Below are 286,253 nucleotides of genomic sequence, written 5' to 3' on the forward strand. Positions count from 1 at the left end.
AAAATAAAGTGTTCCATCTTCTGGAGCATGACCCCATGGATTTACTTTACCTTTCTTCAAAAAAGTGGGGGTTTTTTTTAAATTAAGATTAAGACTAAGATCGGGGCTAATTTAGTCAAGTTCTTTCAGGACAACCTTAGCAATCAGTTGCTTTATGGATGTTCTGTGTGTCAAATGCTTCCCCTTATGGACAATTTTGCTTTGCTGACAAGCTAAGCTAGGTCCATGGCAAACTTCACCTTTAGAAACTATTTTATTTTTAACAATCTGCTACAGAAATGCAGTGTTCTTCTTGTTCCTGACAAACCTGGATTTGTTTGTCAGACTGCCAGATAAGCTTATCCCTTTTTCCAATGCTTATAAGTCCAATCGTGGTGTGCTTTACACCACTAATTGTGATGCTTGGCATTGATTCAAGGCTTGTATGTGATGTCTTGGTCACAGAAGCTCAATAAGGCTTTTGATAAACTGTTCTAGAGATAATGCTGTTTAAAAGACATTTATAAACCTGTTGGTGAGTGTTTCAACAAAACCATTTTACAATCATGTGTGTTCAATGAGCTCATCTAGCTTAATGGCTGAGCTGTTGTTACTTCTAAACTATTCCATCAGACAACACCAGCTCTAACAGTTATAACTGGGAAAGATCAAATTTCTACCATTTAGCATGAAACAGATTGTAGGAGGGGTGGGATTTTATGTCGATGGTGCATTGAAGGTCTCACAGCTCTCCATTCTAATGCCTGTCTCTGTCTATAGAGACAGACAGCTAAATTAGCACTTAGACCACATGATTAGCACTTGATACTAATTCATGCGGCTAAAATACCTGTTTGACTGGTTAGGGTGTCAGAATTTAAGTAGCACAGGGCACCCATTCCTCACTTAGTAGATACAACCAAAAACTATACACTTAAGCACGGCAGCGTTTCAAAAAGCAGAAACACAACTCCCTGTCTCATCGAATGCGCTGGTGTTTTCCTCATTATTCACATCAGTCAGTTCTTCACAGAGGCATCGCATGCCCATTACTAACGGGATTGGATGAGATCATTTAAAATAAATAAGTGAAAGGATGGCAGGATGCTGGCCTTCAGAAAGATAAAAGGCACTTATAACCCTTTGCATGCTTTCAGGCCTTCAGCCCAAAGCCTCCTGAGGGCCATTCAGAGCTACGGTAATTTCGAGGGGAGCAATGAGTCAATCATGTGACGCTCAGGAAAGAGTTTACCGTTACAGCAGAACTGAACGGCTGAAAAGAGAAATGCTCTGATTTAGGGTCAGTGGATGCCAATTATTTTCCTAATGCAAAATGTGGTATAGAAGGAATGATGGCCCAGGTTGTTTCTAAGTCTTATAAATGGACTAGAACAACATTTTAAAGAATTACCTGATTTACACTTTGTTGTAGCTTTGGAAAAACTTTGGGGAATGTCTTATGTTGTTTTATCATGGCAACAACCATGAACCTAATCCTGATCCATATGTACTGTTTATTTATGGGCCAATATTAAACCCTCCTTTTAAATTCTATAATACAAAAACAGTATTTATGAATTATTTCATTTATAATCCACTCATGGATTTAGACCAACCATAATACTGAAACTGCACTAATTAAGGTATTTATACACATAACGAGGTAAGATTAAGAGTACTTTCTTAAAGGGACAGGACTAATTTGTGTGCCTCATGGGCACATAACCGGTCTGTGGGGGTCAGAATTCTTGCTGGTTGGTAGGGGATCAAATATTTATTTTACCAACTAAATACTTATTTCATCAAAAACAAATTAATTTATAACCTTTATTTAATGTTTGTTTCTGGATTTGTTGTTAATATTTTGTCTCTCTCTGTTAAAATACCATAAAAATAATAGACTGTTTATGTCTTTGTAAGGGGGTAAACTTACAAAATCAGCAGGGGATCAAATAGTTATTTTCTCCACTGTAATTATTTATGGCCAGTACCAACAATGTCCAGTTTTATGTAGCGCAAAAAGCCTGGTGGTTCATAACCATAGATATTTGCAGTGTTAAAAGATCTTGAATCGGCTGCTGTCATTCTGCCTTTCACTTACGATCACTCAGGTTTGTTGACAGTGGTGGAGAAATATGGATGTCTCATGCTATAGTCTGCACAACTGACTTCTTATTAATAATTATATTTATATCATATTTAACCACACTTTCTGTTTTGTTTTTTTTATCCTAAGGTGGTTCTGACATTAACCCATTCATCTACCGAAGGCTGAAGTCTATAGGTTTTTTTCCCATAATGATGTATGGGAAACCTGTTAATGTGGTCCCGCGGAACTGCATATATTTCATTATATGAATATTATATTGTATATATATTAATAATAATATTATATTCCATTATTAATAATTCTGGAGTTATTAAAGTTGGAGTAAAAAAGTCCATGTTGGTCTCCAAAGCTTTCCGACACACACAGAGAAACCAAATTATGTTGTAGAAAAAAATGTAAGATTAATTATTTGTACTTAATTGTGTCATTATTTAATACATTTGTGGCTTTTTGGCTTTAAATCCCTGTCAGACTCTGTCCATACACATACAATTTACTCCCCTCCATTTCTTCACATCAGTCTGTGCAAAAGCATAACTGAATCACTGAGAAAAACGATTTAGAGAACGACTCTTTTCAAACGAATGATTCATTGGAATCGAATCATGGAGCTGGGCTCTTATTTATAGTAAAGATTCATTCGTTTTGCTCACTCTGTTTCATTATGGTGTCGTGGGTAAACGACTCCATGAATCAGTGCATTTGATTCAGAGATTCAGTCGCTGTCCAGACTTTGATAAACAGCTGTATGAACCAATCAGAGCCTCCGAATTCAAATTTTGGGTGGGATTTCAATTGTCCTCTAATCCAAAGCAAGATCAGTGTTGCCAGATTATAAATGATCTGAGTAAAACGAATAAATGATCTGAGTAAGACGAATAAATGATCTGAGTAAGACGAATAAATGATCTGAGTAAGACGGCTTCAGTTAGTTAGGAGGACAAACACAGTTGGAGATGGATTTATACATTGTGGAAACATTCTGGAAACATTCTGGAAACATACAAGATGGCTGATCTAGATTTGGTCTCGATTTGAAGAACAGAAGCTCGGGTACTGCTGTTATGATTTCATGCTGCTGTGTGGTTGATCTGGGTCGCTGTGCTGCTGTTATTTTGCAATGATAGCAAAGCATTATCAAATATTGAACTTTTTCAGGATTCTTTTTATGCTCATTTATTTGAACTAAAACGGACAGTATTAATGTAAACAAAGCGACAGTGAGCACACACTTCAGGTTTAAGGTAAAAGTCGAGTTTAAAGGTACACATTTCTCAAAGAAGGGCGTCGAGTTTCAAAGATTTTAAGTTTAGGGGACGTCGAGTTACAAGGTACCAATGTAATGTGTCTTCATGCCACCCAAGGACAATGGGTCTTTGTTGAGTTGTTGAGTCCGTCACTACTGTTACCCTTAGCTTGCTCATTTAGGGTTTTGTACCTGGAACCTGGAAGTTGCTGAGACAATATTCACTGTACAAAGTGCTATACAAATACAATTTTGAGCAACCCCATGCAGGAAAGTTTGTTAAATTTAGTGTTTAAAATGTACTGCTTGGACCGTACATGCATCTGCAACAAATAATGTGGCTGAAATATCTAAACTTGCTAGTAAATGATTGTTTACACATTTTTTTTTATCCATCACTGACATTTTAGGGTAAAATATATAATGGTGCTTATATTACCTTATCAATACAGCACTTGTTGGGTGATGTGAAGCTCAGTAAAAGCCACTTGATGGGTACTGCATGCTGTCAGGAATGAATATAGCGAGTTTAGTTTCTGAAACCCCCTGAGCGCCCTGAACCAACATTGCTTCCAGTACTGAGCTAAGCCTCATTGCTTCGATCAGTGGGACTGAGAGTGGGCTGTAGGAGCACAGTTGGTTGTATTTGCAGTGGGAGATACCTGTTGGTGATTTATGTACCAACCAGTCAGGGATCTTGCTGGGCTCTGAGGTGTTTTGCAATTGACAAATCACAGATTTTTAAAGAAAAGAGACACATTTCACGGCAGTCATTAAATTACTCATAAATTGAATGATATAATGAATAGAAGCTACAGTACACAGCACAGCTACCTTAATAGTTGAATGTAAACCTAGAACATACAGCGACGATGCAAGGCTTCATGAAAATACTTCTCCATGTTTTTTTCTTCCCCAGTGTCCAGAGAATTGGTTGGGAGTTTTCCAAACTCAGTTACCCGAGTCGTGTTTTTAGCTGCTTTACACTTCGACATCTCGGACATTTTGATTAAGCGATTGCTCATGGTGCAGATTAACCAGTAAACGTGAGAAACTTGAACACATACACAAATGGAAAACGGTAAATTGCTAAACACAAACATTAAATATTACATGACAAAATGCACGTTTTACCATCGGGAATTAGGTACGGCCTTAAGTATAAGAAACTGAACTGAAGTACTTTACTGCAAACACACTAAACTAACACTAAAGGTCATTGATTTAAGCCCAGTCACTTCATGTTGCTCCTGCCGGGACCTTAAGCTTTTAATGTATTTAGTCACAAATGTAAGTTGCTTTGATATGCTGTGAATGTCATTTTCATTCCATGATAATTTAATATTATAATGTTAATAAAATAAAACCTAAAATACTGATATGGTTGGAAAAAAAGATGTCTACATGTAGCCTGTAATTGCCCTGCTAAATAAAGCTTTAATGTTTTAGGACCTGTAAGTGGCTCTGTGAATTATTAAATGTATGTGATTAAAAATATTCACCAAAAAATCTCATCTTGGACAAATGTTATTCCTTTTTTAACTTATTTGTTGTAAAAAGCAGATAAAATAAAGTATAGGCTACTTCCTTTTAAAGCAGGCAAAAAGAGAACGAGGTTATGGTAATTAACTTTCCATCATCCGGCAAATAAAACCCAACAGCCCAAATAAGCGTTCAGTTTAATAAAAGTGTTTATGCAATATTAAAAACCTAATGAACAAAAGGTCGTGATCTTTACTCTTGTATCCATCACTTAATACCAAATCCTCTTAGCTGTGCTTGGAATACAAATAAATATACACCCAGGCGAGGTAGATTCACAACATCATTTTATATATTTATATACATGTATTTCTATTGCATGGAGCACCGTAGCAGGTTTATCAGCTCACTACACCCGTCCAAAACAAAGCCTCCAAAAAACAATGAGATTCACTTCTGCCTCGAAATGAAACAGCTTAACAAAATGACTGGGCTACTTCAAATTCAATTTACAGCTTCAGATCGATGCAGCTACATTTCCATCGTACTTAAGATGGTCACTCATTAAGGATTGGTAGGACTGTGTGTTTCAGCTACACCAAATGCTAACAGATACACAAAGTGCTGATATGCTAAGTGGAAAAAAGTGCAGGGTGATTATGTGGCTCTTTAACTAAAGCAAGAGTTTGGGGGTCAGTGTCAGGTTCCGTGTCATTGGAACTGCCTGATATAAACATTATGAGTTGATAATTGTTGAACTTCTTGTTCTCTATAGTTCTCTATATATCTCTATAAAACTCTATATTTATTTACATTTTTAGGCAGCTGCCCAGGTAGGTGGTAGGCAGCAAGGCAGCTGTTATTATTTTAACGTCATGTTTTACACACTTTGGTTACATTCATGACAGGAACGGTAGTTACTGGTTACACAAGATTCATCAGTTCAAATTTTTAATATAAAACACAGTCATGGACAATTTTGTATCTCCAGTTCACCTCACTTGCTGCATGTCTTTGGACTGTGAGAGGAAACTGGAGCTCCTGGAGGAAACCCATGCAGACACAGGGAGAACATGCAAACTCCAAAGCCAGGACCTTCTTGCTGTGAGGCGACAGTGCTACCCACTGAGCCACCGTACCGCTCTATTTGACTCTATGACCTAATCAGTTCTCCTCATGCTCAACCCAAGTACACCCCAGACAGTGGGTTATATATCCAGTCAATGCCGACACCTGGTATTGCTTTTTAAATCTTGTTGCAACAGGAGCTTGACAGTAAATCTAAACAATAAACAATTCTCTGTGCACCTACAAAATAAGTGCCCTGGTCAAACAGCCCTACATGAGTCCAAACAGATTCCAACATGAAAAGAAGGATGCAGAACTATTGTATTAGTTTCAAAAGACCTGGAAGTAAATAATTGTGTGGAGGCTGAGTTCTCGGCAGAAATAATACTCCGCTTCGTTTGGTGCCACTGCAGGCGTCTCCCCTGCTGCTCGGCCTACAGCAGTACTGATTAGCCATCTGATTAATCTTTACCACCTGCCTCTGTGGCCCAGACTGGGAATAAACTGTTGATGGAAGCCACAATTGCTTATGATTATAGGATACAGCCTACAAAAGTGCAGGAGTTACCCTTTTGCACACAGTTTAACCTCAGAACAGTGGAAAACTGGATTAGCAGGGTGGTGCCCTCTTGTGTTGCTATTTACAATTGGTCAACCTCATGCAGCGATTTCAACTGTGATCATTTAAATGATGACTCTGGGACACTTGGGTACTGGACTAGTAATCAAAGGGTTGCTGGTTCAAGCCCCACCCACTCGAGTCTTGGTGGCCTACTCTCCTGTAAAGCTTTATGCTTTCTCTGCTACCAGCACACCTGAATTCCCACAAGCCAGTTATCAAATCCTCCATAACTTGGATCACTTTTCTTTAAACTCTGTAGAGCAGTGGGCCTCCATGACTGAAGCTGAAAACAATGATTTAAAACAGAGAGGCAAAACACTGGGGATCGGTGGAAATAGACTGTGTGTGGTGATGTTTTGAAAGATAAATGCTGTTTTCAAAGCTTTGGTGGAAGAGGAAACTGATCTGGGGCTGTTTTTATTCATTTTGGCAGGCTCCATAGTTCTAATTGTAGTGTTAAAATTGTAAAATATGTTTCAGCAGAGAACAGCAGCTTCCAAATTGCACCAGCAGTTTAGTTGAAGCTACTTTTTGTTTTAGCATGGCAATGCTTACGTGTACAAATTAAGGTCTATAAAATGGATGCTTAATTTAGTACCCAAGATCTGTGTAAACACCTTTGGTATTCAGAATGCAAAATAAGAGCCAAACCTTTAATCCAACAGTGTCTGACCTATCCAAGAGTAATCTGAAAATAAACAAATCAAAGATTCTTGTTTTTATAACACTTTTCAAAATGTCCCAACTGGAAATAGGCTTTGTATCTTAAACGTAACAAGTTTCTGTAATACAGCCCATGATTCAAATACATTTTGGTCTCCAAATGTTGTACCAGTATCACTCAATCAGAACCGGCTGTTTGAAAACAGGGCCGTCTGTGACTCAATCGTAAAGTAAGTAATAGTTAGGATTTCCAGCACAGTGCCGGGGCATTTGAGCAAATAACACCCAATCCAGCAAACCTATTTTCAGCTAGAAGTTTACAAAGTAGATTCTGAGTGAGAAAATAAAAAGTCAGAAGGCTTTGGATTAAACTGAAGGGATTTTTCACTCAGTGCAACAATATGTTCCAATCTACAACGTTCTAAAGCTCAGTGTTTTGTTACTATAAAGGAGAATTGGAGCAAAATAGACTGATGAGGCATAAATTATCCAATCTCTTTACAACTTTAAACTCAATTGTATTTTAAAATTCCTGAATGGCTGCAGAACAAAAGTTTAGTCACTTTTATGAATATTTATTTGCAAGCTTGAAATCTAACAATCACGAAAGATTCTAGAAAAAAAACATCTGAAGAACTGCAGAGGTCTCTAGTCTAAGCTAAGGTCAATGTTCAAAGTCCACACTATGAATGAGAAATGAGGTAAAAATGGGACTCACAGGAGTAGTACAGAGGAACTGATTATCTAACTGATTATTCAACATTTGCAAAAAAAAGGATCTACACAAAACACAACCATTTTCATATAGTGTCACATTGAATGTTCTGCACAAGAAAAAAGGGGTCTTACTATGTCTGGCGAAAGGAAAAACAGCATTTACATCATGATTATACCATTCATTCATTTTCTTATCCGCTTATCCAATTAGTGTCACCGGGGGGGAACGCAAGGCACACAGTAACACCCTGGACGGGATGCCAGTCCATCGCAGGGCAGACACACACATACACACACACCCACTCACCTACAGGGCAATTCAGTGTCTCCAGTTAACCTGACTGCATGTCTTTGGACTGTGGGAGGAAACCAGAGCTCCTGTAGGAAACCCACGCAGACACAGGGAGAACATGCAAACCCAGGACCTACTAGCTATGAGGCGACAGTGCTACCCACCGAGCCCCCTATGATTATATTAGCTCATCATAAATGTGTTGTGTAATAAAGTGTTTTCTATAATACATATATCTATAAGCACGGGGGTGAGTAGCACTGTCGCCTCACAGCACGAAGGTCCTGGGTTCGATCCTCAGGTGGGGCGGTCTGGGTCCAACCTGTGTGGAGTTTGCATGTTCTCTTCAATTTCCTCCAACAGTCCAAAGACGTGCACGTGAGCAGAATTGGAGATACAAGATCATCCATGACTGTGTTCAATATTAAACTTGTAAACTGATGTATCTTGTGTAAGCAGTAACTATCTGTCCTGTCATGAATGTAACCAAAGTGTGTAAAACATGACGTTAAAATCCTAATAAATAATTACAGGAAATCAGGCCAGCTACTTTTTCCCACATGAACATTTAGAAAGCGTTTAGTTTAATGAGTCTGGACATCGGTGAACCTCAGCATGTGAGTCATTTAGATCACATCCAGTCCTGGACAGCTGAGGGACTATGGGAGTTCACGATGACAGCTGGCACCTCCCAGGTGACACCACCATTCACAAGGTCACCCAGGCCTGACCAGTAAGCAAAGACACCACTGTCAGTTTCCCACTATAATCCTGCTGCAGACCAGAGTCACCAAATATACCACAGAGTGATGGGTGCTCTAAAAAAGAACTCGTTCTTTACCTGCAAATATTTAGCTTTAGTGACATGGAGGTAAGGGTGTGTTTGGTTATGGATACTCGACAGTCGTACTGACGCTTCAGTAAGATTCTGAACTAGAGATACTCTGGTTCCTCCGACCCTTACAAGGTTAGGTACACTGAGGAGGTGAACATGGGGTTCTGACTGTAATTAGAGAGGTTAAATAATTGGTGTTATGCAGTCTGCCCTAACGTCTTTTCTCACAATAAAGATGCCATTTTAAATAAAAATAAAGGCCAAGGGTGTCTTGGTGGCGCAGCAGGATAATCCCCCTAGCACACCAGTGCTATAGGATTCTGAAGTCCCCGGTTTGAATCTCAGCTCTGCTACCGATCGACTGGGTGCCCACTAGCGGTCACAATTGGCAGTAACTTCAGCAGACACAATTGATTATCTGCTGGATGAAAAAAAAGATGGGTGGGGTCTTCAAATGCTGTGCAAGGACCCTGGTTAGCAGTTCGAGGTGCCTGTACAGAAATGGAAGAGCATGGAGATCGGTGCATGTCTTTCCGCCTCATATGTGAACCCACCAAAGCATGCGCAAATATGAATATATACAGTATATATTAATATTTGTGTAGTATTTGTATACCCCTTTTCAGAGCAGCCAGAGATTCCTGTACTGCACACTTATTAATTTGTTTGTAATGTTTTATGTATGAACACTAAATAAAAGTGTATTAAAAAGTGAAATACTTTATCTGATTTAAGACAGAAGGCATTAATTTCACGTTGAGGAAACATTGAGGGAAACCGTTGAGGGAATGTTCGTGGGGGAACGTTGAGGGAACGTTCGGGGGGACCGTTGAGGAAACGTTCGTGAAGGAACATTGAGGGAACGTTCGTGGGGAAACGTTGGGGGAACGTTCGTGAAGGAACGTTGGGGGAACGTTCGTGGGCAAACGTTGGGGGAACGTTCGTAAAGAAACGTTGGGGGAACGTTCGTGAAGGAACGTTGGGGGAACGTTCGTGTGGAAACGTTGGGGGGACGTTCGTGTGGAAACGTTGGGGGAACGTTCGTGAGGGAACGTTGGGGGAACGTTCGTGTGGGAACGTTGGGGGAACGCTCGTGTGGGAACGTTGGGGGGATGTTCGTGAAGGAACGTTGGGGGAACGTTCGTGGGGGAACGTTGAGGGAACGTTTGTGAAGGAACGTTGAGGGAACGTTTGTGTAGAAACGTTGAGGGAACGTTCGGGGGGAACATTGAAGGAACGTGAGGGGGGAACGTTGAGGGAATGTTTGGGTAGATTGTTGGGAATGTTTGGGTAGATTGTTGGGAATGTTTGGGTAGATTGTTGGGAATGTTTGGGTAGATTGTTGGGAATGGTTGGGTGAATTGTTGAGGTAATGGTTGGGTGGATCGTTGAGAAAACGTTTTGGTTTTCAACAATTCACCCAACCATTCCCTTAACAATCTAGCCAAAAATTCCCTCAACTGTTGAGAAAACGTTTGGGAGGATTTTTGAGAACAAGTTTACATTACACGACAGGAGATACCTTAGAAACAACTTTCTTTTTTTTAGAATAGCTCTTTTTTTTTTTTTTTTTTTAGTAAAAATAGTTCTTGTGTGAAGCTTCCCCAGCATGAATTTTAATAAAATTGCCTGTAAAACATTTGGAACATGTAGCTTTGTCTCAGAAGTGTCTTTTTGTTATTACCTTATGGGATAAAAAAATATCGAGATATATATCGTATATCGCCGTTCAGCAAAAAAATATCAAGATATTACTTTTGATCCATATCGCCCAGCCCTAATCTGCATCAAATTAGTCTCTAATCACAGATAATAGGACCTGAGTTTGTCACATCTGGATAGTGGGGTAGAATAGGTAGAGACAAAAGAGTGCCATGCATCTCATTAAGGAAATAAGCTGTACAGCAACTATTTATTATCCCACTTTTTCAGAACTGCTGATCAATTATATTTATTATAATTATTCTGCAGCTTATATCAAAATTACAGGATTGTTGTTTAAACCCAGGGTTGGGACATTAAAATGCAGTAAAAACAGGAATCTGTGATTTGTTAAATGCCTTGAAACTTTATTGAACTGACAAAAATATCACAGCGTAATTAAAAGCCCAACATCTGTCACGATTAAACTGCAAAAGATTTGTAACTTTTACTTATTTGAATTCCTGAAAATGTATTTATAGACTGGAATTGCATGGACTATATTCTACTAAATTAATCTTAAAGTAAGCTATGTTGTTGCCCACGATGTTTTTCATGCCATCTACTTATTAATTAACTCTGTGCTCAGAGCTAAGCTTCGATATTAAAAATGAAACTGTTTTAAGTAGGTCTGATTCAGGCCTGCAGATCTGCAGCCAAACAGCATCCACATTTCTCTAAGGACCAGTACAAAAGCATAAAACATCTAAGAATAAACAAACATAAACATACAAACAGAGAAAGGAAGTCGAGCTGAGCAAATCCAGGTCCGGCAATAGTGACGATTTTATCTTACTTAACACTTACACAGGAATATATGATCGTGTTTAAATCTGGCCTGATTTTAGGTTCCCAAAGATGCCTGACAGGAAAATTCATCAACACGTTGTGTAATAAAACCATAAGAAAAAGAATCAAACCCAGCACTAACTCTGAACATCTGCACGTTTTTTCCCAATTAATCTGCAGCTCGTCCAGGTTTTCCTAATTAGTGAGCTTATCGTTCTCTGTATAAAGTTGTGCACATCATTATGACTGCTGCAAAGGTAGTTTTCTTTTCTCAGCTCTAACATGAAATGAGCTGGAATTGTGTAACAGCTTCAGACTTTGACAAGAAATGTCACACAACAAGTAGTGTGCTGCAAAAACATTGTCGAAGTGTCGTATTGGCTTATAAATATAAGACAGCAGCTTTAGTGGGTCTAAAGAAATATAGAATCATTTTAGCTATGGAGGCAACGTCAGTTTTCTTCATCTCTATATCAACCTTGTGTTGTGCACAGGGGTACAGTCATGCTGGAACAGAAAAGAGCCTGTTGGAAGAATATACTTTGCTTTATTTAATTGATTTATTACACCTGTAAGCATTTGTTGTGGCTGGAACACATTAACTAAAAATTAGGAGCCGTGTTCCAATATATCTGTGTGTATAGTGTATCTACGATGCCTCAGCTGACAAATATTGGTTACAGAGAAGCCGACTTTATTAAAGCTCTTGCTGCTAAGTAGAGTCCAGTCAGTAATATTTTAAGATGTAGTGGAAAGCGTGATAAGTCGCTAGCACACCAGTGCCGAGATTCTGAACTCTCAGGTTCGAGTCTCGGCTCTGCTACCGGTCAGCTGGGCGCCCTCTAGCAGGCATAATTGGCTAATGCTTACAGCAGACAAATTGGCCTCCAGTCTGCTAGGCTGGGAAATTACCGGATTTAACACAGAGGTGGGGCTGTGTAAGGATCCTGGCTGTCCAAAGTGCCTGCACAGCGGTGGAGGAGCGCAGATGTCGGGGCGTGGCTCATGCGCAAATCCACCGAGGTGTGGGTGTTAGGGATGTAACGATACACTCTACCCAGGATGCAATGCGATTTACGTTACTGGGTTCACAATACGATTTTTTCCAGATTTTTGTTTAACTGAAATTGAAGACAAATTATGACAAAGTTCCCTTTTATTATTTCTCTTTAAAAAAGAAAATTTGTATTTGTACCTTTTATTTTATTTTATTTCCCTAGTGGGTGTATAAGAAGGGACTGCACATGTATCGGAGGGAGTGTGTGTCAATCAAGTCACCCCCTCTTTGGGCACCACTAGGGGTTTTCACCAGCTAAATTTGGAGAAAAATGGGGTAAAATGCAAACATTACAAGTGCAACAGTACAAGTGAGACTGTTAAAGCAGCAACTCATGTCCATGGTTCAGGTAATATAAATGTTGGGTGTCCGTATACTTCTGGCCACGTGTTGTACTATGACTCAGACACAATAATCTGTCGTGTTATAATAAACACATGCACATCCCATTTCCATTCAAAAACATCAGCTAATTTGCAACAGTTCACACTCCACTGACCTGCAACACTCACAAAGCTGATACTGATTCATGCAGAGGGTGGTATTAAATCGTCTCCTCACGCCTTTAATAGCCGTACCGCACGGCTGTTTCGGATGCAGCTCGGTTCTGAAACCTCGAGAAAGGAAACGTTAGCAAATAATCATGCACTGCAGGCGCGTCATTATCTTCATGCACTGCTGTTCGTCCTGCAGTGAAGCTTTGCACAGACAGCAGCTCAAATCACTTCCAGTAAATCCAAATTTCTGAACAATTACAGAGATGCATCCTGGGTCTCTTTAGTACAGAGACATCTAATGTGTATTAATACATGTACTAACATGTTTAGCACTTTTCTTGGCTTTTAGGGTGCAAAAAAAACATGTTTTTTAAAGTGGAGCTGAAATTAAAAGTACATACACTTGCTTTAAAATGCATTTTAGTGCATCTTGGTATGCTAATGATTTCTGCTAGTATGTAGCCAGTCAGATGTAATCCATGAAGCACAGGTCCACTATAAGCTGCGAGAACATGTACCACACTGTCCACAGTCATATTATATATTACCAGAAGCTTAGAGGCTGTGGTGTGGCCTGTAAGCCCATGGCAAAGTAACTCTAGCTTTAATGTCGTCAACTACATTTACATTTTCAGCATTTAGCAGACGTTTTTATCCAAAGCGACTTGCAGTACTGTGACAGTATATTGTCCAAGCAATTGAGGGTTAAGGGCCTTGCTCAAGGGCCTAACAGTGACAACCTGGCATTGGTGGGGCTTGAACCAGCGACCTTGTGATTACTAGTCCAGTACCTTAACCTCTAGGCTACAACTGCCCCAACTATGTCAACTTCCAACTATGTTTAATGAATGTTTTTTGTTGGTTCTTGGATTACATTTGACTATCCTGACAAACTACCCAATGCATAACAAGACACATTTTAATAGCTGCATCTCTTTTCATATGGGCACAGAATTAACCAGCCACAATTAACAAGAAATTAGAACCAGAAAGACTCAGCCAGCGATGGACCCAGCAGAGCTTCAGAGAGTCGAGGGTGCTACTGAGCAACGGGGTGCTAATTTGAGGCAGCATGAGCAGCTGCTCAAGCAGATCCTGAGTCAGCTTAAGGTCCTGAATCAGTACTAGACTGCCACACCTTCCCCCAAAACACCCACAGCGCCACCTTCCAGCAAACACCCATCTTTTAAAACCACTAAGCCCACTAAAACCCACTTTCCCTGACTCGACCACCTGCTGCCAGCTCCTGAACAGTATGATTGGGTACCTGGGCTGCTTCAGGGTGTGTATCCTGAAATTGGGTTCATCTTTAGACCTTGCAGGAACGGGGCTTCAATCTGGCACCTCTGTAATAAGGCACGACTCGTCCCGTTACACTAACATAGTAAATTTTATGCACTTATTTATTTATTAGGATTTTAACATCATGTTTTACACACTTTGGTTACAATCATGACAGGACAGGTAGTTACTGGTTATACAAGATTCATCAGTTCAAGTTTAATATCAAACAGTCATTTGTATCTCCAATTCACCTCACTTGCACGACTTTGGACTGTGGGAGGAAACCGGAGCTCCCGGAGGAAACCCACATAGACACGGGGAGAACATGCACACTCCACACAGAAAGCACCTGGACCGCTCCACCTGGTGATCGAACCCAGGACTTTCTTGCTGTGAGGCGATAGTGCTACCCACCATGCTGCCCCAGTGTCTGACATTAGCATTGAATATAAAATCAATAAATCATTAATAATTAGATCAATCAATATGATTAGGCCCTGCACCCTCAGATGTGATTCTTTTCTTCTTAATTTATCTGAGTTCTTTGGGTGGCCAATCAAACGTTGCTAGGAAACGACTTGAGTAACTATTTTCCGGTCTGACAGCATCTCAACCGGTAGATTAAATTAATCCCATTAGGGCCAGTGAGAAACATAATGATCAGCCATGCAAGCATACCTTTTACCTCCGTGTCAGACACACACACACACACACATTTTTGGTATTTGCATTCCTGTACACACACCCGTCTTTCCCAGCAGGTAATTAGCAAATCAGCTGATAGCATGCAGACCTCAGATCCTTCAACAGGGTACAAAATGTAGAGCCAGTCATACACGCAGTCACAGACACCCAGTCACAGACACCCAGTCACAGACACCCAGTCACAGACACCCAGGCATACAGGCACATAAATACAAAATCAACCTGTACATGAGCACTTTTTTTGAAGGTTTATGTTACATCTTAGAAACCACAGTGGGATCAGATGATCACTATTTTTATTATTAAGTATATTTTGTTATGTTGTTTTGGTGCGTTGTTTGTGTTGCCTGGGTTGTGGTAACAATCATGGACAAATTGTGGGTCGCTTAAAAAAACCCCTGTTCTATAGAACAGTGGGTTTTCCTGTGTTTTTAATTCTTTGGTATTAGTCTTTATTTAGCTTTATCAGTATATTAATAGTCTATATTATTTATATAGATTTACAAATAAGTCTAGTATCCAACACTATATAGTTGATGTGTTTTAAAGGGTATTTTTTTATTGTTCTTCTGACACATTTTGGTTTCACAAATTGCTCCTCCATAATGTAACTTATAATGTAACATCTAACTGGCATTACCACTTCAAATATAAGTGCCCATTACTAACAGGAACTGAAAAGGACCCCATGACATGATAAAAAGTAGAATAAAAGAATTACACCATGGCACGTCATTCAGTCATGAGTTCTGAGAATATCATGCAGTAAAGTACACAATATGAAAATCTCCTTATACGTAGTTAAAATTAGGGCATAATTGGCAGTGCCTGCAGCAGATACTAATTGGCCACCGTATCTGCAGGGTGGGGGCCAGACTATGTGTGGGTGGGTGGGTGGGTCTTCACACGCTGTGTAAGGACCCTGATTGGCGCAAGAGACGCCCGTGCAGAATGCAGGGGCGAGAAGAGGAGGGCTGTGCACGTGTCGGAAGAGGCGTGTACAGCGACGTGCTCTCCTCGGATGCAATCTGGTATCTCTCAGCAGCGGAAGACAAAATTGAGTGCGCTAAATCGGGAGGAAAATGGGGAGAAAATGCATTAAAAAAGGTGCTTCATAATGGATAAACAAATAATAGATTAGAAAAAAGTCATAAAAGGAAAAGCATTACATAATTATAGAACATCTTTCTATATAAACTACAAGGAGATTTTAATAAGAACCCAGAATTACGGCTGTGTCCAGATACATTAACTTAAATTTGTCATGACTAAAGCTGGAGATAAATTCACAGATATAACATATATTTAGTAATACCAAGTCCACACACACACTCACACACACACACAAGGTAAAGGAATTTCCAATTACCAGAATAGATGCAAAAGATAAAGCTGTTAGTAATGTGCTTTTCATTTCATTCCTCTTTTCTTCTTTTCAATTAATGTGCCTGAGAGACGACAAAATTCCTCTTTATTGCTGTAACAAAATTGCAGGAGCCTCAGAGATGCTCGCATTCGTGCCGTTTTGAATTTTAATGAACTTGCATGCCATCTTTCTCTTATAAAAGGGAAATAAAAGAAAATATAGTGCCATACAGTCGTTTCCATTTCTATTCTATATACATGCAGGGGGAATATATATGGAAATACAGCTGAGTGTAGAGCCCCTTATAGACTCGATCATTTTTCAGACGTTTTCTGTGTATTTTAAGTGCGTCCCATCATCTTTGGTTCGTAGTTCTGAACATATAGCCCATATTTCACCCACATGCACCAAGTGCCTGGAAGTTACAATTCTTTCCCACCCAGCAGCCACCGAAGCGAACCATAAGTACTCATGGTTTTAAATCTGTCATTATCTGATCCTAACAGAACAGCAGCTGCTCAGGGACGATCAGTATCACACAAACACAGTCTGAGAACTTTGCAATGAACCTGGTGAATGGTTTCACACATAGAGCTTTGATTTGTGCATAACGTGGTGTTTTTTGCAATGCGAGCTGTCTTGCATCGTACCGACTCGTTACTACTCTCTGTTTTTGTATTGTGTCGTTGTTTTGTGGGTGCTGTTACATGCAAATGGACTCCAGTAAAGCCAGTGGCTGTTAGTACGTGATTTAGTCAGTGTATAAGTCACAAGACATTTTATTAATGGATATCTATCTATCTCCTCGGCTGCTCCCGTTAGGGGTCGCCGGCAGATCGAGATCCGCATTATTGATCTGGCACATTATTTTATTGATTTTCCAGCCTAAAGTGCTGACTGACCTACACTGGATGACTAAGCTTGAACCCTAAATATGTGCAGAGTTAATACACAAAGCTGGAACTATAAAGAATGCTAAAATTAAAAACCATTTTCATCGGCAGCTGCTGAAAGTACATAAAAATAAAAAGAACCGTAAAGCCTACCCAGCATGCCCTCAAGTACTGAGTGAGCAGCAACGCTTTCTATTATCGCCTGACAAGCTGTGGTTTTTGAAGCATTTAATACTGGTTACGGTGAAGCGTGAACAGGTTTGTACTTTATTTCTTATCCATAAAGTTAAGTAAAGGCCACAGCTCTGATATAGACTGATAGTAAATGTATGTTTTGTTTTTAAAAGGCTGATACTGTAATACAGATACTGCTAATGCAGCCGAGAAGACACTGAGTCATCTAATTTACTGTAAAACAGCTTAAAATAGGAATTTCTGTACATAAATGTAAACATTTTATAATCTGTTTATCAAACAGAAATATAAAGCACCATGTTTGCTACATTCAGTTGTAAAGAACATGTACATTAGTAAGGGCTTTATTTACATTTTCATACCTTTTTTTTTACTTGTTCTTTAATAGGGCGGCACGGTGGCTAAGTGGGTAGCACTGTCGCCTCACAGCGAGAAGGTCCCGGGTTTGAGCCCCAGGTGGGGCGGTCCAGGTCCTTTCTGTGTGGAGTTTGCATGTTCTCCCCGTGTCTGTGTGGGTTTCCTCCGGGAGCTTTGGTTTCCTCCCACAGTTCAAAGACGTGCAAGTGAAGTGAATTGGAGATACAAAATTGTCCATGACTGTGTTTGACGTTGAAGCTTGTGAACTGATGAATCTTGTGTAATGAGTAACTACCGTTCCTGTCATGAATGTACCCAAAGTGTAAAACATGACGTTAAAATCCTAATTAACAAACTTAAGAAAAAAAAAAACCCTACCTACATAGTCCGGTCATCTCGCCCTAGCAGAGACGTGTCTGGAGCCGACCGGAGGCAACGCTGAGTTTCGAACCAAGTACTTCAGAATCTCGGCGCTGGTGTGCTCGCGGAATATCCCGCTGCGCCACCTGGGTGCCTTTTTGATGATTGAATGAATGAAAAACATACAGTGCCAGTAAAAAATCTATTTATACATTTGTCATATAAGATATAAGATAAGATCCTTTATATGTCATATATATAAATATATACACATGCACAGTACAATGAAATTCTTTTTTCGTGTAACCCAGCTTGTTTGGAAGCTGGGGTCAGAGCGCAGGGTCAGCCATCGTATGGCGCTCCTGGAGCAGACAGGGTTAAGGGTCTTGCTCAAGGACCCAACAGTGGTTGCATAGCAGAGCCGGGATTTGAACCGCCAATCTTCCGGTTGATAGCCCAAAGCTCTACCCACTAGGCTACCACTGTCCCTTATATTATATATTATAATATATTATATTATTATAGTGTATATTCTGTATATACACTTATCTCAGATGCTTATACTAAATGCAGTATAAAACACAAACATAGGAATAAAATAAAGAAGTGAAGGACAATGGTAGGTCAGCGCTAAGGGTACTTGTCTAGTAATCAGAACATTGTCAGTTCAAGCCCCACCACTGCCAAGGCTGTGCTGGTGGCTTATGGTGGCCCATGGCATTTAATGTTGAGTTTTCTTTTAATTTGTCACCTGTCTATTTTTCTAATTACCACAGTAGGATAGTTTAAATACAGCAGAAAAGCCCTGACACGCCAATAACCAATCTACTGACTCCTCAGCCTCACACAGACTAAAAAACGACAGCTAATCTTGAATGTCTTTTTTCAATCGTCTCAATGCTCCAGACTAAAACGTGGCGACCAATCAATGTACCTATTCTGTTAGAACCCAGACAAGGCAACGGCCTCTTCTTCAGGCCTAGCCACCAGCAGTGGGCACACCTGTAAAATCCTCATTACCAAACCCTAAATTCATCACGGTTTGGCAGAAAATCATTACGAGTCTTTTTTTTTTTCCTTCTCATTTCTCTCTCAGACTCTCTCTCTCTCCTGAGCAACTGAAAGGCCCTGTCACCACTTTAACAAAAACGCCACACGGTCACTATCCATTACATCCAACCACCACATTCAATCTTCCTCTCTTCATTATTCTACGCTTTATTTCTCTGCTCAATCACTCCTGGTAACAACCAGAGCTCTAATTATTCCAAACTTTCTTTTTAGTTAATAAGACGTTTTAACAAAAGCCAACGTTTTTCTTTTCTCTGAGAAATAAAATACGCTTTCTAATAAAGTACACTGATCAGCCATAACAATAAAACCACCTCCTTGTTTCTACACTCACTGTCCATTTTATCAGCTCCACATGCCCTATAGAAGCACTTTGTAGTTCTACAATTACTGACTGTAGTCCATCTGTTTCTCTGCATGCTTTGTTCGCCCCCTTTCACCCTGTTCTTCAATGGTCAGGACCCCCACAGAGCAGGTATTTTTTGGGTGGTGGATCATTCTCAGCACTGCAGTGACACTGACATGGTGGTGGTGTGTTAGTGTGTGTTGTGCTGGTATGAGTGGATCAGACACAGCGGCGCTGCTGGAGTTTTTAAATACCGTGTCCACTCTATTAGACACTCCTACCTAGTTGGTCCACCTTGTAGATGTAAAGTCAGGGACGATCGCTCATCTATTGCTGTCGGTCATATTCTAGACCTTCATCAGTGGTCACAGGACGCTGCCCACGGGGCGCTGTTGGCTGGATATTTTTGGTTGGTGGACTATTCTCAGTCCAGCAGTGACAGTGAGGTGTTTAAAAACTCCGATCCACTGTGTCTGATCCACTCATACCAGCACAACACAACACACACTAACACACCACCACCATGTCAGTGTCTCTGCAGTGCTGAGAATTATCCACCACCTAAATAATACCTGCTCTGTGGGGGTCCTGTGAGATTCCTGACCATTGAAGAACAGCATGAACGGGGGCTAACAGAGCATGTAGAGAAACAGATGGACTACAGTCAGTAATTGTAGAACTACAAAGTGCTTCTATGTGGTAAGTGGAGCTGATAAAATGGACAGTGAGTGTAGAAACAAGGAGGTGGTTTTAATGTTATGGCTGATAGGTGTATCTGTCACACTGAATGATGTTAGAACACTAAAACTTAGGAGTAAATTAGCACATTGAACTGAATATATACTTATTCATTTCAATATTTGTCTCCCCTTGCTGTGCACATTTGCTACATAATTATGCAGCTTAACCCTCTTTAAGTTGCTATTATGGTTGTTTTATATTCCATTCACCACATTATAACCCATAAAACTGAGTTCAGGTGCTCGGCTTGTAAAGATCGTGATGTTTTAATTGTCTGAAGCACCTTTTTGTTAATGCCTCTGCTTGGCTCGAGTGAGATTCCAAGTGTCTATGACTGGAGTAAACAAACCCAGCCTGAAAGCTTTTATCTTCAACGCAGGGTGCTGACAGGAAGTGCTTTTACTCAGCAGAACCTCCCAACAGCAGAGCTTTTGCAGAGATGAGCCGTTCTTTTTAAGAGATTCATTGAGATTCCGAGTGCTGTGGAGAGGACGAACCCGTATTTATCGTCGGCAAGGAGGACGTATTTTTTATTTGGAGAGGCTCGGCTGCTAGCATATCAGAGCAGGCAGCAGATACTTCCATACCATAAGCGAACCTTAAAACTGACCCTAACCCTAGCCATGTAAGTCAGTAAAGACAGCATACATATAAAATCTAATAGTGAGATATTAACTTATTTACTTCTTTAGTCTCTGTGCTTAAGAAAAATAAAATTAAAGCTGGTTTTTATCTCATAACCAACCTTTCTCAGCTGGTCAGGCTGTTTTTTACAGGAGTTTTAATGCTGGTTAGGCCAGTTTTACTCAGAGGACAAGCTGGACAATCAGCTAGACCAACCCAACCCAACTCTTCCAAACTGGACGACCATCGAAGACCAGAAAAAAATCTTAGGCTGCAAGCAGTTTTTTTTAGCAGGGAAGAAGCCGATGTTGGGTCATCAATATTCAACTCATAGTACTGACTTCACTGTTCTTTTTTTTTTTTGGATTTCCCCCCACTTTTTCTCCCAATCTAGTCGTGTCCAGTTACGTGACTGCATTACACTTCCTCTCTACTGATGTTGACCTCCACTCTGACTAAAGAGAGCCGTGACTAACACACGCCCCATCCGACACGTGTGCAGTAGCCAACTGCATCTTTTCACCTGCATGAGGAGAGTTCATATGCGGATCAGCATTGTGTATGCAGAGAGACACCCTGATCAACACATTATTTCTCATGTCTGCGCAGGCGCCATCAATTGTCAATCTCCCTGCGAACGAGCCAATCATTGTTCGTGTAGATTTGAACCAACGGGTTCAAGATGTCAACTCTGGTGTGCTAGCGTGTTTTACTGCTGACTGCATTGTTTAAAGTCAGTCACATTTCTTAAGGTTTTTAATTACAATTCAGCTGTTGATTATTTGTAAATATTTCATCTGTAGAAGTAACTGACTGGCTGATCTAAGATATGTGTCTTTAAAAATTTGTCACTAAACTGCTTCTGTGCACATACAGCATTGAGTCTAAATATCTTAATATTCAAATTAACTTTTGTATTTTTCTCTACTTTAAACTACAGGTCCTGTTACTGTGTATATTTGTGCAGCCAACTTTGGCTACACAACGTTTGTTATAAGCCTAGATCATCATCTGATGCATGATGCCATACACTTCAAGAGGAATGATGTAGGCATTGCTATATTTTACAGATATATATGTGCTTAGCCATGCTGAAATATCCAATCAACGACCCTGGTCGAAGAAGAGACTCTTTTACAATAACAATGTGATAATTGTGCTATAAATTGCACAGAAATGCAAGAACAGTTATATTAACAGCCCTGTATCCGATGCCACATCCGTGCATTGTGCTTGAATGCCATCAAGTGGCAGCCAAACATTTTATGGCGCCTCGTCCGCCTGCCATCGTTCTTCCTAAGCTAATTTGAGAATGCTCCGTGTTTGCTGATGTGCGTGGCCAGCGGTTACAGAAGCAGCTGCTCTGGTACGAGGAAGCAACAAGACAGCCGGGTTAATTTTAGAGGGAAAGTTCGGCTTAATAGGACACAAGATTAAAATGGCAACAAGCTGGGGAAACACGGAGAGGAAAGATTGTGTTAATCGGAACAGTGAAAGCACCGACTGTGAAGGAAAATAATGCAGAATAAAGAAAATCACAGTGTGGGAGTGAGAGGAAAACCCTGAAGCAAGGCAACAGGGATGTCTGTTTAACAAATAATTAATAAATATTGGACTTAAATGGCTCTAAGGAAGTATTTATTCCATTTTTTTACATTTAACATTGTATTTACAATATGATCTACAGCTCATTAATTAATTTCTAGTCCGATGAACGACCTCTTTATCCTCGTCAGTGTCATGAAGGTTGATTGGGTGAAAGGTAGGAAACACCTCGAACAGGTTGCCAGTTCATCACATAACACACACACACACATCAATTTCAGTAGCTCCAACTGGCCTGACTTTGTACATGTCGGAAAAACGCACACCAACACTGGGAGAACATGCAAACCCCTCACAGAAAAGGGTCCTGGCCACTCGTCTGAGGAATCAAACCCAGGACCTTCTTGCTGATAGGCAACCGCACCATCCACCGCACCATCATGCTGTCAATACAACATCTGTCAACTGTTATTCTCACTCACTGTCTTAAGCGCTTATCCAATTAGGGTTGCGAGGGGTGCTAGAGCCTATCCCAGCTTTTCAATGGGCGCAAGGCACACAGTAACACCCTGGACAGGACACCAGTCCATCGGGCTCACACACACATTCACCTACAGGGCAATTCAGTGTCTCCAGATAACCTGACTGCATGTTTTTGGACTGCCGGAGGAAACCCATGCAGACACGGGGAGAACATGCAAACCACGCAGAAAGGACCCGGACCACCTCACCTGGGGATCGAACCCAGGACCTTCTTGCCGTGAGGCGATTGTGCTACCCATTGAGCCACCGTGCTGCCCTCTGTTCTTCTATTTTTATGTATTAGGATTTTCACGTCATGTTTTACACACTTTGGTTACATTCATGACAGAACAGGTAGTTACTGCTTACACAAGATTCATCAGTTCAAGTTTAATATCAAACACAGTCATGGATGATTTTTGTATCTCAAATTAAACTCACTTGAACGTCTTTGGACTGTTGGAGGACACAGAAAGGACCTAAACTCTTCCACCTGGGGAATCAAACCCAGGACCTTCTTGCTGTGAGGTGACAGTGCTACATACCGAGCCTTCGTGCTGCCCTTATTCTACGTATATTCTTGTGTAGGTGCATGTCAGTTGCATTTATTTGAAACGGTGACATGTATTTTACTTTTTGTTACAGTAATGATCATTTCTTGAGACATTTTTGGATGACCGCGAGGCTGGTAGTCACGCTTCGTCGTGACTCGTAGGCGGCACCTGCTTCATTAAATCTTCTACATCAGCAGTGATTCAGTGGCGACCCCAGCGTGACTCATATAAACCTAAAATAATATCGTCAGGCAGCTTTTATTTGACTTTATTTTGTGATTTTTATGGAATTTGCAGAGAAGGATTCTGCTCATAATTCACAGCACCTACATCACCACCAAGGGGGATAAGACACTGTAGGCTGATGTGTGCTGCATTCAAATTAGCTGCCGTCTACCGACTCATAAAACCAGGAACTGTGTATGAAGACGTAGGTGCACAGACTTGTGGGAGAGAAGAAATGACTTTAAAATGAATCGCTGGCAATCACAGGGTGATATTATTTCTGCTGGAATCAGCTGGTCGCAGCCATTATGAGTAATGAAAGAAGTTTGGTTTTAACTACTGAAATAATAAGGGGTGGGCGGCACTGTGGCACAGTGGGTTGCACTGTCGCCTCACAGCAAGAAGGACCTGGGTTCAATTTCCTTTCTTGACTGATGGACTGGTGACTTGCTGGGGTGCTGGGTGATAAATCATACAGAGCAACAGATGGGCTACAGTCAGTAACTATAATAACAGTTAATCAGTATGGGAGATGTAGCTTAAAAAATAATCAATGAATGTACATACCAGGGAGATGTAGCCCTATATTTTGCCCTGGATCCATGAAACTCATCCACTCAGACTGTAATTCTGTATTCCACCCATTGATCACAGGACCAATTAAACAATTACCCCTAGAGTTAACAATATTTTCTACCCCCATTTAACTGTAATGAAAGCCAGAGTGTCGTTTGACACTGGAGGATGAGATTTTAATTTAACCAGAAAGGGGCTGTCTAAAGTGGAAAGTAAAATTAACTCGAAAGGGATTGACCAGCCCCACCCCAGCATTTCCATGCCTCATTCTTCCAGCCGACCATTCATCCAGAACCAATCGATTAATTCCGAGGGTGGAGAAACATGCAGCCTGAACTCTGAACGTAATTATCTACTTACACTAGGCTCGGCTCGCTTCACTCTCAGGAAATTGCTTTTTTTTCTCCCCTGTCTTTACAGTTCAGCATTCTGAAGGGTTCGACATGGATAAAGGTGAGACCAGAGAGTACAAAGGTAGAGCTAATACTGAGCGTGTTTACATGAACACTAATAATCAATAATCACTGCTGACTAGGGAGGGTCGCAACCATCACTCGCCCCCCTCAGACGTGTGCAGTACCGACCGCATATTTTCACCTGCACAAGGTGGGTTCATATGGGGATCTGCATCACACACAGTCAATAGTGTGTCTGTGTAGGCACCCCACCCGGCTGATAGCAGAGGTAACATATTTTACTGCTGCACCATCTGGCCTTGATTACCTATTTTATCATTAGAATGTGCCATCAAGAAGAACCGCTCTCTCTTTAATCAGTTATAGTATTGCTCAGAATTAAGGCACCTCAGTAGGAGCATTTGAGGGTAACTAAGAATTTAGACATGCCCTCTTCTCAGGAGTGTGTGTATGATGTAAAACATTTACATTTTCAGCATTTAGCAGACGCTTTTATCCAAAGCAACTTACAGTCTAAGCAATTGAGGGTTAAGGGCCTTGCTCAAGGGCCCAACAGTGGTGGGGTTTGAACCAGCAACCTTCTGCTTACTAGTCCAGTACCTTAACTGCTAGGTTACAACTGCCCTAAAAAGCATCTATGTGGTTTTCAGACAGACCCAGTATGTGTGGCACTTTAATCTCTTCTGTGACAGAAGAAAGACTAAAGACAGAGTAACAGAACAGAGAAAGGTTAGTTTGTAAGCTGGCACTGGATCGTGCTTTCTTTTCTTTATCGTTTGGAATGAATGAGCCAGTCTCCTCCCAAAGACCTTCTGACACTGTGGCTCACTCGAGCTTGTAATAAATCTGAAGTGGAGAAGAGGCACTTTCAGTCAGACAAAAGGGAAACTTCTTGCTTCTAGCAATGAATAACAAAATCAGTCCTGGATAGGTGACCTGGCTAGATGAGCTAAACTGATACTTGATCACTAAAGAACTATTTATCAGACAAGTATGGCTGGACTCTTTCTTTCCTTCTCTCTTGCCTTCTTTCTTTTTTCTTTCTTTCTTTTTCTTTTTTCTTTCTTTTCTGTCTTTCAAGAGACACACTCACACTTAGGGTAATTTAGTATCTCAAAAAAGCCTAATAATATGGACTGGTTACTAAAGAGAGTTCACTAGCTCCCTACACAACCAAGATCAACACCGACTGTGTGAGAGGTACATAAAGGCTGTTAATAAAAAATAATAATAATCATTTACATAAGTCATGAAAACTTAGCTTTTAATAATATGCAAACATGCAAATATGTAGCTTAGCGGTTAAGGTACTGGACTAGTAATCAGAAGGTTGCCAGTTCTAGAACCACCACTGCCAGGTTGCCACTGTTGGGCCCTTGAGCAAAGTCCTTAACCCTCAATTGCTTAGACAATATATACCATCACAGTTCTGAAAGTTGCTTTGGATAAAAAGTGCAAAATGTATTAATTTAAATACACCACAATCAATATACTAAACTATAGCATAAGACACTTTGTTAACTTTAGCTAATTAATTTTGCAGTCAATTTCTACAGAATGTATTTCTAGAGTATTTTTATCATATAGAGCCACAAAGACCAATTTAGTAACTCAGTCTGTCTGGACTACAGTAAAGCTCAGTTAAACTGGTGTAGCTGCAGAATTAACATGGGGTTTGGTGTTATGTGCATGGATTAAATATCGTACAATATAACAGCATGGTGTCTGGTTCAGATCGCATCTGAGCTTACATTTAATACTGTTTGTACCATCAGGATTAGAAAAGCAGCTGCTCAACGCCTAGTAAACCCCAGCAAACACCAACGCCAGATCAGTCTCTCACTATTTCAATGTAGGACTGGGGAAAATGAGACGGTGAAAAAATAAACACTTTAAAATGTTCTGTGTAATGTAGACTTACAAATTTTAGAATTACAAATCGTCCTGCATGGCAGCCTTTCAGCCCATAGTGATCTGTAAACAGTATCACCCATGTTCTTTAGGCCTTTATAAATTTGATTGGCAATCTGGTATCAGATGCAATCTGTTATTGTATATTAGGGACTGTGCCACACTGATGCTGATGACAGTTTTGTAAATCAGATGCAAAGTTGGCAGTTGTAGCCTAGCACTCAAGGTACTGGGTTAGTAATCAAAAGGTTGCTACTTCAAGCCCCACCAATGCCAGGTTGCCACTGTTGGGCCCTTGAGCAAGGCCCTTAACACTCAATTGCTTAGACATTATACAGTCACAGTACTGTAAGTCACTTTGGATTCATTTTTTTTAACTGGTTGAGGATGCCAAATGATTTGAATTTTGGGGTAGTAATATATAATCTCAAATTGAACAAAGAAAGAAGAGTTGCTTTTTAAAAAGTGTTCACTAGTTTCCTTTACAACCAAGATCAGCACCAATAGTGTGAGGTCCACAAGGCCTATTAAAATAATAATAATAATAAATCAGGAAGGCTTAGCTTTTCTTTTTTGAATCCCAGCAACCACAGCTGGTTTGCAGTCCATTCTTTTCCAGTAAAACGTTACCTGAGAAATATAGTCAAAAGTCTTTATGCTAGAAGTGACACATAATTATAGAGTTTGCAAAGACTGCGTTTTTAATATTCACTGCCGAGTCTCAGTTTGTATCTGGAGTAATTGTTTGATTGATTTAAGTAATGAATATGTATTAAAGTTCTCAGCGTGTATGCATTATTCATCTGATGAAATCCTGGCTCTGAATTTTAATAAAAGTCTAAACACTTCACAATCGATTAAGAACAGTGTATTATTTTTAACACACGAGACGATATGTTTTATATAAGGTACATATAGCCCTGATTTTGATTAGTAAGCTTGTAAGGCTTTGTTAAGCACAGTGGTGGGTGGAAAATTGCTTTAGTTATTGCACACTGAATAATTTCAGATCATTTAATGAAACATGATCTTGCACATTACTGTTTCTATATTAATAACCCAGTCAGTTTGGGTACCAGTTTACCAAACATAAGGTGATAATTGTTATACTAATTGCTTTCTTCGTAGTCATGCTAGTGCTGTCTTGAACACAGGTACCCCCCCAAGGCTGTGTCCTAAAACCCAGTGTTTTCATCATTTATCAATAAAATGACCAAACAGAATACAAAGATTTGGCCCTCATTAATTCTGCATACTAGTACATAATACTAGTGAGATACCTGACAATTAATCAATGATCTTTCATTTTACTTTACAGATAACATGTCATGATCAGATGCATGTTACGTGTTGGGTAGATAGACGTTACATGTAGTTCACGTGTTGAATGCAGCAGACATGATGGAATGATAGGGGTTAAATGGTTATGGCCAAATCAGTTGAAGTATCTCAGAATCTGCTGGAGGTAATCACAGGCTGCCATGGTGAGTACACGATGACCGTGGTTCAAGGAGAGACATGCCACAAACCGCCAGCAGGTTGTTGGATGGCCGAGATACATTGATATAGGTGTACGTGTTACAGACCAACTGGGGATGTGTAGTCTTAGACAAGTCAAAGTGTCCATGCTAACCCCTGCCCACCTTTACATCTCTTGTGAAGTCCATGTCTTAGTGGGTCAGAGCTGTTTTGAAAGCACATTAGGCAGGTGGTCCTAATGTTTTGGCTCATCTGTGCATTAAGGAACATTTGCTGGGTGGTAAAATAATAGGGCGCAGGAGGTGCAGGAGCACAGCTGGTGGATGCCATTCAGTAACATGGGTCCTGAGGGTCTTGGTTCGATTGCCATTCATGGTCATTGGCTGTAAATAGCAAAGCATCTTCTCTTTCATTCACGTGGGTTTCCATCAGGTACTGTAGTGCTTTTCACCCATCCCAAAAAATATGCAGAAGGTGCACAGGCTGCTAAATACTGCCCATCAACCCCTGTCCAGAGTGTATTCCTGCCTTGTTTTTATTGTTTCCCATTGGCACCATCCCTACTGGTATACAGACCAAGATGAAAAGGAAACAGAAAAGAAATGAATGAAGCAATTACGTGGGTGACACAGCACTTGTGGGACACACACTAGAATGGAATGTGTGCATGCCTGTGTGTACCCCGCCCGCTTGTTTATTGACTCGTGCTATGGATTGTCTTAATGAGCAGCAGATTCGCTCTGGTAAACACATTGTTAAGCATACAAGAACGCCCACTGCCTTCTCATTACGCCGGCCACCATTAGAAACACATTTGCCACAGTTGTGCCCACCAATGACGTGATCATGTGCTTTAATTCTATTATTAAAACATGATCAAGAGGGTTTCAGGAAACCTTGAACAAGCCTGGTACACTGGAATTTACGTCGGTGATATTTTTCACTCATACAGTTCTTTTTTTTCTATTTTCTGCTTTTCACTTAAGGTTCCTAGAGCAGGTAGGATCACCGTGTGGAACAAATCAAAGTTGAGTGAAGCAACACCGCTCTGTCAAAACGGCTCATGTAAATGCATTCCTACAAGACGTAAGAGTGATGGTGTGCCAAAGGTTTAAACAGAGTGTGCTCACGCCTGCCTACTCTTCTCAGCGTTTGTACCCTACATGTTGCTTTTCATTTTTGTTTTTTGTGTTTGTCGGCTATTTGTATCACTGTAGCCTTAAAGCCTTAAAGCTCCAGGATCCAGTATAATAAAGTACTTTAGATCTGATCTGTGCGGTGTCATTTGCACACGTCATTCAGCCGTGCTTATTAAAGACCTTTTAATGGATTCTGAGATTATATTCATGGAGGCTCTCAGAATTAAATCAATCTAGGATCAATTTTCTTTTTTATGTGCCATGGAATTGATTGTGGACACCAACAACCCTCACATCACATCCAAACACTCACTCTCTCACACTCACCTTCTAAACGCTTATCAAATCAGGGTCCTGGGGGGTGCTGGAGCCTATCCCAGCTTTTCAATGGGTGCAATCCCAGTCCATCGCAGGGCAGACACACACACATACACACCCATTCACCTATAGGGCAATTCAGTGTCTCCAATTAACCTGACTGCATGTTTTTGGACTATGGGAGAAAACCGGAGCTCCTGGAGGAAACCCACGCAGACACGGGGAGAACATGCGAACTCCACACAGAAAGGTCCCAGACCGCCCCACCTGGGGATCGAACCCAGGACCTTCTTGCTGTGAGGCGATAGTGCTACCCCACCAGCCACCGAGCCGCCCCACATCCAAACAGTGGGAATGTATTTATTTTTTAGGGTTTTAACGTCATGTTTTACACACTTTGTTTACATTACTCATTACACAAGATTCATCAGTTCACAAGTTTATATCAAACACAGTCATGGATAATTTAGTATCTCCAATTCACCTCACTTGCACGTCTTTGGATTGTGGGAGGAAACCGGAGCTCCCGGAGGAAACCCACGCAGACACGCCTTCATACAGAGGCGACAGTGCTACCCACTGAGCCACCGTGCCATCCTCTAAACAGTGGGAATTAGTTTGTTAAAATAATCACCACCAGTTTTCTAATATGACTCTCAAGTCAAATTTGGAACATGACCTACTGATCCACAGCATTTGTGAGTTCGGCTGTTGATGGTAAGCAATAAGACGTGCTCGCAGTCACTGGTCCAATTCATTCCCAAAGGTCTTACATCGAATTCTGCATGTGATTTCTGTATAGACCTGATATGTGCAAAGGGGTATTTAATAATTTGGTGTTATCTGATAGCAATCAGGTGAGGACCTTTGGAACCAGAATTCTTATGGGCTTTGCTCAAGAGCCCAAAAGTGACTGATTAGTAGGGCCAAGATTTAAACCCATGAAGATGGGCAGTGGTAGCTTAACGGTTAAAAAACAGAACTAGTAGCTTGAGGATCACTGGTTTAAGCCCTACATCTGCCAGGTTGCCACCATTGGGCTCTTATGCAAGGCTTTTAACCCTCAATTGCTTGCAACGTATACAGTCTCAGTTGTAGGTTGCTTTGGATAAAGGCATCTGCCAAATGCTGTAAATGTAAGCTTCCAATTCATAACCCAAAAGCCTAATCCCTGAGCATCACTGCCCTACATGCGTGGTCTTGTGGGTTCACTATAGGGTCATATAGGGCACAAACTGTCCTATAGTTGTAGCCACTTGTGGGCAGTTGTAGCCTAGCTGTAAATGTAAATGTAACCTTCCAATCAATAACTCAAAAACCTAATAACTGAGCATCACTGCCCTACATGCATGGTCATGTGGGTTCATTATAGGGTCATATAGGGCCAAAACTGTCCCTTAAATCAGCTCTAATGTTGGCACATATGCTCTGATACTATCACATAAGCTCTGATATAAGCAATAAGCTCTGATATTACCACATACATCTGATACCTCATTTAAGAAGTTGAGTTTGATCTTACATCCAAAAGCTTTTCTAGAAGCTGCACCAGGCTCATTGAAAGTCACGTGCCATCTCTGATAAATGGAGGTAATAAAAGCGTTATTGCCAGAGCGCTTTCTGCTTTCCAGCTGTGTTGTTTTTCATTTCCAAACTTCATTTCGCCGCGCACACAAACTTTCGTTCGGCGGGTATCATGACCTGCTGTTATTAGCGCTTAATCACTGCACTATGTTCTATTAATATTTTATGTTTCCTGTGCACTGTTTTTTTTTTTCTAGAAAAGACCTCTTATCTCAATGGCACCTGTGAGGGTCAAATCTGCGTCATTAGAGATCGATTGCATTTGGTCTGAAGCTTTTAGGCTTGCTGTGCAAATGCTGTGTGAAATGTAGGCTTGGTGTGACACATCAGGTCCTAGCTTCTTTGACCTTACCAGATAATAAAATTATGTGGCAAATTCTATGTGTTGCACATACACATACCCTACCTTGTTCAATTTAAGCTCTGTATCTATGGGCAGAATTTGACATAATGGCAGTAGACAGATATTGCTGGGTGGCTGAGCTGTACTGTAACTAACCGTAACACAATCAGAAATGATGGTGGACCGCCTCCCCTCTCCCTCTGTGATTCTATACAGTACAGAGAAAGTTGTGATATATACAGATGAGACAAAACATCAGACCCACCTGCCTGACACACTGTCAAAACAGCTCTGACGTGCAGAAACATGGAGAAGACAAGATGTACTAGACCAGTCGACCTTTTTCCATTGCTCCAATCTGTATTTGTCTCAGTGTGGGTGCTTTAAATGTGGACAGTAGATGGGCACTTTGTATGGAGCTGCTGCATCACTGGCCAGTCCAAGTAGGGTTCAGTGCCCTGTTATGACAAATTTACCTCATCATCAGTGTTACAATTATTTGCACTTTATATAGATTTATATAGAACAATTGCCTTTATGTCCTGTCATCAATGAGTCTTGGCCGCCCAGCATCCTGTTGGCTCTTACTATTATGCTCATTCATACCTATATCTGATATTATACTTTTTATATTTAATATGTATCCCTATATATATACCTCTATAAATAAAACAATGTATATTGCTCCTATTGCATATATTTATACCTATAACGATATCTATATTTCTATATTTATACTAATATATCTGTATACTGTATATTGTTTAGAAGAATACATACAATACTACTTCTATTATTATTATGCTATGTATCTATTTATCTATCTGTATATCTATTATCTGTCTGTCTGTCTATCTATCTATCATCTACAGTATATATCTATATATTATCTGTCTGTCTGTCTATCGTCTATCTGTCTGTCATCTGTCTGTCTGTTTATCATCTATCTGTCTATCTATTTATTATCTATCTGTCTATCTGTCTATCATCTATCTATTTGTCTGTGTCTGTCTATCTATATACTGTCTGTCTGTCTATCTGCCTGTATTATCTGTCTGTATTATCTATCTATCATATGTCTGTCTGTCTGTCTATCATCTATCTATCATCTATCTGTCTGTCTGTCTGTCTATCTATACTGTCTGTCTGTCTGTCTATCTATCATCTATTTGTCTATCATATGTATGTCTGTCTGTCTCTATCATCTATCTATCATCTGTCTGTCTATCTATCTATTGTCTGTCTGTCTGTGTCTGTCTGTCTGTCTATCATCTATCTGTCTATCATCTGTCTGTCTGTGTGTCTCATCTATCTGTCTATCTATCTATCATTTATCTATTTGTCTGTCTGTGTCTTTTTTATCTATACGGTCTGTCTGTCTTTCTATCATCTATTTGTCTATCATCTGTCTGTCTATCTATCTATCTATCTATCTATCTATCTATCTATCTATCTATCTATCTATCTATCTATCTATCTATCTATCTATCTATCTATATGTCTGCATATCTATCTGTCTGTCTATCCATTCATCTATCTATTAACTGTTAGGAAGGATTGGTTTATTAAGCTGTCTTTCAGTGCTTCCTTTTGTTTATGTGCCTGCAGCACGTAGCCTTTGCGTTTTTTAACTAATTCAGTCGAGTGAATGGTTTTAAACATGACTTTGCACATTTCTCAACTTTGCTGAAGATGTGGTTTGTAGAATCAGCACTGTTTCACTCTTATCTGGAGATAATTACCCTCACTGCTGTTTGGTAGTTAAAGCTTTACTCGTTATAATCCTTTCCAGAAGACAGATTTTAACATTTTTGCCCCCTTAGCTCTTCCTACATTTCCTTACATTACAGCAGTGTTTCTGCAGTAACTGTAAGATTACAATTACTCTTTCAAACTGCTGTTGATTTCCTGTCTGTAAAAAAGAAAAAAAATCCAAATTGCTTAAGAATAAGTGTATCCAAGAATAAAGGTATACGTAGCATTACCTGCCAGTGATTGGTTTAAAAAAAGAGACACTAAGCTAGTAAAAAGCCCTCGTTAAAGTCATTTCTTTTTTTCTCCCCCGGTTGAAGGAATGTGGCATTGTGCATTGAAACGCAGCACCTGGCATTTGAAGGCAGCATTGTGAAGTGGAAAAAAATGAGTGGGCGAGCACCAGCACACACTCAGAGGAAAGCAGAAATATGTTCAGTTACCAAGCAACCCGGCAAATTGGACATGGAGCATTCAGTAGAAGGTCCGATGTGAAAACAGACCATCTGCCCTGGTTATGTGCCGTCTAATGGTGAGGACTTGATGTGCTAACCGTTCTACTGAATCAAATGTTGGCACTAGACAGTTCCAAATTGTAAGGGCTTAAATGAGGGCATTTTAACTCCTAGGACATGTGATTGAGCCCTGATTAGGAGTCAAGATGGAGCCTTGACTGATTTACCTGAGCGATAAATAACAACTGTAGGCTGAGTATGGTGTACCACAGGGTTTCTCACTGTCAGTTGTGGAGGTGTGTAGTTCAGCAGAGTTTTAACTGATCCAGATCATAATAAGCCTAAATGACGTGTGTTAGGAGAAACCTGAAACTGGGAATGCTGAGAACCCCTGTTCTACCATACAGCTTCATCTTTGTTAGCTTGATCTAAACCCTTCAGTGTCTGAAATGGTATAAAGCACACCAACAGTGGACTCTGGAGTTCTCTGGAGTGGCCTAACATTCTTTTCCATCTGAAACTGGTGGACGCCAGGAGAATGTTAGAGCCATCAACCATAGTACCAGCTTTTAAGTACATACTTATAACAGTCTGTAACAGGTATAACAGTCTGGAGCTGATATACCTGTTACATATTGTAACGCTGGGCCACAGTGTGCCAATAAACAAAAACATTAATAAGTTTGGTAAGGAAAAGCTCTGACTGCAATCATCCAGTCTGGCAACTTTCAGGAGGAATTAGAAGACTGACTGTCTGAGGTCATGTTTTTAGTGTCTAACTTATGTATGTTTGGCTAAAGGGACGCAAATCCCTGCATTAATGTTCTACATTTAAGTGGAAAGCTTTTCCAGAACGTTGGGCCACAATCTACCGAAATGCATCATCCTAGATAAGAAGATACGGCAAGAACATCTACATAAAAAGTTCAAGCGTCCATATACTTTAGTCCTGTAGAGACAATGCTGGGCACTCGGGTGGCTTCACAGTAAATTATACTGGGCCACTACGGCTGAGATCCATGGTTTGAATCCCCAGTGCGGGTGGGGAGGGGTGGCAGCCTGTCTGTGGTGTGTTCCTGCGTTGTGCCCAGTAGTTGCCACTACCCTGACTAAGATAAGCAGTGGTAAGCACTTGCACGAGCTCCTGAAGTAAACCCACACAGACATGGGGAGAACATGCAAACTCCACACAGAAAGGTCCCACACTCTACCTGGGAATCGAACCCAGGACCTTCTTGCAGTGAGGCGACAGTGACACCCATCGAGCCACCGTGCCGCCCAGTTAGTGCTAAAACATAAAAATATAAAATGGAATGACAATGCAGACTGTGAAGAAGGGACTAGATCAAAGACAACACCCAACTGCAGCCAGTACTGGGTTATTCCTGCAGCAGCAGTGCATCAGCAGCACGTCTTTAATTATTTAATGAAGTTGAGAAAGAGCATCAGTACAGAAACTAAAGAAGCACAAACTTCCTCCATCAGCACTGGATGTGTGTTCAACAGGAAACGGCGTTATTACTGAAGTGTCAGGTGATACAACGAACGAAACCGTAAAGCTCAACCGACCCTTCAGCATCCGTTATAAACCTCCTACAGTACTGAGCGCAGTGCTACATTAAATATCAGATGAGCTGCTGATGCATTATTAACCTGAGGACATGCTTTTAATGTTAATTAGATCTTACTTTTTCAAACTGTGAGGGTCCATCTACTCTTTCTTTCCAACACTGACTGTAACGTGACCTGTCAGATCAGATTTACATTATAAACCTGCTCTAATACAAGAGGAATACTCAAGAGACTTGTGTTTTGTGTGACTGTCATGACACGTAAAATGTGTTTATGTAGAGAGATCACTACATAGAGGTTTTCAGGCAGACCCAATATATACTGTACATCATTCTACACCGAGAAGAAGGCATGTCTAAATTCTTAGATACTTTAAAATGCTTCGACTGGGGTGATCTAATTCTGAGTGATAACTGGACTGAAAGGATTATGCTCTATGTGTTTCTCCACTGCTTGTTTTGGTGTCTTGGTCAGTGTGTCAGACATGGTCACTTGTGTTTATAAAGCTCTAAAAGGCTGGTTCCTCTACTAAGGCTCAAACCTGGGTCTCTGAGGTGATGGATGGGCACATAAGACCATTTTGGCAACCAAGCTAAAACCAGCTAACGTACTTAGTTTTTCTGCATTTCATTCACTGGCCCTGTCTGAACTCCAGTATTAGTTAAAAACTGATTGGAAACATTCAGAGAAACACTGAAGCTGTTTAGGGGACAAAGTGACCAAACATCTTATTAGCTACTTTTTTTATTACTATTTATTTATGCATTTCCTCCCTTTTTCTTACGCTGTTGGGAATCCCGTTTGCATTCGAGGATGGTATATTTGCCAGCTCCACACCCCTTCCAACAGGTGCGCAGTCCCTCGACCCCTTCTTTTTCGCCCGTGCCTCGGTGGATTCGCACATCTCTTCTCTACTTCGGTACAGGCGCCTTGGTCTGCTAACCAGGGTCCTTGCACAGCATTTGAAGACCTCACCCAGTTAGTCCAGTCCTTTCCCACCCAACAGACTCAATTCTGGTGGCCAATTCTGTCTGCTGCAGGCACTGCCAATTGTGCTAGATGGTGCCCAGCCGATCGGTAGTTATTACCTACTTTTTATAAATGCACTATGTGGTAGAAGGTATGTGGACACCCCTCCTGATTATTGAAAAAAGTTATTTCAGCCACACTTACTAACAGGTGTATAAATCACTTATGTATACAAATCACCTGACCTTCTTCTGGGTGGTGAAATAGATGATCCTGTTTAAAGTAAATTCATTCTCATTTAAAAGCTACGAGATGAATATCAGTACAATCACGGCATTGTTACAGATACAGAAATGCACTCGTACTCATCAGAATGAGGCTGAATAAACAGCAATAAAAGCCACATTTAAACTCTCACATGTGGATGTGAGTGCATGATGAGAGCCCGGTATTTTACTCTACTGCAGGCACTTTGATTTGAGTAATGGTATCTACCCACCACTCTCACACAGCATTTATTTAATATATTGCAGTGATTTTTATACTTTGGATTCATTTTTTAGTGAAATGTTCGACCTTATTGAATAAATGCTTAGGAGCACATTTTGCGGGTGTTATTGCCTTAATTGCAGATGTGGCTACAGCAGCTGCACAGCTTGCTAAAATACAGTTTTTTTTTTAAGAAAAATCCCTACATGAAAGTGCACACACACATATTAAAAGTTTTATCACCACAGCAGCAGTAAATCCTTCATTCTGTTTGTTCAGAGGTTGTTAAATAACTTACAACTTTCTTTTTCATTTCCCAGGTTTGTAAACGTGTAAACGGGTGAGACCATGATGCCGTGAGCTACGATAAAATGACCACTAAAAATAAATAAAGGAATCTCAAATGCCTTGATACTAGACGTGTGTTTCACTATGTGGTGTATATAATCATTTTTAAACCCTGATTGTAAAGAACATAAATACTGAAAAGAATGTCAAGGGACTTGGTATGTGTGCTTTTCATAACAGGCCTGCATGTGGACATAAATAAACTAAAATAAACTAGGACAGTTGTACCCTAGCGGTAAAGGTACTGGACTAGTAATCGAAAGGTCGCTGGTTCAAGACCCACTACTGTCAGGTTGCCACTGTTGGGCCCTTGAGCAAGGCCTTTACCCCTTAATTGCTTAGACTGTATACTGTCACAGTACTGTAAGTCACTTTGGATAAAAGCATCCACTAAATTTCGAAATTGTGAATGTAAATTCAGAACTGGACTGTCCAGTCAAGCGTCAAAAAGACATTGTTACCCTAATAACAGTGAAAAATATTCTAATACAATAAAGTTCATGACAAAATTATAATTATTCCCTCTTATATTCACATTTTCGGTACCTACAGTTTTGTGACTATATTGTCTAAGCAATTAAGGCCTAAGGGCCTTGCTCAAGGGCCCATCAGTGGGAACCTGACTGTGGTGGGGCTTGAACCAGTGACTATTCGATTACTAGTCCAGTACCATAACCGATAAGCTACAACTACATCTCTTCTAGGTTATCTGGATGGATGGATGGATGGATGGATGGATGGATGGATGGATGGATGGATGGATGGATGGATGGATGGATGGATGGATGGATGGATGGATGGATGGATGGATGGATGGATGGAAGAAAAAATGGATAGCAGGGCAGTTGTAGCCTAGTGGTTAAGGTACTCAACTAGTAATTTGAAGGTTGCAGGTTCAAGCCCCACCACTGCCAGGTTGCCACTGTTGGGTCCTTGAGCAAGGCCCTCAGTTGCTTAGACTGAATATTGTCACAGTCTGTAAGTTGCTTTGGATAAATGCTGCAAATGTAGATGCTTTATTAATCCCCAAGGAAATGTACTTATTACTTATACTCAATACTTATTACTGTAGTCATTATTTTGAATTTTTTGTTTTTGCTTTGTTTTATGTGTTTTGTTTATTATATTTTGGGCAAAATGCTCACAAATACCTTCAAGTCATGAATTGAAATGTCACAAAAAAACTGGAATCTGTTTTCAGTCAAATGAACATCCACCTAAAACTGGTGTATAAGTATATAAAGGTCTGCCTGTGCCTCCTTTACATCTATTATATTCAAAATGATTTGTAATTTTAACAATAAAGATCTTATACCAGGAGCATCTGCCAGGCATTTTGACTAAGGCGTGAGAGAGATCTTATATATTGTAGCTGGACGTATAGTTTAGACAGATGCATGGCAGTCCAAGGCTGCTGCCAGGAGCATAAACAAGATGATGATGAGAAGACGGAATATAAATAACCCTCAGCATCCGTTAATGAGAAATGAACACATGAGCCTAAATCTACAGGGTTTATCTGAACACATGATGAGAAGCCACTGCAGAGAAATCAGGATCAGTTCGGCTTTCGCTTGCCTTCATGAGGTGATGGATTAGCCCGGACTCACGAACAACACAGAGATCAATAATTTACTCATGTTTTAATGAAATTCTGTCTTTCATTCAGAAGTCCAGGCATTTAGAGTTTAAATTAAAATATTGCTTAGCTTTGTACATAATCAACCCTGTATCAACCATTATAGATCTAAATAATGAACTTAGGCAAGCAAGGTGGGTAGCACTGTCACCTTACAATCAGAAGGGGTTGGGTTTGATTTTCTGGCTGGGCGGAGAGGGTCTTTTCTGAGTGGAGTTTGCATGTTCTCCCAGTGTCTGTATGGGTTTCCACCCACAAGTCCAAACACATGTAGTCTAAAAATCAAGCATATAAATATTTCAGCAGCTCTAGTTTAGTGGTACTGGACTAGTAATCAGAAGGTTGTCAGTTCAAGCCTCACCACTGCCAGGTTGCCACTGTTGGGCCCCTGAGCAAGGCCCTTAACCCTCAGTTGCTTGGATTGTATACTGTAACAACTGTAAGTTGCTTTGGATGACAATTTTGTGTCTCCAATTCAGATCCTGGAGGAAACCCACTCAGACTCGAGGAGAACATGCAAACTCCACACAGAAAGGACCCGGTTCTCTCCACCTGGGAATCTGGACCCGGACCTTCTCTTTGTGCACTTTTATATTTTGGTTATAAGTGGTGAGGGTGGGAGGAGAAGTAATCGGTCATGTCTGAGAGACTGAGAGACGCTTATAGTCCGGATTTAGCTCCATCTGATTTCCACCTTTTTGGAAGCTCAAAGAAGCTTTAAGGGGAAGAAGATTTTTATGTGATGATGATGTGAAAGCAGCGCTGCATCAGTGACTACACGCTCAACCAAACACATTTTTTGTTGATGCCATTAAAAAGTTGGTACGACGCTGCTACCCACCGAGCCACCATGCCACCCGCGGAAACAACTGCATATATCCATAAAATCACAGCAGTGCCATAACGAGTCCATTAAAATGCAAGTAAACGTTTGACATCAACTGTAATGTACAGTGTATCGAAACTGAAAGCAACCTGAACATACAAGGGATTTTCAAAAAGTTTATAAGCGTCTCTCAGTCTCTCAGACACGATTGATTACTTCTCATCCCACCCTCACCGTTTATAACCAATATATAAAAGTGAGGAAACTTTTTGAAGAGCCCTTGTGTATGCCTTCTAGAACTGAACCACTATGGAGACACCACCTTTACGCCTAGAACAGCTTCTACACTTGTGGGAACGCGTTTCTACAAGAGTTTGTGCTTGTTTAGACAAGAAATCATTTGTGAGGTCAGGTACTAATGCTGGAGGAGAAGGTCTGGTTCACAATCACATTGTTATTTTTAGATTAAGGTTAAGGCTTTGTTATTAAGGTACTTAAACTCATCAAACCATGTCTTAATGGACCTTGTGAGCACAGGGTCACAGTCGCCCAAATTGTTGCCAAAATGGGAGCCATATATTTTATATAATTAATTTCATACACCTGTTTCCAATAGATGTGGCTGAAATATTTAAACTCAGTCTTTAATCTCTCTACTATTTCATATGAAAGCTGTTTTTCATTCATATCACTCAGTGTACTGAATCTGCAAACATATTTAAACTATCATGATCACTCCACTCAGTCCCTCATCATTCAGCATGTTTGCTTTCAAGTGTGCAGACTGTACCTTTGCATAATTCAGCCCTTGATGACCCTGTAGCTGCCATGTCTGCAGTGTGTGTGATTCTGCAGCTGTTAGCACTCGCTAATGTACACACTCCTTTTAATAAGGTTAGCATGTTACGAAACATCCCCCCACAAAGGGTAGATTTACTAGTTTAAATTCTGTTTAGATGTAAAGGACTGAAGAGGTGAGAGTGTGATGCCCTGCACTGGATAAATGCACTGTCCAGGGTTTAAAGCACAACCAAAACAAGATACATTTACAAATGCATAGCATATTTTAGCCTTAAATGTGTGTTTTTAGCTCTGCTGTTGCTTTCAGTGTCTTAAACAGTGTCACTGTGTGCAAAAATATCATATACAAACACCTGATGTGTCCAAACCTGTAATAATGTGAATGAAAAGTAGTTTTGCGTTGTAGCTTCTCACATAGCCCAGAGTTCAAATTAATGCCACGATACGAGACGTACAGACAGCAGTGCATAATGAGAGATGAGCCTGAATCTTCCCCACTTCCAGCTGATAGCTTCTCCCTCATGTGGCCAAACCTCATGATTCCACCATCATTAAATCCCACTGTGAGACTGTAAAGTCATTTTTGTGCTCCTGGAGCTTTTGTGAACATAAAGGAGTTCATGTTTCCTGCCTTGTTAAATGATCCGTCTTGGGCTTTGCGGGGTCACCCACAGGTCATTCCATCACTGCGCTAATGTGAGATCACACACTATGATGTGCAGAGTAGTAAAGCGAGTCTATCAGTGAGGTGATTTAACAGAGGTGTATGTAGAGCTTTAACCTCTTACATATGTTATCAGGTAGTATCAGACAGTGATACAGTGCAGCTCAAACTAAGATCTGTTGTTAGATTTGGTATACAATACATTTCCTTTACGGGTTTAGCTATGGGGTGGATGGATAGATGGGTGGTGAGTGGGCGGGTGGATGGATGAATGGATGGATGGGTGGGTGGTGAGTGGGCGGATGGGTGGGTGGTGAGTGGGCGGGTGGGTGAATGGATGAATGGATGGATGGTTGGATGGATGGATGGATGGATGGTTGAATAGATGGATGGATGGATGGGTGGTGAGTGGGCAGGTGGGTGGTTGGATGGATGAATGGTTGAATAGATGGATGGATAGATGGGTGGTGAGTGGGCGTGTGGGTGGTTGGATAGATGAATGGTTGAATAGATGGATGGGTGGGTGGGTGGTGAGTGGGTGGGTGGGTGGTTGGATGGATGGATGGTTGAACAGATGGATGGATAAATGGGTGGTGAGTGGGCGGGTGGGAGAGATGGATGGATGGGTAAGTAGGTGGGTGGTTGGATGGATGGATGGATGGGTGGGTGGTGAGTGGGCGGGTGGGTGGATGGATGAATGGATGGATGGTTGGATGGATGGATAGTTGAATAGATGGATAGATAGATGGGTGGTGAGTGGGCGGGTGGGTGGTTGGATGGATGAATGGTTGAATAGATGGATGGATAGATGGGTGGGCGGGTGGGTGGTTGGATGGATGGATGGTTGAATAGATGGATGGATAGATGGGTGGTGAGTGGGCGGGTGGGAGAGATGGATGGATGGGTAAGTAGGTGGGTGGTTGGATGGATGGGTGAATGGATGAATGGGTGAGTGGGCGGGTGGATGGTTGGATGGATGAATGGGTGAGTGGGGCGGATAAATAAATGGATGGATGGATGGGTGAGTGGGGCGGATAAATGGATGGATGGATGGATGGGTGGGTGAGTGTTTTTTTGGGTGCATTGACGGACGGATGGATGGATGGATGGGCGGGCGGGTGGATGAATGGGTGGCTGCATGAATGTTTATTTGGGTCTATTTATGAACAGATCAATGGTTGGATGGGTGGGTGGATGAAGGAGTGGGTGGATGGATGGGTGGGTGGGTACATGAAGGAGTGGGTGAGTGTTTATTTGGGTGCATTTACGGATGGATGGATGGATGGAAGGGTGGGTGCATTTAGGATGGATGGATGAATGGATAGATGGATAGATAGATGGATGGATGGCTGGCTGGCTGGATGGGTTGGTGCATTTATGATGGATGGCTGGATGGGTGCGTTTATGGATGGGTGGATAAATGGGTGGGTGATAATGTGGGTGAGTACATGAAAGGCCACCAGCTAATCAGCTTCATAAAGTCATTGATAGACTGCATAAAATCAGTTTATTCAGAAACAAATATGTAAGAATGATAAAAGATTTACATTTCTCTTAAAATGAACCCAGACCCACAAGGCTTTATTCTATTGAAAACACAAACGTCTGATCGAGTGATTTCACACCTGGTTGCGACACTAAAGAAAAAAAAAACAGCCTACTTTAACAACAATTCCAAAAGGGCAAACCCACTGAGGCTGGCAAAGGTTGACTTTTAAAAAAAGACTTACTTTTAAACAGAGTCACTTTACTACAAGTAAACATTTTTATTAGAGCTTCAACTTATAAGCTAGAAAGTGTCTTTAAACTTTTCTTGCCTTTGGCAAAAACTGTGTGTCCTTTTTTATATTTTATTAAGTTCAAATTTACTTCTGATTTAACAGAAAGTTCAAGTATACCGTTGGTGTTGGCATTATTGCTACTCATAAGTCTTTATTTTTTTTAAACAGAAGTAGAGACACATTTTTGCATAATAATACGTCTGGGTGGGATGGTGGTGCAATGTGTGGCGCTGTCACCTCACAGCAAGAAGGTCCTGGGTTCAATTCCCTGGCCAAACAGCTAGGGTCCTTTTTACACTTTGGTTACATTTATGACAGGACAGGTAGTTACTCATTACAAGATCATCAGTTCAGTCATGGACAATTTTGTATCTCCAATTCACCTCAATTGCACGTCTTTGGACTGTAGGAGGAAACCGGAGCAGACACAGGGAGAACGCCAGGGTCCTTTCCTCACACAAAGTGCGCAGTGTTTCTGGACATGGTTACAAACAAAAACCTGGCCTAATAACAAACAGAAAGGTGTTTCAAGCGGTCGTTAAAGAGCCAAATATAACTTTGATTCGTGTCCAAGTGAACCCTCCAGCTCAGGGTACATCAGTTTTAAATTGCACCATCTGTGGAGGACCCCCTGACAGACAACTCACAAAAAGGCCAGACTGGACAGACTTTGCCAAAATACATATTGACTAACGATAGTCCTTCTGAGAGAAAGCACTTTAAAAGGATGAAACAAAATTAGAGCTTTTGTTAAGACACACCAGCTTTATGTTTACAGAGGAAAAATGAATCTTGGCTACTGTGAAATATAGAGGAGCTCAGAGATGCTGGGGTTGTTTCCTGCCTCTGGCACTGCATGCCTTGAATCTGTGCATAAAGTCAGAAGGGCATCAGGGTATTTTGGTGTGAAACTTAAATCCAAGTACCACAAAGCTGTGCCTTAGTCGCAGGCCACAAGTCTTTAAGTAGGACCCAATAATGGATAAGCATTAAACACTGGAGCATTTTGAAGTGGCCCGCTATTTATCCTGCTCTAAATAATTGTACGAGAGTTCATTGGTTCTGACTGAAAGCCTGAGATTGTGTCGTGGCATAACCAAACAGGTTGCATGGAAGTTCTCCTAAACGTTTGGCATTAATATGGATATTTTCTGTGCATAATTGACCCCAAAGTGAGTAAAAGTACTGTACAACACCCTCTCGACTTATATTGACTGTGATAAATGAATATCGCTGGTATGACGGACACTAATGGCGTGCTTGTTATGCTTAATGTTATATATGTGGAGAGAGCGTATGATGTTCTTTGTTCATTTTGATATATACATTTGGCAGTATTGTTATACGATCCTTTGGTTCATCGCCTCAACCAGTGTTGTGTGTATACCCCTTGGAGGGTACACCGATAAGCCACAACATTAAAACCACCTCCTTGTTTCTACACTCACTGTCTATTTTATCAGCTCCACTTACCATATAGAAGCACTTTGTAGTTCAACAATTATTAACTGTAGTCCATCTGTTTCTCTACATATCTTTTTAGCCTGCTTTCACCCTGTTCTTCAATGGTCAGGACCCCCACAGGACCACCACAGAGCAGGTATTATTTAGGTGGTGGATGATTCTCAGCACTGCAGTGACACTGACATGCTGGTGGTGTGTTAGTGTGTGTTGTGCTGGTATGAGTGGAGCTGATAAAATGGACAGTGAGTGTAGAAACAAGGAGGTGGTTTTAATGTTATAGCTGATCGTTGTATAATCCCCCTTTGGTACAATAATATTAAACACTAACCCCCTAAACTTGCCTCCATACTCTGTGCTACAAAATATTACATTATTGGCACCAATGTTTTGTTTATGCCCTTTTATTTGGTTTACTTTTTTAAATGACATGTTTAGTCATAAATCAAAAGTAAAGTTTTTGTTCTATTCAACTTGGAATAAGGAATAATGGATATAATAATACATTTCTGTTACATTAGAGAATTTCTATGTGGACGTGGAAGAAAAACAATGTTAACACATTTGTAAAAGGAAGAGAACGAATAAATAAATAAAAACAATAAAAATACATGAAGAATGAAATAGAAAGCAAGAGGAAAGAAGCAAGGACATTAAGACTTTTTAAAAATCAATTTATTTTATACATTTTTCATCATTCCACATTTGCATTTTTATTTTAGCTTTATTGTGCCTGTATTAACTCACAGATCGCCCCTGAAAGTGAGACACCAGTGTCAGTCTCACATGGCTGAAGTGTGGCTTCGCCCTTCTCTTAACGGCTCATCGGATTCTATCCACTTTTAAAAGTGGCGTTATTGATCTGTTCCTGCCCGGCTGATCTCGGGTGGGTTGAGTCATTATAAGTGGGCATTCTAGCACTGGCCACGGGAAGACCTGGGGGAAAAACCTCCCATCTATCGGCTCTGAACCTCTCCGGGTGTGATCCACACAATGCTTTTCATCCCTCGTCCTCTCATTCAGACTCTGGTCTTCAAGGAAATGATAAAGACAGAAGAAATATAGTCTGCTGTTTAGCTCAGCGTTTCTTCGCCCGTTTCAAATAGCCAAAGGGTGGCATTTGGGAACTGGGCCTTGTTAAGCATCTGAGAGGAACGAACACTAACAGCGTAGATGCTAAATGTCAGTTGTTTGTACCAAAAAAATTTATAAAGAACTTGAGGGTTCAGTTTTAAGATGCTTTATAAAACACACCTGCTTCTTACCAGCTGCTTGATGCCTGATTTGTACACCTCGGAGGCAAATCGATATTTTTGAACTAGGGACATTAGTTACTGTTGACAGAAGTGGAGGAATCAGTGCGTGGCTTTTATTTAAAATACCACTTAAAGGTAACAACGTACAGCTCCATCTTTATACATTCAGTCTTAGATATATACTGCTGGATCAAATATATACATACAGCACACTTAAGTCTTTGGTTATATTCTTTATTTATACATGTTTTTTTTTTTCAATTCAGTCGACTCTTTTGTGGCTATAACAGACTCCTTTTCCACAAGTGTGCCTACAGAGTTTTCTGTCAAGTCAAGTCACATTTATTTGTGTAGTGCATTTTACAGTGGACATTGTTTCAAAGCAACTTTACAGAATCCAGGACCAACAGACCAAAAACCCCTGTTGAGCAAGCCTTAAAAATACAGGAAAAAACCTTGAGAGGAACCAGACTAAGCAGGGACCCCCCATCATCCTTGGCTGTCCATTCAATCAAACTAGCATTTGTAAGGTCAGGTACCAATGTTGAAAAAAAGGCCTGGATTTCAAAGAACATTAACAATTGTTACCAAAGGTGTTTGATGGGGTTGAGGTCAAAGCTCTTTGTACACCCAACTGGTCAAACCAGACCTCATTTTGAGCAGAAAGGGCCATCCCCAAACTGCTGCCATGTAGCGTTGGTAGTGTTTAACTGACTTTGTTGGCTTTCTGGCACTTAACGTCTCAGTGTAAATAGTTTCCTTTGGGATAAATAAAGTATCAATCTATCCATCCATCCATCCATATGTTCTCAATAGGGTTGAAGATGCAACGCTGAAAAAACTCTAAACTCTACATAACTAAATTTATTTATTGAAATTCTAAACCACCTTTACCGTGTGTTCCTTGACACTGTCCTGTTTGGGTTTTCTTCTCAAGCGCACATGTAACATCTAGCTACAGTAGATGAGCAATATTTCATTCTGCATGCAATTTAATTAGCACCAAATAAACCAGTACTAATGTTGACGTTAAACGAACTAATATTCATGACAGTAAAATATTTTATTTGCCTGTAAATGTGTGCTTACATTCACATGGCACAAATCCCAACTGCCATAACACACAGTACAGTAATAACACACTGGTGTTACTGAGTATACTCAGTATTTATTATAGTATAAGTATAGTATAAGAGGGCAGTTGTAGCCTAGTGGTTAAGGTACCAGACTAGTAATTGAAAGGTCGCTGGTTCAAGCCCCACTGCCAGGTTGCTGCTGTTGGGCCCTTGAGCAAGACCCTTAACCCTCAATTGCTTAGACAATATACTGTTACAGTACTGTAAGTCACTTTGGATAAAAGCGTCTGCTAAATGCTGCAAATGTAAATGATCTGGATTTCGTAACCATCCAGTCATTAGTGAACGTGTTCGTCTAAGCTTGCGCTCTTATTGTGGGCAGTTGTAGCCTAGCGATTAAGGCCGGTTCAAGCCCCACCACTGCCAGGTTGCCACTGTTGGGCCCTCAATTGCTTAGATTGTATACTGTCACAGTGTGTACTGTAAGTCGCTTTGGATAAAAGCGTCTGCTAAATGCCAGAAATGTAAATGTATAATAGACATTTATGCCCAATAAAGACATTCATTTAGAATCTTTCTCAACTCATTAATTTGCGTATCAATCCTCACCAGATTTCTTTACTCTGATGGATCCATTTCATCCATAAACATCACTCATTTGTGGCCAACTTAGTAAACAATTGTACTCGGAGTTTAAATAATTGCACAATTACATAATCCATTTTTAGTCTTGTTAAACAGCCAACCATCCAATGGGAAAAGCAAACGCTAACAGGTGCCAGCTGCCAGTTTTATGATTTGTTTGGGGATTCCAGTAATAATTTATAAAGCCACACCTTGGTACTGTAGCCAATTTCCGTTATGCCTTGAGTGAAACAAATCTCTCCGTCTCCTCGCAGCTTAGCTTCCTCAAATTGGCGGCTGGTCTTATTGAAAACCTGATCATGTAATTCCCCTGCCCTTACTCTTTTTGGCAGATGTAATGAAACTTGTCCAGAGGCTACAATGAGAGTGTTGTCTTATGCTCTCTCTGTGCTGGGATTGGACACAGGACACCTGGGGTCCAGCAGCACTATAAAACAAATCTCTCTCAGCCAAATATCCCATCAGTGAGTGATAGATCCCAGCATAAGAACTATGGTGGGAGCTCCACCTGCTGACTTTCATTCAATTTAGTACATCACCTTCACAAATAATAATAGAATTATCAGTTTGGCTTGGAACATTTCAAGACTCTAATTTTCACAGTAAATGATTTGTACTGTGGTATGGTATTGTGTTATTATATAAAGAAGAATGATGTCTTGCTACAGATGATTAATTAGGTTAAAGTCAGGGCTTTGACTAAGATCAAATTTTTTTTATTTGCACATCATTGTTGCTGTGAGGCGTCATACTTCCAAACTACAAACTTCACTCTCAGTTAAGACAGAAGAGAGCAGGATTTTATCCACAATCTCTTTATTATTTGCATGATTCATTTGTCCTTTCCAGACCTACTGATAAAACCATTACTTGATGCTACCACCACTGAATTTTACAGAGGGGATTGCACTTCCTCGCAGGTGTGCCTTGTTAGATTTAGACAACTCATTCTTCTTGGAATTTGAGCTGAGTAGTTCCTCTTCCTCCTGGCATCTTTTGATGTCTAACACTTTGGACCCGCAGTTGTTGACCCGCAACCATAATCTTGCCAAGCAGTCACTGAATTCAATGTACAATATCAAAACCAATAACAGTTGGTGTCTCCATTTTGGTTTAGCTGTTTTAATGAGTGCCCTTTAAGTTTCTTGACCAGGTTTAGAAAGACAGCTTGATCTAGGCAGTTTGCCTGTAATTTCATATAGTTTTTTAATCTTCGTGATGAACTGACCTGAGCTTATGGTTTTGTATCCTTTACTATGAGGAATCTTCAAAAAGTTTCTGCACTTCTATATTTTGGTTATAAGTGGTGAGGGTGGGAGGAGAAGTAATCAGTCGTGTCTGAGAGACTGAGAGACGCTTATAGTCCAGATTTAGCTCCATCTGATTTCCACCTTTTTGGATGCTCAAAGAAGCTTTAAGGGGAAGAAGATTTTCATTTTGATGATGTGAAAGCAACAATGCATCAATGGCTTCGAGCTCAACCAAAAGCATTTTTGCTGATGGCATTACCGCTGTACGATGGTACGATGCTGGGAAAAATGCATCGGAAGGTGACAATGTAGAAAAGTGATGTCATTTATTTTTGTAATTGTTAATAAATAGAGTTAAAAAAGTGTGGAAAATATTTGAAGAACTCTCGTAGATGTGTGTTTTCCTACGATTTGACTCATTACTTGTTTTAATTCTCCTAAATTCATATTAACTTGCTCTATTAAAAAAAGCTTACACAATATTGGTAGACTTTAAATATTAATTCATACAATTCATTCATACATAACAAATGGATTCAATCATTTAGAGACTGTATACGATGTCATGGCAGTATTAACAGCTGCTTTTTTAATCAGTGCACCATCTGAACAGTTAAAAGCCAGCATCACTCCATATTAACATAAATGCTAATGAGGATTTGTAGATTCACCTCAAAACAAATTACAGCAGTAAATTCCAATCCCATAACTCTCAGGACAGATGTGGGATTAGAAGGGGTTATATTCAAAAGCCAGTGAACATGTACAGCACTCCGGTTCTAATTGTTGACTGGCACCTGATTAAGCTCCATCCTTCTCAGTATTTACATTTTTACTTCACAGGCTAATCGAGGCCGGAGAGAGCGCACAGAGAACCAAATCATGCCTAATGAGATCGCAGGACTTATCGTGTTCGGGCACCTGTACATCTAGCAGAATGAATACGAGCTATCGGTGTAGCCGTAATAAACCTGAGGTGTGAGGAACACCAGCATGTAGGTCTACAATCTGTTCCTAATTTGCCGGATGGTAATAAAGTGTAATCTGTGTGTGGTTTTGTTTTCTCCCTTCTGTTTTGTTTCTTCCTGTAATCCACACTAAACTGCTAATTAACAAAAATGCTTTACAGCAGCGCTCCCCAACCTTTTTTGCACCACGGACCGGTTTCATATAAGATATAATTTAACGGACCGGTGGAGGCGGGGGAATTTAGTATAGAATAACTATAGAATGGAAAATGAGTGAATCCTGAGCTTTATACACTGCAACATGATGCTGCTCCCACCTAGTGGTGATATGAGACAATAACACCCAAAGAGTATTGGAAATGTAATTGCTCTTGTAGCAATCTCTAATTATTTATGCTTTCTGTGCGGCTCGGTAATAAATGACCCATGGACCGGTACCGGTGCGTGGCCCAGTGGTTGAGGACCACTGATCTAAGGAACCTGAGCGTGTTCAGGAGGCAAAAATCATTAAAGCAACGTCAAATCAATGCTAGAAAAATAAATCCTCTAAATTATTTATAAAAACATTAGCGCTTATCATGATACAATACATTTAAGTATTTATTTATTAGAATTTTAGTCATGTTTTACACTTTGGTTACATTCATGACAGGACAGGTAGTTACTGCTTACACAAAATTCATCAGTTCACAAGTTTAACATTAAACACAGTCATGGACAATTTTGTATCTCCAATTCACCTCACTTGCACGTTTTTGTACTATGGGTGGAAACCAGAGCGCTCAGAAGAAACCCACACAGATACGGGGAGAACATGCAAACTGCACACAAAAAGAACCCGGACCGCTCCACCTAGGAATTAAACCCAGAACCTTCTTGGTGTGAGGTGACAGTACTACCCACTGAACCACCGTGCCGATATACATTGAAGTAAATACAGTACATCAGATTCAGTACTGTTGCTGTTCTGCTAAGATTCCACCAAAAGCATAATTTGGGGGGAAATAGACTCATAGTTTGTTTGTTTGGGTTTATTGCCATATCAGCAACATACTGGCTATATTTATGGCATAGCCAGATACTGAAACTGTACATCATTATTTGTTCAGATCATTTGTTTTATATCAAGTCTGTCTAAAAAGGTCAGAATTTTAATTGGAGGAAGTCTTTCATGTTCTCAACCCTATAAAAGTCGTCTCTGATTAGCCTCATACAGTTTTAGCTTTTAAATCAATGCTTACAGTTATACTGAAGTGTGCAGTTGTATTTAAGCTCCTGCAGAACACAAAGCGTAGTGAATGTAGGCGTGTGCAGGTACAGCAGACTCAGAAAGAATTCAGAGTCTTTGGCATTTTGCACACCTTGTTGTGTTGTAGATTTATGGATAGACATGGAAATTATATTCATTAAAACTCAATCAGCCATGACATTAAAGTAAAAATCAACCCAAAATAAACTCAATCTGAAATCTCTTATTTACACAAACATTCAGACCATTTGCTGTGGCGCTCCAAATTGTGGTCAGGTGCGTCCTGTTTGCTTTGATTATGCCTGAGATGAGTCCACCTGTTGAATTTCAATTGATTGGATTTAGTATGGAAAGGCAAACACCTAGGTCTACGAGGGCCCGTACTTCACCGCATGGGCAGCATCCCAACTACCATAAGACAAGGTATAGTAATGACAACCTAGCATCATTGTCATATTCTTTTAATTTGATGGATCCACTTTATCCATAAACATCACTCATTTGTGGCCGAATTAGTGAACAATTGTACACAGAGGTTAAATAGTTAGGGCTGGGCGATTTGATATTACTTTTTACACTATGTGTAAAAAAGATTTTGGGCGGAATTTCAATCTCTTTCTTGATTGATTGTAAAGGCATAAGTGACAGTTTAGTGAATGAATTACCAGTTTTAGCTTTTTACCGGGAAAGCTGAGAGAATAAATTATTCTGGAAATATTCTGGAAACATATAAGGTGGCCTTCAAGAAGAAAAACAAGGTGATTTTATTCCTAATAAAACAACACAGATATCAATTTAATTCGCAATTCGAAGAAGAGAAGCTCAGGTAAGCAGCAATTATGATTTTATGCTGCTATGTGGTTGATCTGGTCGCTGTGCTGTTGTTTAACGTGCACTTTCATTTTGCAATGATAGCAAAGCATTATCAAATATTGAACTATTTCGTTTTTTTTATGCTCATTAATTCGAAGTAAATTGGACAGCATAAATGTGAGATTCTGCTGGTTTGTTTGATATAAATATTGTCAATATGAATACAAATACAGCCTTGTAATAATAAAAAATATAAACACTGTAATTCTGCCAGAATTGATCAGAACTATAATGTTTTGTGTTTTTAAGATAACTTGTAAACCAAATAAGCTAAAATATGAGCAGTGGTCTGCCACTGTACTTTAAGTTTACATTATATCGTATCGTATCATATATCGCCACTTCTGAAAAGCATATCGAGATATGAGTTTTTTAGTCATATTGCACAGCCCTATTAAATAGTTTTTAAAAAAGGTAGTAAAAAAAGAAAAGAACCACCTCTATACCTCGGTATACTTTATGGCTTTTAAAGGCAAGTCTTCACATCCTGAGCCGAAGCAGCAGCTGCCCAATTCCAAATCGCATTTACTCAAGTGTCCTTGAGCTAAACTACTGTCCAGCCCATTCTATCTCACATTTATCTCTGTCACAACTGGGATTGATGGCCTGGTGTTCAGAGTTATTCTAACATCTGAGTTCACCAGAGTCGAGTCCCGCTGCCCTCCCTCGGCTTTACACGAGACCGAGAAGCAGAGAGAGAAAAGCAGAGAGAAACTCCTCACTATGTAAACATGATGAAATGAAAAGCCTCGGATCGCTGCTCCACCAGACAGGACGGCTCGGCAGCTACTGAAGCACCAGAAATCAATTTGGAGATGTTCCTGCGAAGACTTATTACAACATTTAGATGGGGATACCTCGTTGAAGGAGAAATATGTTTGCACTTTCAATATTGATTAAACAGAACGTGTATGACTAAGCTGAATTGATAATGTCAGACTGAGGGGAGTAAACTATTGTAATAAATCAGGACATTTTGTAAATGAGAGGCTACATTTCTGCTGTTTGACTTGGGAATACAGCTTACTTACTTTTTAGATCATATTAGACCTGGCAAGCGAGCTGAGTAGTAAAGAGTCTGTCAGACTGACTGACTAAAGACTAAACTGACTGACTAAGTGACACGATTATCGATCAACTGACTTTCTAGTCTTATGTTCCAGCTACAATACACTGTGTGATAATCAGCCCAAATCAGCCATAACATTAAAACCACCTCCTTGTTTCTACACTCACTGTCCATTTTATCAGCTCCATTTACCATATAGAAGCACTTTGTAGTTCTACAATTACTGACTGTAGTCCATCTGTTTTTCTGCATGCTGTTCTTCAATGGTCGGGACCACCACAGAGCAGGTATTATTTAGGTGGTGGATCGTTCTCAGCACTGCAGTGACACTGACATGGTGGTGGTGTGTTAGTGTGTGTTGTGCTGGTATGAGTGGATCAGACACAGCAGCGCTGCTGGAGTTTTAAATACCGTGTCCACTCACTGTCCACTCTGTTAGACACTCCTACCTAGTTGGTCCACCTTGTAGATGTAAAGTCAGAGACGATCGCTCATCTATTGCTGCTGTTTGAGTTGGTCATCTTCTAGACCTTCATCAGTGGTCACAGGACGCTGCCCACGGGGCGCTGTTGGCTGGATATATTTTTGGTTGGTGGACTATTCTCAGTCCAGCAGTATGTCTTTGTTATTTTGAATCTTTCAAAGCCACAAGTTTTTTGTCTTACTTCAGTTATTATATTTTAGAAGTTTTCTTTACAAACAGTCAGACATGACATAGCAGCATTTTAGCACGTGACAGTAATCTTGACAAACATCCTCAGATTGCTTTTGGCCTTCAAACATTTTACCTTCCACAGAAATTGACTGATAGAGGACAAGTTCTTTCAGTATGAAGCTAAACTCTGGAGTAAGTTAACGCTGGTAAATAGAGTCTTTCCTCCCAATGTCGGGCTGTTTCTAAGGTCTGGTATCTGCTCCTGTCATGCTCTTTATGTCCATTTGCTGGACGGTGAAAGCATTAGTTCAGAAGAAGAAAGAACAGGAGCTGAAATTGAGCCTCCTATAGAGGGGTATTTTCATTAAGGCCAAGGCAACTTGAAAAGACCCTGATGGGACAGGAGACACTTTCTTACTGCCAATGTCTGGGGGAGATAACGCCGACGGTGGGGACGCAAAGGCTGCACAGAGTTTGAAAGACATTTGCTGTCACATTTTAGTTGAAGCTGGTATGAATAATGCATAATTATGCACTTGCACTTTACTGTAGCCATTTGACAAAGTTATCAGGCCTGACCTTACTGCTGCCACTATTTCACATTTTATTATCATTTATTTCTTTACTGGAGAAAATCCCAGAGGTTTTTGGTGTTATTTAATGTACTTAATTAACTGTAACTGCATGTTTTAATGTTAAGTTTAATGTAAACCCAAGTATTTAGACACTTATTCCAATTAGTAAGTTCAGGTGTTTCGATCATATCCATTGCTAACAGGAATATACAATTTATAACTTAAAATAATGTTCTTCCAAGTTTAAGCCATATATAGAATAAATGTACTCATACACCGATCAGGCATAACATTATGACCACTTTCCTAATATTGTGTTGGTCCCTCTTTTGCTGCCCCATACACAACAAACTGTGATGCTCTGTGTATTCTGACACCTTTCTATCAGAACCAGCATGAACTTCTTCAGCAGTTTGAACTACAGTAGCTCGTCTGTTGGATCGGACCACACGGGCCAGCCTTCGCTCCCCACCTGCATCAATGAGCCTGTCACCGGTTTACCACTGTTCCTTCCTTGGACCACTTTTGATAGATACTGACCACTGCAGACCGGGAACACCCCACAAGAGCTGCAGTTTTGGAGATGCTCTGACCCAGTCGTTCTTGTCAAACTCGCTCAAATCCTCACGCTCGCCCATTTTTCCTGCTTCTAACATCAACTTTGAGGGTAAAATGTTCACTTGCTGCCTAATATATCCCCCCCACTAACAGGTGCCGTGATGAAGAGATAATCAGTGTTATTCACCTCACCTGTCAGTGCTCATAATGTTATGCCTGGTCGGTGTATAATATAATAGGAGCAGAGAGGGTTAGGGGCCTTGCTCAAGGGCCCAACAGTGGCTGCATGGCAGAGCTGGGATTCAAACTCTCATAATGGGTAATAAAGGCTATTTATTTTTATATTTGTATTATCAGGTGGAAGAATGCCTACCATAATCTGACGGTTGGATCATTTGGAAGGATGCTGGGTAGTAATCAGTGTAGCCACTCTGTTAACAAAGATGTATATCAAACACCACAATTCTTATAGACAAACATCAGCAGTAAATCGTGTTTGTTAGGATTAGAGTCTGGGTGATTAATATGTGAGATAAAACTGATGTTTTAAGATTTACCTGATGCAGTATGGTTAATTAGTTGGTCTTTGTTGTTAAATGACTCATTAGCTGAATCAGTAAAGCTGCTCTAAAGCCATAAAAAATTCTGGGGCAAAAAAATCAGGCTTTTTATATAAAGCCATGAACCATTGTGAGATAATAAATGAGACCTAATCAAAATATAAAATCTGTTAAAATAATTTGGTTTCAAATACAAAACTCACTACTAAGTCCTAAACTGCTTCTTAAAGGCACGAGAACATCTCACAAAAGAGCAATGCAACTGGATCTCGTTCTACCACCTACACCGATCAGGCATAACATTATATCCTAACTGACTGGTCTGCGTCTGTGCAGCCCCATACGCAACAAACTGTGATGCTCTGTGTATTCTGACACCTTTCTATCAGAACCAGCATGAACTTCTTCAGCAGTTTGAGCTACAGTAGCTCGTCTGTGGGATCGGACCACACGGGCCAGCCTTCGCTCCCCAAGTGCATCAATGAGCCTTGGCCGCCCATGCCCCTGTCGCCGGTTTACCACTGTTCCTTCCTTGGACCACTTTTGATAGATACTGACCACTGCAGACCGGGAACACCCCACAAGAGCTGCAGTTTTGGAGATGCTCTGACCCAGTCGTCTAGCCATCACAATCTGGCCCTCGTCAAACTCGCTCAAACACTCGCCCATTTTTCCTGCTTCTAACATCAACTTTGAGGATAAAATGTTCAGTTGCTGCCTAATATACCCCCCCCACTAACAGGTGCCGTGATGAAGAGATAATCAGTGTTATTCACTTCACCTGTAAGTGGTCATAATGTTATGCCTGGTCAGTGTATAAAGCATGTATGAGCATCATGGTTTAGGGCTATCGGTGGGGTTTGTTAATGCTAGAGCATAGAATGTCATTATAATTTGTGGCAATGGTTTGGGGAAGGTCCTTTGCTGTTTTTAAGATGATGGACAAAACAATCTCTGTAAGAAAATGATCTGCCACATTTTGAGGTCAGCACAAATGCCTGACCTAAAGTTTACTAATGCTCTTGCTGCCCATATGATGTGAATATCCACAGTCATGGTCAAAATCTAAGGGTAAGACTCCCCAGAAGAGCAAGAAGATATTCATATTCTTGTGTTCTTTGTGTTTCTACACACCTTCACTGTTGGTATAAGATGCATTCTTTATCGGCATATCTTGAGATTTCCTGGGTTTCACAGAACCAACAAGGCTACAGGCTGTTTGTGTTGAAAAATAATGGGTACATAGTAACTATTTGTTAAAGTTAGGGCGCCTTGTCAGTTTCATTTGTCAGAGATAAAAGAAATAGCACCTGTCAGCCTTTCACCCGCCATGAATTGTTTTTCTAGCACCACACGTTAAGATGGGGCTTCCAGAGCTGCTCTCATGAGTGATATTTATCAAGCCGGTCGGAATGCATTTCACAAGATGAAGAACAAATTATTTCTGAAACGCCGGTGCAACTTCACTACAGCTGTTCTATTCCTGTACGGCAGCTGAAACGATTGTTTTTGGGCTCGGGATGTGTAAACAGAACAGACTTTCAAGTGTTTTTTGCAGTAAAACAAACCGTGTGATTAACCCGGCGGCTGCTCTTGTGCTTAAAATGTCAGTGAACTCCTCTTACAGTTTTCTATAATAATAGTGGTTGAAGAACACATAGGGTATAGTGTGACTGACCATACGGCAGTCTGTGAGACTCAGCACTGGCTGGTGTAATGAAGGGGTGTGGTGCTAGTCTAGGCTCTCATTCACCAGCATTTTAAAAATAGATTTTCATGTCTGTATATTAATCAGACACAGTAAAATTCCACACTCCAATGAGGGGGGGTAATCCAAACAAACAAGCTGCTATTTACATTTTATTCTAGAAAGCAGTCAGTTTGGTTTTATATTTGGGGTTTTGTCTTGTTTAATTTATTTATTTGTTTATTTATTAGGATTTTAACGTCATATTTTATACACTTTAGTTACATTCATGACAGGACAGGTAGTTAATGGTTACACAAGATTCATCAGTTCAAGTTTAATGTCAAACACAGTCATGGACAATTTTGTAATTTTGTACGTCTTTGGACTGTGGGTGGAAATCGGAGCTCCCGGAGGAAACCCACACAAACACAGGGAGAACATGCAAAATCCACACAGAAAGAACCTGGACTGCTTCACCAGGGAATCAAACCCAGGACCTTCTTGCTGTGAGGCGACAGTACTACCCACCGAGCTCTCAACTCCATACTTTACTGCAGATGTAGTGTTAGAGTGATCATATGTGCTGGAGTTTCAAAAGTGTTGGAGTTTGCCAAGGAGTTTTGTGTGTGATGTAGGAATGTAAATAATTGCTGTGTATTTTATTGCATACTGATCTCTATGTAACTGTTGTTCTTGCTGCCTTCAGGTCGTCTTGCAATTTAAAGTGTTTTTGCCACTGTAGCTTCTTCTATTCCAGTGTTTAATACGTTTGTCCAAAAGAAGCGTATAAATATTTATAATGAAAGCAGAAACAATTTACATTGGTCCAGACCTGCTTCTCTACATTAACCTGCCACTTGACCCAGACCAGGTTTAACCATGTAGACTAATCTGTCATGATCACTGAGCTGATTAGCTGCTTAATTGCATCTGTGATACCTTAAATCCTGAGGTTCACCCAATGATCCTGTTTTGTGCTTCACCCCTCAGGTCAGGCTTAAAATTGTTCTAGTGTTTTTCTGTGCCTGGCTGAAAGTGAGAGTAGCTATTTAAATATTCAAGAGGATTTTTAATCAAATATATTTAAGGAAGAATTTGGGACAAATTAAAACCCAGACAGCATTAGTGAGGTGTGTGATCCCTTAATGCAGTCACATCTTCATTTCTGTTCTATTCCACATGGAACAACTGTAGTAATGCTTATTTATACAACTAGTTAGAGATTCAAAGGATTTTTTTTATTACTAGTCAATAAATTCAACATATAGAACTGAAGGACTGGTCGAATTTTAATTATTAGCAATTTTTGACTTTAATAAACAATTAAATGTAAATATGCTGAAATAAGCTGAAATAAAGTTCCACAACTGACTACAATAATAATCATTCATCGTTATTATGGACTCTTAATGGCTTTTTTTTTTACAAATCCCTAAAAACAGCCCCAAACCACTGATCCCCCTCCACACATTTTTCCTGCTATAGAATCACATCATGTTGTGTTTTACTCTAACCGATGCTTAGCGTGGCATATTTTAATCTCAGGCTTGTGTGAGGCTGCTCAATCATAAAAACCAATTCACAAAGCTGTTGATAAGCAGTTCAAGTGCTGATGTTGCTTCTGAAGGGATAAATCTCTCCTGCATATAACTAATTCTGCCAATGTAAAGGCTTTTTTTAAGTAACAGCTATGTTGCAAATTCCAGTAAGCAAATAAATCTCATCTTGTATTTATTATAAAGACATTTTAAAGACATTTTTATTGTCTTTGCAAATCAAGCAATCAGATTATTAATTTTATTTTTAGTAGTGCACTGTTTTTACATTAATTTTGTGCAGAATGCCAACAGATAAAACAGTCTGATATTAATCTGTATTTTCCATCAGTCGTTACTGAAGTATTTTAAGCTCTCTGCTATCTGGAATTATTAATGTACAGTCCATCTCTTGGACTCATCAATAAAACATTTTATTTTATTTTTAAAGAGCTGCTTCACTTGTAATTACCTTATGAGACTCCAAAATGAAGAGATGTAGACTAACAGTTGAGGTGTCTGTCAATTTTCTCCTCAGTGATGATCCAGAATTAATTAATTAGTTCTTCATAGCAGTAATGGTCTTGACTAGACATTTCCATAGAAAAAAAACAACTAAAATATATATTTGATGGGCAGAAAGCAATACATATATGCAACTGTTTTTAAACACATGTATTTAATTACATGTAATTGAAATGTAACTGGAATCAGCCATGAGGGATTCTGAAAGACTTTCTTTTTTACTTCTTTCACTAGTTCTGTTTTGCATCATTATTATGAGTGCATGTCATTAGACGTATTTGCATAAAGTCGTGCCGTTACGCTTGTGCAGTGTTTACACACGTGGCTTAAAAAGAATCCCAGACATGGCAAGGTTACAAAAAAACACATGTAGACCATATGGCTGAGTGAGACAGCTAACCTAATAACACCACATCATCCTGATTAGCATTCCTGTGACAGCTAGAGATTTAATGCACACAGTATCTCTTGCTCTGTCAGTTTTAAGCGGATTTGAGACTATTCGTGCAATGACATTAAATTAGACTTATGGGGGCAATTTGAGTAGCAAATCTATCTACTGTCGTGTGTTCTGGTGGATGAATGAAACCCTAGATGAATGAAACCCAGGTCTTCTGGACCCTTTGTTAAACTATGGGTCTGTTCGAAAACCTAGTGAGCTGCCCAGTACAGAATGCTGGGATTGCCCTCACCATACCTTAGTAGGCAGAATTTTAAGGCATCTAAAAATTTCAACAGCCTTCTTCTAGGGAGTGTAGGATGACGTAAATGCGTCTATGGACCTAGGATATGGGGTCTATGTTTGATTTTGCAAGATCTGAGTCTAAGCCTCAGTGGTGCCACCTCAACTGACCTGACACTCTTAGATACAAGCGGGCATGTCTAAGCACAGGGAGATTTGATGGGCATAACCACTTCTGTGCCATTGCAACAGGAACTCCTTTTGTCTGGCTGAGGTGCTGACATGTGCGGTAAAGGGATACATAGAACATAGCGTGATTGTCTATACATTGTAGGGCTCTCTGTAAGAGTCCACTGCTAACCAGTGTAATTTATTTATTTATTAGGATTTTTAACATCACATTTTACTTTACATTCATGACAGGACAGGTTACACAAGATTCATCAGTTCAAGTTTAACATCAAACACAGTCATGGACAATTTTGTGTCTCCAATTCACCTCACTTTCACGTTTTTGAACTGTGGGAGGAAACCGGAGCTCCCGAAGGAAACCCACACAGACACGGGGAGAACATGCAAACTCCACACAGAAAGGACCCGGACTGCTCCATCTGGAATTCAAACCCAGGACCTGCTGTGAGGCGACAGTGCTACCCACCGAGCCACCATGCCGTCAAAATGGGACAATAGTAATGCAATAAATGGAAAAATACCACATGTAGATGTCCAGAAATTTGGCTGCTAAAGGACCTGCAGATTTATCTTATTTTCATAGAATTATTAGACTTAAAACAATGTATTGAACTGCCGACATTTCACTTGCGATATTAAATTCCCCAGGACGCAGTCACCATTAAGACCCTGCAGTTGTCACATAATGACTAATGTGTCGACGTGAAGAACCCACTCACATGCTTAAAGAGAAACTCGACAGATTCTCAATTATGTCAAGGGAACATTTTCCGAGGGGCCAGTTTTGACAGAATGAGACTTTTTATCCTGAAGAACACTTCATCACGCCGGCCTTTTAATGCAGAACAAAACCCGTAGCCGAGCGCTTTAGGCTCCATTTCCTTCTCGTCAGGCCTAATGACTGTACATTTCTGTTCAGCCATCATGTTCTATCACACATATTGACTCTTCACTGAAAGCACTGTGGTGTAATGGTATAAAGATTATTGCATGGTAGTTTAATAACAACAGATTATGGACGGCTGTTTCCCCAGTTCTATCAGTGAGGGGGTGCAGAGAGGTGCAGTACTGAAGGAATAAGAGGCATGAAATCTGTCTGCACAAAGATTTTATTCTTATATTAAATAAAAGCAATCCACCAGAAATCCATACGTCAACATATTTTACCATGAAGATGACACAGTAACAGAATTATTTATTATTAAGTATTTAGAATATAAAAATAGTTACCTAAGACTTGTGGGCAGTGGTAGTTCAGTTGTTTAGGTACTGGACTAGTATTAATAAGGTTGATTCCTTATGGTTCAAGCCCCTCCATTGCCAAGTTGTCACTGTTGGGCCCCTTAACACTCATTTGCTTGAATTTTACACTGGTCAGCCATAACATTAAAACCACCTCCTTGTTTCTACACTCGCTGACCATTTTATCAGCTCCAAGCTCCAAGTTCTACAATTACTGACTGTAGTCCATCTGTTTCTCTACATACCTTTTAACCTGCTTTCATGCTGTTCTTCAATGGTCAGGACCCCCACAGGACCACCACAGAGCAGGTCTTATTTGGGTGGTGGATGATTCTCAGCACTGCAGTGACACTGACATGGTGGTGGTGTGTTAGTGTGTGTTGTGCTGGTATGAGTAGATCAGACACATCAGCGCTGCTGGAGTTTGCATTACTAACACACCACCAGCATGTCATTGTCACTGCAGTGCTGAGAATGATCCACCACCTAAATAATATCTGCTCTGTGGTGGTCCTGTGGGGGTCCTGACCATTGAAGAACAGCATGAAAGGGGGCTAACAAAGCATGCAGAGAAACAGATGGACTACAGTCAGTAATTGCAGAACTACAAAGTGCTTCTATATGGTAAGTGGAGCTGATAAAATGGACAGTGAGTGTAGAAACAAGGAGGTGGTTTTAATGTTATGGCTGATTGGTGTATATAGTGATAATTGTAAGTTGCTTTGGATAAAAGTGTCTGCTAAATGCCGTAAACGTACTTGTACTTATATGTGGTTAGTTGCAATATTTTTACCCCGTTTTTAATCCTATTATTTATTTATTTAATTATTTTTTAAGTTAGACAATTTCCCAGTTGCATTAAGTCTCAGTATTACACAACAATGAATCCATCCAGAGGAGAGAGGCTGGAACAGATTGTCCCAATATTATACCAGGTGACCAGTGCTGGGCAGAGGTAGGAAAATCTTACAGTACCACGACCTTGGGTGTAAAGCACAATACTATTGTATTTTGAGCACTAAAAACATATTCTTTGAAGAGATGCTTCTCAATCTACAATCTACATGCTTCACATGCCGAACATATTTGACCTTAACCACATTCAATACCTTTGGAGTAAACTGGAAAGCAGACTGATAGCCAGGCCTGATCACTCAACATACTGTATTTACCAATACTAATATTATTTTTGTTATATAAAAGCAAATCTCTTCCATCATATTCTAAAATCTAGTGGAAAGCCTAGCCAGAAGTGGATGATCCTCAGTCGTCCACATATTATTATATATTTTGTAAACTCTGACATTGTGCATGTTAAGCTACCAATTACTACTAATAACACTTTGGGTTAAATGTGATACAGAAAATAAAAGCATGTCTGTGCTGGTGATTTTGATTCATATTCCTGATACTCTGTGCCTGTTCCAGTCCCCTGTGGGTGAACAGATGAATCCGAAACCGAACAGGTGCTGGTTAGCTCAGCGGGCGCTGTCTTCTACACATCAAAGTGTGGCTGCAAAAACTGCAATCCCCTTTAATTATGTTCAATATGGTTGTGTGGTGGCTGCTAGAGGTGCTGGTTAATTATGTGCATTTTCATGGCATCAAGCAGGTGGTGGCAGCCACTGCAACACACACAGATTTGGCAGACAGAGGGCTGCCTGTGTTTTTCTCCCAACACTGAGTGATTTTAGAGCCAACACACCGACCTGAGCCAATGCCCAACCCCTGCTAGGTCTTTTTGTTAACAGAAATAAAAAGTTCAGGGCAGGAATAACTCTTAAAGATTAAAGTACTGTATATATACACATATATGCCAAGGTGTGTATGCTGTTAAAGTCTTGGGATTTTAGTGATTTCTGTTTTTGTAACTGATTTATTGTAACACATACTTAACAAAAAGAAGTAAAGGCATGTGCATGTTAAATCTAAAATCACAGATGAGGTAATGTTTAATATGATGCTTGGCCGGGTCAATCTAATGTTTATAGAGTATTTTGAGTAATCCTCATTACCTTAAAGAAGTAAAGACACTTTGCCAAGAAAAAAAATGTTAAACTTGAACCAGAATGCTGCAAAAAGCAAATTATTTCTCCCCAAAGACATCCTGAGGCTCTATTTGCTAAAAAGGCTTTGCAACAAACTACTAATGTTAAGAAATGCCTTTTTTGCTTATGCTGTAAATATAAGTAAAAGACACTTTTTGTTAACAGAAATAAAAACACTAAAAGTAAAGACATGTACATGTGGAATCTAAAATCACAAGTGTTTAAACAATGGTTAGAAAAAAAGAAATATATGCCTTTATAAGTCTTTGGAAAAAAATCTACTTATGTTTGATTGAAGACGGGTTGTGTGTGACTCTAAGAATGTCACAGTACTAACAGTGAAGGATGGCAGTGGGAGCATCATGACATGGAGCTTTTTACTTATAATGACACAGGGGAGTAGACAATAAACTTAAAATCTTAAGTCATAAAAACAAGACCTTCAAAAAAAAAAGAAAGACACTTTTTTGTTAACAGTAATAAAACACTTACTAGAATTTTTTTATAATGTGTGTCATCACACCAATCTTTTTGTAACTAAATAATTGGAACACATATTTAATAAAAAGAAGTAAAGACATGTACATGTGGAATCTAAAATCACAAGTGTTAAAACAATGGTTAGAAAAAAAAAAAGAAATAAAAGTCTTTTAGTATAAAAGTATTATTTCTTACCAAAGACATCTTAAGGCTCTAATTGCCAAAATGGCTTTGCAACAAAGTACTAACGTTAATAAATGCATTATTTTTGCTTACACTGCAAGGATAAGCAAAAGACATTGTGGGTGTAAGCTTGAAGCATATTAAATAAATATTAAAATAAAAACTTCAGATAACAAACATGTCCTGTAAATATAATACATTCAAGAGTATTGACAATTGTGTAGATTTTTGGCTGAACTGCGCCTTTAAGAAAAATAATGTGTGTTATTTATTTATGGTTCATTTAACTATTTCTCTGAAGCTACCTTCACTTTCCTTGCTCATGTGAGTTAACAGCACCGTCCCTACAGATCAACGGTGCCACATGAGGAACGTCATGTTCAGAGAGCAGAACGACAAGCTGAACTTTTAACTACAAGAACCGTTCAGAGGAGTGAAGGGTTCAGACCGGCTCAGGGATTCTCCAAATGTCAAACACAAAAGTCATAACAACTGGGAATGTGAACGTAGTACTTCTTTACCTTTTATAGTCATAGTAAATAATTATTGAAGGAATTATTTTCAGCACTATACTTGTATACTCAATATTAATTTATTTACAATATATAAAGAGTGTGGACACACATCTTTAGTAGTGAGTCAGACTGTATGAGCACTCAGACTGCTAAGAGTTTTATAGTCTGTTATTTATAGACTAACATTATCAGTAGAATGATGAGACCTAGAAGCTCAGTCCCTTTTACTGTCACTGTCAAAGAAAGATCTTTTCAACAAGACATTTAATTAGACGTCTGCATGTCTTGTTTGTAGAATAGTAGCATCTAGGAATAATAGTTGAGTCAAAGAGCAATAAGCAACACAAACCGACAGAACAGCACCATTAAGTGTTAACGCTACTACTACATACTATTCAGATCACCTGTTCACAATTAATGCTAGAAAAACTACATCCAATATCTGAATCTTTATAATGAAAGCAATGCTTAAAGATTTTGGTCTGGAGATGCTTGACTGGCCCAAAGAGACCTGATCTTAACCCTGTCCAGCAACTTTAGGTTGAATTAAATTCTAACTATGAGCCAGGCTTATCACCCACATAACTTGCATAATGCTTTTATGACTGTTCCAAAATTATAAAGGCAGCTATTGTTATTTTTATATTTTGCACTTAATAATGAACCAAGATTTTATTTGGACACAGGTCTTAGTAATTGTTTTAATTGGCTTAAATAGATATTACAGTTTGGACTTTACCCTCTCCTGCAGTATTATCCATCAATAGCACTAAAAACCACCACACAAACAGCTGTTTTAAGTCTTTCCAATGTTTACATTTGATAAGAATGCATATCTTCTATTTTTTTATTACTCTAGCCCTCATTGTATCCTCTCTATTCTCTCCTTTTCTCTTATGTTGGCATATCTGTAGAGTTCCCAAGACTCCCAACACACATTTCAATGTACAACTGCTGCTCACATTTGTAATGACAAATAAACTTAAACTTGAAACTCGAAATGGCTCAAGCTACCATTGCCACTGACTGTATATATTATGCTGTTTATAATTCAGAGCATATAAGCCTGTCGTTTTTTTAATAAAAGTAATTTAAAGAAAAAAAAGAAGCACACAACATTTTTGAAGGATTCCAAAAATAAAACTTGCAAGTAGGCTGTATTGGCACTCTATTCCCTCCATAACGGTGAGGAATCACCGTAATGCACCAAATAAACACTGGATCAATCTGGTCAGCTGAACGGCAGAGTGAATTTCAACATGTATCCATGCTAAAAAAAAAAGGCCCCGGGGGGTGAGGAGGCACAGTGATTGGACCTCAGGAGGAGAGACGGATTGTTATTAGGTTCCCTCATATTGATTTTATGTACCTGGCTATTTACGGTAAGAAAAGAAATACAATTATTGTCTCGTAGGCCAAAGCGCTATTTCTTGCTTTTAAGTGGCGCCGGCCTTTAACCACTTCTGTGCCGATAACTGAATCTTCCGTGCCAGAGTCAATGGTCAGGTGATGTGTGGAGATCTAAACGCTGGAGCTTATCGAGGAAGCTAATGTTCCATTACATGATGAATTTTATCAGTCCGCAGCGCTGAATTCCACCTTTTATCAGCCTGCAGCACAGAAGTTCTCCTTGGATGTTTTAGCTTTTGCATAAAAAGACATAAAACGGTGCATATTTCAGTGTTTCATTTACCTACATGACTTCATGCCCACTTTACTTTTATTAAAGTAGGATCAGAAGCATTATACCTGATGAATGATGCACAGTAATAGATACCTAATATTCCTTAAATCTTAATAGGCTACATTACCATTGTGTTTTATTCATTAATAAAATAAAACTATCACTATCTTTTTTAAATTAAATTCCTCCAGGGCGGCAAGGTGGCTCAGAGTCACCCCACAGCAAGAAGGTCCTGGGTTTGATTCCCAGGCAAAGCAGTCTGGGTCCTTTTTGTGTGGAGTTTGCATGTTCTCCCTGTGTGTGGGTGGGCTTCCTCCCACAATGCAAAGACGTGCAGGTAAGGTAAATTGGAGATACAAGATTGTCCTTGAATGTGTTTGACATTAAACTTGAACTGATGAATCTTGAGTAACCAGTAATTACCTGTCCTGTCATTAATGTAACCAAAGTGTGTAAAATATGATGTTAAAATCCTAATAAACAAAAACCTATATGAACAAGTAATTCAGTCTCAACACACAGCAGAAACTCAGTGATCTAGTCAACGTGTTTAGCCTCCTATCGTGTAAAGGTTTAACATTTCCTCATATGATGATAACATTTGAGCATGACTAACATCATTATTGTATTGCAAAAGCGTAACAGATGTATAAAGGTTATCTTCATGTTGCTTTCAAGTAAACAACAAATCCAATTATTAAATATTGACAAGTACACATAATTTGTTCCACATATACAATCGATCTGACCTTAAAGAAAAGCTATAATATTAATTTCATTCTTTGACCACAGAGCTCGTTTAGTTTGACTATAAATGAAAGGATTCTCAGTGTACTCCTTAATAAATCCTGATTTAAACTAAGTGTCTGTTATCATTTGTTTTGATGACTAATAGGGTGCAAACAATGTAAACTCATTAAATTAACAAAGCAGAGGGCTGCTGCTGTAGTCAGAAAAGCCATTTCTGCAGAACTGCTTTGTTCATGAGCTGTACTTATTCATGTTTATTCTCTATCTGAAGTGACTGTTTGTTACTCGCTTCTTACAGAAAAGTTTTAGCTCGCATGGTGCACTAATGAGCAATGTCTAGACTAATCCTCCGCTTAGACTTTAAACAACCATCCCACCTTTTGATTTAGGGCATTAGTCCATCCTTTCAAAGCTCTGTGATATCTGAAAAGCAAGCACTGGACTTTATTGCTGTACTCTGCTGTGCCTTTTACAAAAGGGGTCCCACTGGGCTTAGTCATCAGCCCACTATTGTTTCTTATTTATGTGCTACTAATCAAATGAGTTATATAATGCTTTAATTCTAACAACATCCAAAATAATGAACATTAATATGAAAGTAGTCTCCTAAAATGACATTTATTTATTTATGTATTCTATTATTTCACTCCTTCACTGCTGTAGACCCCTACCCTGACCAAGGAGGGCATTACCAAATACACGCCCCCTCAACACATGTGCAATCGCCAATTGCTTCTTTTCACCTTCATGAGGCGGGTTCACACAGGGATCAGTATCACATTTAGAGAGTCACAAACTGATCTCCGTTATTACAGTCTTTGTGTTGGTGCCAATGACCAGCCAGCAGAGGCCGCAATTGCATCAGCATTGAGGAAAACTTTCAGCCCACCCTCAGACACAGCCAATCATGTCTGTGTAGGCACCTGGTCAGTTAATAGCAGAGCTGAGATTCAAACTGATGAGCTCAAGATCTCAGCAGTGATGTTTTACTTCTATTTAACACCAGAGCCGTTGTATTGTTGAGCGTTTATTTTAAGCAAAATGCCTGTTTAAAGCTGACAAAATCCTTTTTGGATCAATGTTGCTCTTACAATGTTTGTTTTTTGTTGTACATTATTTAAAACCTATTAAACATAGTAAATATAGAAATATATTAAGAGGCTTTTTCTGTCCATTATAATAAAACTAAAAGGGTGCTTTGTGATCCCCTCACCCCTTCATCATTGATTCTGGTGCAGGCTCCAGTTCCTGGTACAGGATGCCCTGCTTGCAACATCACACAATCTCAGTTATTTTCATCTTCATAAAAAGTGGAAAGGATCTTCAAGGTTAATGGAGGGTGAAGAAGGTGGGTGCCTCTTTCCGCAATCCAGATCAATTACCATTTTCCCCAACTCTGAGGAATGGATTTTTCAGAAATACTGGACTTAACGGATAAACCTTATCAGGCACGTCGGGTTCGCCCCAGTCTGAGTGGAGATGATTGGTCTTGATTAGAGACAATCAAACTTGGCTGCTGTTCTGCTTACTGTGCAATCAATTCTTGGCTTTCTGGAGGGGTTGATGTGGAGCAGAAGGAGGCTGTGATGCTATCACCACCTGCTGCACTGCTCAGGGTAGAATACTTAGTACATCTCAAACATGCAACCAAGAGAGACTAAATATATATATTTTTTTTTTATTTAAAGAGCAACGTCTAGACTAATCTTCTGCTTAGACTTTTAACCACCATCCCACCTTTTGATTTAGGGCACCAGTCCGTCCATCGTTCAAAAGCTCTGTGATATTTGACTTTATTGCTCTACTCTGCTGTGCCATTCACAAATGGGGTCCCACTGGGCTTAGTCCTCAGCCCACTACTGTTCCTTATCTGTAGGCTACTAATCAAATGAATTATACAATGCTTTAATCTTAGTGAAACTAATGCTAACAACAACTTCTACATTGTATTGCTAAATGTTTATGGTCATTCAACACCCAAACATCACATCCAAAACAATGGACATTAATATAGAGGTAGTCCCCTGAAAAGGCAATTTTCTGTCAATCTAGTCATATCCAATTATCCAGTTGTATTTTCTAAGTACTGCAGACCCCTAGAAAGCGAATCTACACTTTTTATTAGTGGGTTTGGTTAGTTTAGCCATGTTTATTGCTAACAAATGCATAATACCAAGCCTACTGCTATGCAATCTCCATACATTTCATCAGTGGAGTGGGTCACTGTGCCTTTTAGCAAGGCATTTATTGAAAGCCACCTTTCTAAAAACACTGTACATCATCTATCTACCTGTGAGAGCTGTCCTTATGAATGTTGTAAAGTGGAAACATCTAGAAACAACATTTAAATTAATGTGATTCTGCATGGTAAAATCTGCCATCAAGACAAATAAAGCGAATATCCTGACATTGTTCACTATTCCTGCATCAGCATGTTTTCTCCAAGTGTTAAAACCACATAAGCTGCCACTATTCTTGACTCCCGTATTAAACAAGTAACAAACACGTTCCCTTCACCATTGTATCATTGATTAATGCAGTAATTAAAGTTTAGTTTATATGGAGCACTCAAATAAATGCCTGCCCATCAGTGTAATAAAAAATCGTATTCCGTTCCACCCCGTTAGACTCCCTCAATTCAGTTAATTACACGAATGATTTTCACACTAACACACCAACCAATCAACAGATGTAAGTGTTTCACGTGGTCATGAAATTCTTTACTGCTTAGCCTGAAGAATGCATTACAATTAGCAGTTAACAAGATTCCTAGTCAAAATGCTGCACTGAAGAGTGAAGTAAGATTAAAAACAGAAGCAGTACTTTATATAAACATTATAACCACCCACCAAAATGTGAATCACAATGCTGTCACTGTTTTGGACTGATGAATGCAGCAGTTATGGGCAGACCGGCCTTGATAATGGCACAGTCATCATGCCAGAACGGTACAGGATGCCTACAGGCAGCTGTAATTAGTAACTATTGACAGTGATCCAAAAAAGAGACACCCGGCCAACAAGGTGTTTGGCACGCAAGACTAACTAAGGCTATCACGTCTGGTATGGACCAACAGATGGACTACTGTGACTCAATTTGCTGATAAATTAATATTGGTGATGGGAAAAATGTGTCACAACACATGGGATTCTGGGATTAGGGCTGCATAGTCATAGTCCAGTCAGTGTGCTCTTGGTGAACCCTTTGCACCACTGAAAGGACCTATAATGGGCACAGAGAACTGTGTCAGAACTGGGCATTAGATCAATGGAAGATGGTCACCAGTCCTGTCCACCACAAATCCTGTTTTGTTCAAGATCATTTGAACAGCTGGGCGTGTGTTTGTCAATTACCCAGGGAAAAGACGGCACAAACACACTTGCATCCTTGTCTACACTGCAATATTTCTGTCACTAAACAGTGCTGCTTATATTAAATTATATTCCAGTAAAAGAGATGAAAATGCATAGCATGGATTTTTTTAAACACAAGCCCCAACTTGAATAACTGAACACAGAGAGCTGGAAATTAAAAGGCACAGCACTGGGAAAGTGGTATCAGGCAGAAAAAGCTTAAAATGAAATGTTGCGCTGTGGTGCAGTTCAGTCTGATGCACTCGCTATGCAGTGATTAAATGTCTTATTTGTACTCAGTTACCCAGTAAAAAAGAGGTACTGTGCTTCTGCTCGTATGGCCAAAAGTACTCAAAAAAATCCAAAGCCACACAGCACACTGAGCAGTTAATTTAAATCTAATGTTAAAAAACAATTTAGCATCATTTCATGTTAAAAAAGATTTGTCACAGCATCATTCATCATTAGGGCCCTACTAAAGTCATGGGAAAATGAGCTTTATTTCACAGACCTTTAACATCTTGGAAATTTTGACTAACCGATTGCTAACTGAATTGCCGTAGGATTGCTGGGATGCCTCATAGTGCAAATTAACCAGTAAACGTGAGGCACTTAAATGCTATGCAAATAGAAGAACGTTAAATCGTTAAACACACACCTTCAGTTTTGAATTTCACAGCAAATTACACGGGAAGCGGCTCATTTTACTGTCCGTGGTGCGATTCTCACAGCCGTGAATTGCAGACTATTAAAACTACAGTGAAAACGACACTATAATTTAAATATTAAAGACATTAGGCTCATTCATTCTAATTCCAAAAATTGTGGACAGCCTAACAATACATCACAACCCCCAGAAGTCCCTGGGCTCCACTTAAAGCACAACTGACATAGATTAAACAGTTAAAAGAGTAAAAAAATATATAGTACATTTAAACACAGTTGATTACATTAGCTGAGACACATACCACCATATATTAATGTAGTTCTTCTTGGTTTTCTTGATTGTGCACTTTCATTTGCAGTACTGGGGGTTTATGGTGAACAGGCACTGTCCCAAATAACATAAGAACTTGTTCATCACAGATCTGCACATAAATAAATGCCAAGAAATGTGCACTTAAAGGGTTAAAGGAAGGCAGAAAAGGATTAAAACAACATTTTATAGTAGTCACAGACTCACAGTCTAATCTCTGGCTTGACAAAACAGAAGCCGAGTCTTTTGGGTGACATTTCAGCTCTCAACTCGACTCGACAAGAATCACATTAACACATGAACATTAACTGTGATAAATAATGCAGTTTTTGTTTGGCTAGTGTCTCCGTTCCACTCGACATTTGTGATTAATATGATTGCATCAATCCAGAGCTCCAGTCTTTGTTTCTACAATGAGTGTCTGAACTGCAAGTTCTCAACCACAAATGGTACTCTGAAGTACAATTACTCCTGGATTTTATTATTTGCTACGAAAGTTCAGTTTTTGTAGAATTTGTTTTATAAATCTGCAAAAAAAAAAAGCATATTTTTATAAATCTGCAAAAAAAAAAAAAGCATATGAACATTCCTCCTAATCATTCCGATCATAATAAATCATCAAGTTCAGGTGTTTTAGGCAGACTTATTGCTAATAGATGTTTAAAATCTATTGTTCATTCATTCATTCACTGTCAGTTTTACCACTGTCATATCCAGTCAGGGTCACTGTGGTTCTGAATCATTAGTGAAACACTTCAGACTGGTTGCCAGTCCATCACAGGGCAAACACACAGTCACACACACACAATCGCACTCCGGGCAATTTTAATAGCTCCAGTTAGCCTGACTGCATGTCTTTGGACTTGTGGCAGGAAACTGGAGCTGCAGGAGGAAACCCACATGGACACAGGGAGAACATGGACCCAGACTGCTCCACCTACTGTAGAAATCAAACCCATCTTCTCGCTATGAGGTGACTACACACTGACCTGTCCAGAGTGTTTCCTGCCTTTCACCAATCAATCAGGACCACTGTGACCCGGACCAGGATAAAGTGGTGGGAAAACAGACATGATAAATGGTATTGATTTGAATTTTGCTGGATGTAAATACATGTGATAAAATGTGTTTTTTGAACTGCAGCAGGTTTATTCAAGGGCAAAAATGTGAAATATCAAAATCAAGGATCTTCCACGTCAGCACCTGTGACTGTAGGCCGCATGTGTATTGAGTCTGTTCGGCTGAATGCGTTTCCTCTTACCTCAGGCTGCCCAAAAAAAGCCAAATATGTTGTTTGTCCCATCACATCTTCTGCCTTCTGACCCCATCCACATCTGACACTGTGTGAAGACGTCAACTCAGTACATTCAGCTATCCATCACTAGTTCAACCTCGGCCCAGGACACACGTTCTTACAGTCAACAGGCGTGTTCTGTGGTTTCTACATGAAACAAAGCAAATACAGACAAAAAATACAGAGATTATTACCATATTGGCCAGAATAGAGTGATAATTTTACAGTGACAATCAGGGAGATCAAGATGTCTAAACAAATACCACTTCATACTGATTAGGGTTCTGGTGGTAAACACTGGGCACAAGGCAGGAATAACCCCTGGACAGGGTGCCAGTCCACTGCATGGTATCACACACTTACTTATACATATTTAGATTCACTTATACTTATAGGCATAGTTTAGAGGTGGGAGAAAACTAGTGCAATAAGAAAAACTAGCAACTCCAAACAAACACTGACCGCAGACCCTGAAGCTGTGTGGCACCCACATCATTTATGTCCTACCAATGCCAACTAAGTCAAACCTAACTGTACTTGTCTTTATTAAACAAATTGCATAATTGTTTACACAATAAAACAACCTGCCTACAAATTAAGTACATTTATCACTCTGCCAATAAATGGCCATCCTGCAAAGTTCACACCAAAAGGCTTTAGAAAGATTAACCTCAATTTACATAATCAACCAGTTCACCTGTTTATCTCATCAAACCAGCTTGCCTCACTGAATATACATTTAATTCATCTTAAACCTCATTATTTATGTCGAGAAGTCACCCTAACGTTTGTACAGCAACATTCTGCCAGGATAGATAACTTAGAAAAGCGGGTAAATATAAATAAATGTTTGTTATGAAGAAGTGTCCAAGTTTCTAGGACTTTACCAAACCAATCAAATGAATCTCCCCCAGAGTGACTCACCTGGAAAATTCCCAAACATCATGATTTATGGAGGAAAATAAACATTTTATTTTTTTTAAACAATAAGGAATCTCACTGTTTTAGAAAGTTAACCTAATGATGGTATAATGAACAGACCAGTGCTGCGTATCTGTTGTGTATCTGATCAGACAAACAAGTTGGTCCATTACATAAACACCCAAGAGACAAGTGCCAATGAACTCTGGCTAATGAAACGCCAGTGAAAGAGATTAATGAACATAAGTAACACACTTTGGGTAAAAGCTTGGTGATTAAATTGTTTGTGAAGTTCTTTTAAAAAATGAAGGCAGGAAAATCACTAAGCACTTCCAGTGTAATCCCACGACTAATCAATTCAGACCTCACTAATAAATAGTAAAATAGATCCTGACTCAGCTTATTGGGAGTTATAGCGCTGGATGTAGTTACCTTTCTCATTACTGTACCGAGAGCCAACACAGGGTAATATAGATGGAACTAAACATAGCAGATCATGGAGGAAAAAAGACTGAAGACCACTTTTTAAGTTTATTTATTTGTTTAATAGTTTACTACCCACTATAAAAAAATTTTACTAACAATGAAGTCAACCGTAAAAGTCATGGAGCCACTGTCTTCATTAACAAAAATTTAAAAGAGACAAAAAAAGACAAAAACTAACATGCAGTTATGCAGCAATCTTGTACACTATCATAAAATAATGTATTTTGTAGATCATGCTCTATGGTCACTTACATACTGACACCTAGGGGCAAACTTTATTAGCAAATGTCCATCTGGGCTCTTGCTTGGAACAATAATAAATTACCCAAGCCCACTATTGCTAAGATCCAGGGTCTGAATTACCCAACAGTGTTATTATCGGGTCAGGTGTCTACATACAGACATGATTAGCTATGTCTGGAGTGGCCAAGATCTGGTTATGGATAAGTGTTTCCTGATTCCAGGAGAAAACTGATCTACAGAGACCCTGACCAGGATAAAGCAGGGGTAAAAGATTAAATTAAATGAAAATAAAATGTAAATCTGCATACTGTTTTTACTTTGGGGAGGTGGGGCAGTTGTAGCCTAGTGGTTAAGGTACTGGGTTAGTAATCAAAAGGTCACTGGTTCAAGCCCCACCAGTGCCAGGTTGCATTAACCCTCAATTGCTTAGACTGTATAGTGTCACAGTACTGTAAGACACTTTCTGATTTCTCTCTGGGTGTGACTGATCTACAGTACAAGTTCTTTGCTCTTGGAGATGTTCATTGCTATGGCTTGGGCATGACTGGTATTTCTATGCTGTGCACACATAATCAAATCTAAATTATGTCTGAATATCTTCAAGGATAAGCTTAAGCATGTTTCTGCATTCAATCAAATCCAATCTAAATCCAAATCCATCCAATCAAAAGAAGCAAAGCTTTGGGACAGAGGAAATTCAGTATTAGAATCCTACCTGATAGAATCTACAGTATATGGAATGGCAGCGATATTTACGTGGCTAAAATCACCTTGTTGGTTCTGGATCTCGTTTTCTATCTCAGTGAAGCACAACAGCCCCATCTGTAGGCTGATACCCCTGAGTGGACCAGAGAAGGAAGAACATTTTCCATCCTGGTGCCTCCATTATGCCAAACACTGTATATGTGTGAGTTTAGTGTAGTTGGTGTTAAACAGAAGCTGGAGAAACATTCATCATTTTAGGTCTGTCATGTTTTTAAATTACAGTTTGTGAGGTTAGGAATTAAATAAATACTCTCTGTGTTTATCACTGAACACAAGAAGGAAGTCAATTAACTCAACAGGCTAGCATTAGAGTAAACAAGCTAACCACATATGACTGTAGTTTCAAGTAACTAGCCTTACAGAACAAACCGTAATAAAGGTAAACAGGCTATCCACAAATATAAACTTACAACAAATACCTATTAACCTAACATTCAAACTAGCTCCAGAGTGATGCCAGCATGCACTATAAGGTAACTCGATTATATTTTAATAAAAAACCAGGGGCATTATTTCATTTAGCAGACATATGTTATTACAACCAATCTAATATCTATTAGAATGTAAGAAATTGGGGACAATTCTCACTCACTCACTTTCTTAACCCTTATCCAATTAGGGTCGTGTGTTGTGCTGGAGCCTATCCCAGCTTTTCAATAGGCGCAAGGCACACAGTAACACCCTGGACAGGGCGCCAGTCTATCACAGGGCAGACACACACACACACACACATTTACATTAGGGCAATTCAGTGTCTCCAATTAACCTGACTGCATGTTTTTGGAGGAAAACCCATGCAGACACAGGGAGAACATGCAAACTCCACACAGAAAGGACGCGGACCGCCTCGCCTGAGGATCGAACCCAGGACCTTCTTGCTGTGAGGCGACAGTGCTACTAACCAGGCCACCGTGTCGCCCAGGGACGATTCTAATTCCAGGAAATTCTCACACACATTTGTTGTTCTTTCTCATAATCATGTGATTGTAATAATTATGCCAGTTGTGCATTAACTAAATACCTTCCCTCTCTTTAAAATAATGAGGCACCAAATTGGACGGAAGTTGACAATGAACAGAGAACAATGAGATAAATGATTTGAATATTAATAGGCTTCGATAAGATTAAATAAACTGATACATTAAAAGCTTAAAAGCTGAAAGCTTATTATTAGAAGACTTCAACAACACTACCTTAATTCCTAATCTTACTTTACCTATCAATTTTATAAGCTTACTTAGGGGATAAAGGAACTTAGTATAAGGTCACCGTGTAATAAACATTTTAAACGCATTACCTTAAGAGTGGTCCAGGTTGGTCTATATGTGTGTTGTGTGTTAGAGGAATCATTCAAACAAGCAGAGAAAACAAACAGCGTGTCAACACAATATAACTGCTATAAAGATCAATTCCCTTCGTACTAGTTTCATCTACTACAATCCTAGTTTGTACTTGGTCCATTTACTTGTACTTTTTACGTCTGCTGTGATGATAGTTTGTACTGCAATTCTGGTTTGTTGGAAGAGATTCTACACTAGCATTAAGTAAAAACAGACCAACTACAAACTAGTATTCCTGTAAACTGTGTCTCCTTACTGTAATGCACATTTGTACTACATCCATAAATAAACTAGCATTACAGATAAAAAGCAATTGTACTTCTACTCTATGAAAAATGTCTACCAAAAGAAACAAGATGGAGATGAAAAAAGCACTGTAGCGTGAGTGTTTATAAATCCACAGTGAAACATTGTACCCTAGGGATGTGTGTTCTGCAAACATCACTTCAAGAACAGTGTGCACCGCTAAAGGAGGTAAAAAGTCAAGGGTAAGAGCAACAAACAACAGAAATCTTTAGAGCTAAATAAAGTCTCATGCTTTTGTCCTCTAAAAGGGATTTTTTTGGGTTTTTGGAGCATAATGCACCACACTGCAGATCAACTTTAAAACATCATCTAAGCTGCCTCAGGGTCTGAACAACTTTCAGGATACATTTTAAAAATGTAAAGTTTAGCTTACAGAAGAGTACATCTCATGAGTGTGTGCCACACAGCAACATGGGTACTGCATATTTTCATATGTGTGGCACTAGACCCAAAACATGGGTACTGCATATTTTCATATGTGTGGCACTAGACCCAAAACATGGGTACTATATATTCTGCAACAAGAAATAAAACACAAGACATCAGAAGTACATTTTTGGGATATTCCAGGATATTCCAAGAGGTTCACAAACTTTTTTTCTGCAATTATAATACTAAGGTATTTCAATTCACACTAGTAGTATTAATACATAATCAACTGATACTTAGAACATGTAGATATGCTTAGGGCATGATTGGCAGTAGTCATATGACCTCCAAAACCCAGTTCTAGCTAAGAAATCCCTGTTAACGGTGGAATCTTCCACTGTCTTACAAGCTCACTGATGGGAGTATAAAGCGTGATTATTTTCTTTCCGTCTTATCACATTCATGTGAGACATTGGCGGTGTGATCATTTTCCGCAGACTAGATTAAAACTCTTTTCTACTCATAATCCAGTCTCTAAGGTATTTCACTAAGGGTGTTTTTCCACCACACTATGCAGAATCCCTAAAAGCAGAAAAAAATCAAATATATCCAAAATTAATTGGCACCAGAGGAAAGGCTGTTAAATGTGGGCAACAAAATCACACTGCACAGTCTGAACATTTATTGGGTTCAGGTTAATAACATTTTCTATAAAACCTGCTCGATATGAGGTAATAAACACAAAACAACACTGCTAACGTAGAGTCGGGCTCAAATATTCTCTACACTGTTATTTCCCAGCACAGAAAAGCTACTACAGCTCCAGGCTAGTGTCAGCTGTTTGGTGTGATAGTAGCCTCAAAAGCCCAAGACCCCCCAGCACCCAGAGAAAACACACAAACACACTCAGGCAACAACAGATTTTTAAATTCTGTTTCTTTTCTGCTTCTTCTGTCCACAAGCTCAGGCTTATTCATACATCATACATCTTTCACGGGGAGAGCGAAGCACTTGTATCTGTCACTGATCACTGATTTCACAGAGGAAAGCTGGTCATTTGCCTCCACTGATGCGACACCGGCTTCATGGACTGGAACCATGAACTGACGACCGTGACAGGCTGCCGACTACAAGTGCTTTATCAGAGGAGGGAGCACAAATGTGTGAGCAGCCAAGCAGAGAGCTGAGGAACAGAAATTAGCCCAGGTACACACTGCTGCTGGCATCATCACGGCAGCCAAAATGTGCAATGTTTTGTTTTAACTCAGCGGAATAAACAATCTTAGCAGCTAAAAAGGTTAAGCTGTTATTTAGTTTACACTAACAGACTGTGGATTTGTAACAATCTCTTTGTGAGGTCTATAAGTATGGTAGAGAAGGGAGTGAGAAAAGCTGAGAATAAAAGTATAAAACAAAGAGAAGCATGATATCTGAGACACAGCAGCTCTCTCTTTCTCTGTTATGTGCACTGCTTAACGCTGCAAATAATATATTATTTGCAATATGTGATGTCCTACTTAAGCTATAAGAATCTGCACCTATAGTGGTTAAGTGAGTGAGAACGTAATGAAACATGAGCGAGTGTCGCCTTGCAATATAAAGTGTTTAATTAACAGGAACTGTATATGATTACCAACATAATTAGCTAACACCGACTCTAAATTGTGTGCTAAATTTAATTTTGACCATTGGCAAGGCTACTGTTTCAGCACGCTGTATAGGATATTTAGTGCGGACTGAGACGCAGCCCTAGAGCCTGCTGACTAAAGCAGCTAGTCTTTTCTGCCATGTGGTCTGATACAGCAACTTTTAAACATCATTCTTATATATTAATTAAAACAAATTAGTGCATGTGATATGATAATTAAGGTGTTATAATTTCTATGCAGTTTGTTTACTCGCACCCTTTTCTTGGTAGCATTTCAGGCTTTATTAAACAACACATCCTGCATGTACATCTGTTTTCTGTTTGTTGTTATTTTTTATCGATTAAATATTCATTGAGGAGGCATAATATTACTGTAATATTTAAACAGTAGCTAGTTTAACATGCCACATTTCTGACACTGTTGCATCCACAACCCAGGCTGCTGTTTACAGAGGTGCAGACAGCAACATAAAATGCGGTTGTAAAGCACCATTAGCCAGAAGCTGTTGTCACACCAAGCTGTAATGCAAGTAAGCAGTGAACATTTGCAGCTGCGTGTATCATCCTGCGTTAGGAGCTTCATTAGCAACTCAGCAGCTCAGGCACATGCCCACAGGAAGTGGGCACTTCAACACCTTGAGAGAGTACAAAGAAAAAGAATGAGAACTGGCATCAATGAGTGCTTTTACATTTTTCCAAAAGAAAACATTTTCAAGGTACTGAAGGCACAAAAGAGAGCTGAAAGTAAAAGATTCACATTTGTTTAGTTGTAAGGTTATTCAGTAAGCATTTAAAATGGTTTCACAACATTCCAGTCTGCTTCTTCAGCACAACACTGTAAAAACCTGAATAATGCTCAATAATTTTGAGTTGATTGATAACTATAAATAATTAAAGTTGATTGATTACCACAGCTTTCAGAATTTTTGGATACATCTTGTAGAAAACTATCATTTGCACCTAGTTTCTTTACAAGTATTCTTACATTTCTTGTTGTTTCAGTTTCTGTTTTCTGAACACTGATGTTTTGTACCTGAATCTTACTGAGCAATACATGCCACACTGAAAGTCATTAAAGAAGAACCAGGTGAAATGCACAATATGGTCATGATATTAACAAACAAAAACATTATTTTTTATTTTTCCTTGTGTTGCTAAAATACAATAATAATAATAATAATAATAATAATAATAATGAAGGATTTAATAATAAATGCAGTTTTATTTAAAAAATGTCATTATGTACTGTATCAATAAGATTTTCAGGTCAGGTCAGACTCTTATTATCCTTGACCAACTATGCATTTAACTATGCCTAACTGATTAATTACTCCAAATAATGTTACCTCAAGTCCAGTAGAGGTCACTTCACTGCAGCCAATTCTTGGCCTTGTACATGATTATTCTAAGCTTGTGTGGAGCATGTTCTCCGCGTGTCTGTGTGGGTTTTCTCTGGGAGTTCCAGTTTCCTCCAACAGTCCAAAGACGTGTAAGTGAGGTTAATTGGAGATACAAAATCGCTCATGACTGTGTTTGATATTAAAAGCTTGAAGTGATGAATCTTGTGTAACCAGTAATTACCTGTGCTGTCATGAATGTAACCAAAGTGACATTTAAACATGACATTAAAAGTTCCAATAAGTACTGTAAATAAATAAATTTTGAGTGTAACTGCTCAGCCTTGAAAATACACTCAACGAAGTTCGTTTCCATGTTTCTATAACTTGTTGTTTGTTAGTTGTTCAATACTTGATTCTAGTTTTAATCCTCCAAATAATTGCCTTAACAATGTTTTTATACCTCAGTGTGTCTGCTTGAACAGTAAAATGAAGTAACAGGTGTAATAATGCACGTTTATTAAAAAGACTCTTTGGATGCACCAGGTTCCCACCAGGACTCCTGGGTAAAGCAGTATAATCCACACCTTTATCACTAGGAACTCTCCTATGAATGACATATTAAAGAGTTAAAAGCCCTTGTAACAGCAAACGTCTATCCTTCATCTCTACATACCAAGAGGGACATGATATTGAAGCAGCGTCCTGACAGATCCATAATACCCATAATCCTCTGGCCTAGCCTGAGGGAAATATACTCACCATTGATTATTGAAACACCAACTGGCCTGTCTTAACATATATCACACTTACATGACACCCTGAAACCACTTTTCTACATTTTTTTTACTGCCAGTGCTGGTGTCAGTAACAGCATTTATGTTTGTGGCATTTAGCAGATGCATTTATCCATCGTGACCAATTACTATGCAAACATCAAGAGTAAATTGTCCTAAAGCAGTGACTTTGATTACTAGTCTTTTACTTTAACCACTGAGCTATGTCTGCTGTTATAGCCCACAGTTACGTATTGATACCTACTGGAGTGGAATGGGATGTCCAACAGGCTCATAGTCCTCATAGTTTTGACCATGTAGTGCATCTCATGACGGTCATGAGATTTCAGACTTTTGCAACTGTGATTCAGTGACTGAAAGACAGTCTTTATTTAGAAAAGTAAATGGGATAGCACTGTTTTTCCAAAACAAGAGAACCCAAGTAAGCATAAAGAAAGTTCCTGCTCCTGGTTCTTTGTCCATCTAATCAGTACCAAACTTCAGTCGAGCTTTAAGGGGCCAATTTTGAAGTCTTCCCATAGATCCCACTGTGCTCTTGACTGTGGACAGTGCCTACCCTGTTTTTTGAAAGTTCTTGGATCACAAATTATTATCTGGACTTATTTCCTTTGAGCTTAAGGTGACAGTTCGTCATTCACACTGTTCCATGTACGTCTTATTAGCTGCAGATGAACTTGATCTTATTATAAAGGTGCAGGGAAGTCACCAGCTGTATTCATGCCATACACGACCCTAAACAAGTGCATGGTAAACTGTTAACTGTTTGTGCTGTTTATTTTGCCTATTTATGATCCGTTTACTCCACATTCCAACCTAAAGAATGAACATAGCAACCATGTGGATGGGATCATGCCATCCGGGATGTAATGTAAATATAAATGTCAGTTATGGGGTCAGTGTGAATAACTGACTCAGTACAGGACAGATAATGCCATACAGACCTGTTGCACCTCAGGCTAAAATTCCACTTTATGGTCATGCTCACATTGTGCTGGAGGTTGTAATTTTCACTGGCAGCCTGAACGACCGCTTTGTCATTTCAAATGTCAGCGAATCCCCTGTGTGCAATCTACCCACCACACTGCAATCAGACATGAGACATTTACCTGGTCTTTACTTACCATGCAGAAAGATTGGCTAGAATAAACTTCCATAACAAACAACTGTTACAAACAACTGTTTTACCTGGGCTATGGCAGCTCAACGCTTTTCACTGAAAAATAAAACATCTCAGTAATTACACCAAGTTTAGACCATTTTTAATGGCACAATTAAGCAGGAGGTTTTATAGATGCTACCGAATTATTTTGTCCCAAGAGATTAAGTAAATTTTTCTAAATAAAACAGGGCTTTATATGGCACTTAGTCCTCTTTAGGTGCCTATCTTGCCTTTTAAAAATTCTTCTGAACACTTTGTGCGAAGGGCACATTAGGCTTTCCACAAAAAATTGCCACAGAGCATACAATTTATTTTATTTATTCATTTAGATATAATTATGTGTATTGTACAAGCTGTACTGTACTGTACTTTTAGCAATAGGTATGTCTAAAACACTCAATAATTAGTGGGGTGTCCACATATTTTTCATCATATAGCAAGTACAAATCTGAATGTTCATTTAAAGTCAAAAATCCACACCCACTTTTAGGGGGCATGTTTGCGGTGTTACTGTCCACAGTCAAGTGTGCTGTATGTACATGTCCATGCATCTAGAGGCAACCATACAAAAAAGAACAAGTTGCTCCAAAATCATCATCTTAAAGTTTGACTAATGTTTATTGATGATCACATGAATTAAAAAATCCAGGCTATAAACTTGCAGTGTAAAGCTTGCTTGATTAAGTTTAGTGTCACCTGTGTTGCTGCTTTTTGGGTTTTGTTCTCGACCTTGTTGAAGAAATCTGTTCCATGTACTTTATAATGGGTCCAGTCAGAGAAGTCATCAGTTGTAGGTACACAAGAGTACCCCCTGGGTGTGAGTGAGAGTGAGTGATTGTGTGTGTAATGTTCTGTGAAGGAATGGAAACTTAAGTGAATTTCCAAGTTGCTCCCAGTGTTCCCAGGATAGGGTCTGGATCTATAACGATCTTAGTCTGAAAACACACAGGCTACCAAAGATAAATAAATATAGAAACAAAAAATACATATGTATAATGGGTGGTGACAGTGGGGCAGCAAGGTCATGATGACCAGGTTTCTCTCCTTGCTTTGAGTCACTGTCCAAACAGTTTGTCATGTTCTTTACATATCTATGTGTCCTTCACATACCTCGGATGTTCTCCGACCCCCAAATATGTGCACAGCATTTACATCCCTGCACTGCGTTTATCAACACAAACAGACTTACATGAGGGAACCACTAGATGGAAGACTCACTTCAGTCTCATATAATCTGATGCTGTGATTTGTAAATGCTGAAGAGGGCAGCATCACTTAACTGGAGCACTTCGAGGATTTAAAGCTTCTACCACTACTTTAATATTTATTTATTCATGCTTTCAGTTTCATTAACCCCTTCATCCATCCACTCCATTCTCACTTACACCCGGGCGATTTAAAGCAGCCAGTAGATGTTCTGCATGATGGTGGAAACAAAACAGAAAAACACTTATGCAGATACAGAGACAAGCCAAACTCTTCAGATTTAGTAAACAGGGGCAAGGATCTAATTTAGGTCCCCAAGACCCATGTTGCTGTGCAGCACCCAGTCTTACAAACATATAGTATATCTATATAGTAATTCATTCTGGGTGGGATTGGTGCCACCTGGAAACATTGGGTGCAATGCAGGAATACATCCTGAACAGGGTGCTAATCCATTGCAGAAAACCAAACAATGGGTCATATTATTTTCTTTTTTTGGAAACTGGTAGTCATGGCCAAAATATTCACACCCCTGCACTTCTGAAATTGTTGCAATTAGAAAAGTTTTGAAGCACTGGAACAACACAAAAAAAGCTTAAAAATTAAAATCTATTGTTATTCTACACAGAACTCAAAAGAGATTGGAAAAAATTATTGCAATTTTCTCAAAATTGTAAGGAATAATTCCATTTTAATCGTGTGATGCTCCTTTAATTTGTACTGAAATTCACCTGTGGCAAGTAGCAAGTGCTGTCAATATATTAGTTAACTCAGATATGAAAGAACAAAAGCATGGTAAATCTCAAGGCTACAAGTCAATCTCCACTGAACTTTGTCCTTGTGTCCACTGTGTGCAACGTCATTTAGGAGTTTACAGACCATGGCACTGTAGCTGACCTCCACGAACATGGAGAAAAATTTATGACAAATTGCAATGAAGTATTTACATTGTGGCTAAAGAAGTATCTCAATCAACCTCCAAACAAATTCCAGCTGAGCTGCAGACACATGATACAGCTGTGTCAGCTTATTCTATCATTCTGTCATCTAAATGAAATGAAAAATTATGCTGGGAAATGCTGGAGGACCCCACTGCTGATACAGAGACATAAAAAGCCAGACCTACCAACAAATATTGCTGATATTACCATACCAACAGTGGTACTGGGACAGTGGTAGCGTAGTGGGTAGGGCTTTGAGCTATCAACTGAAAGGTTTAGAGTTCAAATCCCAGCTCTGTTATGCAGCCACTGTTGGGCCCTTAAGCAAGGCCCTTAACCCTCTTTGTTCCAGGGGCGTGTACAATGGCTGACCCTGCACTCAAACAAGCTGGGATATGCGAAGAAAGAATTTCGTTGTACTGTACAACTGTATCTGTATAAATGACAAATAAAGGCTTTCTTTTCAATGACCATCAGTTTAAACTCTTCAGATTTCCCGAATGCATCATGGGATACCTGCACAGCTGCACTTGTGAGTATTTCCCTGCAGTCCAGGTCTAGTGCTAACAGGCTGCGTCACGTTCCCTATTTAGGCCACTATTGATTCCAGCTCCAATGGGGCTATAAATATGCACAACACAAGTGCAGGTGGAGGAGGATTCACTTGTTCATGACTTTCCCTCGTGGTGCCCCTCTCGGTGTGGCTTTTTCCGCGGGCGATCTATACAGCCCGCAGCACTCTGCCCTGGGTTTGGTTTCTATGCGGCTGATCAATGAAGATCAAGGCTGGACTGCACTGCACCAAAGTATTGCTTCAGGGAGGAGAAAAGATGGATGGATAGAGAGAACTCAACACTATTCATAGAGTAACTCACCTCTGAATACAATCCACTGTCAAGATCAGTGACCTCAAAATACAGCAAATATAATAGGGACAAAAGTACTTGGACACCTGACCATGAGCTTGTTGGACGTAACAAATAGAGTGACCTCTATGTGATCTTTTCAGCTAGGACAACAGGCACTCTTCTGAGAAGGCTTCTCTCAAGATTTTGAAGTAGGTCTGTGGAAAATTTGTGACCATTTAATCATGTTGGTCAAGCAAGCCTTAGTTGATGTTCTACTTTATTCCAAAGCTGGTTAGTGGTGCTGAGGTCAGGGCTCTGTGCAGGACACTGAAAGTTCTTTAAAACAAGATCTTCTTCATGTCTTTATAGAGCTTGCTTTGTGCAGCAAAAAGGGCCCTGTTATATAAGCATATCATTTTCTTTATATAATTGATTTAGTATGTCTGTTAGCAATTGTTTTGACTAAAACATATGTGCAATACTATCATGCATTATATTTCAGCAAACACCTTCTGCGGGCAGAAAGAGCTAATGGATGGAATGGGAATGCATTCCCTTTTTTCCATCTTCCGTTTGGTCATCCCTGAGCCAGAAGTTTGAAAAAGCAACCACAGTAGGCTGTCTCTTTTAAATAATAATTTAATGCTGTTACAACATCTGGATATAGGTATACTCTCAGCCACTACATGGACCGATTTCATGCTCCAACCTTCTTAAACAGCAAAAGAAAAACAACAGTCCATTAAATATTGCTTGTACAAACTAAAAACCCCTGGGATGAAGCTAAAGCCTGAGAGTGGTAACGCTTTCAATGGTAAATTTTACATTTGAGCACACACCCATCAACGCTCACTCTTATAACTAAAATCTATCTATTCAGGTCTCCAAAATTCACAACATGCACCCCCTGACCCCCAATCGTTTAAAGGATACATAACATAAAAATTTGTAATAATTAAAAAGTCCAAATGTGAATAGAATATCTTGCTATAAACAATCCTAGGTTAAATATTTATGTATGAACTGATTTAAATTTAACATCAGATTAGATGAGGAAACCAAGTATTTGCTCATGTGCAAAATGCTTATAACATGAAATACACAGGTCACATGATGTAACAGTTTTAGCAGGTTTGAACAACAGAATTTAAAGGGTTTAAATAAAAAAAACACTTAAATATAACACTCCCAAACAATCATGCATCATATTCTTCTATTGTCTGTAAAATAGTAAAATGATTAGAACAACGGTGTAGAATTTAATCAAATTGTTTTGTTTTTTTTAGCCCATCTACTTGTTGAATATTGATGTTTAAAGGTACCCTAGTCCTAGTTAGTATGCCGTAACATTAATTAGTTGCCATTAACAGCAACAAAAACAACATGTTAAGAGGTAAAGAAGGTCTAGTTTCATTCACTTATTTGCAGTTTTCCGGTGGAAAGATTATGTGCATTTACGTACACTATCAGGCCAAAGTGATGTGAGCAACTCTTCTTATTACTGAGTTTAAAACTTTAAGGCACACACATTGTTAAACAGTAAATATATTATTTATATAAAGTCAATTATCTGCTTTTAACTTTGTGGTAACAGAATAAGGCAGGGTCCATAAAGTCATGGTTGGACAAGTTTTATGTTTAATTCCCAATACTGTGGAAAGCTTTTTTAGACAAGTGGACAGTTTTGGTAGGAAGGGGGCCAACTGTAAATTAATGTCAAATAAGCTTACAATCAGGTGCCCACATTTTGGCCAAATAGTGTATTCACTAAAAAGGCTTTTTTCTTTGCATTTTTCCCAGTTTTCCTCCCAATCTAGTATCCAATTACCCGTTTGCATGACGCTTCCTTCCTACTGATGCTGATCCCCACTTCTGATTGAGGAGCGAGACTGACACACGCCCCCTCCGACACGTGTGCAGTAGCCGACTGCATCTTTTCACCTGCATGAGGCGAGTTCACATGCAGATCAGCTTTGTGTATGGAGAGCCACACCCTGTCCACAATTTTCCTTGACTCTGTGCAGGCGCCATCAACCAGCCAGCAGAGGTCGTAATTGCATCAGTTATGAGGTCCCTGCTCCTGCTCCCACCCTGTATAAACAACAAGCCAATCGTTGTTCCTATAGCCACCCAGCCCAGCCGGGTGAGTTTCGAACCAATGATTAGCTGAAATACTTGAAATTGTTGACTACATGTTGATTTTTGCTGTTCATTAAAATGTGTTGCAGGCTTTCATTTCAGAATACGCTAGTGTATTTACAAGAACTATGAAGATAATAAGGTAAAACAATAAACATCTTGTCTTTGTACATTTGGTTTAAATGCAGGTGAAAGTAGATTTACAAATCACTGTTTGGTACTCGAGGTCTTTGTCAGAGCTAAAGCTATAACAGGCATCTTATGAATGGAAATCTTGTGGGTAAAGAGGGTCAGATTTTACTGTATTTCATCAATTTAACAATCTGAGACACCATTCTCGTTTTATAAAACCACACCTTCTCAAAGGGCAACGAGAAGAATGGTGCTTGTAAAATGGGATGAAGCTTGACATTTATCAGGTGTAAATGAAGAGAGATTTATCTTCAACAGTAGGTAAATACAGTAAAGTAAAAGCAGTACTGTAGGTGGGAACACGTGTGTGAAAACTAAATAGCTCAGATGTATACAGATGTAATATTATTGGATAAAATTATTTTTTAAATAAGTGCAAATAACAAAATAACATTTTGTCAGTAGTAAAACCCAGACCTGCAGAGCTGATTTATGTCATGAGGACCATCACAAGGTTCAATGCTTCATTAAAGTGTTAATAAAGCAAATCAGCCAGGAGATGTTTGTTGTCAACAGTTAGCATTTCTGTTAGAGCTACAAGGCTGCAGATGATTTTAAAAAATAAAAACATACATTAAAATAAACATTTTAAATGTGGCACTTTCCACTCACTGACTTTGATTTACTGTAGTGAACTTAAGTAGTAGTTGAAGTAGTCGAACTTGATGATATTAGCTATGTGGCAAAGCATAATTTTCTAATCCTGTTAGGTCAGTTTAATGTAGCGATTCAGCTAACTTTATCTGGCAAAGAGTCTTATGAATACAACCCACAAAATGATCTCAGAAATCCTGTCAGGTTGGTTGATAACTGGCTGGCTAACCCAAAAAACAAACAAACAAACAAACACACATAGGTTATTTATCTCTCATAAGAAGTATTTTGGTCTTTAAGATTTATACATATTAATTAAAATTTGAACTTAATGAACTTAATAAAGCATTTTGTACAAATGAATCCCTACAACATCCTTCCACTTACGAACTGCTTTTAATCTTATCAAACAGTTAACAGTCAGAATAATAAGCAGGCGAGTTTATATTAGCCATTTACCTCGTGTTTACCATGAACATTATAAATACATACGAATGTATGTTTGTAGGGCAGTTGTAGCCTAGCGCTTAAGGTACTGGACTAGTAATCACAAGGTTACCGGTTCAAGTCCCAACACTACAAGGTTGCCACTGTTGGGCCCTTGAGCAAGACAGTTTAGACTGTATACTGTCACAGTACTGTAAGTCACTTTGGATAAAAGCGTCTGCTAAATGCCAAAAATGTAAACGTATGAAATCTAATGACTCAATGGCTTTTAACTGTTAGCAACATAAGGTTAGCTCATTTTAGCTCGCCAACTATTACTGCCAGTAAGGATTTATAAAATTATCAACTAAAGCCTTGTAGCTCCAGTGCAAAACGTAATAACTTTTAAACACCTTCTGGCTGAAAGAACAAAAGTTTTGTGTAACGTAACAATAGGTAAACATCTTCACACAACCATTCATTCCTCGACTTATCCAAACTAATAGCTAGTGATTACTACAAGGGATCTTCAAAAATTTTCCGCACTTTTTTATATTTTGGTTATAAACAGTGAGGGTGGGAGGAGGAGTAATCGATCGTGTCTGAGAGACTGAGAGACGCTTATAGTCTGGATTTAGCTCCGTCTGATTTCCACCTTTTTTGGATGCTCAAAGAAGCCTTAAGGGGAAGAAGATTTTCATGTGATGATGATGTGAAGCAGCGCTGCATCAGTGGCTACGCGCTCAACCAAAAACATTATTTGCTGACGGCATTAAAAAGTTGACGCTGGAAAAATGTTATGAAGGTGACGATGTAGAAAGTGATGGAGTTTGTTTAAAGAGATAGAGTTTAAAAAGTGCGGAAACTTGAAGAACCTTCGTATTAGCACGAGATTCTTTTTACTGTCTACACATTTTCCCAGAATCCATTGCATGAATAAGTGAATATTACCACTTTTAATATGGCTGTCAGTTTTACGTAGAAAAGCATCATCAGTGCAGAGAAAGACGGTCTGAGAAACGCTGGCAAACTGGAGCACCGACACTCGTCCTGATCGACGTCCGTCCTATAGACGCGGGAGTAACGTGGTTGCCAGTGGTGACCAGAGATTGAGAAGAAGATTATAGATCGTGTCTCTTGCTGCTTGGCCCTCTTGATGCGAGCCAGACTTTTATGATTTGGAGCCAGACCTCCACCACGTGGCACGAGCTGAAATAGTACCACTTATCCTGCCGAGGGGCGGCACGTGAGATCCAGGGAGAATAACTGTGGTGTCTTAATGTCGTGTCAAAGTACCCCTGAACATTTTTAAATGGCTTAGAAACATTGAGACACATAAATCGTCATAAAGAAAGAGAAAACAAGGATTAATAAAAATAAAAAATGCAATTTTGAAGCACTGCATGCCCAACTGCCATCCCATAATAGCAGGCCAGTGTCAAGCTAGCTATTAATAAACAACAACAACTCGCACGTTTGTCCCAAACAGAGTTCAGTGTCTGAAATCCATTTCGTTGTCTTATTAATGTATTTATTGGTAGCCAAATAAGCCTGTAATTTGACTGTGTCCTAAATCACATGCTATTGAACTGAAATTAGCACACTATTAATTATGTTATTCTAAGAATTAAAATGTTTTTAGTATGCAATATGGGACGGAACCCTTTTTTCCTCTCTAACAAACCTAAGCACAAGTTAGCTAGCCCACTGGACATAAATTAGACTTATATTTCTATCATATTGTTAATAGATTCTTAATGTGTACATGTATATATAAGGATTTCCCATTTTCGTGCAATCTAGTCATGCTTAATTCCCTTATTAAGTAAGGCTCATGTTACTGCATAGGTAGCACTAGCTGCCTGGCTACAGATTCATGACAGGTAAACACTGGGGTTTTGGTTTCTGAATCTTGTTTCCACTGATTCATTCAGTCATTTATTTTTACTAGCTGGTAGGTCTGATGCCAGATGAGACAGGAATACACCCAGGACAGGATGCCAGTCTACTGCAGGGCATAAATTACTCATTACCCATTGAATAACTCACTCACACCCAGGGGCAATGTAGAGCAACCAATCAACTTTCTGCTCTGCATATTTGTACACTGAGAAGTACACAGTCAGTGACCCAGCTTCCTAAGACCCATGCTGCTTTGTGCTAGCTCATTATTCTATCATTTGAGTAACCCAACATATAATAAGTACAAGGGGTCTTCAAAAAGTTTCCGCACTTTTATATTTTGGTTAGAAGCGTTGAGGGTGGGAGGAGGAGTAATCGGTCGTGTCTGAGAGACAGATAGTCCAGATTTAGCTCCGTCTGATTTCCACCTTTTTGGGCGCTCAAAGAATCTTTAAAGGGAAGATTTTTATGTGATGAAGATGTGAAAGCAGCGGCGCATCAGTGGCAAAAACATTATTTGCTGATGGCATTAAAAAGTTGGTACGACACTGGAAAAATGCATCGGAAGGTGACGATGTAGAAAAGTGATGTCAGTTCTTAATAAATAGTGTTTAAAAAGTGCGGAAACTTGTTGAAGAACCCTCGTACCCAAAGAACCCTAATCAGCTAGCTAGATAAGCATGCAGAATACAAGTTAAACCTTTTATATATATAAATTGCTGTCATTTCACAGTAGGAATACAGGATGCATAGTGGCTTCAAATTGAGCAGTAAATGGTCTAAGCTCTCAAATAGTCTGTTTTTACATTTATTTGCATTTATTTGGATTGTACAGATTAATATTTGACCCAAATATTAATCTGTACAATCCAAATCAGACATCAACAGGGAGTCGACGTTATACGTTGTTTGTTCAGGGGTACCTGATGAATGATTATCTGCAGGTGTTGTTACTTCATGAGGTTGTTGGTGGTTGGCAGGGTCGTGTCTGGGAGGAAAGTGTGTATCCAGCATGTGTGTTTGTGTGTTTTTGGACAGTTCGTGAAGTCTTTGGAGAGGTAAGTGACGTCTATTTCAGTTCCCAAAGGCTGTGTGTGTGTGTGTGCATGTGGGTGCATGTGTGTTTGTGTGTGTAAAGGGCATGCTAAGAGCCCGTCGGTTTGCTGTAGTCTTCCACTCCAGTGATCGTGGCCTTGCAGAAAAAGCAGTCCTTATTATTCATCAGATGTTGATTGATGCAGGCTCTGAAATAAGAAACAGGAAAACACACACCCAGGTCGTCAGCGATCTCTGACTTTGCTGAGTCATGCGCTGCCAGCTTGTTAGCACACACACCTTGCACAGGATGACAAAGTGTACCACAGCTTGTATGATACAAATATAATAGAGTGTCAAGTGAATTGATGACAATCTGAAACCGCTGCCTCAGCTGCGTGATTAAAAATGGGGTGTTAGAGACAAGCACCAGGCTGACGTGTTGATGATCAGAATGAAATATCGTCCAACAATGGGGTTGTTTTTTTCTGTGACATTATAATCCAGACTGTTGGTCAGTACAGAACTCAACCAGAATTCATGCAGCTCATTTTTTTTTTTTATAATAATTGATATTAAGCTCCGTCGCCACTGTGATTCTGTCTCCTGGTGACAATATGGATCCTGTTTCTCCAGAACGTAGTGTCTTTTGTTTGGGTCCTCAGGCTTCATAATTGCATATCCATAGTATTTATTTATTAGGCTTTTAACTTCATGTTTTACACATTTAGTGTCTCTAATTCACCTCACTTGCACGTCTTTGGACTGTGGGAGGAAACCAGAGCTCCCGGAGAAAACCCACGCAGACACGGGGAGAACATGCAAACTCCACACAGAAAGGACCCGGACCGCCCCACCTGGGGATCGAACCCAGGACCTTCTTGCTATGAGGCGACAGTGCGACCCACTGAGCCACCGTGCCGCCCGCATATCCATAGTAAATAAATAAATAAAGCAGTGGTAGCTCAGTAGTCAAGCTGCTTGAGTAGTAACCAGAAGGTTAATGGTTCAAGCCCCTACAACCACCAAGTTGCCACTGTTGGGCCCCTGAGCAAGGTCCTTACCCCTCCATTGCTCAAATTGTATTCAGTAATAATTGTAAATATTTACAGGCAGTTGTAGCCTAGCGGTTAAGGTACTGAATTAGTAATCAAAAGGTCAAGGTCAGGTTCAAGCCCCACCACTGTCAGGTTGCTGCTTAACCTTCAATTGCTCAGACTGTATACTGGCTGTATAAAAAGGCGTCTGCTAAATGCTGAAAATGTAAATGTAAAACTAAAATATTCTGAGATAATAAAATCACACTGACAGACTGTTAACAATGTCAGGATCCCTTTTTAAAAGCTGTTAATCAGTCCGTAGTGAAGCATTATTGCTAAGCCTTGGCGAAACAGACATTCAGCTGCTCGGTGTTAATTATGTTAATCTTTTAAATGCACCTTGATAAACTCAGATCAATTAAAGACCGCTATGGGCTCATGTAAAAAAAAATAAACAGCGGGTGATAACTCACTTGCAGGATTTATGGGAGCAGGGTTTGAAGATGGCCGATATGGAGTGTGCATAGCAAATAGGACACAGGTCGTCCTCACTGGTGGGCTGAAAGAAAGAGAAGTGAATAGAAGTTATGGACAGAGGAAAAGACAAACTAATACAGCTGCAGGAAAAAGTCTGTGAAGCCTTTATGACTTGTGATCTGGTCTTAGTAAATAAAACACAATGAAATTAATATTAATAATACAAACACATTATTTCTGCATCTTTTATCTTTCACAGTCCATGGCAGCATGACAGCTCTCAATTTGTTTTTGGCTGGTCCTACTGACATGTTTTTCTCAGCATGTGACAATTTGGATTTTCCAACAGTTCACTGTATTTCGTACTTTTGGAAGGTTGTTTGTAGACCTGAAGTTGTTTACAAATGGCTCCAAACAATAATCATGGAAATCTATAATCAACTTTTTAAGATTTGTACAGAACTTCCAAAAATCCTCATCTTATATAGAGCTTTCATAGAAGTAGATCTGTTGCTGTATCCATATGTGATCCAGGTGATTTCTTTATATTGTAGAGAATCCAAAATAAAAAAAAAATGAAATGTCCTATTAAAGTCCCTAGAGAGCCTGTAACATTGTACAGATGCATCTCTACAGAAAGCACAGTATTATCTTAAATATATTTACCAAAAGCATTATATTTACCCCTTACTTTGCCAGCGCGTCCTCCAAAAATATATGCCGTGTCTAACTTTGCAAATGCTCTTTTGGCTAAACACATTTCTGATTGAGTTTAAATGTGATGTCCAACAAGCTCATGTCCATCATCATATAGAGCATCTATAACACAACAGTTAGCCATTGACTATGATTTAGGGGTTCTGTCTTGAAGTTTGTTTGTTTATTAGGATTTTAACGTTTTGTCTTATACTTTTGGTTACATACATGACAGGAAACAGTAGTTATTCATTACACAAGGTTCATCAGTTTACAAGGTTATATCAAACACAGTCATGGACAATTCAGTGTCTCCAATTCACCTCACTTGCACGTCTTTGGACTGTGGGAGGAAACCGGAGCTCCCGAAGGAAACCCACACAGACACAGGGAGAACATGCAAACTCCACACAGAAAGGACCTGGACCCCCCCACCTGGGAATCGAACCCAAGACCTTCTTGTCTTCAAGTAAACTTTAATGGTGTACAGTACGTCTCATTACAGAAGGGTTGGGCTTCATATAAATGCAAGTTTGACTGGAGTTCAGCGAGTAATAATGAACAAAAACCACAAAATAGTGGAAGCACTTTCCTCCATCTGTCCATCTTTAACCCCTGAATTCTTGAGAGAGACTTGAGGGTGTAGTTTCATTATGTTTCCACTATGGAGGAAATGAGGCTCGCGGTTGAGTAAACGTTTAATGGTGGGAGTTAAGTGCTCGCTCCCAATAAACTTCTCTAAAGTCATGATCTACCACTGTGTTTCTAACAAATAAAACAGTCCAAATAAAAAAATAAAAATAAAAAAAAAGAAGCTTTACTGTGCTCAGAACTTTTCTGATACAGAAAAAAACATCAAAACATACATTACAAAATTACAAAAAGCCATTTCTATATTTCTTTTAATTTCATCAGCTGGTTTGTTGAAGATTTTGGCAGAACTATTCTGTATGGAAAAAAAAAATCTCACTAAGCCACAGGAAATAAATTAGATTTATAAAAGTCCAAGTTCTCTTCTAGTCTGATTCTGCCAAACCAATTAAATAAAGTGAAGAAGAATGTATTTTTGTACTTGACATATTCCTTTTAAATTACATTATTGTATAAAAGGGTGTCCACATACTTTTGGGCATAATAGTGTATCTTCCATACAAGTGTAAGTACGCTTTTAACTTCAGCTGTAAGTAGTAAAGCACCACACAAACACTAATGTTAATAAATAAGTTTGTAATTTCTCGATATTTTATTTATTTATTTCTATTTTATTTATGCATTTTCCCTGATTGCAGTCGAGGTGGGTATATTGCTCCTCACGCCTCCTCCGACCCGCATGCAGCCCTTAGCGGAACCCTTTTTCACACATGCATTTTGCACAGGCGCCTTTCTTATCTGCCAATCAGGGTCCTTACACAGCGTTTGAAGACAACCCCCCCCCCCCAAATTGTTCGATCATCCCGCTTAGGAGGGACGTATCTGCTGTAGGCACTGCCAATTATGCCTGCTAGATGGCGCCCAGCCGACCGGTGGCAAAACCGAGTTAATCTCTAACTGTAGAGATTAAAAATGTACTTTAATAATATTTTATGTCTGGCTATTTTTACCAGTACATTTATATGAAGCATGTGTAGAGTGTAACTTTAATATTTCTAAACTTTAAGAGCAGAGGTAGCTTATCAGTTATGGTATTTGACTAGTATTCAGAAGGCTGCCGGTTCAATCCCCATCTCCACCAAGTTGCCACTTTTGGTGTTGAATTGTAATCAGCCATAAATGTTAAGTCGCTTTAAATAGAAGCACCTGCTAAATGCCATAAATGCAAAACTTATTTATTTGTCCACCAACTTTCTCACTCATATAGTTCTCTGTATGGCAGGTATTTTTAAAATCTGTTCACTTACTATCATTTAGAAATAAAAGCAGTTTGGCAGAATCCTCTCTGTGATTGGGCCTTTCTCAGTCATATCTGTTCTTCCATATGCCCTTCTAGTCTCAAAGTCAAACTGGTTCTAAAGGGACTGATTAGGTTTCGTGTGTGGTAGCCAGCTTATGATGGACGAAACACAAGCCCTCTGTGAAAGTCCTTTACTCTCTATAAGTTCCTTGATGGCTGGCCGATAGCACCAGTGAGAATCGAACTTGATCTCAGCAGTGGTGAGGAAGTGTAATAGGCCGCTGCACCACTGGAACGGCTTGAACAATTGTAACAGGTAGAAAATGAAATACTTGTCAAGAGGGGTTAATAAAAATTTGTTGTTTTTGTCACAAAATAATCCCTAACCGTAGTTTTATGGTGCTTAGGTAATTACAGCAGCTATATTATGCTAGCCCACCACATATGCTTCAAACTTGTGAGGGGCTATCAGCCAAAACCTATATATTTTTTACTTTCTTGATAATCATTATTACTATTTCATTATTACTACTTTGCAAATGACCATGGTTTTATCAGGTATTAAACTTAAACCAACAACCAAAATCATATTGTGTTCATCAAATAACAGAAAAGCCACAACAGTCCAAACATGGTTTACATTATGAAATACACCTTCAGTCTAAATACAAAAATCCATCCCTACTTTCAGTAAAAATCATATGTACCTCAACTCTGAATAACCCCACAGTGATCAGAAAGCCCCAGAAAGCCATTTTACATACAGTACAGGCATCTCAAACAGTAAAATTCATAACAAACATGTGAAATTGCCTCAAAGAATGAACTAAAAGGTCTTACCTAGTTCTAGCGAAGTCCCTGCTGTGTATTTTAGTAACCTGACATCACCTGAGAACATTTTGTATGAGTACTTTATGTTGAGACCTCTCTATCATGAGAAACCTTAAAAATATCAAACCCCCAAAGCACTGTATGTACCGTAATGTCAGGTACAAATATCACTAAGCTGACTGATAGATCCCTTCAAAGAAGTGAGCAGTGTCAGTGTCAGTATTGCCTGCCAATCCCCACCTGGTACCCACAGTCACAGGGTCTCATCAAGACATCAGCTGCCAACCTGATTGATTGATAGAAAGTGATAGGGCTGAGAAAAGTGAACTCATTCGTCACAGAGATTACACTGACTAATGCTGCGGCTGGGGAAAACTGGGCATGTGCTTGATTGATTTTATCAAACAAACTTTGAGGGTAAACAAAGTTGACTGGCGGCAGCGTCAAAGTGCTGACAAATCGCAGGACCGAGCATCTAAAAATAAAGCTTTCGCCGTCAGCTCAAGGACGAGTCAAGTCACATAATTTTTCTCTGCTTAGTTTTTCATTGCTGCTTTTTCCGTCTGTGCCATCGCAAAATTACAAAAGCAGTGGACTGAGCTTGTTGACTTACACACTTACACACATGATACTGTATGCTGTACATCATGTATTTTATTATTATTATTATTCATTAGGATTTTGCCATCATGTTTACACACTTTGATTACATTTATGACAGGACAGGTAATTATTGGTTACACACAATTAATTAGTTCAAGTTTTCTTTTAATTTGAAACACAGTCATGGACAATTTTGACATGGACACAGCAAGAACATGCAAACTGCACACAGAAAGGACCTGGACCGCTCAACCTGAGACTCTAACATGTGGACAACCATCATTAGATTCAAACAACAACAAATGATTTCCAAACTATCAGCATTCATGTGGAGTCTGTACTTCTTTACAGCTTCTACATTTTCTGAAAGGCTTTCTATTAGATTTTGTGGTGTACATGCAGCACAAAGCACCCTCCCCAGACCATTATATCTCCTCCATCCAGACTTATAGTGCCATTGTGGCCTTCCCCCAACATTCATCCAAAACAGACTGGTCAGGCAGACACTTTAGGGGACATGTAGGGGACAATGCTGACATTCCAGCAGACATCAGGTTTTGCACATGGTAGTCTTAGGCTTGTGTTTAGCTGCTTGGCAACAGTTAGTTTTAGTAATTAAGTTTAGTTTTGTTTTAATGATTAGTTTTAGTTTGTCCTAGTTTCTTGTGTTTTATTGCTGCCTTAGCTGATTACGTTAGTTTAATCTTGTTTTATATATGTACATACTTACTATTCAGGTTCAGAGAACAAGCAAAGTAGGAATTTTACTGTACAGTGTAACTGCTGTTGAAACTCTTGAATCTTACAATGAAAACCTAATATATAACATTTGAAATGAGCAGTTCTTCTGCTTTTAAAGACAGTTCAGAACCCCAGAGTTAGTCCTGCAGCTGAGACTGCGCTGGTGTTGATTCTAGACATTTTCACTTTAGAAAAGCAGAAGATTAGGCAGGTGAAATCTTCAATACGACCCGTTCTACTGTGCCAAGCTAAATAGCTACATTTACTAGCTAAAAAGGAAGTCTTTAATTATATACACAAAGCAAAAAAATACAAATGTTATGGTATTATAGCTAACATGTTACATGTCAGCCACATCATCACTATAGACCAAATCAAATTTACTGTAATAGACATCCAAGAAAACAAAAAATGTCCAATGCATGTGCTTTATCACAGCCTCTTAGCAGCACACACACTTTATATCAGGTATGAAAAAATGGTTCTGAATGGATTTTAGAATGATTTATTACGGCACTGGGAGATGTGACTCAGGGCTTAAGGTGCACTGCAACAGCCCATCATTCTGGGATTTATTCCTTTCCAGTCGGGGCAAATTTGCTGAGAAGGCATGACAACACAGCAGCACTTGAGGAATTGCTTTGGTGCAGTGGTGATTTCTTTCCAAATGACCGTAAGCCTTCCTGCCATTAAACACAATATGTACAGTAAGAATTATCTGACTAGGTGGTCGCAGTTAGCACTAGTAACTAGTAAGTGAGATGTCTGTCCATCTGTCCGGCACTTCTTCCTTATTTCTTTAATGCAGTCATATTTTAATAAAACTAATTCTACAAGGTTTCCTTTATTTTATCTATTAAGTTGTCATTGTATTTATTTTAACTCAGTTTATTTTCCTATATCTTTATTTGTTTTACTTTATTCCTAAATAATTTACTCCTTAATGTAATTGTCCTTTAATTATTCTAATGATCATTCCACTCAACCAGCTTTCTTCATTTATTTAACCTTTCCCTTTATTGTGTCATTCAATAATTTATTTACATTATTTTTAATTTCTTCAATATTTTCTTTATTTTAAGTAGCAATAAAGCTTAATAAACATAGTATTATTTATTTAATCCATTTAATTTTTTTTTTCTTTCATGGCCAACCAGCTTTTCTTTAAAAACAAATACCACTACAAAATTTAGGAAAAGGAACCACTGTTGACTAGACGTGTTTTTACAGTCAATCGACTTCGTTCTTCCTCTGTATTTTGTTACTTTGCTAGCAAGTTATTAAAAACCCATTTACATAACTAATTAGTAACCCCATATGACATCTACACCAGTTTGGCAATTTAAAACATCATTCCTGTGTTTGCTCCTGGCTACAGCACTTCCTCTGGTTTTATTTCAAACAGCAGGCGTCTGTTGGCTGTATTAACAATTCACGGCAACCTCGTTCACCCACAGCAGTGTCATCAAGCAGAACAGATGATGACAGCAGAGTTATGAGACACATCAGCGTCAGTAATGAGACGAGGGAGAAGGTGAACTCCTCAATGAAGGGTACATCGACAACAACCTGTCATTCAAAGTGAGAACAACAAGGATTCGATATTCTGGAGACTTGATGGGGTACACGGATTTGGCAAGAATAAGCTCCATCTGAATCAGTGCAGATTTCATATAGGTGCGCCATATAATTTAATAAGTTCAAGCAGAACATTACCAGAAACACTGATCACCTCTAATATATATTATAAGCTGTTTATTAGCTTTTAATTTGACAAAGTGTACTATTATAGCATGCACACTTACACACATAGTGTAACAAAGTAAAAATACATTTTAACTTTACTAATGTACGTTGGTGGTACTCACTCTTCTTTCCCACTTTTCTTATTTTTCTATTCATTTGAATAATTTCTTTTCTCATTCCCTTCCAATCAGCTCAATAAGTTCCAAGGTTTTAAAAACTTTTCCTTTTTGTTCCTTACTTTATCTGTTTTACATTTTTCATTTATTTCTACCTTCCTGCCATTTCCCCCTCTTTTGTTTCTTCATTATTTACTTTAATTTTATTTTAATCTTGTGCTTATCCCTCATCACCAACAGCACCATAAAAGTTCAATAGTTATTAAAACAGAAATTTGCCTATTCAGAAATGAGATATTCAGCCTATGTGGAGTCATTTTGACTGTTTTATCCTTTTCTTTCTCCGTTTTTTATTTATTTATCTTGACTTAGACTTTCTTCTTGCTTTCCTGCTTTATTATTTGAGCTGTTATTTTAGCTGTAAGCTGCCTACAGCCCATAATCCCATTTCAATTTGAGTAGAGTCCAGCAGTCGAGACATGTCCATCTGAGGGACCATCCTGGTGCTTAGTGATTTTATTCCTTAGGAGGAACATCGGATCTCGGATCTAAACTCAACTGACAAGTGACCTTTACCACGATGTGCCACAGCCACTGCAGCAAAGTGGTATTTTAAAACAAGCTGATGGTACTGAGAACGCTGAGCAAATGATGAGGTCCCATACGCAGAGATTTTCACTATTTTGTTGATCCTTGAATGTGTCAGTAGAGATACACAAACAGTCAAAAACATGAAGATAAAATCACTTCAAATTATTTAAGCCATTGCTAAAATACATTAAAATTAAAAGACCACCAGTGTGATTTGCACTGCCTTGAATAGATGAGAGCCATTTTAGCAGAACTAGACAGAGCTTCAGATCTTAACCCTAACTTTAAAGCATAGTGGATGGAGCATCATTGTTTGGGGTTGGTTTGCCGCCTGGACAGCTTCCAATCCTCAAAGAAACGAAGGATTCTTGTGAGTCATGAGCTGAGAGCACCTTCTGCTACACGTGATTTTAAAGACTACCTTAAAGCCATTCCACACTCAATTTTTTATTCAAGTTGTTGAATAAAATCTGGCCTACAATGCTTTTCAACCAAAGACCTCTATTATATTTCAGGGTCACTGTGATGTGAAGAAATGCCAATCCTGAGTCACTTTCAACTCTGCTGAAGCTTAGCAGTGAGGAAGAACTCTTGTTGTGTGGAGGATAATTGCAGCTCTGCTTGACGCCTGAAGTACCGGGAACAAAACGGCAGGTAATTGGGCACGGCGTTTTCCAGAACCTGAGTTCAAAGCACTGCTTTCAAATGCCACTCCTCAATGATGAGCTATCAGACGAATTCTTCTCGAAATAAAATGACAGCATATTGGACGGAGACATCATAGACCTTTAGAGAGATCTTTAGGACCTTCCCCAAACTTTGCCATGAAGTTGGAAGGGTCAAATTTAAATTTACATACACCTGATAGCAATGGGTGTAACCAAAACACCTAAAGTCAATAATTAGGGGTGTCCACATACTTTTGATCATATAGTGCATCATTGGCAAGGTTAGAATTATTACTGGTGCATCATCAATGCCTCACAAACACACACACACACACACACACATGCAGGTATACCTGCAGGCACACACATATGCACACACACACACACCCACACACATAAGCACTCACACAGGCATACACCACACACACGCGCCCACAGGCACACACATACGCACACACACACAAACTGACAGAGTCAACAGTACAAAAGACATGCAGCACGCCTGGTTGCCTGGGCATCAGAGGCCTGTTGTTCTTGGCAAAGGCATGTAAACAAATGTCAGAGAGAGTGGAAAAACCTACAAGAGCATCGTGTGTACAAAAACACTCACTCGTTCACTACTCACTCACTCAATCATTCATTCATACTCATGATACTTATACTAATCACTCACTCACTCACTCAAACTGTATCACTACTGCACACTCACTCATTTATACTTATCCTACTCATACTAATCATTCACCTACACTGTATTACAACTGCACACTCACTCACTCATTCATTCATTCATACTCATAATACTTATACTAATCACTCACTCAAACTGTATCACTACTGCACACTTACTCATTCATACTCACTCATTCATACTCACTCATTCATACTCACTCACTCATTCATACTCATTCATACTCATCATACTAATCCCTTACTTAAACTATATCACTACTGCACACTCACTCACTCATTTTACTCAATCACTCATTCATCTCTCTCAAACTATTTTGCTACTGCACACTCGCTAATTCATGTATAATAACTCACTCATTCATACTCATTATACTCATACTAATCACTCACTCATACTCATTATACTCATACTAATCACTCATTCATACTCATTATACTCATACTAATCACTCACTCATACTCATTATACTCATACTAATCACTCATTCATACTCATTATACTCATACTAATCACTCACTCATACTCATTATACTCATACTAATCACTCACTCATACTCATTATACTCATACTAATCACTCACTCATTCATACTCATTATACTTATACTAATCACTCACTCATTCATACTCATTATACTCATACTTATCACTCACTCAGACTATATTACTACTGCACACTACTTATTCATACTCACTACTGGACTCACTCATTTATACTCACTCATTACTGCACTCACTCATTCATATACTTACTCAAACTGTATCACTACTGCACATTCACTCATATATACTTGATCACTCATTCATTCATACTCATTATACTCATACTAATTACTCACTCAAACTATATCACTACTGCACACTCACTCACTTACTCATACTCACTCACTTATTCATACTCACTTATTTATACTCACTCACTTATTCATTCATACTCAATCACTTATTTATACTCACTCAGTCACTATCACTTTCGCACACTCCCTGACAATACAATGCAAATTAAATCTAACAGCACAGTAATAATACAGTACGCTGGTGAAAATTAACATTTAACATTTCAATTAACATTTCATAAATGTATGTTAATTAATTCATTCAAAGCTTATTTATCTCACTTGTATTACTGACACCAACAAAGTAAGCTGCTTGGTAAAAAAAATGTTTGGTAACTGTTAGAAACAAAATAAGAAAAAAGTTCTGTGTGTATATATATATATATACATATACATATATATATATATATACATTTTCCAAATCGTATATTATGGTCATTCTGTTTATCCACTGAAAAACAACAAAGACTTTTGTTTAACATTGACCAGACATCAGTACTAACAGCATCTGTAAACTTCACATGCCAACATGCATCCATCACCACAGGTCAGCTACATTACAGTCCAGTTTAATTTCTAAATGAGAGATGGCTCTGGCAGAAGCACAGCCACTATTAGAGCACTAAAATCTGATTTTGCTTTTACAAGCTTAGCAAGGGAAGGCACCGAAGCTCGTATTTCACACTGCAGACGGCTCTGATTTCTGCAGTGCAACTATGCGGTATTCTTTCTGAAGCTATGGGTGCTTCATGTATACGCCCCAAAGTGGAGAACACTAAAGCAAGCCACAAGATCCCCCTGCCATCCTGTAATCCGGCCTCAAAAACACTCTCATTGCTTTTACTAAAGCCTTGATGGTGCATTATAACAGATAAGACCTGCTCTGCTGCTCAATTATTTACACACAGGTTATAAAACACAACTAGAAGAGAAAAAATGAACATGATTGACCACGTTTCTATTAAAGTACATTTACTTTAGACTGTACTTTGTTATTATTACTGGTTTTACTGGTTTTATCGGCTAAAATGTAATCGCTCTAAGCCTAGACGATCAGATGTCAAAATACCAAATTAATTTAGGAAACCTTTTCCAGGCCAAGCTAACAGTTCAGTTTTAAAGAGGCAAAACAAGGACAAAATGTAGAGGCTGTATTCGGCTTCTCAGCAACAATGGTCCACGTTATCATTTCTTGCTGTGAGGTGACAGTGCTACCCACTTAGCCATCATGCCACCCTGTAGATTCTGTAAAGTTGCTTTGAGACAATGTCTACTGTAAAAATCACTATACAAATAAATCTGACTTGACGTGACTATCCCAATGCTGATCGAAGTCCAGATGTGAAAGGTGGACGGTTAGGTGCTGACCCAGCAACCCAGGCCCATAAAAAAGCTTGTGAAGCAAACAAGGCAGCTTCAGGCAGATGACAGGTACAATTGATTCGGCTTGGCCATGATCTTGTGGCTAGGGCAGGCTGTGGTCGTTATGTCTAATCAACCACAATGGACAACAGTCATTGACCGATGTGTCCTATCGCACAACTGGAACTGAAGAACTGTATCAGATACTCATTTGAATGTATGGAAGCATGATTTAGGTACACGTTTACATATGTGTACTCACTGCTGTTGTGGCTGCAGCCTGTTTGGACTCCTCAGTCAGGAAGGCCAGCATCTTTTCAACCTTCTGAGACTCTTCTGTACTGATGTAGTCTGCATCTATAGGGAAAAAATGTAGAAATTGTTCACATATTACACAGACAATTCACTGAAAGCAAGTTGATCTTTAAAGGTCAGTGATTACAGACACTTTTCCACCTTCTGTACTGATGTAGTCTGCATCTATAGAGAAAATGTAGAAATGATGCACATATTACATAGACAACTAATTGGAAGCAAGTTGACTTTGCAGTTTCTTTGAAGGTCAATGATTACAGACACCTTCCCTTGCCTAAATTTTGCAATGCCTTACAAAGGGCACATTTTTGTTTGGTACTCACCATCTGAATATATATATATATTAAGTACAGTGTAATAAAGACTTCCTCAATGTAGTATAATATTAAAGAATTTTATAATGTTTCATACTTTGTGCAACACCAGTCTTATGTTTTAACCTTGTACTAAAACTGAAGAGATTTAAGTAGCTGAAACAGTCGGCAAATGTATTTAAAAACTGGCGTTTAACAAATTGTCCAACCTAGAAGTGGGTGTCTTGTCAAGAACATCATGTTCAGGTCTGAAGTGGATAAAAAGAGTGAAAAAGGGTGAGCCAAAGGGTAACCAATTATCAAATTATCTGTAAAAATCTCCAGCACTTGCTGAAGTCTATGCAAAAAACACTGGAAAATGTGAGAAATAGTTCAACCCCATAAGAAAAACCACTGCTCTCTTGTCTCACTTTTGCAGAACACCTGAATGTTCCACAGGGCATCACTGAGATCACTGAGAAAATTCAAAACTATTTCCAAAGTGTTAAAATGAAATGAACTGAACAAACAAATAAACCAGAGAGCAGATTAAAAAGCTCCTTTTATTATGAAATGCGTGTTATTAAAATCAATACTGAGTAACCAAGGCTGTGTTCCAATTTATCCAAAAGGTGTTTGTGGGATTAAGGTCGGGCACTGTGCAGGCCAGCATGTATTAACGGAGCATGCTTTGTAAACAGGGAGACAGTCGGGGTAAAACAGGAGCAAGCATTTTTCAACCAGTGCCACAAAGATCGAGGCATATCATTTATTTTATTCATTTAAATAATACAATTGGCTAAAACACCTGAAGTCAATCATTAAAAGGGGTGTCCATATACTTTTGGCCATATAGTGTATATGAATGACTTTAAGAAGAAGAAAAATGAGGCTAAATATGAAGCTAAATACTTGTCTGTTTCCATTTCCCAAATAAATCATCATCTGATCGTCAGAGCAGACAAAAAACATCAAAATGGAAAAAGTCTTTCACGGGCCGCGTTTACGTCGTTACTCCATCCATCAGTATCCTCAGCCCATCCTTTGACCAGACTGAACCCAAATACATTTGGACACTGATATTAGCCTGATGATTACTGGGTGTGGCAGGGAGATGCATGCCAACCCTCATTCCCCGATTGCAATTTCATGCCTGTCTAGCTTGCAGCACCTAAATTGGCCCTGACACTGCCAATCATCGCCGCTCCCACAATGCATTTTCTCCTGATGAGTGAAACAGCGGCAGCTCTCTCGATGACAGAGAGGGAAGACAGCAAGACTGCTAAATTCCAAACCACATAATAAGTGCATTATCGCTCTAACAGCGCTCGGATGGGCGAGATGTCAGCAGGAAGGGATCTGTCTGTCAGTGCATGACCAGCTTACTATAATGTTCTGAAGAAATAGATGTGCTGGCAGTGGGTCAGAGCATCTCGAATTAGTCGATATATACTATTCCACACTGAGTTAAGAATCATTTGGACTAGTACGATTAAGTCTAATAAGGAATAATTGGTCATTTCTCGTGTAAAAAGCATCTTTGACAACAGCCAACAGTGCTTTGCTAACAAAATAAAAACTAAATGCTCGTGAAAATTATTATTAGTTCTTTTTCTCCCAATCTATCATTTCTAAGGCCCTACCTAATTCACGGCCATGAAAATCATGTCACGTCCCTAAAATGAGCCTTTTTTCTGTGTAATATGCAATTTGCTGTGAAATTCAAACTTTATGGTTTGTGTTTAGTGCTTTACATTTTTCATTCGTGTCGCATTCAAGTGCCTCACATTTACTGGTTAATTTGCACTCTGAGGCATCCTAGCAAACCTACGGCAGTTCAGTTAGCAATCACTTAGTCAAAATGTCCAAGATGTTGAAGACTAGCAGTCGCCCCCTCCGAGATATATAAAGTTGTACTGAGTCACATCATGCCCTATGTGTTCATTCACTACTTGTGCCGGCACATTTATCAAACAACAGGAGTCGTTCTTGCAGCGGCAAAGCAGAGAAACCAAATCTGATTGTTCATCTCCATCTCTGATGAATGCCCGGTTAGGATGGTAGCACTGCTGAGACTCGAACGCTGGAGTTTAAATTCTTTTATTCAACGTCTAAAATGTTTTGGACCGTAAAGCAGTCTATATGAGTCTTCATGTTAATTTTGGAAATGCATTAAAATACAAAATGTGTATAACGGGGATTTATAATGATCACCAAAAACTTGAAAACTGAATGGCTGTCCGAAGGTCCTGATCTCAACCACATCAGGAATATCTGGGTCACAGTGAAAAAGTCAAGTCAGCTGCCGTAACAAACGTCCCTATAAGTGTATGCAAACTGCTAATCTTAACTGAATGTCATTTCAGAGGCTGCTTAGTGCATTTAAAGAGTAACTGTTCCCCTTTGGAACAAAACAAACTGCCCGAGATAACCCATAATGCTTTGCCAGGCCATATCACATAATCACTTTTCAGAGGCAGGTGGCATGTTCCTGATTTTAGCAGGAAGCTGCTTCCTTTAAAATGATTCATTAAAGTAATAACCTACAACAGCCATGCTGGGTGAACACGACCAATAAAAGACTTTCATTCGCTCTGATCTCTGATTGGTAATTGGCTGAACACCAAAGAAACAAGACACAGCCAGGCTGAATGGGTTTGGCTTTCTGCAGCCGCAAAAATACTTAATACTGTATTTATAAATATGAAAAGTATTATTTTGAAACACGAGACAAAGAATTACAATTCTCTAAACATGTTTATAATTATTATTAATACATTCTGTACACCTGTCATGTGTGTACATCAACTGATTATTTTATAAGCTACACATAGCATACAGATTAACCTACAATAACTGACTGTAGCCCATCTGTTGCTCTCTACATTTCTTTACCTCCTTGCAACACATTTATGAATCAAAACGGAGCCCCATAGGACCCCCAGTGACCAGATGTTATTTGGTTGGTGAAATATTCTCAGCACTGCTATGAGAGTTCAACCTGGCAACCTAAAGAGATCCATACAAGGAATCCCAAAAATCACAGTTGTTAAAGTGAAACTGCATTTTTACTGCAAATTCAAGGGTGGCACGATGGCTCTGTGGGTAGCACTGTCACCTCATAGCAAGAAGGTCCTGGGTTCGATTCCTAGGTGGAGTTTGCATGTTCTCCCCGTGTCTGTGTGGGTTTCCTCCGGGAGCTCCGGTTTCCTCCCACAGTCGTGAATTTGAGATGCAAAATTGTCCATGACTGTGTTTGATATTAAAAACTTGAACTGATCTTGTGTAACCAGTAACTACCGTTCCTGTCATGAATGTAACCAAAGTGTGTAAAACATGACGTTAAAATCCTAATAAATAAAAACTGCAAATTCTGCTAATGATTTATATTTCTGATTTGCACTTCCCACATTCATTCCTCTCTTTTAGAATTGCACATTGTTTACTTGGTGAGATCATTGGATGTTGTTCACTCCAAAGAACAGCGACAGTACTGAATTCCTCCATCTGTAGACAGTCGATCTGGTGGACTGACATTTAACATTTTCTAATAATTAATAATTAATTTAGATTTATTATTTTGAGTATGGTTTACAAGAACAATGCCTCTCTGAGAAAAGCAGATTTTGCAGTTGGAAAGCCTTTAGGGGGTAACACCCAATGGGTCCAACACCCAATGTCATGTGACCAGAGCAGTATAAAGAGATAGCTATAGCATCTGTTCTGGGTTCTTGTCCAGAGACACTGCTGGAGGAACCCACGATCGTGCCAATCAATTCTGCAATCCAGTCAACTATAATCTTTATCATCTCACCATATTTTTCCATGACACTGATTTTCTATAATTATGACTAGAATGTAACAAATTTAAAATAATACAAATTTTATAAATAATGTAGAAAACTAAGTAATTTTTAGGGTTTACAAACATTTCAGTAAATGTTTTGTTTATTTTTTAAATACAATGTTAAAATGTGTAAGCTGTTATGGTAACGGTGAGGTCTGTTACTGAGGTATGTGCATAAAGTGATATGCAAAATAAAAAGAACAGAAAAAAAACAGAAAAGTATTAAAAGATAAACAAGTCCGGTTCAGTTAAACCCCTGACGTTAGGTGTTGGCCTGGATGCTCAACAAACCAAACACAGGGTGGGACGGCGGGGAGGAGGACGGAGCGGGGAGGGCACAAAGGAGGAAGTGAATGGCAACTGGCCACGGTGTCCATAGCGACCCTGCGGTCCCCATGGGAACAAGGGAGCCAGAGGCTTTTCTTTGTCTAGCTGGTTCGGTAAGAGGCCGGGCTCTACAGGACTTTCGGTGAGGTACATTAAGGTGGAATAATAACTTGTGTTCTGACTTCTGATGAATCGTGACACCGGCTGTGCTTCCATTCAGATATTCTGTTTCTGAGAAGTGAACAAGGAAATGTGAATGAACCTGTGTTCATTAAACTGGAAAGATCTGGCCCGTGTTTGCTTTGATAATCTGTACAAAGCTCCGTCTTCTCTGCACGGTTTTATTACCTGCAGCTCAGAGACACTCGCTGCAGAGCAGTGGTCCATTTAATGAAACCAGATGATTATTTTTTTTACGCTGACTTTAGCCCAAGACTCAGGAATGCAAATGGAAATGTGAACACTGACAATAATGCCACTATTTATTTTAGGCAAGTCTTCAACCTTAACTAAGCATATTGTTTTCCAGAACTGTAAAACTGCATTTTTCTTCATAAAAATGTCATTTCATTTACTTCGAATGAACATATCTATTATAGCAGCCCATTTATTTATTTATTTATTTATATATTTATTAGGATTTTTAATGACATGTTTTACACACGGTAGAAACGGTAGTTACTCATTACACAAGATTCATCAGTTAACAAGTTTTAATGTCAAACACAGTCATGGACAATTCCACCTCACTTGCACGTCTTTGGGCTGTGGGTGGAAACCGGAGCTTCCGGAGGAAACCCACACAGAGACGGGGAGAACATGCAAACTCCACACAGAAAGGACCCAGAACGTTCCACCTGGGAATCGAACCCAGGACCTTCTTGTAGCAGCCTAGTCAAAATATGAAGCTTGTTTATGAGTTTATAGCTATTTATTTACTGAAGCTGGGGAGTAAATAATAGTGCACATGAATATTTGCCAAAAAAAAAAACATATTTTTCATTTCAACTAAACATGATATTGATTTATAATAATAATAATAATAATAATAATATAAAAAAATGCTTTTATGTATCAATTAATATCCTTTCTCTGTTTACTGAGACTCCTAGTTGTAGATGTTCATTCAATTCTATATATACAGGGGTTGGACAAAATAACTGAAACACCTGTCATTTTAGTGTGGGAGGTTTCATGGCTAAATTGGACCAGTCTGGTGGCCAATCTTCATTAATTGCACATTGCACCAGTAAGAGCAGAGTGTGAAGGTTCAATTAGCAGGGTAAGAGCACAGTTTTGCTCAAAATATTGCAATGCACACAACATTATGGGTGACATACCAGAGTTCAAAAGAGGACAAATTGTTGGTGCACGTCTTGCTGGCGCATCTGTGACCAAGACAGCAAGTCTTTGTAATGTATCAAGAGCCACGGTATCCAGGGTAATGTCAGCATACCACCAAGAAGGACAAACCACATCCAACAGGATTAACTGTGGACGCAAGAGGAAGCTGTCTGAAAGGGATGTTCGGGTGCTAACCCGGATTGTATCCAAAAAACATAAAACCACGGCTGCCCAAATCACGGCAGAATTAAATGTGCACCTCAACTCTCCTGTTTCCACCAGAACTGTCCGTCGGGAGCTCTACAGGGTCAATATACACGGCCGGGCTGCTATAGCCAAACCTTTGGTCACTCGTGCCGATGCCAAACGTCGGTTTCAATGGTGCAAGGAGCGCAAATCTTGGGCTGTGGACAATGTGAAACATTTATTGTTCTCTGATGAGTCCACCTTTACTGTTTTCCCCACATCCGGGAGAGTTACGGTGTGGAGAAGCCCCAAAGAAGCGTACCACCCAGACTGTTGCATGCCCAGAGTGAAGCATGGGGGTGGATCAGTGATGGTTTGGGCTGCCATATCATGGCATTCCCTTGGCCCAATACTTGTGCTAGATGGGCGCGTCACTGCCAAGGACTACCGAACCATTCTGGAGGACCATGTGCATCCAATGGCGGTGCCGTGTATCAGGATGACAATGCACCAATACACACAGCAAGACTGGTGAAAGATTGGTTTGATGAACATGAAAGTGAAGTTGAACATCTCCCATGGCCTGCACAGTCACCAGATCTAAATATTATTGAGCCACTTTGGGGTGTTTTGGAGAAGCGAGTCAGGAAACGTTTTCCTCCACCAGCATCACGTAGTGACCTGGCCACTATCCTGCAAGAAGAATGGCTTAAAATCCCTCTGACCACTGTGCAGGACTTGTATATGTCATTTCCAAGACGAATTGACGCTGTATTGGCCGCAAAAGGAGACCCTACACCATACTAATAAATTATTGTGGTCTAAAACCAGGTGTTTCAGTTATTTTGTCCAACCCCTGTACATTACAGTAATAATACCTGTTACAAGAGGGCTTGAATATTTTAATTGCAATGATATATCAGTTTATTTAAGTAAATAAGTAAACACCTCTTTAAAATAAGTAAATGGGGCAATTATATATATATTATAATATATATTATAATATATAATAAATATATAATATATATATAGAGAGATTTTGGTGGGTATGCCAATCATTTCCCAAATATTTTTCATCTGCAGTTTAAACCTTTATTTTTATCCTAACAGATGGACCATCACAGAAATGGATAATTGCACCCCTTCATTGTCTCGCTGCCATTTAAGGTTTGAAGTGGCACTCGAGATAAACAAACAGCTTGATCCAGGGGTCCCTTCTGCTAAAATAAGGAGCTCTCTGCCATTCTAACCTCTTGAGTTAAAGCTGTTTGATCCACAAGTCTTATATAGGTGTGCAGATGCATCATCATCCACTTAGACTGAATAATTTATGAAGATGCAGTTCGGCGCATCAGTGGTTAAAGCTTAAGGTGAAGCAGTACGACTGGCAGCATTTAATGGTCCTGCACTGCAGTGTTGGACAGGTATTCAGATGTCAGTTATCTGGTTATAAGCACAAGTGGCATGAGACAGAAATATTAACTATTTGTTTAAGGCCCTGATAGTAGTAATTAATACAACAAATAAATAAAAACATAAAAGTATAAAATGATTATGAAGAGGCAAAATATGTACATAAACAATTTAACAAATGTGTTCTCTACATCATCATATTCTGTCTGTGTCCCAAACACATACTACCTTAGTAAAAAGAATGTACATTTAGTAACATACACCCCCAACAGTTTCGTCACTTCTCAGACCCTCATGTACATAGAAGCGCTGGTGCAAATTGTGCATTAAATTAGTACTAGTCCTTAAGATGTACTGATACACAATTCTCATTTCCTAAATTAAATCCAGTTTTACTAAACCGATCATTTGGCATTTACAATGTCCTCTATTTATTATGAACAAAGCAGATCTAGTTAACCAACATGTTTTTGTATGGTTTGCTGTCACATTGGTATTTTGTTGTTATGTTGTTTGACTGACACTTGGCCAAAAAGAGATGCCATGCATATCTTGTGATAAACAAGTTCTGGGACCTATATAGTGCTTTATAGTGCTTTAGTGGTCATTAATACATTAAATACACTATTATGTAAAACTATTTTTCATCTATGTAAAGGAAAAGCCCATTTACTCCAAAGCGATCATAAAAAATCACTTTCTGTGGTTATGAATTTGTTCGTCACTGCTATTTATCAATGTATCCCTGCTGCTAACCCTAATTATTTTCGGAACTGGCTGATTTTGCTAAAGGGGGTAATTACTTTGTCTCCTCACTGACTGCATTTTTATTACACTGTGTGTCATTGAAATGATGGATGTCCACCACTGATCTTTTCTATTCTTAAACAATCTCAATCTCACTGCAAAAGCTGAACAAGGTGAAATTTAAAATGAGATTGAATGCAGTATGTGTTCAGTGGCTCAGCGCATAATTCAGTATGTACAGTAGTGTAGAAAAGTAATTCCACCCCCTCAACCACCTCAATACATGTTGATGTATGTCACATTGGATGATATTCAATCATTGTACAAAATATGTCACTACACAAAGAAAATGTAAGTTAATTATATAGCTTTAAACTCACAGGCTCGTAGTGAGAAGTGTTTGTGATCGGGTCCGGCGCTTGCTTCTCCTTCTCCAAGCAGGTGCTGGATGGAGTGAAGCTGGAAACATGGATCAGACAGCAGCACCGAGGTGGCGCGGGCAATCCTGTAAAAACACAAAGAACAGCTGAGGTGAGTTATCCACACATGATTAATAATTAAATATTAGGAACCTGTGTAACATGTTGTGACACAACATAACGGAGTGTAATATCAGGTCATATCATGCATAGAAAAGTCCATCTCTCCAGTACAGTTCCTGAGAATTGTCACCAGTAAAATGATACGTACACATATCTTTTATTCATTTGTCTATATGTATGTTTTTTATTAGCTTTATGAACAACTATGTATGTACAGTATGTATACCATTTACTTGTTAGAGCATGGCACTGAAGTTTGTTAAGCGATGGGACAACACAGAGACACACACATATCCGCACTCATATTTTCACCATCCCATAGTTAACCTCTGCTTCATAGAGGAAAATCACACAAAGCAAGACAATGAAATTATAATATAAATACAAAAACATTTTAAAAAGAGATTTAAAACAGTGGAAATACAAACTGAAGGAAAAAGTGTCGGTTCTAAGTAATGCATAATGCGTATAAGTGTGTACAGAGTCAGTGTTTAGGCAGTGTTTAATTTCTGATGAACGGCAAAATGTAAATGTATCCTGATCCTCAGTTCACACAGAATGCATCATGCAAGCCCTGCGTCCGCATCGCATCAAATATCGCATTAAAAATTAAAAAGTCAATCCACACTGGATGCATGTCAGATGCAACGTGTTGGTGATACAGCCGACAGAAGCAGCTGTAATTACACATCAGTTCACCTAAACACCTGATCAAATACAGTGGGGCCGTGTTTAAGGAGCATGTTATTGTTTTTCTTTACTGAAAATTAGGATAATTCTATATGAAAAAGAACATTTCTTACTGTATTGTATTAAGCAAGTCAAAGTGGGTTATGTCGATTTTATATAACTATGCTCAAGTGTATGGTTGTATCTTAAGTCTCATTCTTTTTTACATGAAGTGCAAAAGTGTGTGTAGGTTTGTTTTGTTTTATGTACAGTGGTTTATTTCAGCAAGTATTATAAAAATAACAAGATAATGTTGATGATAAAATAATAATGCCTGTGGTTTTTATTTTAAATAGTATACAGATACACACAGGTCCTGTAAGGTCCTTTACAGATCCTAAATCTATAAAGTAGTTTAAGCTAACATACTGTTTTATTATAATTCAATTACACAAAGGTCAAGTTGTTTTATGGAGTCTAAACGTCTTTTACATGAACAAGGTCAAGTTTAAGGTGAGCTAGAATGCAATATGATATGCAGAATGAAACGTTGAACATGTGCAGCAATAAATGTAGATTCACACTTAACACTAATCCAAATGTGTGTGGATTGAAAAGCTTAATTATTCAGAAGCATTACCATATCTTCAACACTACAAAACACTTGAGAAAAGCACTTGGTGTGAATTGTTTTTTAGTCATAAAAATAAAAGCTTTCATTCAGAAAATCTATTTACAGAGAAATGTTGACATTAGACTCTACACAGATCTATTACTATAATCTTTATTGCACAGTGACAGTTGTAAATGCATGTGAGTGCTTGAGGTGTATTCCAATCATGATAACGCAAAAGGAAAATGAATAAATTAATTAAAAATCATGATTTTGTGCAAGCATGAAGTCTTTTTACACATGATGGTCAACAGTGACGGTAAAAAGATCCAAATCTTTAATGAATAACAGCACGCAGACACAACAACATGTCTAAAATTAAACCATTTATTATGACTTCTCATCAGAACTTGCATATCGAAGTGTTTTTAACTTACATCAACACACAACCATTTAATACAGTGCAGAAAGATAAACCGAAGCCAGTCAATAATCACACGAGAACTCATGCTGGGCTAAAGCCAGACGGATAGGCATTAAACCCAGCACTACCCTCTGCGTTTCCCCCCCAAGCACCTTCATGTGCACATTTCTGACACCCACTCACGTATGGTTCTACATGATGAAACTGCAAGGAAACTGGCTTTCCTGTAGTGATGTTGAGCGTATTTATTACCTCCTGTAGTTTGATTTTGGAGAACAGCATAAGTTTAAAAAAAGTGGCAAAAAATTATAATAGATCAGAGGACTTAATAACTGCAGAGTTAATGTTTAAGTGCAAATAATTATCAGGTTCTTCAATCCTACACTGTACTAAAATCTAACATAAATAATACAATTAAATCAACTCATTATTTGTGGGCACTTGTTTGGTTCAGCTACCGCTAACCCACCAGTGTTGACATCTCAAACTTGTGAATCTCAGTTCTGCTAATGGCCAGCACTTGTCTGGTATATTAACCACTAAGCTACCACTGCCCTGGAAATTGCAATGCTTCGAATAACTTATACTTAAAAACCTTAGTGGCATTACTGCACAGATTTGATGTACGGCTCTTTTTCACACTTTATGGTTGCATTTCTTGATGCAGCGACGGAATGTGTTAAGAGACAATGATTTTCCAGATTTTGCAGATGTGAAATGAAAAAATATATATATACTGGCTAATGCTTGCACGACTTTAAAATAACAACTTAAACAAGTTGCTCAAAAATTAAAAAATTAAAATTAAAATAGAAGTGTGTTTCATACGACAACTGGTAAAACCTGATACCAACTGGGTAAGTGCCGGTCATGTTAACTTAACACTGGACAGTCACCAACCAAACTGGAAAAGATGCTCGGTTAAAAAAAAGGGGGGCTGGTAAATAAAGAAATCACCCAGTGGGTTTACTCACAACATCTTACACACACACACACACACACACACACACAGCACCTGGTAACTCTGCTGCTGATCTACTGAAGGTGACAGAGTGCCTTTTTCTGAAATGCATTAGAAAAAAAACACACACACAAGCACACACACACACACACACACACACACACAGCCTTTTACTGTGCAGCTGCCACACTGAGCACTTTCTCACCTACTCACCTCTGAGCCCTGACATACAAGTACTCACACCCATTAACAATCGTGTGTCACTTCCGAATACACAAAACAGCCAAAATGTTATTTTATAATAACAATATATTAACATAGTTATTCCATTTACATTCTTTATTTGCCCCACCCCTGCACACAAATAGTATATACATGCATCAATTTAGATTGGTTACTGATATTGTCACTGAAAATAATTGCATAGCCTCCAGATTCTAAGTAGTTTTAATTAATAACAGTCACAGATTATATTTTTCCATTCTCATGTTTAATAACCATTAACTGAAGCTCTTAATCTGTGCCTGGATCATTTTGTACATTGTGCAGGTGCCACATCACTGTCTAGTTTAATGAATGAACACGTGTCGTGTGTGCCTAATAAAGTGGAACACACACACACGTACACACACTTTATAAGGAACATCCACACACCTGCTTATTCATGTAATTAGCCAATCAGCAGTCATGTGGCCCCAGCACAGTGTAGAAAATTATACAGGTACAGGTCAACAGCTTTGGTATAGTTTGTAATGTTAAAGGTAGTACTTTCAACACGTTAGTAGTTTGGTAAAATTGCAACACTGTAAGGTTACTATTACTATTGCTGCAAAATCTACTCAGCAATAATGCATTACAATGCCCTGCTGTACAGTTCTTCACTTGTAACCAGCACATTAGATTAGTTTAGATTAGATTTAACTTTAGTGTCATTGTGCAGAGTACAAGTACAGAGCCAATGAAATGCAAGAGCATCTTAACAGAAGTGCAGGATAGAGATTATTTACATATAATTACACTTACATTTTACGAGTTTCGGATTTAATGGACAAAATCTGGAAAACTGAATGTCCGGTCTAGCCCTTCGCACGCCTATCTGTTTACATGAGTGATAGGCTTTGATTTGCCTGGAGGCTCGCTTTGTTCTCTGAATAATAGTGCTGTGTTTTTCGTATATTTTCACACCCCTGGAAAAAAACTTAGTTTTGGACAACTGCATGTTACGGACCAGTGCTCCCTCCTTTTAGTTTGTAAAATCGAGGTTTCTCTGTGTTTTCAGAGTGAGTGATGAACAGTGACTAAAAATGCACAGAAATATTTATGCAGCACTGATGCGCTGTAATGCTTTGCAGCTTGACATTACAGAAAAGTGATGCTCTCAGTACTTCCACCACCTTTTATTTTTGCCACAGAAAGCAAATCAGGCCTTCGGCAAAACATGAGCAAGCTGTAACATTATTCTTTAATGCCGAGTTCAAACATTCAATGTTGTTAAAGCACTCGATGTGTCACTTTTTTGGCTGAAAATTTAAATACTCACAGCCAAGGAAGCAAATAAATCCACTAGATATACAGTATGAATAAGTAGATTTCATTACATTTACTACTTTAGACCAGACTGACACACAGTTGTTTTGGTGTACATGAGATCGTAAACCAACTAAACAAGAAAGAAATTAAGCTTATTAATTAAGTGCTCATTATTTTTTGTGAGCAGAGTTTGTTCTCTCTTCAGCATAAAAAACTAAATAAAACTATAAAACCACATTATTCTCTGTCTATTCTAAATAAACAGTTTACGAACCAAAGTAAATCATCTGGCTTTACCACCATAGAGTAAAATTACATACTTTCAGCCCTCTTCACAGGAAAAACTAATTTTAGTCCCTTTTTTCACCCTCATTAAATGACCTTCTAAAATATGCAGACATTCAAAAATTTGTAATTATAATAATAAAAAAAACAAGGACAAGAAACCCCCAGGGACCGGCATCTTCATTACACACCTCTCAGGTGTTTCAGAGCTTGTGCTCTATTAAAGGATGGCAAGGGACTGCGTGCCCCCCCACAGACACGCTGAATTATTTGGAGCCCGGGTATCATAACAGCTGAGTGTGTGGAAGGCATGTTGGACCTGCTTCCACATGCACATGCATGCAAATTCACGCCTCATGACACATAGCAAACACGCTTTGTACATGTATTCCCAGATTGACAGGAAAACAGAGGTAGCACGGGCTCACTGCTAATTGGGTAGAAACGAGAAGTAATAAGAAGTCAGAGCTGGGTAATTCAAGTTAAATCAATAATAACTGCAATCATAACAAGTAATAAATCAAACTGACACCTCAGTAGAAGTTAGAAATGGGTGAATTTCCATCAGCTCCAAAATTACTGGCAACCTTGGAAATGAAGGGGAAAAATAATCATGAACATAAGTCTCTGTGTTTAATTAGCTTAGTTTTGCAATATTTGTTTTATTTTTAAATAGAAGCAATATTTAAAGTACATTTGTTTAAAATGGAAATGAGAAATATTCAAAAGCTCCAGGTACTTTATGAAGTCCATGACGCTATGAATCCTGTCTGTAAGAGTGATGCCAGGAATGCAAATATTTGTGGTTTTGCTTTTTTTAAAGGATTAATATTATTCATTCATTCATTCATTCTCTTATCCGCTTATCCAATTAGGGTCGCGGGGTGCTGGAGCCTATCCCAGCTTTTCAATGGGCGCAAGGCACACAGTAACACCCTGGAGGGGACGCCAGTCCATCGCAGGGAAGACACACATACACCCATTCACCTATAGGGCAATTCAGTGTCTCCAATTAACCTGACTGCATGTTTTTGGACTGTGGGAGGAAACAGGAGCTACTGGAGAACAGGGAGAACATGCAAACAACACAGAACAGACCCGGACCGCCCCACCTGGGGATTGAACCCAGGACCTTCATACTGTGAGGTGACAGTGCTACCCACTTAGCCACCGTGCCACCCTGGATTCATATTCATTATTATTAATTTTAATATTAAATTATGGGTTAGAAATGTGACATTTTAAGTTGAAAAAACGGCCGTTAAATTTTTAAAGGATAAACGAGATGCAAGATCACCACCAAAAGAAGCTGACCCTTTTTTTTAATAAGCTTACCAGGAAAAGCCTTCATTTTTTTGCATTTTTCTCAGTTGGCAACAAAGAGAGAATTGGGATTGAAAGCCAGTTAGAATAATTACCATTTTAAGCTTCATGCATGACAACAGTGACTGAGAAAGCACTTTTGTCTGTCAGCTAAAACAATGTTACAGTCAAGGCTTAAAACAGCATTTAGTGAAAGAGAAGATTATAGTGCATTTCAATTTTTCTGTTCCACTATTCTAAAAAGCCTGTCTGAAAAAAAAATCACATGAAATAGGGGGAGCACTTTACCGATCAATGCTTCTCTCAGTTCGTTTTAAAGCAAACCAACAATGTTAATGAATAAGGATGCAGGACAAAAGTTAAGATAGAAAGCACCTGAAGTAAAAGAAGGAATGCAGGAGGGGGAGGATGGTTTGAAACTGCGGGAAAGTAATGTATAAAACAAAGAAAAAAAGATTTAGAAGGTACAAAAGCAGAAAGGAATGAAGAATTAGGACAAGAATGCTAACTAAGAGGCAAAAATAGAAAAGAATAAGGATGCACAAATACCTATCCTTAAATAATTCTAAGCTTTTGTAACTGGACTCTCATGAACTTCCAATAACCAACAGTTTTTGGAGAGTTACTGTTGGTTTACTACGATTTAATGAAACAATACCCATTAAAACTGAACCTTGTCCTTCAGTAAGTTAGGATTATATAACTTAACACTATTACATCAGTGGAAAAACAAACTGAAATGCGTGTGCTACTAACGGCATGATGGCCAATACCAAACACTGTAATACTGCTCTGAGAATTGGTGCACTCTATCAGTAGAACATAAAAACACACAAAAAAAGCAGGAATGAAAGAAATCAAAAGGGAAACAAGAAATAAAGAAAAAGAACTTGCCATTTCTTTTGATGTCATAAACACAGTGGGGGGGATTCAGAATATAATGACCAAGTCAGTGGTGTATTCATGCCTCTGAGCAGGTTCATACGTCCAGCTGCTAGCAGTAGAATAGAGATGTATGCAGAGGTATAATAATGAGCACCTTAATTCTTTTTCGTTTTCCTGACTCAGGGGAATTTACAGGCTGTAATGAGACTTCAATCTGATGTTAAACTGACGCTGGTCTGGAGGCATACAAAAGCAGCTCCGAGCTATTAACCCTGGGGTCTCCATTCAAACATGCGCACCCTGTCCCGATTTTGATCTCATTATTATAAAAAATGGGCGAGCGTAAGGAGTGTGAATCAGAAAAGTCCCAAGTGAGCAAAATCACTTGTCTGTCTAGTGGCTACAACCACTATTAGCACTCTATTAGCCTCTGTTATGTTTTATTTAGTCAAAATCCAATTCAATAAAATTGTCTGACACAAACATCAAATATACAAGACAATACAATATAATTTAAAATATGAATCTATTACATGACCTCATAAAGCTCCTATTGAAGACACTGGGGGAAAGTTTTAGACAGAACAGCTATTAAGTGTGACAACATCCTGCTGCATCCTTAAATTATTTTAATTTTATTGCAAAGTTTTGGCAATTTGGGGTAAATTATGTTTGTATCACAGTAAAACTCATCTGCAGCCACATTGGGAATCATGGGAGGTCTGCAGCCTAATTAAGCCAGAACAAACAGAGAAATGTCACCCAGTAACAAGCATGAGGTTCTTTAGTTTTATGACCAGCTAAGTCATATGTTCTGCTGTCAATGTTTGTCAGTAGTTGTATGCCTAATTTTGTTAGCAATTAATTTGGCTGGAAAAGCTTAGCGCACCTACATCGATGAGCCAAAACATTAGAACCACCTGCCCAACATGTTATCAGTCATTTACCTTAATGACATTAAGCTGATGCTTTCATTCAAATTGATTTACAATTGTGACTGATAAAATGCAGGCAATTAGGAGTTAAGGGTCTTACTCAGGGGCCCAACATTAGCAGCCTAATGCTGGAAGGCTTGAACCCACCACCTTCTGATGTCTAGTCCAGTACCTTTACCACTAGGCTACCAAATGAAACATTCAATTAAATGAAAACAGATGGGGAAAGCACTGCGATGGTAAAAAGTGATTAAAAACTGTTGTTTAAAATGCTGTATTACATACATAAAGAAATTAAATACATTAGCTATACAGATATTAATCAAAAAATGTTTTTATGTCTGAGGCTTATAAAATATACATGATTAAAATCTGCAGCTCCAATTTTAATTACTGGCAAATGCAATCGGTTCAAAGTCACCTATTCTCTGGCATTAATATCCAATTATTTTCGCTAATTAAGGTTCAGTTTAAGCACTAACAAAGCCGATGTGTCATTAAAACATCAGAGCCGAGCAGAAACCACCTGCCAGACATGCATTCAACAAAAGGTGAAAAAATGCAGGCAAAAAAAACAAAACATTAAAAGTGCCTTTAGCAGGTCCTTCTTTCAAATCCTGTGGTTCAACCAATCAGTGCCTGAGGAGGAGAGGGAACAAGGCAGCAAGACTGAGTGAGTGAGAGAGAGAGCGAGCGAGAGAGAGAGAGAGTGAAAATCAGAGAGAAAGAGGAAGCGAGAGTGTGTATGAAAGAAAGAGTGTGTGGTGTACACACTCGCACTGTATGAGGCAGCCAGTGAGTGGGACAGACCAAGAAATGAGAAGAGAAAAATGGAGAAAAAGAAAGAAAGTAAAAGCCTGATACTCTGCAGGAGACAAGTGTAGATGTAAATGCATCTTCATGCATGAAGGTACGAAGGAGAAATCCGGGCAACAAACTTGCGAGTTTCCTTTGATGCCACGTGGATTTAACAGAGTGTGAAAACAGAAGGACTGAAGGATACAGCGATCAATCGTACGTGTTTGGAACTGAACCAAATAATACACGGATGTTTTTATTTGTGGATTGAAGGAACGTCAGACTCATTGTGGAACAGGACATGGTACGACTTGTGAGAAAGTGATCTCTTTTGGGTAAGACTGGCTTATTTAAACAAGGTTACTTTTATCTTCTCGGAGTGTCAACTGAATACGATATGTTAAATGAGCCAGACAGAATGCAGACTTTCTTAAACATCCAGGACTTAGCCAAGTCTGCTGTCTTGTTATAAGGCTTTTCTGTCATCGTTTAAATGCCACGGCTGAAAGACTTCTAAGACAAGGAAGCACAGAATGGTGTTATCAGCCACGGGCATGGGGCAGAATGAAATGTTTTCAGTTAGCCAACTTCTGACAGCTCTACACCCTCAGGACGCAACCAGACTCAAAGCTAGAGTATAACTGATGTGCTGTGAAGATATGAAGCTGTAAATAAGCAAATAAATAAGGAAACGTTGCATTGTTGGAGCTACTGGGATGTTTGGAGTGGCATCTCAGGTAAGAAATGTTTAAATACCTTTTTTATATATTAAGCTTTCAGTGGTGGTGTTAATAACAGACATCTTGTAAACTTTTGCTAAACATAGTTATGAAAACTGGAATCTGTTGTCTCACACTTATTTTCTATTTTGTTGTACAGATACTGCGGATGATCAAACCCATCAAATCAAAACCACAGTGTTTTTAATGAGCAGGCATCTACCCCTGTAGCACTCTGGCTGCCTTGCCAACCTTCAGCAGCATCCTGACACCACAATGCTGTGCGTTCAGGGTGTGGCCGGCACTCTAATCCTGGGCGCAATCCTCCTGCAATCGGCCAGGGCAAGCTTACCCGTCGGCTGCCTAAAAGTATCTGACATCCTCAGCTGCAGCAACCTTGCCTTAAAGGTCATACCTAAACCGCTGCCGGTGACAGCTGCCACCCTGGATTTTAACCACAACAATCTGACGAAGCTAGAGGAAGGCAGCTTCAGCGGACTGCCGCATCTCGTAACTCTGCGGCTGGCCCATAACTGGCTGACCACCCTCTCCCCGGGGACCTTTCAAAACTCGACAACTCTGCGCCACCTCGACCTTTCCTCCAATCAGCTGAAGAGGGTCGCTGATCACTACTTCCAGGAGCTTGTCGCGATGGAGGAGCTGCTTCTGTTTAATAACCAAATTGTCAGAGTTGAGAGCAAAGCCCTGATTAGCCTGAGCAACCTGCGCAAGGTCTACCTCAGCCATAACCGCCTGACTGACTTCCCTTTCCTCTCCATTCAGGGGGACAGCCATCCCTTTCTTGTTACGCTGGACCTTAGCTCGAACCGCATGCTCAAGCTCCCTGTTGAGAACATATTAGCTTTGCCGGCAACCGTTCAGGGAGGATTATTCTTACACAACAATAGTCTAGTTTGCGAGTGTTTGATGTATAGCATGTTTAGGCAATGGGAACAAAAAGGATTCATCCCAGTCAAGGATTACCAAGTTGAGCACACTTGTTTAGTGTATGGGGAACCTCGTGCCTCAGTGCAGTTTCTCAAACATACTCGCTTCTTTGAAAACTGCACTGTCAGGCCACCGGACACTGAGGGCACAGACAGTTTGAAAGTGCAGGCAGGAGAATCAGTGCTGCTGGAATGTCAGACTTCATTAAAGGGACAGCGTCTTTACTATCGGTGGGTGACCCCTCACAAGGAATATATTGTTCCACCGGGCAACAATCATTCACTGCGAATGTATTCAAATGGAAGCCTGGAGATCATTTCAGTCAAAACAGAAGACTCCGGCATCTACTGGTGCATGGTAGAGGATCTTCAACAGTTACAGAATGAGACGCGGGAGATCAATGTAACTGTGACAATGCATCAACACGAGGTCGAACCTTTCAACACAGGCTTCACGACTCTGTTGGGATGTGTGGTTAGCCTGGTTCTGGTTCTGATGTACCTTTACTTGACACCCTGCCGCTGCTGGTGCCGCAAGCAGCCACTGCCCACAACTCCCAGCCCTGCAAACGAATGCAGTGCCCAGTCATCAATTCTGACACCGACGCCACCCGCTACCACGGAGGGTCCAGGCCGCAAGGTCAGTAACAACAAGCATGTGGTCTTTCTGGAGCCCATCAAGGAGGCACAAAACGGAAGGCCCACAGAGGCACTGATGTCCGAGCATCCAAAGCAGCACATACTACGAAACGATGGTGACTCTGTCAACTTGGTGTTTGCAGACTCCACTATAGTGCCATAACAAAAGGTTACCCTCATCTCCAACCCCTCATTCCACTTAAATAGTGGGTACATCCACATGGCAGTCTGCAGCTTCTACTGTTTCTCAGGGCTTGTCAAGTTGGCAAACTAGGGGGTGCAATAAGCACAAGAAAGCAGAGAGCAAAAAGAAAATGGTAAAGGACAGGTAAGGTAAGAAAGCCAATGTAGCCAAACACTGCCCAATTACCGAGCTTAACGAGCTTTTGCAGACCAGTGGAAAGATACGCATGTTGCTTTGGATGCAAATGCATTATGGGTTGGATCTACTCTGTTAACCCTGCTTGAGCCTTGAAGGAATCATAGCCGTCTAGTAGATGCCTTGTTTAGAGCTTAAAAGCCTCTGCCTTGTACCGTATAACCCTTTACTCTACATAAATAGCACAACTGGTATGAGAGAGGATGGAATGTAATAGTTATACATAGATTTTCTAAATAAATCTAAAATTGATTTTGTTCATATTTGATTTTCTTTTATTGATGTTTACCCCTTATAGGAATTTCGACAGTTGTTACAGTAAGTGGAAGTGTACCTGTTTAGCAAGTTTGCTAGAAATATGTACCTAACGTGTGGTTGTACGTGGAAATCATCTTGTAGAGCAGCAACAGACTGAAAAGACACTGAATAATGAATTGCATTGGAAAACACCCCTTGATCACCACCCCTTATGCCAACGTTTCTTTTTTTTCACCTCTCCCTCCCCCCCAACAGATATCTATTTTTTTTATCAGTCTCTTAATAAACCATTTTGCTTCGACTCCAGAGGTAAATGCCTTCCTCTTTATTGTTAAAGATTGTTAAACACCAATGTAACATAAGATAAATATGTGTTTGTTTACCTGATTCTAAAGGACTGGCCTGCAGCATCAGTAAATTATGGATAAAAAGTGACTGACTCACACAGAAATCTAGAAAGGTGTTGAAAGTAAAAATGACTTTGAAAGTAAAAACTGCATTAAAGTAAAATACAAAAATCTCAAAATCTAATTATGTGTTTACAGTCCGGTATAAATATCTGGGCTCAACTGTTTGTTCAGAATTATGCTCCACTGGAGCAACATGTTACCCAACTACAAATCCAACTCAGTCTGGTCACCTGGTACAATACATCCGAAGTGGAAAATACAAAAAATGCATAAGCTAATGGAGTATAAACACGCTGTGGCATCTGATAATAAACTGTTTTAATTACAGAACATTACTCTAGCGCCGAAGCGTCATTGTTTTCCTGAAAAACTGCATACTAATTCCTCCTCTTCATCTGCTTTTGAACAAAAGTGCATCACTTCATCAGAGTCATTATTACCATCATCATTATTATTATCTTCATGGTCACTTTTGCCTCATCATTGTCCTACATGATGTTATCTTTTTTAATTATCAAAGTGGTTCATGCATGTCATACATCGGTACACACTGTAGTAGGTCAGGTCACATGTCAGTTATGATTAATAGTAACCTGACATAATGTGTTTGTTCATGCCATGTAGTTCAGAGGGGATTGTACGCAGATAAATGGAATGACATTATAATCCATGATTTAAGCAATGACCTGATAAATGCATCTTGTGAGACCTGAATAGTGCACTACAGTCACACATCTAAATAACTGAAAGGCTAAATGACAACAGTATTACTATTTAAGGGCAAAGAAAAATAAGTCCTGTTCTTTAAAGTATACATAGTACACACTAATCTGGTACAACTACCATCCGGATGGACTTTGTGGATATACAATTACTCACTAGCCCTTCTGTTGCTCTTTACACTCTGTCACCCCTGTACCTCATTTATGCAATGTAATAACATGGTAGTGTGTGTTGTTCAGGTGCATCAGGTGCAGCACTGTTGTTGGGATTTTTAAATACTGTTTAAACTCACTGGCCTCTTTAGAAACACATTGTTAACACGGGTTGTTGGTGTAAAGTTAGAGACCAGAGCTGTTTTTGTATGCACAATAAGTGTAAATTTCCGTCTAGTCTTGACATGAAAGTAAAAGCTTTCACACAGGGCACTGCTGGTTTTAGGGATGTCAACTATTAACCGGATAACCGATAACAAAGAAGTCAGTGTTCAATGAATGCTGTCAGCTAAAAATGTAATTCATTTCCAACAGCAGACGCTTGATTTCAATTAATAGTGCAGCTACTAACAATACCTCAACCTCAGTGTGAATGTGGCAACTCTGTACAGCTGGATTTAGAGTTTCTGAACTTTCTAAAATTAACCTGATAAAGAGGATTTGCTTTAGTGTGGAATCTGACTTCATGATAAATTCTGCACATGCATGCATATGTGTAACATTTTGTTGCTGTTTTACAAAAATGATGTGGATATTTTGCATCATGTCCTTTGCATAATAACTGTGTGTAAAATCTACATACATGATGCTGAACTGGTTTTGTTCATCCCACTGTTCTACATTATTACTACGTTTACTAACATGCGTGGTAATGAATGATACATGACACTGTGACATAATTTATATTAGATGCAGGTTATAGATAGCTGGTTATCATTTTTAAATAATTGGGTTTTGGTTAGACTGCTATTCTACTCCCAGAGTTAACACTGAGGTGCTAAAAAATCCAAACAACACTGCTGCACCTGCTACCACCACGTTATTACCAGGTTAGTGTCACAGGTGTCAAGAATGGTCCACAGTACAAATAACATTTGGTCCGTGGGGGTCCAACTAGGTCCTTTTGGATTGGTAAATGGGATACAGCGCAACAGATGGGCAACATTCAGTAACTGTACACCACTTACCCAAGGTCCATCTATATGGTATATGTAACCTAAAAAACAATCAATAAATGTATTTAAATAAGGAAGAACATAGCACACAAATAAAAAATATTGTTTAGGTGCAGTTAATTTTACTTTAGATTTAATGCCTGCTACTTCGATGCCAGACTTTTGCCACAGCATTGTCATTTTTTGCTAAATAAAATAAATAAAATAAAATAGAATAACAAACTATCTAGCTACAGCTTTAGATATATCACAGGATTTCCAATAATAAGGCCATGTTTTAGTCCATTGTTTAAAATAAATGCCAGGCATAGTGTGTGTCTCATGATCCTGCGTTTAAACGGGTCCATTCGCCCCAATTAGCCGTGGCAGGCGGAACAGCCCGATGAAGGCAGCGCTGGCAGCTGAACACGATAAGCCCTGATTCATTTGCGTAGTGTCTGTGCCTGAGGGACCCTGCCATCTGTGTGTGTGTCTACAGTGAGGCAGACTTAAGTCCAGGAGAAATGAAGTGGACATTAAGAGATGCATAACATGGGCTTGAATTTCTGGGCTAACAAATCCACCTAGTGGACGAGTGAAGTTTGTAAACCTTTCAAATGAACTGGATTTCTGCATGAAGTATGAAATATTGTCCAAACTAATTTTGCTTTTAATGTCTTTATGGAACACACTGATTAACAAAATGGGAACCCTGGTATTTAATAAGTAAATGAACCTACATTTGAAGCAAAAACTTATATATTTATCTAACTCCTGTGGATGCTGATTAGACTTGCAGAACAGTAAGGATGAATTTAATTACTTGTATATGGTCATTGAAAATATGTTAAAATTTTTAATTTATTGTTTCCTAAATAAGTGGTGTTGGTGCGTGCTACCATTTCCACTTCAAACATAGCTGTGCATTCCCTCTAGAGATTTGACTTTTGCTTTATATTTAATAAAACGTGGTCCAAAAAGTTGTAAATGGGTGTTTTAAGGAAACAGGAGTGTTTTTTTCTGTAATGACCTTATTTAATTTTGACCGAGGCATGGGTTACATAATCACATTTTCATGAGAAAAGCACCAATCAACACATAGGATAAATAAATAGATAAATAGGAACACTTGACTTTTACAATAGTCATTATTAGCCTTGAGAATTACACACTCTCCTCAGGCTAGACTGTGAATAACTAATCAATGTCTTAAATAAAGATTTTGTTATTTAAATTGTGTGCTTAGCTAATCCCACATACATTGTATTTAATGAGTATGACCATAATTCATGCAGAAATCCAGAAAATAATGGCACAAATCTTTTGTTTTGATAGATTCAAGGGCATATTCAAATATCTTTCCAATCACCAATACCAATCCAAGAGATCGTCTTGCATCTGGAATTACACTGCCAACTAGAAGAATATGATGGCAGATCGCAAGGCAAAACAAACTGTCCTTTGTGCCAGCCTGATGGACAGGGCAATTACAACCAAAATAAATGAAATGAAGAGGGTTGATTCTAGATGTTCTTTTTAATTAAATAGCAGCCATTAGTTCTGAACCAAAAAACAGCACTGATCTTGGATTCCCTAACGGTAATTTGCCTTCATCAGTTTTAAAGTGCTTGCCCTCAATTGTCTTAGTAAAAACACCATTGTGTAAAATAACGGGTGGGAAGCTGCAGATAACATGAAAAAAGTAAAAAAATAATCAGAATATTAACTCTGCATTAATCAAATGTGGTAAAAATGGTTTTGTTCATCTCATTTTTTACTAAGCTTTTCACCGACAGACACTCTGCTGGAAAAATTCAATTAGATTTGCCTAACAGTCTGTAACCGTGAAGTGAACGGGTGAATGTGTAATTGATTAGCTGCTGTTTACTGGCTGCCTCTTAGCGTGTAATGGAATGTAAAAGTTGCAGGAGGAGGCAGAGAGAGCAGGCGGTGTCAACTTAATTAAGTCATTAAAACTGGGAACTCTTTTAGCTGAGTAAAGCAACCCTGAGATGAAAGAGCAACATGCTGTTTTATCAGGGCTGGATTTTAAAATGCTGTTTTATAAAGCCCTGTGCAGCAGTTTTCTAAGATAACAATCTTCACTTTGAGGTTTTGGTTTCATGGATGTATCCTGTAAACACTGAGAAACACTGAGGAAACTTTTTTGGGTTTCTGCTTCGGGTTTATCAGTAGATAACTTGAACTTTATCCACGACCTGTCAGGAAAGAGCCCAAGTTAGCTTAGAAGGAAAAAGTTACTAGTGAAAACCATTTTCAGATTAATTTATGTGTGAGTCTGTCATCCTTATTAATAGTATTGGTACAACTAAATTGGGGAAAATGCAAAAATAAAAATAATGTAGGTGTATGGCAGCTATACATGATCATTATTTGTTAGGATAACACATTATAGTGCCCAGGTGGGGCAGCGGGATATTCCGCTTGCATACCAGCACAGAGAAACTCGGTGTTGCCACCGGTCGGCTGGGCGCCATCTAGCAGGCATAATTGGCAGTGCCTGCAGCAGATACTATTTGGCCACCGTATCTGCAGGGTGGGGGCTGGACTATGTGTGGGGTGTGTTCTTCATACGCTGTGTAAGGACCCTGCAGGGGCTGAGATGGGGAGGGCTGTGCACGTGTCGGAAGAGGCGTGTACAGCGACGTGCTCTCCTCGGATGCAATCAGGTATCTCTCAGCAGCGGAAGACAAAACTGAGTGCGCTAAATTGAGTGCGAAAATGCTTTAAAAAAATAAATAACACATTATAGATCAATGTGACTGGCACTGACATTTCTTCAACATCAGTTTTGTAAGTGCTATTAATTAAACTCCTACAGACAAAGTGAACAGATTTCAAAAGTTAGTGTAACCGCAGCTTTGAACCCAATACAGGGCAGTAAAGGAACTAGAAAATGGCAAAATAAAGCTCTTTTTACCGCTAAATTTACTGCTGGACAACATAAAGACCGTGGCTGTTTCCTAAGATAAGAGCCTTCTCCAAAGTAATTCACTTTCCAAACTACTCAAGAGGAAGGAACGTCTCAGTTCATCCGTAATGATCCGATTTCACCAGATTTAGAGGTCTGGTTCAGAAACACACATCAATTGAATATTTGGAATACTTATATTTCCTGGGATGTCTGATTAAAAGCAGGAACATGAGTTTAGAGTTCACAGTGACCGATACAAATAACTCCAGGCTGTGTTGTAAATCACATGCTAGATAAATCATTTGCCGTGTCTCTGGTTGGACCTTTGGTGATTGTAATTGAGTTGGAGAGGCACCTCTGGCATCAACACTCCAATTATAATAGAGAAATAAAACCTCTCCAGACACCAAAACTACACCTTTCATTAGAATTGTGGTCATTTTGTAACAGATAAAGTTTGTGATTTCTGATTTATCGGATTTCTGATTATTTGCAGTTTCACAAATTAATGATGTTATTAATAATAATACAGAAGTTTTAAAGCAAATTAGTAAAAAAAAAGTTGTGTGGTTTTATTCTATATTACTAGAGATGGTTACATTGATCTTAAAATGTTAAATAAAAACTGCCAGTTAATTATTTTTAATTGTGAATAGTGATGTATAATGGATAAAAGAAAGGATGAAGAAAACCAGATTAATGATGTTTTACTTGAATTTGGAAGGATCGGTTCTCAAAAATCAATTCTCTGACAAAAGCTAGAAGGTACCTGGTTTGACAACACACAGGCAGCATGAGAAATGAAAGAAGTAATAGATTGTAGCATCCAGTAAAGCAGTTTAAAACTAAAACTGCCAAACGTTTTTCTCTGGGTATTTACACTGACCTCGGACTAGTTTAATTGGTTTTAAAAATGTACTTCTACAGTTTTCTTGATGCTGTACTATTAAACATATACTGTATATTTGACTATGTTGGTCAAAGTAAACTCGCACTTTGAGTATTTTTTTATTTGTATTTACTTTTTTTATTTAAATTATATACTGCATTATTTTAATATTCAAATGTTCTGCCATCATCGAAATTCCATCCACGCTTAGTTAGGATACACTAACACCCCAGCCCATTCAGATTTTGTACACACCTACAATAGGTTACACAGTTCCTTGCCAGGGCTCTAATGTGTTTGAGAGGCGCGAGCGCATATCCAGAAAGGATACTCTCTATAATAAATGGTTTTCCAGTAAAAGCCTGAGGGCTGCCTCTATTAAGAATTCATTAAATCATCCAAACTTTCCTTCTCTGCCCAACCTGCAGCAAAACAAAATAATATCAACGTGCTGTGCTAAAATATAGTCTGGCTACACTGGCGTCTACCATAAAAATATCCATAAATAACCATGCAGAGGTTGTTAGGAACGAAATGAATAAAGATGGAGCGTCTTTAGTCAAAGAAAGCTGTTCCGAACCCATTAGAGCTCTGGGTTATCAGTTAGCAACCATAATTTATACGGGCACACTGTGCTCTCTAGTGAATCTATTATCCCATGTTTCAGAGAACTGCTATTCCTGGAAGTGGTTTCCAAATGGGTATGGTAAGTTCAGGCTCTCACTACTCAGATTGCATGAGCATATTCTCACTCCGGCTTCTTAATACACAATTGACCTTTTATTCTTCAGCACTGTGTCAGTACAGTGACCCCTGAAGGATTTCTAAAGGATGTTAAAACATGAGGTTCCAAGTGCTAGACTCACCATAAGTTAATTATATGCAATGAATGATAAAGATTCACACTACATATTCGTTTGCGGCCCCAGTGGCAAAGCACCACCGGGTCTCATAACAGACAACCAGTCAGGGATGACATTGCCTTATAAGCTGCACTACAAAGTACGTTGACATGAATCTCAGGAGTGACAAAATATTTAGATGTTCGGAGCTCCAGACACCCGTCTGGCTGGTGTACAGCGATATGACACAGAATTGCCAAGCAAATTTGCACATGGGTAAAGATAAAGAGATTTACTCATCACTAGGCCTGTTTTAATTATTACTCCAGGTGAGCATAACTATGGTCCACGGCTGATAGATTTTATAATCAAACGTACATGTTGGAACAAACAGAACTGCTAAAAACAGACCCATAAATAAGAAGCTGCCAAAACATGGGTGTCACAGTCCACAATCGATCAAACTCTATGTCATCATGAGTTTGAAGGTTACCGTGCAAGAACTAAACTCCTGCTACTGCTTATTCTTTGTTCACGTAATACGTACGTAACAAGCTTTAAATTCAAGTTTTAAGATGCTGTGTTTAAAGAAGCGTCCATATTTCTTGCATGAAAGCCTCCAAGTCCTTGGTAATACAAAGCCTGCCTGACTGTGGTCTATATGGTCATATAATCAACCAGACAAATTTCCTTCCAAGGTGACAGTTTATGTTTAATTCATAACAAGATACCAAGAGACCATAAGCCAATTTTTAAAAGGTGCAGTGACTGTTTTAATAAAATGGATGAAGAAATCAGCAAATGCATAATGGCTAGCTCAGAAATGTATAGGGTTATGGTTGATGTCCTGACCATTACTGTTTTCCAATGTCCCTGCCTCCCAACAATCAACAATAATCACAAAGTCAATAATGTACAGCACAGAAAACAGCCTCATACAGAAAGGCATTTCAAAACAGAATAAACAACATACAGAACCACCTGCTACCAATTACCTGGGCTGATAATACCTGTCATTGATGTCTGTTCCAACAAGTAGAAGACTGAATAGCACTAGCTAAACATCTATAATCTGTCCAGGGTGCATGAAGCATGAAGCTAACTGAAATAATGAATACCTGCAGCCATTGACTCAAAGGCAATAACACAGCTTTGCTGGTTTTAGAGTTAAAGCTCCATTATTATCTCCAACATTTATTTTGTGATTTTAAAGTCTTTCTAACGTTTAAATAGTAATGTAAACAGTGATTTTAGAAATGTTAGAGATTTTAAGTTATTAGATTAGCACGATAAATACCAGAATAGCTGAACTATCACATTTAGCTGTTTGTAATAGTGGAAAATGGAAAGCCATTTCCAAATAAAGTGTATAAAAATCCTGACCCACCTATGCCAAGATGCCTTGCACTAGCATTTGCAAGCCCATTCATAATCCACACATTCACAAATTCATACATACAAAAATGTGTGCTGAGAGTGCAGTGTCTGTTTTGTGACACTTCAGCACTTCTTAAGTTGCTCTGGATATAAAAATCTGTCTGATAGTGTAAATATAAATGTTTTCAATCAGAACTGACTAAAAATAAAAGTAAAATAAGAGAATAATAATAATTAAGCCTTAAAAAACTGAAATTCTTCTAATGTCTACGTGACTGATGTGTACCTGACATGGTATTATTAACGTCAGGAGAACACAGAAGCATGCTAAGTGGTATATTCATGAATATTCATAACTCCTGTTACTAGGTCATTTATGGATACATGAAAAGCAAGTACGTAGACTTTCCTGTCGTCTATTGTTTGTGTGTCTATAGATCAGAAAAACTGGACTTTTATGTTACTTTCACACAGGAAGGGACAATTTTGTTTTGTTGCCCCCCTCTAAGCTCCATTTGGCTGGTTCGTGAAAAGCTGCACTAAACAAGCAGCTACAGATTGGGAACATTGGCCACCTGCTGAGGGGAATCTAACAGAGTGGTTGCTAACTCCGCTAATCCCTCTGTGTTCCTCCTCATAGCAAACGCTGAAATAGAATAAAATCTATATTTGCTCTTGGTGAGTGATTTAGGAAAACAATCAATCTAGCAAATGCAGTGTGATACCTAGCATTCATCTAGCATCATTTTTATCTTCAGTTTCTTTAATCTGTTTATTTAATCTGATTGAATGACAAACATTTTGTCTGAAACTAGCTTTCACAAATCTCTTTCTCAAAGAGAATTTTGAATATGTTTATTATGAGTTTCTAAAAAAACTGGTTGAACCTTTCACCACTTTCCTTGGCAAAATTGGCAAATCAATCCATAGGTACATTTTCTTCTTGGTTTAGGGTGCAGGCCAGTACTTTGGGAAACACTATTCCAAATGTTGATTTTAGGCGAATTTAGCACGGTTAGAACACTTTTAAAAACTTGAAAAATAAATACGATAATAAATAATTATGATAAAAATATATATGTATTTATGTATTTATGTATTTATGAATGTATTTATATACCCCCAAACATATTCAGTACATTCTACTTGCTGTTTTTTATTCTTTTCCCTTACAGTTTATGCCTATTTAACGTGCACCAGTATTTGTGCATGCTATAAACATGACTTTAAGGCAACAGAAAAATGCAAAGACTCTGAAATCAAGCAAATATAAGCCTGAGTATCAAGTCACGTTAACCATAACACTTCGTTCTCACCTAAAAGGACAGTCACTCCTCTAAGTGTAACATGTAAAGAGCAAAGCTGTCACTCAAGATGGCACTAATTTGCAAGTGTGCAGTACAACAAACTGACCGTTTCTGACATTACCAAAGTACCAGTGGTTACAAATAAATCCTAATTTCTGACCGCCTAGCAAATGTGTAATAGTTCCTCATAATGAACCAGATTTAAAGTAATAAAATTAAAACCAAAGGTGCATTCCAAACGACACGTTTGTATTCTAAATAGTTTGTTGTCACATATGTGAGTATGTCTATCATAATTTAGACGATCAAATTTCTAAATTTACATTTCTTGTCAGAAAAGATTCTGTATATTTGTGTATATTTGTGTTTTGTACTGTTGTCCATAAGAAATAATGCAAGAACTACACCAATGCATGGAAAAAGCAAAATTAAATGGTAAACCTTTTCATAAAACATGAGATTGAAGATTTAACCTTTCTGAACTCCTCGGTTCAAAACTCACCGTTGCCACATTTTAAATATTAAAATTTAAAATGAATGAATCTTGGGTTTCCCCAAAGTGTTTGTATCCACCTAAATAAAACATCATTTTTTTTGAAGATTTGTAACATAAATAGCAATTTTATAACCAATTCACATCTGCATGAACACCAAACCACAAAGCTTTAAAAACAAAACTACAGGAATATCTTATAACCTTTGTGTTTTTTACGTTGTGGGGCTCTTGACAAGTGATAAGATAAGCTTCAGAAAAAATACTCATGTTCTTCTTTTCTTCGCAGGTCTCTCAGTCATCTCGACAAACTGGCAATCACTCCCTTACTCCTGACATCTGGATCACCCTTTCCACTCCGCAATAGCTTTTAAAAGGACAAACCACTTTAACCATGACCCAAGACAAGCTGATAAATCATCCAAGGTTTGATGGAATAAAGAAAAACTTTCCCTGTTACAATCCCTGTTAAACACCACATTTGTGGGATTTTTTCTCAGACACACCAGATGGAATGAAATCTACCCACACTGAGTGCATTAGCAATGGAACAAGCCATGTTGAAATCATATAATTGTAATGCTGGTGACTTCTTATCAAAGCTCTATCTAACACATGATGTAATCTAGCTCGTAATAAACATCTTACTGCCTAATGTGTTTAAATTGTTACTCGTGCGTTATTGACATACTGTCGTGTATTTCTTCCCATTTCAATTATATTGATTCACAAAAGAACCATAAAAATGCTGTTTCAAAAATCTATTGTAATCTGCCAGGAAAAAACAACAACAATTCAGTGATGACCAAGATGACCACAAAATGCCATAAATCACAGATGAAGGAACAAGACAATGGAAAGCACTCACTCGACAGGCCTGGCTCAATTTAGACCTTGCCAAAACCATCATGTGCTTTCAACAGGACACAAATCAGAGGTGATACATTTCGACTGTTCTGAGAGCAAACAGAAGTCCTACCCAGCATCAGTGTGGTTTAAATCAAGTAGCCAGTGAGTGTATAATGATTCAGAAGAGAGAATCCCATTAGCATTTTTCTGTAAGTCATTTAAAAGAGCAAAAGATGAAGATCTACAATCGTATTGATTTTCTATATATACAGAGTCCTGACTGCTTATGATTTAGTGGTTTAAAGAGCAAGTTTTAAATATATAGAGCTATCGATAAAGAGGTTGATATTAATTACCTCCATTACTACCATCACTAATCTCTAAATTAATGAACTTTTCATGAATATTTTATTTTATATAATAAGGTAAGCAATGTAACCAAAGTGAAACACCATTTAAGAAAGTGTCATTAAAAATTTATTTAATTTTTTTTCCTACTATCATAATTAATAACAAGACTGATAACCAACTGCTAGTAAACAACACTAGCTTTTGGTAAACAGAAAGGGGCTGGTTAGCTCATAGTAAAGTAGATAACAGGTCTCTGGTAGACAAGAGTGGGATTTCAGTATCCAAACCTTGATTTTTTTTTATTAATTTCAAGGTAATTTAATCAAATGTGCCAGAAAATACTAAACATTTTCTGTTAATCTAGCTTTCGGCAAAATATGTAGACATAAGGCCATGAGCTTGGTAGACGACCTATTTCAAAAGCATGGGTGTTAATTCCCCGTCTTGTGGCTTTAACAGGCTTCACTCTTCTGGAAAAGCTTTCCACAAAGATTTGGAGTGTCTTTGAATTACAACTAAACAAACCTTATATTCAGACTCAGACTTATTGTCATTCAACCACATACATGATAGAACGAAATACAGTTACCCAGGCCTCTTATGTAAGTATTACAAGCAAAATGTTACAGAGATTCTGTCCCTCTTTGCAAATAAGAACAGATTTCTAAACTTGCCTTTAAATGTAATCAATGCCTTAGAATGAGTCTCAATGCAAGTGCCATTAAAGTCAGTGCTAAAGAATCAGTAATGCACTGCAATAGTGCTTAGGTCAGTTCTGTTTATTGACTGGATAATTCCAAGGTTTAACACTGTCCTAAAAGTGCATTAATTAGCACGGTGGCTGAGAGTCCAGGATGCTTTTTAACTTATAATTAAACCTGCAGAGAAGAGTTCAATACAGACAAAGCAAATAATGAGTGATGAGCTTAGATTATGCAACATATTTAACCTTCCAGGTTGACATCTCAGGTGGATTTGTGACCTTGTTGTTTGTTTATTGTGATTTTAACGTCATGTTTTACACTTTTGGTTACATTCATGACAGGAACGGTAGATATTACAGTACTCATTACACCAGTTTCATCAGTTCACAAGGTTATATCAAACACAGTCAGTGGACAGTTTTGTTTCTCCAATTTACCTCACTTGCACATCTTTGGACTGTGGGAGGAAACCAGAGCTCCCGGAGGAAACCCACACAGACACGGGGAGAACATGCAAACTCAGGACCTTTTTGCTGTGAGGCGACATGACCTTGTTGTTAATGTATGGTAGTTTTATAAAAGCTAATCACCTACTAGATTTGATAGATAGATCTGTTCTTTAGCTGTCCATGGTTAACAGGTATCACTGTCTGTAATAGTTCATAGAGTTAGGTCTTTTATATGCACCTATGTAGGACACTGAATTGGAACTCGGTCACTTATGTAAAATGAAAAAGCTGGACAATACACCAAACAGTAGAATCTTTCTTCATGTCTAAAATATATACAGATAGATTAACTACCAGCAAGTATGCAGCGTAAATCTAAGTTCATACCAGCTGTAATTCCTGGTAGAATGGTAAGAATTAACCAACTAACCAAAAACTAAGAAATAAGCCATAACACAACCAATGTTGCCGATTTAAAAATACAGTAGAATGTATTCCCAAACACTAATAATTAATCATTAAATTAATACCAAAGCTGTGTTTACCACAAACATGAGCAATACTGAGAGAACCAGAGTTGCAGTAAAATCTGACTCAGCAGAAAAAAAAGACCTCCTCGATGTTTACCACAGTATGTGTTGGCCGCATCACAGGTGTTATGACAAATTCTGCAACTTATGGTTAAACAGGGAAACTATTATGCTTTTAAATAAATAAAACTGTTATGAATTAAAATCACAAAACTCCAACACTTAAACAAACTGCATAAATTAAATCATGTAATGTTACTTTTTAACAACAATTATTAGGATATAAAGGCATTTGGGTAATAGTCTAAAAGAAGAAAGGCAAATCTCTTACTGTTTGAGTTCACGGGGGAATTGGCAACATCTAAATTGGGGAAATTCAAAGGGAATTTTTTTTTTTTTTTTGCCATATGTCTGAACATATGTTTTGCCATATGTCACTATGTTATATGTTATATGGATCTTGAAATGACCTGCTAGCTACCCACTATTTTCATTAAAAATCCATTCTGTTTATGGTATTTATCCTCATGTTACTGTTCTATATTACAGACGTTCCCTATTCTATTCATTAAATGAAGCCTAAGGCCTTGTTGACATCAATAATGGGTTTAATATCCTGACGGGCCTGCTAGCTTGATTGTTAATGCTTAACCCCTGACTAATGACAGCTGATTATCAATTAATTTGGCAACATGTGCATGCATAATTTGTATATGTTTATAACACAGACACTGAGACAGTTAGTAAGTGGTAATCTCAGTGTATCTTAGAATAAAAATCACTATCCATTAGCATCTGCAACTAATAGCATTAAGAGTCCGAGGGACTGAAAATACCTCCATAATTGCCAGGGGAAACCCATAGACCGAGGGTAATGGCCAGGACCAGTCTGGGTGTGGGATAACGTTAAGGGTGAATTGTAGAATCTCCCCAGCCTAACCCTTCCCTTCCACTTACCCAGCTAAACCAATTACTCTGTGTCACAATCCAATTAGCATGGCACCACAAACTGCATCCACCGCCTTTTAGCCGGCCTTAATGGAGCTAAATTGTGGAATAAGAACTTTTCATCTGCAAAAGGCTAGAGTGGACAAAGCTCCTGTGAGTTCATTTTTCATCTGAATGATATTGTTCAGGAGACAAAAAGAAATGGTGATGAGGCAGTTTGCTCAGACTGGTACATATTCACCTGTAGTCCATCACTCAGTGAAAGTTCCATTAAAAAGGTTTTTTTTTTTAGTTCGTCAGCAAACCGGTCACATTTGCCCGCAAGGTGGCAAATCAATGTTCCTTGATTAAGTCTAGCTGATCAACAGAATTGGCATTAAAAGTGCATCTATTCCTTCAGGTTTCATTTCAAATACAATAAACATTTCATCAGCAGAAACCTAAATGCGAGGCAGCCCAAAAAGCCATAACATTAATACTGAACAACTAAACTTTCTGGGGTTTTGTTAGGTCTGACAATAAGCTATTGATTATAAATCTGGGGCTTTATTCCTTACATTTTATTTATTGCATAAACAAACAGAGAGGCGACAGTATGCAGATACTATCAGATAGATGCACAATTTGCACATACTGTTTTTTTGCATGCCATATATTGTATATATGCATGCTGTACATGTGCTACACCCTATTTACTTACTTTCTTTACTTGTATTTGTATTAGTTTCTCTTCCTTTGCTTGTTAAACTACTGGACACCAATCATTTCCCTCGTGATAAATAAAGTATCTATCTATCTAGTAAATGTTCTTTAAATTAATGATTTAAAGTTCCTTTGAAGGTGTTTAAAAGCACTACTGTACTTACTTTTATCCTTTTTAGTGGGTGTCTGGATATTTATGGGTTTAGCACCGTTAATGCAGTGTTATTGACTTTTAAATGACTTACCGCTTAATTTCCTGGCTGCACCCTAAACATTATTCTATGTGCCACATAGTGTGTAACTGTACCATTCAAAGAGCACTATATAGACATGCTGTTAAGTATGGGGATGTGCAATTTAAGACAAGGCAACTACAGATCGTGTCATCATTTTGAGCTCAAGATGCATAGATGTGTTTCAGGATGTACAGATGTGTAAAGATGGCAAACTTTCCAGATCTTGAAGATAAAATCACCGCTTGTTTTTATTTGCCTTTACATACCTTGGTTTGTATTTCATACAAACACATTTTATACAAAAATTTATCAATCCAGAAGTGAACCCACACCTTTAATGCCACTTGCTTTATTGTCTGACTGAAGCCTAACATCTCAAAGAGAACCAAGTTTCCTATTTGCATGATAAAGCTGCACAAGACTTAATAATTAGCCATAATTCCACCACTCAGCAGAACTCTGAAGGTGAATAACGAAAGCCTCAGACAGCAGCAGTGTCATGCATGCTAAGCACACGACACAAACGACAGTCCATCAGCAGCACTACTGCTTCTGTGCTGCATCATTTTTAGGAGTAAGTGCAAAAGCTCTACTAGAAGCAGCCAAGGAGAGAAATGCTAGATTGGATCAATCAGACCAGCCCGTGTTGGCATGACTCCCACAAAGCTCTTTGCTCCTCTACATAATTATGGGCGGGATGGGAGGAGAAGTGGCGAGATGTGAAGGGATAATTGGAGATGAGCTCAGCTCCCCAGGCTCTCCGAGCAAAAGAAAAAAAAAATAAGCTGACCTCATACAAACAGAATATACAATCAGGGCGAGCAGGGATTGCAAGAACTTCGGACAACATTTTGGCCAACCACAAGACATGAAATACATAATAAACCACATGGCCAAAAGTATTTGGACACCTGACCATGAGCTTGTTTGACACGCCATTTCAGAAACAAATGGTAATAAAACTGAGTGACCGCTGTGTGATCGTTTCAGCTATAACATCAGCCATATATTAACAAAGAATTAACAAATCAAAGATGTTTGTTGTCCCAAAATGTCCCAACTTTTACAGAAACACATATGCATTTCACATTGATTGAATGAATGTTAACAATTAAGATGCCAAAACTGAGTACATCAATAATTTCATTCATTATTGTGCAGCTCTGCTACTAGTTAGTAAATACGTCATAACTAATGTACTTACAGGTCCTGAAATAGCATCATATTAAAATGACTGCAATTCACAACAACAAAAAATGCCGTACTTATACAAAAACTGTGTGTACTTAACTTAATTGCTCTTTAATTACTAACAGTAAAGATCTCAGTGACAGAACACAGAGACTTGGTTCTCTCACAAGACATCAAACCTCAACTAATTTTATTAGACGTTTATAGTGCTTTTAAACTCAACAACATCAACAGACACTGGCCAGACCAACCAAACACCCAACTATAACTATAATTCAATAATTAAAATATATGTCAACATTAACTGATTCAGCTCTCCTGACCTCTGACTCGTACCTAGCCTCTGTGTTCAGGGGTGAAAAAAATTCATGCTAAAATAAATTGTACATTTTATAAATGTCTGTCATTTTCTCTTGATGACTATGCATAAAAAACAAAAGAACAAGGCAGAAAGAACAGACAGAGATCAATACAGTGCAATTAGTGCAGAAGTGAGAAAATCGTTTTTTTAGTCAGTCTGGCAGCAGAGTTTTCTATAAGCTCTCACATACATGCGTGTTTACCATGAGCAGGAAGTTTAAAAGTTTTAATTAAAATGTCTTATCTTACGTTGATCTCTCAAATAAATTAGGAGTATTAGTAAATTAATTCATTGTATCTGTACAACTTTACATCAGTAAGACCCAGGATATCTGTATTAAGGCTAAGATTCTAAGTGAAAAGGTTGTATTTACAATCCAGCAAGTTCATTATTTATTAAGTAAAGGCAGGTGGTACTGGTCTGTACTATTCTTTAGAATTAAAAACAACAGAACACTTCTCGAACTGAATGCCTTAAGTTATTGGATGACTTATTTGTTTATATACAGTACTCTATATACAGTAAATATTAAGTTTCTCTTTGTGAGATCGCTCAGGTGGCGCAGCAGTAAAACACAGTAGCACACCAGAGCTGATATTTTAAACTCGTCGGTTCGAAACTCAGCTCTGCCATCCGGCTGGGCTTGGCGCCTACATAAACAACGATTGGCTGGGTGGGAGCCAGATAGGTACTCCTCATAACTGATGCAAATACGACCTCTGCTGGCTGATTGATGCCGTCTGCACAGAGTCGAGGAATAATACGTTGATCAAGGTGTGGCTCTCCATACACAAAGCTGATCCGCATGTGAACTCGCCTCGTGCGGGTGAAAAGATGCAGTCGGCTACTGCACACTTGTCGGAGGGGGCGTGTGTCAGTCTCACTTTTCTCAATCAGGGCGGGATTGGCATCAGTAGAGAGGAAGCGTAATGCAACTGAGTAATTGGATAGGCTAAAAAGTCGGAAGAAAAGGGGGAGAAAATGCATAAACCAAAATATATATATAAAAGTTTGTGACTGTTTTGGAGTTTTATGGGGCATCTTGTTAGAAAGCTTAGACCATTAGTACATCAGTTCACTTAAAATAATCGTTAACACATTATGGAAATGTTTAGTTCATTAAAAAATTACATTTAAAAGGCCTTGAAATGTGAAACAAAATTCAGAATAAATACTGAAGGAAGAAACCTAAAGATTTTCTTTAAGAGTCGAGTCTGTGAAATTGTTTACGGAGGTGAAAGATCATAATTGTGAGAATCAGTCCACAGCCAAATATGGCTTTACAAATAATACAAATATAACACACTGTAAAATATCACCATTATTTTCAAAGCCTTGTACAGTGATAAATTCTGTCTAGAAAATGATCATTTACACTTTATAACTTTATTTCTTGCTTTCAAACTCTATAATGTCCTGTATAAAGAAAAAAAGACATTTAAAATAATTTTAACTAAAATAATTACACTAAACATCAGTGGAGAAAGGACTTCTTGCTACATTACAGACTGAAAAATGCTCCTTTCTAGCTGACTCTCTTTAACAGTAAACTTCTTGGTTGGTTGGCTCTCGTGGCTTTGTGCCTCCTGTACATCACTGCAAACTCCGCACACTTTTCTCTTCGCCTGCTCTCTGTTCGGAGCCAGTCATCACCATGGAAACCCCTTTGCCATCCCAACTCCCACCTTCCTAGCACCTTCCAAAAATCATCAAAAGAAGGCAGCAGCCATTTATAGCCACGGCTGAAGAGGACAAGCACTGGCTCACAGCAAAGCAGCGGCAGAGATCGACATGGCCGGAGTCGAGGTGGAGTGAGCTGGCTGGGATGTGAAAATTCAGTCTCTGTAGCCTAGAGGTTAAGGTACTGGACTAGTAATGGAAAGGTCGCTGGGTCAAGCCCCACCACTGCCAGGTTGCTGCTGTTGGGCCCCTGAGCAAGGCCCTTAACCCTCAATTGCTTAGACTGTAGACTGTCACAGTACTGTAAGTCACTTTGGATGAAAGCGTCTGCTAAATGCTGAAAATGTAAAATGTAAATTTAATAAAAAAAGCTTCATCAAGGGTCATGGTGTTGCACATTTCACTAGAACATTTCAAAGCCGTAGAAAATAACATCACTGAAGCATGTGATGAATGAACATGAGGAGAACATAACGTCGTGCTGTGTCTGATTAAAGCCTTAGACTGGAATTTACCAAAACAGCAGGTGCTTTGTGTCACACCGGAGCTTTTCTCATTAAGGGTCTGAGTATTATAAGCAAAGTTTAGCGCCAGTTAATTACTGTCATTTTTCCTTAAAATAGAACGTGTGTTTTTGAGGTAATTTCCTGCCCTGTATTTTCAGGGGTGGAAAATAACACCTTCATGCTGTTCAGTGACATTTATGTTGTTGTTGTTTTTGGGTTTTTTTTGGGGGGGAGTGGGTGGTAATAACCTTTCTGCAGGACATAAGTGCATCTATGTACATTTTTCTAAGCCTTAAAGCCATTTTGTTGACAGTCAATTTCCGCTGACAGACGAATTACATCACGCATTGATTTCTCCACTCATTTATTCAGGTATTTCACAGTTTGCTTTTTTGTTGTTGAGGGAAAGATGAACAGAGCAGCTGTATCTCTGCAATAAAGGTCATCTTTTGAAGCTGGGAATGTAATTTCCTTTGGACAAAGGAACCAATATGAGCGAGTTCCAGTCTTATCAGTAGCACAGTAGTACACTAATAAAATAAGATGAAGGCTAATAACATATACACATGTTACGACAGAAAAAATGTTTCCTTTCTCAGAATTGTAAGAAACTTTTAGGTACTAAAAACTCTGTACTTTGGTAAAATAAACACAAACAAAGAGGCATTGGGTTCAAACTTTCTATCACAGAAAATAAATTAAATACAGAAGTAGTTACAAAAATGATTGAAACTTTAAGACCGCCATGACATTCCTCTTACAAGTGTATGAACAAGTGTCCTTGTGCTTGATTGCATGGGCTTGTATTTATTCAGCGACTCAACCTCAATACTAGACCAGGTTATAAATCATGTCTTGTAAACATGCTCTTCTTTTGAATTAAATATTAAAATATAAGACAGAGTCTCCAGGTCTGGAATATCAAGCAGACCTGATTATGTCAGGTTCGACTCTACTAGAGCATTCAAGTTACTTAGTGAATTATATCTGCACAGGGTGTCGTGACATTGCACCTAACAGGACCAAAATACATCAGACAAAATAAAATAATCATCCCGGAGCCACAGTTGTTTTTCACATTTTGTGCCCTGCGGCGGGTCTATCTTTAGCCAGATTACGGTTACATTTCTCTCACTATGACAAGGTCTCACTGACACTACTCTTTAGTCCAAAAATGCCTCGAGTAAAACAAGGACCTGAACAAAACAGAGCTTTTAGGAAGAAAAAAAAAAAACGTTAGACCTCAAACCTTAAAGAACTAAAAATGTTTCCATGACCCTTTTCCTGTGCTTACTGGACGTCTGATAGAACAAAAACACACTATTATGTAGGAGAGCGTATCTGGGTTTTTTTCTCTTCTTCTTTATAACTGATAACACAAAGAGCCCAAAGCCAGAACAAATAGACTGAATCATTTTTTTAAAATGGTAAAAAAAAAAAACTGTCTGAACATTTTCAAAACAACTCAAGTTACTTAAGCTATTCAAGCTGGGTTTCACATTATTAAAAAACGATTGTAAGACAATAATTTGGGATAACTGAGAATTTTTTACGACCACAATTATTCACCACACTGTAAACAAAAGTCTCAAACTACAACACAAGCATAAACTACCTATATGACAAGAGTTCACCTGCACCTAAGGAACCATCAACTTAAACAGATGACCACATCATTACAGAAATATGCCAGGATTGACCATGATACTGATCTGAATAAAGATGAATCACTGAATCAAATCAGGACATTATTACTGATCCTAATAAACGAATCACCCCGTACTACAATACTAATCATTTTAATTATCACCATCAACCACATACACAACACACACACACACACACCAAACACAAGTACACACACACACACAACAATATGCACAATTTCATCTGTGGAACAGGCAGAGCCTCTTTACTTCACTAATGGATATCAGTAAAAGGAAACAGCAAAACATTACATTCCTGAAATTTACTAAATACTGAATTTACAGTACATAAAAACAAGAAACTTACATAATATTTATAACTGTTGGTATAATGATTATGCATCATAAATGTAATGCAAAGGCAGACCACCTGAAAATCAATTTAATTTGGACCAAACTATAACCTTTAACAATAAAATTACACTGGCATGGCTTGGGAAAATGTTGGTAACATCTTGGCCTGAGGAATACTTTTTCCTTCTGCATTAATTTGCCACCTGTATTTCATTTCTGACTGTTGGCTTAATTTAGCAGTGTGTTTAAGATTATCTATAACAAGGGAACACATTTTTTGGAACCCCCGGCCAATTCTAATAAGTGAAATACAGTTTGTCTTCATTTTTATTTACTGTTGGTCAAATTTTGGCAGAGTGTATTTATTGGCTAAGAAATAGTTGGCCCTTGACCACTGTAATTAAATGGTTGGCTCAGAGTTTTTCTAATTAGCTTAATGATAGCTGAAACTCCAGTGGTGGCTCAAAGTTGGCCCAACATAATATGGGCAGACGAGAAGCAAGTCTTAGCAGATTAATAATTAAATACAATAAATGCTGAAATAGTTCTTTTTAAGACAAACTGCTCCTTTTACAGTGAATATATTGGCATGGGTTTGATCATAAAACATAACTTTATGGCAATTAAGGTTGAGAATTGATACATAATTTTTAAACAGGCATTAACTCTTGGCTAAAATTTGGCCTATTCCTTAGTACCTGGCCAGACAGACAGCATTTGTTGGCTGACTACGTTTGGAAAAGGAAGAAAATTGCTCATATTTTACACTTTGTTGAGTTGTTTCTTTAAAAGTAACTAACTACCAAGTTAGGATCGGAAGGGTAAAAATCTGAAGCAAACATAGCAAAGTAAGTTGGCAAAAATTAGTAAACAAAATTTACAAAATGACAATTACAAACAAGTTACAAACCAAACCTCCCAATTCATTTTCACTTACATACTTTTTAAAAATGTATTTAAAATTAAGTAATAAGGTACAATGCTTACTCCCACATAGGCTGCATCTTTATCTACATGACATATTGACACCACTGGGATGGTAATATGCTTTTGAGACAGAATCATTACTGGATGTTAATAAATGAATCAAACTTATTTATAATTCCATTCATATGAAACAAATTTTTCCATAAACACATGATTATTTTACAGCCCGGCCTGTGTAAGGCAGAACGTTATATATTGTCTCTCTTTCACAAACAAGAATAACCGCTGACGTACACACACTGGCAGTGAGGACACAGGCCCTTTTGTGCTGAATTTTAAATACTTTACCACGTTGCTTCTCTTATTTTTTGCATTAAATTAAACTCGATGCATTGCAGACTTTGTCCAACTTGCTTTGCTGATGTCTGATTTTGCCAGCTCCAGCTAAAAATGACTTACATATTGCCACTCAAAGTCAACTGGGAGAACACCAAGATTCAAGAGGTTCAAGTCACAATATCAGTTCTATAAAGCCAATCGCTCACCTAAGAGGTGCTCCTCAAGTTTGGCTCAAAATAATCTCTGATGTTGCTTGACTTGCTGTGTAGCCACTTAACATGTCTTGGTTGAACAATTAAGAATTTTGTCTGATTTGTTCCTTCACCATTAGAATTAGACAGCTACCATTTTTATTATGGTTAGGAGTTTATGAGTTAGGAGCTCTTTTAATTAAAAGAACTTTGATAAAAAAATCATCCGAGAACGCTCTGCATAAACATATCAGCCTATTTACTGGGAAAACAGTGTGACACTTGTATGACATTTATAAACCTCTGAATAAATTGGACACAGCCCAATAAACATGCACTGAAGCAAACATGTTGACGAGTTTTACCCAGTGCATGATCTGACGGATGACAGTTTTTACCGCCCACTGCTCAGACTTTCCGTCAATGTTTACCACATGAGGATTCTCTGCCACTGGAGTCCTGTTTCTGGGTCAAAAAGGAGGCAGCGCATAAACAGGTAGGGAAAGAAAAACATCCTGAACATGAATTCTGCACGAGGCTCTATGTTGTAACCGGCTGTAAATCCTAGTGGCCTAATTAAAACGTCTGTGGACACTTGTATGTCTGCAAACACAAACAGAGCAGGACACCGGAGACGCATGGTGTCTGACACCCCTGCGGGCAACAAAGCACACAATTAGCGTTAATCGCTTGTGGAGAACGGGGCAGTCCAAAACTAGCACAGCTGTGTAGTTGGCTTCTCTACCTCAGAGCTAAATGGTTCTATTAAAAAAATCAACCTCTAAAGAGTCAAGACTTATACAAGTCACACTGGCAAAATCAGCCACCATTCGGCCTCAAAACAGACATTATAAACATCCAATTAAACAATAAAATAATTCATTTTTAATCTCCCGAAAACATTCGTACAGCAGTTAACAGACTGAGCTGCATATGCACAACACAACATGGAAGAGAAAAAGTATGTGAACACCTGGCCACCTTAATATGGAGCTGGTCTCACTGTTGCACCTATAACAGCCTCCACTCTTTCTGGAATTCTTTTCACAAGGTTTTGGAGTGTGCCTGTGGGAATATGGTGAATATCTGGTCCAAGAAAAAAAGCATCTGTGAGGTCAGGCACTGAAGAATACTGAGGACCATGTACAAATTTAGTACCTATTACTCAAAGACCAGATACTCAAACTGAAGCTTGTTTATTTTGGACACATTATGAGAAGAACCAAAACAGTGGACAGTACAGGCATGCTGAAAGAGGTAAAGGTAAAAGGTTGGAGGTAAAGGAAGAAGAGGATGGCCAGCATCAATATGGGTGGATACAATTAGAAGAGCGATAAACAAGTCATTAAGAAGCTTGAAGATCCAAACAGACAAGATATTTTGGAGAAACACTATCCACATCGTCCCCAATTTTAATAATAATAATACATTAAATTGATAAACTGCTACATTAAACAAAGAGCAGACTAAGTCCATAGTTATGCAAGTCAAACTTATATAAGTAGTATTACATGTAATGTTTTGATAGGAAAGTGTGTTTGACCTTTATCTCAAACTTTAAGAACATTTTAAGGTCTGTGCAGTCTTTCAGACAATCCATGCTCTAAATACTGCACTACAGACGGAGATGTTGCATCACACAGCACTCACGCCCAGTAGCAACCGGCAAAGACGAGCAATAATGAGGAAACAGGTCAAGGACTTACCCTTGTCTCTCAGAGTCCACCAGGACACGCACCAGAATTCCAGTAACTGCTACCAGTATGGGGTAATGATCCACACTCTCCAACCCTGCACACACACACACAAACACTATTATATAAATGCACTTGTAGTTAATCATTGCCTGCAATGATTGTTAGAGAAGATGCATCTCAGGATCATATAATGCAAGCTTTAGTTTGTAATCTTCGTTTAATTGAATTAAATGAATTGTGGTTTTAAGTAATATTCAGGCCGGCACAGTGGCACAGTGGGTAGCGCCGTCGTCACACAGCCAGAAGAGCTTGGGTTTGATTTTCCAGCCAGGTGGCCAGGGTCCTTTCTGTGTGGAGTTTGCATGTTCTCCATCTGTCCATGTGGGTTTTCTCTTGGTGCAAGTCCAAAGACATGCAGTCAGGTTAAGTGTAGTTACTAAAAATTGTCCTAAATGTGTGTATGTGTGTATGTGTGTGTGTGTGTGTGTGTGTGTGTGTGTGTGTGTGTGTGTGTGGATGTGTGTTTGTGTGTCTGCTCTGTGATGGACTGGTGACCTGTTGTCCAATGTATCGAACCCATCAGACTCTGGCTTTCCAACAAGCTTAGAGGTTGAGGTACTGTACTAGCAATCAAAAGGTTGCCGGTTCAAGACCCACCACTGCCAGGTTGCCAATGTAGGGCCCTTGAGCAAGACCCTTAATGCTCAATTGGCTAGATTGTATACTGCCACAACTGTAAGTCGCTTTGAATAAAAGCGTCTGCTAAATGCCGAAAATGTGAATGTAAGTAATATTCAATTACAAGTACTTTAATTTTTTGTATAGCACTTTTTTATAAAAATAACTATCTTACAACAACTGTTTCATCCAGGTCCACAAAAACCCTACATAAAATTAGATGGGGTGCCAAGATGGCTCAGAGGACCAACCCGGAGTTTGTGCCTCAGCAGTGCTACTGACCTGGCCAGGCCAACAGACACAACTTGCCCTGTCTGATGTAGCGAAGGTCATATGTAAAGTAACAGGTGAATAATACATGTCTCTATCAGATGTTCATGTATATTTCATAAGGACAAATAATTTGCAGGCAGCTTTTCCCCGCTATTGTTCAATCCTCACCGCATCACCACAAAGCCAATTTACAGTGTGGCGGATTTTTGAATACTGAGCAGTAATCTTGTAAATGAGCCGATTCAGGCTGAAGGAACCTGTGTGCTGTTCCTGATCCTGATAACATTCCTGCCGTAAGCTCAAGGCAAATTGGACTAAGCCTGTTCAAGGTGATGAGCCCACACCGGCTGACATTTAACTAATAATTGGATTTCTGAAGTGAGGAAAACGACTTTGGTGCAATTATTAACAGCAAACCGCAACAGGGGAGCATTTCTGAATCATTGCTTGTAAACATGACATGAAAAGCACCTGATGAACGCTAATAGGTTTGAAATTTCTGATTTCACTTATTCTTTGGGGCAGTTTTGGAATTTAAATGATTTCTACAACTTTTCTGTGAGTGCATGATTAAAACACATACATTCTCATACACAGACTCATTATGGGTTTCTTGAAGATTTTCAAGGTCATTCATACAAGGAAGATTCATACAACAACTTAGATTCACATGAAATGCTGATAGTTCTATAACGTCTCTCTCTCTCTCTCTCTCTCTCTCTCTCTCTCTTCTCTCTCTCTCTCTCTCTCTCTCTCTTCTCTCTCTCTCTCTTCTCTCTCTCTATCTCTCTCTCGTTATTGCCGCCACCCCCAATCAACATGCCCACAGTCCTCAATCACTTCTTTTTACCAGCCATGAATGATGTTGTGCATTCATTCACTGTCTGTTTTGCCACGGCTTTATCCTGATCAGGGTCGCGGTGGGTCTGATTAATTGGACAAAAGGCAGGAAACACCTGGGGCAGGTTGCCACAAGGCATGCACACCCATTTGCCTGACTGCAGGTCTTTGAACTTGTAGGAGGAAACCGGAGCACCTGAAGGAAACTGTGGACACAGGGAGGACATGCAAACATGCAGCGCTACCCACTGCGCCACTGTGCTGCCCGAGTCCCATAGCATGGCCTCCTAATTCCTTATTTGTAATAATGATTGACTATAGCTGATGATTCTCTCTGTACCCATTTGAATATCTGAATCTGGCTACATAAATGGAATTTCAGGCTAAAGTTGGTTAGGTTGCTGAACTGTCACCTTGTGCTAGGAATAAATTGGCCTTAGATGTATTCCAATAAGCATTTAACAAACAAGAGAAAGGTCTGCCGTATTAGAAGCTTCTGGAACAGGAATGATACTGTCCACATTTAAGCAAGCTTTCCATCAACAACGGCTTATAGACTGCTATTCACCGAGAAGCTTTTGAGAGCAGGAGCTTCCTCCTTGCATGGTGATGTAAAGGTCACTGGACTGTGGACAGTGCCGCCTGTGTTCTAGCACTGTCATTCATGACAGACCTGCTTTAGGTCAACTTTTCCATTTTTATCTGCTGCATAAGACATAAATTTAGGGGTTTTTTGGCCAGGTAGACTGGGTTTTTTTTTTTATGGGGACGGTCAAACTAGCCCTTTTTGTCTGGGCACAGAAACATTGCTGACCATCGAAAAGCTGCCATAATGTAGCTTTTATAATTCAGATTAGAAAACTACATCCAAACATCATTTCAACAAATGCAATCCCATCTGCTAAAACAGCACGGCAGATCTAGAAAGTTCTCCTTATCACACATCCTCCTACACCAGGGCTTCCAGAGAAATGAAGACTAAAGAAAACCTTATGAATTATGAACACTGCCATTCTGCATCAGCAAGTTTTGAAAAATTGGCTCACAGAGTATCAGATGAGTTAAGAGGTTTTTTTTACCCATATATTTATACCCTTATACAACTATGTTGCCAAAAGTATGTGGACACCTTTCCATGAGCTTGTTGGATATCTAATTTTAAAGTCATGAGCATGAACAAGATGTCCATTCCCCAAAACACACACATGCACACTTTTTGTGGTAGTGACAGCTTTAACTATTCTGAAAAGGCCAACTGATTTTTCTGTGGGAATTTGTGCCCGATTACTCAAAACAGCATTAGTTAGGTCAGGCACTGATGCCAAAAATTAAGTCCTGGTTGTTAATACATTTTTATATTTATCTATAAAATGTTCATTGGGTTTGGGTTTAAGTTCTGCACAGGCCACTGGACTTTCTCCATACCAAATCTACCGAACTTGTCAAACAGTCATGGAACAGGAAATTAAGGCCTTCCCCAAACTCTTGTCACAAAGTTAGAAGCATATTTATACATCTGTTAGCAATGAATGTGGCTAAAATCCCTAAACCCAATAATTAGAAGAGCTGTTCATATACTTTTAGTATTATAGTATTTCTTTAGCGTTACCTGGAAGGCGAAGGTTGACCACACGGTCGAACAGGTTCCTCTCAGCCGTCACTCGATTCAACACCTGGTTCAGCAGCTGGTACACAAATACACAAAGATTCATCATTAACTGACTGGCATGTGTACTCGAAGGCACTTAGCTCCATTTACTGCAACTGTTCTGCTTCTAACAGCCTTTGGGAAGCGGGTGAGAAAGCTTTTAGAACCTGAGCTCAGATGAAAGAATAGAGACGGCACAAAATAAAGCCTGGCTAAAAAGAAAAATAGCTAGTGCTAATGCTTAAATAAAGCGCTAATGCTCGAATAAAAACATTATTTGGAAAAAAGCTTATTTTATTTAAGAGACTAAAGATATCCAGCTAGCATATTTAATATGTGAAAAATAATCTCTCATTCATCTAACTAAAGAAATCTGGATCAGTGTTCTTGATTCTACGATATAAAATAAGCTAAACAAAATAAGATGGTATAGTAAGAAGTTAGATAAGTAAAAATACTTATCTAAGAACTTTCATGTCACATTCTTTAACATACGTGTACATCCTGTAATAAAAATACACTTTTAAGAACAAAAGCATCTCTTTGTTCACCTGAGCCAGGCGGCGGAGCAGCAGCTCGGCCGAGGGGCGACTCCAGTCAAGGAAGATCTCCGGGACCAGAGTGATGGTCATCTCCAGAACGCGCAGCAGACTGACAGACAGGTCGAAACATGTAGCGCAGACCTTCAGCTGCCTGGTGTCCACAAAGTTACGCTCCGGTCGCTCGGCCGCCTGCTGGATCTGTGACAAAATGTATTCATTTAATTATTAATTTATTAATACTGAGACCATCCTGCTTTTGGAGAATCTATCAGCATATCATGAAGCTTCACAGATTACCCTGGAGAATTTGACCAGGTCTGGAGAAAAGAAAGGAATCAGACCAAACAAGAAGGTCGACTAAAATACAGGAACTGTACCTACCCGGCTGATTAATTATATAAATATATAATATATTAATATAAATAATTAATAGCAAAAGAAGAACACCTTAATTAGTCATAAATACATATACAAATGTACAGTATAATGAAATTCTTTTTCTGCATATCCAAGATGATTTGGAAGCTGGGCTCAGAGCGTAGGGTCAGCCATTGTACAGCGCTCCTGAACCAGACAGGGTTAAGGGTCTTGCTCAAGGGCCCAACCAGAGATGCACGGCAGAGTCTGGATTCAAACCCACAATCTTCTGACTGGAAGCCTAAAGCTCTACACACTAGGCTCCCACTGTCCTATTCACCAAAACTGAATGAATATGAAACAGTTTATGGAACAGTTTTCTTTTGCCAAGGTACAAAAACCCCAAACTGTCACAATACGCTAAGACAATTGTTACTAGAAAGTAGGATCCAATCCAAGAACAAGTAATAGAAGATCTGCCATGAGCTAAAAGCTGCTGAAACATGTGTCAGTGTGCAGAGTCAATCTACAGTCAGATTACAAGTCCTTGCATGTATGCAGACTCTGACAAAGAATAACTCTACTCTGCTTTGTAATGAGCAAAAACACAATCAGTCCAGCAATTCAAACGACTTCATCAGCTCCCTGTGTTCTCCACTCTGTACAATTCTAGAAAATGCTAGTAAACAACAATCTTGGTTGCTGTGAAGATTGCTGCCTCTTAAATTAGGCATCATCAGAGATGAAAGCCACAGCTGAGAGGTGGCCAAGTAGCCTGACCCTCAGAGCCCAATCATTAAACGCAGGCCTGGTTAGTCCATCTGCCTGAAGCGCTGCTCGAGACGAAGATGGCCAAGCTGAGTGCTTTTCCAGCTCCCCTGATGGAGCGTAATTTACTGCCATACAGACCAGGGAGTCTTAGCTTTTCCAACCATCACTCAGGAGTACCCGAACCCATCCATCAGTTCTAATATCTCAGCACAGAGATGGGCCTACTTTCACTTCTGCAATCTTCTCAGCCAGGGTTCTTTCAACGTGGAATCAAATCACAATTTCACAGGATGTAGGTGACCGAAAAATAAGCAAATGTGAATTTAACATTTACCTGAGCCTAGAGGTGTTATTCAGGTACATGGACTTGAAAGAAGTATTCACACACCTATTGGTTTGTTTCAATTAGGTATTTTATTAACTTGACTAAGAATTTTTATAAAACTTTTATCTGTAGAGACACTTATGCTTTGTAGAATGGAGAATGGAGTGTAGGTGCTAGACTGGCTTGCCTATAATATGTACTATAATAAAGAGTGCAAGCTGTTGAGCAGCTGAAGTGCTATATCAAGCAAGAATCTTAGAAAAAAAACACTTTAACAACTATATTTGGTGTCCTCAGTTCCCAGACGATTACAAAACTGTATTTATTTGTTTAAATGGGATGAAAGCATGCCCCTTGTACATTAAGCATACACAATAGTTACAAAACAGGGTCAAAAAAAGGTCAAAAAAGACATTATTGATATTTTTCTTACTATCCCATTTATCCCAGCTAAGCATTGCAAAAAAGCTACAGCTAAACAATTACATGTACAGGATAATTCAGACTGTTTTATGAATTAACTGGAAACTTACAGCATTTAAATATTTATATTATGGAACATGAGACAAAGAAGTATGCAACTAGATTTGGGGGTGAATATTTTTCCACTGTTCTGTATCTAGTTTTCGGGAAGGTCATGGACACAGCATCATTAAATGCTGGCATTAAAGCTTTCAGATCAGCCAAGTGTCAGGTAGACTAGGGCGCTAAAATACACCAGTGACGTACATGATGGGGAAACATGTTCCTGTCATACATATTTGTAATGGCAGAACAGTTGTTCCATTTTCCAGGGCAGTGTTGCATTATAACGAGGTAAAACAAGACGGGTAATACCCAGGCACAGGAAAGAACAAACAAAATTAGGTATGCTTCCATAAATCTGAGTCTGGTTTTGATTAAAAACAAACTGCCCTGTGTCGATCTAACCGAGCCTGAAAGTCATTAGTATGCTAATCACACGGTTTACAATGGGAATGACTAATTCACTACGCCAACTGCTGACAGTTCTGACAAAACTATTGAACGAACCCACAATGAATAATTAAAAAGTTCCCAAATGAGAGCTGAGACAGCGGTAATCTGTCACTGAACTGTACTGCCAAAAGTGAGCCTGACATACAGTGGATGGAAAAAGTCTGCACACCCCTGTTACAATGGCAGGTTGTTGTGATGTTAAAAAAACCAGCTGGTACATCTGCTGCTTAAGTACAGTACATAATAATAAATTATAATTGCTTGTTTGGCATGGATTCTTACCTCCTGAATCATGCCAATAAACTCAGAGAAGGCCCAGTTCAGCTGGTTGAGGACACTGTTCAGGAAGCTGGCAGCCATGTCTTTGTCCTGACTCAGGAGCTCTGCCATGTGCCTCTGGAGCAGCAGGGATGGACAAGGCTCTGCAACCAGAAACAATGTTGGCAAATTAAAGATACGTGTAGTTTTCATTATTCTGTATTCTTAAACATACCACACAAAACACTAAGGAAGCATTGATTAATTACATTAATATTTGAACTAAATCTGAATTAAATGTCAAGTCAGGTTTCCGGAGTGACACAAGTAAATAATGTTTGCCCAGAAGTCATTTTGTCTGCCAATTAATCAAGCAAAACCAGTCAATCCCAGGCCTCGGTGAGATTGGTACTGCATGATCCCCAACTGCTAAAAAAGCAGCAGCTGGAAGCACGTTAGCTCATTCTACAATTGGTGGCTGTCATGTGATTAAAGTTAGCTAGTGGCTGGATACTGGCAATGTCTATAATAATAAAACTGCAGAAATCAAAGTCAGATAGACAGAAAATGCTTTATTTTGAAGCCAGCATATAAAAGCTTTGAACATATGACATGATGTCTCAGTTTGCTTGATTATTTCAGCCTTATCACACATCTGATAACGCTGTCAGCTTCTTAACTTGAACAGATTGTGCTGGACTTGTGTAATCCTGCCGTATGCCAACGGACCACAATTAATCCAAAATTGTTCCATTTCTAAAATGAACTATTACCCCTTTCATTAAGCCCACATCCATAATTACCAGTAATGAGGAACGGAAAGTGTATAAACCACAACACGCCAACACACATCAGAGGTGGTCGAACCGAGAGGAAAAATAGACCTGAATGCTCATTAAATCCAACACAATACTGACAGGCACAACAAGCCTTCCGAACTACATCAAGCTTATTCTGCAATAATCTGGCTGTTCAATATTGGCTAATATTTGGATTAATAATATAGGATTAATTATTTGGAACTAAGGATTGGCTTTATAGCACTTTACTATAATAAAAGGTAAACATTCATCTCCAAATGTATTAATCCTGAATAATTAATAAAAATAAGATTGTCCTTGTACATACAAAGCAGGGAAACATTTTTATTCAGTTCTTATTCTTTTTTTTACTAACAGCTTTATGCCGGTCAGGGTCACAGTAGGTCCAGCGCTATCTAAAAACACTGACTGAATGGCAAAAACACTCCCAAGGACAGGGCATGAACTTAACCCAGTGCAATACCTTACACACTTACTCGCACCTAGGAATGGTTTGAAGCTGTTTATTTACCTGATTTAATGCTCTAGTCCATAAAAGCCAATAACTCACATTAGTTAATTGGCTAACCTTAAAAATCTTTCATTTAAAAATAGCACAGCAAATTTTATTTAATCAATTGAAGGCAACAAAATATAAATCGCAATTAAAATATAATTTATAGTGCAGACCTGTGCAAGAGTTAAAAAAAAAGCCTCACTGACCAGCCCTAGTTTTCCTATCTCGTGGTATTTTGAATGCTGGGGGAAAGCAGGGGCATCAGAGAGAATTGTGGGTAATTTAACAGGACATGTTCAAGCACCAGGCCACCACACTAAAAGCCTGACAGAGCAGTGCAAAGAGCAGAGCAAACAATGTAAGTGCGTCAGTGAATGAAGCTAATCTGCCGATAGGTCAGTACGGTTTGGTGCCTCCGATATAACCTTTATGTTTAATTAGACTGAGCGAGTCCCACATGCTGCCCAGTGCTTGCTGGGACAATAAGGTTTATAAGGTTACAAGAAAGGACATCAGAGTAAAAACAGATTAAAAAGTACATGGGGAAGCGGGGGTGGTGGGGGTGAGGAGAGGCCTCGTTTCTAAAAAAGGCATGGCAAGATTGATTTAGAAATGAAAGCTGATGCCGGGCACTTTTATGTCTTCTGTGTTCTTCAAATAGAAGTCAGAGGAGGGTAAACATTCAGACAATTGTGCTCCACTTCGATGTGAACGTGCTTTGAGGAGAGGATGTTACATAAATCAGAGAGACTCATGGAAAGAAAAGATTGTTGATAAGGGCAAAGGAGGACAAAGAAGTGGTTCAGAGGGGTTAAAAACCGAATACATATTTCCCTCATTTTTACGTTCATGGAAATAAACACATATTTTTGGCAAATGTTAATGCACTGTTATTGTGGCAAGTGCAAACCTTTAGAGGCTAAGCTTGTTAGTACTTAACTGACTGACTACGACTGCTAGAACAGTGTAAGCTGTTACTGTCACAAAGTCAAGCAAACTCCATATTAATGTCCGAGGTTTTAAAAGACGAAGTTCGATGAGTCACTAATTAGGTGTTCACATACTTTTGGCCACAGATCAGTCAAGTTTGGAAATAAAAAGTGAAACTCTCACCTTAGGCTAAAGGACATTTGTTTAAATAGACAGATGTAATTTAAGAACCACTAAAACAAACGTTTGACATAAATTAGAAACTGCTGGAGCATGGGTAAATTGTTTACAGTCAAGCAGGCTTTATATTACTGTAGCTATGGCTGCAAGGCTGCAGTGCAAGATGAAAGCTTCCTGATTTCAGAATCAACATTGTTAAGCTCGTCAAGGAATTAGGGAGCCATGGAACAAAGTTAACAGAACATTATATCCTTAATCCTAGTTACTGTATGCAATTAAACATGATTTTCAAATGATAAAATTAATAATGACTAACGTGAGTGTGTAGTGTCTTGTTGCTCATGACAAAGTATGTAGGATTTCAATATTAATGCTTGAATTTTAATAGTAAGAATATATTCTATTACAATGTAGCTTAATTCTGCTGCCAAGCAAACCGAACCTCTTTACAGCTTTCATTAGCAATGCATAGGTGTTACCAGATCAACCCCCAAGACTCTCTCTCTCTCTCTCTCTCTCTCTCTCTCTCTCACACACACACACACACCCTGAGTGTGTCATCAAATGTAGTCACTCTTCCGTCCCACTCGTGAGCTCCATCACTTCCTAATTCCTAATTACACTGCATTAAGAGCAGAGAAATGAAGAGGAGGTTGATTATTCTGACCTGACTAAGGCCTGAGGGCCTGAGGACCTTCCCTATTTTAAAACATGTTTGTTTATGATTTAGAAGAACCTGCTGTTGCACAGTCGATTTTTCAACTCTCTTTATTAGATCTGATAACGTACAGATTTGGTCAGGTTTGGTCTGCCACACCCCTCGGTGGACCTCATCAGAACCGGCTGCACAAATGCAAATTAGACTAAGCAGCTTATTTACAAGCCAGTGAGGACTCACCAAACCAGATCACCACGCGGCTCAGAGGATTTACACATCGCGAAACCGCAATCAACAACCAAATCCTAATGAGGATGAAAGAGTAACAAAGAAAAAAAATGGAAAAAATGAAAAAAAAAAAAATACTACAAGCTTGTAAGAACCCAGAGCTGTCATCAAAGCTTTCATTTTTAATTGGATTAAATTTACATTCATGCACACACAACATGACCAAAAGTACATGGACACCCCTCCTGATTATTAAGTTCAGTTGTAGAACATTAATTATATAAAATCAAGTATGCACCAAAATTTGCGGCAACAGTTTGGGGAAGGCCAATCCATAAAGACAAAGACATTTCAGACCTGAAAACTTTTCAAATTAATTTAAACAATCAAAACTAAATGGTGTACAAATGGGCGCTCAACTGTTTCGAAATGAAGGATGTTAAGGTATAAACCAATTAAAAAATGTGTTTGTGTCTGATTTTACAGAAAAACACACTGGATAAAGTGAAAAATACGAAAGGAAGTTAGCAAATATGGATTTTTATAAATAAAAAAAAGGGGGGGGAGTGTGATGGGAATTTTTTAAATAACGTGTTATGTTTTACTGTATTTATTTTGTAAAACATTTATACTTTCATCATATACACTGTGTGTATGCACTGTAGGTAATCCAAATAAGTTTTTAAAAAAAGGCTGTTTTTCTGTATACTAAAAGAAAATCATGTATTTTTATGTAACAAAAGCTGTAACTAAATGAAAATTACTATTGGTGACTTTAATACATTATGATTTTTCACAATGCACCAATGTGAACTACGGTAGTCCTTTAGGGGTCAGGTTTTTCTTTGTGAGCAGTAAAGACTGGAGTGGTGGCAGGATGTTGCGGTTATGGCTCTAACACGACAAGCAGGAATATCAGTATAATTATTAGTAAACAATGCAATACTAATAAATAAAATATAGTTTATGGGTAAATGGATAAGGTAAACCAGCCAGGGGGAAAAGTTTCACTAAAAGCCAGAGTGGTAACAACTGGACTAAATAAGGGATAATAACCAATTAAAACTGGATATGAAACTTACTTTGGAAACTAGCAATTGATAAATTTCCTGCAGGCCGTGAAAAAAAAGTAAAAAATTACGGTTTAAGAGATATGGCTATTTGATCAATGAGGAGAACGAATGCATGGCTAAAACAAGCAAGGCAATAAAGAAAAAGACATCAGAGTAAAGAAGAGAAAGACTCCACCCAGGGGCGCTAATGGCTCTCGTTTGAGGCTGAAAAAAATTCAATTCCATTATCAGAATGCATTCAGGGGCGGTTAATGCAGTGTTAACATCTAAAGCTCCAGACTGAAAATGCAACAATTAGCAACAAATCAACAACACTGCTTGTGCTGGTCAGGATACAAAGTAAAAAATACGTGAAGCTGGCTGTGAAGCCTAGTTAAGAGGGTTTGCATCAAAACAAGCCATCAGTAAGACAGCAGCAGTATTGATTCATAAGACAAAGCCCATATTATCCTTGAGAAAAAGTGTACATAAAATTGTAAACACCTGTAAGGCGGATTTAGAACAATGTACTTTAAAAAATATACAGATCGCGAACGTCAGCGCGTGATGGATGATGTTAAGCGTTCGTTTCTTTCCGAACTATTAATAGCCTCCTCTCCGCTTGACGTGTCAGGTGCATGTCGGCGCTGATGAGAGTGATTTACCGCTTTGTATTTTGGCAGTGAAGATGACGTCATTACGCTGCCATTTAACATGATGGGTTGACGCATTTAGCGCATGAATGATAACACAGTTCAGGCTCTTTCACTAAAGTAACCTATTTAAAAAAATCTGCATTTTTTCTGAAACCAAAATTGTGAGGATGACGGCAGTGGAAGCGGACAGTCTGACAGCCATCAAAAAGGTCTAAATGCTTTTTATAACATGAAAGGAAGATGGAAAAGCAACACGCTAAAAAAGAGAATGAAACAGCAGGTACTGACTCTGAAGGCTGGGCAGGTTGGCATCCTCTGGTTTGGTTTTGAGCAGGTGAGGGAGCCGTGTGTACCTGTATCCAAATCCACAGCCCTGCAGCGAGAGACAGAGAGGTATAGTATAAAATACAAAACACAAAAAACAGAATGGTTAGTTAATTTCACGTTTTTGAAAAATTCTGGGTTAAGGGCCTTGCTCAGGGGCCCAACAGTGGCGACTTGGCAGTGGTGGAACTTGAACCGGCAACCTATCACTGCCCAGTGTTTCCAATATGTTTCCAACTTAGTAACAGTTTAGGGAAGCCCCCTGTGCACAAAGCAAGGTCTATAAAGGCATGTTTTTTCATGCTTGATTTAAAGAAACTCCAGTGTCCTGCACAGAGCCCTGACCTCAGCTTTCGAGTGCTCTTTTGACTGAATGGACACAGATTCCCACAGACATACTTTAAAGTCTTGTAAGAAGCCTTCTCAGAAGAGCGGCTGTTGTTCTAGCTGAAAATATCACACAGAGGTCACTCTATTTTTATACCATTAGTTTTTGAAATGGGACGTCCAATAAGCTCATGGTCAAGTGTCCAAAATCTACACTAATACACGTCCTTCAATGTAAACTCCGTTGGGTTGATTGTGGATGGGCCGAGGGCAGCAGGGATTCACTGTGATGGATCATCATAATGCATCACCTACTTCAGGGTGGAACATAATAAGATAATGGGTTTAGAACTGGAGCGAAGCCACATAGAGGACAAAAGAAAGTGAGAGCGGAGGGACAGGGGTCAAGGAATAAATAGAAATAAATTTTACCCTCCACAGGCGCACCAGAATCCAATTGGTCTGTGCCCATGGTCTTTGCTCATAGGGTGCCAACAGGTTCCTCATCATAGCAACACGCCTAGAGAAAGGTATAGGTTATGTTAAAGGTCAGATAGGATGCCATCAATTCAAGAAAAGCCCAGCTATCAGGAGGTGCACTAATCAGTGTGCTCGCAGTCCCGAGTCTGGATAAAAATAGTTAAATAAAATGTTGCACCAGTGAAATCAGGTCTGTGGTGAACCCTTAATACAGAAACAGCCAAGAAAAAAACATCAGGTTGTCTTACATATCTGCTCCACATTCTGCAAACATTCTGCCAAGAGGTTTGTGTCAGGGAGCATTCATATGAGAAGCGGCAAAACCGCGTTAGCACCGGCTGTGCCATTGTTTCCTATGGAGTGAGGCTGCTCCTCTGAGCATCATGCACCGTGTACTTGACCCAGTTTACAGCTGACCTTTTTAAAGCTCCTCCAATGAGACGAACTGCTTGGTATGACATGGTAAAAGCAACTCAGGCCGTACGAACTACGAGCACAGGATCTGTAAAAGTACCCGGACCCTAGGCATCAACAAAGCCTATGTTTTTAGGTAGATCGGTTAGATATTGCTGAATGTATCCGAGTGGTGTGTTTTAAAAGCCCTGGACTGGACTACAACTGTTCCTGTGGGATTATAATACTTAGTATAAGACAGAATTTTTTTAATCTATAAATGATTCATGAAGTTTAAAGGCATAAACATCGAAACGTGCCATCCATTCAGGTTTTTCTGTACACTTATTTTGTGCTAAAAGCAATTCTTGACATCAGATCTGAGATTGACTCACTTCCCTCCAGGTACTACTCTTGTTCAAACAGTACACCACTCCTGTCAACTCAGGAACATCAGAAATCTTACATCTCTTACTAATAAGATGCTAAGATGACAGATGCTTTATTATTAGTGTAATAAGTTGACACAATCAGCTGGAGGTGGCACAGCAGGTAAAACCCTGCTGGTGAATCTGTGTTAATAGGTCCTTGGTTCTGCAGGTGGGCGGCAGCACCGCGTGAGTGCTCTGTGGGTTTTATGGGTAATGTACTCACTGATCCTCAGGGATTCTCTCCACGGCTCGAAGGGATTGTGGGTAACACACGTAGCTGGCCAGCGCCTGCATCAGCGAGTCTTTGATGTCTGCATGAGAGAGGAAAGCAAGAGAAATCTCAGCAGTGTCATCTGTAAGATCAGAGCTCATCTGTGCTATACGAAGGAAAGATGGCCTTGAGGAAACACAGGAAATGAAATCAATACTTCAATAGTGCTGACGTGTCATTAAGCACATTACAGCTAGAGGACAGACGATAAAATCTGTACAGTATCTAATATTAAATCTATTAACATATATTTCTCCTCATGCAGGACGGAAGAGCTTGGCTTCGCTTCTCAGACTGCATAATGAAAAAAATAAATCATCAATATCACTTTTTATGAACTGCACATGCAAGAACAATTATACACTATCTGCTGGTCCTAAAGTCTTAATTATCAGCATTAATTACATTTGAAATCGCACCATTTAAAGTCTTTGACTTCAAGTCATTTAGATACGGTGTCATTAGATTGACTTTTTACTTATGCCACAATTTCTCTTAAAATTGACAGGCACAATAATACTGGGTTATCCACACACTAAACAAATGACTTTTCAACAGCCGTTGATATTGCTCCATATACTGGCAGGGCGCTTGGGTGGTGCAGCAATGTATTGCACCAGCCGACCACCATGTAGACCCAGGTTTGAGTCTCAGCAGAGCCACTGGCCTGGTCATCATGGGCTAAACACATATAATCGGCTGCATCTAAGAGCGCATTCACATGAGAAGCGGCAAAACTGTAGGCCTTGGTGCTCTGCTCAGCTTGAGCGGTGCGATAAAACGTCATCAAAGTGTGAATATGAGACGAATCTGCATTTGTGTGGAATAACCGTCAGATACACTCTGAAAGCTTCCACGTGTATCTGTGTTTATCTGGATTGTCCTCACTGTTTCACTTTTAAACTTGTGTTACTGTTTGAGGTTCTGAGAAATTGTGAGAATCAGCTTTTCCGAGAGTCTGAAATGCTTATTGTAAAAAAAAAAAAAAAACTTAACGTGGTTTAATGTATCAAAAGAAGGAGACAGGAACACAAAACTTCCCTTCACTAATGAAATTCCTCGCTTGTTGTTTTAGTACAATACGTCACGTTAAGCTTTGTTTACGTTAAATGTTGTTCATACGGCCTGAGACGCTTTTATTGCATCATATCAAACAGTCTTATTGGAGGTGCTTTGAAAAGGTCAGCGGTAAACTGGGTCAAAGTTCAAACAGGTGAACTGAAAGCCACGCCAAAATCGCAAGCCCAAAGCGGCAAAAGTGCCTTACTCCATAGGAAACAACGGCACAGACGGTGCAAAAGGCGTTTTGACGCTTCTTGTGGGAATGCGCCCAAATGGAAAATCACCCCCTTGGTACTACAACAGTGACTCATATCCTCCAGCTCGAAATATAACAAGCACAGCCTGATTCTCAACTCTTTTCAATGTGGGTTACATGCAAGTGGTAGAATTGCAAGTGCATTAGTGAACTTCCGAGGTCCACACCTAAAAATTGAAAAATAAAGGTGGGAATGCAAAAATAAATAATGAACAAGATATTTACACAGGCTTTTACACGCCTCTGTTGAAGACTGTAATGTATAGTGCAAACTCAGCAACAGAACATTTAAAACATTCTGGCAGCACCGGGAAGTAAAATCTGATATGAAGGATTACTTTGGGTCGCAAAAAGGCCACCAAAGTCATCGACTATATCAGATTTAAAAAGTCCCATTAAAATAGCCCCCTAACAGATCAGCTGCACATTTTGGATTCTTTTCTGTACCCTGTTCTGCAGGTAATGAAAATAGATAGGACATTAGCGGAGATGGATAGAGGAATGAGAGAAGCCTGCGGACAGAGGAAGGGCGAAAAAAATACAGTAGCAGTGATAAAAGAGTAATGCAGGATGATGCAAAAGGGACAAAGAGAGGAGAGAGGAGAGAGAGAGGAGAGAGACCAAGAGAGATGTGAAACATTACGTGAAGTACAAGAGGAAGCTCATGGCTATGGGAGAATGTAGCTCAGGTCTCTAATTCAATATTTGGCTAATAAATCATAATGGCTTTGATCTCGTTACACCAGAGTGTGGACTGAGCTAATGTAATGAACTGAGGTTGGGAAATATGCAGGGCTTCCACAGAGCAGTACACACACACTCACACACACATGCATGTACAGCTATTCTCAAATAAATGCACTAAACTAAGTGGTACAATAAGTTAATGTTCACCAGAGTGTAGGTAAGCAGCAGGGAGGCTCAGATTTACCTGTGCCAATGATGCGCGGGTCTGCAAAATGCTTCGCGAGGATAGCAGCGAGCTGAGTGAGAGTTTCCTCGTAGCCTGCAAATGGAAAAAAGTGGGACTGTTACACCACAAGTTGACACTAAAAATGAAAATATAAAGTATGTATTAAAAGCCCCAAACACATTCCCTGTCTACAATGTTTCACTTGGGGTCCTATATTTTATCCAGCACATAAAGGGTGGAAATGCACCTTAAATACAGACTTTACATTTGCTTTTACTTTACTTTAAAATAGTTATTTCCACCTTTTCCTTATTATAGGTATTGCATACTTATCACTCTAAATTACTTCTGATTATACACAACATGACAATAAACCAAGAGACAGACTAGACTAGTAAATCACTAAGGGATCTTATGGCTGACTAGAAACTAACTGGCCTGCACAGATCTTGCTGGACGAATTGAAAGGACGACTGTGAGCCAGGAATCTTAAGGCTGAATGGAAAACTGACTGGCCTACACAGATCATGTGGGATGAATTGGAGGGATAACTGTTAGCCACAGATCCAGCGGCTAAATGGAAAACTGACTGGCCGACACAGATTATGTGGGATGAATTGGAGGGATGACTGTGAGCCAGGGGATCTTGTGGCTGAATGAAAACTGACTAGCCTGCACAGATTATGTGGGATGAATTGGAGGGATGACTGTGAGCCAGGGGATCTTGTGGCTGAATGTAAAACTGACTGGCCTACACAGATTATGTGGGATGAATTGGAAGGATGACTGTGAGCCAAGGATCCAGTGGCTGAATGAAAAATTGAATAGCCTGCACAATGTCCCTGGCTCACAGTCGTCCTTCCAATTCATCCAACATGATCTGTGCAGGCAAGTCAATTCTTCATTTAGCCACAATGTCCCTGGTTCACAGTTGTACTTCCAATTCAACCAGCAGGATCTGTGCAGGCCAGTCAGTTTTCCATTCAGTCACAGATCCTGTTGGATGAATCGGAAGGACGACTGTAAGCCAGGGATCTTGTGGCTAGTAATTTCCATAAGAAGATTCTGGAACAACAGCTTCAGTTCTAAACTTTAGTTGAGAAAAAAAAATATGAAGCCCCGTGTCATTTCTCTGAAGAAATCCTTCACCCGACTTTGCCGTCAGCGCCGACCGTAAACCGAATTTACACTCGCTAATTAGGATGACGCAGGATCGTCTTTACTGATCCTTCTCCGGATGTCTTTCACCCATCGCCACGTTAGCCGGTTTTTACATTGATGGATGTGTTTGGCTGGAATCATTATGGTTCTTTCGGAGTTATTTATTGAGTAATTTACTGATTGAGTGCATCGTGTGTTTTCTTTTCTGATACCTGGCAGCTCGTCCATGCTGTTGAAGGGGCTGAAGTAATTCTTCAGGGCGCTGTAGCTGTTCATGGCCACATTGAGGTACAACTCGGGGGTGAAGGCGAACAAGGAGCCTGTGCTGTCTGAACGCTCGATGGTGCGAATGCAAACCCGCAGGAGCCAGTAAATGTCCAGCATCTTCTCCTACATCAGATCAGAAGATCACAGTTAATCAATATTACAACACACACTCTTGGATGTTGTGTGTTCTTTGTATCGCATCCTTACGATCTGTCTTGTTATTTTGAATGTTGAGACTTGCTGGAACAGTGACTAATAGGAGATGCTGTCCATAATCAAAAGAGTCTTACATTCAAGCTTTTATAAGAGGATGAAACAGATCCACTGTGGCGACTCCTATATAAAGGAACCCCCTAATGAAAAAATACAAGCCCGGAACGTCTGTAAGTAATTTATCATCAAAATGTTAAAGTTTCAATCTGATTTCAAGGATCATCTGCTTCCTTTCACACATTTATATCAGAGCATGTTAAAGGCATCAAACCAGGACGGACAGCACTTGGCAGTAGCACAATGTTAATACAACTACATTTGTACAAAAAAAATGTTTCGCTCCAACTGCAAATTGACAAAACCCTGTACAATCTGCACACAGATCCCTGTTCACTTTCACACCACACATTATGAATACAGAAAAGCATCCGGTCTGACGCCTTAACATTTACAACCAACATCTCGGCTGCCAACCTCTCGAAGCTGTTCCATTTAAACCAATGACAAGTACTATTTATTTTTCACAGCTTAAACGTCTGCCCTTCTTTATAGGACATAATAAAACGTCTAACTTGGTGAATAAACTTTTACGGGCCTCCAACATAATCAGTAAAATTGGCTCCTGGGAGGAAAACAGATACAGAGCTCGATATCATGATGAAGCAAAAATATCAGTCAATATACAAGCTGTCCTTGTATAAGGACAACAGGACGTTCTGCTCACTCTGTAGTTCTGTACCTTGGAGTAAATGGTGGCGTTGATCCAGGCTAACCTGCGGCTCAGGTGGTTGAGCTTCTCAGCAAACACCTTCTGGCTCTTCTGTAGTTCCTCCAGGATGTCCGGTCTCTGGGCACATGGCAGAAACACTTGGACATTTTAGAGTTTTACAGAGCAAGAAAAAGTTCCTAAGGCTTATGAAATTTCCTACATCCCTACATTCATTTCTTAAAAAAGTCTTTCATAATATTTTACACCATCAGATTTTGAAATTTTGTTTTTATTGCTTTATTAAACACATTATTCATTCACAATCCATGCAAAAAAGTCCACAACCATCTGGGTTGAATCACAGTTACACTATATGGCCGAAAGTACACCTGACCATGAGCTTGTCGGACATCCCATTGTAAAATGGTATTAAAACAGATTGAGCAACACAAGACTTTAAAGTATGTCTGTGGGCATTTGTGCCCATTTAGTCTGGGCCTCAGTTGAAGTTCCAGTTTATTCCAGAGCTGTTCAGTAATACTGTGGTCAGGGCTCTGTGCAGGACACTGGAGTGTCTTTAAACCAAGCTTCTTCACAGGAACAGTAAAGGGCCTTCCCTAAACTGTTGCTGCAAAGTTAGAAGCATATAATTCTGATTTCTTCTATTGTTCTGGCTGAAACACACAAATTTTAAAATTAAAATGGGTGTCCTAATTTATTTGCGTGTCTTAACAGACTTACCCTTTTCGGGCATCGAACAATCTTCTCTTCAGTGTCTTTCAGGGCCACAGCGTACTCATGCACATCGTCTGACACGACCACCATCTGTCAGAAACACAAAACACATGGTCAGCCTGATATGCACTTAACCTGAACTTAAATCTGCGTTCTGGTGCTCGAGTGACGCAGCGGTCAAATGCTCTAGCCCACTACAACTGAGATCCCAGGTGGTGCTACTGACAGGCGCAACTGGCCGTGCCTGATTGAGGGTCGACTGGGTTTGGTTGCCACTGTACAGTTGTGACACTGGCTGTCTGGTCCAAACGCCTGCACTAGCAATGGATGATTTGCAGAAAGCATAGCATGTCTCTCTGTACACTATACAGCTCTCTGTGTCACTAGCAGGTAAATATATATAGTTAGCAGTTTAAAAAATTGGCAATGATTTGACTGGGAGAAAAAATTTAAAGGAAACAAAAAACTACTGTTCTTTTTTTCTACAAGGCCAGGATCTGTCCGGGCATCAAGTTATCGATTGTCACCTATCAGCAGTTCTCTATACTGGCAAATTCTCTTATGCTCTACAGTCTGGTCCCACTGTGGTTTACAAGATGTAACATAAAGCCTCACAAGTTTATGTGCCTGTTAAAATTTGTTTATTTGTTATTGTTTCTCTGCGACCCATTTTTTTTGCTCTGGAAATGTTTGAAAACCCTTGTGCTATACCACCCAAGCCCCCTGCACTTTCAGATTCTAAATGCTAGAAAACCTCAAAAAGTTTATATAGCAGCTCCCAAAGAGGCAACACATGGACAGGCCACAATCCAACAGTGATATTTACATTTTGCTAATTTTATTTAGCAGACGCCTTTACCCAAAGCTACTTACGGTATACAGTCTAGGCAACTGAGGGTTAAGGGTCTTGCTCAAGGGCCCAACAGGGGCAACCTGGCAGTGTTGGGGTTTGAACCAGCAGCCTTCTGCTTACTAGTTTAGTAACCAAACCACTAGGCTACAACTGCCCTAGGCTACAAGTAAATATTAAAACCACTATATTTTGCCAAACGTAAGTAGATACCAGACCATCAGCACGTTAGCCATCCTATTCCAAAACCATTTGGCTCTATGAGATGGCTTTTCACAAGATTTTAGAGTGTATATGTGGGAATATGTGCCCACTCTGTCAAAAAAAAAAAACACTTGTAGAGTCCAATTGAGGTCAGGGATCTTTAAAAGATACTGAAGTTTCTCTACATCAAATTAGGCAAATCTTGTATTTATGGACCTTTGCTTCAAGCATGCTGGAATCAAAAACTGAGTTATTCAGAAATGTAGTCAGTTAAAAGCATATTATTTATCCTCAACAGCAAGAACCTTAACCTTCAACTGCTTTCATTTTATCAGTAAGTCACTTTGGATAAAAGCATCTACTAGAGATGTTATTTTTCATTTATTTATTTTTTAAGATTATAAGGTCATGTTTACACACCTTGATTCCATTCATGACAGGACAGGTAGTTATCTGTTGCACAAGATTCATCAGTTCAAGTCTTGCACTTACATTTACAATTTCGGCATTTAGCAGACGCTTTTATCCATAGCGACTTAAAGTATACAGTCTAAACAATTGAGGGTTAAGAGCCTTGCTTAAGGGCCCAACAGTGGCAACCTGGAAGTGGTGGAGTTTGAACCAACTATCTTCTGATTACTAGTTCAGGACCTTAACCGCTAGGCTACAACTGACCAACTGCCCTCAAGTCTTCAATGTCAAACACAGTCATGGACAATCAGTCAATCTCCAATTCACCTCACTTGCACGTCTTTGGACTGTGGGAGGAAACCGGAGCTCCTGGAGAAAACCCACACAGACACGGGGAGAACATGCAAACTCCACACAGAAAGGACCAGGACTGCTCCAGCTGGGAATCGAACCCAGGACCTTCTTGCTGTGAGGCGACAGTGCTACCCACCGAGCCACTGTGCCGCTCTCTGCTAGAGAAATGTACATTTTTATTATTTACACTGAATAGTTGTGTGCTGAACCAACAAGTAAGGATTTCCTATTCCAGTAAAATGACACTTCAGGATCTGGACTGAGATGAAGTGGATAGTGAAAGGTTGTACTGACCGAAGCACTTCCCAGAGAGTGTGAATTATACCCACTGTCTCAGCTCAGCTGAAAGACGAGCACATAAAAGACATCTCACAGCCGGATTGACTGAGATTCTTATCTTCTCCTGTTCAGGCAGAAGAATCACTCAAAGACGCTCACACACAGCACTAATGCCTTTCTATGGGTCAGTACGGGAAGACTTCAATTGGAGATTCAATTGGGCAGATTCTATTAGAGACTCTGTGCGCCGTGTCAGGACTGTAAAGCTTTAATAACAGACATTTTTCAGCTAAGTCCACCAACTAAAACTCCACCACTGAATCCTAAAAGAACTATTCTAACAAAATTGATTTGCACAACAGTTAAGGTACGTGAACATCATATCTAATTAGATGATTCAGCACTAAAAAGCTGTCCATAGTTAGCAGGTGAACAAAATCAAATCTCAGAGAGAAACTTTTGACAGTAGAATAGGCATTACTGAACAGGATGTGAACAATTTCCTCCCAGCTAGAGTTGCCCTGGTCATCTGTTAGAACTGTTATTTGAAAGCTCTCTAAAACTCTGAACTCTAAAAGCAATAACAGTTCAACCTCAATATAGTGGGTCAGACACTAATCCCATCGTATTGCTCATAATTTCATAATTTCCCAGGCTCTCCAGTGGTGCAGCGATAAAATACTCTAGCCCACTACCGCTGAGGTCCAGGGTTCAAATCTCAGAGGTGCTATCAGCTGGTCGGGCGTTTGCACATACAAGATTGTCTAATGTCCAAGGAGGGGGGGATTGCTGAAACAGCTTAGCCAGTGGGAGGTGCACCTGTCAGTTCGCTCTCAGTGCCAGTCCCAAGCCCAGGAGGGTTGCGTTAGGAGGGGCATACAGCGTAAACACTGTGCCAGTTCTGGTATGCAGATCAGATCCGCTTTGGCTCCCCCTAAATATGGGAGCAGCCGAAAGAAGAGGAAAAAAAAAGTTATGTCTAATTTCACACTGCATCTGGTCAGGTCTGAGGTCAATTAGATGTTTTTTGGCAACGTCAGACAAGCACTGATGTTACTTTGATGTCCCATAAAATATTTTTTGTTTGTTTTTCTTATGTATTGTGAAGGCATGAACATAGAAGCTGCCTTTAAAGCTGAAACAAGAGACGGCTTTAGTTTATTTGACATGTTGTGTAACTTTCTGGATGATGTGTAACCAAGTCCACTCCTGGATGGACACTATTGATCAATGTTCTCTTATTTGAGGATATCAGTTCTCACTGTGGTTCAGTGGAGTCCTAGTGCTATAGAAATGGCTTTGAAACTCTTTTGAAGGACACTTTATTGATCAAAATTCTCTTATTTGAGGATGTCAGTTCTCACTGTGGTTCAGTGGAGTCCTAGTGCTATAAAAATAGCTTGAAACTCTTCTGAAATGTACTTATTTACCAGCAAAGTTCCTGTAGAAACTTTAACATAACTGCTCGAATATGATGGTTTTAAATTTATGTTCTACAAGAAATCTAAACAAGAGTTTAATTGGATGAACACATTTTGTCAATGTAATGTTTTGTTTAATGACCTGAAATCAATTTAATACAACAAATATGCACTGTTATAATTACTTTTTCACACCAGTGTGTAATTACTTTTTCACACCACTGTAAACATAAGCATGTATCCAGGACCACAGTGTAACACATCATACACTACAGAGATGTAAATAATCTTAATATTTACACTATATCGATCATGAGTAACAAACACAAACTCTATCCTCTCCTGAAACTCGGGGTTCTCACCTTGCCCAGTTGTTGATGAACGCTCAGGTTGTACATCATCACAATCCCGTCCAGGATCTCGAGCAGGGACTTCTCAGTGATTGGCTGCTCGGGCTCTTCCATCGGTCGCCCCAGCAACAGCCCATCGTTACCATGGCTTCCCTCAACTACGGACGGGGTGTGAAGGGGGTAAGAGAGAGTAGAAGAACAGGTTTTAGAAGGAAAAACAGATTATCTGCTGGCAAGGTTTCAAAACGTGGCACCTCTATCCTCAAGGGAGGCGATTTTTTCGTCCTCTGTCTCACACCTAGCTGAGCTAATTGGTTTCCCGCTGACTCCCTTTGTAGGGCTGAAAATTGCAGCTTTGGAGGTGGACAGGGCCAAAATGAGAGGGGGATAATGAAAGCACCAGTGACATTAAAGCTGCATTAGCATGCTGGGCTACTGGGCAAAAATAGACTTCACTCAGGGGCTATAAATATACGTTTAAGACGAAGGATATAGATTATGTTATATGCAGGAAATCGAATTTGTACCACTTTAATTCTAATAGAAGACTGACCAGTCCTAACGTGAACTATTCATATACAGTAGGTATACAGAGGAGGTTTAGAGGAATTTCCTAGTGGAAGTGCCTATAGTTCTGGCATAGTGTTCCTGTAGAAACTTTCAGACAACTGCTTGATTTAAACTGTACAATTTTAAGAGTAGTACATTTACATTTTCAGCATTTAGCAGACGCCTTTATTCAAAGCGACTTACATTACAGTTACAGTATACAGTCTGAGCAATTGAGGGTTAAAGGCCTTGCTCAAGAGCCCAACAGCAGCAACCTGGCAATGGTGGGGCTTGAACCAGCGACCTTCTGGTCATAGTAAGATGCACAAAAGTCTGAGACTACTAGTGAAAAAGCTTCTATTTTGAATTTTACTTGAATTAAATATATTTTCCACGGCAGTTCTTAAATCTTAAAGCTTTGGAACAACTATATAAATAATTAATACCAATTGAAATTATTTTTAAATGATGTGTAGCAATTAATTTTTCATTAATGAGCATCACATGTGTTTTCTTCACAGTGAGTTTAATGAGACTGCAAATTCAAAAGGGTTTGATTACATTTATTGTCACCACATTTCTTTGATGGGTATGTATGCACTGCCTCTTCAAACCCTAAAATTATTTTTATTTTTCTAGTTCTGAGACACTCGTATCAGTGCAACACACTACCACTTATTGCTGCTAAGAATTACTCACTGTCCATACAGTATCTGGTCAGTGGTGGTCCTATGATGACTTTCTTTTGACAAACAACCTGAATGGCGTCTGATAAATTGTGCATAGCAACCTTTGGCCAACAGTTGGAAATTATAACTTTGTCAAAGTGCAACGATATGAAACGTTTCGGGTACTCACTGTCCTCCTCGGTCCTCTGTTCCACCGGAAGGGTGCGCACTTTGATCTTTTCAGGAGGCGCCAAAGGTCGACGGGGGGTCATGAGGCTGACAGCGGCTGTACTAAGGAACCGATTGGCTCGACCCAAAGTGGGAGAACTCAACCAGCTCGGTCTGGCCAAAGCGCCACTCATCGCGGCTGCAGCGGACGGTCTCTGAGTAAACACACACGTACTGATTCACATACACACTGTGCACGGACAAGTAAATATAGAGAATAACTAGTGTGTATTTTAGTAATAAATGTAGAGGCAGGGTCTTCAACAAACACAAATGACACAAGTGTCTACAGCAGTGGTTCTTGACCTTTTTTGAATAACAGACCCCTTTGAGAATCTGGTGAAAGCTATAAACCCCCTCTTATTTGTTACAATAAGTGATGTAAGTTTAAACACACATAGTAAGTAACAGGAAAAATACCTTGGCGGACCCCCAAGTTAAGTACCCATAGTCTAAAGGAAATTAGAACTGATAGCAATTCCTTCTGTCTGTCTGAGGCATTGGCACAAGTAGTGAAGGAACTCATGGGGCAGAGCATGACGGGACATGGTACGTGAGAATTCAGCTCTAGCTGGTATAAAAAAGTGCCAAAGTTGCCTTTGCTAGACTGCAGCTCTCCTTAGCCAGCATAGGGATGGTGCAAGCATCAGAGAAGATGCACATAAAGGTATTTTATGAATAATCTAAAGGATCCCCCACTATCAATTTGTCTGCCTTTGTGTGCCTTTCCAAGTCAGTTCCACAATTGTTTACTTTTATTTGTTTACCTGGGCGGCTCCGGTCTCATCGTCCTCATCCAGATCATCCATAGACGCAGCCTGGATCTCTGAAGGATCGATAATAATGTTGGCTTTGGCTGCCAGGTCATCTGCAGAAAATAACAAACACAAAGATATTTTCTTTATTTATAATTAAACAGAATGTAAAGGAAACATTTGTGAACGTTATAGACTGCGCTGATGCTGAACTGCAAAAAAGCCTCGTCAAGGCTTCATAACTATTTAACACAACTGGGCCAGATGTGGTCGTCAAATGTCTGTTTAGTATCCCATCAAAACATTTTAGTGTCTGAACTGAGCCCTGAGAATAAAACCGCAGGTGGGTGACATAAAATACAGTTTCATTAGTCTAATGTAGTTAATCATGCAAGATGTTTATTATACCTGAAGTAGTGACCTCAAAAAGACAGCTGCAATGACATCCCATAGTAAATCGGGGTGTCCTGTATGTGACCACATAGTGCAAATAGATTTTATTTCATTGAACACCACAGAGACCTGTGTGGCTTTGACTGAAAATTCAGTCCTGAGTGAAGAAGCAGGCTGCCACGCTCATCCGGCAAGTGGTCACAACAACAACAGACGCTTTGGTTTGTCTATCAGGTTTGAGTCCGTCTTGGGCTTTTTTCCATGGTGCTTGTAAAGGCTGAGACGAGCTGATTTAAGTGATTAAGTGATTAATACAGGCCCAGACTGGGCAAACAGGACATTAAAATTAATGAAGAAAGTAAAAAGGTTAGGAAAGGAAATCAGCAATTCTCAGCTCAAAGCAGATCTCATTAGACTGAAGTTACAGCAGTTCAAGTCTAACTGTTGTATTCAATTTTAAACCAGTAGCAATAAAAACTACAATAAATAGATCAGACTACGCTAGAAAGTGTCCCAATAGAGTTGGTCCTCATTACTACTATAACTGAGTTCAACATTTTTCAACAGTCATTAAATTGCACAATTGAATGATAGAATGAATAGAAGCTACAGTACACAGCACAGCTACCTTAACGGCTAAATGTAAACCTAGAACATACAGCAACAATGCAAGACTTCATGTTCTGTCTCAAATACGAAAATTCTCGTCCGTGTTTTTACACCCCTCTCTGTGTCCACAGAATTGTTGGGAGTTTTCCAAACTCAGTTACCCGAGACGTGTTTTTAACTGCTTTACACTTCAACATCTTGGACATTTTGCCTAAGCAATTGCCAACTGAATTGCCGTAGAATTGATAGGACGCCTCATAGTGCAGATTAACCAGTTAACGTGAGACACTTGAACAGGATTGATGATGTGATTATACAGATTATACACCCATAAATTAAGTAATTTATAAGTATTTAAAATTATAACAGCTGCCACTCTTCTCTTCTACATAATTCTAAAACATGACTGACTCAAAAAATCATCCACAGAAATCACTTTGGCCATGGCTTACTAAAACTTTCAAAAGTATTCAAGGTCTCTGATTTAAAAGCAAATTGACTAAACAATCTATTCTGAATCAACCATCCAATCTGTTTCGAGACTGTTTTTGATCTCTGGGGTACTTTATGAGACAAATGAAGACAAACACATTCAGCTGAGGCCACAGAAGCAGTTAGCAACAGGAGCCATCAATAGTCATTTTCCACCATCAATGCCAACAATTATGTTGATAATTTTATGCTGGAATAAAGGACGTTTATTCTCAAACCATTCGGGGAGAACCTGAAGGCAAAATAATGAATGCTACTTTCTAAAAAGAGAATAAAAAGGCACAAACCTGTAAAGAAAATGAAAGATCATGATAAATAAAGTCTGAGCTGTGTCAATGTCAAAAAAACAAGTGGGATGGATATGTATATTTCACATGTCTATCCTCTCAGCACCTGTCAACAATCACTATCAGCAAATTGCAAATATTAAAGCTGCTCAATCAAAGGTCTTCTTCTGAAATAGAGGAAAACACAATAGAAACAATCTGCAACAATCAGCAGCAAAGGAAAAAACTCAATCAGAAGCCGGCTGTGAAAAATTAGCCAGTGGGAGAGTCTGATTTTCCAAAAGCAATCAGCATTTCATCCAGCAAAAAATAATTTTTTTGAAGTAACGTGGCTGGTTATGAAATGTTATAAACAATACAAAGTTGAGGGAGTAATATTTTTATGCATTTACATCACCGGCAATAAAAGTTCTCTTTTAACTAATTGATTATCATAAAACATTTAAAAATCATGCACACAGGGCGTTCAGGTGGTGCAACACTCGCCCCTGTGGAGAGCCCAAGCAGTCAAGTTTAAATCTTAGTGGTGCTAAAAGCATGTCCGGGCGGCCAACAGGCACAATTGGCCGTGTCTGAGGATCTCTCCTCATTGCTGGAATCCAGCACTGACTGGAGGAAAAAAAGCAGCTGGCAACTGCACACATGTCTGAGGGGGCGGGTGCTTGCCTGTGGCTCCCCTCGGCCAGAGAGTGGGTGGTGCAAGCGGCAGAGTCTAGTCCCATCAAGCAGCGTTCACGGTGGGTCCAGTGCCACACACAAACACTAAGCTGATGGCAGAAACAACTCGCCGACCACAGGCAAGAATGGAACCCTGGTTCTCAAAAACCATGTTGCAGCACCCACGCAATTTGCTGTTCTACTGTCGCCCACCGAGGAATGTGTGTGATTTAGAGCAGTTCTGATAAGCGGGCTAAAATTCCCTCCAAGTCAAAAAAGTACTTAAACTATGGATGGTGTTTAGTTGCAATGATTGCTGCTGAAGGTGGTGCAACCATTTCATTTCATTCATTTTCATCAAGCATTTTATCTCATTCAGGGTCGGGGCAGATCCTGTTCCACCAGGTAACACAGGATGGATACCCTGGTGAGTCCATCTCCATCAACTTTAGTGCAACAATGCACTTAGTGTGACAAGCAGGTGAGAAAATACAGAATGTACACATTCACAACGTTACGCCCTTTCTGTCAGTAATCAACACCTTTTTATTTTGAATGGCACATAGTGCCCCTGTGAAGCAGCCCAATATCACAGACTGCCAACGACGATTAGCAGATTTACCATGATGATGCTCCTTTAATTACCTCGTTGACTTTAGATTTTATATAGGAATTCAATTTACTAACAGTGTTATTATCATTAATTAATAATAAACTATAAAAAGCTACATTTTAATATGCGCCTGTCTAGTGGACCATCTGGACGTGTATGTGGTTGGAATAACTAAAGACTTTGTGATTAAGCTGTCAGGGTTCCTGCTATAGTTGGGCTTTCAGTAATGAGCCAATAAACAGAAAGTCAGCCGTCTAATTTCTTCGCATATTGATTTGTCCTGCTTCATGAATTGTCTATCTGATTTTGGTTTATCCGTTTTATTATGTATTGAGGTTGGTTGGTGAGAAGGTAATAGTGCAAATTTACAGCTTCTCATTCTCCTTGACTCCTCCTTCGATTTTTTAATCAATCCCAGGTTGTTTATGTTTCCAGTAAAATCTAGTGATAATGGACTTTAATGGTTTAAACCAGGAAATGGAGGTTAAAGGGGAATCATTGAAAATAAATAGTGAAATCTGTCAGTTTGATTGTAACTATTTGGCAATGAGAGAGAGAGAGAGAGAGAGAGAGAGAGAGAGAGACATCATCGTCAACTGTTTCGGGGAGTGCTTCTACAAAAAATGAGGCATCAAAACCTACCTCATTTACCCATTAATGAGGGATCTCAGTGAAAGTCCCTAATTGCACATGACAAATTAACCTTCATCTCCCCCTAGTGGTTCATCACAACATCGATCAAATGTGTTAGCTGAATTTTAAGGTGTGAATGTGGTTTGCTATCACTGGAGGTTTGCAGTATACGTGAAGGTGAAATGTTTATGTTTCAAACCTTTTAGAGTTTTCTTTAAGTGAGACAGAAGTCCTCCAAGTCGCTGCAGGTCAAAGTAGTCCACCTTTCCATTGTAAAAGAGCTGAGGAGGCACATAGGCTTCTATCATGGACAAACACAGAGGAGGTCAGAAGTTAGCATTAAAATTTGACTGCAAACAAAACATAGACTTTACATACTCTCAGTGGTCACTTTATATGGGACAACTATCTTCTACATTGATTTAAAGAGAATTCAAACCCCTTTTTCCACATGCTGAATTTGATGTATTTGAATATAATTGCTACTGCAAAAACATGTTTTTAAGCTTTTTAAAAATGAATTTTAAAGCTCTTTCAGCACATCTGGATTTGGGCTGTTTATCCTATTCATCTTGGCAGATCTTCTTAAGCTCCATAAGATTTTATGCCGAGGGTCTTTGAATTGCCATCTTCTCCACAGATATTTAAAAAGTTTATGCCTGGATCACATAAGTACCTTTAAAGACTTGCTTCTAAGCCACTCCAGTGTTGTTTTGGCTGTATGGAGCACCTACATAGCATGATTCTGCCACCAGCATTATCCAGGTGATGTGCAGTGCCGGTTTATTAGCAGACATAGTGCTTGCTGTTCTCTCCAAACAGATTAATTTTCATTTCATCAGACCATAGAACCTTTTACGTTGCGAGTCCTTTACATGTCAATAAGCAGGCCGTCATACGTCTTTTACTCAACAGTGGATCCAGTCTTGCAATTCCGCCATAAAGTCCAAATCTTAAAAGCCACCAAGTTGAAAGAATATGACTTATTTAATATAATCGATTCCACATGCCTGATATCAAGGGGTGTTGTTAAAAGCTTTCACTTTATAAATATTTAGAAAGCCTGAGATAAACCCATTAAACCCAAATGAACTCGAGCGAGTGCTGGGCTCCCATAGTAAGTAAGTAAAGTAGTAGCTCAGGAAGGAAATTAAGAACATACGAACGTTCTGAATAGTCGTCTGTAGTATTGACTGAATAAAGAGCCGCTTCCTCTCTGCATCTTCACTTTCCTCTCTGAATGTTTTACACAGCTAAAACAGCAGCGTAACTGAATTTGGCTCCGCAACGTAAGCATTATGGCTGAACACTAGACATGTTCAGAGACCATACATAAGACTTTAAAGAAAGCAGGAGGTGTAAAAGTGTGTGCGTGCGTTCATGTGTGTGTTCACCTTCACTGCTAATAGCACCCAGTCGTTTACGCCTCTCCTCATCCCAGTAGGTCCTGATCGCTGTAATGAGCCGGTGCATGAAGCAGACCATGTACTCCGGAGGGCACAACACTGTAGGGTTCTATCATTCAGTGATACAGAAAGTAAAGCTATGAGAAGAATGTACAACGTTCTACAAATTGATTTGTAAACCATGTAAAATTACCCAGAATTCTGCATTCCTTCTTTATAAAATCTCTTAAAATATGTGGTCTGATCTTCATTAATTTATAAAAATGGACCAAAAATATTCTACCTAAATATACTGTATATAACACACAAAATATACAGTCCGGTCTGAAAAACAAGTATGCATCACTGGGATAACAACTGGTCTAAAAGAAAGGTGCTCCAGTTAGTTAGTGGAAATTTGACTTGAGGATTGTAGATCCCACCCCACCCCCAGCAAATAATAATAAGCACACAAAGTCTAAGTCTGCTTGTCTCAAAAGAAAAAAAAATATGATCATCTAAATGAATATTATTTAATCTATTTATTTTTAGCAACTGCTTTACCATCCTGATCAGAATAAGTGAATCCAGCGGCATTCTAAAATCTGATTCTGTAGTCAGATGTAAAAAAGCGGGTTTAAAGAGTTAACTGGTGGTGTTAACTTACCCCTCGATTGCTTGCATTTTCCTGCAGAAACTTGCGAAATTTGTTGAGGAAAATGTATCGGGAGGCTTCTCCCTATAGAGCGGACAGTCAACAGAAATACTATTAATAATAAGAAGAAGAAAGTCTCTATGTTTCATATATAGATATACAAACGTGCAGTACAATGAAATTCTTTTTCTGCGTATCCAGATTTGTTTGGAAGCTTAGCGTCAGCCATTGTACAGCACCCCTAGAAGCAAGAGAATTAAGGGCCTTGCTTAAGGGCCTTGCTTAAGGGCCCAATAGTTACTGTATGGCAGAGCCAGGATTTTAACCCACAACCTTTCAATTAATATTTTAAAGCGCTACCCATTTAGCTACCACTGTATTAAAATGTATTGAACAGATGGAGTCTACTTCAAGACTAATAGCCTAAATGAATAGAATAAGACACGGATACATTTGTACAAGTAGAACTTCAAACAGAAACAGTGTGTCATGGGACAAAGAATAGAAAGAAAAGGTAATATATTAAAAGAAATGCCATTTTTAGTATGATGGACAGAAAAAACGCTCAACAACAAGTGCAGCTGGGACTGCTGACGCAAGCACCATAAAAATCTCTCTGGGTGAACGTACCGTCCCTTTGTCCTTGTTATTCAGCATCAGCCTCAGGATCTGAACCTGCATCTCCTCCACCACTACACACACACACACACCAAGTCAAGCTACAAATACATGATCTTGTAAAGTCTGTCATGACCTCACAAACAAAAATATACATCTAGAGAAACAGGAGGTGGAAGTTGTTTAAAAGGTGTGTGGGAGCGAAATTGTAAAGATATATACACACATACTTACAAATGAGGATGGTGAGGTTAAATTATTCAAATAAAACTAATAATGAATTTAAAGTTAATGGAACTGTTCTATGTGTGGTGGAGTGTTCATTACCCTCAATTCTCTTTCTGAGTCTCTGGCAGCCTCGTTCATATGCTCGACGTCTGAGTCTCTCGTCAGCACTCTCGCTTTTCAGGTCCCTCTCATCCTTACCCTGCGCACAGTCAGTATTTTTCTTAAATTTAATGAACTGTTTTACTACAAATCATATGATCCATGGTACAATTTTATTGATGAGCTCAATCTTCGAAAAACGTTCATGAATTTCAGATTTCTGAGTAGGTTCATATTCTGTGCTCTCACCTCTTTGTCAAAGTGGGCTGGCCACCAAGTGGTGGGGATGAGCTCCTCCAGGCCGGCTTCCTTCACTCGCAGAGGAGTCTTAATGTAGAAGAACACTACAGAGCGCAGCACATCGAACGTAACAATGTCAAGGAGCTTCCCAACAACTCACAAACAGACCAGTAATATGTTGCTGGCAGGTTATGTATTTGTGCTTTTGGCACAAAAAGAAAGAGGGGGTGCAACAGATTTCACAGGATGCTGGTCCATCACAGATATTTAAAAGTCTGGCAACACTAATTAAATCTGTTAATGAACTTAAAAGGATATAGGACATTGCTGAGGAGGTATTTTCTGGACTTCTCGTGACGCAGAATGGCAGTCGTCAAACGCAGGTAGTGAATCTAAAAAAAGGGCAAAACAGAAAGAAAATCAGCTGCACTTCTGATCAACGAGCCTGGAGTGATATCAAGACATTTGAAATACTTAAATACTTGGTTGTGTACTTGAATTTAGATTCAGATGGTATAAATATATCCACAGCTGTAAATTCTGGTGTAACGGTAACCACACGATTATTAAACCTTTTACCTGGAAACCTAGGTCAGGAATGATGGGTGAAAAGCGGTATGCTCTCAGCAAGGACATCATTAACTGCTTCAGGCACTCGTTCACCTCAAAGTCCTGCAATAAAACGCACAACAGAAAAGTAAGCAGCCCTGTGCAGGATAAAGTGGTAGATGAAACTGAAAGATGAAATAAAAGTCCCTTTTCTCACCTCCATGAGGAGCCAGAAGAGCTCGAGAAGCTGCTGGATCAGCGGATGCTCATCCACCGAGCCTCCTCCCTCCAGAATACCCAACAGGAAGCTCATTAGGACATCTTCCACCAGGTAGACTTTACACTGGACACACATTACACATTCTGTTTAAGCACACAAGCCTGATTTGTATTTCAAATAATAATAGACAGCAGTATGTTTCAGCAAACTAGAGTGCTGTTTGGTTAACGCTTATAAACAAAAAAAAAACAATAAATTAGATGGATAAATATTACTGTACCTGATTGTTGTATGGACTCCAGGTTAGATTTTATTTACTGCAAATAAAGTTACTTTCACAATATTCTATACCAAATACCAAAAATCTAAATATTGTAAATATCAGCTCTCATTTACTCTTTCACTTTCCAATGATTTATATTTATGATTGTATTAGTTCGATTTAAGCTTCAATAATTTTGATATAACAATATCTAACCCAGTTTTTTTGGTATTGTATTAAAATTTACAATCTAACCATCAAAGGAGCAAAGTAATTGAAGATATGTGCCAGGGTGACCAGGACAGTGGGTTCTCCTTGAAGCTGCCAAGATGAAGCATCCCTCTCGACGAGTTTCTCCTCCTTGCACAGAGAAATAAACATATTGCATTGAATAAACTCCATAAAAAGTTAACAGTAATGTTTTGTTCACTACCTAGCAAAGGATTTCTTGTGGTTTCAGACCGACATTTCTGATTGCGTATAACATATTTATAACACAGTATATTAAAATGCTTTGAAAAGTTCTTATTTACATAAGTTTATTTACCCTGCCAATATTTTGACCTACTTGCATGTATATTTGAGTAACAAACTGTATTTGGCTACAAAACAGCATGTTTTTTTTTTTTTACTTTGTCAGTAGACAGATTAAATATTACAACAAAATACAACTAAATTTAAGGTCAAAAGCAAAGTGAATTTAATAGTTTTTGCACTTTGAACAGGAAAAAAACCATGAACCTTTCTTTCTGTTATTCTTTCGCTTTACTTACCTGTGTGTCTATGCTGGTGACCATGACGGTCTTAATGTATCCCAGAAGCCTGTTTGCTTTGATGAGGTCTGCAGTTGGTGGATCCTGAAGAGGACGGTATCCCTCCACAGGGTATGTGAAGCAACCGAGAGTTAAGAAAACTTCTCTTTAGGTAAACACAATGTATAAAAAAATATGTAGTGACTTTTCTGGGAGAGGTGTTTATCCACACTATTACTTTAGCAATGAACAGGGAATGTAAAGGAAGAGTAAAGGATATCGGAGAGGACGGCTGCCGAAGTTAAAGGCCACAGACTCTTTAAATGAAAGACTGATAGCGGGGAAGTAAGCGATGCCTGGGCCCATTTTGATATCACTGAAAGCCGTACCCAATGACTGTCCATTCCTGAGAGTAAAAAAGGTCACAGTAATGTTACAAATGTGCACAAATTAAATTATAAAAATGTCAATCAATATGTGACTGATTACATTTTAACCAAATGCAATTTTGAAATAAGGATTTACGAGAATTTGTGATAATATAATCCAACACATCATAATTATTGGTGATTTAATTCTTAATTCTACTTACAAACAAAAGGTAATTGTTCCTTCATCGAGATCTATCATACAGCTCACAATGTCTCCTGCAGCCCAGGACTAAAGGAAAAACAAATAAATCAGCCACAATATACAACTCCAAAACAAATGATATGTATACTTTTCCAGCTTTCCAAAACTGAAGTCTGCCAAGCTCTTTAACACCCTTGTGTTCTGTTAACTGTGACTTTACTGCCTTGTTCTTTGAGGTATCAGAGACCCCAGTTTTGTGTGGGTAAAATAAAACTATATTGAGTTCAAAATTAACCAAATTAACCAGAAACAGAGAGATGTGGAAGTTTTTGTAAATTGTTGTGTGTGTGTGTGTGTGTATGTAATAAAGTCAGCTGTACCCTTAACATGACAACATGTAGAGGGTCTTTTTTCTTGCTTTGTGCACAGTGTTCTCAAGTGCTGCCAGGATATCTTATAAAGCATCTGCTAATCTCAGCTGTGCTGTCGACCAGCCAGGAGCTTACACAGACATGACTGGCTGTGTTTGTTGGCCTCATTACTGCTGCAATTGCGGCCTCTGCTGGCTGATCTAAGGTGTCTGCACAGAGTTGGTGAAGAATCAAATTTAACTATTCTTACATATCTTACTCTGTAACCCCTTATCACAGACTGATGGTGTAGTGACACCTTCAGAGATGATTGAAGGTATAATGTATGACGTCTCAACAGCGTCTGGTGGTGATGAAGTAGTGTTCACGTCCTTGTGTTATCTTATAACAATGGTAAGTGATTAAGTGATGTAAACTGCACTGTACAATGTCAGGGTACTTTAGCTACATTTAGCTCCATTAGTCCAGTATAAAAATGCAAAATGGAAACAGTCATTGGAGTTTTTTTTACATTTGCAATATGATAATAATGTCTAAAAAAAAACATATGGAGTCAAATCCAGTGTGTCTCACCTTTCCATAGTTGGTGGTTGTTACGTTCCATTTTCGGACTCTATTACCATCATACGCATACGAGTCAGGCGTGTCTCCAACTCCCTCCTAAAGACACAATTTAATAGTAAAATTAACTGTGAGCAAAAACTTGGATGCTTTACTAGATTTAAATCAATAAAGTAATCACATACAATCCCACCCTCATTTCATTTTATATATTTCATACATTTGAAGCTTTTTTTTGGTCAGGGTTGCGGCGGGTACGGTTCCAGCTGGAAACACTGGTGCACAGGAATAGTCCAACACAGGGCTTAAGGTTTTTTTTTTCAGATTGCTCTTACCAAATTTAAGTTAGCAGGCCAAACACTGTACTTTTACTTCAGGCTCTGGTTTCTTTAAATATACTGTATGTTAGAATAATATGAGGGGTGTTATTTAATTATTTTTATACTATGTACAATGCTTTACATTATTTGCATATGAAAGACAAAAATCAGCATTTTCACTGCACTTTATCCCCTCTATACCTTCAGACCTCAGATTTATAGATGCTACTGTCCTTTCTATTTAAATCTGTCCACAGACCTCCTGGTTGAATCTGCAGTTCAGTGTGCACCAGCCTATCTGCATCAGACCTTGAGACGAGATGAGCACCTCGTACACCCATTTCCCTGAAAGTGATGAAAATGATTTAAAAACATGTCTAATTTTATTACACACCTTTATAAGTGTACGTTAACATGTGCCATCAACTGTACATTTAGAATGAGTGTAAAGTTCAGATTACCTTTAAATACACAGGTTGTAGCCCTTATTGAGCTAAAATTGCTATGCCCGATAACCTAGAGTTCAAAAACACAGAAAAACATTTGAATGTATAAAATCATTCACATCTTAAGTTATTATTACATTATTTTTAAATGACAACTCTTACCCCTAAGAGATCATCATCTACGAATAAGAGACCTTCAAATCCACTGGTATGATCTAGGACGACCGGAGAGGGTCCAAGACGCCCCTCTGCGTGATCCGTACATAAAGACATGACCAAAAAGAGTGTGAATAAATATAATTACTTCAAGTATCAATACTAAGCGTGAATACATTGTTATGACATTGTTATAGATTATCAATAAGATTAATCTTCATCATTATTTAGGTTCAATGTAGAAATCCTTTCCATGTTCATACTGTGTGTTAAGACTCGCATATCATTCTGACCTGTACTGTCCTCAGTAGGTTCATCTACAGACAGCAGTTTCTCCAGATGAGCTCCAAGATCCTGGAACGTCAAGGGTTTTCTGTAAATGAAAAAGTCATTAGTCAGTCACTTTTAAGAGTCATCAAAAAGTTCTTGACATAAATCTGGCTGGACCTCAGACCCCTCTACTTGGCAGAATTGTCCACAGCTTTTTTGGCACAGACTTTTCACTACAGTCCACTTCTTTAACTAAGGTATTGGAAAGGCCATCCGATCAGCTTAACTCATTTTTCTCTCATCTAGAAGGCATTTCTTTTATCCATGCAGTAAATTACAAAAGTTTGTCTACCTTTAACGTACTGGTTTTAAACACCGGGCTTATTTTTTCCATCCAGCTTGTAAAAAAACTGTGACTTACAGAGAAATACAGATACGTCTTTGTACAAATGATTATGTGAGCAGAAGCTGCTTAGAAATGGCTCCAAAAGACATTACTGACTGAAATTATGTGACCTACTGTTTTCTACAATGGTCAATAATGGTCAATCTAACACTTTACAGGGCATAACCCAAAAATACTGCTGGTAATAAAAGATCACTGAAAGATTTAATGAAACTATGAATGGAAAGCAAACACTTTTACCAGTCACAACACTTAAAATAAAATTAGTAATAGTAGTGTTAGATGGCACTTTCTATCCCTGTCTATGTGCAGAAAGATTTTCTGTCCCTCCAGTACAGTTCCAAAGACTTTAAGAACCAGTGCCAAGGGGGATTAAGGTTGTTTTGCTTGCTTGTAGTGACGCAGCAGCAAAGCTAAACACATTATCTCTTTTTCTAACCGCATCTTGAACATTACTTCAATTTGTGATTCACACCATCTGCAAACCTGCAGTATATAATCAGCCTGAGTGGACTCACAAGTATGGATTCAGCCATTTTTATTATTCAGTCATTTTCATCACCACCTCTATTTCTGAGGATCAGCTTTCTCCACACTCCCATCATGCTCTATCTATAGAGCTGCAACAGTAACCTGAGCCTCACAGTGGACCCAGAAGCCAAGAGACCCCCCCCCCCCATAATAAGCTTATATCTATTAAACTATCTGTTATGTACCCCAAGTAGGAAGTGTGAATTCATATGCTATATATATTTAGTCAAACGTTTATAGACACACATAGTGGTGAGCATGTTGGAGGTAAGTGGACAGAGTAGTTACCCTAAATAAGAACTTATAAAAGAAGCAAAAATTTTTGTGCTCCCATTAATTTAAAATGTATGTAATTTTTTACTCTTGACATAATGAAGAAACATAAATTGGAACCATTAAAAGCTAACCTGTAGGTTGCTGTTGCTGGTCCTTGCTTACTAGATGCAGGAAATACATGGTGAAGGTAGTCACTGAGTAACTTCTCGTTCACAATACCTACAATTTGTTTAAAAAACACAAATAAATGGAATAGATTAAGAAACAAAATGTACAAATTTTATATTGTCCGCAAACACAGTCAACCTCACAATTCATTCAACTTGTATCCACTTATTTTGGTCCGAGGTCAGTTTTCACATGATAAGCATTTTGTGCTTCATTTACTTGAGACTGGGTGCATATTAGACATTTTTAGATGTTTTTAAGGTGATTTTAGGTGTTTAAGGTTTAGGTGTTTTAGCCACACCCAATAACATGTATCAGTCAGTTCTAAACGGCACAAATTACCACAGACACACTTACAGTATGTCAGGAAAACTTCCCATTTAAATAACTGACTTTTTACTGTGATAATGTTTTAAATGATTCATCTTAGTACGTTTTTACCTAGGAATGTATCTGCTTTTGTTCACACATAAGACAACCTTGTGTAGTATTTTATATAAGCATACATCAGTGTTAAAAGCATGATGATAAGTGTGTCGATATATAGTATCTTGCAGTTACAGTAGTCAAATAGAATCTTTTTTCCAGATGCTTACCTGGGACTTTGGGTTTATCTGTATCTGATGCCAGGCGATAATTCCGTCGGGTCAAGGCTGTACCACCCCCCTTTGAAGTCATACTGCTATGTAAAAATGGGCCACAATCCTAAAAAACATAGACACACTCTACAAAACTGAACACACATACAGAGAAAGAAAGAGAGAAAGAGAGAGAGAAAGAGAGAGTCAACTTGGACTTAAAAAACAATTACAAGGGTAGACGGCCTTATATATAAATAATGTTGACATAAATTTACATGGCAAGTGCTTTAAGTTTGTCAGGTGCACATTCATGCAGTGTTTTACCTCATCACAAGGGAGCTCTATTGGACTCAGATTTGGAAACTGGGAATGCCATTTAAATACATTTAACTTATTGCTGTGTAAACAGAACCAGAGACTGCCTGTGCTTACCTGTGCTTTGTAACATAACACATTATCATGCTGAAAGTAGTAATTATGATAACTAAGCAGGGGCGGATCTAGAAAAATATTTATGGGGTGGCGAGAGGGGGGCAGGAATTTTTGAGGGGTGGCAACATATGGCAGACGTATTTATACTGAATTTAATCACAGTTATAACAGTTTGATGAGAAATAGTATGTACACACTACAAAAGGGCACGGGCTGCCATTTACAAACTCATACAGACAAACTTAATCTCATGCAATCAATGTCTTGCATTTAAGGTTTCATGTGAAACAGTTCATATTAGGAATAAGTGACCATACAATGTAATCTCATTAATAGGAGATAAAAGCATGGTAACACTACTGTAGGTGGGGCATTATCATTATCAAAGGAAAGGCATTAAGGTAAGACACAGGTGATGAGTGGCAGATGTATGAGAGGGAAAGCAAACAGTTTTTGACTGTGTCAGAGTGGCAGCGTTGCAAATTGGCCATAACTTTTCTTTTAATTTGTTGCTGCCAACTGGGGTGGCAGCAGGGGTGGCAAGGCTTTCTTTTAGGGTGCATTTGCCACCCTATGCCACCCCGGTAGATCCGCCCATGTAACTAAGTAAGGTACATCGTGGCCATTATGAAATACATATGGACAGTACCAGTGCCCAAGCTGTGCCCAAGCTGTGCCATTCAAATGAGGCTTAATATCCCATACAGGTCTCAGTATTTCTACAGTTTATATTTATCTATAATTAAATAGTGTAAAATTGTATTGTATGTTGTGAAAAAGCGTTTTGAAGAATAAAGTGGAGACAGTTTGCTGTGATATTTATTTTAATGACCTCGATTTAAGTATTACTATTATAAAACTGGATCATTCTTGACAGTTCAACTGAACACTACGACCTTATCCTGTTTATTTTCGATGAGTCCTTATAAACTGAATGTTTAAAAAAAACTGCATTTAATAAATGAACTGTATCTCGCTCGTATTGACGGTTTACGTTGTTGCCAAATGAATTTGAAATGCCACAACCCTGTATTTATTCTACCCGCATTCATACAAGCCCCGCCTTCTTACGAGGTGATTGGTTACTATTTTGCACTTTCAGCACCACAATTGGTTAGTTTCGCTGTCTTATCTGGCTCCCGTGAGCGATAAGCCAATAACAGCACGCGAAACGAAAACGGATAGGAAAACAAACATCGCCCGAAAGACAGTAGAGCTTAAGTAATCCGAATCACCCAGCTCCAGTTAGCTCAGCAACAGCTGTCAGAACCCCATTAATGTACAAAATCAGATAATTTAATACATTAGCAGATGTACTCACACCATTACTACAGATCTGTTTAATTAAGCATTTCAGTGCAGGTTCATACTCTGACAGTGACAGGTACTAAAACACAAGAGCAACCAAAACCAGAACAAAACACCTGAACAACCTAGCATAAATAATCGCTCTATTTCAGTGTAAATCAGCTGTGTGTTAGGTTATTTAATCAGAAGTGAATCATAACATACCGATTCTGGAACAGCACTCCCTCTTTCAATTTTGGCATGTGGAACTGCTACCTCTGCTGGATGAACGAGTTTCAACTACGGAACGTTTCCAGGTCCATTTACGCGATGACATTTAGAAACGCGAATTTTCCAAAACAATGAAAACAAAACGCAGTAAAATGTGATTAAATGTTAGTCTGACAAATCCGAACAGGGTATTCATTGGTAAAGTATATACGGGATATAGCAAACTGCCCAGTGAGTACTTCATACTGCCCTACCCCTATATACTACCCCAGTATATAGTGTACACTGACCTAATATTTGGTACTACAGTATGCATTAGTGTACCTTAGTAGACTTTACACTGTCATAGTATTTATTATTTATTTATTAGGATTTTAACGTCATCTGTCAGACAGAAGCGGTAGTTACTCGTTACACAAGACTCATCAGTGCACAAGTTTAATATCAAACACAGTCATGGACAATTTTGTATCTCCAGTTCACCTCACTTGCATGTATTTGGACTGTGGGAGGAAAGCGGAGCACCCGGAGGAAACCCTCACAGACACGGGGAGAACATGCAAACTCCACACAGAAAGGACCCGGACCGCTCCACCTGGTGATCGAACCCAGGACCTTCTTGCTGTGAGGCGACAGTGCTACCCACTGAGCCACCGTGCTGCCCACTTAGAATTTAATACCCCAGTATATACTACATACTGTATAATCAATATCTTGTGCTGTCTTGAAAGCTGTGTTTGTTAGTAAAGTTTCCAGTATCAAGAGAAGAAAGGTACAAAGTAGCAAGTAACCTTTAAAATTGTAAAATATTTGTTTATTTTGCTTTAATAACAGACGGTGTTTGGTGTACAATTTATTGACAACACTAACAAAGTAAAAATTATCTAAAAATCATGTGACATTTATGCTTCTACTGCATCTATAGCACAAGTGTCATTACCAGAGCCAATAGTTTCAACACTGTTACGACCTGGGCTAGGGCAAACACGCCGTAACCTAAGAAGAAGACGAAAGATTTCAATGTACTGAGAAATTAACCGATAGCCTGTTGACTCGAAAGTCACTTTCAATGGAAGTCTGAGGATGGTTGATGAATTGCGTCATTAAAAAACATGGATATAAAAGCAAGTTTAAATGACAACCAGTATATCTCAGATATGAGAAAATGTGGGCGACAGTGTGGTGCCGCAATCCTGACAGGAATAAAGCAGTTAATAAAACAATGAATGAATGATCTTTGCAATACTACAATCATTTTAAAGCTCAATTTACAAATACACTAAATGTCCAAAGTCTGTGGATATTTAAAGCAACAGGCAGCAAAATAAAGTCAGTCCATTTCTGCTGCTATGATTAGTATAAGTTTAGTTTAGTTTGTCTGCAGTACAAATACACTAGAGATGTGATAGACAGAGATGCCGTCAAGCTAAAATAGTTAATTAATACAGTGATATAAAATATTCAATTTTTTCTGAATTTTGTTTTCATTCTACTGTCAAAAAAGCAATTCTGTTCGAAACTCTTTCAGCTCCGTACTTCTCATTAAGCATCTCACGGCCAGAAAGATCAGCTGAAAGAAGGATCTCATCGTCATTTTTTGTCCATAATGGTCCGTGTACTTCAGGATCACGTCCTTCAACCAAATACGTCATTGCCAGTGTTACATCACCGCTGGCTTTTAAAAGCGCCTTCATCACCTCGACCAGGTCTTTCTCAGACTCCTGCATTAAGCTAACCACACGTTGCTTTGCTTCCAGCAAGTCCTGGGAGACACGTTCCTCCTCAGAAGGCTGGCTGAGGTCCTCCTGAGATTCTTGCTGAAACAGAAACATGTGAGCGTTAGAGGTGATGGGTGCAACCACGCCGTTGGGACCAGGGGCAGAATCCTTAAGCTCCGGAGTGCAAAGGTTCTGGGCTTCTGGCGGATGCTGTACTGCGTCGCTGGGGTGGTCAGTAATCGCTGCTTGTTCTCTGATCGCTCTTTCACGTGCCGCCATAATCTGAGCTTCATCTGTTTCTGAGCCGGTGGATGATGGCTGACTCTGTGGTTGGTCTTCCTGACTATCAAGCTGTGTAAAAAACAAATCACATTTAATACCACGCAGTTACACAAGGGTGGATTTCAAAGATAAAGCATAGTGGTATCTTTACCAAGGTGCCAATAATTCTGAATAAAAGACAATGAAAAAAGTGGGTAATAAGATCTTACACAGAAAAGCAACCTGGCAGTGGTGGTGTTTGAACCAGCAACCATCTGCTTACTAGTCCAGTACCTTAACCTTTAAGCTACAACTGCTAAGCAAGAAAAGTCTCAGGTTTTGTCATGGACAAATAATGGTTAGACTTGATCAGATTTTCAGTGTGAATTTGAGCTAACGAGATTTGACATAAGAAGAATAGTGATGCTTACAGTTTGCGAGTCTTCAAATTCTCTTGCGGCTCTCTCGAGTATGCCAAGCTTTCTCCCAGAGGATCTAGAGGTCTTTTGTTTTTTTCGGCCCTTCTCACTTGAGGCTGTTGAGTTTTTTGTAGATTCTATGATAAAAATAATTAATAACAATTATTAAATACACATACATGTGGTACACAGGAGTACAAAACAAATCTAATATTGAATAAGACTTTTTTCAGCTACATTCTTATTTAAATAATCTATATATACTGTATTTTAAGAAATTTAAACTTGAGAGGGATTAACATGTTACCATGAGATGTTTCCACCCCAGATGTGTCGTTTTCCATTCTAGCTTTTTTAGTAGGAACCTCATGCTGCTGATTGTCTTGCTGGCATTGCTGTTGCTCTCCCTCCTGCACTGACTCTTGATTTTGGTCACCAGCAGGTTCATTATGTACCTCATTATTGACTGTATGTGCCTGGTTCGTCTCTGAATCAGGGCGTTCAGTAGAGCTGCATTTTTCAGGTGATGATTCAGGGTCTGGTTGGTCTGCTGGTCTGCTCTCAGGGCTGATCTGTGTGCTGTCAGAATCTGAAAATAAAATTACCTGTGCTTTTCTCTTGGGTGTTTGTTTTGGTGTACTGGGCTTTGATGAAGGACGTGAAGTATTGTTGTCAGATAAAAAACTCTTCATCGGGGAGCTCGCTTTCTTGTCCGTTTTAGGGCTTTTGCTGGGAAGCTTATGTTGCAGATGCTTTAGGAAGCGATCCTTCATGGACTGCCAGCTGTGACTGGTGATGCCCTGGCGCTCCATTTCCTGCCAGACTCGGTTGCCCTTTGCATCATGTTGATGCTTGGCTATGAAATTTAAAATGGCAGAGTCATCCTCGAGTGAGTAACCCATGCGGCCCGCGCCCTTTTGTTTCCGCGAGGCCGTCCTGGTCTGTACAGGCTGCAGATTGCTGAACCTGTAGCCCTCGATGTCCAGCTGCTTGTTTTGTATGACACAGTCACGGATGTACTGAGTGGAAATGTAGAACTGACTGGCACCTTCTGCAGCAGCACTAATCTCACCAGGATCTGCCAACAAAATGGCATTGGGTTCCTGGGTCCGGCAGAGGATGCCTCCACCGTTAGTTATTAAAGGTTGGAGCTGGACTTTGGTGGGACCCGGCCTCACAAAGAAGCGCATTGGTTCACCTTTAACATTTAAGAATAAAACTGGTGATGTGTCTGATGTTTCCTTTTTAATACTCGACATTCTTTTATTTAGACCTAGAAAAAAGATTAGTTTTTATTAGTTTTGATTAATATTTTTGCAGGTTCCAGTTCTGTTATATTCATTGAATCTAAATCAAAATATATGTAAATTTACACAGAGTTAAAGTCAAACGTTTACATAGACTTGTGAAGGACACACGTGTCATGCTAGTCCTGGGATTTCAATCATTTCTGCATTTGTTATTCTTTTGTGACTCGATGGGAACAAACACTATGTGGCCAAAAGTATGTGGACATCCCTTTCAAAAGCATTGGGCAATAATATACAACCTTCTGTACCATCCTCCACTCTAAATCTTTATGTAACACTTGTGAAGTGTGTCTTAGTGTCCATTTAGTCAAGAGCATTTAGAAAACTCCCAACTAAAATTCTAATTCATCCCAACATTGTTCAGTATGTGGATCAGGACTCTTGCACACCACTGAAGTTCCTTCATACCAAACTCCTCAAACTATGTTTTTTTTAGGTCTTGCTTTGTGCACAAGGAGCTTTGTTCCCCAAACAGTTGCTACAAAGCTGGAATCATAAAATTACTTTTATATAAATGCATTTATACTCTGGGCGGCAGTGGTGTCCACATACTTCAGGCACTATAGCATAGATTCATTTGATGGTGTAGAAGGTTTTCTCATGTCATTGAATTTTGTTGCATGGCCTTCTAACTCCCTGTTAGATATTGTGATTGAATACACCTGGTGATTTCTCTGTGCCCATACAACCAGGGCTAGTTTTACTGCACCTGTTGCAAAGTACATGAAACAGTGGTCACAACACCCTAAAAGTTTAATCACCTTTTAAGAAAGATGCAGGACGGTTCTTTGGTAGGTGCCACAGAAACAGGGGTCCTAAGGATCTAGGTTTTAACATTCTGTAAAGTTTGTTACATTTGTAAAAAAGTAAATGATGTTAAAAATTCCATCAGCTTATTTTTTTTAGAGCTTAATAAATTCTCCGAATCTTCCACCTTAGCTTGTAGTAACACTCAACTACTGTGATACAAGTAAAAATAAACACTTCAGTCATATAAAGCCTGTCTGACTGTGGACATGTTCCAGCAGCTTCTATCTGTTTTCTGCCAGACCTGGTTTTTAGTGGCTCTTGAATTTCACATCTGACCACTCACACACACATTCTCTCCCAGCATAAGGTGATAGTTTGGGTTTTATTTCTGACCTTAGCAAGAGACTACTGTTCCATGTACTTCGTAATAGATGCAGCTCTATTATAGATGCAGCTCTATTTATATCTACGTAAACAATAATAAGACCAGACTAAGATTAGGAACTAGAAACTTAGCAACGCTGCAGATAACAAATAAAATAAATCCGATAACACCGTAGTTATTAATACTAAATTTAATACTAACATTAAACGGAATCATGATTTAATAAAATTAAGATAAATAATAAATAATAGTGTTGACTGTTTCCATGTAAAATACCTTTGTTTTGATTCAAAGCGTAAACTTTGCGCTGATGTGTGAAGCAACTGTGTCATCCGTCTGGCTCATTTTCACAATAAAAGTTCTCTGAAAAGAATTATTTGGTAACTTAAATTTCATTTTATATAATTATTTATTTTGTTAATTACTTATTTATACATTCCTTTAAAATTAAATTAATAATTGATTGAGTTTTGTATACATTTGAGTAGAATGAAATCAATTAATCGTTGAGCTGCAATGACATATTTCAGCCACAAGATGGAGACAAAACGTATCTTAAGGAGATAAGGCGCCAACTCAAAAGTCGTGTACGTTCTACTGTACAGTATATTAACCTCGTTATTCTGGTTAGGGTCGCGGTGTGGGTCTGCCAGTACAGCAGTGGAATTGGATCCTCTGGATTCTGCAGTACAAGTCTGCTGTGAAATTTTAATTCCACAATTACAAATTAATTTGTTAATATAATGCATAAAAAATGATTAAACATTATTATTTTTTATATTTCATGAGTTCTTTCAACCTCACATGTACATATACAGCTACCAATCTGATGCACAGTTTGCACAATGGTAGTGGTCCAAACTATTAAGGAACAATTTTTTCAAAGATTTGAGGCATTTGAGGACAAAATAGATATAAATGTAACAACTTATTTACACACGTGTTCTTGGCTTGTTTTTCATATAATAGTCCTGGTGTAATAACTCAAATGTACTGTACTATTTAGTTTTACTTTAAAGTTACTGTTATATTATTCTGAATCTGATATTAACAACTTTATGCATCACCAATGAGGTCACTAGTTTCAGACTTAAATACCTATTTCATAGTCTGCCTGCGTTCTGGAACCCCAGCAGACCAGTGAGTCTATTAATCAATGTGATTGAAAGTCTTATTCCAAATATTCATGCTAGGATGTTGATTACAAGCCCACAATAACATCAGTTTCTCAACCCTACCTGTCTCACTGAATACGTTTTTATATGAGAGCCAATTCCCACAGCTGGACCAGCCATCATGTCTGGACTCCCTAGTCCAAGACTTTCAGCTACCACAGCACACAAAGTTGAGTATTATATGGGCATGTTGATGTTGGCTGGCTGCTTGTTGAGCCGGTGTGAGGTTTACCAGCAATAGCACAGTGTCACTGAGGCCATACGGGTAGTTTTTGGCAGTAAAGTGTGAGCCATTTACAGTAGTGGTAAGTAAAATATTTATGGTAAAAATGAATGGAACTGACCAACGTGGCCTTGTATTGACTGTTTAATACATTTGCTGGTATAGAATGTTCTACAATGTGTCATGTGTACAAACCTTGTGTCATGGCATCCTAATGTTAGTAATGATAATTAAGTACAGCTGCTGACTTTTCTGTGCCATTATAAATAGGGCTAGTTTGACTGCGCCCATTCGACAAGCATTGCAATAAGAAGTCTTGAAAGCTCTGTGCAGATTTAACATAGTTTTTAAAGTCAGAAACAGTAGTTTAACAATCTATATACAACTTCATGTCTTATTATCATCCGTTTAAACAAGTACCTGTAAGACCCAAGTACATTAAAATATAGTTTTTGCCAAGGCACTACTGGAACTAATGTCCCAGCCAATATCAGCAACTTAAAAACCATCTGAAAGAGAGTTTAAATAAAGAAAAAGACAAAAAGACAAGAAGTGCATCTGGATGACAAAGGGTATGACTTTTTATACCAAACAACACTGTATCTACTTGCATGCATGGTAGTATTATGCTCTGGGACAGTTTGCACATTGTGCTCAGTGGTCTTGCAATATGCATACTTGTACTGAAATGTAGCTTCAACCCTGGATTTCCTCCATTTGTAGATTTTGTTAATGATAAACACCAGGTCCTAATATAGTAAATGTGTTTTGTATTCTTTTCCAGATTCTACAGTTGTTTAGTCTGGCTGCACCTTTTAATAAAACCAAATAAAATTCGAGCAATTAAAGGTTCATACTTTCAGACTTTTGTGCATAGTTTGTGTGCTGATGATCGGCTTACTGATAAACTTACTTCAGGTCTCATTATGCTCTACAAAAACAACCAAGACTTTTTCCACAAAGTTTACATTTGAATTAGTCAATATTTCAATATTTCAATATTTCAATATTTCAATATTTTATGCTTCACTAAAGGACCGGAGTATTTATAGAAAAGTCACAGTGCATTTACTGTAACTATAACACAAATGATTACTCTTTAATTACACGCATTCTTTAGTACTGCACTTGCTGCCCAAAATAACCTCGATCCTCGTTATCATTTTTCCTCTTGAAAGCCAAGTGACGTAATCGGCCCAGAATGTTATATATGAAAATAGCTGGGATATTTGCAGGACTTATGTTAACACTCCAGTTATTTGTGCAGTTTAGCTTATCCACAAATAGAAATGTTTAAAGGAAATAGGCAGGTTTGCTGAGCACCCGGAGCCAAATACACGTCAACGTGCCTCCATGCACTGATAGTAAAATGTAACATTCAGCCAAATCACACAAACACACACATGATTTAACTGCATTTAGGGTTTTTTTCTGCTCTGACTTGGTTTTGAACTTGATACACAGCTTTCCAATTAGTCTGTGCATCCACAATACAAACACTGTCAAAATGTCTTTCAATTAGCAGGTTCAGCTATTTCTGCCACATCCATCACTAACAGGTGCACAAAACATCCATCTGTGATCTTTAGCAACAAACACTGGCAGTAAAATGTGTCTCACTGAAGAACTCAGTGACCTTTAACCTGCCAACTTCTTTTTAGAAAAGTATATGGACTGTTTCAGCAAAAAAAAAGCTTCTTCCTTGCTGCTCCTTCATAAAAGCCTTTTTGTAGATTGTTAAATCATGAACACAATTTTTAGTCACAGCCAATGATTTCTGCAACTCATTCAAAGTGACACCCCAACCTCTTACAAACGGCCCTTTTGATTAGTGACTAAGCTTAGGGTTTATATGTTTTCTATTTCTATGTACGGAGCTCTGGGGTACAATCAGGGCATTTGAGATGGGTTTTGCCCACCACCAGATGTGTGGCTTCTTATAATTAGATTCCTGGCTTGTTTTGAATGCTCTTTTATTTACATTTCTCTAGAAAGGAGCCGGACCTCACATAGCAGTTGGGGAAAGATTTATTCATGAAGTAATTAAAATCAGGTGAGTTAAGTTTAGGACCGATTTCCTAAACTTCTGTCGACCATCTACTAGTAGGGTGAGCTGGTATGATAATACATTGCAATGTAATTGCTTGTAATTATTCTTTATTTATGCATTTAGGTAATGAAATTCATCAGTGGGTCCTTGCACAGGGCACATTCACTCACACCTAGGGCTCATTTAGAGTACTTACTGACAGGTTTTTGAAAGGTGAGTGGAATTAAACTCTATAAATACTGTAATGCACATGTGAGAATTGAACCTGTGTCAGTGGAGCTGTGCAGCACCAACATTACCTGCTACAGCAATGAATTAAACATTTTGAAACAAAAGTTATTTTTCGAATATTGTTAACTATTATACATCTGAGTTTATACACTCTGAGTTTCAGCTTTTGCCATGAATTCTGACTTTGTGAAACTCACAGGGTAATTGGGAGTAATTTAGACCCTTTCAGCATTGTTTGGAATTGATTTAGTCTCTTTAAATAATCCGCTGTTTATTGTTGTGTTCTCACAGTTAATGATGAACTTTTTTGTAATTCTCCACCAGTCTTGTGTGGTTGCATAACAGGCCTGGTAGGTTTTTTCTAATGAAAGGTCTAACTGGGTGTGTTTACGCCCGCGCTACTTTAAATTTGAAGACAAATACTGAAAGATGTCTGGAGGATAAACAGGTTTAAACAAGCAGGGATGAAAGATCACATGGATACCCTGTCCTCTATTTATCTTAATCCAGACAATTATCAGGAAGTCATGTGATCACAGGTGAGATAAGGTCATAAAACTAACACGTCATTTAACTTGTAATGTGTCTATTCTTCCCCTTAGGAAATGAATAGTGTAACCTGTCTAAAGGTAATTACACAGGAGTATTACAGAAATAGAATATAAAATGCAAAACACTAGATGTGAATGAACCAAATACAGAAGCTATGCCGATGACCAAAAGTATCTAGACACGCTATCACCCAAAATATGCTTGTTAAAAATTTTATTTAAAAAGAATGAATGTTTATATTCTCTTGGTGTGCATTGCAGTAGATACTGAAACATGCCTTCAGGTTTTTCTTTCTATTAACTTAAAAGAATTATAGAGGATGCATTATGAAGACGGACTGGTGTGAGACCTGGTGCTGGACTCTCAAATTTAGCAAACTTTTATGGAGCTTGATATGTGCACAGATAAAATCTACCGTCCTCGCTTGTAAGACTCACTGTCAAGTGTCAGACTGACTCATGATAAAATGTCAGGACAAGAACTTTCACAGGAAATTAGTGAATTAGGTCTTTACGGCCACATACACACACAAACAAATAAAAAAATAATACCATTATAATATTGTTTGCTAATATAAGAGCCAGAATATAAAATGAGTTCTACATATTAACATTTTTACTTTAGCTCACATTTTTGGGCTTAAATTCAATCGTTTTAGGGCCAGTTATACACAATTATAAAACCTCATTAATCAAAAGTGCTATTTAGGAAATATCTGACAAGCTCTGAGGTGTGAAGTCCATGCAGATATTTTTCAGAATTTAACTGAACAGCAGAAGTCTGTGTGCAAATCACTAAACATGTTGCTCTGTTTTAAACAATAAGCTCATATAATGACTTGATAATGAAGCAAAACCAAGTCAATTCTTAATGTTTTGATTAACATTTTGAATATTTGCTTGAATCCATCTGAATATTTAAAGCCTTATGCTTTTACAAAGTACATATTTGAAGGGATCTAATATATGATTATTAAGGAAAATAAACACCAGCATAATATCCTCTCTATCCAATGATAATGCTGTTCTACACGTGAAACTCAGTATACATGGTATTATAAGTACATGTACAAGTACATTATAAGTACATCTGGAACACTTTCATATATACATACAGTGTATCACAAAAGTGAGTACACCCCTCACATTTCTGCAGATATTTAAGTATATCTTTTCATGGGACAACACTGACAAAATGATACTTTGACACAATGAAAAGTAGTCTGTGTGCAGCTTATATAACAGTGTAAATTTATTCTTCCCTCAAAATAACTCAATATACAGCCATTAATGTCTAAACCACCGGCAACAAAAGTGAGTACACCCCTAAGAGACTACACCCCTAAATGTCCAAATTGAGCACTGCTTGTCATTTTCCCTCCAAAATGTCATGTGACTCGTTAGTGTTACTAGGTCTCAGGTGTGCATAGGGAGCAGGTGTGTTCAATTTAGTAGTACAGCTCTCACACTCTCTCATACTGGTCACTGAAAGTTCCAACATGGCACCTCATGGCAAAGAACTCTCTGAGGATCTTAAAAGACGAATTGTTGCGCTACATGAAGATGGCCAAGGCTACAAGAAGATTGCCAACACCCTGAAACTGAGCTGCAGCACAGTGGCCAAGATCATCCAGCGTTTTAAAAGAGCAGGGTCCACTCAGAACAGACCTCGCGTTGGTCGTCCAAAGAAGCTGAGTGCACGTGCTCAGCGTCACATCCAACTGCTGTCTTTGAAAGCTAGGCGCAGGAGTGCTGTCAGCATTGCTGCAGAGATTGAAAAGGTGTGGGGTCAGCCTGTCAGTGCTCAGACCATACGCCGCACACTACATCAAATTGGTCTGCATGGCTGTCACCCCAGAAGGAAGCCTCTTCTGAAGTCTCTACACAAGAAAGCCCGCAAACAGTTTGCTGAAGACATGTCAACAAAGGACATGGATTACTGGAACCATGTCCTATGGTCTGATGAGACCAATATTAATTTGTTTGGTTCAGATGGTCTCAAGCATGTGTGGCGGCAATCAGGTGAGGAGTACAAAGATAAGTGTGTCATGCCTACAGTCAAGCATGGTGGTGGGAATGCCATGGTCTGGGGCTGCATGAGTGCAGCAGGTGTTGGGGAGTTACATTTCATTGAGGGACACATGAACTCCAATATGTACTGTGAAATACTGAGCAGAGCATGATCCCCTCCCTCCGGAAACTGGGTCGCAGGGCAGTGTTCCAGCATGATAATGACCCCAAACACACCTCTAAGACGACCACTGCTTTATTGAAGAGGCTGAGGGTAAAGGTGATGGACTGGCCAAGCATGTCTCCAGACCTAAACCCAATAGAACATCTTTGGGGCATCCTCAAGCGGAAGGTGGAGGAGCGCAAAGTCTCGAATATCCGCCAGCTCCGTGATGTCGTCATGGAGGAGTGGAAAAGCATTCCAGTGGCAACCTGTGAAGCTCTGGTAAACTCCATGCCCAGGAGAGTTAAGGCAGTTCTGGGAAATAATGGTGGCCACACAAAATATTGAAACTTCAGGAACTTTCACTAAGGGGTGTACTCACTTTTGTTGCCGGTGGTTTAGACATTAATGGCTGTATATTGAGTTATTTTGAGGGAAGAATAAATTTACACTGTTATATAAGCTGCACACAGACTACTTTTCATTGTGTCAAAGTGTCATTTTGTCAGTGTTGTCCCATGAAAAGATATACTTAAATATCTGCAGAAATGTGAGGGGTGTACTCACTTTTGTGATACACTGTAAGCTGTATTTATTTTCTTACTGATGCTCGACCAAAACATCTGTACAAACATTTAAAACAGGACAAATTGATACAGGATCATATTACTTCCAGAAATCCAAACAGTTCTGGGTTAGATCAGTGGCAAGTCATTTATAAAAGCCATATATGGTCATTACAGAACTTTAAAAAATGAAAGGTGCTTTTATCTTAGAGTATAAAAATCACTGGGAGGAAAGTACAGAAGTACCTTAGTGTAATAAATGAAAATGAAATCATCATCTGCCATGAGTTACTCTTGCACAGTGATTATGCACACTTAGTGTTTGTCTGCTTGGGTCAAATGGCCTATATAAGCACTTCATAATATTCCTCTTCTGGTCTGATAAAATGGTATCAAACTTTTATTAAATTAGAACTGGTAAGAATTCTTTTCCAGTGTCCAGTGTGTGTTCCTACCTTGCACACAGAGTCTCTGGGATTCATTTTATTAAGCAGGTACATCAGGTTTATGACTAAATAAACTATATGAATGGTGAACCAGTTGGAAACCCAAGTAACAGGTAAAATGTGACCTAATTACTAACCACTGACACTGACTCCCACTTTTTAAACAACATCCTTTCTTGAAGATTCACACCAAAGGCTGGAATTGGCTCTTAAGTAGACAGACTAAAACAATAAAGCTGAAAGACAAAACCAAAATGATGTAAAAACTGCATGAACACAAACTACAATAAATTACAAAATAATACAAAACACTGAAGACAAGAAGTACGCATTCTTTTAGACTTCTTTTAAAAATAGAGCTTTATTTTTATGCTGCTCACAAGCCTACAAACAACATATCTAGATACAAGATACACCAGTGAGAGAACGGTCAAGCTGACTCTAAAATAGATTCTCTACATACACAAGACACACAAAGTTTTGGCATTTCTGCAGCAAGGTATCACAATTCCTTCTAAGAACTTGAATTGTCCATGTTTGAAAATACTTTAATACCCGAAATACCTCTGCTAAAAAAGAACTATTTAAAGCATTTTTATTTTACTGTAAAAGCATGGCAGAAAGCGTTTTTAATTATCTGCAAATTTTATATAATTAATACAGATCATAAATCTTGTCTGTTGGTTTTAAAATGAAGGCTACAGGCTCTTATTTTCACTAAGAATCTAAGTGAACACTAACCTTCCACTTAGCTATAAATTAAGTCAATTAAAACATAATAATAATTCCTTAAAAGCACCCCTGTAACTCACTTTGAATAAAAGAATATGTGAAATGCTGTAAATACAAGTAAAATGTTGCAGCAGGAACTGATATTCATCAGATAAAGACATTTTTTAATCTTAAACCATCCAGTTTTGGGGAGCCTGTACCCAGAGTAGGCTTAGATACATGTTACTGACAGAAGTCAAATCTAATGTGTTTCTCTCTTACTGTTGTTGCCTCTGGCTCAAGATTAACATTTAAGCATTGTGAGATGCTTTCCTGCTCGCCCTGGTTGTAAGTGACCATAGCCTTGCTGCCAACTTTACCCAATCTGGCTATTATCTGTCCTTTCTCATCAATGAAGTGTTTTCACCTGTAGTTTTTCAGTTTTTATGCATTATTTAGTAAAAACTCACATTCAGAAGACATTCCTTGCTCATTTTGATAGTTGATGTGAACGTAAGTAAAAAAAATGTTTGCATTAATTGCTACTACATAACTACTGTACATGATATGCCCCTAAGTACAGTGTATCACAAAAGTGAGTACACCCCTCACATTTCTGCAGATATTTAAGTATATCTTTTTATGGGACAACACTGACAAAATGGCACTTTGACACAATGAAAAGTAGTCTGTGTGCAGCTTATATAACAGTGTAAATTTATTCTTCCCTCAAAATAACTCAATATACAGCCATTAATGTCTAAACCACCGGCAACAAAAGTGAGTACACCCCTTAGTGAAAGTTCCTGAAGTGTCAATATTTTGTGTGGCCACCATTATTTCCCAGAACTGCCTTAACTCTCCTGGGCATGGAGTTTACCAGAGCTTCACAGGTTGCCACTGGAATGCTTTTCCACTCCTCCATGACGACATCACGGAGCTGGCGGATATTCGAGACTTTGCGCTCCTCCACCTTCCGCTTGAGGATGCCCCAAAGATGTTCTATTGGGTTTAGGTCTGGAGACATGCTTGGCCAGTCCATCACCTTTACCCTCAGCCTCTTCAATAAAGCAGTGGTCGTCTTAGAGGTGTGTTTGGGGTCATTATCATGCTGGAACACTGCCCTGCGACCCAGTTTCCGGAGGGAGGGGATCATGCTCTGCTTCAGTATTTCACAGTACATATTGGAGTTCATGTGTCCCTCAATGAAATGTAACTCCCCAACACCTGCTGCACTCATGCAGCCCCAGACCATGGCATTCCCACCACCATGCTTGACTGTAGGCATGACACACTTATCTTTGTACTCCTCACCTGATTGCCACCACACATGCTTGAGACCATCTGAACCAAACAAATTAATCTTGGTCTCATCAGACCATAGGACATGGTTCCAGTAATCCATGTCCTTTGTTGACATGTCTTCAGCAAACTGTTTGCGGGCTTTCTTGTGTAGAGACTTCAGAAGAGGCTTCCTTCTGGGGTGACAGCCATGCAGACCAATTTGATGTAGTGTGCGGCATTTGGTCTGAGCACTGACTGGCTGACCCCCCACCTTTTCAATCTCTGCAGCAATGCTGACAGCACTCCTGCGCCTAGCTTTCAAAGACAGCAGTTGGATGTGACGCTGAGCACGTGCACTCAGCTTCTTTGGACGACCAACGCGAGGTCTGTTCTGAGTGGACCCTGCTCTTTTAAAATGCTGGATGATCTTGGCCACTGTGCTGCAGCTCAGTTTCAGGGTGTTGGCAATCTTCTTGTAGCCTTGGCCATCTTCATGTAGCGCAACAATTCGTCTTTTAAGATCCTCAGAGAGTTCTTTGCCATGAGGTGCCATGTTGGAACTTTCAGTGACCAGTATGAGAGAGTGTGAGAGCTGTACTACTAAATTGAACACACCTGCTCCCTATGCACACCTGAGACCTAGTAACACTAACGAGTCACATGACATTTTGGAGGGAAAATGACAAGCAGTGCTCAATTTGGACATTTAGGGGTGTAGTCTCTTAGGGGTGTACTCATTTTTGTTGCCGGTGGTTTAGACATTAATGGCTGTGTATTGAGTTATTTTGAGGGAAGAATAAATTTACACTGTTATATAAGCTGCACACAGACTACTTTTCATTGTGTCAAAGTGTCATTTTGTCAGTGTTGTCCCATGAAAAGATATACTTAAATATCTGCAGAAATGTGAGGGGTGTACTCACTTTTGTGATACACTGTATATTGACTATACAAAACATTTTCTCGAGTCAGCAGCATAAATTCCCAAAACATAAATGAAGTTTACACCAATTGCAAAATTTAAATTCATTTAGGAAAGGACAATGTTAATTTCAAGCCTTGCTTGCAGAGAAGGCAATACATGTTTGGGTTTGCAACATAACCTAAACATTTAGAACAGTTTCAAACAACACCCACATCTGACTCATCCAAAAGTTCTAATGTGCTTTAACATAATGCACAAGGGTCCCAGCGCTAATGGCCCACCCTAATCACCGCATCCCCTCCCCTCAGCCAAGTCAGGCTCGTGAGCGCATTATATCATGGAGTGACGCGTAAGTGCAGCATGGTTTTTCTCTAACAGCCGGGCGTGGATCATTCAATTCACAACTGTGTCAGAAAATGCAGAGGCTTTGGGAAACACGATCGTTCATTCTATTCAATTAAAAAGAACGGCCTCAACTATCTAAACCAAATAATATGAAGTCATCTCCTCAACATCTACAGACACCCACAATAATCCAGACCATAGATCAAACAAAGATAACACTGATGCCATCCAGCTTCTGAGGATTCACGCAAGTCAGTCCGAGCAGATTCACTGTGTTGAGTGGGTGGATTCAGTGTTGACTTTTTCTGGATTGACTCGGATTGGTGCAGCCACACTGAACGTTGAGGCTCTGACCACACTGCCAGCAGCAGAAATGCTCCTTATGCCAGACCTGCCCATTCGCGTGCTTATGGAACGTCTCAGAGAAGATCAGCTGCACAAGACAGAGAAAGAAAGAGTTAAAAGGGCAAACCAGATTTGTAAGCTCAGCGGTCACAGGTCATAAAAGCCCATCAATTTAATCCATAACAAACACATAAATCAGTCAGAGGTTGTCCAATAACTATAAAAATGGAGTCGTGTCATAGGTCATAGACATGTAAGCACTCATTCCCATACAGATATTCTGACAAAAAAGCTCATTACATTTATATCAATGTACTGTAGTAGGACAACGAAACCTTAGAAGCATTGAGACATGATAAAACTTGTTTTTGTTGAACGCTCATCTCAGTTTTTTCAGCTAACCTGCCAGTGAAACATCATTCCCACACATCATTCCCATTCATTCATGTATTTTCACAAACCACTTTGTCTTAGTCAGGTTTACGGTGGGTCCACCACCACCCAGAAAGCTTGGGTGCAAGGTCCTAATCCATCCAAGGCCAACACACAATTCCAAATTCATTTACTGACACCTAGGGGCGCATAGTTTATCCATTTTCCCTAATCCTAATCAGCCAATCCAGCAAATTAGTCAGTCAAAAAGCTAAAAAAAAAAAAACACTTCTATACAGACACGTTTGGTACCAATGAAAATTCCTTATATCATTTCTTGTTACCAACTATTTAGAAGCAATCTGTAGCTCTCTTATGATCATTCGTTAGATATGTGGTGCTCGGGTGGCACAGCAGTCTATTATGCCAGCCCACCAGAGATCCAGATTCGATCCAGCCAGGGGTCTATACAGACACGGTTGGCTATGTCTGGTTGATAAAGTAGATTTACAAATCACTGCTTGTTTTTCCTGGCAGTAAGGTTTACAGCACTATCACTAAAGGGCAAGTAAATGTGATTATATGTTTCTGATCCAGGTAAGAGACTGGTTTTACCTCATCACAGCCTGCACAGCGTTGTCTCAGGCTCTGGCAGTAGTGCCGTCCACAAAGCAGAGTCTCTTTCTTCCAGAAGTAGACGAGATCCACCAGCGTCTCACCACATTCGGCACACACAAAGCAGGTAGGATGCCAGAGCCGGTCATATCCTGCTCTCTCTGCATAAACCACCAGACTGTCCAGAGCTGCCAGCTGGCCACATCTACTGCAATGCTGCAAAAACACGAAGGACAAAATTCAGATCAACAGAAATCACGCTTATTCTGTAATCCAGTGTAATGTATCTTTACTCATAGCATTGCAGCATTACCGCATAGCACACACAACAACACTACACCTACTTTTGAAACAGAAAACAACCAAAAACATTTCAAAATGGCTAAATCAGACTAAAATTAAGATCGGACACCCAAAGGTCCTGATCTTTGACCTATTAATGTGCTATAAATGTGAAATCAATGTGTCACAAATCCAACAAATTATCTGAAAAGTAGACTGGTCAAAAAATTCAAGCAGATGTGTGCTTGAAGCTTGATAATTGCAATTAAATCAGCTAATCAAGGTGAAAATAGATTAGGGAAATATATGTACTTTTGACCAAGCAGATTTCAACATATAAAAAACAATGCTGTCCAAATATTCAGTAAAAAAAAACAAAAAAAACAACAGGAGCAGAAATAATTAAAATCCCAAAATATATTTCACTTACAGTGTATGTAAACTTTTAACTTCAGCTGGAGCTCCATATGCACACTACATCTAAAAGCCTAAATTTCATTCTTTTCTAGCCCATGAAAAATAATGAAATCCACATTGTCCTGGTAAAACCCACAGGCCCCAAACCGAGCATTCCTGTTATGATAAAACAAAAATGAAGCACAGATGTTCAAGGTTTAATTATTTTCAGACCTGGGACCAACCCACTTTGCTGAAAAAAGCTTTTGTTTAATATGAGAGGAAGGAGGAAGAAGGATTTTAAACATTGTTGAGGTAAAACAGGGTGATGGATGTTGTTGTATGTTTATATTTGTTTTGCGCCAGCCTACAAACTCATACACAAATGCAAATGGTGTGTTAAACCTAAGCATTACAGTCCCTGAATTATATTCAGGCATTTCAGCTACTGCAGCATATTTAGGGATTTTAAACATGTTCACCTGGTAAATGTGTTTTCTGAATGCCACAAAGTTTAATCAGATCCAGATGACACAACGGGACTTTGTGTCCAGATGAACGGGTTCAATTTTGTGGACTTGTGTACCTGGATTATTGAGCATGCATCAAGAGATGTTTTCTGAATGATCGATAGCCTTTAAGATCTCAGATTTTATTTCAAGACTAAAAAATGCTCCACATGCTGTTTGCCAAATTCAGGAAATCTGAGAATAGCAGAGCTGTTTTACAGGCAGCACTTCCCGATTTACACCACAAGAAAAGATTGAACACACACATTATCAACGCCAAGAATACACAATGTTCCAGGAGACCAGTTTTTTATTTGCGTATGTTTCGTATAATTCTATCGACACAGGAAACTACAATTAACCTTAAAGTTTTGTGTGCTGCATCATAAAATACAGCCTTAGAGACACGCATCCCCTAGAGCAAAGAGCTGGGGAAAAAAACAAGCAGAAAATGAACAAATCATTCCAGCAAGCCAAAATTTGGAGGAAAAAAAAAAACACGGAGATTTTTACAGGCCTGTAAATGTGCCCAGCAAGCCGTCGTAAAACACATAGTAATTTAGACCCGTATTGTAAATGCTAAATCACCATTCTCCATCTGCTTCAGACTTTCATAAAGCATTCCATTCTTTTCATTCATTTAGAGCAATCGTGTTTATTTAAATCTTGAAACTATAAAATCAGTGTGACACACTTCTTTGATTTACATTTACAGCATTAAGCAGATGCGTTTATCCAAAGCGCTTTTCAATTATGACCGAATACAATGCAAGCAACTGAGGTTTAAAGGCCTTGCTCAAGGGCCCAACAGTGGACACTGGTGGCATTGGTGGGACCTGAACCAGGAACCCTGGTTTTTACTGCCCTGGTTTTAACTCTGGATGCATTGTTTTATTTCTCCCAGTTTGCTTCCAATCTAATCGCCTCAGAATAGACAGACTGACTATCTATTCCATCTCCAAAATTAAAAAAGTGTTGCTTACACTGGTATTCAGAGTGTAGAATTACATCTAGACATAGTACTGCTTAGAAAATTACAATCCCTTTAGAATATCATAACAAACTGTCAAAATTCTAACTTTTTAGTCACATTACACTCTTATTCCTCATTGGGGTCAACACAGTGGATCATCCTTCTCCATCCTGCCCTGTCCTGAACATCCTCCTCTGTCACACCAACCATCTGCATGTCCTCCCTCACCACATCTATATTCAAACTTCCTCTTTGGCCTTTCTCTCCTCCTCCTGTCTGCTGGCTCCATCCTCAGAACCTTCCTCTCATCTCTCCTCTGCACATCCCCAAACCATCTTAATCTCGCCTCAATAACTTTGCTCCAAAACATTCTGCTGTCACACTAATACATTTTTTTTGTCCTTGTGACTCCCAACAAGAATCACAGCATCTTTATCTCTGCCACATATTTATAAGCTGATAGACATTTGCTCAGACACAACCATCATCTACCAGGCTAACTGGCCCCCATTAGAAATCAAATAAAAGAAGTATAGCTATCTTTTTAATTAAATTAGCAAATACAAAAATAAAACAAGACTGATTTGTTTCAGCTTCACCTGCATGCAGTGAAGCGACTTCATACGTTAGACACACATCAGCTTTGAGAGACAGAAGTGGATAATGAGAAAATGACAGATCACTGGAAAGATCAGGGGCTGCAATCTGTACTCACTTCAGACAGAAAGCAGATCAGTAGAAAGCACAGTATGAAAGGCCTATTCATAAACGAAAACCATTTTCAAAACCAAAACCAGTACTGCTGATTTCCATCAACAGAACCTCCGAGCACCATATGGTCTTTTTTTTTATTGACGCCGAGGTGCAAGAGCAATTCAGAACAGGAGCGCAGCCGTTCTGGTACTGCAGCATGTCATGGTAATAAAAGTGTCTAGCTGTTATGCATATTTTCTATTCTAGATCCACAGTGGATGGGATTCATTAAGACCAAATCACTCACCTGAGAGGAACACAAGGGGCTGGATATACTACACTTTGATCCGTTTTAAAGGCTCATCTTAGAAACATTTTGCATGAAAACCTTGCCGTACAAACATAAAGCTGCAGTTGACAAGATGCATTGCAGATGAGGGCTGATTTTAGGGAAAAAAATTGAGAGTCTGTGCAAAAAAGGATACTGAAAGTACAGCTCATTAAATATTTAGTTTAATTTGCTATAGTTGGGGCAATTAACTGAGACCTGGGGTCTTCCAAAAGCAGGTCCAAGTCTTGTAAAGCAGGATAAATTGTCAGTACTGAGGATTTTTGAGTATAAAATTTTTTTCTTTTTTTGCTAGATCCTAAATTATAATCTGATATTTAATATAAATTATATTCATTTATATTTAAACATAACCTAGCAGATACACAATGTGGTGTTTAAAAATCAGCTCTGTATGTGACTTCTCTTAAATATGCTATATACTATATGGTCAAAAATATGTGTGGCCCCCTTCTAAATATTGAGTTTGTGTTTCAGCAACATCCAGTGCTAACAGGAGGATATAATCAACTACTGACTTTGTGGCAACAGATTTAAGGAAGGCCCTTTTCTGCTCCAGGATATATTCTATGCGCTGTCAGGTGTCTTTTTTTGGCTGAGGATAATCAAAACTGGAACTATAACACTTGTCAAGAGGCAATAATAGACAGCTGGGTCTTTCGTGTGTGTGTGTGTGTGTGTGTGTGTGCATATGCCCACATCAAATGCATTTACCTAAAGTTTAAACTTACATATTCATTCTTTTTGCAATGCTCGTCCAGCGTCCCATTCGTGGTGGGTTCTGGGTTTGCTTGATCTTTCTCACTCTTCTGTTTTCCTGCATCATCTTTGTCTCCAGTCTTTCCTCCTTCTCCAGGCAGGGCTACCTCACCTACCCCCATTGCATCCTCCTTGAAGCTTTTCACAAACTGAGTCATGGCTTTGACCTCAGCCTCAGACAGGCTGTGGCACTTGGACGGGTCATGATCATAAGCGGGAAGCTGCTTCATCAGCTGCCTGCGGCGATACAATGCCCCCTCCGTGCCCGCTACAGGCTGCATTTCCTCCGGAAGAAGCTCAATGTACTGCATAGCCTGGTAAACACAAAGGGAAAAATAGATATAATCATGGATTTAAAGTCATTTACTTGTTAGCCTAAATAATTTTGGAATTTTAGTATTTATTGTAAATAAATATAATTGATGGAAATACAAAAAACTGTTAACATTTTAAAATAATGACTGGATGTGTAGTAGCGATACAACATGTTTTACTAACCTCTTAAAGGCTCACTGACCCAAACATCAATAAATCAATGTAAGCTTAGTGTAAAAACTTCACCATTCATACAGGAGACTCAGCGTCCCTCTTTTCCAGGTTCTTTTTCTAAGCCAAGAACCAACCAAGCCACACAGCAACACTGGCTCATTGTTAAACTGTTAAGCAGTGCACTTAACAGCAGCGCATTAATAAAAAACGGTAAGAGCAATTAAACAGCCATTAAATGACAAATAATAAAACTGCTTCTACTGGCAGGCTTTGGGTTACCACAAATGTCTAAATGGCCCAGTGCAGTGTGTGTGTGTGTGTGTGTGTGTGTGTGTGTGGTATATAAACACTATATGGCCAAAAGTATTTGGACACCTGACCATGAACTTCTTGGACATCCCATTTGATGTGATCTTTTTAGCTAGAACAACTGCCACTCAACAAGTATGTCTGTGGGAATTTGTGCCCATATTGTCTGACGAGCATTTGTATAGCTGGGCACTGATGATGGTCAAGAAAGCTTTAATTAATGTTCCAGTTAATTCCAAAGCTGTTCAGTGGGGCTGAGGTCAGGGCTCTGTGCAGACTGAGCTTTCCTTCATGTCTTCATGCACATTTTATGTATTTTCCTTTACGATTTATTACACCTATTACCAATTGTTGTGCCTAAAACTTGAATTCAGGTTTATATGTGTATCTGTACCTCCCACAGGCAAAACACTTAATGTAAAACAGCTTGATGTGAAAAACTAGAGCCTGAGAACATTTAGCAAAAAACAGTGAAATCCCAAGATTGCAACAACACGCGTGTTCCCTACAAGTGTATGACTGTAGCTGCATGGTAACTTAAATTAAAATTTAGCATTTGCCTCAAAATAAGTGGGTAATTAGAATTTGGTTTCTGTATGACTTTGTGTTCTAACCTCCTGGCACACTGGACCCCTGAGACCATCAGCTGCACCACAGTTGCCAAAGTGTAGCTGTATGGTTTTTACAGAATAATAGAGTTCATGGAAATGACAAACCGACTAAAAGAGAACAAACGTATGGGGTTGAATCATAATGGTGATACAGTTTTACCCTCAGAGGCCTAGAATATCTGTGACCTGTAGCAAGGTGTTGACAGTGTAGAAGCAGGACACTGGCAGTGTCAGTGCACACATGGAATGCCAACACGACAGAGCTCGGTGTCTGTGAGAAGTCAGTGTTACATTTTTAGGAAAGACCAGCCATAAAAATATTTAAATTATTTAATTGAATACTAACTCTCACGTTTTTGAGCACCATCAATATGGGAGATATTAAATGTTCTGAGACAATGTTAATACAGTTATTTACTAGACTAGTATGCTGCTCATAACATCAAACTTCACATCACTCTCAGTGGTTAGAGATACATTTTTTAAAAGAACTCCTTGCTCTCTTGGTTCTGGAAATGCCTTCTCATCTGCCTCAAATAGACGAACCCCAATTTCAAATTCCACTGCGGTGAACCTGCCAAGCCGGCTACAGAGAACAAAGCTAGTGCACACAGGATTTCAGGAAAAGACGGGGCCGCTCGGATAGCTGAAAAAATAGTTGCTCACTCCCCTGAGAGATGAAAGTCTTTTGCTCCAGCACACAGTGGACACGCTTCCTGGCAGCTGAGAGCGGAATACTAAAGCAGACGGCTTATTTCCAGATCTCCACCCCACCGACAACAAAAACCACATAGAGTGCCTCTGGCAGGGCTAATCGCCGCACTAAAGCCGAATGGAACATCGATAAAGTCTGGCCAGGACAAACTGGAATTTGGTATACGAACAGGAGCTGTGACAGCCAGCAGCTGTGCTAGAGAAAAGGTCACTTTTATTCCCCGGGCAGCAGTTCAGAGCCCCAGATTATTAAAGTCATCAGAAGATATCATTTCATTCCCCTGATACTAAACAACCGTCGACTGCTTATCCAAACAACCACCTCTGAGCCAGATGCAAATAGACAATGAAGTCTTTTTTATGCCCCATACCACACACAGCTGTACAAAAATTATGTACAATAAAAATAACACCAGTGACCCGTCAGGTAATCCATTGCCAATGCTTTACTGAAATTCTCTAAAAGGAACGTTCACAGTTGTTAGAATAATAATGAACTCCTCAAATGCATTGTGGCCCCTGTGACACGTTAATATTCTTGGACCCCAAGCCAAGCTGGCTTTCATCACCTAGGGACAGCCTGGACTCTACTCATGAGGTGTGTCTCATTTCTTTAAAGGTAGCTTGTCATTTACCTTTATTCCCAGCTTCTTCCAACAAGGATGTGAAGAAAGAAATTTTTGTTATTGAAATACTAATAATAAACCAGGATTTGTTGCTTTTATTTGTATTGTTTCCAAGACATTTGGGCACTTTATCACTACCATACGCTTATGTCACAGGCTAGTATGAAAATGACATGACACATGGATGCCTGAAACCTGGAAGCCTCCTATCTTCTTGATCCTTGAGTGCTTTTAGAAAACATATGCATCATTAAAATGGAGGCCTCACAGATTAATGTCCAGGTCAAAGGCTTAAGAGCGTAGGAGCGAGGAATCAAGGAGGCACCCACGTCTCTGAAATCATCTCAACATGGCAAAAACAGTTCTCAGACAGCTCACAGAATAGTTTGTTCAGCAACTAGTTCATAATATGTTTTGTTATTTTTCATTTAAACTTCACCAGATGTTTATAACACTTAATGCAACCATTTAAAGAACGTCCCTCCTTATTTCTCACCAGTTTTTGAGTCAGGCCAGCTGGTGCCCAGTCATAAGTGATGGTGTTGAAGGTGGGGTCTTTGCGGGACACTACAGGATTGGTGACGATCATGCGGTTGCGTTTGTAGATCCTCAGACCATCTCCTCCTTTCACCTTGGCCGTCAGATGGGCGTGTTTGGAGTCTGCCAGCAGATGGCCCATTTTATGGTCATCATCGACATCTGAGCTGAGGTGATCTTCCTGACTGCAGTGGCACAGCGTACACGCTTTTCTAATGGAATACAAATGAGAAAATTAGTCAGTTCTTACTCTAGCCCAAAGACTATGCTATTATAAAGCAACTGGTGCCCTGTTAGGCATGTTTTGATAATGATGTTTAAAAATAAACCAAACTCAATCAAGAGAAAAAAGCTTTTAAAAAGAACATTTTAGTCAGTTTAGACTGTCCTGTCTATTTGCCGCAAATCAACTTTCATGCTCATGGAAATGTAAACAGAGACGCCCACAAAGGCAAGAGGCAGACTCATGGTGGAGCGAGCGCAGCATTCCACAAACATCAAGGGAATAGGGTGTAGACCAAGTGAGCCATGTCCTCATTTTCTTTACATTTTTACAGAGAAAATAAATCACCTCCAGGAATGTGGCTGGAATCCAGAGCAGATCCCTTTACATGTCAGACACACCGCACCCCTTCCCGCTGGCGGCTGCCCCACTGACATCTGGGGAGAAAAAAATGACAAAGGGAAAAAGAGGGAGAAAATCATCAGTATTTAGAGAATTTTAACAGAAACTATATTTTCAGTGTTTTTGACATTTCTACCATTTGTAAAAGTACAAAAAGAAAATGGTTCCTTAGGGGTTCTTCGGCTGGTTACTGGTTCTAGAACCAATATACCATATAGACAGATTTTGCTGAACTTAAAATGGTTCTTCAAAATCTCAAATGGTTCTTTTTAACTAACACAATTAATCTTTGCATGATGTGACTCTTCCCAGTTATTTAGACAGCCCAACAGCCTACAGCAGGGAACAAAGTCTTCTAGGAACTGTGATTCACCCGGTCCATCCTGACTGCCATATGGTCACCTTCTTCAAACTTACTCACTACGCTCTTTAATGCTGAAGTTCTTCAGGCCCCAAACTGATACTCAGTCTACTAATGAATGACTAAATCGCTTGTAAACATGAACAAGTATGCACTTGTTATCTAGGCTCCAGAGAAGATATATACAAGATCATCAGCTCTCTAAGGGGTGTGCAACATTCTGAGACCATATGCTATGTATGCCAGCCTTTTTGCTTACATTAAATAAAAAATCAGAAGGAATTTGTCATTTCAGAGTAATAAGTAATAACACATAAATACGTTCATGCCAAAACAGTAATTAGCAACTGTGTCATTATCATATTTTGTTGTTGTAGCTCTAAGTCGAGACTGCTACTGCGCTGTCTTTGCCCATGTGATTAGCAACTAACTTCAGTCAAGTTTAATGGTGCTGATTTTGGAGCAGGAGCCACCTTTAAAGTCTTAATCTTGAAGCCATGGCAATATAAAGCTTGCTTGACTGTGGACAGTGCCGGTAATGTTCCAGCAGCTTGGTGTTTATGGCAAACCTGCTTTTTGTAGGCTCCCAACCAACTTGACCTTGTCAAGAGGCCATTGTTCTATGTACTTTTTAATAAATTAGGTCAAACTAGTCCTATTCATATGGGCACGGAGAAGTGACCAAACCAGGTATACCTAATAATAGCAACAAAGTTAAATGGCATTATTGAACCATCTTCCTCACTAAGTTAACACCCTAGTAGATGGATGTACTTTTTGACCCAGCAGATATTCTCTGGCACTCTGACAGTACCAGGGTTTAAACCTTCACTGCTAAGCTATCACTACACAAGCTACAGCATCTCTGTCCTAGAATGAGCAGCTTAATTGTTCAGAAAGGGCAAATATATAAGAGGACAGCAATGGGAGATGTAATAAGGACATGGGAATGGGAGATATGTGATGACAGAAGGTCCAAAAGTTTTCTATCTTTCAGAAGCCATTTGTCATGACCGTTCTGTTAACACGTATATAACCCTGTAGCACTCAAATCACACCCGAGCTGTCAGCGCCACCCCATAAAGACTGCAGCGTAAGCCCATGATGAAGTGTGAGGAAAAGAATAACCTGATAGAGAGTGAGCACAACACAGTGCAAGCAACCGTGACAACAAAGTCCTTCTGAAAAAGGCTGAAATATTAACCTCACACATAGATCCTGGTGTGTGCACAGCAAGTATGTAACATATTAGTGTTAAAACCTCACATTGCACCTCTTCGACACACTCTGAGCACCTGACACGCACTAATGAATGACTGGGAACGTCTGAAAAGCCGTTTTGTTTGGCTCAAGTTTCCACAAATGTTCACAGGTCAAGTGGCCATTCATCACCCAGAAAAACATCCAAATAGAACAAAGATGTTAAATAACCGTGGACTGAGTAACAAAACATAATTGGGTTTTAAATAGATTACTTATTGCTCCACTTAAAAGTTATAAACTTCACTTGGCCAACACCAACAATAATACATCATTCAGAATGAACAGGAAAAATGTGGACACCCATTTAATGTAGTGAAATATGGCAAGAGTTACACTGATTGCATAAATTTAGCTGCATAAAAATATATATAGAGACATCACACTTTCAGTGTGGCATGGTTACAAAATACCAAGTCAGTCTGTCAAATTGTTGTCCCACTAAAGCTCTTCCACCAGCTCAGCTACAAGCTCACACAACAGGTGCATTGAATGCTGAGGTAAGTAAAACATAAAAACAACAGTAGTGTAGTAGTAGTAGGACACTAATTCATCACAAGGCTTTGACCATTACCACTCTAGAAAAATAGCCAATCAGGTCTGTGTAGAGGCCCAGCCAGCTGATAGCACTGCTGAGATTCAAACCCAGATCTCAGCGGTGGTAGGCTAGCGTAATACACCATTGCGCCACCTGAGCACCTAAAGCAAAGCAAACAAAGACTTTTCATGTTGGTATAATGGTATAAGCAAGGACACACAAAATTTGTCCAGTTATAAGAAAATAACAGACTAGGTAAAGGAAACAGATCATCACTTTATGACGCAGTGTTCTTCGCTTTTGCTTTGTATGTTATAAAAGGGAAATTTGCTGGAAGTTATTCCATACATGTCAAGTAGCCCTAGACAAACTGTTAGACAAACAGCTCGGTCATAAAACCCTCAATATCCACCAGTACAGCAACAGCACGGCCCGCACCGGGCAGACAGTGTGCTAACAGACGAAAGTTCTCCCAGACAGTAGAACATTAAACACCATGCAGAGAGGAAGTCTGAGTCAATGTGTTGATGTTTTATTTTCAGAAAGCTCATGCTGGAGCCTAGAAAGACCAAAGTACATTAACAGGATTAAAGCAAACCAAAAACATGAGTGATGAGATACTGAGTCAACTCAGACTAATGGTACTGAGTAATAAAACCAGACTGCTGTTATTATGGGTTTAAGATGAATATGTGGTGGTGTAAATATGAATCAGTTTTTCTGACACAAAGCAGAAAAATATAACACAAGCAATCATTCTTACCACTTTTCTACAGTTTATTTATTGTGATATATATGTAACACTGGTGGATATAGATTACATATACTATTGGGATTTTAGCTATTTTACCTACCAGTATTTAAAGGTACCCCTTTTTTATTTAATTAATATAGTAACCTTTTTGTGTATTTTAGTAAAAATGTTTGAATTACTATTTTATTGTCATTTGTGTAACTTCATGTTTTGTTTAATGATACAAACTTATTCAGTGCGACAATCTCACAATAACCAGGGGTATCAAACAAAAGCTGTCCTCCTCTTAAAATGTCTTTAAAGGTACACTATATGGCCAAAAGCTTTAAGACACCTAACCATCAGCTTGTTCGACATCACATTGAAAAATACAAATGGTATGGACGTATGTCTGTGGGAATTTGTGCCCATTCTGCCATAGAAAAGCATTTGTATGGCTGGGTACTGAAAGCATCAGTTAATGTTCCAGTTCATACAGAGCTGTTCAGTAGGCTGAGGTCAGACCTCTGAAATTTTTAACTTAAGTGCTTGTTGGTATGCAGGGGTACAGTCATGCTGGAACAGTGAGGGGCCTTCCCTAAACTGTTGCTGCAAAGTTGGAAGGATATATTTTTTTATATAATAGATTTATAACACCCGTTAGCAACTGTTGTGCCTGAAACATGTGAATCCAATCATTAGAAAGCGTGTCCCAATACTTTTGTCCATACAGTGTACATGTTCTTGTATTGTATTGTATCAAGTGTACAATTTATTCGCATTATTACACATTTCCTAGCAAATGGAATTAAATTAGGGTACATTTACACTGTTTAAACATAGAGAAACAAAGTATTCATGTACAGTATTTTATTTTCTGATGTAGTGTTAAATATTTGACTGTAAATAAAGTATATGCATGTAGTTGTAACTACATAATCATTATTATTACATAATTTTTACCAAAACTAAATAACTTTTACAGTAAATTGTAACCTAGACTTTTATACCACAGTGAAACATTTAAAGCAACGTGTAAGTTTACTTTGTTTATGTTATATTATAAAATTAACATGAACAGTAACTTTATTTATACCAGTGTTATACATGTAACCGTGAATCTTTTATCTCCAAACGTCAAGGACAGGGCACATGGATCTAACACGTCCCACTACTCTTAAATGAACTTATAAACTAATTCTATTCATATTCAACACTAGAGCAAGTCTAAAACTTCAAAATAATAAAAAGAAAATGAATTTGGTACATTCTCACCTTCTGCATTCCTGAAATCATGTCCATCCTGATTAAATACGAATATTTCCAAAGTGAGGCAGATGTAAAAAAGTGAATTATTGTTAGTTACAGACTCTCAGTCTCAGTCTCAGTCTCAGTCTCAGTTCAGTCTCAGTTCAGTCTCAGTCTCAGTTCAGTCTCAGTCTCAGTCTCAGTTCCTCTCAGCTCAGTCACATCACGCGTTTAACAATGGGCTTTTTAAACTGAATGAGCTTGACTGGGAAACCCTCTGACACCCCGCCCACCAATCACAGCGCACGAAACACCAGCCAGCCAATGACAAAACTGCATACTACCGTACTACGTAGTAAGTGAGAACGCTATGCGTGTATTTATGTATACAGTGATACACTATAGGACTATAGCATACTAGTATACTAAATAGTATAGAAATAATAGTATGTAAACAACAAGCCGTACTTTTACTCACCAGAATATCCAAACATGCAGATTTATGTTATATTAAACATACATTGTATTCAGTAACTATTCATACCCCTTGACTTTTGTGGACACTTTGTGTTGTGCATTTGATTTTTAATTGATTGATATAATTGGCACTTTTATCATCAAGACCAAATAAAACACGATTTGAAAATTTTAATACTGAAATCAGTTATTCACAGTAGTATTCAGACCCTTTATTCAATATTCTTTAGAAGGCCTTTAAGGTAGCAATTAGAGCTGCAGGTCTTCTTGGATATACCTCAAGCTTTGCACACCTGAACCTGTGCAGTTCATCCATTTATTCATGGCAGATCCTCTCACATTTGGTCAGATTGGATGGCGTGTGCTTGCGAACTGCCATCTTTAGGTCTCTCCAGAGATGTTTGACAGGATGTAATTCTACACTTTGGCTGAAGGACATTCAGAGACATGCCCAGAGGCAAATCCAGTGTGATTTTGGGGGTATGTTTCAGGTTATTGTTCTGTTGAAAGGTGAACTGTTGAGGAGGAGATCCTGAGCAGGTTTTCTTTAATGTTGTTTTTGTACTTGACTGCATTTCCACATCCAATTCTTAACAGTCTCCCTGTTGATGCTGCTAAGGCACACCCAGATCATGATGCTGCTGTAGGGATGCTATTACCCACATAAAACAGTGCCTGTTGTTTCCAGAGATTCCACACAAATAGGTCAATTTACATCTAATCAGATCAAATAACTGCAAACAGGCTGGCATACGCCTTTTACTCAACAGTAAACTTACCTGTTCTACAATTCTACCATAAAGACCATTATTAGGTAAGTTTTATGAGTTACATTGATTATACAAATGCCATTTTTGTGTATGCAGTTACTGACTGATGCTCATTTGATGCTCTGGACACTCGCTTTGCTAATTACATAATTATATGCCTTACGTTGCAGCAACAGTTTAGGAAAGGCCCTTTTCTGTTCCAGCATGACTGCGGCAATATAGTAAAATCACATGTATAATAATAATTATTATAAAATAGACCACTAATAATAAACTACAGTGAATTGTTGGATGCAGTTTTGAAGGCAGCCTTTGATATTTAGGCCAAACTAATCTCTGCGGCCAAGAGAAAAAAAATGACATCAGCAAGGTCATAATGGTACGATATAAGCATGAAAGAATGTACGACTCACATTCTTTTCTCATCAGTTGCACCTCCAGACTAGAGGGGAGAGTGTTTCCTGTATTCCACCACAACACTTTATTTTTGCCTTTTTATGGAAGTAAGGAAAGAATGCATAAAGCACTTATAACCGGGGGAAATGAGTGTGCTTCATGTATTTTTGGTAACAAGTTTCAGGATGAATCGGAAGTCAGCTGTAATAGTCATAGCATAACTCCTAATTATGATTAATAGAGTATAGGTCATTCAGTAAATAGTCCAATTCATCTGACTCTGCCTCCTTTCTGACATATCATTTTCTGAATTTGTTCAATGCAGTTGTTTCAGATCTTTAAACACAGACAACATGAGTAAACACAAAACACTTTTTAAATGATCATTTGTCTTATTGAATCATAAAAGTTAAGCTTTCCTGCCTTACTGACTTAACCTTTGTAATGAGGCACCCACATAACGTTAAAGGCAGTGTTATGAAAGGACTGGTGGAGGGACGAGGAAGACCAAGAATAGGCTGGATTTACAATATCATGGCGTGGATTGCTCTATCCGGGACTAATCTGCCACAAGCAACTTGACACTGAGGGCAGCCACCCATCACAAAGCGATGGCAGCATAGTGACATACATAAAAAAAATTAGATATAATAAAAAGCCCTCAGTTAACAGCTTGTGCTGAATAAGTAACAATTCACAACAATGAAATGACCAGACAGTTCATAAGTTTATATTATTTCTGATAAAAAAGCGTTTATATTATCTGGTGTTCTTCATTAGTACCACTCAAATACTTCAAATAATCAGTATAAGATTTCCAGTTGCAAAATCAATACAAACCCTCAAGCAGAATACATCACATGCTCATCATCTCTAAATATCAAATTGTACACAGGAACAATGATGGACTTGAAACTGCTGCGCTTTAAGCAATACTCCAGTGTTTACTCTCTTAACCACATGCAGTGTATGGGAGGTTAAAGTAAGTTTTCCTGTACTTAGAGAATAAAGGAAGACCTGTTTAACTTAAACTGACTCATAATGGAATGGGTAGTTCTTGGGTGTGTTTCATTGCCTTACTCCCTAATGTTTAAGTAACAGAAGTTTTTTTTTACAAGGGGGAGCTGTTGTTTGTATCACTTACAGCAATGAGATTTTGTGACACTTATTATATCAAACAGATTTGGTCAGACATAATTCTAGTATATTTCTTTCACTGCATTACCTTTATTATTTAAGTGCTGGATTCAAATTTATGTAGGATTTTAAACATATTTAACTGCCCATAGACGTCCATTAACAGGTCAACAGATTAAACATGGTAACTGTTATAAGAGCACACACACTGCTCTCTTATAACATAGTGCATAGACGTGAGATTGAAAATGTCAGAGAAATGATTTCAGCTGGATTACCCAGACAGTATGGAACTGTTACACGGGCATAGAATTCCAGGAGTTTATCTTATGAGTGGTGCCAAACTGTGCTATGCTTATCTGTGGTACTACCGCCATACCACAATAGATTACCCAGTCATGCCTATTACTATCCCAATTTATTAGAACTGAAAAAAAGAAAAAGAAAATACAAAACAAGCTGCATATGGGACATGAGACCCCTTATTTGTTTTAAGGCAGTGTGACATTTTCAGCCTTGGGCTCAAATAATGTCATTTCTGTCACACCCAGAACTGATCGAACCTTCATCTAAGTGTTTTGTGTTTGCATACATTTTTCCCCCTCTTATTGTGCAGCGCTTCAATTCTTCCAACATACACATATATATGAATCAACCAGGTGCCAAAGGACTGCTCTGCATTTACAGTTTGTTGTCATTTAAAAAAAACTATGGAAGTTCTACTACATGATGATGCGGGGCTCAGGGACGGAGTCCGTGATGGATTTATGGGGTAAAACATTAGCACCGTTAATGTAGAGCTCATCACTGACGATCACATCCTCACCAAGAACCGTCACGTTCTCCATCCGCACCTAAAAAAGAATCACAACACAGTGTGATCACAATGAAAACACTCATGAATCATGATCATTAAGCATAACACCCATAACAATGTAAGTCAGATGTGACTCATAAATCAGTCTTTAAAATGATCATTTTATTTAAAAGTGACTCTCTACCCCATGCAGGTCAGTGTACAAGGTCAGCCTCTACAAATGCTCAGTCATGTGGCCCAGAGCCTGTTAAAGCCTAATTAGCATTGTTCTATCACAAGGGTAATCCATAACCTTCTAAAAATAGAGATGAAGCTTGTAATAACAAAGCCAGTGTAAGTACTAAATTAAGCATACGCCAGTGGGCTATACAGTGCCTTGCAAAAGTATTCAGCCCCCTTGAACTTTTCAACCTTTTGCCACATTTCAGGCTTCAAACATAACGATATGAAATTGTAATAATTGTAAGACTCAACAACAAGTGGGACACAATCGTGAAGTGGAACGAAATTTATTGGATATTTTAAACTTTTTTTAGAAATAAAAAACTGAAAAGTGGGGCGTGCAATATTATTCAGCCCCCTTGCGTTAATACTTTGTAGCGCCACCTTTTGCTGCGATTACAGCTGCAAGTCGCTTGGGGTATGTCTCTATCAGTTTTGCACATCGAGAGACAGAAATTTTTGCCCATTCTTCCTTGCAAAACAGTTCGAGCTCAGTGAGGTTGGATGGAGAGCGTTTGTGAACAGCAGTTTTCAGCTCTTTCCACAGATTCTCGATGGGATTCAGGTCTGGACTTTGACTTGGCCATTCTAACACCTGGATACGTTTATTTGTGAACCATTCCATTGTAGATTTTGCTTTATGTTTTGGATCATTGTCTTGTTGGAAGATAAATCTCCGTCCCAGTCTCAGGTCTTTTGCAGACTGCAACAGGTTTTCTTCCAGAATGGTCCTGTATTTGGCTCCATCCATCTTCCCATCAATTTTAACCATCTTCCCTGTCCCTGCTGAAGAAAAGCAGGCCCAAACCATGATGCTGCCACCACCATGTTTGACAGTGGGGATGGTGTGTTCAGGGTGATGAGCTGTGTTGCTTTTACGCCAAACATAACGTTTTGCATTGTGGCCAAAAAGTTCGATTTTGGTTTCATCTGACCAGAGCACCTTCTTCCACATGTTTGGTGTGTCTCCCAGGTGACTTTTTATAGATATCTTTGAGAAATGGCTTTCTTCTTGCCACTCTTCCATAAAGGCCAGATTTGTGCAGTGTACGACTGATTGTGTCCTATGGACAGAGTCTCCCACCTCAGCTGTAGATCTCTGCAGTTCATTCAGAGTGATCATGGGCCTCTTGGCTGCATCTTTGATCAGTCTTCTCCTTGTTTGAGCTGAAAGTTTAGAGGGACGGCCGGGTCTTGGTAGATTTGCAGTGGTCTGATACTCCTTCCATTTCAATATGATCGCTTGCACAGTGCTCCTTGAGATGTTTAAAGCTTGGGAAATATTTTTGTATCCAAATCCGGCTTTAAACTTCTCCACAACAGTATCTCGGACCTGCCTGGTGTGTTCCTTGGTCTTCATGATGCTCTCTGCGCTTTAAACAGAACTCTGAGACTGTCACAGAGCAGGTGCATTTATACGGAGACTTGATTACACACAGGTGGATTCTATTTATCACCATCAGTCATTTAGGTCAACATTGGATCATTCAGAGATCCTCACTGAACTTCTGGAGTGAGTTTGCTGCACTGAAAGTAAAGGGGCTGAATAATATTGCACGCCCCACTTTTTAGTTTTTTATTTCTAAAAAAAGTTTAAAATATCCAATAAATTTCGTTCCACTTCACGATTGTGTCCCACTTGTTGTTGATTCTTCACAAAAAATTACAATTTCATATCGTTATGTTTGAAGCCTGAAATGTGGCAAAAGGTTGAAAAGTTCAAGGGGGCTGAATACTTTTGCAAGGCACTGTATATCACTCAAACACTGTAGAGAACATCAGGTGCTGTTGTTCTCTGATACTGTGATATAACAGTCCCAGGGTACATAATGTAAAATACTGAAAATATTTGTGAGACTAATCAAGAGCTATTATCAACTTTATTGTTCCAGTTTACATTAATATTTATGAGGAGAAAAGACAGACCTTTATCAGTGCAGATCTTGGAATTTAACTTTATGATTTATGCCATGAATGTTCACTCAGAAAATTGTTTGCTTTATGAGAGTGAAGATCTGATTTTAAATTATGATTCAAATCTATTTAACAACACTCTCTCTGACCAGATGGGTATTAAATGGTACAGATACATTAAAGATGAGGTAAATTCAGGTAAATTAGCAAACATTTATTTTAAAAACCATATGTGATGTAGCTTGAATGGGGAGTTATGTAAGGAGTACTCACCCACTGTCCTACAGAGGAGCTCCAGCCTACGATGCACGACTCTAACCAGGAGTGTGAGCGAATGTGAGCTCCCTTCAATACAGTACAACGTTTGATTCGCACACCATCCTCCAGCACCACACCAGCACCGATGGTCACGTTCGGCCCAATCGTGCAGTTCTCCCCAATCACAGCCGTAGGGTCCTGGACAAAAAGTGCTCACGTAAGACTAGAACATTCCATTATGCATTTATTTAGGATACAAAACAGTGATTGTTGTGACTACTGTCATGTTGGGTATTTGTAAATCTTTATCAACCTTAAATTAGAAAACAAAATGCTTTTTAAGTCATTAGATATTGTGTGAGTGTAAATAGAAATGGAGGTAAATAGGACAGTAATGATAATTCCCGTTTCTAGTGCTAGTGCAGCCACCTAGTGGACAGACGTGGGCAGGACAGTGGTGTATTCTGAAGTGCACAGCAAGCATATTTCTTACCACAAGCACATTGCCAATGAAGCCAGGTCCAGTTCGGAGTCTCTCCGGAGCCTGCTGTCTGACAGACTGCAGGTACATACACATGCCTGTCAGGAAGTCTTTGGGCTGACCAATATCCATCCAAAATCCTGAAAAACAAAGAGTTATTTTTGTTGTGTTAGGTCTTTAAACAAAAATAATAAGACAAAGAAAAGCAGAGTAAACACAATATATGTTTTTAGTGATGGTTAAATTTACAGAAGTAAAAAAAAGTAGTTTTTGACCCTGTGCCAGGTAGCCAGCCACATATTTGGTCTCTATGTACTTTTGTACTTGTAAGCATTTGTATCAATGATCATGAAGCTGTCAAAGAAAAGGCTCCAAATGTCCAGTGCAAAATCAAGGATGTAAACTTCAAACATTAAACGTCTCGACTAATTATAAGTAGAAATTTGTATCAAATCTCTATCTGTATCTCTATCTAAATCTCTATCTCTTTTTGTATCCCAATCTCTATCAATCAGCCAGAAGAGATCGCAACTGCAGCAGTTATGAGTAATCTCTCGGACTAGCCAATCATTGTTGCGTAAGCTTGCCGGCCGGCCGTTAGCAGAGCTGAGATTTTTCAGCACTGGTGGGCTTGCTTGTTTACTGCTGCACCAACTAAGTTCACATGTTTATATTTTATTCCTGGCTAAAGTGCAGATGAACATTTGAGATGTGTGTGTGGATGTACCTTGAAGCTCCATGGCATAAAGTTGCCCCTCCTCAGCCATGATGGGAAAGATCTCCTTTTCTATGGACGTGGGTCTCAACTATGGACAGGCACAATTAAACAGAATTTAATGAAAAGAATTAAAGTGTTATTAGTGAGGTCCTTCAAACTCAGGATTCAGGCTCACCTGGATTCTTCTCAACATGCTCGGGCTGAAGATGTACATTCCAGCGTTGATCTTGCTGGAGACGAAGACCTGGGGCTTCTCAACAAAGCGATGAATGCGACCAGTCTCTCCTTCATACACCACCACACCATACTTTGACGGCTCTTCCACTTTGGTCACCTGTAACATTGGGCCGACTGTTACTGGATTGATTATAAACGTTCCTGTTGCCTGCACACATCTAGCATCAGTGAGACAGTTTGCTTAGCTTATCCCTCACAAATACAGCCACGGTCAGCAGCTATGGACGATTTTGATGTTTATTTATTTACATGTTGAGTTTAAGTCGCTGGATATGGATGCCAAATATAAATACAAAATCACAAATGTGAGTGTGAGCTGTGGCTATAATGATTTACCGGGTCTACAGATCAGTACTGACACATTATTAGGCGACTTACAACAATGGTGCCCTCTTTTCCATGGTGCTTATGGAATTTGAGCATGTCTTCAAAGGGGAAGTCACAGATCACATCACTGTTGAGCACAAAAAACGGCTCATCGTTGTCCGTCAGCAAGTCTCGAGCCAGAGCAAGCGGTCCAGCTGAACAAGGAATTATAAAGCATGTTAAATTCGTATGTTTAGGTTGGGATTGTTTTAATAACCCTTGAGTTCAAAAAGTACAAAGTTCCCATTTGTAAGACAGAATTTACTCACCTGTGCCCAGCGGCTCCTTCTCATGAGAAAGTGAGATTTTTATTCTAAGCTGTGGAAATCAGAATACATCATAATCATATTACATATACTGTATATTTTTATATACAGCCTGCATATAAACATTCATGGTTTCATAAGTAACTGTGTAGTTAACCTGAATAATTACTACAAATTCTGCCAATTTATTTTATTAGTTATTATTTTTCTTAGTATTTAATCATTAGCTATTTATTAACAGCCCTTACTCTCTGTTCCTGCTCTTTCATCTCTCGTTCCAGAAGCTCAGACATGTAGCTCACAGCCAGAATGACATGACTGACTCCAGCCTGTTCAGATAGAAAGTGATAACACATTTAGGTAAATAGAACAAGTTACAGGGGTACTAGTATAAGTCTAGGACAATGTTTTGAGTTTTAACAACATAAAAAATACTACATGGCCAAACATTTGTGGACATTTAATACCATACTTTAGGGTATAAGGCATCAGGTCTTGCATGCAGTTAGTGTTTTAATTCCTGCCTTGCAGTTACATGGTGATATTGCTTCCAGGGGGAAACCGGCAGGAGTGTCCACATACTTTTGGTCATGTATTATAAGTGTGTTATTAGGGAAATAATTAATTGTTGTTGTCTCTTTCAAGGACAATATGTCAAATGAAAAACACTGGATTGTTTCATACAGATGATCCACATTCAACTTTCTAACCTTGGCTAAAGCTTCCACTTGATGGAGAAGGATGGGTTTGTTACAAAACTCCACCAGAGGCTTCGGAACGCTAAGCGTGAGCGGCCGTAATCTTGTGCCATATCCTCCGACAAGAATCAGTGCTTTCATGATGAGTGTGAAAGGAATTTGTAGCGGTCAACAGTGGTAGGACTGGTCCAACACGCACAGCACATCAGGTGTGACGGGTAAAACTGCACCTGTGATGAAAAGGACATGATGTCTGAGAGACAAAGCCACAGACACTCCAACAAAACTATTCAACAATGGAAGTGCTGCCTGAAAAGAATTAGGAATGAACAGTACATTGTACCACTGTAATTCAGAGAACGTCCACTAGTACAGTACTAGGTCCGCTCAGAATGTACTGTTTGGGTTAGAAGTTTACATACGCTAGTAATGTTTTGTTTTTTTCTTCATAAATCTTGTGAAACTGAAAATATGACTATAAAAACATATTTATATGATTAGTAATTAAAATATTTGATTATAAATTTGGTAATGTAGAAAGTTCTTAACCCTAACCCTAGGGTCTATAATGTTTAGTGTTGTGACATGATTATGATTGGCTATAGCTGGTGTATGCACCCATTACAGATATAACAGTGGCCTGTCAATATGGCAGGTATGTAGATAAATTAATAGATGGTGAATGTGTGAGTAAATAATATAAATTTACATTTGCAGCACTTAGCAGATGCTTTTTATCCAAAGGCGACAGTATACAGTCTAAGCAATTGAGGGTTAAGGGCCTTGCTCAAGAGCCCAACAGTAGCAACCTCTTAGTGGTGGGGCGGGCGGCACGGTGGCTCAGTGAGTAGCACTCTCGCCTCACAGCAAGAAGGTCCTGGGTTCGATCCCCAGGCGGGGCGGTCCGGGTCCTTTCTGTGTGGAGTCTGCATGTTCTCCCCGTGTCCGCGTGGGTTTCCTCCGGATACTCCGGTTTCCTCCCACAGTCCAAAGACGTGCAAGTGAGGTGAATTGGAGACATTCAACTGTCCAGGACTGTGTTTGATATTAAACTTGTGAACTGATGAATCTGGTGTAATGAGTAACTACCGTTCCTGTCATGAATGTAACCAAAGTGTAAAACATGACGTTAAAATCCTAATAAACAAACTAACAAACAAACATGGTGGTGGGGCTTGAACCGGCAACCTTACGATTACTAGTCCAGAACCTTAACCACTAGGTTACAACTGCCTGTAGACAGATTTATAACATAACATTAGCTTCTTAGCTACTTGAGATCAACATCATTGATAATACCAGTAATAAACTGAGTAAGTAAAACATGTGATAACAATTACATTTACATTTTCAGCATTTAGCAGACACTTTTATCCAAAGCGACTTACAGTATACAATCTGAGCAATTGAGGGTTAAGGGCCTTGCTCAAGGGCCCAACAGCAGCAACCTGGCAGTGGTGGGGCTTGAACCAGCGACCTTCTGGTTACTAGTCCAGTACCCTAACCACTAGGCTACGGTTAACTTTGCCCATTAAAGTAAGAAATACTAGTAAAGTCCAAGTGCAACATGTACCATTATATCAAACACAAAATCAGTCAATTACTGACAGTGAGTGTTTATGTAGCTTCCACCTGAACTACTGTTCTGCTACAGACTGAAAGTAGTGCTAGATTAACACACATGTAAATCTTCTGTAAGAGTAACTGACACAGATTATTACAACTGTATTCAATACATAAACAATATTAGTTTTGTAAAGACAGTAACTCACTGTAACACTCTCTCTCTGTGTGTGTGTGTGTCAGTAGCTCCAGTTCTCTCCTTACACACTGGATGTGTTAACAGAATTCAGATCCAGTAGAATTACAGACACACCCGCTCATAACACACCGATTTCTGTACTGCACAAACTGGTTTATTTATCAGAACAGCACACAACAGCTTTTCACGTACACACACACACACACACACACACACACACACACACACAGGCGGAGTCACAGACGATACTATTACGTCAGAGGACAACTGTCACTGGAATGTACCACTCTCAGAATAGGGGTGCTTAGGATGTGCCTTTATAGCGTTACAGCTTTACATCATTCATGCTCTTTAAATACTTACAACTGGGAAGTACGTATCCAACTTAAATTAATAAACTAAATTACCTATAAGTATTAATAACACATTATTAATGTATTTGGTGTTGCTAAATGTGGGGGAACAAACACTTGTGCTGTCTAAATCTAAATGAATACGCACACATACATCTAAAATGTCTATTATCAACTAAATTAATATATATTGTATATGAGAAAACAAAAACACACATATAATAAATGTATAAAATAATTAAAAGATTTGTCTGGCTAAATAAAGTGTATGTGATTGATATACTGTGTAATGATATAAGGGATAAACTATACAACAATAAGGCTTGTTTTTTAACATAAAACAAATAAAAATAGAAATTAATCCAAGTTTGTTTGAACTTTTATGTCGTTTAAGTGTTAATAATTATTGCTCTCGTTTAGTTAATAATAATACATTTTGTAGTCCTCCACCATAAATAACTACACTTATTTACACCCACACATGAATGGTATATTCCATAGGCCTGATTTGGCCGCGCTTTATTCGTTCTTTTTTTAACCAATCAGTGCATCACAACGTGGCCAGGAAGTACACACTCCGGCACCGTTCTAAAAACCTCCTACTGTACTACATAGGGTTAAACTATGTCACTATGGTTACAATTAGTCCAGCGCTACTTTTGTTTACTATTTAGTAATTTATGATGCAATTTGGGACACAGACAAAACTATTCATTTATAGCGTCAGCTGTTTAATACTGTAAGAACTAACTTTTGGAGAATTAGGGATCTTCTGCCGTATGTATGGGTCTATGGGTTTAAAACCCCCGTCCTTTCACTGTATGAGAAGTTTTACATGTTCTCCCTGTGTCCGTGAGGGTTGCCTGGGGTACACCAGTTCCTCTCACCTGTCAAAAAATGCCAGCCATTGGATTGACTGCTCTAAATTGGTCTTAGGTGTAAGTGATGATAATGTGTATTTACCTCTTTCTGATTTCTTCTTTTTTTGCATATTAAGCACACCTAATTGTTTTAGATCTTGAAATAATAACACAAATAAAACATGATTAAACCATTTTTAATCTTTGTTTATAGAGGAAAAAATACCTACCTCTTTAGAGAACTGAAGATTAGTCTTTCACTGCAGTTCACAGACTGACGAGAAGACAGGACTTTCTGGTAGAGAGCAGAAATCTCGCTTCTGTCAACTATGCCAAGTCTCCCAGGCCCCAAAGCAGCAAAGCATTACCTACACTACACCTTCCAAAACGTTCCACTTAGAGATTATTATCCGAAAAGGTTTAAAATAATCCCATTAATATAGCGTTTTTCTTCTTTATTGAGAAATCTTAAATGCTGATCATATTTGAAGAATTAGAGGTGTTTTATAAATTTTCTTGTGTGACTTTCTGGCATTGTAAGACTGTAAGAGCATTGCGAGATCAGGCAATAATGCTGGTGGAAGCTCACATTCAGCATTCTGATTTATTCAAAAGATGACTGATAGGGTCAACTTTTGGTTCTAATCTAGCAGATTGTTATATTTTTGGAAGATCCAAAATAACTTAATAAAAAGTGCCCAAATTCATAATGGTTTTTGGGACCAAAAAGATATATGTTTCAATCATTTAGTCACAAAAAAGACAGAAATCGTTGAAATTCCAAAACTACTATGGCACAATGTATGTAAACTTTTGATCTACATTTCACATACATAATAAGTCTTCCGCTAAATAATGTTATTAGTAAATTAAAATGTTTTGAATTGTACCACATCATGAATTTTGCATTTCATTTCTAAATGGTGCCAGGGAAATTTTAACAGCAATGTAAACAAGTTTACTTGCAATATTCTATATTTCTCTCAGTCATTAGCTCCAACTGTTTCATGTTTACTCTTTCATGTTTACTAACTGTTAGTACTACTTGCATTAAAAAAAGACAAGACATTTTTCTTAAATAAATGATTTATAACTCACATTCAAATATGTCATATAGATTTCTTAAAAAAATATTCATCCATGCAACAACAAAGGGCTAAAACATACTTTATAATGTGTAATATATATATTTTAGCAGAACTATCTCACATCTATGGAAAAACAAAACATTCACCACAGAGGAGGTCTTTTTGATTTCATTCTAGTCCCTTTAACAGAGTAAAAAAAATGTATTTTCACTAGTTGTGTGCGTTTCTTTTTTCCGCTCTGGCACAACACAGATGGCAGATTTTCAATAAAAAGGTCAGTAATTACACCTGTGGACCTTCCGTACTAAATTATGGCCCAATTTTTAAACCTACATATCCTGACCAGGACTCAAACAGCACAGTGTTTGGCAAACATGAACTTCGGGTGAGTATGTCATTGTATGATTTAGGAGTTGATCTAAATCCTTCACTTGAAACACGACTTAGAGAAACAATGTCTAGATTTTGAAATACAGGCCACGTCACACAGCATGTTGCACGTTTAGTTTGGTCTTAAACACTCCTAAAAGCATTACATAGTCATGTTATGCATAAAAACACAGACAGTGAACTTTGAAAGTGATTTTGAGACTGTTTGGAGATAAATATTGTATTGTAAGCCAAAAAGAAATATTGCTGTGCACTGCTTTTCAGAGTGGATGGATTTGATGGTGCCACGGAAGGTAAATACGTGTTCCAGTGGTATTTAAGAAGTGACAAAGGGTTGATAGTAGCAGAAACTGGATTCTCCAATGCCAAGTGATGGTGCTGTCAAATTAAAGCAGCATGACAAAAATTATAAGTATTTGTATGTTATATACTACAGCTTTGTTTTTATTAAAAGGGTTCAGAAACTTAATTTGCTTATAAATCAGACATCAATAGTATAGCTGCATCACAAGGTCACTGTCTAGTGAATACAGATATCGAACTAATAAATTTACAATCACAAAACATCATGGCGGCAGGAATGTTCACACAAACTAGCTAATGGGAACAGTATATTTTTCCATTGTAAAAATAAGTCTTACACCCATTGCCGTTTCCACACTTAAAATACTTTTAAAATATTGATTTTAGGTTAATCCAAGTTCACACTACCAAATTTAGGATTGCAGTCCACACTACTCGACTTGCCTGGGACTGTCATTTTAGAATCAGCTGTGAGGCACAACTATAAAATCAAGCTTAAGATCAGGCAGCACAGAATAACTATGGCTGATGACTGGTTTTATACTTCTTGCATTAACTTATTTTAACCAGACAGGGTCTCGAAATCTCTTGAAATGCGTACAGCAGCAGCACAACCTCCTAATTGTGGTACGTCATCACAATACAGGAATACTACACTGGTAATATCAATATGTTAAACATGTGCGAGGAGCTTCAATGACCTTCAATGCATTTGACAAACAATCTGGTTGAAATGGAGCCTGTGGTGTGCCAGAGAAGGGAAAAAAAACACCTCACCAAAAAGACGATGGCTATAATTCCACCTACACACAGAACACCTTAATCAAGTGTAACTACGAGGTGATATGGTCCACCTATGGTGACGAAAAGGGGAAATGAGAAGATCAAAGATAAAGGAAAGATGAGTTTAGGGGTTCAGCGTTTTCTGGATTGCATTGCTACATGTGCTGATGGACGTGAAGGTTCACTGTAAATATAAATACTAAAATATAAAATGACAGGTAGGGAGAGGAAAAGAGTCTGAAGAACCATGATGTATGCATTAACACAATCTACAGTGCAAAAAAAAAAAAAAAAAACCAAAAAAACAAGAAGATCCGAGTGTATACAGGGAACACAGCTGTGATTACAGATCTACAAACTGTCCGAGAGACAAGACTAGGACTGGCAGTACTTTCATAAACAAAATAATTTTAAAAAAAGAAGCAAAATAAAACAATAAAAAGCTCAAATGCAACGATGGCTCTAATGACGTGGTTAAGATGGTACGCTATAGTAACATTATTTTTACAATTAAAAAGCATGTAACCTCATACAAGAGTCTCGCACGGCTATGAATGGTAACTTGATGCTAATTGAAGGGGGTTCTGGTCATCCGTCCACCCCCAGATATACAGTTAAGCCATGGCAAGGATCAAAACTTCTCCCTAAAGGAATACTGCTGTGGGGATTTGCTCCCCAAATGCTACCCACCTATCCTCAACACGCGCACACACACGCACACACAAACGCAGACACATACACACACACAAACACATACACACACGCTTTTCCTGCACCCAACCCAAAAGGATCTGACCCTGGACTTCCCCTGAGCTGTGGCTGCCTGCAAAACCTTGGATAGCCACACGGTGGCGACGAATCCACAGGACGTGTAAAACAAGCCTGGTTCCTGTATCATGGACCATCCCTGCCATGAGTAAAAACCCAGTTAGAGGTCACCGCCATTTCCCCCATGATGACTGAAGCTTTAAAACACCCTCATGCTTTGAGGTGCGAGGCCTTTCCTTCCTTCACAATACTCGAATTGTCATGTTATCCTGCCACCACACTGAAGGTATAGCAATAATCAAGTCATACTTGAGAATGAGAGGAAGGAAAAGCGCTGTAGGGAAAATATAGGTTCAACTAAAAAAAAAAGTCACTTTATGTTACTGGTTCTCCTCCCGAATCGATTCCAGGATGTTTATGAGGCTTTCTAGTCCAAACACATAGCCTTTGTCAGGTCCGTCGTGCACCGTCTGGTCGTCCCGAAAGCCTTTAAAGGTGCTGTGGGCGAAGTCTATCATGCGCACGTCGACGCTCGGAGCCGGATGCGGGTCTGACGGTGGAGACCCGGCGACGACATCCTTCTCGGCCGGAGGCTCGGCCCGCTCTGGCCCTCTTCCCTCATAGATAATGAGCAGCGAGCTGGAGTAGAAGCGGTACGAGGCCTGGCGCTCCAGCACGGCTTTGAGACTGCGCAGCTTGCTCAGAACGGGCTCAAACAGGTCCTGGCGCAGTTCGGTGCCATTGTGCATGAACTGGTACAGCGCGTTCCGGAAACCCTCGATGGACAGGCCTCGACCGTAGTACTTGTTGCGGCACAGGTAGTGCCCTGTGTCCATCTGGTACACCTGGGGTAATAAAGATAAAAATTATTATGAATGTCAACAGTTGTTCAATTAGAATTCTAACTTCATGTTTCACACTCTTTGTTTACATTCATGACAGGACAGGTAGTTACTTGTTACACAAGATGCAGTTCATTTTTAATGTCAAACAGTCATAGACAATTTTGTATCCCCAATTCACCTCACTTGCACGTCTTTGGACTGTGGGAGGAAACCGGAGCTCCCGGGGAAAACCCATGCAGACGTACCAAACATTCATTCAATTTAATCCAGTCTACTGACATGTTGTGAGCCACATTGCTACATTTTAATTTTTTTTAAAGCTATGTTAGGGAATTTAATCTCATTTGTATGTTTACCACCGCTTTATCCTGGTCAGGGACACAGTGGATCCGGTTTCCCCTGAATCACTAGCCGATGCAGTAACAGACCCCAGACAGAATGCCAACCCATCGTGGGGCCTCAGTAACCTCAGACCAATAATGTCTGTATGTAGATGCACCACTGATAATTTAAACTCAGATCCCTGCGGTAGTGGCCTAGCAAAATGTACTGCTGTGCCACCTGAGCACCCGTGTTCACCAATGTGTACACACTGATCTATCTACACGGCTGAATTTTGTAACAGTACTTCCGTTCCACAGATTGAGCCATTAGTAAAACAGTTCAACCCTTCCAGAGTGGACAGCTATAATGGGAGCCACTTCACTCAGCTCAGAAACCTCACTCCTCACTTCACAGAGCTCTTGTCAAGCTCTGCATTTAGAAAAGGGAAAAGCCATTAATGAAAGCCACTTCCTGCACAGGAGCCTGAGCTCAGCACTAAAGTGTATGAGGCAGCAGATATACCCCTGAAGGTTGTGTATGCACATTTAGCAGAAAATTAACACTGCGCAACCATATCATTTCTATCCTGAACATTTTAGTAAGAAAGTTAAAAACAAAACCACAAGTAATTCAATTATTCAGCATCATTTCTATCTCAGTTTAATACAGAAAGCAAAACCAGGTGCAGGAACAGCTGTCCATGCGAATAAAAATATGCAGGCAGAATGTTTTTATACGCCTGCATCGTGCAAACCAAACACACAGGTGTTATTTTTACCTGCATCCCACACACACGTACGCCCAGAGTGGCAGACGTGCTCTGTTCGCACTTCTTCATCTGCCGAGCCGCCTTTTCCTCGGATGCATCGTCACCGTGCTGCCTCGTGCCCATCTTCAGGTCCAGGATGCAGGGGCAGCTGAAGTGATGCACCACGTTCTCAAGGAGGAGAAATTCTGAGGGTGGGGGCTGGGTTAAAGAACTATACATGAATAACAGCACATGATGATAAAACAACAGGGGGCAAAACAAGAATTATAATAGTTTTCATTATTACAGTATATTAGAATAATTGGGCACAATGAAGTAACACATCAGACAGGATGCCAATCCATTACGGGGCATCGGCCATCCAACCCAACAAAGTCAATCATGTCTGTGTGTAGACAACAGACCATCTGACAGCACCGCTGGGGATTTGAACCCTGGATTCCAGCAGTAGTGGGCTAATGTTCAGTTCCACACAAAACACTAGGTGCAAAGCAGTTACACCCACACAGGGCCCCAATCCATCACAGGGCTTCGGCTATGCCCCCCAAAAACCGCCAATCAGCAGCCGGTTAATAGCACCGCCTAAATTTGAACCGCCACCCGAGCACCAAAACCCACATGATGCTGATCCTATATAAAAATGGTATAGGATATAGTACGACCTTACTTCCAAAAACTAGGGCTGGGACTCCTAAGGCGCCTTACAATTCAATGCAAATAAGGTAGATCTTTTGTACAAGAAGAGAGCTTGGTTCTCCACCCAGAACCATTTATGATGCATTTATGAGAACTGAGATGCACCCCTATTAAATACATGACAGAAGGGACAACCAGCGCTAACACACAATTCCTGGAGCCTAAAGCTTCATTTAGAAATTAGAGCACAGCATCACCCACTGAGAGTCAGTCTATTATTTTTGACTTCTGGGACAGACTTAATAAATCAACCTGTCTGAAGGAAGCCCTTGAGAGAGATTTTAGCAGGAGGCAAAGCACAGTCGTTCATTAAGAAATTAGGCAAACACAGGGCCGTCTCCTCGATCTATTTTCTCTTTTTAAAACTTTGTTAAACAAGCCACAAATGTGTAGGCCAAGTGGAAAATCTAATATAAGCCATCTCTCATTTTTGCTGCTGCATGAGGGATTATTTGCTTTCTTCAAAGGGACTTTTAAGGTTTAGTACAAAATGGGAAACAGGTCCCACTGTGTCCCTGACCAGAATATAAAAATGAAAATAAAAATGGAATGAAACTTTTTCAATATTCAGCAGAAGATTTTGTTTTATACTCTCAACTGAAATTTCACACAGATCAATTTTAGATTTATTCATCCATGTCACTTTTTGACTTTTTTTTTTTAAACACCGACATGACTACAAACCCCTGTGTTCACCAGATTTACAGCACAAAAAGCTTGCAAACATGATGCTTAATTTGGAAATGTATTTTTACATCAGTCTCAGGTTTTAAAAACACTAATCTCTATAGCATGTACCACAAAGAATCATCCATCCAATTATTATTTCATTTATTCTTCATTAGAAGTGTTTTATCCAGGTCTGGGTCCTCACATCACTTCCATTTTTTCATTTTCAAGAATGTCTCCGGATGTCAATGTAACTACCAGGTTTCTGAACGATGTGTTCATATACACTTTTCCCTCTGAATGCTTGTATTATATTTTGTGTTTAAAGGTTATATATGAAGCTGAACCCACCACGACCCAGGTCAGAATAAAGTCATTAGTGAAAATAAATGAACAGATTAAGCATTTTATTCAGAGTAGGATACTGTAGAGCTTCCTGTCTTTGGACTCGGAGCGCATGCGGCTGAGCTGCTGTTTGTGGCAGCGCAGGCTCCAGGGATTGTGGCTGATCCTCTCTGAACTCAGGCCGCTGTTCGCATCCAGCATCTGGAAGGGCACTTCTGAGTGAATCTGCAGCTCCAGCCGTGGACTCTTTAGTTCCTGCAGACTGACGACAGGGAAACAGGGATACGGTACTAATACTACAAGCATGCATCAGATACAAGATTACATCATCGGTGTTCTGAGTCACCAGATATCATGTTGCCTCGATGGCTGTGTTGCATTTATGAAACTGAGCGTGCAGAGGGGAAAAAGATGTTCATTTAGGACTAATCAGATTTACTCTGCGTGCAGACAATTACATAACGAACAAATTGAACTACAATACAGAGGTGGCTGTGGTAAAAAGGCTCATATTTCTTTCAGGAAAGCTAATTCTGGTTATATAAATTGGTTAACACATTTAGAAATCCCACTCATTTCTACAATCAACTTGCCTGCTAGCTGTCAGTCGGTTCACTTCATAAATTTTAGTTAATGCTATGTTCATTAGAGAAGCATTGTGTGTGCTACATGGTGTAATTTACAGTGCACTATTTAGGCATACTATTTAGTACAGAAGAGTGATTTGGACCATAGCACACCACCATTACTCTTCTATATGTGGTGAACATACAATATAAGATGCAATTGACTCTTCTTATTTAAACTGAGCTTGTTCCTGCCCTAATGAGACCCACCAGCTAAAATCATGTACAAGATTCTCAGTGGAAATAAATCCAGCCCATCCTTGCTTTAGTGTAGGTTATGAGCCAAAAGCATATTGATCCAGCATATGAGGCCACAAGTGATTAAGAATTACTCGGTTTAGAGCTCAGAGAATTAAGAGCTCATGTTCCACTGTAAGTAACAGAAGTTGATGCATGTTAATTAGATATTGTTACAAGGAAAGGAAAGTTATAAATGTTATACACATACACGCTAGCCCACCACTGACCACGAGATCACTCAAGATCACTCGAGTTCATATCTCTGCTATCGGCTCGCTGGGCGCCTACACAGACATAACTGGCTATAAATGAGGGTGGGCGGGCTAAAGAGTTCCTCATTGCTGCTTTAGTTACGGCCTCAAACACACCTCATGGAGGTGAAAAGAAGTGGTTGGCTACTATACACGTATGGAAGTGGGCGTGTATTAGGCATGGCCCTCTTTCGGACAGGGTAAGAGTCTGCAGTGGTGAGGAGTGATATTTCTGTGCAATTGGATATGACTTCATTGGGAGAAAAAAGGGGAAATGCACGAGTAGAATAATAAAAAAAATATTATACACATGAGCTAGTAGCTGGTAACGAGTCAGCTTAGTGTTGCACTAATGTGGAAGTGTGTTGCACATCCCCCAGCTAATTGCACAAGGCAATTACACTGCATTAAGCAGAAGATTTGTGTGTTTTAAAACCACTTCAGAGTCAAGTAATCAAATATTACTAGTGTGATGGTGTACAAATGTTATTTAAATTGCCACGTTAAAGTATGCCAGAGCTACGCCCTCTGTATCGATTTTCGGTGCATTTGTCCACTTCAGCTGATCTCATCAATAAAGGGGCAGCTGAAAGTGCAATAAATCACACAGTCACACAGAGCTGCCTGTATTCTCTTCACTCTATTATATTCTGGTTCTGATTACTATAAAAGCTTACTTGTCATTGCTGTCACTCTCATGAGCCACTCTGTCTTCTTTGTGATCGCTGCTGGAGCGATGCAGGCTGCGCCGCGAGTGTTTACGGCGCGGTTGGTCCCTCTCAGGCAGGTCCTCATGGTCCAAGCATTCACTCTCTACGTAAGGGTAGGCCACCAGGTTAATGTAGCCGTCTATGTCTCCCTCGAAACACACCAGGACCACGCCTGCGCAGGTCACACAAGCACGAAAGAGTCAGAATTAAGGATGCAATAGTAGCAATATTCGTAAATTTGGGCAATTAGCTGTTTTGTTCTATTAACTCTGTTATTATTGGACATTTATTTTAGTTTAGATAGTTTACATTTGCAAGCTTACAAACTGCACATGGTTAGAAATCCTGCTTAATTAAGACACTTCCTCAACTGTGTTTTGAATCGAGAGGAGGTACACATACCAAAAAAGAAGGGCTGAGTGTAGATGAGGTCAGTGTGACTGATGGCGCTATAAGACGGTTCACATCTCTACAGAGAAAGTAAAGAAGGACGCGTGCAGCGTGTGATTGGGAGGGAGCAAGAAAGAGGAGAAGGTGGCACGAGGGGGAAATCATGCATCATCCTGCTGACTCGCAGCTACTGCCGGCCTTTTTAGCTCAGTGATCCCTTCTTGGTGATGTCATGGCAGTTATTGGAGCTAATGAATGGAGACAGGCCGGTCAGCTCTGACATCAGCACTGTGTGTGTACGCTGGGCCATTTATAAGTCAGTAAATTAAGCTCCTACAACACAGTGCTAATATGGTAAGTATGGCTCAGTTTAATGGGCACTAAGAATCTGGCTTGTTTAAAGGTCTTAAAAGATGCAGAACTGGTTTAATCCCTGGCCTTGTTTTCCTCAAGCATGACGGGACGTGAGCTTGAGCTTCAGCGTAGGAGGTCAGTCCTTGGACATGGTTTATTTTCAGGCTGTGGGCTCAGGCATTTGGGTCTTAAAAAAACAAACAAATCCAAGGATAGATGCGACACATTGTTTGAATAGAAGCTTTGACGTGGTGAATAATTCATCTGGTCTGAATGATTACAGTATAATTTAGAAGGGAGCAGAGTGAGCAGATTCCAAAAATGCAACCATAAATATGTGAAATATATTCTGTCAACTACATTTCAGTAACAGGTCAGTAACAGAACTGCAGTCACAATACTAAAAAGTACACCTGATTGACTTTAAGTCGACATTTACAAACCTGCAAGCCACATACACAGAGACTTGTAGATGTGGGCTTTATGTAGAACCAATATAATTTGGTACCACTGACAAACAGAATTAATTAATGTTTTAACTTGGGTACTTTTGTACCGAGATGATGCTTTTAACAATCTTGAAACCAACAAACGTCAAACGAGACGAAGCCCAGTGTAGTGTTGAAAACATATGGAAATGTGCTAATATGTGCCAGTCTTAGGAAAGCTCCAAACAAACCCCATCTGTGCTCATGATGAGTAATGGCTACGCAAAACGGATGCCATTAAAAATGAATTGCACTGGTTGGTTCAAAACCGTGGTTCTGAGGTAAAAAGCACTTTACCTTCATCTCTAAATAGTATGTTTCAGTTGAGTGCAGCCCTATTTATCAGGATGACATTCCAGAGACCATGATACCTCTCCAAAAAAGCTTACATACACAAACAGAAAAACAAAAACCTTGTGTGTATTTTAAAATCAAGAGCAGACACCACATAGTTACCAGTGTTACGGGCCTGGCTGGAGCCATTGTTTGTATCACTGTTGTGCTATGGGCCTTATCTAGCTGCAACTCCAGCTCCCTGTACCTATTTATAGCCCTTTACTCCGTGTTACACATACCTTTAACGTTTGCAGCCAATTCTTCCGAGCATACCGTCATGTATAAACAATGCCGAGCCTGTAACTCACAGGCGGGGACAGCCCTATTTTTATTCGCCTGCACGGCCACCCACAACAGGGACGAATTCTAACGGATGGAAAAAAAACGAGCTGTAGCAGGGACTGAAGCACGTACTGAAACCAACACAGGGTGTTTAACTCGTACGTATTTATTTACTCCGACTGGTGCACGAGGTTAAGAGTCACTTCATGAGGAAGGCATGCTGTGAATCCAGAACAGTGACAAAGAGGTAGGGGGGCACAGGCCAGGTGCTAAATGGGCTTTGAGAGACGAGTTTACACAATGTCACGTATGTTTCTGTGTTAAGGACGACCAATTGGCACATGAGCTTTACAAGTCCAATCACACTGTAAAATCCATCAGCAGAAGGTAATGACCTAGTTTTAGCTATTAATAGCTATTAATAGGATTGAGAGGGGTCGGTATTCACTGGCAATAATGAGAACATGCTTTAAAAAGCTCATCTTGTCAGTTGCCATTTAAGACAAATCAGGATAGCATTATAGATCTAGCGTTACTTACCAGCACACACAACTACACACAGCTAATTTTGCATAAAACAAGGGCAGTTGTAGCCTAGAGGTTAAGGTACTGGACTAGTAATCGAAAGATTGCTGGTTCAAGCCCCACCACTGCCAGGTTGCCACTGTTGGGCCTTTGCTTAGACAATGTACTGTCACAGTACTATAAGTCGCTTTGGATAAAAGCATCTGCTAAATGCCAGAAATGTAAATATAAAACACTCACACTCTCACTAGGTGCTTTGTGCTCTTCATGTGCATAAAAATCCAAAATGTGCCTCTGACGTGCCCAGCTTTGCTCGTACACCGACGTAAATCTTTTGTCAGCAGGTAAACAAAACAAGTCAATGAATGTATAATGTATTAATGACCAGATTGGTAAATAATTAGTTAAAACTAGCTAGCTGCATACTGCACTTGGGTGGTTAAAAAGGGCCTACAGTGATATTTAAAATGTATGTGTTAAAAATTAACTGACTAACTGAAGCGCCAATATAAAATACATGCACCAATTCTTATGAATAGGGGTAATGTAAGTGCACACCATTTTAAAAAGCTGCATTCTCACCAGGGGAGACACCTGACAGTCGGAGTCCTCAAGTACACCTCAAAATGACCAAAACACCCCTATCTAACATGAACCCTGTGATGCAAAACAAGCCGTGCCCAATTACTGCTGACGTTAAGTTATTATCAAAGGACAAGGGCGATATTACACAGAAACATCAAAGCTCGCTCTAATAAACACTGAGATCTAGGGGTTCTGGAAAAAAACTCAATTATCAGCCCTGCTTAACATCAACTTAGACACTGGATGTCATAACATCTCATCATGCTCCTGGCCCACAGTTGTGTTTTTCATGGTTGCTAAAGCACAGATGGCATCAGTCTTTAAAAAATCAAAACAAGGAAGCAAGTTTGAAATTTAGATTTATAAATGGAGGTGTCCTTGATACCATCCACTATTAAACATCCTTTTCGGGAGGAAGTACTTCATACCTGGCAGGCTCTACAGGCTAGCAACACGTAGGCCGTTGAGTGAAAGCTTGTGGTGGAGCCACAGTGGAAACAGTAGGTGTGTCTGGCCGATGCAGGAAGCAGAGGGGGTGGGGGAATGACACGGGAAGACTTTATGATGTTTATTTATCAGGTGCGATAAACTTTAACAAGCACTTCTGCACATGCGACAAATATAGCCTGGCGTCCCAGCATCTGTTGTGCCATGTAGCTGCTGTTGTAAGAGTATTAGAATGACCTGAAGACGTGACAGCACTGATTACTATGCAGCAGCTTGCCATTTGATAGGAATCAGGAAAAAACAAACAGATGCACTACTTAGCAAGCAAGATCACGCCTTACAAACTGTAAACTGAGGCAACAGTTGAACCTAGGTCACCAGGACCCTGGGGCTTTACGCCAGCAACACCACCTGCTTCAACACTCTCACAAAGCCCGTCAGGATGAAAAAAACTTTACTACTACTACTACTACTATTACTACTAATGCTATTATTATTATTATGCAATCAAGCTGATTTCAACATCTGGCGACAATATTAATAGTGTTTCTGCAGAACATTCTGTCTTCTGTTTGGATCTTCAGGCTTCCTTGGCTTGTTCATTGTTTTTTCTCATATTATTCATCCCCTTGTTGCTGGCCGTCCTCTTCTTCTTTTACCTTCAACTCTTTCACACATAAATTGGTTCTTTTCATAATGTGTCCAAAATAAAGAGGGCTTTTGGTAAACTCCATCAAGGTTTTGTCTGTCTTTTTTCTGGTTACTTTATGTTAAGACTTAAGTTAGTAGGCATCCAAGTGATTACGTTAACAGATGTGTGAAAGCGAGGAGTTTGGTGTGGACGAACTTTCGCTGGCTGCAAAGAACCCTGAGCTCAACTCCACTGAACACCCTTAGGATGAACTGGAACATCAACTACATGTCAAACCTTCTCAGAGCCTGACCTCACAAATGTTCTTTTAACAGAACATTTTGGAAAGGGATGTTTAACAAGCTCCAATTAAATGTCCACATATTTTTGACCATGTAGGGTATGCAAACTGAATCAAAACATTAGGACCACCCAACTAGTATGCTGTCAAAACAGCTCCGACCCACCGAGACATGGACTAAACATGACACAAAGCAGATGAAGAAATCTGGTGGTATCTGGTACTAGGACATTACCAGCAGGTCTGGATGCTTCTGGTTGTTGTAAGGTGGATAGTCCTAGATGTGCCATGGGGGTGATCCTAATGCTTTGTCTCATTAGTGGATTTTAATACAAAAATTAATATTATAAATTATAATCAAACGATTTTTCTATCCCAAAAATAACTGTGATTATTGAATTGTGTAATAATTGGAACAGGCCCATGTGCAGTCAATGAATAACTAATAACTGTATGTCAGCAGATCTGCTTATCACATGACCACTACCAAAAACCGTTACCTTTGTATTCGGGCGTGAACTCTTTCATCTCGGGCGGCAGTGACTCGTAGAAGCGTTGCTCGCGGCTGATGAGCGGCTTGCAGACGGTGTGGTCATCGTAGCGCATCATGCTGGTGTGGCCGCCCACCTGGTGGACGAAGGGCTCGAGCGGCACCCCTCCACAGCGCCTGCCCTGGCCATGCCCCTGACCCTGGCCTGTGTCCGGCGTGTTGTGGTGCTTTCCCGTCTCCATGGTGTGCGGGACGCACATGGCGCTGGGTGACCACGTGGCGCTGGGGGCATGGGCTCGGGCGCGCAAGCCGGGCGAGCGCGGGGTGCACGGAGGTGGCGGCTGGGAGCGCACGCTGCCGCCAGGAGGGGGAGGAGCCAGCCCGACGGCCACGCCCGCCAGTCAATCGATCCCGGCGCGGAAAGCGCTAGGACGCCGTGCCCCTAGAGTCGTCTCCTGGAGGAAGAAAAAGAGGCAGCGTGTGAGTTTATATAAAAGGAAATGGAAAACGGTTTGTAACCGAAGGTTTAGCTTCGGTTTTGTAAAACATCACCGTGTAACCACAACAGATTGTAAACACACATGGAAACAGATTGCTTAGGATACAGCAAACAAGTCGCAGCCCACAGAACAAACACAATAAGACGGCCTACGTGAGCCTAGCACTCGGCTGGTACACACATGCCAACAAGCGGCACTAGCACACAGCATTTAGCAGGCCACTCAGAATCCACTAATCTCTGTGCCAGGAGTCCAGAGCCACTATTACACTGGACTGTTTATCCTCAAAAGCACAAAACAGCCATCGCTTCCTGACATCTGGCACCAAAACCTCCCATCACCATTCTGAATCCAATCATGGCAGCCTCCCAATTGGACAGAAAATGTTTTTCTTCCTTGTCGAGTGATCTATGATTGAAAGTTTCATCAACAGTTATAAAAAGAACTGGAGACATGACCACTTAACCAAAAAAAAAGCTTATGGCACAGACTCCGCTTGATGGCATGGGCGATGAGAGAAAATGATACAGTATGTTGAGATGCTGTAGTTATCTGGAGATCCTGTCAGTACTGCTACTGCAAGGACCGCTGCTGCACTTGCTTCGTTAAATTAAAACTTCTTCGTAAAATACGTCATGTTTTACACACTTTGGTTACATTCATGACAGGACAGGCAGTTAAGTCTTTAATGTCAACACAGTCAAGGACAATTTTGTATCTCCAATTCACCTCGCTTGCACGTCTCTGTACTGTGAAAGGAAACCGGAGCTCCCGAAGGAAACCCAAACAGACACTGGGAGAACATGCAAACTCCACACAGAAAGGACCCGGACTGCACAAACTTGGATTTTTACATTCCCCATTTCTATTGACAGATATTACACACCACCAAAACCCAATACTGTCCAATTACAATGTCATACCCTCTGCAAGACAAAGCCAAGCTCATAAAGCACACCACAATCTAATTGGCACAGCGCTGGAATTCGATTGTACCCAACAGCTGAAACAAGAGAAAGGTGACTTACAGTCTAATCAGAATCCCTGCACAGTTAAAACACTGCTACCAAACAACAGTCAGTTTACATTCAGATTAAATCAGACAAAGTATTTTACAAACAGAACAAACATCAGTAATTACACCACACAGAGTCAAAAAACTACTAGAAACAAAATCATTACCAGCATGACGTCCTGTAGAAGTACTATTTACATCCAGACAGTTCAATCTTGTTAAACAGTGCACTTTTTTCAGTGAGAAACCCTCAGACTGCAGAATCAAACCCATCAGCGCATGCTCTGTGATTTTAACCCACTTAAGACCTGTGGAAAAGCCACTCAGGCACATAAGCGCAGCACTAAAGCAAATGTTGCATTGCAAATTTTTCAACCATGATGTTTAAGCCAGCATTATTTTTGAAATGGGGGTGAAGGGCTGCTGTTTCAGATCTCTGGCAAGCTACCCCATACACTTACTCGGGTAAAAACAACAAAACGGTTTTAAACTGTTTTAACTAAAGAGCTACCCAAGCGGGACAGTGATAGCTAAACGGTTAAGGTTCTGAACAACATCAGAAAGTTGCTGGTTCAAGCCCCACCTCTGCCAAGTTGCCCTTTTGGGCCCTGAGCCTTAACCCTTAGTTACTTGAATTGTATTATTAGGATAAAAGTTTCTGATAATGGGGCGGCACGGTGGCACGATCCCCAGGCGGTCCTTTATGTGTGGAGTTTGCATGTTCTCCCTGTGTGGGTTTCCTCCGGGAGCTCCGGTTTCCTCCCACAGTCCACAAACATGCAGTCAGGTTAATTGGAGACACTGAATTGCCCTATAGGTGAATGTGTGTGTGCGTCTGTCTGCCCTGAGATGGACTGGCGTCCCGTCCAGGGTGTTACTGTGTGCCTTGCGCCCATTGAAATGCTGAAATAGGCTCCAGCACCCACCCACCCCACAACCCTAATTGGATAAGCGGTTAAGAAAGTGAGTGAGTGTCTGATAATGACATAAATGTATAAGTGAAATTTTGCATTTGCAGGACAGTGCTAGCTCGGCAGATAGAGTACAAGTCTAACAATCAATTGTTGGGATTGTCAATTCAAGTCCTACTTCTGCTAGGTTGCTGCTGTTGGGTCCTTAAATCTCTGTTGTTTGAATTGTATTTATTCTCAATTGTAAGTCTTTGGGATAAAAGCGTCTGCTAAATAACTATAAATGTAAATGTAGTGCGCCATCATGTAAATAAAACATGCTATTATTATTCCCACATGAATTCTGGACAAAAAGGTGCATCTAAAAATCTGCATTTAAATGTTATTTACAGCATTACAATATAACAAGCTGCTACAAAGGAATCAATGTTAATTAAAAGCGGGCGCAGTGGAAACCCAAATGTCTGATAAACTGAAAGGCATCAATTAAAATCACAATGAGCAGGACTAAAGCACAGTAACCGGTGAAACAATGTGCGGAAATTCGCCCAGTCATGCTCTATTGTCCATGTCCCTAATCTGTTATCTTATTAATTAGGTGCTAATTAAAAACAATTAAATATGCATTAATGTTTATGCACCAATGGAAATGTAGAACAAAGCACAGTGATGCCTGGGGCAAGTGAAAAGGAACAAGTGACCCCCATCCATTTCCCAATCCATACAGACTCACACACACACACACCCACACAACCGATTGAGCTATCAGCCAGGGATAAAGAGCGTGCAATGCACAACACAAGGCTATTGGCTGGCCTCCTGTCACACCCCTAATCCAGGATGATGTTGATGATGAAGTTGGACCTGTCAGTACACTCGTGGCTTCCTTACATAAGCCAGATCCATCCCATTGGCATCAACACAGGCAAAAAAAAGGTGTGTGATCGAAATCTCCTGGTTTGAAATGTTCGCTACTGAGGCTGAAGTAAATAAGAAGCTCATATAAATTCTTAAAAACGGAGCAGAGCAACTCAGCCAGATGGGATTTCAAATAGCGTAGCAAGACAGATGCCCTCGGGTATACTCTACACACTTGACCTAAATACACCCCACTCAGTAATCTAAGAGGAAAAAAAAAACATTGCCTGTATGGAGGAATGGGCTTCCATAAACGTTTAGTATCAACAGCTGAAGACTATTAACACAAGTCATTTAGGAGTGAACACTCAGCCATGTTTGAAAACAAGTGTGTAAAAAACTTTTGGGTTTCTAATCATCTTGGGTCTATTAATACTTTCTTTTGAACTGGCTTCCGATGCCTTCGGCTAGTCAGATGATTACCTAGGAGACAGAAATAGTTCCTACCTCTGCAGTAACTAAGCAGCCGATTGTAATGATGTGGCCAGATGAACATGTTTGAGGCTTACACAACCTTTCATTCATTGATTAATTCATTTATTCATTTTCATCTTTACTACCTATTTATCGTGGTCAGTGTCACTGGGCCCAATGCAGCAACAAACCAATCCAATCAAACAGAGCCACCAAAACAGCCATCCTCCTTCCATCAGACATACCTAAGCATGACTTTATGTAGATGCGCGACCGGCTGATAGCACCGCTGAGGATTTGAACCCTTCGTTTCTGCGTTAGTAGGCTAGTGTAATTTACCCCTGCTAAGACAACCAAGTGCTTAGTTTTTTAAACCTTTTAAAATAATAACAATACTATCAACACTACAGATAATAATAATGTGAGATTCTACACTCACTCGAAAAGTTACCGGCTACCTGCTTGAATAATAACTTTGCAAACTAAGGGGTTGCTCTTAATCAGCTTTATTAAGGTTTCCGTAGCGTTTCTGAAGCACTTTTGAAGGAGCAAACACTCACATTGCAGAAAAAAATGAGAAGCCTGCAGCCGTTTGACCTTTCAGTGGAAAGGCAGACACTTTGAGTCATGCTGAGCGCTTGGGTTTCAAGTGACGTGTCGTGTCGGTGAACTTGGACTCGCTGGACACTAGTGATGGATTAGTGCATGAGGAGATTTCCTCATCGCCGGCCAACTTCACATTCGTCATCTCTTCCATCAGTAATGTCTTCATCACAGGCTGAGGCAGTGAATAGTATGCACGGCTGCTGTAAGCGGAGTCTCTAGGTGTTCTATGTGAAAGTTAGACGCCTTCATAGACTTGATCTGAGTGAAGGATGAAAGCTGTTTAATTGATGATACGTGTCTAATACAAGGTCAGGAAGCTGTTTTCCATTTGGTCGAGAGGAACTCTTTTTAAGGACTCATGGCTGGACTGCAGATGAGGAAAACATGCTTGAGGAACAGCCAGAGTAGAGCTTGTGTGTAAAATGAGGGAATGTACTGTTACCATTTTGGTCATGCAGCACCCACTCGTGTATGACTCACTGCCTTTGCATCACACTCCACCGAGGAAACAGAACTGGCACAGGAACGGGAGTCGTGGGAGGGATAAATGTATAGCTGTCGTCATCATCACTGAACCCTGAATATCTTTCAAATTAATAACACAGGCTGTATAGCAAACGTGATCATTCCATTGTCCTGTACTAGAAAGCTACTATATGCAGGGCGGCTTTTATGAACTGAAATGGAACGTCAGATCACTGAATTACATTTACTGAATTGAATCGATTCACTTCAACTGTGCAAAGGTTTATTTTATTTATTTATTTATTTATTAGGATTTTAACGTCATGTTTTACACACTTTGGTTACATTCATGACAGAAACGGTAGTTATTCGTTACACAAGATTCATCAGTTCACTAGTTTAATATCAAACACAGTCATGGACAATTTTGTATCTCCAGTTCACCTCACTTGCACGTCTTTGTGAGGAAATCGGAGCTCCCGGAGGAAACCCACGCAGACACGGGGAGAACATGCAAACTTCACACAGAAAGGACCCGGACCGCCCCACCTGGGGATCGAACCCAGGACCTTCTTGCTGTGAGGTGACAGTGCTACCCACCGAGCCACCGTGCCAAATATATGCAAAATAATAATTAAAAAGCAACTTAATAAATAAATTGATGTGATTTAAATGTGTAATTATTTATGTTTATGATTCAAATAATTTGAATGAAAAGTATTCCGTTTAACCGAGAATCAACGCTTGTTTTCCTTAGATGGGATGCATCTTTGCAGAATTCAGCTAAAAATGTTGCCCATGTCGCCCTGCAATGGATTGACATTCTGTACAGGGTTTTCCTGCCTTGCACCCAGTGTTTCACACTAAAAATAGGTTTGCCATGACCCTGATAAAAAATTATTTAAATAGGAATAACTATTGTTACTATTTTAAATCTTATTCAATTACGTAGTTGTTAATATTTTACTGTGAGGTAAACAACTTGGCATATTTGATGATATACTTTACTACTACTATACTTTAATACTTTATTTGTCATATATACATATACAGGTGTACAGTACAATGAAATTCTTTCTTCGTGTATCCCAGCTTGTTTGGAAGCTGGGGACAGAGCGCAGGGTCAGCCATCGTACGGCGCCCCTGGAGCAGACAGGGTTAAGGACCCAACAGTGGCTGCATAGCAGAGCCGGGATTTGAACCCACTAGGCTACCACTGTCCCAATATTTCTCTATTAAACTACATTACACCAATCCTGCAACCCAACTGGCATTAACTGTTTAGCTTGCTGCTTCTCATACAGTATTTGCATCCTGGCCATTGAAACCCACAATTTATTCATTTGGACAGACCTATTTACATCCCACCTCAATCTCAACTCTTATTCAGCTCTGGATCATTCAACATATTAACTCTGACGGTGGGATCTGTTTTCTTCCAGGGGTTTATTCATGTTGTTCATGCATTTGAATATGAACACTGGAATGAAATAAAACCTGCTCTTGTCGTGCTGCATCTCATACATTTTAATATCATTTGGATTAAGGCAGATGGTTTCTGTTTTGCCCAACAAGCGTCTAAGTAAGTGTTTATTTAAATGTTTGGTCTGCCCTGGTGAAATTCTATGTTTCGTTAAATGTTTAAGTGGAAATAAGTAAACATATTTTCTACAGAGAACAAAGCTAACAACAGTATCTGCTCATTTATTGCATATTTATTTTGCTTAATTTAACATATTGCTGAACATGAAAAATAACTAAGCCAACATTTTTGCACATGCCACACATTTTGTTAATATTTTTCATTAGGAACTATTTAATGTAAATGTTTTATAATTTTCTTATACAATGTTCAGGCTGCATGTTTATTAACCTACTTGCTGATAACAGGAGTTTTTTAATGAGGTTCTACTGTATCAAGTGGCCCAGTTAAGTGAACAGGAATCTAGTAGATGGAATAAATATTTTGCATTGCTCTGAACAACACATGGAGCTCTCCGCCAAACTTCAGCCACACATGTTATTCCCACAGTTTGTAAACACAAGGGGTCTGGGGACTGATCAGTACTAAAATAGAAGCAGGGTCACATGAGCTTTCGGTTTGAGAATTCCAGCATGAAATCATTCAGTTTGACAGAATATGCTTTAAAAAACCACCTAGCATTAGATCATTAACACTAACTTCATTTATTAAGCGAACTCCACACAGACCCCAGGACCTTCTTGCTGTGAGGGACAGTACTACCCAACGAGCCACCGTTCCAGCATACTGACTGAAATCAACGTCCCAGATGAGAAACTTCAAGGCCCTAAAATAAAGGCGATTGAGATAAAGCAAGTAATGAGATTTGCGGTTGTGTAGGTTCTCACTAGGACAGGGTCTGAACAGTCGATTGCTCAGTTGTCTTGACCGGCTCTGTGCTATATTGCTAGTTCATTCACACTACAGTAAATGCCAAGTCTTTTGCCCATCCCAGATATGTAATTACAATCTTAATCTTGGTGGTGAAGTATTACAAAGGGCTGTATCGATCAGCATCAGCAGTGAAGAACTGGGTGAATTTGTGTCTGCTGGATGCCCGACCAGGTTGATAACACAGCTGCTTTTGCACTTTTGTCTAATATGTCTCCTGCTTTACAAACCCCACACTGTTGCTTAAATACATCAAGACAAGTGTGTTATTTCCTCACTTTACATTTACTTAGTACCTTGTACAGGCCAACATTACACTGTAGTGTCTTTTAGCCTTGTCCCCTTCACTTTTTTAGGTGTGAAAATGAACCTTTTATTTATTATACTGTTTTTATCTGCACTGTGTATATTGTGCTGTTTGAAATTGTGTTCTGTGTTGCAGCCTGGTCCTGGAAGAACATTGTTTTGTGTTAGTATGTACTTGTATATAGCTGAAATGACAATAAAGCCTCTTGAATCTTAAACGAAAATTTGAACTGGAGTTTTGAGTGTTTTCTTCTTCTTCCACTTCACATTTGAACTGCTATACATTTAAACATTTATATTACAATTTGCTCACTTCACATTAACAACTCGGGCGGCACGGTGGCTAAGTGGGTAGCACTGTCGCCTCACAGCAAGAAGGTCCTGGGTTCGATCCACAGGTGGGGCAGTCCGGGTCCTTTCTGTGTGAAGTTTGCATGTTCTCCCCGTGTCCATGTGGGTTTCCTCCGGGTGCTCTGGTTTCCTCCCACAGTCCAAAGACATGCAAGTGAGGTGAATTGGAGACACTATCCACAGTCCATGACTGTGTTGATATAACCTTGTGAACTGATGAATCTTGTGTAATGAGTAACTACCGTTCCTGTCATTAAAGTAACCAAAGTATAAAACATGACATTACAATCCTAATAAACAAACAAACATTAACAACTCTCAGCTCATGATTAGTACATCCTAAATCAATGCTGCACATCAGGAACAGTAACTGTGTCAGTACCCAGGCGGCGCATGTCTTTCTGCAATCCAAACATTTGCATTGAACAAATATCTGTCGGCCCCATGTCACACCCTGTAAACCATGTGTTTACCAGGCATCCACAGAATGTCCCAGAGAAAAGGGCCCCGCTGAACAACACTGGCATCTAGAAAGGAGCCCGTTACTCCTATGGAGCAGCTATGCCTTTGAATATGTACTGAAACATGTACTGGTGGATTAGCATGTGGGTTTATGACCCTGATTAGTATTGGATTAGATTGGCTTACTTGACACTCTGACCTGTTTAATTTAGTGGCTCTAATACTGAGTGACATAAAAAATATTATCCTGCACAGTGGACGTGAACTTCAAGATCTTTCAGCCAGCATAATGTGTACATAGTGAGATGACCTGGTTAATGTCAGTATCTGATCAATATCAGTATTGGAGATTATTCTAATTAGTGCTGATACATATTTTTTTACATTTTGTCTTTTATTTGGGTTGCCTTGATTCAGGGTTTAAATCTCAATGGAGCTACTGGCTGGTCGGTATGTTAAAGCTTCTCCAGACAACATCAGTCAAGTTACTGTAAGACATTAAGCAGAGTTTCTACCTTTAAACTGGGACGTGAACTCTGTATAATTTGTGTAAAACATAAATAAAAATTTTAAAAATGACAAACAAACAGATCAACATGTGCGTTTAACGTGAAGTAATACAGCAATACATTCACATTTTTGGCATTTAGCAGACGCCTTTATATAAAGCAACTAACAGTACAGTATACAGTCTGAGCAATTGAGGTTAAAGGCCTTGCTCAAGGGCCCCAACAGCAGCAACCTGACAGTGGTGGGGCTTGAACCAGCGACCTTCTAATTACCAGTCTAGTACCGTATGTTTTAACCACCACTTAATCCTGACGAATGCAGTAAAACACCACAAACATTTACATTTTACATTTTCAGCATTTAGCAGACGCTTTTATCCAAAGTGACTTACAGTACTGTGACAGTTTATTGTCCGAGCAATTGAGGGTTAAGGGCCTTGCTCAAGGGCCCAACAGTGGCAACTGGCAGTGCTGGGGCTTGAACCAGCGACCCTTTGATTACTAGTCCAGTACCTTAACCGCTAGGCTACAACTGCCATCAAACAAAACGCCAATCCATCCCCACTCAGACACAGCCAACCAGACCGGCCGTTAGCACTGCTGTGGATGTAAACCCTGGATCCCAGCAGCAGTGGACTAACGTTTTTTACTGCTGTGCCACCCGGGCATGAAACATTTTCACCAGGATTGAAAATTATTCTAGTTTGCCTGTGGTTTATTTATTTCAGTGATTCTGAACCTTTTCAATTGACCCAAATATGAAGAACAGCTCCTGTGAGCAGTCGTAATATCACATTATTTACAGTCCTGTACTTGACTGCTTTTCCAATTCCCACTTCAGTTGTTCCAGCGTGCTCTAATGTGGCTAGTACACAGCAAACAAGATTTGCGGAGATTTAGCACTTACATCACATAGGTCAATGACAGTACACACCTTGGACGTCAGATTAGTGCCTATTTCTATCACCCCAAGGTAAAAGGCTGCAATAGAAGTTCTTCAGCACATTCCACACCAAATTTTAACTTCTAGGAAATAGTGTTCCTGGAGTGTGGGGCACCGCATTCCACAGACGTACAACTATTCCCTTTATTCCCCTTCATTTTCCAGGAAAACTGTCAGGCAGATTCCTGACAAAGAGCTGAGCATGCAAAACTAAAGTCAGTTAAAAAGTATCTGTATGACTTTTAGGTAAAGGGTGAATTATGTAAAGAAACTGCAAGCAGTCTTGGAGTGAAATGAAAGTAAAAAGCTAAAACACAGAGCTGAAAATAGATCTCCATCAGCGTTTGCATCGTAGGTAAAGCATGTAAATGAACAGAACCTTGGGACAGTGACCACAACTGCAGGAAAATCATGTTACTCCTTGTTCTATTTGCCGAATGGAGCAAAAAACAAATAAATAAATACAAAATAAAATAATGCAGGCATGTCTCTGCACAATTTCAGACATTTCCAACAAGCCATGATGATACCATTTATACAAATGTCCTTTTATTAATGAAGCAAACTAAAGCTAAAATCAATAAGTATTTAAAACCTTGTTTTAACATTACAAAACATGTTTATTGGTGCAAAACACAAGTGCAACCAATCTTATCAGACAGAAACAGGACTACTGAGCTCTTTCTCGTGGAAAAGTGTCAGTCTGGTAAAGCTGAGTTTGCTCAAGGGCCCAGCAGTAGCACCTGGCATTGGTGGGGCTTGAACCCATGACCTTCCAATTACTGATTCAGCAGCCTAACCACTGAGCTACCACTGCCCCCTGGCAAAGAGGGGGGCAACACAACATCTAATTTAATTAGGGGTATACAAAAAGTTTGCATACAACTGTACAATAAAAGTACAAACCTGAGTGAATAAACTACACGTCCATCGTAGTTATTTTTTTACAGGACAGGATTAAATTAGCTCTTAAAATGCAAGTTAATTTGACTGGTCTGTCATGAGGCAGTGAAAGGCAAACAATTAGAAAGCAATTAGACCAAAATTATTTTAAGTAATCAGAATGAATAAAGACAGAAACACAAATGAACAGTGCTGAATTCCCTCAGCTTGTTCCTGCACTTACGCTGTGCGTGTTTAAATCCAGCTGCTAGATTCCCCAAACACTGCCCGCTCTTTCTCCAGTGAGGATGGAGCGATACACTGTATTACCAGGTCCTGTGAGGTTTCCAGACACTGGCCACTTTCTTTAGGAATTCACAGCGTGTTGAGAGCGAGTGTGCGTGTCTGTGATGCCTTCCAGAAGGGGATCCGGTAACAAGAGGCTTCAAAGTGCTGCAGCGAAACTATCGCCAAAGAAAGCATCAAGTTCTAACCCTGGCTGTCTGAAAAGAAGCCCTGGCTTCTTTTGCTGCACCGAACACCAGGCAGTTCTGACAAAATAACAGAGGGCGTGGTTTAGACGAAAAAACAGGAGGAGGGGGGACCTGGGGCTAAGACTGAGGGCAACTGAATGAAACCATAAGAGACACAAACAGGACTGGATGAGTCCACTAAGCCTCTTTCCTGCAGTGACGGTTCTGTTTACAATCCAGGAGCCACTTTGGATCACGTCCTGACTGCCAGCCATGCAGCATTATAGAGCTAAAATTAGTGCTGATCAGAGGACAAAGTGCAAATGAAGGGTGCCATTAAAGCTTTCAAGGGGAACAACAATTAACTTTTCAGCTTTTCTAACCTGGTCTGGCTTAAATAGCATAATTAAGTGATGCAGAGTAATGAAATCAGGCCATTTTCATGCCCAGGATTCTGTATCAGTAGAGGATTATAGAACATTTGTACTAAGGGAATGTTAGTAGCTTGAATTTTATTTATGTATTAGGATTTTAACGTCATGTTTTACACACGGTATTTACTTGTTACACAAGATTCATCAGTCCACAAGTTTAATTGAAAACACAGCCATGGACAATTGTGCGTCTCCAATTCACCTCACTTGCACGTCTTTGGACTGTTGGAGGAAACCAGAGCTCCCAGAGAAAACCCACGCAGACACGGGAAGAACATGCAAACTCCACACGCCAAGGACCCGGACTAGTGGCTTGAATAATTCACCGGGGAAAAAAAACACCTACTTGAGGTGTGTAACAAGCAGGCAAAATCAGACAATTTAAGCAAATAAAGACACATTAAATTATTGTATACAACAAATAAAATAGCCAATTGAAACACTGAATTATTTGGGCCACTGCTGATTAAAAACAGGATGTAAAGATACATACAAACGTCACATGATTTCAGTAAACAAAGCCACTTTATGGTGGTTCATCACTAAGAGGTAAACAGCATGTGAGCCACCAAAATGAATCTGTCAGATTATATAAACATATGAATGCACCCTAGTGCAAAATAGTCAAACGCCATGACAGAAATCTTTGTAGCGTGTTACTGTCCAGCACTAAACCGTATATATATAATCTGTAGCCCAATGGCAATTATTAAAGCATAAACTTCTATTCTAAAATAGCAAAGCTATATTATTTTATCTGATAAGCAATCAACACTGGACATACTAACTGTGAGTGATTACTAACAAGCTTCTAGTGACCTATAAAAATGTCTAACACAACCCTGAATTGTACGCCAACAGATCTTAATCAAGGGCTTAATCAAATAATGTTTGTAAAAAACATCCATGGCGATTAGGTAGAACAGTTATATAAACATGAGAAGCAGAGTGAGCTCTGTGTGTGTATTTTCAAAATAATCAACATCTCTACAACAAACACGTAAAGGTTAAGTAGTTGTAATAAGAAAAAGGAATTGAGTATCTGTGCAGTAAGCATGAACAAAAGTGGCAAGAAAACAGCAAAGCACTGCTGTATCAAAACAATCAGTAGTGAGTTCCTTCAGGGCTGTACTAAACCCATTTACCTTTAATCAACTTTGTTACACAAGACAAAAACCAGGCAAAACATACAAATAAACAAAAGGCCACAGGATAGACTTAATGACTGGAAAACAACCTGGGATCAATCATGAACACTAAGCATTTCTAGTGTTCCAAACCACAGCTTGTCAGGAAGATTTGGACAAACTGAAGTGGTTTTCTGAACCGGCATATCAAGAAAGAATTATTCGTACACAATCCTAAACATGAAATGATGATGAAGTCAGCATTTCCACGTGTGTGAGGACTTTTGGCAGTTTTTCTTTCCAAGTAGATTCAGACAAAATTATAAATGAGAAAATCCTCGTCCGTTTAAACGTAAACGCATACCAGACCTTGAACACCTGCTTTTCAGTTCTAGGAATACAGAGGATCAGGCAGGTATGCAAGCATGAAAGAGATGACATGATGTAACGTTGGCTTTAAACATCCACTCATGGTTAGAGAAAAACATTGAGTCTGAATGCTGTGCTTACTGGAGGCATGATTTTAGAGAAGGTACAGACAGGAGAACCATCCAAGCATCTAAAAGTGGCCGCAGTTCTTAATCACTGCTGAACAACTGAATGTTTTCCCGATTCAGTACTGTGATGAACCCTTGTTTAAAGAAACACAAAATAACAAACCTGGGACAAAACAGAACAGTGCAAAACAAACTTGCATTGCTTCAGTATTTAAAAAAAACTCAAGCACTCAAACATAGCTCATGGATGATATCAAATGATACCCTGTAGCTTCAGCTCTGTAACAGACCGAGAAGAAAAGATGCCAAAACCACAACGGTCAGTCTGAGCAGGAACGAAGCGGTCGAGAATAAAAACACTTGGCTGCTGGATTCAACTGTTTTTAATGTTTTAAAATTATCTGCTTACACAGGGTTCCTTCTCCACAACAACCAGTGTTTTTTAACATGTAAAACTATAGAAAACACTTCTTTTATACAAGCGCTACCACCACTGCATTGCATTTCGGTTTTGTAACAACACAATAGAACAATACAGTAGCTAAAAAGCTCTTTACTAAAAGCCTGCAACAGAGAAAGTGAAAAGAACAGGGATAGTAAGGAGGATTAAGTAATTATAACTCAAAGATATTTTAAAACAAATCGAAACCATTTCGTAGGCATTTCTGGTAAGTTTTGTCAAAGTGCAGTACTTAATTATTAAAATGTGCATCAATACACCCTGAAAACTTACTATTACTACATAAATTTTACTGTTGAATAGCAGAACTCGTGATACCAAGTGATACCAACTCCATCCTGATAAATAACTAGTTGAAGCTAAAACTAGTTTAATTACATTTTAAGGACTTAAAAACCAAGGCATACTCCATTCTCACCACAAAATCTGAGGTTAGCAAATTTTACATGACAAAATGTAGACGTTTTTAGTCTGAGCTTAGTGTTTCTCCAGGCCAGTCTAAGCTACTCTACTCCGAAATCTTCACAGCTTATCCTTGAATTGTCATTGTGAATGTTTGGTTGTCTGCCAGTTCCTAATTACATTTGGAGGCGCTCTGTCTGTTCCAGTGATGACTAGTTTGCTGCGATAAAAGACGAAGAACTGAGAAAATGTTTTGTAAAAAGGCATCGATTATGCTAGTCTAGATTCAACAGGGTACATTCGCTGCTAACATTATCAGGTCATAGAAGTAAGTAGTACAATACTCAAGAGATTTTTTAATTAAGTGTGTCTTGTCTGCCACTAAAATTCTGTTTAAAAATTAATCACAATCATTGGGGGGGGAAAATAGGCGAGACTTACCCAGAAACCTAAAAATGAAACTTATTTTTAAACAAACGTATGACTGATGGTCAGTGTGTCAGAACGGTGGTATGAGCTAGATTTGATTTGATGTGATGTGTCCTTAGGAGACATCGTAAACACAAGTCAACGTACATACACACACACACACATCTGGCTCAATTTAAACAATAAAACAAAACATGAGAGATGAAAACAAATAACACCGCAGCCATCATGCCAGCAAATACAAAACTATGTTGTGTACCAGGAAACATAAGCATGCCACATCATAAATTGTCATCTTGCACTCAGGATGAGAAAATAAAAATCAACTTCTTGGCACAGATCACTCTGGACAAGTGTTAATAGAAAATCAATTTGTCTTCATTGTGTGTCTTACCTGATGACCCCTAGATGTCAATGGCAATCAGAATGAGGAACACTGGGTTTATTCGTAGCTCATCGAAGCAAATCATTCTGAAATCCTACCTACCAAAATCCAAGGCAATAAAAACAAACACATTTTCAGATCCCTAGTAGTCCATAATTAGGATCTGATCTTAATAACACCACACCAGTCAGAGATCAGAGAACGCAGAACAACGTGTCCATCCATACTGTAAAAATAGCACTATTGCCTTAACTAGTGAAGCCAAAACACCATCCTGAACAGCAAAGTCTAATCTAATGTCTGGTCCGATGCTGATGACCTTCGATTTGAAGAGACAAAATAGCACTAATTACAATGTCACATAAACAAACAATCAGCTCTTGCCTTCTACAGACAGCTATTAGCGTGAAAGCAAAGCAATAACACAAGGTAATAAAAGAAATAGATTACATCAGACGAATCTTTTACTTAAAGCTGTTTTAAGTACGTCCAAAATATAATAAAGTACTACACTAAGAGCATGCCATTTGAAACGGCTAATTTGCCAAAAACAGTGACCGAACTCACCAGCCTATTTGATTCCAAAAAAACACCGAGTCGACTCCGAGTCAGAAAGCAATTGCACGTATTGGGAATCGAGTGTGTATTGAATCAAAGAATGAATCGACTCCTGCAGGGACCCTCTACCAGCCACATGAACTCGACTGTCATCAAACTAGCCGACTGTCCCTAGACATTTTAAAAGCTCTGAATCATAATATATGGCAAAGACAGCATGTCTGTTTTACTAGAGCGTCGATTAGTGCAAAATGGACCAACGCTGATAACGTTTAATAGCAAAGCATTTCTCCAGCGTTACCTTTTTGAAGATTACAACCAGAGTCTTGGTCCTGAAATGAGTAAACAGCTGAAGATCTGAACACAATCTGTTTAAAAACAGGTCCAGTGTTGATGGTTTGGTTATACACTTTGATCCAAAGGGTCCACCGTATCTAGGTGAATTCCAGTTGACTTCTATTGCTAGGCTAGCTATTTATCTGAACTGGCAGCGTTATTTAGCACGTAATTGCTCATTTATACTTAATTATGTATAAATGATGCATTTGAAATAAAGTTATAAGATAGTTATTTAATGTATTTCACTAGTAAATACTTCTCTTATCACATGCAACCTGATAAACTATGTTAGCCTTTTAGCTGCTAAACTGTTATTTCGAATAAGCATGTGGCTGTGTCTCAACCCGAACGCCAGGATACTAAATAGTGTGTCCAAAGTAAGGCTCTATGAAGTCTATTTGGCGTATTATCAAGTGCACTACTATGCGATTTGGAACACAGCCTCTGACAATTCTCTCTGCTACGGTCTAACTTGCTAAGGCTACATTTTTACAAGGTATCCAGATGTCATTTGTCATAGCGTTAGTCCTTAAGCAAAAAATAGTTAATATTTACGACACGTTAACTATAAATATCGCCACCATTAGTCCCTACTGAGGAAGATTACAAAGACATCCTTATACTCCAACTAATGTAACTTATTTTGCTAGCCGGTGTTGTAACCGTGTCAGTTACCGAGGCAAGTTGGTCCCCTAACGTCACAGCTACTGGCTGATTGGCTGAAATCAGCAACGTGACACAATACCCTGCTTACGTCAGGTTCGTGTTCCAAATCATGCATTATGGCCCTAGATAATATCATAATGCCTATCACTACCATCACTGATATGATTCATTGTTTAGACACAGCTATGTCCGTGTCTGTAATTTGGCTGCAGTTCTGCCTGGTGTTATACTCACCAGTATCTTATATACGTATATTGTGGTGTATTATCATGACATACTATCTCAGCAGTCTCAGGTTTAAAACTGTTTTTAAATGACTCTAAATTACAGTAATATGTTTAGGGACACCCTGTATATACCTTTTTTTTCTAGAAGAGCACACTGAATTTCGTTGAACTTGTACAATGTCCATATTCATATTCGGTTGAGTCAACAGGAAAACTTAAAATGCTTCAAAAAACCAATAGATGGCAATAAAAACCCAATATCTACGCAGGAGAAGAAGAAAGAGTTTAACTTACGGCCTAGTGTCCAACCGCTGTATAGTTTTCTTTGTAGTGCACTACATAGGGTGTAAAAGTTATTACCATACCCCCTACCCAGATCACTTGTACAGGGATCAAAGAGTTATTTGTTATTTAACCAGCTGTTATCCAATCCTTGCAACACATTGGTTGTGGCAACCGTAGATATGGCACAACGGTTTTTAAACTGATGTATGCTTTTATTTTTTTGCTTTTTCAATGAGATCAGCGAGTGCAGGATTAAATAATGAATTTAGGGTGAGTGTAATATTTAATCAATCTTGGTTTTGTGGATTGGTTATAAATTTGCTAGCTGTAACACAGCTGATTCGTTTAATTCTCCGTGTTTACCAACATGTTCGCTGGTATAATAAACCTTAAATTAACAACGGTAAATGAACAACCTACTTTGTATAAATCTAACTAAGACAATAACTAACCAGTGTTCTTAGATACTGGAGTGCTAACTAGTATGCTTAGAAGATGACATATTGTTTATACTTAAATTATACTATTAGGGTCAGATTACAATACAATACATACATAGTCACTTATACTTAGTTAGTATGTTTATTATTAATAGGAATAATAATGACTTAGTAACCAGGATACTCAGTTAGTAATAGTATGCTTAAGGTAAATACTTGTATATACTTGTATATCAACCAGCATTCTTAGTTTAGATAAGATTGAACTTGTACTTGTGCTAGTACAGTATATACTTGAATACTAATAGTGTGATTAGTAACTTTTTAGAGTTAGGTTAGAGTAGATAGTTGGTATTAACTAGCATGACACGTACGTTTATTGGGATATTATAAATAGTTATATTATATTATGTATCACCCAGTCATATCTCAGTCTTGTATTTTCTCATAATTTGTAATGCACGTGTCTTATTTTTTAAACTTTAGATGCAATTCTCAGTGGACCGATGGTGTTTTCTGTTAACCAGAATGTTTAGGTCATGAGTGCAGGTTAACATTGAACTGAAATCTGTTTACTATTGTTAAAATGAGTCAAAAGTAACTGTTGTTATACAATGCATTACATTTATAACAAATAGCTTTTGCACAGGTGTACACTGCCAAATGCTTCCTAACTCTTTTGTTTTACAGTGATGGCCTGATGTTTGAACTTGTGAATGGAAAGCCCAAGCTTGTGTTATCCCATAGTGGTAAAACCCATTTATTATTTATACAGTTTAAACATATTAAGGAATGTGCATAATATTGTATTTATTGTACATTGTTTTGTATTTGTGACAGGTGAGTCCAAGCCCTCCATTAAAATGGGGTTTTGTCAGGTAGGTGGTTTAGCACGTATAGTGTTATATCTGGGTCAATGGATATGATTATATCGAAGGATAAAGGGAAAATGCATAAACAGAATAAAAATGCATTGTATGTGTAAATTTAAATATCATTAATTCACTGGAAGTATATTAAATAATATAAATATGTCTTGCATCATTGTGTTGCTAACAGGTACCTCAGAAGGGCAAAGCACTAAAAGCCACAGTCAGCTCAAAGCAGCATCCCAAAGAAGCAGAAAAGCCACAACGGGACAAGAAGTGCCGAGACCAAGGTGATCAGGGGACTTCACTTATCACTAGAAAGACCAAGGTAAAGAGCAGGACTGATCACGGCAGTGTCATGGTGAGAGGGCAGTCAGAGAGCAAAACCAAAAGCACTGACGATTCCTCCAGTGCCACAGAAAAGACTGTAAAGGAGAACGTGGTGTGTTTAACTCAAGAGCAACTTGAGCAGATCATCAACAACATCAAAGCATCAGGACAAAATGCTCCAGACACAACAGTCCACATTCAGAATGGTAAGTTAAATATTTGTCCTCTGCACTGAAGCGTAACTTTGTGTAGAGCTTAGTGGACACAATAAACCAGATTTATGTCTTTATAGAGCTTGCTTTGTGTACAGGGCCACAGTCATGCTGGAACAAGAAAGGGCCTTCCCTAAAACTGTTGCTGCAAAGTATATAATTTCCTGTATTGAATTGAGTTATTACACTTGTTAGCAGTTGTTGTGCCTGAAACACATGAATTCAATAATCAGAATTGTTCCAAATAGTGGCCAGTTTCACCCGAACTTTATTATACACAGTCCAGTAATCTTGAGTTTGTCATCTAGTGATCAAGGCTTAAACTGTCTGTCTCTTTATCAGGAGGACCAACAGGAGACAATTGTACTTCAAGTGAAATGTTAAATAGTGAAACATCCAAGTTGTCTTTGGAAAGACAACAATGCTCACAAAGAGAAGAAAATGAGAAGTAAGTGAATTTTTAAGTGATTTTCACAATTATTAATTGATAAGGACCCCAGTACGCCCTCCACTGACCAGATGTTATTTGAGTTGTGGACCATTCTTAGCAATGAAACGGCAATAACTAGATGGTGTGTGTTAAACTGGTATGAGTGTTTTAGGTGCAGCAGTGTTGTTAGGATTTGTTTACATCACACTCTCAATGTTCTGGGATAAATAGTTCAATGAATATACGTGTGAGTGTGTGTATATATATTGAAAAGAACTAATTGCATGTGACTTTGTCTCTTCTCTTGAAACAGAAAACTATTAGATTCGACCCCGGCAGGTCTGTTCAGCAATCTAGGAGAACGGGAACGGGGGAAAGAAGCTCTCAAAGCCAAAAGGGCAGAATGGAGGAGAGATCTAGGTACTGGGACGGGTAGTGTCTGATTGCACAATCTCTACTAGAAGCCTTTGTGTAAGGCCTGACAAGTCATTCAATATTAAACACGGCTTTGTAGAGAATGTTACAGCCTGACGTAAAAGTGGATTGGTTCACGCTGGTTCGTGTTGGATTGGTTCAGGCACTGCGGTGTGGTTTAATTTATGATATATATATTTCTATTTATGTACAGATGAGCAGATGGCACTAAAGAAGCAACAGAAAGAGAAGGCACAGGTATTACCTCAAACTGAGCAATTTAAAGGACCTTCTGCTGGATCAAGAGACCAGCTATTGGGGGTAAGCTCGTGTTATGACAAAACGTTATGTTAAAGGTCATACTGTAGCTAAATGACAGACATAAAAAAGAATTATTGCTATGAATGAAATGTATGCTTGTGAATTTACAGTTGCATATGTTAAGAATTCGTCTGTTAAATGTTATTTTGTCTAATTAGGTGGAAGAGGACAGAATTACAAGGACCAGCACAGCAAACGCAAACAACAAGCAGCCGTCTCACCAGATGCACAACAACCCCAAAGCTCTTCCCTCTGCTATCCGCTCTGCATTTGTACTGGGGGTAACGTTTCATTTCTATGCTGGTTAATATGTGTAAATTCAGCCATATTGTCATGAGGTAGACAAATCAAAAGTCTGGGCTATCAGAGCTAGACAAACAGTTACTGTGTTTAGGCTGTCAGTTATTATTATCATCATTTTTATCATTGCTGCAATGGATAAGTCTAACATGATGTACTTTTCTTAACCAGATTAACCAGAGAGGAAGGAAATCACTTCCCACTTGGGTGCAGTGGCTCCCAGATTAATTACCTTTGGTCTAGTTTATTTTGTTTGGGCAAATTAAAACCAATCATGAGACCTGGCTAATGAATATGATTTGACCACCTTGTGTTCAGCTAACATGTATTAGAGGTAAAGCTTTGTTGTTTATTTTTGAGGCAAGTTTTTTTGTATTTGGAACTGGTTAGGAAGCTGCACCGCTGGAGCATGCTTTTACTGAGGAAAAGAAGGAGGAGCAGAGACGCTGGTTACAGGATTTAGAACAGCAGAGAGAAGAGGCCAAAATGCGCAAGAAAAAAGAAAAACAAAGCCGGAACCAGGTACAAACCTCGAGAACAAAGAATCTGTACATATTGCTGTTTGTTTTTATGTTTAGTGCATGATTTTGGAGAACCTTCTGCTATGTGGTTTTTATTTGGCTGGTGTGATTTAATTGTTTTGTTAGGCTGAGGACCATGAACGCTGGGCCATGCACTTTGACTCCTTTCAGCGGCGTCTCCCTGTCCAGCCTCCTCCTACTCTTCCTATTCCAGGTTTGGACAGAGGAGAGAACGAAATGGGCAGCTCCCTCTCTCATCATCACTATCCCTCTCGGCCTGTGTCCACGGCCTGGGATAATATGAGCGCTTATGGAGGGGACAGTATAAGCAGAGCCAGTGTGGACACCACTCAGGGCTTTCAGCCAAGGTCCAGGTAGGTTGATGGCAAAAATTTGAATAGCTGGCTCCAGCCTTGATGGTTCACATGTTAGAAGTGGGCTGTAAAAAACCTGGAGGGAAATTTATGCAGTGTCTCTGTTGTCTCTTGTATTTCTGTTCAGCTATCTGCGAACAATGACAGCACTGCTGGATCCCGCACAAATAGAAGAAAGAGAGAGAAAGCGGTTTAAACAACTTGAACATCAGGTAGGTGAAATTCGAGATCTAGTAGCAATTAAAGTATGATTTGTGTACAGTAAAACTTTATTTACATGCAAAAGCTCATCAATATTTATAGTTTCTGAAAATCATTTATGTTTATGTACTCCTATTATGTCCTATTTTTTTGGTGTGTGTGTGTCAGCGGGCGATTGAGGCTCAGGTGGAAGAACGTAGGCGTCAGAAGGAGAAAGAAGAGGCGGCACGTCGGGCATCGGAGCAAGAGGAGGAAAGGAGGGTAGCTCGAGAGAGGGAACTACTGCAGCAGCAGTACATGAAGGACACACAAATGCGGCGACAAAAAGAGGTAGAAAATAAAATGTGATTTGTGATTTGATAGGTTATGCTAAATTAGTTTAAATAATTCTATTTACTAAACGTAATTTATTGGCTGGAACACCAATAAGTAAAGGTTGGATTGATACAGCTTTGGACACTTTAGTCCGGTTGATTGTGTTGCATGTGCTCCTATCTGTAACACAGCTCTGGTTGTTCGTGCATGGTGTGCATAGACCCAAACCTGGGTTTGGCTTTAGTGATTAGCATCCTTTGTTGTATCCATATTGCTTTTTTAAACATATAGTGCTGATGAAACTACTACTACTATAATCCAAGCTTGGGACCGTCACTGAGAGCGCACTGACAAGCGTACCTCCCAATAGCTAGGCTGTTTGGTCAACAGAGAGATGCATTTAATTTATTTTATCCATTTTGACCAACCGTTGATGAACCCTTTCACAGTCAAAATGCAACTGGAATAAAAAAAGTGTTGATATTCTATTTCAGGAGTTACATTCACGAAAAACAGAGAAACTATACCTGAGTGTGCAGAGAGCTCAAGAAGAAGCACAGAAAGAAAAACATCTACAGAGAATTAAAGAGATGGCTAAGAAAGGCCATGATGTTACCAAGCTGTTACGAAGTCTGGAGGGCGAGTCTGTCTCACAAGGTAAGCAACATAATACATTTTTTATACTCCTATTAATATTGATGAACTATAGGTTACATCATGTTTTGTCCCATTATTGCAGCTTTAAGTCAAGAATCTTTAAGTTTGGCCACATTGGAAGCTGCAGCAGGGGAAGTGGAGGTTCCACACACATCCAGAAAAGACACAGCAGTTCAGACAGGTAGGTTACAGTGTTTAATGTTCTGTGACGACCTTAAAGCAATAGTGTACTGGGTTGTCACATACAGACACAATTGGCTGGATTAGGAGGCGCCTCCTCAATGTGGCAACAGCAACACCTATTGTTTGGTCGAGGTGCTGATACAGAGAGCATAGTGTGTTTTTCCTTACATGCTGAACCTCTCTATACATTTAAATGCTGCTGAGTTCAAGTATGGATTGCATCTGTATTAATGGGGCTCTGAGAAATCAATGCATTGTAAAATCAATGCATCAGTCTCTCTAAACCTATTGGAAATTATATTTTTTGTGTAGTATTTAGCAGTGTGGACAGTTTACCAGACGTATGTGATCATTTCTTTTATGTAAAACAGAAACAGAGATAAATGCAGCAATTCCTGGCACTGGCATTCAACTTCCTCCCAATATGAAAAGATCCAGACGTGATGCCCAACCGGCCGAACGGAACACTGGAAAAGAGAACATCTGCACTGCAACTACAGAAGCGGATCCTTACGAACCCTTCACCCGAACAGACCGAAGTAACGGACAGAAGCTCTGCCGGAAACCACAGTGGAACACCCAAAGACCCAACAAGGCTTTTGTACCAGCGTCGGAGCGTTACCCCGCTACCTTGCAGAGACACAGACAGGAGAGCAGGATGCGTAGACAGATGGAGCTCATGACTCTGGTGGAGAGGAACACAGTTTCCAGAACTGCTCAGCACTGTCCTTCACCTCCATGCTTAGAGAACCAGTCTCACCATCGACCCATGAACTCGACTCATCACAGGGTAAGAGGCTGCACGTATGAATGAGTTTAGCTTTACTGTCCTTATGTACAGATGTTACATGATCGTATAGCTTATAAGGTTGTTTTTTCAGGGTGTGGATTTGCATCAAGCGCCATCTACCACTACTACTCATAGGTGAGCAGGTAACTTTTTTCATGATTCACAAATAGTCTGTCAGCTACAATATTTAAGTATATGTTTACCAGCTTGTGTCAAAGAAATGTGACTTAGTTTTTAGTTCAATAGTTTTAACTATACAGCAAAAAACAGTATGTTCTCCATTAATTAGGACTTGCTGTAATTTATTTTAGACCAATACAAGGTTGGGGTGAGGAGTACATTTGGTATAATTCTTATAAAGCCAGAAATTATATTAGAAACTTTGAAGTTAACTGGCCACATTGTTGTGACCCAAGGTTTGAAAAACCCTGATGTAGACCTGTACAGAAAATCCACAAATTAAATGTCTTTTTTACAAAGGAAGAACAACCTGTAGTTTTCTGCAAAAAGCAAGTTAGTCGTGCCTGATTCTGTTTATTGAAACAAATTTAAAGTTTAAACTTACAGAAACTGTAATAATGTCACCTAACCTTGCACTTGACCCTAAAACAACAAACTAAATGAATGGCAAATGTGCCTCCGTCCACCCTTTCACCAGCAGAATTCCGTCTCCACCCGTCCCTGCTGTAAGGCACAGACTCCAGCAGCCCCCTCCACCCCACACAGTAAAACGTGCCCAGAGTGCTGGCTGGCTTCCATCTTCTGATTACATCCCCTACGTACGCACAGATGAGGTTTACCATCTGGATCCTTGTGCACCGATTTCCAGACCCACCACACATGAAGCCCAACAGAAGTCGCGCGCAGGTATCAACAGCTCACGTATCCAGATATACACAACATGAACAAAAGTATTGGGACTAATTAAATTCATGTGTTTCAGCCACAATGGTTGTAATAACAGGTGTAATAAATCAGTCATGCTCCTAACTTTGCCGCAACAGTTTAGGGAGGGCACTTTCCTGTTCCAGCATGACTGCACCCCTGTGCACAAAGCAAGCTCTATAAAGAGATGAAGAAAAGCTCAGATTAAAGAAACTCTAGTGTCCAGCACAGAGCGCTGACCTCAGCCCCACTGAATAGATTTGAAATAAACTGGAACATCAATTGAGGCTTTCTTGACCAATATCAGTGCCCAGCTATACAAATACTATCATCTTTTGACTGATTGGGCACAAGATCCCACAGACATACTTGAAAGCCTTGTTAGAAGCCTTCTCAGAAGAGTGGCTGCTGTTATAGCTTAAAAGATCACATAGACGTCACTCTTATTTTAATTACATTTGTTTTTGAAATAGCATGTCCAACAAGCTCAAATAAAATATAAAATAACGCCCTGCTCCATTATCACGCTATTAAAACTGCTTGTACTGTGGAATTAGATGTAAACAGTAATGGACACCCCACCTCTCTGGTGCAACGGGACCCCCTCTTACACCCCGAGCTGCTGAAGAGCACAGAGAGGCAGCAGGCCATCCTCAAAGGCTTGTCTGAACTCAGACAGGTAATCTTTACTGTAACTCTCCGTCCATGTGAGATCACATTCCTGTCGTCCCGTCATTTACCTGCAGTGATCTTCTGTCGCAGGGTCTTCTGCAGAAACAAAGAGAACTGGAGAGCAGCCTCAGCCCGTTACTGCAGGGGCAGAGTAGAACCCAGACGCCTACGTACCAGCCTATGTGAGAGAACCCAGAAGAGCGTAACACAGCAGCAGCACTTTACTGTCCACAGTGAGCAGCACCGAGGACAGGAACAAGCTGGAAAGATTCACTTCTACAATCAGACGTGAAATCTTTATTTAGCTTGTGTATGGAATGTACTACAAATCAGAAAAGCACTTTTTATTAAATATGGTTGATTTTAAACAGTATTTTATACTATTTTACTCCTAATTACTATAATGTTTTGTATACAGTGTAATTTTGTGACTGTAATTGGCATGTTTTGTGTTACTGATCTTGTTTAAGTTTACTTGAACTAAACTTACAATTAATAATGTGAATTTTTAACCATTTACAACCTTTCATTTCAATGTGAATTAAATAATTTTGGGTTTTGTTAAACTCATCTTTGGTAAGTTTAAATGATTTAATTTATTAATATATTTTGTGTGAAAGTACTTTTAAACCCACAGTGACGGAAAACACGTACTCAACCACTCATTTCATTTATACTGTATGGTCATACAAATGCAGACAGCCGACCGTGTACTTTGGTGCACGTTTCATTTTAACCCTGTGTACATACATTTATTTGCAGTAGCCTGCCACACAACAAATAACCTGGTGGCTGAGAAGTGTCGCAGGCCAGCATATGAATACTCTGCCAGGTTTTTACAGTCAGTCTTCAATACATACGTTGGACATCAGTATTCTCAGTATTGTAGGAGACTGTTGGTCTGTCTTTTTTCCCCCCCTTGTGGCCAATTGTGTCAAACGTCTAAACACTAAATTTGACTCTAAAGCTGTTGAAGTTTTTAATGCTTGTAAGTACTGTTTGTAATTGTAATAATGAACAAAGTCAAAATACTACAATTAAATTCAACTGACGTACGCACTGAACTTATACAGTATTCACATTTATGGCATTTAGCAGACACGTGTATCCAAAGCGACTCACAATTATGACTAAATATATTTTAAGGTAATTGAAAGTTAGGGGCCTGCTCAGGGGCCCAACAATGACAACATGGCAGCAGTGGGGCTTGAAACAGCAACCTTTTGATTACTAGTCCTGATTACTTTGCTTTCACAGCCCTATAAAATGAAATAAAAAGTGGTTGAATGCTTTTGTCCTCACTTTATATCTAAAGAACATGACAGCTTATGTAGGACCAATTTATGTAATAATCAATATTTTTTTTTGCTAACTGTCCAAGGTTTCCTTCTGTGCATTGAGCTAGAAATACTAGTGTAATGTGTCTAGTGTAAAGAAAGAGTGTCTGTCTGAGCCAGAAAGCCAAGCAAGTCTTGTGCAAAAAAGAGCATTTACATTATTTAGATTTAAAAATGATAGGAACAGATATGAAACGATTAACAAATAATCAAACAGAAAACAGTCAATATTTAGCTACAACAGAATGAGAAAAATGTTAAAAGTGACTTAAAACAAGACAGGAAGCAATAAACTGCACAGTTTCTGAATACGAGGGGAGAATCAAACGCTTCACGTGAATTAAAGTGCTGAGCGGATGCTGCTGAAGGCACTGATAAATAAAACGAAGAGACGTGCACGTACAAGGCAGGCCATGAAATGAAACGGATAACAGCAGTAACAGTAAAGGGGATTTACAGACCAATGAGAGAAAAGGTGACTGAAAACTAGTAAAATAAAATGAATTGCATCTAGTGTTTACTGATGTAGAAAAATCAACAAATGTTTAATCGGCTTGTCAATAAGAAATACTGCTCATTTTTTTTTACCAGGAGGCAGGATCTGTAGTAATATGAACTTTTAAAAAATGACATTCTGTCTTAACCTTTAAAATAAAAATACAGCGTTACTGCTTTTATATTTTTTTAATATGACTACATAAAAACAAAACCGTGGCTGTTCTAGTGCAAAACAAGACAAATAATAAACATCTGCAAGCAACAAAATTAATTTAAACAGATTTTTTAAGCAAGGTTGTATTTTTTGATATTACAGTAAAGAAAAAATGGTTTCTTTATGGGTTATTAATAAAAATAGGGGTTTTAAAGTCATGGCAGGTTAGATCTTGTGCTTTTTACATTTCTGAATTCTAAATGTAGTATATGTTTGTCATTGAGAGTACATTTTTAAGGTCTGTGTAAGTTTGAATATCAAAACTCCCTGAAGCCATTTAAACAGCTGCTACACTTGCTTTAATGCATGTTTTTACAGCCTTGTCATAAAAAACATTAAGATTAAAACCAGGTCATGCACGGCTCCTGCCTGTAGTGTTAAAAAAACAAACAAACAAATCCAGACAATAACAAAATAGAGTGGTCTGTACAAAATGCATACAGATACAATGACTTGCGTGGCGGCATTAAAGGACATTTAAGTTTTTCCTTTCAGTTCCATAAAACTCAGAACGTTTTCAAAACTATTTACAGACAGTGCTGGCTCACCAGCTGCCATAGCCCCCTCTACGAGGAGGATACGCGTTACCTTGATTTCCGTGCCAGGCGTAGCCCTGGATGTATTGTGTCCGTTGAACTTGTCCTAGCTGCTGCATGCCCAGCACGTTTGACGCGGTTCCTTGCGTCAGGCTGTTCCAGGCCATGTTTATGTTACTGCTGGGAAGCAGCCCTCGTACACCCGACTGTGGGACCATACCTATGCTGTTGGTCACTGACCTTTGAGCAGCAGCAGCAGCCCACAAACTGCTGCGCTGGAGTAAAAGTCCGTCCATGCTGACTAAAGGGTTACCAACGCCGTAAGTCAAATTTCTGGGCACTGGAAGTAGACCAGGTTGGCCTCGGTAGTTATTTTTACGTACGGTTACTAAATTTTCGATTGATCGAGTGCTAGAGGAGCTCAGGTTCTTTGTAGTATCCACATTTGTTCCATTCTTCTCATGACTCTCTCTTTCACTGCTCCTCGAACTCGCCGGCATTTCAGACTGGACAGTTTTACTCGGGTCACTCCAGATAGACTGTGTGTTGCTCAAAATGTCAGTAGTGGTGTCAGGGTCTGCACAGTTAGTTCTGGAGGCCGCTGGCTCGACAGGGCTATGATCGGCTGGACAAGCTTCGTCTTGAACATGGGACATGGAGGATACAGCCTCGGCCTGAGTTTGTGCTTCACTAGATGATGCTTCCAACATGAAATCCTCCTGAATTTGGCTCACAGCATCTTTAGAGCTCAGTAAGGACGGAGTCGAAGTACTTGAAAGATCATCCTCATCTGCAGAGCACTGAGGAACAGAGGACTTCTCATCGCTCTCACTGATGAATACTTGATGAGCACTGTTAATGAAAGGACTTGGAGAAGACTGGCCAGAATTACTGGCACTTGCCTGCATTCTGGCCACTCTGAAGTGGGAAATCGCAGCTTTCAAAGCATCAAAATCCAGCTCCTTTGGTACCCCAGAGGTGGGTGAAGGAAGAGTAACCATATTTGGTTTGTCTCCCACTTGACTGTTGGATAAACTCAGATCCAGATCAGTTGTAAGATCAGAATCCTGGTCTGTACCATCATCGGTTGTGTGTTCAGGGGCAGATGTCCTGCGTGAGACGTGAATATCAGAGCTTGGGCCCTCATTGTCTTCTCTCACTACAGGCACAACAACATGGATTAAAACCAAGAACGTGTGTGAAAATAAAGGTTCAGTTTGAACTAAACATGTTTAAAACAAACTAAATTTAATAAAATATAAATACAATCAAATTATCTCGCTCAGCTTCATTTCTGGATAATGTTTAACACGTCACAGCTGAAGCATTAAGTCCCAAATGTACATGTCGACTTACATGAAGGAGACGGGCAGAACTGGAGGTCTGAGGAAGGCGCTTTGTCACACGATTCACCGATCAGGCTGGCCATGCTGTACAGGATGTCATCGATGTTTGCAATAACGATTCCGCTGCTTGAATATTGTGGAAACATCTCAAACTGACGCTCTGGGGACACATAAGAAAACAAAAATCAATCTGAATAAAGTTACAGCTAATATTATGTTTTAATATGCAAGTTTTAACTATGCAAGTCCAGAGTTGGATAGGTTGGGATACAGGGTGTTTTGAATCTCTAAATATATTATACAGTAGCTGTATCAGGAATTTAGTCCCTGATGTTAAGTGTGGTTCAGGGTTTATGTTGCTGTTTCTAGTGCAAAAAAGTAACCTGGTCCTGAGCGTGGCTCTCTGTACAGTGGTAATCCGACTCTCCTTGATCAGATTGGGGGTTGTGCAAACGGCAGTGGATGCGCACAGTCAGGACTTGGGAATAAATAGATTGGAAGAAAATAGGGGAAGCATTCCAGAAAAGGTTACCTGTAAGGAAGATAACATGTCGCTGTTGAATGTGCTGAGCTTGCAGCTTGACCAGGCAGTTCAGATCTGGTGCCTGGTGTAGCGGAGAATCACACTCATGATACGACAGAAACTCAACGATCTGTTTCTTGTGGTATGTTGTAAGGAGGTTCAGTACATCCAGAGCTTCACTTTTAGACCTGGAGAAACAACAATTAAACTGACAAGTTTTTGTCTGTTCTTCAACTCTAAAAAAGAAAACACACACCATCCGTTTGAAGAAAAAAAAATTAGGTAACGGAGTTAACCCTTTGATGCACAAGCTAAGCAAACCCCTTCTAATGCACAACATGGGTCAAAAATGACCCATATTCATCCATTCAAGAATATTTTCATATGCACATTTGTCAGTTATTCATGTATTTACTGTCTTAGCTAATAAAAGCTATCTATACTAGAATATGTAAACAGCTAGCAAGCAAATAGTATTGGACATTCAAGATTCAAGAGCCTAATCTTTGGTTGTCTTTCAAAAGATCAGTAAATATGTTTTGGACTACAAACACTTACAAATGTCAGTAGTTTCTGTCAAATTCCATAGTAAACACATAAGGGTCATTTTTGACCCATGTTGTGCATTAGAAGGGTAGTGATACAAAAATGATTTTTATTAAAAAAAAGTAAAAAATATAAAACTGAAATAAGGATTTGTGATGATCAAAAACAAGTTAATTGAGGAATTCATGGAAGCTTGAATGACAAAATTAATTTATTGCAAAGATGTAGAAAAGACCCAGGTTGTGCATCAAAGGGTTAAATCATGATTTAAATGATTTAAAATGACTGACCTGCTGAGCTCTTTGACCTTTTTGTGGGTTTTACAATGCACCCTCCATCTCCACGGGCTTTCTGGTGTGTTCAGCTCCTCGAGATACTGAAGAAGAGCTTGAAGTCTGTCTGTAAACCATCGATAACCATCAATAATATATTTGCTATTTGCTACATTTGCTGTTTCTGGGAAGATGAGGTAAAGCGGTGATTGAACTGTTGCTTGGATTATTTGGAATAAAATGATTATTTTATTTATGCTTAAACAATGCTTCATCATGTGTAATAGCCTGGTGATATTACAGATAGATGGATGGATAGATAGATAAAACTATAAAAGAATGAAAGTGTGCATATGAACACTATTGACTCAAATGAAGTCCCCACAGTTCATCAGAATGGAATTAAGAGTTCCTAATAATTCTTACCTAGTGAGATAAAGTCCGGATTCAGGACGAATTCATCAGAGACAATGAAGCCGCCAGAAACGAACAGTTCATTGTAGGTGTGATTCTTAATGTCATCCAGACTATCGACCCCAGCAAAGCTCACAGACGGCAGCTTTTTCAGAGAGACCAACGCAGGAATCTGTGTGTACACAACACGTATAATACAAATAATAAAACAGTTCACATCAATTCAAGTTTTTACCCATAACTCAAGCATATAATGGTAACTGAGGCAAGTCATACCGTATGAACGCTAGATGCTATGTCTATATTCTGGATGACTATGAGCAGTTTGTCTTGACTCTCCTTTTTCATAACAAAAGTCTGAGGATCACACTCTGGATTTCCGAGCCTTGTTAAGTACTCCTATAAGAGAAGAAATAAAAAAGGAGAGTATTTAGTAAACATTTAATAAAATATGCTCACAAAGTACAAAAACAAAGTAAACAGGGGCAGAGGGAGTCCCTAACAGGCCAGGAAAGGGTGGATAAGAACACACAGTACCTTTATTTCCCAGCATACATCACTCTTCTCATCCACACAGTGGATGTGGAAGTGGACGGTGTTCTTCTGCATGTCTCTCATGATCTTTACCAGGTTGTCGAACACGTCTGGTTGAAGCTGACTAATTACACTGCTGATGGCGTCTGGAGCCGCCTCAACAGTCGGACTTTCATGAGACGCTCGCCCGTCAGTCGACTGAGGCCGGACTTCTGCAGCGAGACTAGTAGTCGACTTATTTAAAGCTTGATCTCGATGGGTTTGATGAGGAACTCGACCTTCACGCCCGTCCTTTATGACTGAGCTCTGTTCGTGTTGCCGCTGATCATGTACACGTTGCATAACTTCTACAGCTGGTTGGTTGACCAAACCAAGTTTTTCTGGCTGCTGTTGTTGTTGTTGTTCCATTAGGGTTGAACCAGAACGAGGAACAATGCTGGGAGTGCTGGATGTTGGAGAAGGATTTGCAGTGCTGGAAGATTGATGAGGTGCACTAACATTTGAAAAAGCAGAACTGGAAACAGAACCCCAACTGTTCCGCCGGGGGTCTATGAATGCACTAACGCTGTCTCTGAATGAGTCAATGTAACTGTGTACAGGTAAAGGTGTGTTAAAGTGTGAGACATACTCAGAGAATGGCACCATAGGAGTCTGTGCTGGGTTTTTGTTTGCTGTAGGGCTTGAATAATGTTCATAAGAAACACGTTCCTCCCTCAGCAGTTCCTCAACCTTGGCTGAGAAGCCAGAAATCTGTTCATCGACTATAGAGTCAACGCATTTAAACAGCATCCTGTCTTTTTTGCCTGATTCGGTCAGTTCTGGGCATTCAGACCCTTTCGGCTCCTCCCTTTCAATAAGACTGATGACCTGATCTTCTACACACTCGACCTCAGAATCAGGCTCAGGCTGAGTTTCTGGCTGTGGTTTAGGATCAGCCTCCATGTTACTGCTGTCTGGAAGATCAGGAGGGGCATCGTCTATTTTCTCAGCAACGTTACGTGTTAAGACCGTCGGACTTTGTAGGAAACGAGGATCATCAATGCTTGCGTCCCTTCTGTAGCTGTATCTCTCAGTCTTTAGACCTGTTTAGGGTGAAAACATCTGAGTTTACCATTACCGTAGAAGAAAGCAGTAGAAACAATGAAGGATGAAAGCAGATATTGATAGCAGACTTCACATTGTCATACATACTGTATCTGATAAATACTTGTATCAAAATGCAATATTTTACATTTCTAAAAACTGGGTCAGTTAAAAGGGGCCCGAAGCTGATTTATTTGTTTTAAAAAAAGTAATATAGGCTTCCACTTTTCAAAAACGCACTATACCATTCCTTGAAGTTCTCCCTCAGGTTTTACTACATATTAATTAATTAAAACAATAACAAAATTCCAAATTGTACAGATTTTTTTATAATCTGCCAATAATAGAGTCATAATGTAAAAATACAAACCCTCATAAAGCAATTCATATATACAAACAATTGTTTTTTATTTGAATCAACTGCTTTATCCTGTCCAGGGTCCAGGTTCAACTGGAAACACTGAGGGTAAGGCAGAAATATCCTGAATGGAGTGCCAATCCATCACACCTCCAGACAAAACCAATCATGCCTGCTTAGTGCCCAGCCTGAGCTTTGAACTCGGATCTCAGTTTTTGCAGGCTAGCAAAATAAACCCCTGCACCACCTGAGCACCTGAACAATCCATGTTCTGATTTAGATCAATTAGATCAGTCGCCAGTTCAAACCCTGCAGTGAAACAACCTCACAGTATCAAACTCTGAATCTGATGCTGGTATGCTCACTGTACCTGTTATGGGGATAAGCACCCAGGGGATTGACCTTTCTCCAGGTACGACTAGACCACGCTGATGTCCGTTGGAATCTGAGCAGGGACTGAAAGCCTCCAGGCTACTTAAGCTACCGGTGGTTTCCTCCTGAAATTACAAACAACAATCAGCTTATAGTAGTTAAACAGTTTCAGGTACAAAAACAATCAAAAATTGCAATCATTTAATGTTAAAAATGTTAAAAAATAAAATACAGTGTGACCCTGATTAGAATAAAATGGTGTTAAGACATGAACATTAAATGATAGTCTGGATAAATAAAGGAATAAAAAGCATTGACTTCACCTCTAAATAATTTTTCCCTCGAATCTCTTGACCACCACCATCACCACCACCATCATCATCCACAAACTGCTGCCGGAGATCAGTGTCGCAGTTCGTTGGGAGGCCCAGCTGCGCCATGCTCTCGTGCAGAGTCTTTTCCGGGTCTTCACCGCTCATTAACGCTTCTGTCGAATCAAAATTATTCACAGACGCTTCTGATAAACTTTTGTTTAGAGTCTCTTGCATCTTGCTAACCAGCACAGCTTGTGCTTGGTCTGTGTTCAGTGCGGTTTTGCTAAGTTCGTCCAGTAGCTGCACCACCTTCAGTGCGTCCTGGGTCCTGTCCTTCCTGAGGTCCGTGTCCTGAAGTCCGATGCTGTTTAACACGTCGGTTAAAGACGGACACGACTTGAGCTCCTCAGCTGTAGGAGACAAAACATAAACATTAGTTTTTGGCAGCAGTGCCGTACAGTAAAAAATGATGTCTCGAGCAAAGGTGACCTTAAGCTTGACTGACTTAGTTCTGTTGCTAGCAGTTGATTAACATGAACTTTAAAAAAAAAAGTAAAAAACGATAAGCACTCCTCATCAGGCATAGATTGACTTAGCAGGAAAGTACGATTTAAATCTCAGTGGTGCTATTAGCCGGTCCGGTTGTCTGTATGGACATGATTGGCTAATATCTGAGGGGAGTGGGGGATGTCCCAAACACCCTAGCCATTGGAAGGCACACACATCTCCCAAGTCTAGATATAAACAGTGAATGATTACATAACAATTAGCACCGGGTACTTTTGCTTCATCTCAGTTTGTGTGGTTAGGAGCTGTGTGCAACCAAAGTAGTTAAATTTTTTGTTTTGTTGTGTTAATATTGATATTATATACACAATTAATGAAAATGGTTGCAATCTGGTTATACTGTGGTTTACGTTTGATGTATTGTTTGTGTTGCCTGGGTCACAGTAAAAATCATGGACAAAATGTGGGTCACTTGACAAAAAGTTTGAAAAACCCTGATCTATATTACCTTTCAATTCATCAGCTTGTCCATTGGCCCTTTTCAGACACTTGCTGTTAACTTCCTGCACTTCTTCCTCCAACTTCCTTTTTAGACCGTGAGCACCTGAAGCAACCTCTTCTAATCTCCTCTCTATCAGAACGGTCTCCTCCAGGTTTTTATTCATCTGAATGAGATTTAAAAGCTCCATCAGCCTCTCTGGATCGCTCTGATCCTTCATGCAGTCTTCTGTCTCTGGAGCAGAACCAGAGTCAGGAACAGAGCAGAGGCTCTCCACCATGGACGTGGCTTTCTCCACGGGTATCGTGAACAACCTGGGGAAGTAGGTGTACGGGCGCATATAGCTTTCCCAGTTGAACCTCTGTCTCGGACCAGGAAAGACCTCCTCCTTGTAGTCCAGTTTCTGGTCGTAACTGAGTCTGACTGGCTGGACGGGTTTGGACTCTCGGATACTGGTGAGGTATTCGTATGCTTGCTGCTGCACTGCTGCACTCGGGTTAGATGGAACGATAACGCGTATTTTGCTGAGGCTGTAGTGAAGAGCTGGTATAAAAGTGTTTAGATGTGGCATTACAGGCTCCAGCGGCACAGGCGTCAAGGGCATGCGATAAGTAGAGGGTCTAGATGCTAAATGGGGAAAAAAACAATGACAAAATTGGTAAAGACTCATTCCTAAATCCAAATAAAATAAAGCATAAAAAAGGAACAGTAAATAGTGTTTTCATTTAGATGACTGCATATCATGACTACACAACAAAAAATAAATGAAAACATAATTCATACCAACTCAGTGTGAAAAAATAATTTCCCACTTCGCTAAACATTTAATCAAAAGTAATTTATAATTAGGTTTAATCAGACTGAACATGCAGGCTTGATTCATGCAGCCCTCTTGAATCTAAATATCACTCAATAGAACGTTTCCAGCAATGTGAAGTAGCTAAAAAATCCATAAAAAGTTGGAGACACCACAAGTTTCCTAATTTAGCCGCTCCTCACCCATCACCAAAGCCCTTAAATTCAGGAACAAGCCTGTTTTGACTTCACAAGTGGTTAAAAATGCACTTACTAGCACATCTCTGGTTAAATACTTACATTTTGACACATCTCGTGTATGTTGATAGACGAAAAGTGCTAGCAAACGAGAATTTTTCCAAACAGCTCGGCGTTCTTGAGATGGACAGAAGAGAGGATCTTAAAAATCAGTCTTTGTAAAACGATGCATTTATTGAGACAACGTGAGAAACATACTATACATGAGAAACGTACCATACTGGTTGGACATTTGGCCTGAGGACAGGAGGAAGAGAAAACCTCTGTCGTTTACTGCATTCACCAACACCTGCACAGTTAGGGATGAATAATCGGTTTAGAGACGTCCCCAACGAGACCTTAAGCAACAGTTAATCAATTAAAAATGCAGGTATTAAAATTTTACAAATCAAAGCCACAGTCACATCAGCACAGTGGTGCAGTGGGTAAAGCTGTCACCCCACAGCATGAAGGAACCGGGTTTGATTCTTTTGGTGTGATATTTGCATGTTCTCCCTGCATCCGTGTGGGTTTCCTCCAGGTTCTCCTGTTTCCTCCCACAAGTCCCAAGGCATGCTTCATGCTAGGTCAGCTTAAGCTACTAAAAAATACCCCGTGTGTGTGTGTGTGTGTGTGTGTCTGCCCTGTGACGGACTGTCAGGGGTTTTTCCTGTCTTTCACCCAATGAATCAGACCCACCGTGACCCTGACCACTGTGGTAAAACAGTGAATGAACGAATGAATGTGTTATTTACTTTCCCATGCTCCTAAATCTGCTTCAGCAGAAAATGCTTAACACCTACCAACTCCTTCTCTTCAAGTTTCTGGAACAATTCAGCCAAGCCCTCTGCTGATTTGCTTTTCTCGACCACCTCAAACAGACTGCAGTGCATACCGCAATTAAAGACTGAAAAACAAAGCAGACGTTATAATCAGATCTAAAATCCAGTAGAACACTTTGGGGATGTGGTGGAACAGGAGATTAGGAGCATGAACTGCCGCTAATGAATACAAAGCAACTGTGATGTAATCACGTCAACATGGGCATTGCGGTCATGGGATTTTAATGAGATCGCCACCATGTTTTATGACTGAATAACTGGAACACAGAATTATTTCCCATAAAACATTCACAACTGTAAGGTCTTTCATAACCTTGGCTTGGGACTGGCACTGACACTGCACTGACAAGTGCATGTACCAATGACTAGGCTGTTTTGGCAACCACCAGTCATGCCTATGCAGACACCCAACTGGCTGATTGCACTGCTGAGTGTTACAAACATGATAAAGCGTTTTGCGACTAAACAGCTCATGTTATGAGCGGTCATAAATAGTACACAACAGTTTTTCAACTCCCCAACGTTAAACGCTGTGGTGTGCACTTGACTTTAGTTTGTTCAGGCTTCCAAACTTTTAAACAGAAGCTTCACAAATCTTTTTTTTTTCCAGAATGTCAATTCTGTGCAAAGTACTAATATTTTTTTATTGTATATTATATTAGCATTCATTTAAATGGCTTTGTATCATCTATATACAGGGGTTGGACAAAATAACTGAAACACCTGGTTTTAGACCACAATAATTTATTAGTATGGTGTAGGGTCTCCTTTTGTGGCCAATACAGCGTCAATTCGTCTTGGAAATGACATATACAAGTCCTGCACAGTGGTCAGAGGGATTTTAAGCCATTCTTCTTGCAGGATAGTGGCCAGGTCACTACGTGATGCTGGTGGAGGAAAACGTTTCCTGACTCGCTTCTCCAAAACACCCCAAAGTGGCTCAATAATATTTAGATCTGGTGACTGTGCAGGCCATGGGAGATGTTCAACTTCACTTTCATGTTCATCAAACCAATCTTTCACCAGTCTTGCTGTGTGTATTGGTGCATTGTCATCCTGATACACGGCACCGCCATTGGATGCACATGGTCCTCCAGAATGGTTCGATAGTCCTTGGCAGTGACGCGCCCATCTAGCACAAGTATTGGGCCAAGGGAATGCCATGATATGGCAGCCCAAACCATCACTAATCCACCCCCATGCTTCACTCTGGGCATGCAACAGTCTGGGTGGTACGCTTCTTTGGGGCTTCTCCACACCGTAACTCTCCCGGATGTGGGGAAAACAGTAAAGGTGGACTCATCAGAGAACAATACATGTTTCACATTGTCCACAGCCCAAGATTTGCGCTCCTTGCACCATTGAAACCGACGTTTGGCATCGGCACGAGTGACCAAAGGTTTGGCTATAGCAGCCCGGCCGTGTATATTGACCCTGTGGAGCTCCCGACGGACAGTTCTGGTGGAAACAGGAGAGTTGAGGTGCACATTTAATTCTGCTGTGATTTGGGCAGCCGTGGTTTTATGTTTTTTGGATACAATCCGGGTTAGCACCCGAACATCCCTTTCAGACAGCTTCCTCTTGCGTCCACAGTTAATCCTGTTGGATGTGGTTTGTCCTTCTTGGTGGTATGCTGACATTACCCTGGATACCGTGGCTCTTGATACATCACAAAGACTTGCTGTCTTAGTCACAGATGCGCCAGCAAGACGTGCACCAACAATTTGTCTTCTTTTGAACTCTGGTATGTCACCCATAATGTTGTGTGCATTGCAATATTTTGAGCAAAACTGTGCTCTTACCCTGCTAATTGAACCTTCACACTCTGCTCTTACTGGTGCAATGTGCAATTAATGAAGATTGGCCACCAGACTGGTCCAATTTAGCCATGAAACCTCCCACACTAAAATGACAGGTGTTTCAGTTATTTTGTCCAACCCCTGTATATATATATATATATATATATATATATATATATATATAAAAGTGCAGTGGTTCATTCAAACAAACAAACTCAAATTGTAAGTCAGCGTTACATCTTGGTTTGAACTTGAATTAAAATGTGTTAAACCTCAGCTGTAAATAAGCTTTACCTTCACTGCTGCTCGAATAAAGACCCCAGGTCAGCATTGCTAAAGGAATGACTTCCTTTACTTGCTCCAGCCTCATGACTTTACCAATCTCGATTCTGTCTGGTCTGTAACATGAACAGATACATTAAAACAGATAAATAAAAATGTATTATTGACCGTTACGATCACTTGCAGTGCAAACCATTTAAAGCAAGGTTGAAGTAATATATATATATATATATTTTTTTTTTAACTCACAATTTGAAGGGTAAAAAGGGTTTCGAGATGGAGCGTAGACATGCTTGGTACACTTCCTTGCCTCCGTTGACAAAGAGCCCGTTCCATACAGTGTAATTATGCCTCTCTGTGAAAGATTGTAATAAGATAGTTATTGTTTTTGTGCATCATACCAGACACCAATTTACATTTGTTTACATTCACAATTTTCTGCATCGAATTGTTCAATAGGTCATTCATGCAAACTGCTTACTTTGGGGACCGAAAATGTCATATTCGAATCGAATATAATATTCTAGCCCATGTTTGATGCATGTATACATTAATCTTACATCTTTATAACAAAGTTTTCATGCAGTACAACAGATGTAAGCAGAACTTTACCTGTTCCTGCAGACAGACTGTTTGACCTGAGAAAACAACAGAGAAACAGGAAAAAATTATTCAGATAATGAGGCCTTCAAATGATCTGATTCAGGTGCACATCTTAATGGATAGGCTGGTTCTTCCTTCCCCCTTTTTGGACATTTAGCCAATCATGTCTATGCAGCACCCACCCGGCCGGTAGTACATCTAAGATGCAACATCAAAATAGTAGATTAAGTAACAAAGACTACAATGTATTTCGATATTTATAGATATTAATGAAGTTGCACAAACCCTAATAATTAATGCAATATGTATCCAGTATCCAGTACACTGGTACCAAATGTTCCAGGACTTTGCAGTTCGCCAAACCTTCAACACAACTAATAATCAGTGATGTTATTTGAATACCTTTGGACAGACAGGGGCTTTGGGCAAACTGTTGCAGCTTCTTTGGACTTAAACTGAAAGGAAACCACAGCAAACGGACACACATGCCTCGGTCTGGACACCAGCTCAAAATCCACATACTCATAGAAGTATTGCTGTAGAGAGAGATCACAGTTACACATTAACTATCACCACAACATTACAATCGCTAGAAACACATTTTTTAATAAGCAGAAACACTAGTGCTGGCATGCACAACACACTGGAGTCAAGACATGCATGTGCGGCCACGTGGAGAGAAGCACTAACACACACCTAACACACACGACATACTTTATACATGAGTGGGAACACAGACACGCTTACACAGACACCTGTGCGAACAGGTATTCACACGTGCGTGGACACACGGACACAAGACACACAAACTCATGCAGACACACCTGAACTAGAAGACAGACAAGTTTGCAAGAACATACAGTAAATCACACCTGTAAACTGCATTAGAGCAAACAAACACAAGCACTGACATGAACACACAGCTTTATGTGAAGAAATACAACCTCAAGCGAACACACACTTGCACCAGTGGAGACACACACAGCTGAAAGATACACAATTACTCTGATATACACACAAACATGCATAAACAAGATACACAGAGCCTAGTGTGGTGTTAAGAAGTTGGTGTTAAGAAATACACAGTTAATAAATAAATAAAAATATGTAAGCAAACAGGACAGACAGCCAGACGTACCAGCACACACCAGCAGACATACCCAAGCTCAAACAGAAGCAAACACGACTTTAACACGACACTACCTGAGTATACTCGAATGCCTTATACGACTGCAGCGAGGTCGCCCTGTTGGCATTCTTCGAGAAGTGGCTGTCGAATTTTGGTGTAGGGTCTAAACATTTAGACACGTTATCATATGTGCTCTTTGCTTTACCCTGCAAGAAGGGAATAAGATTTTTGTGAATAAGCTAATAAAGTTCAATGTAGAAGGAAATTAATGTGAACTTTACACAATAAAATCTGGAATAGCTACCTTTATTACTTTAAATATAATGATTTCACCAGTGCTGCCAGGTTCATGAGGACTGATTTGAAGTAAGTCTGAGAACTGGCACAAGTACACACCTAAAAAGAGAAAAACTAATTAGAAATAATTGTTCACATGGGTAGAATATAATCATACAGAATTTAGATGACGTTCTTAAATTTACCTTTGGAAGAATTTCCTAATGTATTTAACCAGCTGCTGTTGACTGATAAACCTTTTTCACAAAGTAAAGGGACCTGAAATAAAACAAGATCAATTTATAATTGTAGGAGAATTTAGTCAAGCATTAGTACTGCCACGTTTAGCAGTATATGCTATCCAATCCATATTTCAACTAGTCATGTGTCTACTTAGATAGAATCAGACAAAATTCTACTGATGACAAATGCCAACTTAAGTGTGTAAATGTGTGTGTTACACAAAAGACTTCTTCAGTGCATTCATGGCACTTAGATTCCACATCTATATGCATTTACATAGGCATGATTATAGAGGAACTGAAATATATGCAAATGTTGGCTCAATTCTACAGGGTTGCAGCAGGACCAGCTTTCTCTGAAACACTAGGCACAATGCAGCTACACACCCTGGACAGGTTGCCAATTTAAACTCTGGATTTTAGCAGTAGTGGGGTGGCATAATTTACTGCTGCGCCAACAGAATGTATATAGTATATGAACATTACGCAATACTGTACACACCTCTGTTATGAGGTATTTGCAGACTGTGGGAAAACAGGTTTGTAAGGTAAAGAAATGTAATTATTTCTAAATGATTTTTATTGTCAGTTTGGGAGCTTTGTGCTACAAAGAATGGTTGTGCATCACAGTAAGAAGTTAATCAGCTGCTGACAGAAGTTATTTAATTACTTCTAATGGTCCAATAAAAGTAATTTAAGACACTGTCCAGATTTTGGGTGCATACCTTGTTGACGTCACAAAGCAGGAAACAAAACGACTCTGCTAGCTCTTTTTCTGGTCGTCCATCCTGCTTCAGTTCTTTTCTCTTCTCTATAAACTACAGATATGAAAAAAACCAGCATCACTTAAAGGTCCAAAGATGTACACACAAGCCAATGTTAAATCTGTAACAGTTTCACCATAAAGTTTGAGAAAATGATTCTAAAAACATTAAATCACTTGAATGCTTGAATAGTGCAGCGGTCTAATACTGAACTCTGAACCAGGCTTAACTCAAGGCTCCGCGATGCTACAGGCATTTGTTTAAATGTCCTTTTGATTCAATTTTGTAACTATTTTGAATAAATAACTTTTATTTTTTATTTTAATGTATACTTTAATATTTGACGTCTATCTTTCAGTTCCAGGTTTTATGTTTTTTAGTTTGGAATCTTGTGTAAGCTAGTATACGTTTTAAAAACTTTATTTATTATTTTTGAAACATGCAATCTAAGGCAATGAAATATATAAACAGGTTTAGGGAATAAACAAATTGTAGAAGTGAAAAGCGTTTTAAATGTAATTTACACTGACCTCTTTCTCCAGAAGTTCGTTGTGGATAAGACGGGGTTTGGTGTATACAAAGTTTCCTTGAGACGCAGGATCCTTGTAGCTGGAGGTGAGGATGTTTAAAATCTCCGTGAACTCTCTGGACTCTGAGGATAAGTGCTGGAACAGAGCTGAGAAAAAAAACAGTCGGTAGCGACTTTCAGTTTCATGATCTGAAAGCAATCTTTTAAATACACAGATCGCTAAATATTGAGACACCTGGACTAGTGGTAGGGTATTTAAAAGTTTAGAGCATGGATCTGTATGCGCAATACAGCTCTCTGCAAGACTCCACAACTGGTTATAGCCTATGGGTCATGATTAATTGAGTCTATTTAGTTCCCAGTCAGGCAGCTGAGAAATCGTATTGAGACTGCTGAGACACTGAGCACCGCATGATTTCTATCTTATAAGAACACAAACTATTGTTCTTAAATGTTTTACAGCACTGCTGACTTCTGGTTATTTTCCTTCATAGAGATCTGTGATCTTAACAATGCTAGACATGCCCTGGGGGGCCATAATACAGATAATTACAGGCTTTAAGAGCAGATGGCAGCCTTGTTCATCATTATACGCTAAACACGAGCAAACTGATTCTTTTCTTAACTCCTCCATTAATTGTGATTGACCAGTATCATAGCAACTGTAATTAGACAGGGATGCTTCTAAAGAAAAGTACCCAAATGCACAAAGCTGCCACTAATTATGGCTCAAGTTTTTGGATTATAACAATCAGAAGTGATTCTCATCCAGCACTAGTAACACTTAAGTCTCTATTGTGTACTCGCATTGTTAATGATGTGAAATGTAAAAATACTTCCAATACATGATTCTGGCAATACTGCCCACCACTAGTCCACACTAGTACTCAGGTCCTCAAGTATAATGTGACATTTAACAGTTAGTTTGTGACAAATCTATAGACATGGGTTTAATGGTTACCAGTAGAATTTCCGGATTCTTTAAAATTCGAAACCACAGCAAATCAAATGTTTTATTGACTACATTAAATGTAAGGGTTGCACGAATACAGACGCTGGTGTTAACACACATGTTGTCTTCTTCTTTTAGCTGTTCCTGTTATGAGTCAGATCATTCGTCTCCATCTTGCCCTATTCGTTCAGCCGTCTTAGTCACCTCAACCACCTGCATGTCCTTCCTCACCACATCCTTAAACCTCCTCTTTGGCCTTTCTCTCCTCCTCCTGTCTGGCGGCTCTATTCTCAGTGCCGTTCCATAATGAGTTCTCAAAAACATCCTCCAAACTCTGTCCTAATCCTGTCCATTCTTGTCAATCCCAACGATAATCGCAGCATCATCATCATCTCTGCCACCTACAGCTTCCTCTCCCGGCTTTTTGTCAGTTTAACGTCTCTAAGCTGAATAACATAGCAGGCCTCACTACTGTCTTGTAAACTTTCCCTTGCACTCCGACAGCCATGCCACACCATCCACTCCACCCTGGCTGCACTCTACCCAGAGTAGTTAAACTTGTCCACTTTCATCACCTCAACTCCTGGTGTGCTGGTGTCAATATGAGAATTTAAGCAGTACTGGCCAAAAAGAGCACTTTGTTTAGGATATATCTAAATTGTCCCAATTTCTTTATGCAGTCTTGTGTGACTCCTGTCGCACGCACACCACCACACTGGCTGTAAATGGTCACAGGCTAACACACACCTTATCCGACATGTGTGAAGCCAGAAGGCACTTCTGTACACTGGCGGATAAAAAAAAAAAAAGCCCAACAAGTACAGAGGATCACACTTTGTCCTCTGTATTTCTTCATCACTAGTGTTGACATCACCCTTCCCCGAATAAACAGTAGGAATCACTGTTCTCATTCGACCTTTCCTCACTCAGACACAGCCAACTGTGGCTGCAGAACACCAACCAGGCAGGTGGCATCTTGTGTGACTCGAATTTGGCATCCATTGTGACACCCACTTTCATCTCCATTTCTTTCTATTAGCCTCACATCAAACAATTCCACTAAACTTAAGGATGAGGTTCATTATAACAGAAGGATTTTATTAGAAGGCGTTATATACATAACAGTAACCAAAGAAAAGATTTCATCTCACATTTAAAAAATGCTGGTGGTGGGTGGTGTCAGAGCTGCATTTCCATTCCATTAGTCGGGTTTTTTTCAACAAAACACAATAGAAGGACATCCCATAAAAGCATACAAGCTAGCTTCCTCAACTTGTATGGTCTCGCAGGCCAGACTTTTTCTCTGCTAAGATTGAAATCTGGAGAACCTGTCAGATTTTGGCATTGATTTATTAGTCCAG

At 39.3% G+C, this 286,253-nt stretch overlaps 8 protein-coding genes across 11 annotated transcripts in view; 2 read left to right on the forward strand and 6 right to left on the reverse strand.

Moving 5' to 3' along the window:
- Nucleotides 1-85,241: 85,241 nt before the first annotated feature.
- LOC134302075 (E3 ubiquitin-protein ligase RNF123) lies at nucleotides 85,242-188,012 on the reverse strand. Its single transcript, XM_062987098.1, has 39 exons — nucleotides 187,958-188,012; nucleotides 186,029-186,165; nucleotides 185,396-185,483; nucleotides 184,075-184,154; nucleotides 183,788-183,873; nucleotides 183,641-183,695; nucleotides 183,439-183,524; nucleotides 182,872-182,958; nucleotides 181,947-182,014; nucleotides 181,635-181,760; nucleotides 181,376-181,490; nucleotides 180,858-180,962; nucleotides 180,338-180,463; nucleotides 180,151-180,243; nucleotides 179,890-179,963; nucleotides 179,581-179,698; nucleotides 179,332-179,431; nucleotides 179,017-179,078; nucleotides 178,399-178,470; nucleotides 177,741-177,861; nucleotides 176,546-176,647; nucleotides 172,675-172,775; nucleotides 171,870-172,062; nucleotides 170,475-170,620; nucleotides 166,600-166,683; nucleotides 165,889-165,996; nucleotides 164,882-165,059; nucleotides 163,527-163,601; nucleotides 161,230-161,317; nucleotides 160,135-160,222; nucleotides 159,340-159,424; nucleotides 154,055-154,194; nucleotides 151,351-151,539; nucleotides 150,761-150,836; nucleotides 147,370-147,454; nucleotides 112,050-112,174; nucleotides 103,460-103,554; nucleotides 92,420-92,505; nucleotides 85,242-91,115 (listed from the first exon to the last, which is right to left on the reverse strand). The coding sequence occupies exons 2-39, from the start codon at nucleotides 186,108-186,110 to the stop codon at nucleotides 91,016-91,018; spliced, it is 3,888 nt and encodes a 1,295-aa protein (XP_062843168.1). The 5' UTR covers nucleotides 186,111-186,165; nucleotides 187,958-188,012; the 3' UTR covers nucleotides 85,242-91,015.
- On the forward strand, nucleotides 121,590-123,882 carry amigo3 (adhesion molecule with Ig-like domain 3). The gene has a single exon (XM_062987097.1). The coding sequence runs from the start codon at nucleotides 121,630-121,632 to the stop codon at nucleotides 123,100-123,102; it is 1,473 nt and encodes a 490-aa protein (XP_062843167.1). The 5' UTR covers nucleotides 121,590-121,629; the 3' UTR covers nucleotides 123,103-123,882.
- Nucleotides 188,013-188,755: 743 nt separating the features above from the next.
- terf2ip (telomeric repeat binding factor 2, interacting protein) lies at nucleotides 188,756-193,142 on the reverse strand. Its single transcript, XM_062986678.1, has 4 exons — nucleotides 193,083-193,142; nucleotides 190,669-191,634; nucleotides 190,374-190,498; nucleotides 188,756-190,032 (listed from the first exon to the last, which is right to left on the reverse strand). The coding sequence occupies exons 2-4, from the start codon at nucleotides 191,618-191,620 to the stop codon at nucleotides 189,448-189,450; spliced, it is 1,662 nt and encodes a 553-aa protein (XP_062842748.1). The 5' UTR covers nucleotides 191,621-191,634; nucleotides 193,083-193,142; the 3' UTR covers nucleotides 188,756-189,447.
- A 10,198-nt stretch (nucleotides 193,143-203,340) lies between these two features.
- Nucleotides 203,341-216,978, reverse strand: lmcd1 (LIM and cysteine-rich domains 1). The gene is made up of 6 exons (XM_062986930.1): nucleotides 216,858-216,978; nucleotides 212,637-212,725; nucleotides 212,025-212,277; nucleotides 208,752-209,093; nucleotides 204,819-205,034; nucleotides 203,341-203,919 (listed from the first exon to the last, which is right to left on the reverse strand). Exons 1-6 carry the CDS (start codon nucleotides 216,882-216,884, stop codon nucleotides 203,776-203,778), a joined length of 1,071 nt encoding a protein of 356 aa, XP_062843000.1. The 5' UTR covers nucleotides 216,885-216,978; the 3' UTR covers nucleotides 203,341-203,775.
- A 3,031-nt stretch (nucleotides 216,979-220,009) lies between these two features.
- Nucleotides 220,010-227,547, reverse strand: gmppb (GDP-mannose pyrophosphorylase B). Its single transcript, XM_062986390.1, has 10 exons — nucleotides 227,360-227,547; nucleotides 225,600-225,817; nucleotides 225,138-225,218; nucleotides 224,893-224,941; nucleotides 224,636-224,778; nucleotides 224,196-224,354; nucleotides 224,030-224,108; nucleotides 223,315-223,442; nucleotides 222,837-223,019; nucleotides 220,010-220,464 (listed from the first exon to the last, which is right to left on the reverse strand). Exons 2-10 carry the CDS (start codon nucleotides 225,726-225,728, stop codon nucleotides 220,333-220,335), a joined length of 1,083 nt encoding a protein of 360 aa, XP_062842460.1. The 5' UTR covers nucleotides 225,729-225,817; nucleotides 227,360-227,547; the 3' UTR covers nucleotides 220,010-220,332.
- A 2,083-nt stretch (nucleotides 227,548-229,630) lies between these two features.
- Nucleotides 229,631-258,037, reverse strand: ip6k1 (inositol hexakisphosphate kinase 1). 2 transcript variants are annotated; one of them, XM_062986722.1, is made up of 6 exons: nucleotides 257,960-258,037; nucleotides 242,209-242,653; nucleotides 237,337-237,541; nucleotides 235,623-235,804; nucleotides 233,842-234,017; nucleotides 229,631-232,739 (listed from the first exon to the last, which is right to left on the reverse strand). In XM_062986722.1, the coding sequence occupies exons 2-6, from the start codon at nucleotides 242,456-242,458 to the stop codon at nucleotides 232,275-232,277; spliced, it is 1,278 nt and encodes a 425-aa protein (XP_062842792.1). In that variant the 5' UTR covers nucleotides 242,459-242,653; nucleotides 257,960-258,037; the 3' UTR covers nucleotides 229,631-232,274. The 2 variants fall into 2 exon arrangements, with proteins under 2 accessions (XP_062842792.1, XP_062842793.1); XM_062986723.1 differs by lacking the exon at nucleotides 257,960-258,037 and adding an exon at nucleotides 257,110-257,142.
- A 1,360-nt stretch (nucleotides 258,038-259,397) lies between these two features.
- Nucleotides 259,398-267,462, forward strand: ccdc66 (coiled-coil domain containing 66). 3 transcript variants are annotated; one of them, XM_062986431.1, is made up of 19 exons: nucleotides 259,398-259,445; nucleotides 260,306-260,364; nucleotides 260,456-260,493; nucleotides 260,675-261,020; nucleotides 261,369-261,474; nucleotides 261,770-261,876; nucleotides 262,085-262,191; nucleotides 262,350-262,472; nucleotides 262,882-263,013; nucleotides 263,139-263,386; nucleotides 263,514-263,598; nucleotides 263,756-263,917; nucleotides 264,397-264,559; nucleotides 264,642-264,740; nucleotides 265,114-265,532; nucleotides 265,624-265,667; nucleotides 266,191-266,399; nucleotides 266,975-267,096; nucleotides 267,180-267,462. In XM_062986431.1, exons 1-19 carry the CDS (start codon nucleotides 259,435-259,437, stop codon nucleotides 267,273-267,275), a joined length of 2,676 nt encoding a protein of 891 aa, XP_062842501.1. In that variant the 5' UTR covers nucleotides 259,398-259,434; the 3' UTR covers nucleotides 267,276-267,462. The 3 variants fall into 3 exon arrangements, with proteins under 3 accessions (XP_062842501.1, XP_062842503.1, XP_062842504.1); XM_062986433.1 differs by having other exon boundaries at nucleotides 266,194-266,399; XM_062986434.1 differs by lacking the exon at nucleotides 266,975-267,096.
- A 1,099-nt stretch (nucleotides 267,463-268,561) lies between these two features.
- The window catches only part of tasora (transcription activation suppressor a), an 18,724-nt gene continuing 1,032 nt past the window's right edge, over nucleotides 268,562-286,253 (reverse strand). The window contains exons 2-23 of the mRNA XM_062986568.1: nucleotides 283,942-284,087; nucleotides 283,373-283,465; nucleotides 282,612-282,684; nucleotides 282,434-282,525; nucleotides 282,204-282,335; nucleotides 281,403-281,536; nucleotides 281,010-281,035; nucleotides 280,647-280,752; nucleotides 280,410-280,513; nucleotides 278,278-278,381; nucleotides 277,712-277,784; nucleotides 277,538-277,612; nucleotides 276,452-277,069; nucleotides 275,446-275,846; nucleotides 275,121-275,247; nucleotides 273,313-274,391; nucleotides 273,052-273,174; nucleotides 272,788-272,947; nucleotides 272,380-272,488; nucleotides 271,553-271,731; nucleotides 271,031-271,180; nucleotides 268,562-270,833 (exon numbers count right to left, since the gene is read on the reverse strand). Coding sequence (XP_062842638.1) covers nucleotides 269,683-270,833; nucleotides 271,031-271,180; nucleotides 271,553-271,731; nucleotides 272,380-272,488; nucleotides 272,788-272,947; nucleotides 273,052-273,174; nucleotides 273,313-274,391; nucleotides 275,121-275,247; nucleotides 275,446-275,846; nucleotides 276,452-277,069; nucleotides 277,538-277,612; nucleotides 277,712-277,784; nucleotides 278,278-278,381; nucleotides 280,410-280,513; nucleotides 280,647-280,752; nucleotides 281,010-281,035; nucleotides 281,403-281,536; nucleotides 282,204-282,335; nucleotides 282,434-282,525; nucleotides 282,612-282,684; nucleotides 283,373-283,465; nucleotides 283,942-284,087 — 5,255 coding nt within the window. The 3' untranslated portion in view covers nucleotides 268,562-269,682. The remainder of the gene's footprint in view (nucleotides 270,834-271,030; nucleotides 271,181-271,552; nucleotides 271,732-272,379; nucleotides 272,489-272,787; nucleotides 272,948-273,051; nucleotides 273,175-273,312; nucleotides 274,392-275,120; nucleotides 275,248-275,445; nucleotides 275,847-276,451; nucleotides 277,070-277,537; nucleotides 277,613-277,711; nucleotides 277,785-278,277; nucleotides 278,382-280,409; nucleotides 280,514-280,646; nucleotides 280,753-281,009; nucleotides 281,036-281,402; nucleotides 281,537-282,203; nucleotides 282,336-282,433; nucleotides 282,526-282,611; nucleotides 282,685-283,372; nucleotides 283,466-283,941; nucleotides 284,088-286,253) is intronic.

This window comes from Trichomycterus rosablanca, chromosome 24 (assembly GCF_030014385.1).
Source record: "Trichomycterus rosablanca isolate fTriRos1 chromosome 24, fTriRos1.hap1, whole genome shotgun sequence".
Lineage (NCBI taxonomy): Eukaryota > Metazoa > Chordata > Actinopteri > Siluriformes > Trichomycteridae > Trichomycterus > Trichomycterus rosablanca.

Bases quoted from the DNA above. Each gene is read 5' to 3' on its own strand.
- amigo3 (XM_062987097.1), top strand. From the start codon at position 121,630: ATGCTGTGCGTTCAGGGTGTGGCCGGCACTCTAATCCTGGGCGCAATC.
- gmppb (XM_062986390.1), bottom strand. From the start codon at position 225,728: ATGAAAGCACTGATTCTTGTCGGAGGATATGGCACAAGATTACGGCCG. The intron at 224,109-224,195 runs GTGAGCCTGAAT...GCCTGTCCATAG, and splicing joins GCATGTTGAGAAGAATCCAG to TTGAGACCCACGTCCATAGA. The intron at 223,020-223,314 runs GTAAGAAATATG...CTTTTTGTCCAG, and splicing joins TCATTGGCAATGTGCTTGTG to GACCCTACGGCTGTGATTGG.
- lmcd1 (XM_062986930.1), bottom strand. From the start codon at position 216,884: ATGGACATGATTTCAGGAATGCAGAAG. The intron at 212,726-216,857 runs GTGAGAATGTAC...TTTTCTCCCCAG, and splicing joins TGATTTCAGGAATGCAGAAG to ATGTCAGTGGGGCAGCCGCC. The intron at 203,920-204,818 runs GTAAAACCAGTC...TGTCTTGTGCAG, and splicing joins GCTGTGCAGGCTGTGATGAG to CTGATCTTCTCTGAGACGTT.
- terf2ip (XM_062986678.1), bottom strand. From the start codon at position 191,620: ATGTCGAGTATTAAAAAGGAAACATCAGACACATCACCAGTTTTATTC. The intron at 190,499-190,668 runs GTAACATGTTAA...TTTTTATCATAG, and splicing joins TGGGGTGGAAACATCTCATG to AATCTACAAAAAACTCAACA. The intron at 190,033-190,373 runs GTAAGCATCACT...TTTTTTACACAG, and splicing joins AATTTGAAGACTCGCAAACT to CTTGATAGTCAGGAAGACCA.
- ip6k1 (XM_062986722.1), bottom strand. From the start codon at position 242,458: ATGTGCGTCCCGCACACCATGGAGACGGGAAAGCACCACAACACGCCG. The intron at 235,805-237,336 runs GTAAGCTTTTAT...CCCTGTCGTCAG, and splicing joins GAGAGTGACAGCAATGACAA to TCTGCAGGAACTAAAGAGTC. The intron at 234,018-235,622 runs GTATCCTACTCT...CCCCACCCTCAG, and splicing joins CAAAGACAGGAAGCTCTACA to AATTTCTCCTCCTTGAGAAC.
- ccdc66 (XM_062986431.1), top strand. The intron at 261,475-261,769 runs GTAAGTGAATTT...CTCTTGAAACAG, and splicing joins CAAAGAGAAGAAAATGAGAA to AAAACTATTAGATTCGACCC. The intron at 267,097-267,179 runs GTAATCTTTACT...CTTCTGTCGCAG, and splicing joins GCTTGTCTGAACTCAGACAG to GGTCTTCTGCAGAAACAAAG.
- LOC134302075 (XM_062987098.1), bottom strand. From the start codon at position 186,110: ATGACTTCAAAGGGGGGTGGTACAGCCTTGACCCGACGGAATTATCGC. The intron at 178,471-179,016 runs GTACGTTCACCC...TCCGCTCTATAG, and splicing joins ATAACAAGGACAAAGGGACG to GGAGAAGCCTCCCGATACAT. The intron at 112,175-147,369 runs GTAAGTCCTTGA...GTGTTTTTACAG, and splicing joins GTGGACTCTGAGAGACAAGG to GATTGCCCGCGCCACCTCGG.